The following is a 288,358-nucleotide window of genomic DNA, read 5'->3' as shown; positions in this document are numbered from 1 at the left end:
CCCAGCACCTGAGTGGGCGGGAAGCTTCAATCTGTTTCCCGCCTCCCAGCTGAGCAGAGCAGAGCAGAGCAGAGGAAGCTGCTCCAGCTGGTCCAGGGACTACAGCAGCAAGCAGGCTCCCAGAGAGCGAGCAACCAGAGCGAGCGGACAGGGGGAGCAAACAGAGGTTGGCCAGGGGAGTTGCAGTGGTAGAAGAGACAAAGGAGACATAGGCTAAGACGTACGCGGGCTGCAGGAAGCCCAGGGGGCTGCCCTTTATCCTTCTGAGTGGCTGTGAGCTCACCAGGTGCTTCTGAGAGCTCCAACTGAACTGGGTGTGTGTAGCCTGAGCACTCCCAGCAGCTGAGTGGGCGGGAAGCTTCAGTCTGTTTCCCGCCTCCCAGCTGAGCAGAGCAGAGCAAGCTGCTCCAGCTGGTCCAGGGACTACAGCAGCAAGCAGGCTCCCAGAGAGCGAGCGACCAGAGCGAGCGGACAGGGGGAGCAAGCAGGAGTTGGCCAGGGGAGTTGCACTGGTAGAAGAGACAAAGGAGACAAAGGAGACAGAGGCTAACAGGTACGCAGGCTGCAGGAAGCCCAGGAGGCTGCCCTTTAACCTTCTGAGTGGCTGTGAGCTCACCAGGTGCTTCTGAGAGCTCCAACTGAACTGGGTGTGTGTGGCCTGAACACTCCCAGCAGCTGAGTGGGCGGGAAGCTTCAGACTATTTCCCGTCTCACAGCTGAGGAGAGCAGAGCAGAGCAAGCTGCTCCAGCTGGTCCAGGGACTACAGCAGCAAGCAAGCTCCCAGAGAGCGAGCGGACAGGGGGAGCAAACAGAAGTTGGCCAGGGGAGTTGCAGTGGTAGAAGAGACAAAGGAGACAAAAGACACAGAGGCTAACAGGTACGCAGGCTGCAGGAAGCCCAGGGGGCTGCCCTTTAACCTTCTGAGTGGCTGTGAGCTCACCAGGTGCTTCTGAGAGCTCCAACTGAACTGGGTGTGTGTGGCCTGAACACTCCCAGCAGCTGAGTGGGCGGGAAGCTTCAGACTATTTCCCGTCTCCCAGCTGAGGAGAGCAGAGCAGAGCAAGCTGTTCCAGCTGGTTCAGGGACTACAGCAGCAAGCAAGTTCCAGAGAGCAAGCGACCAGAGCGAGCGGACAGGAGGAGAAAACAGGAGGTGGCCAGGGGAGTTGCAGAGCTAGCTGCTCCAGCTGGTCCAGGGACTACAGCAGCAAGCCAGCTCCCAGAGAGAGAGCGACAAGAGCGAGTGGAGAGGGGGAGCAAACAGGAGTTGGCCAGGGGCGTTGCAGTGGTAGAAGAGACAAAGGAGACAAAGGAGACAGAGGCTAAGAGGTACGCGGGCTGCAGGAAGCCCAGGGGGCTGCCCTTTATCCTTCTGAGTGGCTGTGAGCTCACCAGGTGCTTCTGAGAGGTACAACTGAACTGGGTGTGTGTGGCCTGAGCACTCCCAGCAGCTGAGTGGGCAGGAAGCTTCAGTCTGTTTCCCGCCTCCCAGCTGAGCAGAGCAGAGCTAGCTGCTCCAGCTGGTCCAGGGACTACAGCAGCAAGCAAGCTCCGAGAGAGCAAACGACCAGAGCAAGTGGACAGGGGGAGCAAACAGGAGTTGGCCAGGGGAGTTGCAGTGGTAGAAGAGACAAATGAGACAAGGGAGACAGAGGCTAAGAGTTACGCGGGCTGCAGGAAGGCCAGGGGGCTGCCCTGTACCCTTCTGAGTGGCTGTGAGCTCACCAGGTGCTTCTGAGAGCTCCAACTGAACTGGGTGTGTGTGGCCTGACCACTCCCAGCAGCTGAGTGGGCGGGAAGCTTCAGTCTGTTTCCCGCCTCCCAGCTGAGCAGAGCAGAGCAAGCTGCTCCAGCTGGTCCAGGGACTACAGCAGCAAGCAAGCTCCCAGAGAGCGAGCGACCAGAGCGAGCGGACAGGGGGAGCAAACAGGAGTTGGCCAGGGGAGTTGCAGTGGTAGAAGAGACAAAGGAGACAGAGGCTAAGAAGTATGCGGCCTGCAGGAAGCCCAGGGGGCTGCCCTTTATCCTTCTGAGTGGCTGTGAGCTCACCAGGTGCTTCTGAGAGCTCCAACTGAACTGGGTGTGTGTGGCCTGAGCACTCCCAGCAGCTGAGTGGGCGGGAAGCTTCAGTCTGTTTCCCGCCTCCCAGCTGAGCAGAGCAGAGCTAGCTGCTGCACCTGGTCCAGGGACTACAGCAGCAAGCAAGCTCTCAGAGAGCGAGCAACCAGAGCGAGTGGACAGGGGGAGCAAAGAGGAGTTGGTCAGGGGAGTTGCAGCGGTAGAAGAGACAAAGGAGACAAAGGAGACAGAGGCTATGATGTACGCGGGCTGCAGGATGCCCAGGCGGCTGCCCTTTATCTTTCTGAGTGGCTGTGAGCTCACCAGGTGCTTCTGAGAGCTCCAACTGAACTGGGTGTGTGTGGCCTGAGCACTCCCAGCAGCTGAGTAGGCGGGAAGCTTCAGTCTGTTTCTGCCTCTCAGCTGTGCAGAGCAGAGCAAGCTGCTCCAGCTGGTCCAGGGACTACAGCAGCAAGCAAGCTCCCAGAGAGCGAGCGACCAGAGCGAGCGGACAGGGGGAGCAAACAGGAGTTGGCCAGGGGAGTTGCAGTGGTAGAAGGACAAAGGAGACAGAGGCTAAGAAGTACGCGGGCTGCAGGAAGCCCAGGGGGCTGCCCTTTATCCTTCTGAGTGGCTGTGAGCTCACCAGGTGCTTCTGAGAGCTCCAACTGAACTGGGTGTGTGTGGCCTGAGCACTCCCAGCAGCTGAGTGGGCGGGAAGCTTCAGTCTGTTTCTCGCCTCCCAGCTGAGCAGAGCAGAGCAGAGGAGAGCAAGCTGCTCCAGCTGGTCCAGGGACTACAGCAGCAAGCAGGCTCCCAGAGAGCGAGCGACGAGAGCGAGCGGACAGGGGGAGCAAAAAGGATTTGGCCAGGGGAGTTGCAGTGGTAGAAGAGAGAAAGGAGACAAAGGAGACAAAGGAGACAGAGGCTAAGAGGTACGCGGGCTGCAGGAAGCCCAGGGGGCTGCCCTTCATCCTTCTGAGTGGCTGTGAGCTCACCAGGTGCTTCTGAGAGCTCCAACTGAACTGGGTGTGTGTGGCCTGAGCACTCCCAGCAGCTGAGTAGGCGGGAAGCTTCAGTCTGTTTCTGCCTCTCAGCTGTGCAGAGCAGAGCAAGCTGCTCCAGCTGGTCCAGGGACTACAGCAGCAAGCAAGCTCCCAGAGAGCGAGCGACCAGAGCGAGCGGACAGGGGGAGCAAACAGGAGTTGGCCAGGGGAGTTGCAGTAGTAGAAGAGACAAAGGAGACAGAGGCTAAGAAGTACGCGGGCTGCAGGAAGCCCAGGGGGCTGCCCTTTATCCTTCTGAGTGGCTGTGAGCTCACCAGGTGCTTCTGAGAGCTCCAACTGAACTGGGTGTGTGTAGCCTGAGCACTCCCAGCAGCTGAGTGGGCGGGAAGCTTCAGTCTGTTTCCCGCCTCCCAGCTGAGCAGAGCAGAGCTAGCTGCTGCAGCTGGTCCAGGGACTACAGCAGCAAGCAAGCTCCCAGAGAGCGAGGGACCAGAGCGAGCAGACAGGGGGAGCAAACAGGAGTTGGCCAGGGGAGTTGCAGTGGTAGAAGAGACAAAGGAGACAGAGGCTATGATGTACGCGGGCTGCAGGAAGCCCAGGCGGCTGCCCTTTATCCTTCTGAGTGGCTGTGAGCTCACCAGGTGCTTCTGAGAGCTCCAACTAAACTGGGTGTGTGTAGCCTGAGCACTCCCAGCAGCTGAGTGGGCGGGAAGCTTCAGTCTGTTTCCCTCCTCCCAGCTGAGCAGAGCAGAGCAGAGCAAGCTGCTCCAGCTGGTCCAGGGACTACAGCAGCAAGCAAGCTCCCAGAGAGCAAGTGACCAGAGCGAGCGGATATGGGGAGCAAACAGGAGTTGGCTAGGGGAGTTGGAGTGGTAGAAGAGACAAAAGAGACAAAGGAGACAGAGGTTAAGAGGTACACGGGCTGCACGAATCCCAGGGGGCTGCCCTTTATCCTTCTGAGTGGCTGTGAGCTCACCAGGTGCTTCTGAGAGCTCCAACTGAACTGGGTGTGTGTGGCCTGAGCACTCCCAGCAGCTGAGTGGGCGGGAAGCTTCAGTCTGTTTCCCGCCTCCCAGCTGAGCAGAGCAGAGCTAGCTGCTCCAGCTGGTCCAGGGACTACAGCAGCAAGCAAGCTCCCAGAGAGCGAACGACCAGAGCAAGTGGACAGGGGGAGCAAACAGGAGTTGGCCAGGGGAGTTGCAGTGGTAGAAGAGACAAAGGAGACAAGGGAGACAGAGGCTAAGAGTTACGCGGGCTGCAGGAAGGCCAGGGGGCTGCCCTGTACCCTTCTGAGTGGCTGTGAGCTCACCAGGTGCTTCTGAGAGCTCCAACTGAACTGGGTGTGTGTGGCCTGACCACTCCCAGCAGCTGAGTGGGCGGGAAGCTTCAGTCTGTTTCCCGCCTCCCAGCTGAGCAGAGGAGAGCAGAGCAAGCTGCTCCAGCTGGTCCAGGGACTACAGCAGCAAGCAAGCTCCCAGAGAGCGAGCGACCAGAGCGAGCGGACAGGGGGAGCAAACAGGAGTTGGCCAGGGGAGTTGCAGTGGTAGAAGAGACAAAGAAGACAGAGGCTAAGAAGTATGCGGCCTGCAGGAAGCCCAGGGGGCTGCCCTTTATCCTTCTGAGTGGCTGTGAGCTCACCAGGTGCTTCTGAGAGCTCCAACTGAACTGGGTGTGTGTGGCCTGAGCACTCCCAGCAGCTGAGTGGGCGGGAAGCTTCAGTCTGTTTCCCGCCTCCCAGCTGAGCAGAGCAGAGCTAGCTGCTGCACCTGGTCCAGGGACTACAGCAGCAAGCAAGCTCTCAGAGAGCGAGCGACCAGAGCGAGTGGACAGGGGGAGCAAAGAGCAGTTGGTCAGGGGAGTTGCAGCGGTAGAAGAGACAAAGGAGACAAAGGAGACAGAGGCTATGATGTACGCGGGCTGCAGGATGCCCAGGCGGCTGCCCTTTATCTTTCTGAGTGGCTGTGAGCTCACCAGGTGCTTCTGAGAGCTCCAACTGAACTGGGTGTGTGTGGCCTGACCACTCCCAGAAGCTGAGTGGGCGGAAAGCTTCAGTCTGTTTCCCGCCTCCCAGCTGAGCAGAGCAGAGCTAGCTGCTCCAGCTGGTCCAGGGACTACAGCAGCAAGCAAGCTCCCAGAGAGAGAGCGACAAGAGCGAGTGGAGAGTGGGAGCAAACAGGAGTTGGCCAGGGGAGTTGCAGTGGTAGAAGAGACAAAGGAGACAAAGGAGACAGAGGCTAAGAGGTACGCGGGCTGCAGGAAGCCCAGGGGGCTGCCCTGTACCCTTCTGAGTGGCTGTGAGCTCACCAGGTGCTTCTGAGAGCTCCAACTGAACTGGGTGTGTGTGGCCTGACCACTCCCAGCACCTGAGTGGGCGGGAAGCTTCAGTCTGTTTCCCGCCTCCCAGCTGAGCAGAGAAGAGCAGAGCAGATCAAGCTGCTCCAGCTGGTCCAGGGACTACAGCAGCAAGCAAGCTCCCAGAGAGCGAGCGACCAGAGCGCGCAGACAGGGGGAGCAAACAGGAGTTGGCCAGGGGAGTTGGAGTGGTAGAAGAGACAAAGGAGACAAAGGAGCCAGGGGCTAAGAGGTACGCAGGCTGCAGGAAGCCCAGGGGGCCGCCCTTTATCCTTCTGAGTCGCTGTGACCTCACCAGGTGCTTCCGAGAACTCCAACTGAACTGGGTGTGTGTGGCCTGAGCACTCCCAGCAGCTGAGTGAGCGGGAAGCTTCAGTCTGTTTCCCGCCTCCCAGCTGAGCAGAGCAGAGCAGAGCAAGCTGCTCCAGCTGGTCCAGGGACTACAGCAGCAAGCAAGCTCCAAGAGAGCGAGCGGAGAGGGGGAGCAAACAGGAGTTGGCCAGGGGAGCTGCAGTGGTAGAAGAGACAAAGGAGACAGAGGCTAAGAGGTACGCGGGCTGCAGGAAGCCCAGGGGGCTGCCCTTTATCCTTCTGAGTGGCTGTGAGCTCACCAGGTGCTTCTGAGAGCTCCAACTGAACTGGGTGTGTGTGGCCTGAGCACTCCCAGCAGCTGAGTGGGCGGGAAGCTTCAGTCTGTTTCCCGCCTCCCAGCTGAGCAGAGCAGAGCAGAGCAAGCTGCTCCAGCTGGTCCAGGGACTACAGCAGCAAGGAAGCTCCCAGAGAGCGAGCGACCAGAGCGAGCGGACAGGGGGAGCAAACAGGAGTTGGCCAGTGTCAGGGTGGACACTGAGCCCATAGAATCCCAGAGTAGTTCTGATTCTGAGGAAGAGCAGTCGCTCCTGGGAGAGGAGCGCGCTCCTCTTTCCCAGGGCCAACAGCTGACGGAGATTCCTCCCACCAGCATTCCTAACTTAGGTAGCAGTCCAGGGAGTGACAGAGCGCAGATAGCAGACTTGGTGGACTCCCGACGCAGAGAGCGGCGCCAAATGGAGGGCGCAGAAAGGAGGCGTAGTGCACAGTTGGCGCGCAAACAACGGCTTCGCCCAGATGATCCAAGGGAAAAGGGGAGGGACTCTCCCTAGTCCTTAAGTTCAAGGGTCTGCCAGTAATTCCCTTTCAAACGGGGACCAACTGTTCCAACTTAGGGCATAGGTACTGTGCTGCTCAGATCTAGTTGCAAACAGGAGAGTTGTTAAGTTGTAAAAGAAGAATAAAGCTTTGAAAGGAATCCTTTTGTCTGTGTCTGGACTTAGCTACTGGATTAGACTGAGAGAGGCCTCCAAGGAGCCCCTGACAGCCAGGGGAGTTCGGCAGGGGAGGTCAAGGGGGAGGCCCCTAACCTTCTTTTTATTTTTGTTTATTTTTTATTTTTTAACTAACTTTTTTCATTTATTTGTCTTGTAACACACACTTCCACACCAGTGGGACTCTGCTTTTAACCTCTGCTGAGTAGAGGAGCAGGCACAGGCTAGTCTAGAACAATCACAAAGCTAGACACAAAAAGGGAAAAGAGGCAATGGAAGGACAGGACTCTCCAGTGGTGGTGACCTGCAAGGTGTGTGCAATGTTTGTTTTCTTGCCTGAGAACAACACGGCCTACACCTGCAACAAGTGCAAGTTAATCACACTGCTGGAAGAAAAAGTAAGTGGACTGGAGCGGCAACTGTCGACCCTCTGGGGAATAAGAGAACACGAAGAGTTCTTGGACAGAATGGGGGAACTACAGCAGCAAAGAGAAGACCAGAAGCTTGAAGAGCAACAGCAAGATGAGGCAGTGGGAAATGCTGAGGTGAAGAAAAATGGAGTAGAGGATACTCCTTGGAAAAGGGTGACAGTTAGGAGAAGAAGAACTAGATGCCACTCTGCACCAGTGGAAGCAGTGGAGCTGTGGAACTGATTCCAGGTACTTGCGGATGAGACTGGAGGACAGCCTGCAGAGGAAGAATCACAAAGAAACCTACATGAGCGTGAGCAAGAGGCTGAAGGTCAGTCAAACAGAGGCGATGAAACCCAGGCCTACAACACGAAGAGAAGAGTGGTAGTAGTGGGAGACTCCTTGCTGCGTGGGATCGAGACCCAAGTATGTCGCGAAGACCCGTGGACTCGCCAGGTATGTTGTCTCCCGGGAGGACGGATTAGAGATGTGACTGAAAGGTTGCCTGCACTCATAAAGCCCACTGACAGGTATCCCTTTCTTCTCATCCATGTGAGAACAAATGATACTGCCAAGCGGAGCTACAAAGAAATCACGTCAGACTTTGAAGCTTTGGGAAGGAAACTCAAGAACTTTGGGGCCCAGATAGTTTTCCCATCCATCCTTCCAGTAGTTAGAAGAGGGAGAGAAAGGGAGCGAAAAATACTCCGGGTGAATGACTGGCTACGAAGGTGGTGCCGACGAGAGATATTTGGATTCTGGGACCACAGGCTATACTTCCTGGAAGATGGGCTGTTGGCAAGGGATGGGTTGCACCTCACAAAGGCTGGGAAGAATATGTTTGGCCACAGCATGAAGAACTTCATCAGGAGGGCTTTAAACTGAATCCTACGGGGAAGGGAGATGTAGTGTTGGGGGTAACAATGGACGTAGCGTATGCACTGCAACAGAGAGAACAGCTCTGATAGCGCCCAATAATAGTCTTCAGACACATGTAGGAAGAAAGCCAGACTATGAAGCACATGGTCTTCGATGTCTATATACTAATGCTCAGAGTATGGGAAACAAACGGAACGAACTTGAACTCTTAATACAGGAGGGAAATTATGACTTGATAGGTATAACTGAGACCTGGTGGGATGACTCTCATGACTGGAATACAGCAATTGAAGGATATAACTTGTTCAAAAAGAACAGGAGGAACAGAAAGGGAGGTGGGGTTGCAATGTATGTGAAAAATACATATCTCTGCACAGAAATACAGGAGGAGGAGCTTGGTAGCCCCATCAAGAGCATCTGGATCAAAATAAATGGAGCAAAGAATAAAAGGAACCTGGTGGTCGGAGTCTTCTACCGGCCACCCAATCAAGGAGAAGATGAGGATGAAACTTCTGAAAAGCAAATAGCCAATGCTTTAAGGAAGCATGATGTAGTAGTAATGAAGGACTTCAATTTCCCCGATATTTGTTGGGAGACAAATTCTGCAAAACATGGCCCCTCCAGGAAATTCCTGACTTGTGTGGTGGATAACTTCCTCCAACAGAAAGTAGAGGAGGGAACTAGAGGATTGGCTATCCTTGACTTGATCCTAACCAACAGAGATCACTTAGTGGATAAAGTAGCAGTTACAGAAACTCTGGGGGAAAGCGACCATGTTGTACTTGAATTCTTGGTTCTAAGGGAAGCAAAAGCCAAGTGTAGTCAAACGCATACCCTGGATTTTAGGAAAGCTGATTTTAAAAAACTTAGAACAATGAACAGTAAGGTCCCATGGCAAGCGACAAAAAAGGACACATATAGGAAGTGGAAAGAAGGCCAAGTAACAAAGGAAGAGTATAGGCACGTAGCACAGAATTGCAGGGATGGTGTCAGAATGGCTAAAGCTGAGAACGAGCTGAGGTTAGCGAGGGATACTAAAAACAACAAAAAGGCTTTCTTCAGCTACGTGCATAGTAAAAGGCAGAGGAAAGAAATGGTTGTTCAGCTATTACATAAGGATGGCAAAACGATAACAGATGACAAAGAAAAGGCAGAGGTGCTCAATTCCTACTTTGGCTCAGTCTTCTCCCAAAAGAGGGTCTATGACCCCCCTGGCAAAGGTGAAGTACAGGCTGAAGGGGCAAGATTGCAGCTTGAGATCGACAGACATATGGTCAAGGAACACCTAATTACTTTGAATGAGTTGAAATCTCCAGGGCCAGATGAACTGCACCCTAGAGTAAGAAAGGAACTGGCAGAAGAACTCTCAGAACTGCTGTCTATTCTCTCTGAGAAATCATGGAGGACAGGGGAAGTGCCAGATGACTGGAGGATGGCTAATGTTGTCCCTATCTTCAAAAAGGGTAAAAAGGAGGAACCTGGGAACTACAGACCAGTCAGTCTGACTTCAATCCCTGGGAAAATTCTAGAGCAGATTATAAAGCAATCCATCTGGAAGCACCTTGACAACAATGCCGTGATTACTCAAAGCCAACATGGATTTGTCAAAAACAAGTCCTGCCAGACGAATCTGATCTCATTTTTTGATCAAGTAACCTCCCTTGTGGACCGTGGGAATGCTGTAGACATCATATACCTCGACTTCAGCAAAGCTTTCGACAAAGTGCCCCATGATATCCTGAAGAACAAACTAGCTCAAAGTGGGCTAGATGAAACAACGATAGGGTGGATCCACAGTTGGCTAGAGAATTGGACTCAAAGAGTACTTATCAATGGGACCTTCTCAAACTGGGGAGAGGTAACGAGTGGGGTACTGCAGGGCTCAGTCCTGGGCCCAGTGCTCTTCAACATTTTTATTAATGACTTGGAGGAGGAGGTGCAGGGAATGCTGATAAAATTTGCAGATGACACAAAATTGGGCAAGATAGCTAATACTTTGGAAGACAGAAACAACATTCAAAGTGAACTTGATAGACTGGAGCGCTGGGCAGAAAACAACAGAATGATATTTCATAGGGATAAATGCCAAGTTCTGCACCTAGGAAAAAGAAACCAAATGCACAGTTACAAGATGGGGGATGCGTGGCTCAACAACACTATAAGCGAGAAGGATCTTGGAAATGTTGTCGATCACAAGCTGAATATGAGCCAACAATGTGATGTGGCTGCAAAAAAGGCTAATGCTATTTTGGGCTGCATTAATAGAAGCATAGCTTCCAAATCCCAGGAAGTACTAGTTCCCCTCTACTCAGCACTGGTTAGGCCTCATCTGGAGTACTGTGTCCAGTTCTGGGCACCACACTTTAAGAAGGATGCAAACAAACTGGAGAGGGTTCAGAGGAGGGCAACAAAGATGATCAGGGGACTGGAAACAAAGCCCTAGGAAGAGAGACTGAAAGAACTGGGCATGTTTAGCCTTGAGAAGAGAAGACTGAGGGGAGATATGATAGCGCTTTTCAAGTACTTGAAAGGTTGTCACAGAGAGGAAGGCCAGGATCTCTTGGTCATCCCAGAGTGCAGGACACGGAATAATGGGCTCAAGTTACAGGAAGCCAGATTCCGGCTGAACATCAGGAAAAACATCCTGACTGTTAGAGCAATGCGACAATGGAACCAATTACTTAGGGAGGTGGTGGGCTCTCCCACACTGGAGGCGCTCAAGACGAGGCTGGACAGCCATCTGTCAGGGATGCTCTGACTTGGATTCCTGCATTGAGCAGGGGGTTGGACTCGATAGCCTTGTAGGCCCCTTCCAACCCTACTATTCTATGATTCTATGATAAGCTCTTGGCACAATTTAGAACCTGATCAACAGAAGCCTACACATGTAGAGCAGGCTTTCTGCTTCAGCCCTCCCCACACACATACGAGGGAAGGGGGCATGGCTGGCACGGACACAGTGGTGGGGCCAGAGCCTGCTGTTCCCCTCACACTATGGCAGTAGTGTGAGGACAACACCTGAATAGGCTTCTGAACACTTTGCCAGCTGCACTGGTAACTGGTGTGTTTCTGAACCCAATTCAAAGTGCTGTTTTTGACCTTTAAAGCCTTAAATAGTTTGGGACCAAGGTACTTGAAGGATTGCTTTCACCCATATCACCCTGCCCACACTTTAAGATCAGAAAGAGAGGGCCTTCTCATTTGCCCACTTGTGAGAGTAGCTAGGTGAGTGACCACATGTGAGAGGGCCTTCTCTGCAGTGACCCCACACCTTTGGAACAAGTTGCCAAAGGAGGTCCTCCATGCTCTATCATTGCAGGCTTTTAAGAAGGCCTTGAAAACATATTATTTTACTGTGGCCTTCTCTTGATATGACTGCTGTTGTTGCTCGTTTTATTGTTGGCTTTTATTGCTGTTTTTATTGTTTTTATGGCTTTTAATACTTTAACTGTTTTTATGTATTTTATTGCTATAAGCTGCCTTGGGAGAGCTTCTGCCCTGAAAGGCGGCCAAGAAATGTTATAAATTAGTCAGTCAGTCAGTCAGTAAATGTGAACCTGGATGAATTCCCATGAACCTCTCACACTCAGAGGTTCATGAATTCTCACTCATGAATCACTCCACCGTGCCCACTTCCTCTTTCCTAACTTTAGTACTTCACTGTGGTATTCAGTAAAAGCATACGCAAATTCAACCATGAGGGATTTCAAAATGAACTTGGCGCTGGCCCAGGATTCCACTTATGTTCTCATTCTTTGTAATGGCTGGAGTGGACTGTTCTCATCTTCATTCCTCACCAAACCCTTATGCAGCTTAGAGGCCAATTTTTTCATCCACCCAATTCTGCTCAAAATTAAGAACATAAGCAGAGCCCTGCTGGATCAGACTAAAGGCCTATCAAATCCTGCATACTGTTTTCCAGTGGCCAACCAGATGCCTCTGGGTCTGGGGAGCCCACAAGTGGGACATGAGGGAAATAGCCCTCTCCCGCTGCTGTTTCCCAGCAGTGACTTCATCAGTTTTGAGTCATAGAAGCACAAGTGAGAGCTCAATCTAGCAGCTGGAAGATTTGTGTATTGACTTGTTAGCAAAAGACATAAGAAATATTTCATGGCTTATGAAAGGAGGTTTTCTGAAAGGAGGGAACTAAACTTTTATAACCCCTTGGAATATAATACGTCCTTAAATAGTTTGCATCATCCTGTCTCTTCCTTAAGCAATTATGGAAACCACTTCTTTAATCGCATGAAACCATCTCCACTCCAATTATTATCCCACCTTTCTCAAGATCTAAGGACAGCGTATGTGGCCCGCCCTTTTATCCTCACAAAAACACTGTGAGGTAGGTTAAGCTGAGAGATGGTGAGAGGCTCAAGGCCACTTTGTAAACTGTGTGGGATTTGAGCCCCAGTCCTAAATCCCACAGACAGATTTGCCCCAGTCTAATATTTGAGCCACTGCCTCTCCCCTTTCATCTCTGAAATACGTCTCCCATTTTCTTAGTTGTCCAGTCTGTTTCTTCCTTTAGATACCATGCTATCCCAGTGGAAGTTAGAGCCTCTGATGTCAGTGGGGCAGTAAATCCAGTCCAGGTTTCAGTCAGAACCCCAAAGGAGCACCTTGGATAGCTCTTAGAGTTCTGACTGGAACCTGTAGCTGATTCACCACCCCACTGACATTGGAGCCATCAGCCTTCACTGTGCTATCTTGAATTCTTGAATCTTTTCTCTTACATACAGTGGTCTTTTTACAAATGCTGAAGCAGGATAGTGGTTCAGGGAATGAGCAATGAGCTGGGAGTCCTCTGTTCATACCTCAGCTCAGCTAGATGTAGGGGCCTTAAGCAAGCTGTTATTTCTCAGACTCCATCTCTAGTGTGAGACTAGTAGTGCTGGCCTACCTTACAGGGTTGTTGTAAAAGTACTGAAGTGAAATAATTTGAGCACTTAGGGAGGAAGCCACATAAATACTATGAATTATCATTTTGCTTCCAGTATTTTGCATTTCATGCCAGCACTTCTCACCACCTACTCATCTTTTGGGTCCAATAAATGGTTCCATGATAAATCAGTATGTGGGAACAAAGATAGCATTCTGTGTCATTGTCATGGTCCAAATGAGCTTTGATTATTATGTGAATCATTCTTACATAATTTTTCTGATTCGTATTGTGTCTACAATATCCATGCTATTTATCTATAGAAGAGCAATTGTAATGTTTTTTCCCTAATTGCTGAGACTGAGTTCTGTGGTCCTCTGGTTTGATACCCTATATCAAAACCAGCTCTGGCAATGTGGGGAGTTCAGTGGGATTACAGCTGGCTGCAAGGCAAAGCGCAGTCATAAAACAGCTGCTTTCAGAATATTTTATTGAAAGGTGGAATCAAAAGATTTAAAATAACAGCAGGCAGATTGCTTCATCCCATCACTTGATTGATTTTCTTCCTGTGATGCACTGAGCAATTTCCCCCTACATACTGAATTGCATGCTGAGAATCAAACTTGTTGCATGACAGAGGAATCAGATGACTGCTTTCCCTGCGTCCAACTGTAACATTCACTGAACTAACCAAAAGGCTGAGCAAAATACTTGTTATGTAGATCAGGCCCAAGATAGTAACCCTCATACAATACCAGGTGGCCCAAAAGTGGGTATACAGTTGTTTAGAATGTTGATGGGCGGGGGAGAGAATGTGTAAGCAGAAGATGTGTGGGTGGAGTCAGTTAAATCAGTTAAGTGTAGAGAGTGAGGGGAGTGAGGCCCTTAAGTAGGTATACAGTTGTTTAATTGTTTAGTTGTTTTTTTTTACTGGTATTGTGAATGATGGCAGCGAACTTGAGTCAAGAACAAAGAAAGTGGATTCTAAAGCAGTACCGGAAGACTGAAAATGCCGAGCAGGTGCACACAGCATGGCAAGAAGCATCTGACACTCCTCCACCAACACGTCTGACAATTTATCGTCTTAGAGATAAATTTGAAGCAACAAGTGCAGTGGCTAATGCACCAAAATCTGGACGTCCTAGGGCGTTTATGACAGAGGAAAATGAGATGAGTCACTCTGATATTTGTGAACAGTCCGAAAAAGTCCACACGACATGCATCTAAGCAGTTATCCATACCTAGAACGTCCTTGCAACGCTTAATGCATAAATTGAAATTGAAGCTGTACCGTCCAAGACTGTTACACGGTCTTCTGGAGGACGACCCAGACCATCGGTTGCAATTCTGTGAGATGACGCGTAACCAAATCTCTAACGAACCAGACCTTCTTGATAAGATCATCTGGTCAGATGAGGCTTCTTTCAAGTTGCCAGGCCACGTGAACAGGCATAACTGTGTGTATTGGGCAGATGAAAATCCTCATTTGACTATCACATCTCAACTGAACCTGCCAGGTGTCACAGTGTGGGGTGCACTGTCCAGCGAAGGTGTTGTAGGACCGGTTTTCTTTGAGACAACTGTGGATAGTAACAATTACCTAAACATGTTAAGCAACGTAGTAGTGCCACAACTCAGAACCAGGGCTAACTCCGCCAAACTGCTCTTCCAACAAGATGGGGCACTTCCTCATTATGCTTTTGCAGTAAGGGACTATCTTGACAACACCTTCCCACAGCATTGGATCGGATGACATGGCAGCATTGAATGGCCGCCACATTCACCCAACTTAACACCAATGGACTTCTTTTGGGAGGGGGGCGTAGTAAAAAATAAGGTTTTTGAGAGGAAGCCCCGGACAGTGGGCGAATTAAAGGAGTTCATCTCGGAAGCATTAATGGACATTGATGCGGACCGGAATTTGTGTTGTACTGTGTGTCACAGTGTTCTGGACAGGTTCGAGGAATGTTGCAACGTTGATGGAATACATTTCGAGCACTTACGAGATTAAACAGTGTTAAACAAATGTAAATGTAATAAACAATGTAATAAAATGGAAATAAACTATACTGTATACCTACTTTTGGGCCACTCTGTATAAGAGGGCTGTCAAAACTCTTTGAGCTCAAGGGCTGAATTCCATTTCGGAGGAGCTTTCGGGGGCTGCATTCCAGTAGTGGGTGGGGCCAAAGGCAAAAGGGGCAGGGCCAAAAGACCAAAAATACTAGCCTATTGTAATTTAAAGCTCTTACTGCCAGTAAGTAAGCCTTAGGAGATTCAACTTTTTAGAATGGGAAATAACTGTGCAAAAGTCAGAAAACAACCAGAAGACTGGCAGTTGGGGGAAAGGGGGCAGGGCCAGCTAGACAACCATAGAGGGCCAGACTGGGACTGGGACCTGAGGTTCAACACCCTCCATGATTTATTTATTTATTTAATTTATAGCCCACCTTTCTTCCATCATGGAACTCAAGGTGGCTACATGTGGTTCCCAGGTAGTCTCCCTCAAGCAATGACCAGACCCAAACCTGCTTAGCTTCAGCTAGGTGGCTGCCGCATGTGCCTTCAGACTATGCCTGGGACTGATATAAGGAGAGCCACAGCTCTGCTTCATGAGCATGTATTTTGAACACTGGCCAGCAGTGCATACAACAGCGATGTGAACCATTCTCAATTGGATGCTTTTGTACTCCCACTTCTACCAATCCACATAATTTTTACCCCCAGTGCTGCAGTTCGAGTGACAAATGCCCATTTGGATTTAATAGATATTCCAAGCCTAGTTCTCACTGAAGTAGGAAACCTGCCCCAGCATCTGGATTATACCAGTTTGGACTGCAGGAGGGAGTTGACATGATTCAATGCTCCTGCCAATAACAAAATCTAGAGAGAGAGAGAGAACTTGTTAGACAGAGGAGCATGCAATCATATCAGCTCCCATTTGCAGTCCAAACTGGTATAATCTGGAGTCAGATAAGTTTCCAACCTCAATGAGAACTATTAAATCCAAACTGAGATTTGTCAGTTCTTCCAAACCTCCTCTGTTTTAATATGCAGGGACTGTTGTTGTTGTTGTTGTTGTTGTTCCAAGGCTTCTACTTCTGGATTCTTTGTGAGATTAAGGTCAGTTCCTTTACAACTTTTTTCTTCAGTTTTTTTCCCCCTCTATATGTTCCATTATACAAGCACTAGGTGGCACTGTGGAATAGTGGAATTCTGCAATTACATGAGATTTCTATGGTGTTATAGAGGCCGGTCAGAAAAAATACCACACTTTCCTCATTAGGAAAAAACCTGCGATAATGATTGCAAAGCATGGGAGACACCCTGGAGGAGGAGGATGTCATGTAAAGGACCCGCAAACTACTGTGAATGAGCAAGCACGAGCACACAATGAAAGCCTTGCGTAGAAAGGCTCCCTATCTCTAACCCTACTCTTCCCCTTCCTAAGTTATCTCAAAATGGTAACCAGCTTACATTTTAACTTATATTTTAATACATTTGAAGATTTTGCTGTTGCTTCTTCAGATAACACATTTCAGTCAGTGAGCTGCTATTTGGTGGTTCAGTTCCAGAAATGTAATGAATAATACAGCTTGGAGAAATTACTTTGGGATTCAGTCAAATCTCTAAAGTCACAACATCATCCCTCTACATCAAAGGAATCAAACAAGACTAAAATACACACTAAATAGCGCATAATCCTATTTTTAATTGTGCTTCTGAAGCAACTAGGGAGTAGTTGCCATCCTAAATCCAAACTTCACAAATTCATAGAATCATGGAAGGGGCCTACAAGACCATCAAGTCCAACCCCCTGCTCAATGCAGGAATCCAAGTCAAAGCACCCCTGACAGGTGGCTGTCCAGCTTCATCTTGAATGCCTCCAGTGTGGGAGAGCCCAGTACCTCCCTAGGTAATCGGCTCCATTGTCATATTGCTCTAACAGTCAGGAAGTTTTTCCTGATGTTCAGCCGGAATCTGGCTTCCTGTAACTTGAGCCCATTATTCCGTGTCCTGCACTCTGGGATGATCAAGAAGAGATCCTGGCTTTCCTCTCTGTGACAATCTTTCAAGTACTTGAACAGTGCTATCATACCTCAGTCTTCTCTTCTCAAGGCTAAACATGCCCAGTTCAATTCAAATACTTTTTTCAGTGTACTGGAACTGAACCTGAACTAAAAATCTCTGTTGCCTTGAACCTGGATTGGAACTGAACCTTAATTTCAAAAAGTAATAACTAGGGATGTTGGAGAAATCCGGTTTGGGGGTAGAGCTTGGCGAGTTTTCGCCAGCTCAGCCCCCTGGATGCCAGCTCACGGATCCCTGAGCTTGCGGACTCAGTGTACGCTGAGTCGGGTAAGCTCACAGTTTCCCGCTTTTTTGTGAGCTGCCATTTTGCGCAAAACGATGGGTAAGCTATTTACAGAAATCGCAATTTTGCGCAAAATGGAGGCCATAAATAGAGCAATTTGCACAACATTGCAGGCATAAATGGTCTAATTAGATGCGGCGGGAAAACATAGGAAGGTTGAGTTGAAGATGACAATGTCTGGACCTCCCTGTTACATTCTGTGAATGAGGCAGGGTGATGGCACCATAAAAGCTTCATCAGGAGGTACTCCAGGCATACAACTTGCTCCAACAAAGCCCAGAGCTCCAGTGAGGCCTTTTGCTTCTTGGGGCGAGACTACACGTGGACTAGGCCCCGTTTCAGAACAGTGGAGGGCCTTAAAGACTCATCCTCGGACCAGCAGCCTAGCAATCTGTCACTTCTCAGTCAGTTCCCGCTCCGAGTGTTGTCTGCACTGGCAAGCAGGCACTGAAAGAATGAGGCCCCACAGTGTAAAGGGGGCAGGTTGCTCATTGGAATCTGGCTCAGAATGTACTCGGGGGGGCAGTTTGGGGGTCACTGCCTCACAGGCTCAGGCTCGATATTGGGGCCTGGGTTCAACATCTCTGGGACTTGTACCACAGGTAGATTTGATCCAGCTGCCACCTTCCCTTTTGTGTCAGAGTTCTGGCGGCTGCTCAGGGTTGGGATCATGACACTTGAGGAAAGGTTCTAAATGCAAACAGCGTAGGGGCTATACTCATGAGTGGGAACCCAATTGTGCTTTATGTGTGTACAGTTCTGAGCTCACATAGCCCAGTAAAATCTTCTTTACCAATAGGCAGGACGTGTGCAACCTGCAACAAAATATTGCAGTGTTGAGTGCTCCTGTTCAGGATTCTGGCTGGCCAGCCATACTCTTTTCCAGGATATTCCATGCTGCACAACACATTTTGTGGCCACTGAGTATGCTCAGTCTTCATTAGGCTGGGGGTGGGGGAATTGCCCCCTTATGATTTTTTTCTAAAGATTTTTTGTACTGCTACAAATCTCAGGGTTTCTCAAGCATGCTGTTACCTCCAGCTTGTTTTTCAATTGCCCCGTTCTGGCTATGTTTTGGCCCCATCAGCATGAGTTCCCTAATCAGGGGACTGATAACAGGGATGACAAGCTAGTCTGCGTGATTAGTCTGTCTGCATGGATACTTGGTCAAAGTAAGGCCCACAAACATTTTTGTACCTTTCTGGATTTTTATTTAAGTTGTGAGCTGCCGCTTAATGAAAATATGAACATAGGAATTATCTTGTTAAAAAAAGACCAAGATCTACTAAGTCTTGCATTTGTTTCTACCAGCAGCTAGCCAGGTACCCCGGAAGCTCACAAGTCATTCCCTAATATTGATCCCCAGTATTTGGTGTTAAGAAATATACTGCTTCTGAACATGGAAGTTCCACTGAACCCCATTATCATGCTGAATACCTTTTGAAAGAACTATCCTCTATGAATTTGATCAACCTCCTTTTTAAAAAGCCATCTAAGAGCAGAATGACACATTATACCAATAAATATGTCTGCCAATTAACAGAAAGGGAGAGAAGTAGCGATTTGCAATTAGGAGAGGGGGTGCTTAATTCTTTCTGCACCCCTGATTCTCCCCTGTAAATTCCCCACCCCCACCCCACCCCTGCATTAACATTATGAGAGAAGCAGTTGTAATGTGAAGTCTTTTAGCTGTATATTTCTAGGAGACCCAAACCCATTCGCTTTTCCTCATGGAAAAGTGTTCCAAGTTCTTGGTTATTTTAGTTGTCTTTGTTTACTTTTTTTTTGCTGTATGAAAAAGGTACAGGCATAGCACCACAGAGTTGACTTTTCTTTGGAAAAGAGATCATTGGAAATATATGGTGTGTTGCATCTGTGATATTGGCTTTATTTACAAATGTACATGCAGAACAGGTAGCTTCTGTAGCTAGCACAGCTGCTGGCTACACATCGGATTCCCAGAGTGCAGTCTGCCAACCCACTGTGCCAGTCCCCATCACAATTTCAATTATTTCAGCTTGCTGTTGTTGTTCAGTCGTTAAGTTGTGTCCGACTCTTCGTGACCCTATGGACCATAGCACGCCAGGCCTTTGATTATACGAACCTTTGTAGGCAAGGTGATGTCTCTGCTCCTTACTACGTTGTCTAGGTTTGCCATAGCTTTCCTCCCAAGGAGCAAGCGTCTTTTAATTTCATGGCTACAGTCACCGTCTGCGATGATCTTGGAGCCCAAGAAAATGAAGTCTGTCACTGCTTCCATTTCTTCCCCTTCTATATGCCAGGAAGTGATGGGGCCGGATGCCTTGATCTTAGTTTTTTTAATGTTGAGTTTCAAACCAGCTTTTGCACTCTCCACTTTCACCCTCAACAAGAGGCTCTTTAGATCCTCTTCGCTTTCTGTCATTAGGGTGGTATCGTCTGCGTATCTGAGGTTGTTGATAATTCTCCCGGCAATCTTAATTCCGACCTGTGATTCATCCAACCCGGCGTTTCTCATGATGTACTCTGCATATAAGTTAAATAAGCAGGGCGACAATATACAGCCTTGTTGTACTCCTTTCCCAATTTTGAACCAATCGGTTGTTCCATGTCTGGTTCTTACTGTTACTTCTTGACCCTTGTACACGTTTCTCAGGAGACAGGTAAGATAGTCTGGTACTGCCATCTCTTTAAGAATTTGCCACAGTTTGTTGTGATCCACACAATCAATGGCTTTAGCGTAGTCAATGAAGCAGAAATAGACATTTTTCTGGAATTCTCTTGCTTTCTCCATGATCCAGCGAATGTTGGCGATTTGATCTCTAGCTCCTCTGCCTCTTCAAAACCCAGCTTGTACTTCCGGTAGTTCTCGGTTCACATGCTGCTCAAGCCTAGCTTGTAGGATTTTGAGCATAACCTTGCTGGCACGTGAAATGAGCACAGTTGTACGGTAGTTTGAACACTCTTTGGCATTGCCCTTCTTTGGAATTGGAATGTAAACTGACGTTTTAGAAACACACAATTCTCTCTTATTCAAATTACCTAACTGGCTTTAAATTATTTCTCTGCTCCGCCCTTTAGCTAGAGAGTGCCACTGTCCCTAAACTCTGGTGGAAACTGATGGGATTATTTAGCATTGCTACCTCCTGTGAAAAAGGCAGTTAGCAGAGAAACACAAAAGGCAGAATAGAATGAGCGCTTACCAGTCGCACATGTATACAAAAGACTAAAAAACGAGACCACACTCTTCTTGAGTGAAGAAAAGTAAAATGGTTTACTCACAGTTCCTTGCATATAAGAATGCAGGTACAGCGCACAGTTTCAAAGTTTTTTCAGTCCACTTTGTGGTCTATAACACTGGCAGGAAAGAGAGAAATCACCTGTCCTCCTAGCACGGGAGGAAGGGGAGGAGCAGTGTAGGCTATAGAGATCCTAAGGCTAGCTATGCCCAAATTCCCATGAACTAACTGCAACACTGCCCCCTTCCTGTAACTTGATGATGAGGTTGCAGTATTCCCAACAGGTACTATGTTTCAGACAGCAGAGAGAAATTCCCAGCGGCTATAAAGGAACATTAAATTATTTTCTTAACGTTTCCAGACCACTCACAGTGATCATGACAGTCACACGCATAAAAATACCCTTTTAGAGATGGGGTGACCAGAACTGTACACACAGTGGGCAGAATCCAACGGGGTGCTTACATTCCCTCCAGTTGTCCTACGCCCTGCTAACCCCGGCTCTCACCACTTGTGCAACAGTGATTTACTGCATCTGGGCCAAACTGAAACGAGCAGAAATGCTCATTTCTGGAAGGAGGCAGGTTAGCACAGCTCGCATAAAGGAGCTCCGCCAATCTGCCTCCTTCCAGAAACAAGCATTTCCACTCATTTTGGGGTTTCCCCAAAATGCTAAATCTCCCTTGCATAAGCGGTGGTCCCATTTGTGCAATGGAATTGGTGGGATCCACCAATTGCAGAAGGAAATCAGCAGGGCAGAAAGGAATCAGCAGAAGTGTACGCTCCCTGTTAGATTCTGCCCAGTATTCTAAATATGCTTCCACTGAAGATTTATGTAACATCATTATGTTCACAATTCTATGCTTCTGAGATAATATTGAATAGAAAGATACCTAAAATTAGACGAAATTGTGCTGTCTGTTTCTGCAATGCAAGTCAATGTAGAAAGAATATTTGGGGACTGAAATTCTAGAGGATGCAGTGTTAGTGCATGCAGTAGCACGATTTAAAAATACAATTTTTCTCAAACTGCATATATATAATTGCAGTTGGTTTACAAGAGTGACATTGCAATCCTCACAGTCTGACGTTAATCTGTATGAAATGTATCCAAAATGGCTCAGATGAATTTACTGGAACTGAACCAGAACGATAAATACTGATGAACCTGAACTGGAACAGGCAGGAACAAGTAATGTTAAATGCAGTTTGAAGGGAAATTCTTTACATGTCCTAGAATATACAAAGAAGACGACTTAGAAAACTTTATCATAAACAGAGGAGATAAAGCATTGTTATATTATTTCCAAAAAAGAAAAAGAAAAATGTTGAAAGGAGAAAGTACAGATTGTTGAGACATTTATGGGCAAATGTTTCTTCTATGAAAAATGTGGTTTTAGAACAGATTGAACTGACAGAAGCTACACCACCAACTACAGGGTGTTTTGCACACATCAACTACAAGAGTCCTGTATAAGTCAATTGATGGATTTACAGGTGTCATCTTATGCATGTTTTTTCAGCAGAAAGGCCCACCCGCTGTGTTCAATAAGGATTATCAAGCATCTTTTGTTCTGTTGTCTGCTCATTGATGGAATTGGATTTGGGGGTGGGGGTACGTACGACAATTTTGTTCCACTTGCACTAATGCGCATTAGCGCTAATTCGCACTTGCACTCATGTGCATCAGCAGAAGTGCACATGAGCACAAATGCGCATTCGCGCAAGTGTACGTTTGCGCAAATCGCCCCCCCCAAATAAAATCCACAAGTGGACTTGGTCCACAAGTTTGCAGAATCTGGGCAACTCAGAAAAAGTAATTCTGCTGTAAAATCTGCAGGTCAGATACATAGAAATCTGAACTCATTTGAATCCGTTGCAGATTTCTCCAACATCCCTATTTCCAGTTCCCAGTTCCTTATTCTTTTCACTAAAACACTTTTCCATGCATATTGTTTGGAAATTTAAAACAAGAAGGTCTCCTGCTTATATAAGAGAATAATCCTATGGCCACTAGATATTGTTTAGATGGCCAAGGATTTTTCAGTTTCTGGGAACTGAGGTTGTCCGACCTTGGTTTCCAGAAACCGTGGTCCCTGCACCTTCCCCTGCCCCTCATAGCCAGTGTGGTTGTTTCTGCACCGCTGCTATGTCTGCACTTGTAAACGGAGCACGGAGGGGACAAAAAGGGGGCAGACCAGGGGGTGGGGAGGGGAGGAAACCACGGAAGCCACTTGACCGCTTCCTATTGGGTCTCTTCCCTTCCCTTCCCCTCCCCAAAGCAGTGGCTAGACGCGTGTGCATCTAGCCACACGTGGAGAGTGACCGGAGCATGGAGGAGAGGAACCCCTCCGTGCTCCGTCTGGCCTGTATTGGTTAGGCATCAGCCTCCAAGTTCGGAGGCTGACGGCTATCTCAATAGGATTGCACCCTAAGTTGACTATACCTGCCTTCCCCCTTCCACATCCAACCATCTAGCATACACACCTTTATTTTTATTTAGGAGTTCAGCAACATTTTACATGGGGTTAAAGCCCTCTAGATAAATATCCCAGCACCACCAATTTACATAACACCTAAAGTAAACTGAAGTGACATATATCTTGCCAAAGAACCTACCGTTGATGTTTCTCTGCAGAGGAGTTAAATCAATAATTCCGCTTGTGGTAGCACTGTACAGGAGTGATTTAGGTCACATACTTTTCATTTCTGTGTTATTAAAGAAAAATTCAGCCAGGTTCTTTGTGGTACAATTGCTTCTTCTTCTGCCCTCCTCCTCCAGCCTCTTAGGGATCTGGCACCCTGTTTGGGTAGGCCCAATCTAATCTTTCTGCTTGAAAAAAACACATAAAATACATCTTGGTGAATTTTGTAAGTCCTGTAACACCTTACAAGATTGGTAAATATTCCAAAATAAACAATTTGTAATGTGACTCATGCTTCTACATAATGCTTTTCAAAATAAAAACTATAAATACTATTTAATTACTATCAATACATAAATTTAATCCTATACACCTAGTCTTTAAATCTCACCATTCCTTAATTAGTTTTATATTTACTAATATCTAGACTGTATTTTTGACTTATAAATGCTAAAAAAAGGTCTCCAGTTATTGGGGAAAATAACTTCCTTCTTCTTCCCATCTCTTATTTTTATATATTCTGTTACTTTTACCATTTTTGCTATTTCCCTTACATTTAATAACCACCCTTAACAGTGGATAGCTCATTATTTCTCCATTAATATTTTGGCTCCTGTAAATAAATTCTAAGCTAACTTCTTATCATGACCCAGTTTGCATGTCATGATAAGCCTTATCATGTACAAGCAGCATACTTGTACATGCTGCCCAGTTGCTTCCACTGCAAGCAGGACCTTCAGTCTGTGGTTTGTTTTGCATTATGCTTCAGCTATTGGGTGGTATAGAAATTAAATAAAGAAATAAAGAAATAAGTCCAGACTTCTGGCTTGTCTCTTCCCCAACAAGACAGATAATTGGGTTTAATAGTATCTCATAATCTAACATGGAACAAACATTTTTAGTAATTATGGGTAAGATCTGTGTTTGGGGAAATGAGTAGTTTTGGCAGCCTCCCCTCCCTAGATAAGGAAGATGTCTATACTGAACTGCTTTCTTGGTATCCAGGCCCCACACTTGGAAACCTGCCAATACCATCTTTCCCCTTTACACAGGGGTTGCCTGGTCATGGGGGCAGGAGGGGGGCTGAATCCTTTCAAACTTCTCCTAAGCAAATAGCACACTGGAGCCTTTCCCCTCTTTTCTATTTACCCACTTAAAGCTGTGATTTTAAAGAGGAAGACTTCATGAGCTCTGGCTTATTCAGTGATGGGATGGTAGGACAAAGCACAGCATGCAAGAGATTCCAGTGCTTTCCACAACTAAAGAAGGGGAAATTAAGACAGAGAGAGGACTGCTGGGAAAACCTATCCAGCTGTTCACTTGAGTCAAAAGGAATGGGGAAAGGAGGAGCCTTGACTAGAGAGCTGACACATAAGCTCCCACCTAACAGCTACATGGGCCAAAGCTCTGTGAAGTCCGTGCCTAAGTACAAAGGGTATTCAGTTGAATAAAACACTGCCAGTGCTATTTAAAATCCCACAGAACCTTATTCAGACAACCACTCTACACATCCCGCCCCCCCAGCTCTGGGCACAAACCAAGATTTTGCTGAAAGACCCTAAATGTGCACTGATGGTGATGGTACAATTGCATAGCGCAAAGTCAGCCCTGGCAAGTTGTGGAGCCCCAGGGTTGCCTGCTTGCTTCATTGTGATTTTCGGCTGGCCTGACAGTGAGATTAGTGGAAAGGGTTACTCAGTCACCTCATCATGCTCTGAAAAGCAATCTGACCACACAGTGGAGCAACCCAGGCCTTTCATAAGAACATAATAAGAGCCATGCTGGATCAGGCCAAGGGTCCATCTAGTCCAGCATTCTGTTCACACAGTGGCCAACTAGCTGCCCACAGGAAACCCACAAGCAGGACATGAGTGCAAAAGCATCCTCTTGCCCATGTTCCCCGGCAACTGGTGTATATAGGCTTACTGCCTCTGATACCGGAGGTAGCATATAGCCATCAGGCCTTCTCCTCCAGGAATTTGTCCTATCCCCCTTTAAAGCCATCCAAATTGGTGTCCATCACTACATCTTCTGGAAGTGAATTCTGTACTTTCCCTATGCACTGTGTGAGGAAGTCCTTCCTTTTATCTGTCCTGAGTCTCCCACAAATCAGCTCCATGGGATGACCCTGGTTCTAATACTATGAGAGAGGGAGAAAAATGTCTCCCTATTCACATTCTCCACACTGTGCATAATTTTGTATACCTTTATCATGTCTCTTCTCACTCGCCTTTTCTCTAAGCTAAACAGTCCCAGATGTTGTAACCTTTCCTCATGGGGAGTTGCTTCAGCCCCTTGATCATTTTAGTTGCTCTTTTTTGCACTCCCCCCCCCCACTCTGCAAAACCCTTCTTTAGGTGCAGTGACCAGAACTGTACACAGCATTCCAAGGGTGGTCACGCGATAGATCTGTATAAGACTAGTTTGGCAGTTTTATTTTGGATTCCTTTTCTAATTAAGCCTACCATGGAATTTGCCTTTTTCACAGCTGCCGCACACTGGGCTGACATTTTCACTGAGCTGTCCACCACAACCCCAAGATCTCTTTCTTGGTCAGTCACTGCTAGCTCAGATCCCATCAGCTTATAATTGAAGTTGATTTTTCAAGTTGATTTTCAAGCTTAAGAACTGGATCCCCCCCGCCCCCATATGACACTTACATTGCCCCCAGTCCAGCACTGGCAGCGTGATATCTCATACTTCATGGATTTGTGAGCATAGTCTTGCTGCACCATGGCTAGGCTTACTGGGGCACTTAAGTGTGCTGCACTTGGTACAGCTTTTCTTTAAAGTAAGAGAAATTGGTACTGCCAACTTGGATAGGGAAACCATTACATCCTTCAAAGAAATGTCCCACAACTTGGGACCAGGATACCGAGCCAACTGTCTTCCCCTATCCAATAACCAATCCATACCTGAGATCTTCCGATGAAGCCTTCTTGGTCATCCTATGACTAACAGCATGTTGTCAAGTAACAACACTTAGGGCTTTTCCACTTGAGCCTTTTAACCTGCCACTTTACCAAGGCTTCTGCTTCTGGATTCTTTGTGGGTTGAAGATCAGCTCCTTTACATGTGTTTTTCCCTGGGGGGTTTCTTTCTCTGCCTTTCTGTATGTTCCAGTACACAACCACTAGATGGTGCTGTTGTATAGTAGAATTGCACCAATACATCAGAGTTTCATGCCACCATTCAAGGAAATACCAGACTTTCCTCGTTAGAAAAAACACACGGGCTATCATGTTGCAATGAACAGGTGAGGCCCTGAGGGTGACGACAGCATGTAAAGCACTCCCAAAGTACCTTGAATGAGGAATCATGAACGTACAATAAATGCCTTGTGTAGAAAGGCTCATAAGCAGGCCTTTTCGGTAGTGGCATCCACCCTCTGAAATGCTCTCCCACATGTGGTCTGAGAGGTGGAAACTGTGGGGCGAACTTTAGATGCCTCTTGAAGATGCACCTGTTTACTCAGACTTTCCTTGATATATAATTGCACTGTTCTGTTTTACTGTTTCTGTAATGTATTTATTAATATGTATTTATTATTTTATATTGTTTTTAGATTGGCTTTTATATTGTATTTTATGTATTTCTTATGTAAACCATTTAGAGATCTTATGATATTAAGTGGTATATAAGTAGTTAAATATAAAAATAAATAAAATATCTCTGTGAGTAAGTCTGCCTGCCTGCTCTTCCTGAACAGTTTTACTAGGACCGGTAGGAGATATTCCATCTGAAAGTTAAGGGGGGGGGATGTCTCCCTGTGTTTGTGGGATGGGCAGCCTTCCAGCAGGGAGAGCCCCTTCTCCTTCTGGTTTGGGGAACAGAACTGATCTTCAGTACTTCTGGAAAACAGGAGCACCCTTTTTTATTTCAGCAGTCACTGTATTAGTCCCCGCCCTCAACTCAACCCAATTTGCATGCCTGGCAATCAGGCCACACACCTTTCACAGGAAGTTGCCTTATACCATTTCAGACCCTTGGCCCATTTGGCCTAATGTCTCCAAGACTGGCAGCGGATCTCCTGGGTTTCAGACAGGGGTCTTTGCTAGCACTCCTGGAGATGCTGCAGATTGAACCTGGGGCCTCCTACATACAAAGTATGTGCTCTACCACTGAGCCCTGGGCCTTTCCCCAAACAAAGGGGCAAGAACTGCGATCAAATCAAAGGGGCAAGAAGAAACACATGTACAAATAGCTGACCAGCAACCAGCAGAGCTATTTCTGGAATCACAACTGAGTGACAGTGCAGGACTTGGGGAAGATGGACACATGGTACAGAAAGTTGGAGAATTTGGTGGGCATTTTACGAGTGACAGAGAAGGAGGAAAGACGGCTTCAGGGGAAAGAAAAATGGGAAAGGATGTTGGGTCTGGTGCTCATGCCCAGCCACAGCCACAGCCCATCTTGTGGCCATATTCATTCATTTACTTAGGGCACAATCCTATGCATGTTTAGACAAAAAACAGGCCTACAACTCTCAGCATGCCCCAGCCAGCATGGCTGTTGGGAGTTGTAGGCCTTTCTTCTGCCTAAACATGCATACGATTGTGCCCTTAAACGATTATATCCTGCCTTTCTATCTTGCTTTGAAGATACCCAAGCCAGCTGATATCACTGGGAAAAAAATCACACAGTATTAAAATAGCAAAATGCAAGACAGTGTAGCAGATTTTTATTTTTTATTTTTTTAAGAGGAAAATCCAAGGGGATGAGAATTCACAGGCTAGCGAGATGTTGGAACAAATAAGCTTTCACTTTGCATCTAAGCACCATTACGGAAGGGATCAGATGGATCACGCATGGCGGCAGGCAGTTCCATAGCCTGGGGGCCACGATAGAAAAGGCCTTCTCCCATGTTTCCACCAACCATAGCTCTGATGATGGGGGACACAAAGCAGGGCCTCTCCCATCTGGGTAGACAAGCAGACATATAAAGACAATAAACCTGACCTGATAATAAGTTGACGTGTGGAGAAGATAGTCCCTTATATCCTGGTTCTAAGTTTAGTCGGTCAGTCAAATTTATATACTTCCAAGTTGTGTAGGGAATTAAAGACAAGAACCAACATTATGGGTCTGGAAATGAACAAAAAAACAGTGAAGGTGGTACAACAGCAGAGTTGCATGCTTCAAATAACCAGCTCCAGTTAAAGCTTTGCTAAAGGTTTGCTAGTCCACATCCAGTCAATTACTGATCTTCTAGAACAATTCAGAACACCCATGGACTCCTTGGAATTTCATTTATTCATTTGTAAGATGGATTCATCTTCCTACAACTAATGGCTCTCAGGATGATATACAATAAAAACACAAATTAAATCCATGTAAATCTGATCAACAGCAGAATAATAAAACAAATTAAAAGTGGCAATCAATTAAAAGCAGCACAGGTTAAAACAGACATCACAAGAAGATCTAAAAATATCATGGAGATAAAACTACTTAAAGGCACAGCATAGCAACAGAAGCATAAATAGAGGATTAAAAGCCTGAGGGAATAAAAAGGTCTTTGCCAAGCAGAGGGTATTCCCTAACTGGTGGTGGAGGGGGGCTACTACTGAAAACGCCTCCTCCCAAGTAGACACCTGCCATACCTCAGCATGCATTAGTCAACTCTATAGGTTATAGCTCTCAGGGTTCTATACAATAAAAACTCAAATAAGCAGGGCATTTGATGATGATCTCAGGTAGACAGACAGACAGATGAGAGATAGACAGATGATAGATAGATATGTCCATTCAGATACTGTGGCCCCCAAGCCATGAAGTGCTTTATACCAGCACTTTGAAATGGGCCCAGGAACAAACTAGGAGTCAGTGAAGGTGATACAGCACTAGCATAATATAATCATAACACTCGGTTCCAGTCAGTCTCCTAAACTGCATATTTTCTATTAACATAAATTTCTGGACTGTCTTCAAGGTCAGCCCCACATACAACACATTGCAGTAACCTAAACTGGAGGTTACCAGGGCATGGATCACTGAAGCCAAGCTGCCTCTAATCAAATTGGGTAGTATCTGGCTTACCAGCCTAAGCTGGTAAAAGCTGCTCTGTGCCAAAGAGGACACTTGTGCCTCTAGGGACAACGATGGATCTACAATCACCCACAAGCTACAAACTTGATACTTTAAGGGTAGCAACCCCTCCCAGTACAGGTTGAACACTGCTCACCCTGACAGGTGAACTACCCACTAACAGTATCTCCATCTTATCTGGATCGAGTTTCAGTTTATGAGCCCTCATCCAACCATTACTTCGGCCACACACTGAATAAGCAATTCCACTGTTTCACCTGGATCTGATGAAAAAGAGGGATATAGATGCATGTCATCAACATATTAATGGCAGCGTACTCTAAATCCCCAGATGACCTCACTCGGTGATTTCATGTAGATGTGAAATGGCATGGGAAATAAAAATGGAACTCTGTGAGACAGGGAAGAAATTCCCCAGCACCGTCTTCTGGAAACAGCCATCCAAGGATGAGCAGACCTGCTTGGAAACCCAAACCCAACTCAGACAACCTCTCCAGAAGGGTACCATCAAAAGCTCCTAAGAGGTCCAGAAGAATCAATAGGGTCACATTCCACCGCTCTCTCCTGGCAAAAGTCATCCCACAGAGCCATCAAGGCGGTTGCAGTGCCAAAACAGGCCTAAGTGCTGATTGATTGACATGGAGCTAGAAATAAACGTGAGATTTCTGATGGAAAGGAGAAATAGAGTCAGGACACCCAAACCCTAAACCTCTGGACAATCTCCCCAGCCGTTTCATAAAGCTGATAAATAGCACTGGAGGCAAGATAAAGCCCTGTGGAACACCATAAGCCTAAAGCCATGGTGTTGAACAGAAGTCCCCTAGCACCACCTTCTGGAACTGACCTTCAAGGAGGACCAGAATCACTGCCAAATGGAGCCCTCAAATTGTATTCCATTCAGGCAGCCCAGAAGGATGCCATGGCTAGATCTACACTAATACTTTCTATCGGTATTAAAGTGCACTGATAACTGTTGGGGCACATCATGCATTCTGTATTTTCTAGCGTTATTCCCTGCTTTTTATCCTGTATTTTTATTCCAAAATACCACAACCGATGTCACTGTGTGCACTACGAGGTATAAATGCGCAAGAGGGATATGGCCATGATAGGATCGTATCGACACGACGCGAAGTGTCGCTCTCGGCCCATGTTTGTTGGTACTGAAAATGGCTGAGAGGCCCGGCAGAACCGACAGGGATGCAGCCCTTCTGTCCAGCAGCTCCCAACGCAGATCTTCCACAGGGTGGCCAAGTCTGTCTCTATCCTAAAAAAACCCGGTCTGAAATGAGTTGGGTATGGACTTTGAAAATCTCTGTCATACTGTCTAGTGGTAGGCGGGGGAAAGGAGCAGCAGGAGAAGAGGCTGGCTGAGCTGTGAATGAAACACATGGGGAGGCTCAGGCAACACAACGGGGGGCGGGTCGTGGGGCCGCGCAGGTTAGCCCACTCATGCCCTCGGGCTACATCAGAAGGGGCTTTATGCGTGTGCCGAGCTATTGCTCCTCCACACGAGGGGTGGGGGGCGGATCCTACCCGGACTTGTGAATGCCATATGCATGCGGGCATGCCGGTGAGCTTGGAATCGTGTTTTGACTTTACGGAGATACAAAAAATACAAACGGTTCGAAGCCTTTATATGCAATTCAGCTCAGTTTACACAGTTTATCTAGAGTGCAGACAGCTGAATGACGGACGCACGCCTGCGTTGCTGGAAGTGGAGACAGCCGAGAAAACAAGTCGTCTTAGGACCGTGGAAGATCCTGCCCCGCTCCCCGGTTCGGGCCCGGCCGGGGCGGCTGATTCCCTTGAATCAATGCGAGAACTGGGCGGGGCACACTCGTCAGGCTGCCCATAAACCTGGCCGCTTAAGCCATATCCCGAGCAGATGTTTTACAACTTCTTGCATGCTTCGCGCATTTGCTCCGAAAGTGGCTTTTCTGCCTGGCTCCGCTTTCAACATCTCGTGTGCAGTATTCGAGAGAGAGGGAGAGAGAGAGAGAGAGAGAGAGAGAGAGACCGGGACGGGAAAGGGAAGTTGGAAAGATTTTGCAGGGATCATGTGAGGAAACTTCATTGGATAGGGCGCAACGAGAAAAAAACAAAAGCCACAAGCCAGGGGGACAAATAAGAATGAGATTCTGTCCTTGCCAAGAATTTCCATCGGGATCAAGCGGAAAGGAAGGGAAGCCCAGTTGTGCCGCCGTGGGCCGGGGGGGGGGGGGCGCCTCAGCGGTGGCGATGGGGCCGAACTTGAGCACTACTTTCGGCTGAAGTTCAGAGGAAAAGATCGTCCTACTCTGAGACGCTCAGCCCGCAAAGCAGGGGGGAAGGGCGGCAAAATCCCAGTTCGGGTGTGCGTCTGAAGCCCCGACAGCCCTACTTGCCTCAGCGGGAAGCCCTTCCTAGCGCCCGAGGGCTGGGATTAATACGATCGCGGAGGAAGGTTCCCTTGCTGTGGTTTGAATCAGATCGGCTGGAAGACAGTTTTCTTTCTTCCTCCCCACCGCTGCCAACGCGCCCTCCCCGCTTCTGCGCCTTTCCAGCCGCGCCGGGCCCTTGTGGATGCGGCCGCTCTCGTTCGCCGCGGGGCTGCTTCCCCAAGCAGAAGAGCTGGGGCAAGAAGGGCGCTCCTCCTGCGGACAGAAGATGCTGGCGGGGCAATAGAAGTCGTGGCCCTCCCATGCACGGCCGCGGGCTTGGTCCAGCATGGCTGTGTACGCCCTCACTGGCTTCTCCCTGGTCAGCCTGATCAGCTTTGGCTACTTGTCCTGGGACTGGATGAAGCCCGGCTTGGTGGCCGATGTTTCCCCCGTGGGGAAGCCTCTCCCGGCTGCTGCCCTCGCCAGACCGCCTCATGTCATCTTTATTCTAACGGACGACCAAGGTTACCATGACGTTGGCTACCACGGCTCAGATATCCAGACCCCGACGCTGGACAGGCTGGCGGCAGAAGGGGTGAAGCTGGAGAATTATTACATCCAGCCCATCTGCACCCCCTCCAGGAGCCAGCTAATCACAGGAAGGTAAGAGCTGCAGAGGCTCCTTTGGCCAGCAAAGAGAGCCTTGGCTGTTGGGCGGCATAGAAATGTCAGAAATGAAATGAAACGAAATGCCTGGCCCTGGGCCACCACCCACTTCTTATCAGTTTTACAACCATGTGGTTTTTCATGGGGAAAGGCCACTTATTAGACACCTGACAAAGAACCCAAAAGGGAAGGCGGGTATGTCTTGGTTGTCCTAAACAAAACAAATTGTAACAAAATGTAACATCGGTGTCCCGAAGCCAAGATATTGTGTGTGCGTGCGCGCACGCGCGTGTGTGATTGGTTGTTGGCAACTCTTAATAGTTGTATCAAATAAAGGAGGAGGAGACAGATCTTAAAAACTAGATGAAAAACTAGATGAAAAACAAACACTCCTTTATAAAAATAGATTTAAGACAACTAATGTTTTGGTTTTGTATCCTGGTTGCTAAAGATGGATGTTGGTACACTAAAATAGTTGGTGGATGTTGGTGCACTAAAATAGATGGATGTTGGTGCACTAAAAATCCACTAAAGATGGATGTTGGTGCACTAAAATAGTTCACTTTACCAAAGCAGCAAAATGAACTGTGAAGAGACTATCTGCGCTGGTACACAGACAGCGTGTGTCCTGATTCAGGGAGTATTGGGATTCAACTTTCAGTTCAGGCGTGAATTTTGTTGGATGGCCTAAACGTCACCATCTCTGCATGTGGTCTTTACTTGTAATATGGGAATAGTACTGATCAACATTGCAGGATTACCGTCAGGATAAACAATACATACATTTTAAAGCTTTTCTTCTATTAAGTGTACTGCAGAATGATATTGTTAATAATAATACACAGATCTGGGGGAATACACAGATTTCATCAGATAGCATGCACGTCCCCTCTCTTCCTTTAATTTTGCCCCAGATATTTTAAAATTTGTTTATTTTTCTTAGCAGGGAGAGTAATTTATGCCCACGTTTATGGAGTACTTTAGACAGGATCTTGCTACCATTATGATGAAAGATATCGGACTAGACAGATCACCAAAAGTATTGTATGTGTAAGGGAAAAGACCACTGACCTGCCAAAACATGAAAGGAGATGGCGGTACTATAAAGAAAAATTGTATAGAAGATAAAGCCACACTATAGCAGGAGTGTGGCTATGATGAGCATATAGATTTATGTGATATCTATGATGCTGTCATTGGGGCCTAAGACTGTGATCCTAAACTTTTTTGCTTGGATGTGTCTCCCTGAGGTGAGTGCTAAGCACAAGGGCTGCTGCAAATCATGATTCATGTATATGAGGCAAATATAGGCCCCTTTCTGTACTGTGTCTGCAACATGAGCAAAGCATTAGAGAGTGCTCAATTCGGGGCATATATTATGCTTAATTTATTGTCCAGTTAACTTCTGAGCCATTAGAATTACAGCCTCACAATCTGCGCTGTAGGTTAAAGCACGTGGGTGAGGTAGAAAGGGAGGGGCATGGACTGACCTCACAACTCCCCCAAATCTGTGTGTGAATAAGACTTAAGAATTTTCTTCCAATGGAGTTCCTAATTAGTGGTTTATATTTAGCAGTGGAATAACAGGGAACATAAGACTAGCATGACAAAGTGTATGGTATAAGTTGGGACAGGGCACTATATTCAGCAAACTAACCACCTTTTCTTCCACTAACTGGAAGAACGCAGCATCTGGGCAGAGAAAGCATCATGTGAGTGCCCTGCCAAGCTCACTGGTGCATTGATGCTGCACACAATCCAATCCTAAAACTTCCTAAACCGCCAAAACAAACATTCTGAATGGCAGCTCTGCACTGTCCCACTCATCCTGATATGCCAGATTTGCTGTGGCCTTATCTGCAGTCTAAGAGCCAGGAAGCAAAGAAACCTCCCTAAGTCCGTCGCCCAAGCCCTCTTTAGTCACAGCACAAAGAATGAAGTAACAAGCATAACCTTCCCAGGCTGTGCAGGCCAGGCTGAGAGAAGGGCCAAAAAAGGGAGGCCAAAACCAACTGTGGTTACTCCTTAAAAGGGAAAATCCTTTCAGGATTGGGGAACAGATTACCTCCCACCCCTTACTTCCCACAGGGGGAATGGACTGGACTTCCGCTGAGTCAGTTTAGGGAGTGGCTACCACACCTTTTACATACTCTGTTTCCAGGGGACTGGACAGACAGCAGTGCCAAGAAAGAAGCAGAGAATCCTTTTAGCACCTGGCTAGACTGTCTTGCATCCAACATATGCTCAATACAGAAATCAAATAACGCTTAAGAGCACTTGGGTGAATAATTAGCAAGTTGACTGCAACTTTGTCTGCAAATAGGTTTGGAGGGTGGCTGAGGTCTCTCTTTAGACAACTGCAGCTGCAGTCCTATACATGAGCCGTCCCCAACCTTTTGCCCTCCAAATCTTTTGGGCCTCAGCTGCCATCAGCCTCCACCAGCATAGCCAATGGTCAGCAATGCTGGGAGTTGTCATTCAAAACATCTGAGAGGCACCAGGTCTGGAATGTCTACGATACACAGTCACGCTTACCTGGGAATAAGTCCTGTTGAACTTAGTAGGGCCAGCTTCCGAGCAGCGATGTGTAGGGACTGTACTGCACAGTAGTTTTTCTCCCTTTGTTTGAGTTTGAGTGCACCACCCCTGGGAACTGGGGTGTGTGTGTGTGTGTGTGTGTGTGGTGGTGGTGGGATTGCTGGCAATACAAAAATAATATGGATTCTCCCCCCCACATTGTTGTATGGATATTCCATGGGCATAAATGCTTAGAGCTGGAGTAAAACAAAATGTAGTACCTGGTACTATGGTACCTTCAATTTTGAAAGATTTATAGCTGCACCAGTTTTTGTGGACTAGAGCCCATTTTCATGCACCTGATGACAGGGGCTCCCATCCATGAGAGTTTATGCCATAATAAATCTTTAATAAGTCTTTAAGCTGCCACAAGTCTCTATGCTCTCTTTTTTTGCTGTAATAGACTAACAGTTAGGACCCAATCCTCTGCATCTTTTGACAGAGAAAAGTCCTACAACTCCCAGCATGCCCTGGCCAGCCATGGGAATTGGGGGATTTTTTTCTGTCTAAACATGCATAGGATTGCGCCTTTAGCCCTCTAGAATGGATAACGTGGTGGATTTCAGTGGGATAACAGTATGATTAGGGCTGCAACCCAATTCCTATTTACCTGAGAGTAAGCCCCATTGAACCTACTTGTGAGAAGACATGTGTAGGAACAGGTAATGCCTAACTAGTTATTCTTATACTTGTGGCAGGTTTCTGGATTTTGTCCCAGGTCCCTTCATCTTACAGTTGCAAAAGGACCAGCCTGTCCTTGGAAAGATTATAAATAAAAGTAATAGTCATCAAAATTAAAAGTATTCCTATATAAAAAATAATAATTTTCCCTGGATTGATCCTTTGTGCAAAGTGATTCTTAACATCTGGGTTAAGAAAAGAATGACTGTGAATCTTTAAGAGTAATGCTGCTTAAATTCCACATTCTGACTCGCCAGAAAGATGTGTCCTGCTGATTGCAGCTCTGAGTATGTCTGGAAGCTTTCATGTAAAAAAAAACCCTGAAAAACCTTTTTGGCAGCTGCTATCCAATCAGCACTAACTGTCCAGAATCAGCATTATTCAATGTCTCAGGGTGTTAGGGGTGCAGGCAAAAGTCAGTGGGACTGTTAGCTTGCTAGTCTGTTTGGCCTGCTGCCTGCTTTATGCCTCTTGACAAGATGATATTTGACTTGTTCATTTGCCATCTTGAAAATATATCTGATTATTCCAATCAGAATCCATTACATTGTTGTTGTTCAGTCGTTCAGTCGGGTCCGACTCTTCGTGACCCCATGGGCCATAGCACGCCAGGCCTTCCTGTCCTGCGCTCTCTCCCGGAGTGTGCTCAAGTCCATATTCATTGCATCGGTGATGCTATCTAGCCATCTCATCCTCTGCCATCCCCTTCTCCTTTTGCCTTCAGTCTTTCCCAGCATCAGGGTCTTTTCCAGAGAGTTTTCTCTTCGCATCCATTACATAATGTAATAGTAATATCTGCAGGAGTAGATTATTGCATGACTTTTGAGGCTCATCTTGCACCCTTGTCCAGTTATGTTACTAAGGACAGGGACCTTCCTGGTTTAATTCTCTTATGCTAGGAATCACGCTTGCATCCTTTTGAAATATTACCATGAATTTCCAGAAATTATGTTAGGATTCCACTGAGGTTGGAGATGGGTGTTGTACAAAAAGAGGGCTTACAGCCTGTCCTTCCACCCTTCTGTGAATCTATCACAGGGGTGCACAAACTGTGGCCCTTAAGGCCTTAACTGCAGCCCCCACGTGCCATGATGCTGACTGCCACCAAATCCCTCCCCCGGCTCACCCCCTGCATTGCCACCAGTGATACAGATTTCTCTTTCCAGTGAGGAAACATGATGTATGAGGATCTCTGGGAGAGGAAGTGGAGAGCCTTCTGTATCAGGATCGCTGGCGAGGGAATGGAGAAAAGGCTCTCCACCCCCAGCAATTCTCATACAGTTTGCTCCTTCCCTGCTGCTGCTAACAGTGAGGAAAGAGCTATTTGAATCAGGATCACTAGGAGGTGTGTGTGTACATGTGTGCACCCCCAAGCCAGAATCACATGCAGCTTTCTGGGAAGAAAAGGTGGTGCACCCCGGTCTATCTTCGCAACAGAACCGTCCAGCAAGCATCACAGGCAGTTGAGCCTTGCCCCTTTCCTGCTTGCTGCATTATCTGCTCCTGTTGCTTCTGCCATCTCTGGCTCAGGGAAGGTAAAAAAGTGGCCTGCCTCTCGGGTTGCGGGCCACATGGTTAACTTTCCCCAGCTGGAACTGGAAGCAGAGGAGGAGGTGTTGACAGCACTGGTGGGCAGGATGAGAGAGCAAGTGGGAAGGCTTGGCAGGCTAGTATGCCCATCTTACAGTTCTGTTGTAAAAATGGACTTGCTGTGCAGCTGAAAAATGCACCATGACCTACACACACACACACACACACACACTGTCTGCCTCCAGTTTGAGTCTCCTGAATATGCAGCCGCATGATCTTTAAGGATGATTCCAAATGTTCTGCTGGGCAAACTTCTCCCCCAGAGACACAAATGCAGTTTTGGTGGGTGTTGCAATTTATGATGTTCTGTCTGCCTTCCTTCCTCTCTTCCTAGGTACCAAATCCACACAGGTCTTCAGCACTCCATCATCCGTCCCCGGCAACCCAACTGCTTGCCTTTGAACCAGGTCACCCTCCCCCAGAAGCTGCAGGAAGCGGGCTATTCCACGCACATGGTGGGCAAGTGGCACTTGGGGTTCTATCGGAAAGAGTGCCTGCCCACCCGCAGGGGCTTTGACACCTTCTTGGGCTCACTGACGGGAAATGTGGATTACTATACCTATGACAACTGTGACGGGCCTGGGGTCTGTGGCTACGACCTTCATGATGGGGAAAATGTGGCCTGGGAACAAAGTGGTAAATATTCCACCTTCCTCTATGCTCAGCGTGTCAGTAAAATCCTGGCTTCCCACAATCCTAAGGACCCCATCTTTATCTATGTGGCGTTCCAAGCTGTACACACCCCCTTGCAGTCCCCGAAGGAGTACATCTACCGCTACCGCTCCATGGGCAACGTTGCGCGCCGCAAATATGCTGCCATGGTCACGTGCATGGACGAAGCGGTGAAGAACATCAGCTGGGCGCTCAAGAAGCATGGCTACTATGACAACAGCGTGATCGTGTTCTCCACAGACAATGGTGGGCAGACTTTCTCTGGGGGAAGCAACTGGCCCCTGCGAGGCCGCAAGGGGACCTACTGGGAAGGAGGAGTCCGTGGCATTGGGTTTGTCCACAGCCCGTTGATTAAACGCAAGCGGAGGACCAGCAGGGCGCTCATTCACATAACAGACTGGTACCCGACTCTGGTGACCTTGGCTGGGGGCAACTTGACTGAAGCCAACGGTTTGGATGGGTACAACGTGTGGCCGGCCATCAGTGAGGGCAAAGAGTCTCCGCGTACGGAAATCCTGCATAACATTGACCCTCTTTATAACCACGCCAAATACGGCTCGCTAGAGAGTGGCTTTGGCATATGGAACACTGCAGTGCAGGCCTCGGTCCGGGTTGGGGACTGGAAGCTCCTCACTGGAGACCCTGGCTACAGTGACTGGATCCCACCACAGACTCTGACCAACTTCCCAGGGAGTTGGTGGAACCTCGAGCGCCTGACGGATGGGGTGCGCAAATCAGTCTGGCTCTTCAACATCACGGCTGACCCTTACGAGCGCTACGACCTGGCGGAGCAGCGGCCCGATATTGTCCGGGCTCTCCTTGTCAGACTTGTCCGCTACAACCAGACTGCCATTCCAGTCAGATATCCAGCAGAAAACCCTCGAGCTCACCCGGACTTCAACGGTGGTGCTTGGGGCCCCTGGGCAACCGATGAGGAAGAAGTGGGGGAGGGAGGACACGGGAAACTGAAAAATAAAAAGCGGAAGAAGAAATGCAAGATCTGCAAGCTGCGCTCCTTCTTCCGGAAGCTGAACACCAGGCTGATGTCAAACCGCATCTGAGGGGGGGGGGGGCTCATGTGAAGTGCAACCTTGAAGGGGTGCCATTCCAAATAGCAAGAAGCTGCGGGGGGAGTGAGGGAAATGCACATAGAATGAGCAGGGAAATGTCATTTTCCCCTATACGCAGTGCTCAAAGTGGAGTGGGATACCCTTCCACTTCTGTTCAGGTGGACATAATTGAGTTTAGCCAAACCATCCCACTTCCTTTTTCCCCCTCTCACTTTGAAACCATCCCATTTTCATTTTTCCTCCCACTTTGGGCATGAGACCAATGCTCATTTGTGCAGGGAAACCCTTCAGTGCCTGTTATTTCCAATCTCTGATAGCCAGCTTAGCAGGATATGGAGACAGTCCCTTCCTTAACACGTTATCAAGTAAGGTCATGATTAATGCATATTAAGATATAGAACCATGAATATGTCTTATGCAGGCCATCCAGGAACTAGGGGAAAAAGATGTCACCTGGGACAAGGTTTCATCTGCCTACCAAAGCTCAAACCAAATTGTACTTAAAACGTGAATGGTGTTTGCAAATGCCTGCTTAGGAAGAGGAGCTGCTCTGTGTTTGCTATTGCCTCATGAAATACTGACGATAAATAATCTTAAATGATGTAATGTTTTGGCTCTGGGAAAAAGTCTGTGGTTTCTCCCTTCCCTCGGGGCCGCAGTTTTCCACTCCTGATACACTTCAGTGCATGTAGGTGGCGATACGGAAGACCTGGGATTGTTATTTTTATTGGAGATAGAATCCAGAGCTGGAACAGTGTGAGCATTTTCTCCTAAATATACATAATGCCAAGCATCTTGTAAACATAGGCAGGGACCATCAGTAAAGAATGTGCAAGCATTGCATGGGTTACATGTGAAGACTAAAGTATGCAGACAAATGTTGATGATTGAGCAATGGTTACATACTGATCTCTGTATCTGTTCATATATGTAGAAGGAAATGCATATGCACCTATTTACTTGGGGCATTTCTACACGAGGCTTTTATCCCGTACCTTTACTGGAACTTCAGCTTCTGGATTCTTCACAGGATTAAGCTTGGCTCCCTTACATGGTATTTTTGCGGGGAGGGTTCTTTCTCTGCCTTTCTGTATGTTCAGTTACATGACCACTAGGTGGTGCTGTGGTATAGCAGAATTGCACAATTACATGGGGCTTTATAATGCCATTCAGAAAAAACGCCACACTTTCCTTGTTAGGAAAACCCCCACAATAATGGTTGCAAAGCACAGGAGAGGCCCTGGAGGATGATGTCATGTAAAGGAGCGGCAAACTACCATGAGTGAGCAATCAAACGCCTCATGTAGAAACACTTTTAGCCACCAATCCACACAATTACTCCCTCACAGTGGACATGAAAGGAAGCCACTGCTCTTATGGAGTTTATTCCGCCATTCTCTTTTCTTGCAGTCTCAGCCATGGTGCAGGTAAGGTGTCTCTTGTCTGCCCACATTTCAGTAGAAGGAGAATTATAACAAGTTGCTTCTATGCATCAGTCTGTGTTTAAAAACATAACATGGGAATAATGCATACACACTTTAGGTCAAAAAGAATTTAAACAAAGCCCTGCAGGTGCTACATGCTGGGAGCAGTTGCTTAAAGTATTTCTTCATGCAGTGCATCAATTAACTTGTGGCATTAATTGCTACAAACATGTTAATGACTACTAGCTTAGTTTGCTTTTTTGAAAAAAAGACTAAAGAAAAATTCAAGGTGGATTAAGCTATTAAAGGCTGTTAGTCATGGTAGCAAAATGAAACCTTCATATTCAAAAGCAGAGTACCAGGTGTTGGAGACAAACAGGGAATGGCCACGACTAACTGCAAATTTCCAGCAGCATCTGGATGGCCATTTTAGGAGATGGGCTGTACTAGATGGGCCACTGGTCTGGTCCAGGAAAACAGTTCTTACGATCCCACATTACAGAAGTATCAACATTTACCATTCAAGGACCCTGCAATCAGTCAGAAGGGATTCAAAAACCCTGGAGAAATGAGGAACTCTTGACTCCTCTCTTTCATCTAAGAACAAGTAAGCATGTAAACAGTAGCAGTGTTGTTACGACACAGAAAGGTGTTTTATTATACTAGGACTGTTCGACAGCCCACTGTGGGTTATTATTGGTCTATCTAATTTAGCAACAGTGACTCTCCAGAGTTTCAGACAGGAGTTTTTCCCAGTCCTACCTGGAGATGCTGGGGATTAAACCTGGGACCTTCTGCATGCAATTCATGTGCTCTGCTACTGAGCTACAACCCCTGGGCTATGGTGGATGAAAACACCCCGGTCTGTATTAAAACACAGTGACTGGGATTGCACAACATGCTAACTCACACTCAGTGGTTGAGTGTGGGTTGTGTTGTCTGAACCCAGGACATTTTCTGCGGGGTAGCTTGTTAACCATGCAATGTGGCTTATTTTTTCTTGAACAAGCCGCCTTGAGAACCCATGGTTTGTTGTTGGGTTGTTCAGGGGGGGTTAACAAGCCACGCTGCATGGATAACAAGCCACCCCGCAGAAAATGGCCTGGGTTCAGACAACATGCTAATCCCATGGTTCAACAACAACCCACACTCAGTGGTTGAGTCTGGGTTGACTAATGAGTGCAGCAAGAGAGGAAGAGGATGTGGTTGAAACAACCTGTAATTCTTTGTGTTAAAAGGGCTGTCATTTCAGGACTGTTATCCCAAGATAACCCCTTAATCCTCATTGGGTGAAGAAGCCCTCTTTCACCTGCATAGTCATGTGCATCCATCCTTCCTAGGCCACACTTTCAAACACAGGAGTGGCTTTTGAGAGAAGCCCCTGGTGTTCATTGACCGCAAGTAGTGAACACCAGCCTTTAGAAGCCTGGCACTGTATGTCTACTTCTCCTGTTTCTTCCTTTTTGAGGACTGATTTCTATTGCTGCACCTTGAGGTGGGAGCAGATGCAGTGTTGCTTGCCTGCAGCCTTCCAGGGCAGGGGTGGGTGGGAGGCAGACAATCCTTATGTCTGGGAGTCTCAGCGTAGACATCCCTTTGATTGTTGGACTGTGACATACAGGTGCTTTAACTCATTCTGAGGGCAGCTGCCTAGTCCTGGGCCTTTTTGGACCACCACAGAGCACTTTCTCATTGAACATCTCCCAACTTGACTAGCAAGAGGGTGGCATATGTTGTCTGAAGGAAGTCATTGGGATGTTCAGGCAAAGAGAGAATGGTTGGACCCTCCAGTCCGCTTCCTTTCACTTGTGCCTTTTTGTGTGGAGGCTGTGTCTGTATATGCACCACAGACAGGGGCAAGCCATGAAGAAAGAGGGTAAATTTCCAGTGTGAGTTGCATTTACATTTACACAATGCATTTTACATTTCCTCCCCACAGGTTTTACTTGGTGCAGTGTGTGTAGGCGAAAGCCCTGCTGTGAATTTTGAAAAATAGTTATTTTTGTCACTGGAAAATGAGCCCTGTTAGGACTTGTCAGCTCTTGGATGAGCTGTGTGAGGGTCTTTTTCTTTCCCTTTTCTTTAAAAAATAATAATGAAGTAACATTCATTTAAAATCTGTCATTGAAAGCTGTGACAGTTGGCAGTATTTATACAGTATACCTTTTGGTGGTGCTTTTGAGATCTACATGAGCATTTGAGCAAAGCGAGGATTTGCAGTGCTACTTTGGATTTTATCAGAATAATAATGCCCGACAATATCCTTGGGTTTGGGGGAAGACGCAGTCCAAAGAGAGGTGGGGGAAAAATATGTAATAGGTGGCTGTTCCCTTGAAATAGCTATCAAGGGAAGGGCCTCCTTTCATTCTTCTGAGGGGCTTCTAAATACATGTACTTGTTTGTCAATGATGTAGATTCAGAAAGGACAAAGAGCGAATACAGCCGACTGTTTGCTAAGTGGTGGTTTATCCCAGTGGGTAGTAGCCATGTGGTAAACTGGTTGTCTGAAAAGTCCTGGTAAATGATGAGATGTCTACCTGATCAGAAACCCAGGGAAGCAAGGAATGGTAGATGGTGAAACATGTTTGAATGAGCATATTGGTAAGTACCCACCTCGTAAATAGTCACCTGTGTTCACTGAAGGGCTGTGTACCTCAACAGCAGGGAACTGCCACAGAGCAAAACCCAGGCAACTTCAAGGGAGGGCCAGCTTTATATGTTTGGTATAGTGGGTGAAATAGTAACCCCCTTTCTTTTTGCTCAGAACCCAAGCCTGGTGCTCCTGGGTCTGGTAGCTTTTCCTTACCAACCCACCTTTTTCTGTTCTCCTTTACAACACCCCTCCTATTCCTATAATGAACAGCCAACTGCAGCTGCTAGACCTCTCCCCTTATTGCAATATATGCCCTCTGCAATATCATTTTGGTTTCCATCTGGGTCTTACGATCCGGTACTTTCCTCTCCCCTGCCACCCTGCAAGCCAAATTCAGGAGGACTGCAATCCTAAGCATACTTACTAAGCAGCAAACCCAGCTGAGCTTCATGGGTTTTACAACTAAGTAAACATGTTTAGGATTGCACTGAAGGACTTCAACGATGGGAAGAAAGATGTGAAGGCCAGTTAAGGGTTCAGCTCTTGGCTGCAGTGGCAGGATTCTTACATCTTTACTTGCAAGGCAAGTACAAAGTTTTGTTTGTAGCCAGAAAGTATTATTACTATAATAATTTGACCCACTTGCCATTTTAGGGGAGTTCACCCCGGCTGAAGAAGAACTAGTCACCATGAGCAACAGGAATCAGACCTGAAAGTGGGGCTGGAAATATGAACATAATGACCTTTGAGAAGCAGCAAGAATATATTCTCAGAAGATTAAAAAAAAATCATAGATGAGAAGTTTTAGCCATTGATCACTACATGAGACCTCCATGTATGGGGACAGTATACTCTGAATACCTGATGCTTGGAACAAACATCCGTAGAAGGTCGTGATGCTGAGTTTCCCAGAGGTGTCAGGCTGGCTATTGTTAGAAACAGGATGTTGGGCTAAATCAGGGTTGAGGATCCTGTGGTCCTCCAAATGTTGTTGGACTACAACATACATCATCATTTGCCAAGCTGGCTGGGATCAATAGGAGTTGAAATCCAACAGCAGTTTGGAGAGCTGCAGGTTTCCCACCTTTGAACAAGGAGGCACTTTGGTCTGATTGGCCAAGGCAATGTTCTCATCAAAGGGCTGTTTCCAATGTTAGTCCTACCTAGAGTAAACCCAGTGCTACGAATAGCATACAGGTTAGACTAACGTTGGATACAATTCCAAATTTTTATTTCTGGATTAAAAAAATCAACAGTGACTTTTTAAAAACTCTAACCTTCAAAGATGACACCCCAGGATGGCAGGAGAAAATAAGCTATCCCCTCCCATATTTCTAACCTTACTTTTAGCTGCTGCACCTGCAGATGTAGCCAGCTTCCATAAGGAAGTAAAACAGTACTGATATTTCCCTTAACTGAATTCTGTATAAATGAACTTCTGATTCACCAGAGCCTTTGCCATTCTTTGGCTTCTCAAAGTTAGTTTTCTTACTGTCACCATTAAGAGGAAAAACCCATTCATGGCAGTAATTATATTGAGAACCTTGTAAAGTCTTTGCGTGTTTTATTTCTGTTTCTTCTGCTACTCTTGCCAACGCAGTACAACAAAACTGGGTTGTTCCTAATTTTGTAGAATGACAGAATATTGTGTTTTGGGGTGGGGATGGGAATGAATATTAAAAATGTGAAGACAAAAATAATGAATTATGGGTATAGTTTGATGGCTGTATGCCAATTCTGTGCATTTTTTCATTCTGCTAGGCAACAGTTGCCCACTTGTTCCAAAAGTTGTACTATGATCCATTTTGTAGTTGTCCATGTGGAAGCCCTGGGAGATTGGAGGAAACAGCCTGACCTACAAAAACACAGTTGACAAATGTAGTGAGAGTTGGAGCCTTGGAAATACCCGCAGATTTAATTGGGTGGCATTAAAAATCAAACTCATTCATTCTGTACACATGTAGGAGGGCCCATCTCACATGGTTTCCTCCATAAGCAAGGCAGCAGGATGGCAGAGGTTGTCGAGTATTCCTCTGCTTCTACCTGACTATGCTTCAGCCGGCATCCCCATGCTGAGGAGGGGATGTTTGCCAAGACAGGACATAATGCTCCCTATTGCTAAATCTCCTGGAACTAAGGCACATTTCTGAAGAGCTCTTAAATGTGTCGGGAAGCCCAGCCATACAGAGAGTCCCATGGTGGGGTCTGGCCAATGAGTAGCAGCAGCAGCTGATCAGGCAACGTGATTTGGGGCATGGAAGCATGCAAGTAGGACGAGAGGTATTCATGCAGTTGTCTCTCCATTGTATCTGATCGTCCCATTAAGCCCCAGCTTGGACACACTGCTCTGGCTGTCACCACAGTGAGCTTGGAAGGCTGTGAATACTTGAGGAGAGTATGAAATTGCCAGAGGGAGCTGTCTGTGAATGCCACTGATTTCCCTCCTGCTTGGTGTCAAGCCATAAAGGGCACAGCAAGTGAGAAAAAGCAATTAAGTTCAAGAGAGCTTTGCGAAAATACAGTTTTTCAAAGTAAAATGGCCCTTTTTGACTCCGCAGAACAATCACCCAGGATGCACTGCAGCCACGTTCCTGTTTGTCTGTAGCAATTCTGCTCTGTTATTTTCAACTTCTGGAAATTTCAGTGCCAGCAGCGTCATGCTGACTTCCTACTGGGTACAACAACTCTCATCGTCTCTGTCCCACTGCATGTCGTGTGAGGAATTTGAAAAAAGAATGGCACTATGCAGTTCTTTCCATGTCTTAAGACAATGGCACTGTCTGGGTGGACTGACTTCTCTTTTCTACCAACATGTTCCTCCCTCTCCTCCGCTATTTTGTTTGACCATTTTCCATTTTTCTCCCGAATGTTTGGTTTCCAAGCATGCTCTTTTATTTCCGCTTCTGTGCATGGATGAAAGCTGCTAGAACAATGCTTTAAGTGAAAAATGGAAAGTCTCATTATACCAGAGGCTGCCTCTGTAGCTGAACAGGGAATCTTGCTCTCTTTCATACCAAATGGAGAACACTTCAGGCAGAATGATAAATGTCATTAGATGTACTGGAGCTGGCAACAGACAGGATGGATGGTGCCAACGCAGTTTCACCACAACAGAAGTTGAGCACTAGTTACTGCTGCTGAATGGCAATTCAGTTCCTCCAGTTTTAAGGTACAATCCCATGCGTGTTTACATGGGACAAAGTCCTACAACTCCTTAAACGTGCAGAGGGTCACTTTGAAGGGTCACTTCAGATGTGATCAATCCCTACATGGAAGAGACTTCCTTCCATGATAACAGGATTAGCATGACACCCAGCAGGAGCACGTTTGCGGGGGTGGCGAAGGGAGAGCATTGCTTCACCCCTGGAGCTTCAGACATGGGATTATATGCCTTTGGAGCCCTGTCTTTTCAGTTTTAGCCCTGAGTGGGTTTAACACAAAAGGGGCCTATGAATTGGGTGTGCGTGCCTTGGCAGGAAGCTACCTTACCCTGGGTCAGAAGACTGGTCCATCTCCTCCTAGAGTCCACTTGGGAGGTGAAGCGGCTTGCAGGGGAGTCGGAGGGCTCCTTCACATGGAGCTTTTATCCTGCGATTGAGACTGCTCCTTCATGGAAGTTTGCGGGCTCTTTACACGACGCTGTGAACTTCCAGGGCGTCTCCTGCATGAAATGCCCTTTGTCCTTTTTTAAAATAGATCACAGATAATGAACTATCAAATCACCCCGTTGTGTTCCGCTTCAGTTTCCTCCGTGAAAAGAGGAAAAGCGGCAAGAAGAGGAGTGAGATCAATGAAAAATAATGGAAGACTCAGATATGGGGAGGAGGAGGGGGAAGGGGAGGGGGAAAGGAAGCAGGTGAAAAAGGGAGTCGTCGTGATCCTGCATTTAAGACGGAAGCAGAAAGCCCCGTTTTAAACGCAGGATTTTAGGCTACTACAGAGATACCATGAGTATCTCATAACAGTGGGGACTCCTTCAGGGGGTGGGGCTTGGAGGCCAAGCTCTGCCCCATGCAGGAACCTAAGGAGGCTCCACGTCCCTGAACTAGACAGTATTGCCTGCTATACGGAGTGGCAGCAGCTCTCCAGGGTTTTGAGCAGGATCCTTTCCCAGCTGTACCTGGAGATGCCAGGGATTGACCCTGGGACCTTCTACATGGTCTATGGTCCTTCCCCAAAAGCTCAAACACCCTTTTGGTTCAAAGGAAAAAAAAAGGGGGGGGGTTGCCACAGGGTTCTCTAGTTATTATACGTATCTATTGTAAAAAGAAAAGATTCAGAACAAATGCTCTTAAATTATACTGTTTTTGAGCCATTTAATTCTAAATGTATCCAGGAGCTAGCTGGCCCTTTGGACTATAATGAAGCTCACCCCCTCCCCACTCAAAATATCTTGCTCCTGTGACTGGAATCTGAAATAGGACCCTTTGGACCGGCATCTAGAGTTTATATTCTAGATAATCACATCTAATTATTTACAAATGGGTTTCATGGTATTTATATGGAAACGCAGCTTCGCTACACCAGCCTTGCATTAGCCCCCCGCCTCCAGCCTGTGGTTGATTTTTTTACTCACCTGTGTTTGACTCATGAGAGAGGCTGGGGGAGGATGGACGTAGCACTCTGTCCTAGCTTTGTGCAGGCGAGTAAACATTTTGCAGACTAGAAATACGGCCGGCTGGCAGAGGAGGCATGGCGCAGAGGAGGCATGGAGTATTCCCTGCCCCCTCTACGAGTTCGTTTCATTTCTATGCTGGTTGAGCAGGAAAGGCCATTGCCTCCTACAGGTTCAGCACAGAAGGGCAGTGAGTTGGTGACAAACAACCCACTTGGTATCGATGCTGGGTTGGGAGGAGGCAAAGCCCCTTCCTCCATTTCCAGCATAGAAACACAGTGGGCTGCTGGAAGAAAGGCAGATCACTCTATCCCTTTTCTGGCAGCCTGCTCACTCACCTAGGTGAAAATTTTACTCATCTATGGTGACCAGATGAGTGGTTGAAAACAAGACTGATGTACACTGTGGAAACATGCATGTTTAAGGGTGTGACAATGTATACTTACTTATGTGACATGCAGATTTTAACACAGGAAAGTGACTTCTTTGTGGGATGTTTACATCATGTGGCACAAGCATGGGGATATATACAGGATAGATGTAGCTTGCTGTAGTAAAAAGGGAACAGATCAAATTCCATAGCAGAATAGAAGTGCAAAGAATATGGCCAGAAGTTGAATGGTAAGGTACATGCGGCCCCATCCCGCTACATGGTTTGTTATTCCCTGCTTGAGCATAACACCCGAAGAAGCCATATGATTTGACACAAACCAGGAAGGGAGGGAACCGCAGCATGGGAGGGGAACATGTAAACTCAAGGCTCATTCATGCAGTGCAGGGGTGACTTGTGGCCCTCCAGATATTTTGGCCTACAACTTCCATCTTCCCTCACCATTGGCTATGCTGGCTGGAGCTGATGGTGATTATAGGTCAAAACATCTGGAAGGCCATGAGTTGTCCACCCGTGATGGAGTATGAAGCCATAGCTTGGTGTGGCTAGTGCATAAAATGAATTAACACAAAATGAGAGTACGACCTTTTGCACTGGACAAATTAATACAGAATCGCTACCCTCTCTAGTCCCATACAAACGGTCACTCATCCAGATTATAACTGCTACTACAGTGCACTGAAAAGTATGCATTGGAGAGGGAGGAAATCCACCATTGTAACTAATCAGACTACGAGTACAAGGGCATGACTGAAGTGCGTGGTTGTCGGGCAACTAATAGATGTTAAATTGTACGTCCAGTAGATGTGCGTTCAGAGGCTGCTCCCAGTTTATGCCCTCATGTAGACACTGTTGTGCAGGGCTCAGCATACATCATCTGTTAACAACTCAGCTTTCCTTTCACTCTGCTACCATGACAAACTCCTCCATACTCCTCCTATATCTTGCCGGGAATGGGATGGGGGTGTATGCTAGCAGTGTATAAATAAAATGTGCATCAGGGTGACACAGTATTCTTTAGTGACACATTTATATATCCATATTAAACACACTGGGGGCTGACACATTTTGTCCTGCAATTTATAAACTCTTTTATACAGCTGAGGAATAGAAGGTGTAAACGTCAATCAAATCATTTCAAATTGGAAGAGCAGCCAGTTAAGGCCTGGGCACATATTAATTTGGGCCTTTCCTGGCTTTATCAGGCAGAGGCTGTTCCAAACATTCTTCACATTCAGTATTGCCGCATTATGTTTACTTGCCTTAACTGTCAGCTCATGCGGTACATCCATTAGAACTAAGTTTCTGTTTAGAAAGTCATATATTCCTTCCTGCCTCTTATAAATGAGGGCTGCAGTGCCCCCTAGTGACATCAGTTATACAAGATACCCCTTGTACACCTCTGCAATTGGCACAAGATCTGGGGGCATCCCTACACCACCCTAAAATCCTGCATTTAAAACAGGGCTTTCTGCTTCCGTTTTAAATGCAGGATCACGACAACTCCCTTTTTCACGTGCTTCCTTCCTTCTCCCCATATCTGAGTCTTCCTTATCTTTCATTGATCTTGCTCCTCTGCTTGCCGCTTTTCCTCTTTTCACAGAGGGATCTCAAGCAGAACACAACAGGGTAATTTGATAGCTCATTATCTGCGATCTATTTAAAAGCGGAACAAAGGGTATTTAGTGCAGGGGACACCTTGGATGATCATGGTGTCATGTAAAGAGCCCGCAAATTTCGTGAAGGAGCAATCTCAATTGCAGGATAAAAGCTCTGTGTGAAGAAAGCCCTGCAGTTGGCCTTCCAATGACAGGGTTATCGATAGGTCTAAACCCCAAGGCCTTTGAAACTCCTTCCCACATTGTACTGCTCACAAAAATGCTTTAAGGACTTTTGTACTCTTATACTTAGCAGCAACTTCCTAAATCCTACCACCACCACACGCATAGTCCCTCTTCCCATTTTAGCACTGGGTTTTCTTCTGTCCCTTTGGGAAATGGCTGCGGCTGTTCAGTGGCAGAATGCATGCTTGGCATGCAGACGGTGCCAGCTTCAATTTCTGGCAGTTCCAGGTAGGGCTGGGAAAGACGCCCAGTTGAAACCCTAGAAAGCCAGTCAGTGTAGACCCACTGGGAATGATGGGAGTTGTAGTATAACACAGCTGGAGGGCACCAAGTTGGGGAAGGCTGGTGTAATGATTTTAGGGGCTACTGTGCCCCTTGGGAGGAGATGGGCAACCAGCTGAGTCTTCCTCCCTCCTTATCTCCTTTGGTAGCCTGTAGGACAGATAAACTCAGCCACGTGGGGAGAGAAAGAGAACACCCTCGTGCCCTTGAGTTTGGCCTGAAATCTTTTCCCAAACTCTAGATTAAAGAACAAAAGCTTATTACAAACAAACAATGCAAGACAAGAAGGGAAACAAAGCAGGCACAAAAACAAAATACAACACTCACTAGCCTACGGTGACTGGAGTTCATTTGGAGGGAAGCATAAGCTCTTAACCTCCCCTTTACAAAAGCTGTACTTCCCCATTCATTTCCCCTGGCCAAAAGAGAGGCAGGGAGACAACCCAGTTAGCTCTTCCAGCTAGTGCAAAGCAGGAGAAGCCACTTGCCCCTGCTAGATAAGACTGGGAGGAGGATGCTTAAAGGAGAATGACCTTGACTAGCTCAGCCAGACAAAAGACCTCTAAGAGCTTGCACATCCTTCCAGACCCCTTGATGAAGCTATTGCCCCGGTCAAAGAATGCCCCCAGTTATGGGAAATAGATGCTGAGAGACAGCTGAGCATCACAGTTTCCTAAAAGCACAGGAACTCTGCCAAGAGAAAAAGTGACTGGTCATCCTTAGCCTCCCCACTCCTAACCTGGCCCACCCTGAAACAGACTGCCTTCTGCTTGTGCCAGTTGGGCTACCAATAGTTCAAATATTTCTGGAACTGGAACTGGAGAACGTAGCAATCTTCTCAAGGCAATGCAGACCAGCCATGTTCTATAGAAGCAGAGGGATTGCTAAAGGAGCCTAGTGAAAAGAACTGCTGGATGCTCTCTCTCTCTCCATTGGTAGACTTGAGAAAACGTTGCCACGGGACTGGCTGAGGTTCGGACTGGTTGAGGTCCTAGACTGAAGTTTGAGTCAAAATGCAAACCTATTTACTTTCAAACAGTCCTGTTTAATGGAACAGGATTAACCTGGGGTAAAAGGAATTGCATCTTGCAGCCTTCCTTAATTAGATTAATCAAACACTGCTAAGAGACAAAGTACTGGAAAAACAGGGATTGAATCCATCTATTTTGAACATTCTCACAATAATGGCTATAATACAACCTATTTTAAAACAAGCAGACATAAGCTTTTACAGGTACTAAAACACTTGAAGTGGTAGCACTTGCAGCCTAAATATAAGGCAAGCTTTAAAACAATCTGGGCACAAGCTGAACATTATACTACAAGTCCCATTGAATTCAATGGGGCTTACTCCCAGGTAAGTGGGCAAACAGTTTAAAGTCTCTTCAATTTCAGTGAGAGAGATTTAAGCACATACCTAATTCTCAATGGGGCACAAAAATGTTTAGCCTTGGCTGGATTGTGCTCTTAATATCTTTAAAATAATAACACAACAAACACCCAAACCAAAACAGATTTTAGTATAGTCTCAGAAGCCAATTTCTAGGACCCTTGATTTTCTAAACTGTTGTCCTTTAAATATATTCAGGGCAATATTTTGCAATGAAAGAGGCCAAATATGCATCTTGACTTTTCTCAACTGGCGCGTGCTTTTGGAAATAAAACCTGCAGAACTGATTTCACAGGTATAGCCTAACAGATAACATAGTTTGAAAAACTGAAATATGCACAAAATAACCTGAGGTTTAGTTATTTGGATTTTTGGAATAAACATGCTGGCCACAATCCAACAGAGAATTAATCATGCTTAAGCCCTTTGAAATCAATGGATTTCAGTGAAAACACTTCATATTCTCCATTGGATTGTGGCATATGTATAAACCTCTTTTCCACTGAAAATTCCCAAAGTGGTGAACACAATTTAAAATCAAGTAAATATAAAATGTTAACCATTTAAAGACACAGACACAGACACACAGACACACAGACACACACACACACACACACGGATTGGGCTACAGATTTATACCTGACAGTTTGTTCACTGGGAAGATGCAGAAGAACGGACAGCTGAATCCACTAGTTCAGTCTTCCCCAACTTGGTGCCTTCCAGATGTGTCAGACTACAATGCCCATGCTAGCTGGGGATGGTGGGAGTTGAGGCCCAACACATCTGGAAGGCACCAGTTTGGAGAAGACTGCATTAGTCCAAAGAGAGACTGGGATCATTTCACACTGTAGGAGTCAGAAACAAAGGACTACTGGAAAACAGTTTAAAGGGGGGGAAAGGCGGGGGAGAAAAGATGAATCATCTTTGACTAACATATCTCTTTAGATAAGCAATGATTTATGCAATGTTGATTGCAAGTCTGCATAAAGAAGTTCCTTGACAAACAAATGCATAATTCTGTCAGTCTAACTGTAATTTGACATTTTTGTAAAATAGCATAGGATTCAACTGCTTTTGAGTAATTATATATTTTCCATGAAAGGAAGTTGGACCTAAGAGACCAAAGAAAAACAGTAGTTTTACGGTATGCACATCTGCAAAATTTTGTTGAGACTATATGCAAACTAACAGCACAGCATTGCATAATGTGATAGAAGTGATAGTAGCTCTCCAATAAATATCATTATGCAATAGCTACAGCAGCCTTCCCCAACCTGATGCCCTCCAGATGCTTTGGACTATAGCTCCCAGCATTCCTGACCACTGGCCATGATGGCTAAGGTTGATGGGAGTTGAAGTCCAAAACAGCTGGAGGGCACCAAGTTGAGGAAGGCTGCCCTACAGTGATATCTAGAATGTGCACATTAGCAGATACATTGGTGTAGCGTGCCCTTCCTTGCTTTTGTGGCTTTCAGTTTTGAAAATGTTTTTAAGTAGCCACCTGAACTCCTAACAAAATGACAATATACTGGTGTGTGCCCCCCACTTCTTTGAGCAGCAGGAAGTTCTAAGGCCAATTTCCTTTTGAGGACAGAGCACTGGAGACTTATGGTGTATGTTGTGATATAAAGGGATGGTCCTCCCATGAGGTGGGGTGAGACCCTCGTCAGGCAGCATATTGGGAGGGGGCAGATCACACATACACACCTCTTCCACTAACAGGAGGCTGCCATGGAGTGTTACTGCTGTCCCCAGCCAGGCCCAGCGCCTTGCTCTGAGGAAGGACCTCTCAGAACGAGGCATGGGCAGGTGGATGGGCGGCAAATGTAGGAAAGTGGCTGGTGCAGCTCTGGAGTGTCCAGAGGGCCAAATGCCTCACCCTGAGGACTTCTTCAGAGTGAAGCACTGGGCAGACGCTCCAGAGCGTCCTCCGATTGCTTTCCTGCTGCAGCAAATGACACAGCCAGAAAGTGGCCAGTGTAGTTCTCTGGAGCATCCGCCAGAACCAAGCAATGTCTTGCTCTGAGGGGGTCATTCCTCAGAGTGAGGCACTGTGGGCAAAATGGCACAGGTGATCTCTCCAGTGTTCCTCAGAGCAAGGCGTTGATGTGCAAGATCACCTGTGCTTCCACTGCTGATACAGCAGCAAAAAACCCAGTGGGGAGCGGGACACATGTGGATTGGGGAGGCAGCAGTGGAACATCTTGCACAGGTAATATCTGTTATTTACAAATATACGAATGGAGGTGGGAGAGAAGGCAAGCACTCACACACAGACCCTGCTCGTTTGTAAAGCAGCATCAGTTCTCCAAAAGCAAACAACATGCCCTTCGGGTCTTCTCCCATGCTCCTTCTTGCCAGTCACTTGTAAGAATCAAAACTTATTTCAGTTTTGCTAGACACATTCCAAGCAGCTTCTCTTCAGCACCTCCGAACGAGGTGCAATTATTCCATTAGGCAGTAGCCACCACCACCAATCAAAAGCTATCAATGCTTCAGCAAGCATCTTCTAGCCCAGTGGTTCCCAACCTTGGCTCCCTATATGTTGTTGGACTACAACTCCCACCACGCATGACAATCAGCCTTGTTGTCTGGGGGTGATGGGGCTTGTAGCCCAACAATATCTGGGGACCCAAGGTTGGGAGCCACTGAAATTCTAGCCCTTCATGCCCATTAAAGACATATCTTAGCATCACCGATGCAATGAATATGAACTTGAGCACACTCCGGGTGAGAGCGGAGGACAGGAAGGCCTGGCGTGCTATGGTCCATGGGGTCGCGAAGAGTCGGTCATGACTGAACAACTGAACAACAACAACAAACAAAAGTTCTTGTTTGCAAAGCCATAACAATACATATCAATGCCCTCCATCAAGAAGTATCATAAAAATGCTGCTATTTAGCACTTTTCTTTCCTATACTTCAGCAGAGTCCTTCAGACCATCCTCAGCTCCTAAGCATATTATTCCATTTAATGCTACCTCCTCTTGTGCCCAGACGGTTAGCTGAAGCTTGCACTGACTGCTCAGATGGAGTGACAGATCGTTATGCTAATGGGAAGCCTGATCCTTCCTCCACAGCACAGCCTCACTGCTAATTCTTTTTGGAGCTCCCAGCTTTGTTCTCACTTATACCTTCTGTTCTCTTCTGTCTATCACTACAGAGCAGGTCTCTACCTACTGCTGAAAATGGCTCGCCCTCGATGGGCATTCCAGTGCTCATTGGCAGCATGCCGATGTTTAAAGAATGAACTTCCTTGCGTTTCCTAACAGCCAGGCCCTCCGAGGGTGGTTTTCATTACCTCAGACAGTGCTTTGCTGCTCTAACAGTTGTGCTCAGAGTTCATTGCCTTGTGTAGGGCTTGTACTCCTACCAAAGCTTCTGAAATAGCCCCGGTGGCATTATGGTTTATGCCCTGAAACCCCAGTCCTTGCTTTCTTCAGTCCACATGGCCACGAGTGGGGTTTTCTTCAGCCAGGCATCCTGCCTTGTGATTTACTGCATGTTAATTATATGTATATGTATTATATATATATATATATATATATATATATGTATGTATTATATATATAATTAATTATATTAATTATATCGGGGCCACGGTGGCTTAGTGGTTAAGATGCTGAACTGCAGACTGGAAGGTCGGCAGGTCAGCAGTTCGAGACCCGAGTGCTGCGTGACGGAGTGAGCTCCCGTCTTCAGTCCCAGCTCCTGCCAACCTAGCAGTTTGAAAGCAAGAAATTGCAAGTAGATAAATAGGTACCACCTCAGCGGGAAAGGTAACAGCGTTCCGTGCACCTCGGTGTTCAGTCATGCCGGCCACATGACCACGGAAGCGTCTTCGGACAGCGCTGGCTCTTCGGCTTAGAAACAGGGATGAGCACCGCACCCTAGAGTCGGACACGACTGGTTGGGGACACCTTTACCTTTTACCTTTTTTAATTATATGTCTATTTCAAAGAATGCACAGCGTATGACATAGCTTGTTGCTTTTCAAATACTTGCTACATAGATGAGAAACACAAAATGTCCATATCTATCTATCTATCTATCTATCTATCTATCTATCTATCTATCTATCTATCTATCATCTGTCTGTCTATCTGTCTTCTTTATTGAAGTCCCATTTCCATACAGGGCCATCTTGATCTATTTTGGCACCCTAGGCAAGATGGTAGTTTGGGAACCCTCTTCTGCTTCTCTTCTCTCTTGTCCAACCCAGTGGCAGGCAGCTGCCGCTATTGCCACCAGCACTACCCCCTTCTTCCTTGCCTTCTCTCCCCCAGCGGCCACTGTGGCCATCACCTCCTGGCAGCATTGCCTCCTCCTCCTCTTCTCTGTCCCTTCCCCATGCTCCCTGGCTGTTGCTGCCACCATCGCCTCCTCCTCGTGGCTTCCTCCTCGTGGCTTTCCCAACCCCATGTATCCCCCCCTCCGGGCAGCCTCCTCCTCCTCCTCTTTCCCTTCTCCTTATCCCCACTGGCCACCGCCATACTCCACTCTTCCTTCTTCCCCCTGGTGGCTGCCACCTGATTGCCTCACTCACAATGAAGGGTCCTTCCTCATAGCAAGGCATTCTGGGTGAGGCAGGGGCATCGTTATAAGAGGCTCACCTGGGCACGGGCCCCGGATCTTTTTGAGCTGTCCTAATTGCCATTTTTGTACATTTTCCCATTGACTTGCATTGGAAAACAGAAACAGCCACAACTTTTTTAGTTTGTGTGATAAGTGCATGAAATTTGGAGACCCAGTAGCCCCCATGCAGCAGATTGAACCTGCCCAATTTCAGGCAGTTACATCAAATGGCTTTTGTGCTAGTCACAGGTAAAATTTGCTATTTTCAAGAGAATCTGTCAAAGCAAAGAGCTATATTTTTTGTTTGCTTCCACATAAGTGCATAGAGTTTGCAGATCTGGCAGCCCCTATATAGATGACTGAATCTGCCTAATTTCAGACAGTTAGGCCTAGTGGCTTTTGTACTAGCCACAGGTAAAATTTGCTTTTTCAAGAAAATGTGTCGAAGCAAAGAGCTATATATTTTTTGTGCTTCCACATAAGTGTATGGAATTTGGGGACCTGGCAGCCCCTATGGAGCTAAATGAACCTGCCAAATTTCAGACAGTTAGGTCCAGTGGCTTTTGTACTAGCCATGCGTAAAGTTTCCTTTTCTCAAAGACTAAAACAAAAAGTACAAACTGTCAAGCCACACAGGGGACTAGAGATCCTAATCAGAAAGTATTTAAGGTAACCATTAGGAGGTCACTATCCCTAATCTCTGGTGTAGGTTTTTTTGAGGTGCAAAAAAACCTCTCTCTCCCTACTTTTCTGCTCATACATGCCCTGTTGGGAGCTTGCTTGCAATGAAATTTTGAAGAGGGAGAAGGAAGGGAAGAAAGAGCTCCATGTGAAATACTGGTAGTTCACACAGCACCTCATTTTACTGCCCCAAAGTGGAGCCTTTGGCTTCTGCAGAAGATTAGTAGCTTCAGTACAGCAAAGGATCCAATTAGCCTCCACAAACTTCTCCCCCCCACACTTTAATTTCTCCTAAATTGCTGTAGGACACACATTATTCCAAAAGGAGGGTTAGAACTATGTGGTGTCACGACCTATGTGGTGAGGAACTGCTAAGGCTTTTAAACAGGTTCTACAGTTTTTTTTAAAAGCTAGAAAAAGCCCTCTGCCACTTCACCTCATAAAGTTAATTTAAGTACGTGCAATCCTTACAAACCCTCTACATCCTCCTAAATTCCTCTGAAGTACTACCTCTCTGAAAGGAGCCACTTGGCTTATGGAATTCTCTCTATCCGCACGCTGCATTTCTGATCACCATTCTTCTTCCCTCCCCTATCCTGTTCATTCTTTCTCTTCTTTATTCCACCCAGAGCATATCTTGGGGAATTCTTAAAGAGAATTATTTTCGGTGGGCAAGAGAAGTTCTGAACTGTATTTGACTTTATACAAACAGACAAGAGGGTTGTTTTTTCTCCTTTTCACTTAAGTCTTTGAGAAAAGTGGGTTCACCTGGTTGCAGAGAAACACATCTGGGGCTGTTTTGTTTGTCAGTTGCCATTATCCAGCAATAGGAAGGGCTGTAGCTCAGTGGTAGAGCACATGCTTGGCATGCAGAAGGTCCCGGGTTCAATCCCCAGCATCTCCAGATAGGGCTAGGAAAGAATCCTGCCTGAAACCCTGGAGAGCTGCTGCTGCCAGTCAGTGTCAACAATAGTGGGCTAGATGGACCCAGGGTCTGACTCAGTATAAGGCAGCTTCCTATGTTCCTCTGAACAGAAAGCTTTAATAAAAATAGGAGTTTTTGGTTTGGTTTTTAAGCCGAGGGGAGATAAATACTGCTCATTTCTACAATCCTATGTATGCCTACTCAGAGGACCCATTATATTTAATGAGGCTTACCTTTGGGAAAGTGTGCATAGGATTCCAGTACGAGTTACTTTTGCAGGGAGGTTTGCATCTTGATGTTCTGTATGTTTATCCAGAAATAAGTCCTGGATTGTGAGCAATGTATTGCAGGCTTAATACAGTGCCTACCCAATACCATCTAATGAATTGACTATCCTTTCAGCTCAGTCCTATGCATGTTTTGTCATTTATGTTTTTTTTTCATTTTGTGTGAACTCTAGCTTCAGTGGTGAGGGAAAGGCACTTAGTACATGCTCAGAGTTTCTCCATAAATGAGCCCCAATTTTGAAAACTGACTTATTGGCTGAAACCTGGTGAAGTCTTGGCACAAATGAAGTTATGGGGAGGAAGATACAATGAGAGCTTGTGCATAACAAGGAGGAGGTAGACGAGAGTTGCACAAAACAAGACATCTGTTTTGTTGCTGGAGGATGGTAGGATGAGGGATGGTTGCATGGAGGGTAATAGAATTGGTAGGGGGAGAATACGTGCTCAGTGGTGAAAGAAAAACATTCTGCATATGCTCAGAGGCACTGTATATTTAAGAACATAAGAGCTGTGCTGCATTAGACCAAGGTCCATCTAGTTCAGCATTCTGTTCACACAGTGGACAACCAGATGCCCATGGGAAACCCACAAGTAGGACATGAGTGCAATAGTACCTGCCCACCCATATTCCCCTGCTGCTAATATTGGTGAAATGTAAATAAATTCTAGTCATTCTAAAATTGTATGCATGGATATCCTTCAGAAACGTTGCAGGTTTCTTGCCTGGGGGACACCTCTAATTACCTGTGCATTTTCATACAAATTTACCCAAAAAACTATTGGGGAAGGGGTGAAGGGAAAGCAAATCACTTCCTCCCCCAAATTAGAGAACTCCCCTTCCACATGAACTGCTGCACCTATCCTTCTGAAACTTTGCTGGTTTCTTACTTAGGGACAACTGTAGGCTGTCTGTAATTTTCAGAACAGTGGTCCACAGGGAAAATACGGAGAGAAGTATGTCCTTTTTTGGAGACCTCAAAATGTCAAGGCCATCCTTGACAGGGGTACACAAAACCCCCTGTGACTATCATTCTGAAACTTGGTAGACATTATCTCCTCTGATGGGGCAATGAATCCTGAAATATTTATCCAATTCTTCCAAGTAACAAAAATGTTATTAGCAGTTCCCTTTAAAAGAAAATCAAAATATAAACCCTGCACCTATTTTTCTGACATTGGACAGGTGTAATCTCCTTCTAGGGGGCTATGATGCCTGAAATTATCATCCAGTACTGACCAAGAGAAAAAAATGGTAGTCAACAGAAAGCATAAAAACTCATTGCTTGACTCAGGTTTGGAGCTGAGAAACAGTCCAACTACAAATTGCCCCGAGCAGAAGCGGGATGTTTTCCAAAATGCTGAGTCGGGGTCTGAGTTGAAATGGGGTGGGGGGGGTCAGTGCACGCTTCTTATGTATGTATGTAATCTATACACAATGCAAGCACACCACACACACACACACGCATATTAGAGATGCACTTAGACACACTCTCTCTCTCTCTCTCTCTGCAAATTTGTGTTATGGGCCTGTGCCCCGGATCTTTTAAGAACCTAGCAACGTCCCTGGGGTGAGGTGGCCCTGGAGATTGCCTGTGCTGCAGTGGTATAGGCAATCTCCAAGACCACCTCACCCAGAATGCCTCACTATGAGGAAGGACCCCTCACAGTGAGGCATTTGGGACCCTGCTGCTGGGTAGGCTCCCTGGAGAGCCTTGCGGGCCACTTTTCTGCTACGGAATTTGCCGCAGCAGGGAAGCAGCTAGTAGGGCTGCCCCATGCAGGATTCTCAGCGTTAGGAACGGGGCAGATGATCCTCTGGAGAGCAATGCCAGGCATTTTCTAGCAGGCTCTCCAGAGCACCAGGCAGGCAGGCCAGTGCCTCTCTCCAAGAACCCCTGAGCTAGGCATTGGCCTACTGCTCCTTCCAGCAGCAGAAGGGTGTGCGGCTGCAGCTCCCAGCACAGGCTAGGGGAACCCAGAGTGCTGCCACCATCACCACCACATGGCCACAGGCGATGCCACCACCTTCAGGGAATCATTTGCTACCCCAAGAATTTGGCACCCAAGATGATTGCCCTGATCACCCCCCACCCCAAAAGGAACAGCCCTGTCTCCATACAATCTGTGAAAGTCCCTTCCAGAGTCCCAAGGAATGCCTGTCTAAACTTGAAATTGTAGACATTCAGAAAGAGAGCAAAAGTGCTCTTGTTCCCCTGAGTGCTCGTGTGTGTGCTCGTGTGTGTGTGTGTGTGTGTGTGAGAGAGAGAGAGAGAGAGCACCTACACATTCACTGCCAAAATTTCATAAAGAGGTAGAGAGTTTGTTCCAACAGCTACAGCGCTACTACCAAAAAGTCTTTGCTCAATTTATATTCCAAACAGAAGGAACCCAGACAAGATCTTAATACTCTGAGTGGGAATGCATTCTCAGGGGGATCAGCATAGTCAAATGCCCATCTGGAAAACTGCCTTACTCACTCTTTGCCCCCCTTAGCAGAAGTCTCCGGCAGAATACAATTCCCAGCCACGCAGTCTAGGAATCAAGACTTGAACCAATGGAGGCTTTTTTCTTTTTTTAACCCCCAGGGGCAGGTGTGTGTGTAGAATTTCATGGGGGAAATGGGTGGGGCAAAGGTTTAAGTCCTCCCCCCAGATCACCGTAATCCTGATCCAAACTGGGGCCATGCTTGCTTGCACCAGCACAAGAAAGCCTATCACAGCTAAACTATGCGAGATTACCAGAAAGTTTAGTCTGGCCCTGGAGCAGAATGTCAGTGTTGCCACATGAGCACTTTGGAATCCTTGTGCCAAAGCCTCAAAATATGTTTTGCTCAACTCTCATATTGGCGAGGAGAGGGGGTGGGGAGAAACCAGCAGCCCTCTCCTGAACTCCTTCCACTTTCTCTCACAGCTTTTCATGCCAAAACTCAGCCTTTTCCACCTCATTTCGCCAGCGGGATTGCCAAAGGGAAGCAGTCTGGACATAGCCATGCTGCCTCTGATACTAGAGGTAGTAATTCATTTAGACAAACTGTGAGAGAAGGTGTATAACAGGGGTCCCCAACCTCCGGGCCGCGGACCAGTACCAGTCCGTGGCCTGTTAGGGACCGGGCCGCAGTAGGGATGTGGGAACCCCCCCTTACCTTGGGTCCGTGGGGGGGGGGAGGCAATCCGCCCCCCCCCCGGAATACTCACTGGCCCTGGCCAGCTCCGCTCCGCAGCGAGCCTGCAGAGCTGCCAGACACCTCCGGCCCTGTTCTTTGCAGTAATAGCCTATTACTGCAAAGAACAGGGACGTAAATGGCGTCCCAGTGGCCAGAAGTCCTCCCCCGGCTGGAGCTAGCTGGTAGCTCTGTGGACTCACCACAGAGCGGATCCGGCCAGGGCTGGCGAGGATTCCGGGGGGGGGGAGGGACAGATCACCCCCCCGTGGACCCAAGGTAAGGGGGGTTCCCACACCCCTACTGCGGCCCGGTCCCATCCCCCCTCGGTCCGTGGAAAAATGTCTTCCACGGACCGGTCCCTGGTCCCAAAAAGGTTGGGGACTGCTGGTGTATAAAATATGTTTATGTTGTTGCCACTTCCATACCTTGAGCAATTTCCAGAGCTTTCTTAAACTATATACTGGATTCTGCCAGTAACTGCCTCTGACTCCCTGTATCCTTGGTGCCACAGCCTATCCCTCCATGGGCATCTGCAGGAATTTTTTTGTGGGTGGGTAGAGTGCAAAGTATATACAAATGTAACTAGTGGCAGAGAACAGGTCTACTATTCCTGGTAGATCTGATGACTGAACACCAACGATGCCTGGGCACCAGGTTTTCCAAGCTGGGTAGACCTGGCCTCTGAGAAACCTGTGCACTACATTTCCTTCTGTTGTTTCTCAACAACTCCTGTCTCTCCCTTGTAAAATGGGTATAACAACACAGGGCCACTTTTCAAACCCACACTCTCTGAGTCGCAACCCTGCCTCTGGCAATGTGGGTATAATAATGATGGACTTTATCTGCATTGGCAGGTTAATTTTTTCATGTTTACACACTTGGAGTTTTTTTTTAAAAATCACATTTTTGAGTATGAAATAAGACTGGAGTTAGAAACATCACAAACTCCTTCCTTTGCTGCTGCCTTTTGTTTTTGGGTAGACAAAGGGCTTCTCCACATGGGGCTTTTATCCTGGATTGAGATTGCTTACTCACAGATTTTTGTGGGTCCTTTACATGATGCCGTCAACCTCCAGCACCTCACTAGTGTTTTCCGAGCATTTCCGCAGCTTAATTTGAAATGGAAATAATGAACTAACAAAAAGAACTGCTTTCAATCAGTCTGAATTTGCATGTGAAAAGAGGACGTGCTGCTATATAACAACAGATCACGCAGATAAATGGCGAGGGCGGGAAGAGAGAAGAGAGGGAAGCTCATGTAAAGAGTCTATCTTCCTGCAAAAATCTGGAAGCAGAAGCCCTGGTAAAATCACTGGACAAAAAACCCCAATGTGGAGAAGCTCATAGGACTGCCCAATAGCAGCGACACAAAATGTTGGGATTTCTGACTTGTTGTCTATGGGGCAGCAACCAGGCAGTTTTTCTTCGACAGAAACTGCTACAGACATTCCAGATGAACGTGAGAAATGGTTCAGTTTGCATCTGATGAAATGCTGTAGTCCACAAAAGCTTATGCCGTAACACACTTGTTTATCTTTAAGGTGCCACCAGACTCTTTGTTGTTAAACCCAAAGTGCAGCACAATCTCAGATATTCTGAGGTTGTGATTATTTGAGGCAATTCCAATTAGTTCCTCAAAACATGTGGCACTGGTGTTACCAAAAGGTCTCAGCAAGCCACATGTCTTTGCTCTGTGAACATTTGGCAAAATGGCATGCTTTTTGCTAATGATATTGAAACTATTCAAGACAAGGCTGGAAAGCTATCTGTCAGGGATGCTCTGACTTGGATACCTGCATTGAGCAGGGGGTTGGACTTGGTGGTCTTATATTTTATTTATTAAATTTTATTTATTAAATTTATTAATCGCCCATCTGACTGGTCACCCAGCCACTTATAGGCCCCTTCCAACCCTACTATTCTATGATTCTAATGATAACTGTGAGGTCCTGGGAGCATCTTGATGCTTATTGTACCCAGTTCTCTTTATCAGCATCGATCTCCTTCATAATTTCATAGGTGGCCATAATTTCCTACAGCCACACTCCTATTTACAGTGTGTGAAGAACAGGAGACACTTCAAAATCAAGTTTATCCTCATCACCAGCATAACATTTTGAGGTTACACCAGCAACATGAAGTAATAATCAGGATTTGTTTTGTTCTTTGTTCACGCAGGCCTCAGCTTGACATCCATCTTGGACAACAGCTTGAACTCTTGAGCATGCTCAATCTTAAATTTCCCAAACAAATGAATTTACATTTTGCCACTAGATGGCAGCAAAATTAACATACTTTATGGAAGGAAACTCTCTGACCTGCCCCATTGCTCGATGCAAACCACCCCTTACTGGGGCAACACTTAAAGAACAACCACTCACCCCTTCTGTAGCCAACTAGCTCACTCTCCCCCTGCTGGGTGAGACGCACTGGTAAAGCTTGGGAGTGCTACCATGCTTTTCAGGTTGGTGCTCCACTTTGCAATCCTGAATTCTTGTACATTTGCAAAAGGTCTCAAACGCATACAAAGGTCGACAGGGTCACGTACACATATGAAAATGCTCACACATTTGGAAGCACCACACAATGCAGTGGTCTATGAGCAAGTGGTTCATTTCTTTGTGATAAGCTACTTGGTACATTTTTGCCAATATAATTCTGGCCAGTCAAGGAATTTCCTCTCTGTCTCTCTTCCCTGTCATCTCAAAGTCACCCATGCGTCTTTCTCTCCTTCTCTCCTAGGGCAGAATGTGTCAAGGAATTTAGGAATATTTGGGGTACCTTGGTTGATAGTTCACATTCTGCCTGAGTCTTCAGTGGAGATGGTTCTGAATAACAGCTGGATTTTATATTTTGAAAAATGGGGGGATCACCCATTGTTTGTTCTTCCCAGAAGCTCTTGAGAGAGTCCTTGGTGCAAACCGAAATCATTTTAGCAACTGGTTCATTTTAGTCTAATCATTTTTGCCTAATTTGAATATCTGGAGCTCTCTCCCACATTCCATCTTAAGACTGTAGCTCAGTGCAGACACCGTGATGACTTGAACTCCTGCTACTTTTTTCTCCCCCCCCCCTTTTTTTTGCTTTGTGTGCCATCTTGCCTGATGAAGAATTCTGAAGAACTCCAAAGTTTATTTTGTGACCATGAATCTGCCTAATAAAAGTATTGCCCTAATAATATTACAGTATTATACCAGAGTGAGACTTTGCTCTGCTTAAAAGACACAATTTTTTAAAAAGACGTAGCTAGCAGCTACATCTCTTTTTTGTGTTCATTTTTACTCTAGAGTAGGTTCAGGGCTCCCGATCTGGATTGGGACCTTAGCTTGGGCTGCATGGGGGCTTTAACACTCCCACCCCCCACCCCTCTATGGGCCTGATCCAGATCAGGTGGACCGTTCTTGCAATTTCAATTGCAACACGGTGATCCATAAAGCAAATGGATTAAGGGACCAATTCTATGCATGTTTAGACAAAAGAAATGCTACAACTCCCAGCATTTCCCAGCCAGCATGTGGCTGGCTGGGGAATGCTGGGAGTTGTAGGACTTCTTTCTGCCTAACATGCACAGGATTGTGGCCTATAGTAATGTCTGCTCTGGCCTTAAGAGACTAGTTATATTATATGTTCCAAAGACAGACATTATTTTCACAGTCATCAACTGTACTTTCAATCTTTTGAAGGAGCTTGCTTTTCTATAGCTTCATTCCCATGATGTTTCTCACTTGAACACAGCAGTGAGTAAGACCCAGATGGTGTAGGGATCTTGTAGGCAAACACAAAAACTATTATGAATTCTTTTCAGCAACGATTCCATGAAACCTGTTTTATGAGAAGTTAGAGAAAGATCAGCCCTGTGAAGTCATCTTGTCTGTGTGTGATCAGTATCATGCCTGCTCTTCCCACTCCCAATCTCCCATGTATCAAGCCAAAAGTCAGAGAGGGACGACATGTATATAACTGTGCGCAGCCACAACAGTTTGTACATGTGGAAGGTCTCTGCAGAGGACCAGAGGACATGGAGGTCAGGGCCATGCCAGCAGGTGTCATTGCTCCAAGCATTGATGGTACACAAATACGTACTTTGAATGGGGCTAACAATGACCTATTTACAGTAGTCAGACAGCATATTCACAACATCATGTTAAACGGGATGGCCACTTCTGAATTGCCAAAAAAGAGGACAAAACAGGACAGCAATCTGAATAAAAATGGCACATGCTAATTTATATGTATAGATGCAAATTTAGAAATACTTTATAATTTAAATAGAAAAACAATACATCTAACTATAGTGGGGAAGCCTGTGACTAGGGATGGGTGGGCGCCCCCTGTCCAGTTTCTCCAGGCACCCACCCAGCCCCTGTCCCCACTCACGTGCGCCTGCGCCCAAGCTCCCTGTCACTCGCAGAGCCGCTCGCAGAGCTGCCCACACTCACCCGGGCAGTGGCGTCAAGCTCCACGATCGCCATTTTTCAGGGGGGAAATGGCAATCGTGAAAAAGTGCATATTTGCATATAGGCAAAATGGGGCCATGAATCACCTGTATGTATGCAAGAATATTGGTGTTTCTTTGCCTGTAATCTTGCGTATATGGGCTATTCATGGCCCTATTTTGCATATATGCAAATATGTGCTTTTTTGCGATCGCCTTTCCCCCCCAAAATGGCAATTGTGGAGCTCGATGCCACCGCCCAAGTGAATGTGGGGGGCTCAGCAAGCTTGGGCAGGGAGTGAGCAGGGGCAGGGGCTCAGTGAGCACAGCTCAGGGGATGCAGGGGGGGGGTGTCCGCGGGATTCCTGGATAGAATTGGGCACCTGCACCACCCCCACCTGTGACCAGGTAACCTGTGTGTCTACTCAGTCTGCTGCTATCTAGGGGCTAACTGTTGATGGGCTCCTTCAGGGCCCCTGCTGCTCTCCCTCCCTTCTGACAGTTGTTTTTCTTGAAGCCTGACTTGGACTGGACAGCCCTTCAGACACAGTGCACTTCAAAACAAAGGACTGTCCTCTGTAAAAGGGGATACATGGCCACCCTACAATCCTTATGAGAAAAAAGATGCTAGTGCAAAGCCAGGACAGAGGGACAAGGAAACATCCCTAACCTTATTTAATAACTTGTATTCAAAAATACAATAATGGTCCTGAAAATCAAGCATCCCTATCAAACCTGGAGAGCTTCTCTTGCACTGGTGATCTTACAGAAACAGGACCTTTCTTCTGGTCCTAGTTAGTGTGATGTGAAGTTCTACTGTGGAAACTCTCCTTCATGTCAGCTTAATCTGGGCCTATCTACGTGTATTCCAAAAATCATTTGGACAATTCCTCTGTCAGCACCTCCTCCAAGTAAAAGCAAAAGCAAAGATCCTTAATCTCCATTATTTAAAAACAATCTTCTTTATTGTAATCTCAGTCACATTTCACAATGTTGTGTGTGATTAATCAAATTATCCCCCTGCCCCACTGCTTATTTCTTCAGCCTCATTTTTCTCAATTAGCCTCATTTTTCTCAATGGCTGAAGCTCTCTCATTTTCAGTCCAGATTGCGTGAAATGCTTCTCACTTTCTTCCCTAAATTATGTCTTGAATCCTCATGACACATGTCATCACTCAGAGACAGGCATGCTGTCATTCTCTCCCCTTACAGATGCTATGTAAACAATTTTACAGGGAATGTGCAGAATTCCAAATCCCATCCGTATCGCATGCCAAGTGGCTACTTACATAACTTAGTTTTACTCCTTTACGATGAAACGCAACAGCAACAGCAGTTTCAGACAATCTGTCTGATTATGTGCCTGTTCATGTTTCAGGAAATCAGCCTAGGATGTAGTGTTGATACATCCTTTGCCAAAAGCAACAAATACAAAGGCAAGAGTGTAATCAAGTGATTGGTGGATAATCATAGTTACTCCTGATTTTCTAAAAGAAATATCACTCACTCAGTGCACTGTTGTAACTGGCGCAAAACATAGAAACTGTAACGAAAAAACTCCCATGTACGGTTGATTTTGTGGTAATATCCTAACCTCTGAAAGTATCCTACCACCACATTTGTGACTATGTGGGGGAACTACACACCACAGACTTGAAATGATTTAATAGCCATTTCCTCTCTCCAGGAAACAATGGGGATTGTAGTTGTGTCAGGCTAGGGATCTCTAGCAGAGGTCCTACGTTTATAGCCTAAGCACCCCACCCCCCAACTCTTAGTTGGCTCACAAAGTTACCATTCAGAATGGTGCGGAAATAATGCAGCAGCTCTGCTGTTGTCAGGAGCTACGCCTTTTCAGCATGAAACTCCTTTGCTGAGGGAACTGCACTGGCTGCCTATTCGCTATCAGGCCAGGTTTAAGGTATTAATACTAGTGTGCAAAGCCCTAAACAATTTGGGACCAGACTATCTGAGAGAGCGCCTTCTCCCTTACCAACCTGCTCAGTCACTGAGGTCATCAGAGGGCATGCTCCTGGTGGTTCCACATGGAGTCCACCAGGAGAAGAGCCTTCAGTGTGGTGGCCCCCTTCCTGTGGAACTCCCTGCCTTCAGAGGTCAGGCAGACGCCAACGTTGTGTTGTTTTCGGCGCCTCCTGGAGACATGGTTATTTCAAGAGGCCTTCCCTGAGTGAACAGCTGTGGTTTTTTACATTCAGAATTTGTTACTTTTAAAATGTTTTAATGGTTTTAACATGGTGTTTTATTCTTTTATCTTTGTTGATCACTGCTCCAAAATCTTTTGATGTGGAGCGGTACATAAATATTGTAAATAAATAAAATTCATAGTAGCTGTAAAACAGGTGTTCATAGTGTAGATATGCCTTTAGAGTAGAGTTACTAAAATTTGGGTATATTTCATATATTTAGTTAGCCACAAAAAGGCACGAGTATCAACGTACCTGTGTGTGCCACATTTGAATATCTGTGTCTGTGTAAATGTGTGTTTACCTAAGTCTATAATTTTATAAGGCACAATCTCCTGGATTCAATTAACTTTCCACTGTGCTACTGTAATAAGTACTCAGCCACCGGTCCCTTGCTGCTGGCAATGACATACTTCTTTAGTTCAGATTTAGCACTGATGGCATTAGACATAATGTGTCTCTGTGAGGGGTTGCAATTATCTGGCAAAGTATGAGCAGGAAAGTACATAGCAAGGCAAACTCTCTCTCAGGGTGATTAAAATCACTTCCCAAGTCTCCATGCATCAGCTCAGCTGGCTTTCCCTGACAAGTTCCACACTGCAGTTGGGTGGAAGGGGGTAGAGGAGAAGCCCGACCTAGTTCTGGCAAGTGTCTCTAGACTTGAATTGTAGTTGTTTGCTTTCATCTGCCAAGGTCTTTTTGGAGTGACAATATAGATTTTCTCTACTGAGAGAGACCAAGCTGAAAAAGAGATGGCAGAGAGCTTGTGGTAGCATTATCGCAGTGTTCTAGTAGAAACTTTCTGGAAGAATGTCTAAGTTAGGGGTAGGCAACCTTTGTGGGACCTTGGGGACATTTGAAGAAATGGCCTGGCTACCACCACAAAAGGGCTGCTATGGCATGTAGGGATGTATGAAAATTCCGCCACGGATCTCGGGGAGGCTGAATGCCAGCGCATTCGGCCCCCCGAAATCGGTGGCAGAACAGCCTGCCCCACTCCGCCGGGACGAGACTTACCTTGGGCGGATCTTCCTGGTAGCGGCGGCTCTGGCGGCGGCTCCAGTGGCAGTTTGGCAGCAGCGGAGGCAGCCGGTCTTCCGACCGGCTGCCGCCGCCACCATTTCCAGTTTAAAAAAACAACAACGTGATAGGCTACGTAAATGTTTACGTAGCCTATCACGGCTGACTTTAAAAACAAAAACAAAAAAATGGGTGTACGCAAATGGTGGCGGCCATGGCTGCCGCCATTTGCGTTCCTTATTTTGGCACGTCTTAGTCTACGTAAACATTTACGTAGAATAAGACGGCGAAAATAAGGGGAACGCAAATAGCGTAGCGTCGACACTATTTGAGTTCCCCTTATTTTCGCCGTCTTAGTCTTCATAAATGTTTACGTAGACTAAGACGTGCCAAAATAAGGAACGCAAATGGCGGCAGCTGTGGCTGCCGCCATTTGCGTACGCGCTTTTAAATTTTTTTTTAAGTCAGCCGTGATAGGCTACGTAAACATTTACGTAGCCTATCACGGCTGACTGCATTGACGCAAACAGCTGCAGGGACGCAAAATGGCTATGGCCGCCGCCATTTGCGTCCCTGCTAGCCAGCGGCCGGATGTCCGGCTGCTGGTGGAGCTGGCCGGCGGCTCCGCAGAATCCCTGCAGAGCACAGCCGGCTGGCCAGGATTCCAGGGGGGGGGGGAGGAACGGAGCGCCTCCCCCCCTGGCGAGGATTCCAGGGGGAGGGACGGAATGCCTCCCCCCCAACCATAAACATATTCCGCGAAAGGTAAGTACCTTTCGTACATCCCTAATGGCATGGCAAAGAAAAAGAGCTTTTCTACATGAGGCATTTATTGTGTGCTCATGATTCCTTACTCACGGTTGTTTATGGATTCCTTAGACAACATCGTGATCCTCCAGTTTCACGTCTGTTTTTTAAGAGCGCTTTCCCAGGTTTTTTTAAAGTGGGGAAAATGAAGTATTATTTCTGAAAGCAAAAGAACTAGTTATGTATTTGCACTATTCTGCTACAGTACAGCAGAAAAGCAGGGAAGGAGAAGCTCTTTCTGAGCTTGGATCTCAATTCTGCAACAAAACCGAAAGTAGATATAGTTATTAACACCCTCATGTAGAAAAGCTCAAAGTAACCTGCCCAAAAGACTGCATACAAAGCAGAGGTCTGAGCCGCAATACAACTCCTTTGAATCTACAGTTTTCAGCACCAACAGAAACCTATTTCACAGTGATCCCAGCTGCCAATATGAAAGTGTGTGTGTGTGTGTGTGTTTTAATGGGAAGGATAGGGTACCTTGGTGGGCACCAAGAAATATGTCCAGGGGCACATTTGTGCCTATAGGCACCACACTGCCTACCCTTGGCCTAAGCAACTTTGATAAGCTTTTTCTCCAGTGGGCACAGAACCAAGAACACAAGAACACAAGAAGAACCCTGCTTGATCAGCCCAAAGTCCTATCTAATCCAGCATCCTATATCCCACAGTGGCCAACCAGATACCTCTAAAAGAGATCATCAGCGTACCTACTTTGTGTCTTTTGTTTTCAAGAGTCTGAGGAATTAATGTAGATAGTGGTGACAAGAGATGAAGTTCTAAGCATGATGAATGGGCATTAAACAGCAAATGTGGTTCAGTGTAAGCAAGTGTAAAGCGATGCATACTGGGGCAAAATATCATAACTGCACATATGATCTGAGCCGGTGGTAACAGACCAGGAAAGGGATCTAGGGACTGTGGTGGATCGCTCAGTGAAAATGTCCACTCAGTGTGTGGCAGCTGTGAAAATGACAGATTTTCCATATTAGGGATCATTAGAAAAGGGAATTGAAGATAAAGCTACCAATATTGTAACACCCGTACACACATCTATGGTGCAACCTCACCTGAGGTGCTTCCAGACAAGGAAAGGTTATGTGTGGGGCTATTTAGTCTTGGTAAAAGGTGAGGTGGTGGGGGATAATAGAGGTGTTTAAAATTATGCATGGTGTGGAGGAGGTAGATAGGGAGAATTTTTCTTCCTCTCTCATATTCTATAACTCAGAGTTATCCACTGAAGCAGAGTGGTGGGAGATTCAGGACAGATAAATGGAAGTTGTTCTTTACACAGCACATAGTTAACTATGGAATTCCCTACCATAAGCTGTTTGAATGGCTTTAAACAGGGATTAGGCGAGGGGTTGGGGAGGGTTCTGTGCTTGTATGTCTAAATGGATGGGGGAATCTATATATGTAAGAAAGAGGGAGCGAGAGAGAAAGACGTTAGGTGATTTTGGAGGGATTCTGAAAAGTGAGTGTGGCTTTTTGTGTTCTTGCAGTAAGGAGGAGGAGGAGGGAGGGAGGGAGGATTATGTGTGTGTATGCATGTATATATGTATGCATGCATGACAGATACATGGGGTGTTTGTGTGTGCACATGAATGGATGGAGGATGGATAGGGGTGTAGTGTATGTATATGTGTGTGTAGGGGGGGTGAGGGGTGGGAGAGAGAGAGAATATGAGAGATGGGTAATGAGCCAGGGTGAGAGAGGGAGGGTGTATGGTGATCCAGAACAAGAGAGAACAAGAGTTAGAGGAAAATGAGCTGGCTAGCAGAGGGAGGGAGCAGGGGAGAGAGAAAAAGAAATGGCCTTCTGTGCAATAGGTTTCTGTTAGCGCTGAAAACTGTGGGTTCAAAGGAGTTGTTTAGTGTGTTTGGGGCTCATTCCCACTTCTGCTTTGTACTCAGTCTTTTGGGCAGGTTACTTGTCCTTTGTGATTAGCCACGCCTCCCATGGCAGCCATTTTGTGGTGGTGCCTAGGAACAGTTCTCAAATTGCCAGATGTGCCCATAGGCCCCAAAAGTTTGCTTACCCCATGGTGTACACCATATATGGTTGGATTTGCAACCATATATACTTTCAGTCTTCAGTGTGTGAGGCATGCAGGATGATATATGAGTCAATAGAGCAGCAATATGCTGAACAATTAACTTCTTAGAAAATTGACAGAACGTCAAGATTAATTCTTTCCCACATTGCTGGAAGCTGCACAAGTGTAATGAGTTCCTTTAGGCCAGACGTCATTAACAGTCTGATCACTTCATTCTGTTAAGGTTGCCATACTGCAGTTCCTCCAAACCAGGCAGCCTCCTTTGCATATTATGGATATTTGCCAATTATGCAAAATTTATTCTGATTTTTTGTGGGAAGTGTACTTCTCCCCCAGTTTTTAAACATTTAGAAATGCAGCGCGTTTGCACGCAAGTCATTGGAGGACCTGGCTTCTGCCTGCAATTGAATGCTGGATTTGGGTTGGGAGGGGCTTTGAGGTGACAATTCATCTAGGGGCATGGTTCCTCGCTATGGGCTTCACTTTGTTTGCAACTTTGTTGCGATGTTTCCCCAATTGCATCTTCTCCTTTCCTGTTTCCACAGCCCTTAAAGACCCGGCTTATCATTGCTGTCGCATGGGGCTCTGTGCTGTTTCCACTGAGCTGTAATCAAATTATTTTCTGGATGGCTGGGTGGAGTCTAAGTGGAGTCTGGGTTGGGTCTGATTACCTCATCCATGTTCCTGCCTCCTTGGCCATGTTTCCAGGACAATGGAAGGAGAAGCTAATGGAAGAGTACTGGATTTTTAAAAAGGAATCAGCTTTGTTGTGAAGAGAGGCTTTCCCCCTCTCCCTGCCTTTCCCCTTTCCCCTGAAAGTCCAGATGAACCTGCATTTCAGGAGCAAGCCTCATTGAGCACAATGGGAGTTACTTCCAAGTAGACACACATATGCTTGTGCTGGGAAAGGGGGAGGGAGAACACAAAGAGGGAAACCAGCCCCCATTTTAACTCAGAGGATCTCAATGACCACCATGGAGGTTACTTCTGATGAGACAGTAAGGAGTTTGTTGGGGGAAAGAGAGCAGTAAACACAAAGACAGAAGCCAGCCGCCATTGTAACCTGCAGGATATCTATAAGGAAGCTGTGAAGTACTTTCTTTCTAAGGCAATTCATTGGAGCCTTGTAATCCCGCTTGGTTGCTTAATCGCACTTAAGGAATTGGGCTTTAAAGTGTGCCATTTCAATTGAGGGGGAATCTCTGTAAGTCCTGATGTGGCCATTCAAAGGCAAGCCTCATTGACTGCAATGGGAGTTACTTCTGAGGAGAAACTAATGGGTTTCTTGTGGGAAAGAGATGGAAACCAGCCCCCATTTTAATGCACAGGATCTGTATATGGAAGCTGTGAAGGAGTTACGTCCTAAAGCAATGGACTGGAGCTTCAACATCACACTTAATTGCATTTAAGGAATTGAGGGCTTTGATATGTGCCGTGTCAATTGAGAGGCTTCTCTGTTATTTCTGTGGTCATTGAGAGGGCAAGCCTCATTCAGCACAATGGGAGAAAACACCCCTTGACTGGGGTCATGGGCTGTGTTCTGGTACTTATTTTCAATGATGTTTTAAAAGTCGGTCCCTCAGCATCCTGCTCCAAAATGGCGATGAAACTTCCGGAAAACAGGGAGGAAAAGGACTGGGTCACTGAGGTCAGAGTGACACCACCCACAAAGGCTGGGCTACATGCCCCAGGGGCAGGACTATGATACTGAACCCAGTGCAGTTATGGAAACAGCTCAGTAATGGAGCTGAAGTAAGCTGGAAAAGTCAGACTATAACCAGTCTCAGAAGAAGCGGATTTTCCGTGTTAAAATTTGGGGCTGGTGCTGAATGGACACGACGCCATGGAAACACAGAGACCTCACTGCGTAGCCAGGTTGGAGTAAATTGCTGGTGGAAACACAGCCTAGGTTGTTCTTTGCTGCAACCTGAGGTGTGTTTTGTGTGAAGTATTGCTGGCTGGAAATAAAAATAGCCTATCAAGAGAAAATGACCAGATGGAGTGTGGTTATGATGGTGGCAATAAGAATTTCTATGATACATGTTAAAGCATGGTTTAATAAACCAGTATCCAATAGCCAGCGCTTATCAGGTTATGCTAGCGGGAGCAGCCACTAGCACAACAGGAAGCTAGGGCATGTTTCTGCAACCCCGGAACTAGCTCAAGCTAGTGTTTCTGGAACAGGACAGGTCAGCAGAGCTGAGCTCCCTTCTGCAAGCTCCGTTGACGCGTTATGTTCTGGAAATCTAAGACTGGGCTAGTTTCTGGAGCTGCTGTAGCAAGTACTACCTTCCCATTGCACTAGCGGTCATTCCTGTTAGCATGATGATAGCATTGGATACTAACCTTGAAGTTCAAAGTACACATGCTTGTTGGGATCCACTCCCCTCTCTCTGGGAAATGCAGTGTGTGTGTGTGTGGCACTGTGAAGCTGATTGTAGCAGCAGCAGTGATTAACACTTTTCTTTCAGAGTGTTTTTGCAATCAATCAATGGTCAGAATTTGTCTGGCAGATGATCGAACAACCATGGTTTGTTTTCTCAGTCTCTGGGTTGTTTTCTCCTTCACCTGCTCCCTTCCTGTATCCCAACTGCCTTTGTGGCACTGCAATACTGGCATGTAAAAAGTTGTTGTTGTTGTTGTTTTACTACTTTTGCCCATTACCTCTGTAGCCTGGTGAAATAACCAATGAACAACCCACAATTTTGGGTTTGCATGTAACAACAACACATGGTTTAAATGACCCACAGTTTGCAACTCAACAAAAAACCATGGGTTCTCTTCATGGGTTGTTTGTGGCTAACGATCTATCATTAACCCATAGTTCTCAGTTTGCACATAATGAAAACCCATTATTTAACAAACCATGGTTAATTAAACCATAGTTTCTTGTTACATGTGAATGAAGTCTATGGTTCTATGATATTTGTATGGTTTTTTAGTCGCTGCTGGAAGATCACAGCATAGTGCTAATGGGAAAGTCATTGCAAAGAAGAAGAAGAAGAAGAAGAAGTCATCTGTATAAATGCTTACAATAGGGTTGAGATATCTTGTGAGTCTCCCAGAGGTATCTGTCTGATCACTGCTGGTACATACAGAATGCTGGGCTGAATGATCCATCGTTTTGACCCAGTAGAGTATGTGTGCATCAATTCCTAGAAATGTTAAGACTTGTTTTCCAAGCTGGGCCTCCTGCCATTTGCTGAAAAACTGTTCTCAACATTATTCAATGCCATTTAAACAAACATCATTTATTAGTCACTGCTGAGGTAACGATGTCAGGAATGCAGAGAAATGGATCTACTCTTGTCTTTAGGAATGCAGTTCAGATGCTGCCCGGCCCTGCTTGTGTCAAAAGGGCTGCTACCCTCTAGTTCTGTTTCCCCTTCTGCAAACAGACAGTTTCCCACTTCTGAGTCAAACGTCCTTCTCCTGTGCTTGAGGAAAGGAGCTTTCCTTTTCTTTCAGTTCTTTCAAGGAACTTATTAAGAATGCTGTAATTTTATGCTTCTCTCGTCCAGTCTGTAGTTGGTTGGAGCTGAAATGAATTTAGTGTTGAAGAATAAAAAGCCATTTTCATGAAGGTGGTAATAGCACAATTAAATAAAAAGCCATTAGAGTTTTGGCGGATGGTAACTAAAACCCTTCTCCTCCTCCATCCTACCCATGCTTTCTGACAGTCCTCCTAAATCCACCATAGTCCCCCACCCCCATGTTTGCTCTTCTTCCTTCACTCTTCCTCTTGGAGTGCTGGAAATGCAGCTCTAGTTTGGGACCTGGGGTGCTTCCAGACAAGGCTTTTCTCAAGCCATCCCCCTGCCACATTCGCAATGTTTTATGGGTGGTGGTGATGTCCAGATGTCGTCATCTTCCACTCGTAACCCTCCTGTGCTTTCTCACCACGTCTTCCTTCTTTTTTCTTACAGCAGAAAATCCACTAAGGAAGAAAAGATGGAATCGCTGCAGGGGCAGGCTGACTTAGTGGGTGAAAGCATTACAAGTCTTAGTGGGTGAAAGCATTACAAATGGGATGTCCAGTGCAGAGTTAAACTATGGAATTTGCTACCACAAGTCATAGTGATCACCACCCATTTGCATGGCTTTAAATGGGAGTTAGACAAATGCATGGAGGAGAAGCTTATCAATGGCTACTAGTCCTGATTGCTATGTGCTACCTCCAGTATCAGAGGCAGTGTGCTTCTGTGCACCAGTTGCTGTGGAACATGAGCAGGAGGGTGCTATTGAACTCATGTCCTACCTGTGGGCTTCCCATAGGTATCTGGATGGCTACTGTGCAAACAGAATCCTAGATGAGATGGACCTTTGGTTGGATCCAGTATGGCCCTTCTTATGTTCTTATGCCCTACTTGGGCAAGAGACTTCAGAGAATTGTCTATCATGTCAATGACAGGTCTCTGTGTCAAAAAACCCCCCCAAACAAATCAAAATTCTTCACTAAGGAAAGTTGAATTCTGTAACTTGTATGAATCAGGGCTATGAAACATATTTGCATATATTTCTTATTTTTCACAATTCATTCAAAATGCTCAGGGAGGTGGTGTACCTTCCATGTGAGGAAAGGCTAAAGTGATCTAAACTAAAGACTTTTAGTTTAGATCAAAGACAACTGGGCAGAATAGGGTAGGTAGTTTACAAAATGTTGCCAGCTGGGGAGAAAGTGCACAGAGATATGTTTTTCTCCCTCTCTTATAATACTGGAGGGAAGAACATCCAGTGAAACTGATTTGTAATAAATTTAGGACAGACAACAGGAAGTACTTTTTGTCACAGCATCTAGTCAAATGCTGGAATTTGCCACCACTAGATGTGGTAATGGCCACCAACTTATGGCTTTCAAAGGGGGTTGAGCAAATTCATGGAGGAAAAGGCTATCAATAGCTACTGGAGCTGATGGCTATATGCTACCTCCAGTATCATAGCCAGTAAGCCTATGTACACCAGTTGCTGGGAAACATGGGTGGGAGGGTGCTGTTGCACTCGTGTCCTGCTTGTGGGTTTCCTGTAGGCACCTATGTACTCCGGTTGCCAGTAGCGGCTGGTGACTACAGTTCCAGAGGGGCTGTGATTCAATTCAGGGTTTTAGATACAACCAGCCCAAAGTCTAAAGGTGCTATCCAAGGTGCTGAACCCATTTGGAGGATGGACCTTGGATAGAACCTTTAGAGTTTTGGCTGATGGTAACTAAAACCCAAAATGGAAGCACTGCCCCTCCAGAACTGGAGTCAACAGTTCTCCAGCAACACTGCCAGTTGCTGGGGAACATGAGCAAGAGGGTGCTGCTGCATTCATGGCCTGCTTTTGGGCTTCCTGGAAGCATCTAGCTGGCACTATTGGAAACAGGATGCTGGCTGGCTGGCACTTTGCTTGGTCCACGAGGGCTGTTGTTACAGTGGAGGCTGGCAGCTCCAGTGTCAGTGGGGCTGTGAATCCACTCTGGGTTTCAGTCAGAACCAGTCAGAACTCTAATGGATCTGCCCAAGGTGCTGAACCCAACCCCCAAATGAGTTCAGCACCTTGGATAGCTCCTTTTGTGTTCTGGCTGGTTCTGACTGAAACCCAGAGTGGATTCATGGCCGCACTGAGATCAGAGCCACCAGCCTCCACTGTCTTCTTATGCTGTTCTGTTTGTCATGGGACGGGGCCAGTGATGCTGTCAGATGGGACTTTGGGGCAGATGTCCAGGGCTCCACTCAGCAGAATGAACTGGAGGGCCCCCAAATGCAGCAAGGCTGGCTGACCACATTTTGAAGTCAGCAAAGTAACAGACATTACTATTTAAAGGGGGGAGACCTGGAAGACCATTAAGTCCAGAGTCTAAAATTACCTAACTGCACCACTGGAAGGGGCAAGATGTTATATGGGAAAAGCTCCATCTGTTAGTGGAAATCCCTTTTGTTTGGTATTAGAGATTTCATCAGACATTGCTCACACATTTTCAAGATTACTTGTATGACCATAAGGGCTAGAAACTTGTTTTAAAATGTTAAAGTTCAGGATATTGACTTCTGTCCCAGTACATTTTTTCCCCATTATTTCCCATACTAATGGAATACATCACATGGCCATGAATAAACTTCTCTAGATTTGTTGTCACAGTTTAGGAAGAAATCTTTGTTAATCTGCAGGCATCTGGGACATTAATACCCAGTGCCTTGTAGCCCTTGCTGGAGTGTGGGTGGCTGTCACTTAGCAGGGAAAATTCTTGATTGTTCTGAAACTTACCAGTAAGAGAGAGCTTGCTGGGAAATGGTGGTGCTTTGATTTCAATATGCAATGTAAATAGCTGATGGAAAATAAATAGCTCCACATTGGTTACTCTTTGATTATAGATCTGTATGGATATGTTGAAAGGCCTGCATTTCCCATGTGTGGAGGTGCTGAAAAATATGAGAAATAAAAATAAGTAAGCATTTGCCATCTAATGCAGAAGAGTCAATCTAATAGTTCTTACAAACCTTATAAAGATATGGAAAATCCTAAACCTGTTTAATATATTTGTTCCTGTGTGGGCGACCTTTAATCTGCAAGAAGGCTGTCTTACCCCTTTCCCAACTGTTTGGGAGGCAGGATTTCAGAAAATTTGACTTGATATGTTGTGTACTTTTCAGGATCCTTAACTCAGCCCACACTCCATAATCTCTCCCACACAGGGACTGATGTCTGCTAGGCAACATGTCCCTCCATCTGGATGCTTTGCCTCAACAGCAGCTGCATATAACTAACAACTGCATTATGCAGTCTCTCTCTCTCTCTCTCTCTCTCATGAAGTGATTTTTTTAAAAAGGAAAAATGAAGAAGATCCCATGGCAAAACCAGAAAGTGCATGAAATCTGGGCCAGACATCCCACTATGTGGAATAAAGCTCAGTTACTGCTTTCCAGAAGGGCTTTTTTTTCTTTTCTTTTTCAGATTCTTCATTTGTTTTACCTGCTCCCTCTACAGGATTTGAAGAAATTTTGACTGCTTTATATTTACTTTATTTATTCCAAAAGCATGATGTAGCCCTCTAAAAGTATCCAGTTCTAACGGTCCTAAGAAAGGCCCAGAAGAGCCAGCAAGAAGCAGCCCCCATCCCATCTCCCCCAAAAGTAGCTCTGGCTGAAGGAAGCATCATGTTTCTTCAAACCTTGAGACTCTTGCAGTTGCCCAGGCAACACAGCAATACCTGTCTTTCTGGAGAATAAGATGCAGTTACCAGGGCAACGACATCCTGTCTTTCCAGAGACCATCCTGTAATGTGGAAACTGCAGTTTCCATAGTAACCTTTTTGCCCCAGTTAATTCTCACTTACATTGCTTAATTTTCTTTAATATTTATATTTCGGATTTTTGAAAAGGACTTGTCCTTCAAGCAATCTTCTGTTTTCCGGCTCAGGATGCAGTTTCCACAGTCGCAGAGTCAGGGCGTTAGAGAGCTGCGGAAGTGGCAGGCAAAGCAGGTGTTTGGGAAGCAGTTACCCAGGCAACAGAACCAGGGCGTTCCAGAGGTGGTTGCTATGGAGAACTGGATGCTGACGAAGGCTTGTGAGGCTGAGAAGACAAATTGCCCTCATCGTTATCTCCAGGCTTGTCAATCATACATATTCGCTTATTTACCTCTGAGAGGCAGAGAGCACAAGGAGCGAAGAGAATAAACGAGGAAGTGTGTGCTCAAAAGAGGAGAGGTGTTCGTGTAAAACTTCACGCCCAGGGAGGCAGTCTCCATACAGGATGGCAACCATCACCTGCAACCGGTTCACAGAAGAATATCAGCTTTTTGAAGAGCTGGGGAAGTAAGTTTGAGATAGATCTGCGGGGTGGGATTGTGTTGGAACTGAACGGGAATTTGGGGCTGTAAATTCCAGTGGGGGGATGGAAACCAACCAGAATGGGAACAGCTGGCATCCCCAGGGAAAGAAAAGGCAATGGAGTGAACAATAAAACAAACTCATGGGAGAGCATGGAAATGCAGGCTCTAAAGAAAACAGAAGTGGGAGGCTAGGAAAGAAGAACCAGTCTGGGAGCTGGCAGCCTTTTTCAGCCTGCTGCTAAAATTAAGGTTTCATATCCCTCCACTTTTGAAAGGCAGGGAGATCAGCATGAGAAGGGTTAAAATCACTTGCTGACATTGTTCACTCTGTGTGTGCGTCTTGCTGCCTGTAGTTCTGACTCTGAGATGACCCAGCCGAAGAGACCAAGGGCACTGTGATCATGCTTCAAAATTGCACCATGTTCTGGGGAAGTTTATGCACTTGATTTGGCTAGAAAGAACAACTTCCCAGGGAAGTTGCTGCTGTCTTCCCAGGCAATGGATGATTGGCAATTTATAGAGGGGTCCTGCTGGATAGCAGCCACCCCATAACTTATATTCTCCAAACCCTGTTTGCTGTGAGATAGTTATTCATACAGACATCCCTAGAACCTGTGTGTAAAAGCACCCGCAGGGATCCAACGGAGACAGTGTGTGAGAGAATGTCAGTTGAGTTTCGTGAGATTCTAACAAACAGATGGGACTGTGTTTAGCTTATTGAACCACATCTTTGCATGCACAGCTAGGTTTGCTTCTCTTTTTTACTATCAGTTTGCAAATCTCTTTGTCCAAGTATGTGTTTGTGTGTGTGTATGTGAACATGTGTGAAATTCTATATGCGCTTTACTCTCATTGAAGCATGTGCAAATTCACTTTACTTGGTCAAATCCGGTGCATACCAAGATATGCGTATATCTTTAATGTGTTGGCTGTGTGTGTGTATGTGTATTCATCTGAAAATCTATTGTATTGTCATGATTGGCAGGGTATCTGCTGTAAATGATGCCTGAATATGTGCATGTACACATTCTGTCTATGTTTATGTACTTTCTGGAATCATGTATAAGTTCCCTGTATTTGCTGTCCTCACCAAGTGTCTGTATGTATATTCCTTCGTTTGAGTTCTCTGGTATGTATTTGCATTTTTCTGTGTTTGCAACATATTCTGGATATGTGCCTCTGATTTGAATATGTAGGTGTGTCTGTTTACTGACATTAGTGTTTCTCTAAGTGCACACATTGGTACTTTGCGTGAGTAGATGTGTTTGCATGCAAGTAGCTGGATTTTTGGATACATGTAGTTGTACAAGTATACAGAACTGGGGGGAAATGTTTAAGGCAAAGAGGAATCAAGAAGGGGGATCTGACTCCTTTATTTACAGTGGTTAGCACATGCAATTTAAAGCAAGAGACATGACCAAGTGGGTTAAATTCAGTAGGAGTCAACTCCACAGAAGTCAGTAGAGCCGAATTGGTTTATACTAGAGTGTACATGGATCTCTCTGTTATGTGTGCACATGTGAACTTATACAGAGAACATACTTTTGTGTGGTTCATCAGACCTCGTATTTATTCTCCAAACATTTGGGTGATTGAATCATGCATGGATGGCGGAGTGATGAGTCAGTGGACAGATCTCTGCATGAAGTGGAGGCAAAGCCTAATTTCAGTCCTGGAGATGAACATTCTTCTTCTTTGATAGATACCTGGGAAAGAGTTGAACCCATTTCTTCAGGAGTTTTCTAATATTGTTCCTCCTGCCCTGCCCACAGTCCTCATGCAGGCACTGTTTCGAGGGGTGATTAGGACCGTGATTCTGCAAAGTGTTCACAAGAGTTACTGGCTTGGATGGACAGATAAGGAGCTGTGCTTAAATGGTACATAGCTCAAAAAGAGATGATTATAAAGTGTTCCAATTATGGAAGTTATTCAAAAGTGGTTCAAAAAGCCAGTTTTCTGTGGTGGCCTCACAGTATGGCCATCAACATTTATTACTGGTTTTTTTTTCTTCACCCTGTTGGATCCTTGCTCACTCTGCACTTAAGAATTCATGTGGACAGAAGGGTGTGGTGGCCACCATTTTTCTCCTCCTCTGTTCAAGCTCAGGTGGTGACAGGGAGCAGAACCAGGGGATTGTTGCCATACATGATCCCATGGGTGGCTGCATGTTCCTATGTCTGTGAAACGTTATTGACTATGATGAAGAAAAGAAATGATAAATGTTGCATGGAATAGGGCTGTATCTTTGCAGATCTGTCCCTAAACACATTTCATGTAAAGACTGGACTTTGTCATAGTCCTTTGAGCACTGACGTACATTGTTATGATGTTGTCTGCTTCACATGTTACTCAGCACTGTTGCAAAATGGCCACTTCCTCTGAAAGAAGGACAAAACAAATGGAATTTACTGCAGGAGATGTTTTAGTTAACTTGTCCTGAAGCAAGCTTGTGCCAAGTGTCATGAGGTTATTTTAGGGAAGACTCCTATGTAGGTCACTGTCAGAGACTGTCCACCTCCTTCCAAATACAAACAAAAAAGAAAGCATGATGTATTTGCATTTTAAAAGCTTATCCTTACACCTATATTGGTAACTCATATCCTAGTAACTGAACTTATCTTCTGGCAGAGGATTCATTATAATGAAAATTATTTGTACCAAGAAATGTTTTGAGGATTGGGCTACTATCAGTATATTTTGGATAGGTCAACTTTAGTATTTTTTAACACATATTATTTTTTGTGGGGAAATGCCTAATCCAAGCCTTCCTCAAAGGGGTGCCCTCTAGATGTTTTGGACTACAACTCCTAGCATTCCTGACCATTGGCCATGCTGGCTGGGGTTGATGAGAGTTGAAGTCCAAAACATCAGGTAGGGTTCAAGTTGGGGAAGAAAGGCCTAATGTCATGGCCTCCTCCTATTGTGTAAATATGTAACAGATAGTCCATGCAGAAAAAAATGTTCTAATTTCAGACAATAAGATGATAATGGGCTCATATCTCACCAGGATGAAGGCGGGAATATATTTTCCCTGCTAAAGTGAACAGGTTGGTTTACGTCACTCTCTCCACAGCACTCTTATTTCATGGCTGTTTGAAAAACCCAACACACCGCCAGATATGGTGTGTGTGTTAGCTGGAAAATGTTGTGTGTGGAGGGTGGTGAATCAAGTTGGGAGCTCTGCTATTTGTGTTATATAAGACAAAGATGCTCTGGGTTGAAAAAAGCAAAACAATGTTCTAAGTATATTTTGGCAGGCTGGAAGGAATGAAAAGAAAGCACAGTGCCCCTAAAGGAGATAGGATGAAACATCTTGGAAATGTATCTTTCCAGGGTCCTGTGATGCATGCAGTGGTCTGAGAAATCAAATATATTTTTCATTTAATATTGATGTTTTCCTTAGATTTGACTGAAAATTGAATGTTTTTCACTGAAGGAAGTGTTTGGACTAATCCAAAACCCAAACAAAACAAAATGATTTTTTTTTTATTATTGACCAGCTCTGTTTGTCTGTCATCTATCTATCTATAATCTATCATCTATCTGTCTTTCTATCTATGGTTCACTTAGCTTGTTTATTAACTAGGAAATCTTTTAAATTGAATAGTTTCCCAATTGACCCTATTGTGTGGCCATGGAAAGAACAGCTTTCAGAACTTATCTCAAGAAAAAGGTAGCTAAAGCGAGTAAGGCTTTATTTAGTAAGAAACATTTATTAAGTTGCATTTCCTGAGCTGCAGCCTTAATACCTGGAGACGTTTCTAGAATGTTCACAGTACATACAGTGACTGTGCATCAAATTCCAATGCCAGTTTTCCCAGTGTCCTATATAATAGAGTGTGGATGGGGATATGTTAGAGATTATATAGCTGGTAATGTTTATATGGCTATGTTGAATGGTTTTAAAGCCATCTTAACTTAGCAATTAACAAAACTGTTCTAACACAGTCAGTTCAGCAATGCAATAAGCTGCCTAGGGTAACAAGAATCTGGATATTTAGATGTTTTCAGGTGATACTTAGAAAGACGGAAGGATACTTTAGTCTGAGTACAGGATGTCCTGTCTTATAAGCCAGAATGGCTCTGCAAGTGTAAGGCATGCTGAATCAGCACATCTGAATCCTTAGTTCTCAAAGGCACAGCTCAAGGTTCCCAGGGGAGCCAATTTGAGGCTGTTGCGCTTACAAGAAGCGGACCGTGGACACATCTAGAGCTCACACCAGATGTGCTTTTGTCTCAACAACTTGCAGAGGCATTCTGAAGCCTTCTGAAGGCTAGCAGGTCTGAGGAGCTGTCTACTTCTTAAATGGCCATTGTCCGAGTCTGCAGCTGCTGGCTTCCGCAGCACGGAGGACTGCGTTGGAGGGGCACCCTTTGAATCCAGAGAGTCTGGAAAAGCCATATCCTCCAGCTTGGAAGGTCCTGGATAGCAGAAGATGAGTTATTGGATGAAGCCTCCTGTCCCCTCTGAGTCCTTCTTTAGGCCATATGGAGGAATGAGGCCAGAGAACATGACAGGGACTATACTGTTCCCCCTGCAGATCACTACTAGTCCAAACAGACTGGCACTATCTGTACAGGTAGCACACCAGCTGTTGCACTAAACCACACCAGTAGCCACGAAGTCTCGTGCTAGAAATGATAGCCCTTCCTCAGTGATTCCTTCCCTTCTCACCCACTTCCTCTTTGGCAATGCCAGCAGTGAGGAAAGTGCCCCTAGGTTAGGGAGCTGGACTTCATGACTCGCTAGGTCCCTTCAAGCTCTATAGTTCCAGTTTATAATAAGAACGATATATAATTACGATCAACATCCTGTACTAGAGCAGTCCAGACTCATATAAGGACTAGCTCCCAAGGGTCCAGGTGCAGTGTGCAAAGGCACAGACTAATTAGAGAGCACTGAATTCCCAATCATTAACTCCAGCTGTTGCCACTGGAAGTGATGCACACCTTGCCAGGCCACCGTTCCTGGTAGCAGTTCTTTCATCTCGTAAATCAATAATGAATTTACCATAAGGAGATCAGGCCAAAGACCTACTTAGTCAAGCATCCTGTTTCCCTCAGTGGCCAACTAGGTGTTCATGGGAAGCCCAAAAGTAGGACAGGAGGGCAACAGCCCTCTCACACTGTTGTTCTTCAACAACTGGCATTCAGAGGCATGCTGCCTCCAATCCTAAAAATAGTATATCCTAACTCCATGAGCAGGACTAATCCCCATTAAAGCCCTCTAAGGGGTGGCATCACCACATGTGGTAGCAAATTCAAGTTTGTTTATACACAGAGAGTGGGTTTGCATGATTGTGCGGGTAAAAGAAGCCATGATGGCTTCTCCCCCCACCCCTGGCCCAGTTGTTTACATAATTACCCACACAGCAGGGTGGATTGGCATGTCATCTGAACCCAGTGTGTCATCCAAACCCACCCTACAACCTCTGTTGCACGTCATGGGTTGTAGGTGTCAGGAATGAATCTGAGCATGTAAAGATAGCTAGCAGCTCAGATTCATTCCTGACAGTAGGGTAGGTTTGAAGCCGCCACCCCCTCCCCATGCTGGGTCCGGACAACAGGCCAATCCGCACTGCAGCACGGGTAATTATGTAAACAACCGGCATGTGTGTGGAGGCATGGGGAGGAGCCCTGGTGGCGTCTTTCAGTCCTGCGATTGTGTGAATCCAGCCTGTGTGAAGAAGGACTTCCTGCTGTTTGTCTTGAATCTTCCACCATTCAGCTTCATTGGATGACCCTGGGTTCTAGTATTCGGAGAGGCTTTCTCCACATCATGCATAATTTTATACACTTCTATCATTTCCCCCCTTACTTGCTAAACTAGGAAGCTTGAAACATTGCAACCTTTCCCCCTGCTCCTTTTGGTTGCCCTTTTCTGCACCATTTCCAGCTCTGCAATATGTTTTTTGAGGTGCTCTAACCAGAACAGTACACACACAGTATTCCAAGTGCGGTTACACCAGAGATTAAGATAAAGGCATTCCCAATATTGGAAGTTTTATTTTTGATCCCTGTTCTAATTATCTCTAGTGTAAATTTTGTCTTTTTCATAATTGCCACTGAACTGATATTTTCATTGACCCCAACAAGATCCCTTTCCTAATCACTGCAAGCTCAGACCTGTCAGTGTGTAAATGAAATTAGGATATTTTCTCCCAATGTGCATCACTTTATACTTATCGTTTTGGAGATCTTCACTATCCCTGAATAATTTGGCATCATCGGCAAACTTGGCCACCTCACTGCTCACCCCTGTCTCTAGGTCATTTAAAAACAGCCTTAAAATCCCAATCGCAATACTGACCTGAGTGCAGACTAAAGAACCTCTCAGGAAAGGGAGTGACAAAGTTGAGGGGTAGCCGTGGGCAACATCTTTCCATGGGCCAATGATGCAATGCTAGAAGGTCCCAAAAGAGAGAAGAGAGAAAAGGACAATCTCAAATGAAGGCTCAAGCCATTTAAAGTTTTGTATGGAGTCATTTCTGGAAGACTGCAGCAGGCCATGAAAGCTGTTGCTACATTCTAGTGTATTGTACTTCCAGACCCCACTTGGAGGCATGTCTTGGCATCCTGCTCCAGCTGAAGCAGGCAGTGGGATTGTCTGAGCAGAACATCTTCTTAAAAAAATGGAGAGTGGGCCTGCCCCATGTGATGTGTGCATTTCCCACTTGGCTGTATTTTCCTTTTGATACAGCTGGCGATGGAAGAGCCCTTGGTGGGAGAAACAGGGTCTGGGCAAACTCCTGAGGTCTCCCTCTTCAGCTGGAAGGGGGTACCTGTAGATGACCATCTGAGCTGGAGTCCTCTGCTTATTATTTGCTTATACGCCACTTTTCTGGGAGCTGTTCAAAAGCAGCTTGCAAAATTTAAGCTTCACTAGCCTGCTGTCCCTCCTGTTGGCTGGCTGGTTGCAACCCTCTTGATGTTTCTAAGTGGTACAACATGAGACACACTGACACCCCTCACCCTGCTGCAATTGCTGAATGGAAGAGTCTGTCATTCTCAGCTCATAGGAAACTGCCTTATACTGAGTGAGGCCATTTGTTCATCTTGCCCAGTATTGCCGACTCTGAGTGGCAGCAACTCTCCAGGGTCTTAGCAGGGATATCACATCACCTGCTGCATTGGGAGGTAGTAGGCTCTCCTAAGCTAGAGAGATTTCAATAGAAGCTGGAACACCCCTATCCACATGCTTATTAATAGCGGAACAACCCTATCCATATGCTTATTAATGCTTTCAAAGACCTCCAGAAGATTAGTGAGACAGGACTTATCTTTGCACAGGTTTACCTTTATTCAGCTGAGACACAAATTAGAAAATATATGCATGATGATATGCACCTGGAGATGCTGCTTATAATTTGGTTTTATTCTTTGTCGCACCCCAAAAAGTAAAATACCCAGTTAGCTCTTGCATGTTTTTAATTGTCTGAAACATGATCACAGGGTGGAGGTCCCCTTTGCATTTGCAATTTCGAATTATGTTTTATTTCCTTGGATTTAACAACTGCTTGACAGAGTCTGAGTTTTTCATTTCACACACTACGTTATCTGTGCAATTGCTGAAGACATATATGATGGATTTCAGTAACATACAATTTCTGTTTTGAAAAAAATGGTTATAAGGCCTGACTTAAAATTCTTAGAAAATGTAATATAATGTATGACCTTTTTGCGTTCAGCATCTACTATTTTAAGGAATGACAGAAAAAAGACCATGGCTAGTGTTATTTAGCAAGGCAGTTTTTCATCGCGTAAAGTGTTATATACAACTACTTCGTGTTTTACAGCAGGATTTTTACATTCATCTGAATCGCTGGTGAGAAGGCCCCTTTGGAAAAATGATTCCTGCTGCAGTCATTCCATATACGTGTGTGGCTACATCCAACATGTGTTTTATTTTATTTTATTGATGACGAATACCTTTAGTTATGTATCTTGCCACCTGGCTGAGTCTTTGATTGTGCAAGGTCACCCTAGAACAAAACTAGAAGACTGTTTTTTGTTTCCCCAAGGAGTAGGGATGGTGAAAATTAAAAAGCAGAGGAGAAATGCTGAAACCACCACAAAGAGATATCCTTCTCAATGCAGCCTTTGCTGGCCTTGCTAAATGGGGTCTATCTAAATATGCCTATTTTTCTCCCAGTGCGGGGAGGCAACATTCCCAGAATTCAATATTCTTACAACCCTCAAATTTGGCAGTATGGCTGAATTCCCAGGAGCCTCTTTTCATTAGTGAAGAGGGAATGCTAGCTTCTCCTGGAGGAACTGCTGTTAAGGATATTGACTCAAAGAATGGAGAGGATCCAAAACTTTGAAGAAAGCCATGTTTTTCTCTTTAATGTCTGTCATAAAATACTAACATGCTCAGCCCCAAAGAGAGTAGAAGAGGGGCAACCAAGATTATTAAGGGGCAGAGAAAGGAATGAAGAGAGCAGCCTATTGTGAGAAGGGGTTGTTCCTCTGAGAAGCTGGAAGGAATCAGAGAAAGACAAAGAAAAGGAAAAGAATGGCGCTTTTTGAGTTCTTTGAATCCACCCCCATTGGCAGGTGAAAGAAGGAGCTGAGTGAAATTATCATGTGGCACTATATAATCAGGCACCTCATTCCCAGAGCTATAGAAAAAAGAGGGGTTTGCTTAAAAATACGAAGGGAGGGGGGAATGTCCAACCCACACTCTTCTTTCTGGAAAGGAGACACAGCCTCAAAATGGTTTGAAGGAGGCGGGGTGGGTAGGGGGCAGGCAACCGTGCAGGCTGGTGCCAGCAAGGAAAGTGTGAACAGGGGAAAAGCAGGCTGTCCTTGTGTCAGGAATGCTGCTCATGTGGCAGGAACTTCTTGCAAGCCCTCAGAGTTTAAAATGAAGCAGAAGCTGCTCTCCTCCCATTGTCCAAGTGGAATAAGAATAATACTGTAAAATATTTTGATAAAATGATAAGAAATAAGAAAAACCAGTTACAGATAAACAGTATCGAAATCAATATGATCCTAATACTCCATAGCTTAAACAATAGGCAATAAGTCTTGCTTCACATTTCAGTTCGGTTTCATTTTATTCTGGTAGAAATCAGCCTTCCCCAACCTGGTGCCCTCCAGATGTTTTGAACTACAACTCCTGTCACCCCCGAAGAGTGGTCATGCTGGCTGGGGCTGATGAGAGTTGTAGTCAAAGAGATGACAGGATCACCAGTTTGGGGAAGGCTGCAATAGATGATGAAAATGCAGTTATGTCCTCCCCCTGCATCTCCCCTGGTGAGGACAATTGGTTCATTTTCATACCTTCCCACATTCTCTTCTAATATGCAAGTTTATTCATTAACATGATGTGCCACAGTCTCCTTTGCCACTCTTCAAGTGAAGCGAGTTTTATTATATTGTTCTCAGTAGCCAAAATGGACTTCTTCTTCTTCTTCTTCTTCTTCTTCTTCTTCTTCTTCTTCTTCTGTATTCTGATTATTATTATTAATTTTCCTGCCTTTCTTCCAAGGAGCTGAATGTACTTGGTTCTCCCCCCTGCAACTTTATCTTCACAACAGCCCTGTGAGGTAGGCTAGGCTGAGAAACAGTGACTGGCCTAGGGTCATCTAGTGTGCTTCCTGGCTGAATGGGGATTGGAACCTGGGTCTCTGCAGTCCTAGTTCAACACTCAGTCTGACCACTACGCAATTATACCATATTGTCCGTATTGCTTTTGGAAGGGCTCTTCAATACTTTTGGAAGAGCTCATCCTTGAGGGAACCTCTTGGCTTGCCCAAGTGAAAGGGTGCAGTGAGAAGTGAGTCTGTGGAAGACAGTAGTGCAGCTAGGTAATTTTAGACCCTAGACGTAATGGTCCTATGCCCCTGGCCCCAAGATGGCCTTGTGTATTACTTCAGTTGAGAAGCACCAAACTAACATTTCTCTTCTCAACCACGGACCAGTGGTAGAGCACCTGCTTTGCATGCAGAAGGTCAGAGTTTCAATCCCAGGCATCTCCAGACTGGGTTGGAAAAATTCATGCCTGAAATTCTGGAGATCTGCTGCTGCCAGTCAGTGTTGACAATAGTGGGCTAGATAGACTAATGGACTGACTCAGTGTACGGCAACTCCGTATGTTGATATCCACCCACATGCTTCCATGCTTTATAACTGCCCCCCCCCCCCCGGCCAAAAGAATCAATTGAAAAAGAAATACCCCGAGCATGTGCGGTTTCATATTTTAAATTCACTTAAATACTGGCACCAATATGACTGCAGGGATAAAATGGAGTTTGCTTCTTCTGCCATGAGGCTAACTACATTTACTTGGGAATAAGCACTGTTTTGTTGTAGAAAAGGATAACACATTTTAAAAGATAAAATAACAAAATAAGTATCTAACTATGCATAGGCCTGGCTGGCCACCCCCTGACTATAACATGTTTTTAATAAGAAGGAATGCCCAGGTAGCGGCAGCCCAGGTAGGCCCTGGCATGCCCATGCTGGCCCTCATGCTGACACAGGGTCTGTTTGCTGCTGCCCTCATCATCTGCTGCCACTGGGCTGTCATCTGGGGGTGGGGTAGGGCAGGCGGGCTGTGGACTCCACCCCCAGGGCCCAGCCCTGGCTGCACCACCGGTGCTAGATTTACCACCTTCCGTTGCCCCATATAAACTTCTCTCTGCTTGACCCACGGGCCAGGATCTCCATTCCATGAGCTCTCCTCTGTCATGTACAAAGCATCACCCCAAAATAGGAAAGTATTGTGTGGCAGGAGGGAAGAGAGACATTCCCTTCCACGTAATGCCTTTAAATCCTATTCCCAGGGCTGAAATGTGTTAGCTGCTGATCACTGTGTGTGCTGTCTGTCAGATCTAGCCAAGCCAACAGGTTCAAACCTGATTGGTGGATTGCTCCCCTCCTGTCAATATTTTCCCATCCGATTCTGCAGCATAAAGGGCGGCATCCCCAGGTCTTTGTCTCTCCTCAAACCTCCAAAACAAGACCCATGCAGCTTTGCATGTAAATGGATGCTGCTCTGTATGTAAGTTACTGGATCTATTTTAAGAACTAGAACACTGTAAGGTTAGCTAGAAAATCCTTGTTTATTTTTCTTTGTGCTGTTTCCTATTTCTCCTCCTCTCTCACCTTGAATCCTCTAATAACCCTTATAATTCAGAATCTGGAGTTGACTGGATAATTTTGCTCAGCTCAAAGAATTGGTCCCACCTATATGCTTGTGTCCAGGTGTCTGGGCTGGGCCCTGGGCAGTAGTGTGGAACGAGCCAGAAGCCAACGATCAGGAGTCTGTACCAAAGAACAACCAGATGGCAAATCAGGAGGCAGGACTGGGGTGGCCACTTCTGAATTGCCAAAAGAGAGGAAATGCATCACCAAAATTTATTTATTTATTTATTTCATTTCTATACTGCCCAATAGCCGAAGCTCTCTGGGCAGTTCACAAAAATTAAACAGCACACAATAAAGCAATTTAAAATATATAGAACATTAAAACCACAATATAACAATACAAGCACAATAAAACCTAGTAGCAGTGCAGGAGTTTAAAATACAAATTTAAAACAGCAAAGCTAAAAGTTTAGAAAGCTAAAATGCTAAAATGCCTGGGAAAATAAAAAGGTCTTTACCTGGCGCCGAAAGGAATACAATGTAGGTGCCAGGCAAACCTCACTAGGGAGCTCATTCCAGAGCCGGGGTGCCACAGCAGAAAAAGCCCTCCTCCTAGTAGCCACCCGCCTCACTTCCTTTGGCAGGGGCTCACGGAGAAGGGCCGCTGACGATGATCTTAAGGTCCGGGCAGGCACATATGGGAGGAGGCAATCCTTCAGATAACCTGGCCCCTTAAAGTTAAGGGCTTTAAATGTTAATACCAGCACTTTGAATCGGGCCCGGAAATGGACTGGCAGCCAGTGCAGCTGGAAAAGTACTGGTGTTGTGTAATATGAGCTCACAGGCCAGTCCCTGTTAACAATCTTGCTGCCCTATTTTGGACCAGCTGAAGTTTCCAGACCGTTTTCAAAGGCAGTCCCACGTATAACGCATTGCATTAATCCAGACGAGAATTTATCAGAGCATGGATAACTGTAGCTAGGCTATCTCTGTCCAGATAAGGGCGTAGTTGGTATACCAGCTTAAGCTGATAAAAAGTGCTCCGTGCCACTGAGTTCACCTGTGCCTCAAGTGACAGCTCTGGATCCAAGAGCACCCCCAAACTATGAACATGATCCTTTAGGGGGAATGCAACCCCCTCCAGAACAGGTTGAATATCACCTAGCCGGGCAGACGAACCACCCACTAACCCTACCTCCGTCTTGTCTGGATTAAGTTTCAGTTCATTGGCCCTCATCCAGTCCATTACCATGCCCAGGCACTGATTCAGAACAGCCACTGCCTCACCTGGTTTTGATGAGAAAGAGAGGTAGAGCTGGGTGTCATCCGCATATTGATGGCACCTCAGCCCACACCTCCGGATAACCTCCCCCAGCGGTTTCATGTAGATGTTAAACAGCATAGGGGATAAAATAGAGCCCTGTGGAACCCCATGGCACAATTGCCATGGCACAGAGCAATAATTCCCCTGCACTACCTTCTGGAATCGGCCATCCAAGTAGGAGTGGAACCACTGCAGTGCGGTGCCTCCAACTCCCAACCCAGACAACCTAGCCAGTAGGATACCATGGTTGATGGTATTGAAAGCTGCTGAGAGGTCCAGAAGAATCAACAGGGTCGCACTCCCCCTGTCCCTCTCCCAGCAGAGGTCATCCCACAGGGCGACCAAGGCAGTTTCGTTCCAAAACCAGGCCTGAAGCCCGATTGAAATGGATCTAGATAATCCGTTTCATTCAACAGTGCCTGGAGCTGTCCTACAACCACCCGCTCATGCACCTTGCCCAGGATGGGGATGTTGGCCACTGGTCTATAATTATTAACATCCTCTGGGTCCAGTTTAGGCTTTTTCAGGAGTGGTCTAATTACCACCTCTTTTAAAGCGGCAGGCACCACTCCCTCTCTCAAGGAGGAATTTACAACCTCCTGGACCCAGCCAGACATCCCCTCCTTGTTTGATTTAATAAGCCATAAAGGGCAAGGGTCAAGCACACAAGTGGTCGATCGGACTTGGCCAAGCACCTTGTCCGCATCCTCAGGCCTCAGTAACTGAAACTCATCCAATAAAACTGGACCAGACGGTGCTCTGAACGCCTCTACCAATGGAACTGCATTAATGGTGGTGTCCAATTCATGACGAATCTGAGCGACTTTATCTTCAAAGTGCCGTGCAAACTCGTCACAGCGTGCCACCGAGGGTTCCACCATCTCTTGCCCTGGCCCAGAATGTAACAGGCCGCGAACCACTTGGAAAATCTCCGCTGGACGACACGGAGAAGATGCAATGCTGGTGGAAAAGAACTGTCTCTTTGCCACCCTCACCGCCACAGAGTAGGCTCGATAGTGGGCTCTTACCTGTGTTCGGTCAGACTCAGCACGAGTTTTCCTCCATCTGCGTTCTAGCCGTCTCCCCTCTTGCTTCATTGCCCTCAGCTCAGGTGTATACCAAGGAGCTGGCCGGGCTCTGCTCAGAGGAAGAGGGCGCTTGGGCACGATTATATCAACCGCCCAAGTCATCTCTGCATTCCACGGAGCGACCTGGGCTTTGACAGGAGCACCAGCCATACCAGCAGGAACATCCCCCAGAGCCCTCTGGAATCCATCAGAATCCATTAATCTCCAGGGGCGGACCATTTTAATAGGGCCCTCCCTTGCAGAGGGGGAAGGCTGCCAGGAGTCTAAACCTCAGCAGGAAGTGATCTAACCATGACAAAGGGACAGATGTTAATTCCTCCACAAAAAGAGGGAGAAAAAGTCAAAAGAGGCCACCAATTTGCATAAAATTTGCATATGCTGATTTATATGTGTAGATGCAAATTTAGAAATAACTGTTATAATTTTAATTAAAAAATACAGTACACCTCAACATAGTGCAGAAGACTCTGACCTGTGAGTCTGCCTAGTCTGCCGCTCAGATGGTAGCTGTTGAAGGCAACATTTTGTATGATTCTTTATCTTTAAACCAGAATGGAAAAGGACAGCCTTTCAAGTAGAAGATCACTTCAGATAGAGACCTGTCCTCTAGCAGCCCTTCAAGGAGAGGACTGTCCTCTCTCAAAGAGGATACCTGGTCACCCAGGAACAGAAAGGAATCAGGATCAGAGAGCAAGTCAAACAAACCACCAGAAACACAGATGCTTACATAGAGATTGCTGTTGAAGCAAAGTTCTATTGAAACAGGAAGCCCTATTATACTCCTTCCTGCCCAGGAGAAGCCAATGGCCACCCTGGGTGAAGACATTCTGGAAGATTCTTCACTGAGAAGCAGTGATGCAACTTGCTACATGGGGCAGTGGTCAGCAGTTCCTAACACCAGGCTACTTGTTTTGTTAAAGGGGAGGCAGAAAGGGGACACAGAATTTGGGCTATGCCAGAAGGGAGTTAGCTAAAAGGCACTTCCTTCCTCCCAAGTTCAGTAAACTGCAGATTTGAATTTGTCACAAGCCCAGGAGTAGGTTGACTAGTGTGGGTGGTGGCAACTACTGTTAATTTGAAAGGGCAGCACATCTTGACCTGGAGGAAAGGTGGGAGGCTTCTGTCCCAGTTCTGTTTTTTGTATTCACATTTTAATTGTTTATTCTTTATGCAAACTACCCTGGGAATATGTTATGATGTTTAATATGAATTAAATTATACTTAATTCAGAAGTGTAAGTAAATAACAATACTGTAGCAGAGGGAGAGGAATTGCACATCCTCACAGTGGCATTCTAGGTGATCAATTTAATGCTGTGGCACCGAACTGGAAGGATTTAATGCAGCTGGGTTCTCAGGCACCTTCCCTTAGCCACCCATCCCCACTACTTCATAAATGAGAAGCTGGTAGTGCAGGCTGTACGGCCAGTGCTGATCCTGACAGCCATGAACACATGATGAAGAACTAATGCAAGACCAGCACCTTCTGCCTGCCATAGAGAGCCCTTCCAAACTCTTTAGAAATCACCATGTAGACTTGTCTTTTGGAGATACAATCGTGAGCATCAAAAGCGCCCATAAACCAAAATAGGGATGCTCCTTCTTGTTTTCTCTTTGCCTCCCATATACTGCCTCTGTTACTGGATGTAGCACATAGCCATAAGGACTAGTAGCCGTTGATAGCCTTATCCTCCATGAATTTGTCCAAACCTCTTTAAAAGCCATCCAAACCGGTGGCCATCCCTACATCTTGTGGGAGTAAATTCCAAAGTTTAACTATGCACTGTGTGAAGAAGTACTTCCTTTTATCTGTTCTGAATTTCCCACCAGTCAGCTTCATGAGATGATCCCAGGTTCTAGCATTATGAGAGCAGGAGAAAAATGTCTCTCTCTCTACTTTCTCTACACTATGCACAATTCTGTACACCTCTGTCATGTCCCCCTTCACTCGCCTTTTTTCTTAGCTGAACAGTCCCAGATGTTGTAACCTTCTCTCACAGGGGAGCTGCTCCAGCCCCTTGGTTATTTTAATTGGCCTTTTCTGCACTTTTCCCAGCTCTACAATATCCTTTTTTAGGTGTGGCGGCGACCAGAACTGTACACGGTATTCCAAGTGTGGTCTGGAGCTCACCTATGTAGAGGGGTTTAGATAAGATGGAATTGGCATGCTAATTGCCATAAAGCCCCATTGAACACCTCCCTCCCTCGGCATGCATCACACCCCATTATTAGGATGCATGCCTACTCGGGGGGGGGGAGGGGATCCTCTTACATTCTCAAAGCCACTTCACTCCGAGCATGTGCAGGGAGGGTTACCCAGAATGCAGCACTGTAGCCACGGACCGGGCAGTGCATGGGCAATACTGCTTTGCTAGCAAAGCCTTTTCATGCCAGAAGGCCATTCTTTGCCTTTGCCCTTAGTGCCTGGGCATTATCTCAGAGGCAGTGCTGCCTAATCAATACATTACAGCATTTATTTGCTTGTGTGGAGGATGAGCGGGCAATGGGCAGTGGAGGCTGACAAAGTATGCGTGCTGAAGCGGAGGTCTATTCATATGGCGTTTGCACCACTCCTTGTTCTAATGGTGTTATGCAGGCATCTTTGACCTTATGCAGAATGACTATAATTTGTGCTTTGCAAGAAGCTGCAAAACTGCTTAAATGCTTGTGGAAGTTTTGCACAACATGGTCCTTTTGCATAACTGGTCATTTCCCCAAAGAACTTCTAAGCATTAAGAGCATATGAAAAGCCCTGCTGGAAATTAACCAAAGCTCCATGTAGTCTGGTATTCTGCTTCCAATAGTAGCAAAGCAGATGCTGCAGTGTGTGTGTATGTGTGTGAGAGAATAGAGGCTGAGTTGGATTGATTCTTCATACTGATGCAATTCTCATGCACCACACATACACACACACACACACACGCACTGCCCCAAAGGAAGTTAAGGCACTTGCAATGCTGAAGGACAAGAGTATGTTCCCTTTTTGAAAGATAATTGACTTTGGACATAGTCATCAACACAACTGTAATGATCTGGGCCATTGTGTGATGGCCCACTCTCATCACATCATGGGAATTGTTAATTTTCTAATATGTTCCCAGATCTGCTAAGCTGCGATCTGTTCACTGGATGGAGCATTCACACAAGCCCGCTTTACAACACCACTCTCATATAAGGAAAAGTCACTTCAAAGATGCTCACATAAATCAGCTCTGAAAGGATGCTTTCTGTCAGCAGAAAGGCAGAGGCACAGATTTTTTCATGTAGAGGGAGGGAAGCCTGCTGTGTGTAATTGGCATGAAGGAGATTTTATAACTACATTTAGGCTAAAGTAATTTGGCACCAGTGAAGATTTTCTCCCAGTGCAAATAGCAGCTTCAGAAGAAGGCTTTCCCTCAAGACTGCACCAGGGGAGGAAAGAGTTAAATCCCCCCTTCCCCATCTGATGCAATCCTGATGATTATCAGATTCCTCCAGTTTTGCATTTTAAAAACCATGTATGTTAAATACAAATATGCATTTAACATCACATCTAGTTTTGCCCTTTGTCTCAACACCCTTCTATGGACTGTCTTGTACTGATCATTAGAAGCTGGATGGAAAGAGATCTCTGAAAAGCACAAGCAAGTAAAGGATAACACTTGCTCTCAAGATGCATGCATGTCTGAATGCCAGCAGGGACACCTCACCCACTCAGCCACCCACATGCAAACTGAAATATGGACACAGTGAATACCAGTCACAGTACACATTCCTCCAGGCAATATGCTCTTGAGCACACATCCCTCTGTTTACTTCCTGAACGCACAACCTTAGAGAGAGAGAGAGAGAGAGAGAGAGAGAGAGAGACTATTCTGATATCTTTATCCTCAGGCTTTGCATGTCTTTGCAATACACAATCTCCAGAACATTGATTCCATCCACAAATTCATGCCATCTTTCCAACAGTTGGCACTGTTTGTGCAGGTGTGGGTGAGCTAAAGCTTTCAACTTAGCTGTCCAAATTCATTTGTTCAGAGGCTCTAAAGCTGTTCGCAGAAAAAAAAGCTCCAATGCCACTACAAGGAACATTTAAAAGGTCCCTTGTTGAGCATTTTCAGGGGCATCAGTTCCAGTTAAGGCACACCCTTTATCAGAGATGAGATATTTAGGTTGCAATCCTATGCAGGTTTAAACAGAAAAAAGTCCTAGAACTCCCAGCATCCCTCCAGCCAGCCATGCTGCCTTGGGCATGCTAGGAATTGCAGGACATTTTTTTCTGCCTAAACATGTATAGGATTGCACCCTTAGTGTTTTCTCGTGCCATGGAAAATACTGAGACCTTCTGCAGACTACAGTCTGCAATGGCCTTCCCCAACCTGGTGCTGTTCCATAATCTGCAGCCAGCATGAATAATGGCTGTATTGGCTGGGGATGGTAGGAACTGTAGCCCAACACATCTGAAGGGCACTAGGTTGGGGAAGGCTGCTCTATGATATAGGCAGATCCTTAAAAGAGTCTTGTTGCTACTGGAATGTGGACAAAACATTTGTGCATGCCACATGTAGATGTCCTGAATCTTCCTGGCATTGAAATCTGAAATATCCTCACAAACCCAGTGATGACATCAGGGCTGGCCCAAGGCATCCTGTTGTCCCAAACAGGCAAACCTTTGCAGTGCCGTGCAGGAGGCTAAGGTGCAACTCGTGGATCACATGCTACTCTGCTGGGGCCCCTGAAAACATCGCTGCCCCAAGTGATTGTTCTTGGGTAGCTTGTAGAGGTGGGATGGCCCCCTACATGTGTACAAATAAGGTAACCTGAATATTACTCACAATGAGCCCAGTTTATGTGCTATGTTGTAGCTTGTTAGTATGTCTGCAGCAATAACATGTTTTGTGGCTTTTTGCCCTGGAATATGCTGCATATGTGGCATGGATTGAATGGCTAGATATATGATGTGAGGAAGCCAGCAGTTAACCAGAGGGAAGGGGGAACATGAATTGTAAGCTACTGTTTTCTTGAAATTTACCTCTTTTCTTCATTTCATCTGATCTAGGTTGTGGTTGTTTGGGTAGTTATAATAGAACAGAGTTACACTCTCTGGTATTATGCATTTGTTTTGTCAAATGCCTGTAAGGCACTGGTTCTTCTGACACACACATATGTAATCTCAGACACACACAGACACACAGAGACACAGACACAGTCACTCACACACATGTACATTTTACTCAAAACAGACACCTGCAGTGCTCAGATTACCATGTTCATATTTCTTCCAAACGTCTATCACTTCACCTGCCACTTTGCTCCCAGGCTGGATTTCAGCGTGACTTCTTTTTTCCATTAAAGACAGCAATAACTAAATTGGAAAATGGCTAGGCATACGTGTACGGGGTTTCCCCCTCACCACTCTATAATAATTCTAAAATATAATAGCGTGCACGTGCACCCCCCCACACATAATACAGATTGTATTCTAATACAACATTTTCCCCTGTTTTGTGACTGAAGCCTGGAGAGGACCCATTTTCCTGAGAATCCAGATCCCCTATTTTATCCCCATGAAGCCTACTGCCTTCGTAACCCAAAGGCACTCTGGTTTCTTTAAACTGCTGAAACAAACAGATTTTCTCCCATAGCCCTTTCACATTGCATAGCAGAGGTGAAGCTCATCCTTTCTCACCGAGAGCCTCTTTTTATTATAATAATTTGCATTGCCATAGCAACTAGACTCCAGCCGTGAAGGGGAGGGGGCTGTTTGAGAAACCTGTAAGTTTGAGAAACCTTTGACAGGTGAGGGATTGGGTGCTCCCCCCCACCGCCCCAGTTCTGCAAGAGCGGTTTTATGTGCTTTTGTTTTGCTAAAAGTCTCTGTGTTGTTTTGCTGAGCAGCATTGCACTGAAAGTCTTCTTGATATCTAGGTCAAATACTCCCTGGGGGGTGGGGGAGTTCTAGTACCATGTGAAGCTTCCCCACTAAAGTGGGATGGGGAAACTCGAGACATGATGACATCACATCACACATTTTGCATTGCTTGACATTATGAGGGAGAAGACATGGAGCTGCTGTATTCAATGGGTAGCCATGTGTTAGCTGTAACATGTACTTCTGGCCTGATCACTGTGCACATAATACAGAGAAGGTGTGTTGATATACCCAACAATCAAGCTTGGTAGGATTTTTTTTAAAACATATCACACCCTTTCTGGGAGGAGCTCATAGCCTCACAGCAATCCTGCATGGAGATTAGTTTAAGAAAAAACAAACAAGAATTTTGTGGCACCGTATAGCCTAACAACTTTATTCTGGCATAAGCTTTCATGGACACAGTCTACTTCATCTGATGCATGAAGTGTTACCTTCAAATTGGCAGATCATACTTGCTGGTTGGGGAGAGGTAAACTGTGTTGTCAGATGGAATTGAAATGCAAAAAGTACAGACAGTGATGATTGCCAACAGCCATTCACAAAATGTTGTTGGGTGATAACTTGTGTATCATTGCAATAGTGAGCCGATTAACACATGTAGTGTGTTAGTTTAAGAAAGACTGTTATGTGACCTAGATAGAAGAGTGAGTGGAGATTTGAAACGGGATTTTCCATGACCAACCCTAGCACTGCACCACCCTGGATCAAAGCAGGCATGGTAGAAATATAGATACATGGTAGCAGTAAGCAAGGTTGAAACTTGCAGAGGCATTGGTGATCTCCATGGGAATTAAATTATTGTTATCTTTCCTTCCACCCACCTGCCCTCCTACCCTAACCAGGTACCGGAGCCCATTGTGGAGAAATTGTCATAGAATGATTCTCACATCCCCCTCTCCTGCTGCTGGGGAGGCAGATGCGATTAAGACAAAAAGCAAAAGAGGAGGAGGAAAAAAAGTATTTAAGATTTAAAGAAATGGATTGGTGGCCCCTCCACGGAGGAGAAATGAAAAATTTCTTTTTCCTCATCCAAATTAAGCCCTTGGCCCACTGGGTGCATGGGATATTAATAGTCCTCCTCATAACAGGCAAAGAATAATGCTTGGGTTCCCTAGGACAGCCAGCAAGTACCCAGCCTCAGTCCCTGCTCCATCGTTATTGTAGCTACCTTAATGCTTCCAGAAGGGTCTCCTTTTTTTCAAATCCTGCTCAATGCCAGGCCTGGCTGTCATGTGACCCAGAATGATGGTTTCCAGCAGGGGCCCTTTGTGTGTGGGTTTGCTTTGCTACATAGATTTCAAAGAACACTTTGCTTCTGTTCCTCACCCCCCCATTGCTTCCCTATTTGACTAAAGATTCATATTCAGACACAAATTGCCCTCGTCCTTCCACCCTATCAGGAAAATCAATTATTCACCATTCTCCACAGAGGCCCTGGAGCCCCGTTCCCGCTTATTCCTTTCCTGTGTATATATATTTGCTGGAAAAGAGATTGCTCTTGATAGTTGTTATTTCTTTTAATCTGGACTGAATAAATTTGGATGAAATATTATCAGATACAAAAGAGTATGACTATTAACTGACAAAGTGGAAGTTTTGTGCAGGGAAGCAGAGGAGGAGAGTGCCTCTGTTCCATCTCTAAAATATGGGCCTATAGAGGCACGGATGTGCAAACAGCACAGTGGAGGTATAATGCCTCTGGGTATTTCAAACATGAGACTAGGTATATATGGATTTTGTTAAATCCATTCCATCCACATTTTGCAGATTGTCAGGCATCTTTCATTCTCTCATCCACCCAGTGACGGAATCAGGGTTTTTTTTAACCAGAATTTTCTATTGCGCTAATTTGCATTAGCACTAATGCACACTCGTGCACTTGTCCTAATGCACACTTGTACAAAAACTCTAAGCCACATTAGTTAATGCAAATTAGTGCTAGTGGAAATTAGTGTTAATGCAAATTGGCACAAATCCCTCCCTCTGCCCCCCCCAAGTGAAAAACCAGTCCTCAAGTGTGTGGAATCCTCATGACCCGGGAAAAGCTGGTCCGCTGTGGAATCCACAGGTGGGATTCAAAGAAATCTGAACTCATTTGAATCTTCTGCAGATTTCTCTGACATCCCAATATGGGACAAATTCATACCTACTGCTATGGGGTCTGAGAATGTTTCCTTCCCTCTCATTCCTACCCATCAGTAGTGTGATCAGTTTTGAAGTACAGGAGCATGAACGTCCCCATAGCCCTGGGCCCAAAGAGAGCCCAAAAATTCAGGCAGTGGCGTTGGCTCCATATCAACAAACCAGTTTTTATCTTCTCCAGAAGCAGGTCTTTTGTAAAGCTTATGGGTCTTAATTCCCCATTCAAGACCAAGCCACCTGAAAATACTTTGCACTACAACAGGGAACAACATGTTGCGGCTGGGAAAGTTCATTTTCCTTAGCTACTGTGAGGATTGCAGCTAAGCCTAAGAGAAGTAAGTGTGTGTGTGTGTGTGTGTGTGCATGTGCGTGTGCGTGTAGATGGTCTCAGCATCCCTGCCGATCAGAAAGGCCCCGTGCTGCATCCCTGTGAGCCCTGCCTCCACTACACTACTGTTCTTACCTCTCCCTAGAATGCTAGGCAGCAGCATCTCTGATTACTAGAATAAGCACACATGAGCCCCTCTTCCACCTTTCCTGGGCAGCAGGATGTGGATCTCTAGACACTGTAAAGGAGAAGCAGACTTCTCTTGGGCTGCTCTCACAGTTTAATCTAAGCCATGCCAAGGTTTATCCTTTGAACCTGTTTTTAGTTTCTGGACCCATGAAATAATAAAGAGTACGTCTGACCATGCAGAGAATGCCTTTTCACAGTACTCACACCTATACATCTCAGATTAGGAGGAAGGGCTTGAAGGGCAGAGCTTGTAAACCCTAGGCAGGTCTGAGCCCCAGCACTTCTTATTTTAAGCACTGACTACTATCAGTCCTGCCTTAGTTTCCCTAGGTCAGGGGTGGTCAACTTGTGGCCCTCCAGATGTTTTGGCCTACAGCTCCTATCAGCCCTAGCCACTTTAGCCAATGGTAAGGGATCGTGGGAATTGTAGGCCAAAACATCTGGAAGGCCACAGGTTGACCACCCCTGACCTATGTGAAGCAGAAAGCATACTGGGAGCTCTGAACATCTTGAGATTCATCAGGAATCTTAAGAACTTGTTGGTTCTATGGAGTTAAAACATTCTGAGTTGACTAGCTTGTTGCAGTTCAACACCCTGTAAACCTAACCAGTAAGCTCGCTGAGTCCCAATTATGGTTGAATGAACAAGATATTTATTACAGGAGGTAAAAGGCATAATAAAAATGGGTTTGCAATTAGAGTGTGCAAGCAAGTTCCCCTGACACAAGAATCAAAGTAATCCTAAGTGCAGAGTTTTGCCAGACGGCAGATCTGCAGCAGTTTCTCCAGCAGAAAATCTACTGCCCCCAAAACCCCTCCGGCCCTGGAGGGGAGGGGAAGCCATCAGGAATAGGAAAACAATACTGGCAGGGGAGAAACAGCCACGCCTGTGGCTTCCATGGAAATTACACTGCCAGCAACCAATCAGAAAACCCACACATGCTACAACCCAGACCACCCACCAACACGATCAGACAACAAGGCTCCGCCATCAGCTGCGTTCACCACTCACACACATACATGATCCCTAATGAATAGGCAAAGGGGCAAAAGCACTGGTAGTAAGCTGGCTTTGCTGTGGCACACCTGGTAATACATCCCCATACATGTCTTGGATGTTGCTGAATCCTATGTGGAGCCTGTTTAAAAAATAAAATAAAAATTATATATCTCTATATCTATATCTATACCTATATATCTCCCACCTTAACCCATAGGAAAACAGAGGCCCTGGACACACAGGACCTCTACACTGCTACCCCCGCCCCCACAGCTGCATACATGCAAGTCATGCTACAAAGCCACAAAGAACAATTTCAGGCATTAAAAAAGGGCAGGTGTTTTTTGTAATGCCTTATGTTGTTGGGGTGGGCCATAAAAATTCAGGATGCACCACAGGAGAACTGGCTTACTGCTAATGCCTTTGCCCCTTTGGCTGTTTGTTAGGCAGTGTTTTGTGTGTGCGCGCACATCTGAGTGAGGGAGGGAGAGAGAGAGTGTGGTGACATTGCTGGGAGGGCCTGTATACAGTTTAATGGCGGTGTTTTTGTTGTCTGTTTGTATTGGTGGGCAGGCTGAGGGTGTAGAATGTGTGGGCGTCCTGATTGGTTGGGAGATGTGCAAAAGAAACCCCACCTACCTGCCCTGGTAACACACAAGCAGCCCAGAGCAGACAGCCAACCAGTTTCACAAACAAACACCCACCTCAGGAAACCCATCAGGCATGCTTCCCTAGCCAGCACTGGGATCAGCCAGCCAGGGCAGTAATCTCATGCACAGGGGATACTGTGGGTGCCCCCTGAGCAGGTGAAGCGGGTTTGCTGGGGTGAGAAGGGAGTAGAAGGCCCAGCAAAGCAAGCAAAGAGAAGGGCGGAAAGGGCGCTCAGCGCCAGTAAGGAGAGGGGCGCTTGTGTCAAGCCCACATGCACACCGGGGAGGGTGTCCAGGATTGTGCTGGGTGTGCCATGTTCCATAACTTGGCCCTGAGATGGAGGAACCCTCTTGAGGTGGGCAGCCCTGGCCAGGATGCTCTGGTGATCCCATTGGCTGGTGGGTAGGAAGGGCATGCTAACCAGGGCCAGGATCTCTGGCCCATGCTAGCACATGATGGTGTGGCTGAGGAATTATTATTTGGCCCATGAGGTGTGTCCATGAGGACAGGGTTTGGATTTGCTGATCCCCAACAGATCACTGAATCCCAACGCGGGGCTGATGGGGGGGGCAGGGAGATACGATTGCTGTGCTAAGCACTCACGCATGTAGGCCCACCACCATCTCTCCTTTTCCAGTGCACAGCCCTGTCCTCCGACCCCTTGGCTTGCCCTGGCTCTCACCAGAGGTGCATTTGGCCCCACTCACTGCTCCTCCCGTTTTGCTCGCTGACTCCCCCGCCCCCTGGCCTTGTCCGTGTCCTCCTCCCTCATGGGCCTTCCTCCTCCTCTTCATTATGGGATCCTCCTTCTCAGGAGACTTGGGAGTCCACCCCTGGGCTATGTCTTGCCCCATCCCAGCCCCTCCCCCACCCCAGTGGTAGCCACATCTCCCCTTACAAGGCCAGCCAGCCCCAGCCAGCCAGCATGGCTAATGATCAAGGATGTTGGGAGTTATAGTCCAAGCTATCTGGAAAGGGTGGAAATGTCTCTGGCTCTGACGGTGAAGAAAGGCAACATACACTTCAATGATACCAACTCAGACGTCAGGGGATATTACTGAGCAACACTAGGCCTCTGTAAGGAAAGTAAGAAGCATGTGGATGGTTGTCAAATCCCGCACTCCCCCTCCCGCCACCAGGAGGGCTCCTGTGCCTTGGGCAATGGCTAGATATACAGCCAGGTGTGAGGAGCAGAGTGCATTTTGAGAGCGAGGTATGAACTACTGCACCAGTGACATAGCTGTCTGTTATGGGGTTTGGAAAGGTACAGGCTCCTGGCTGAAGGGAGCTGTTTGCCACCACACCTGGAGTAGACGGGAGCCTCCTGGTCACTGTTGTCTGCAGACATATTGGCCAGCCTCTGCCTCCAGGGGCAACTTGATCGATACCTGTTGGGCAGCAGCCTGTGGAGAGAAGTTAGAGGTGTGTGTGGGGGGACAGATAGCAGCTAGCAGGAGGCAAGAGCTGCCGCACCTTGTATGAGCGCTGTCATGCCTCAGCAGTGTGTGGTTGAAGTGAAGGGAGTAGGAATGTTGCTACCCGAATGTGGAACCTGGCGCTCATGCATCAGCCTCCCCCTCTGCAATGCGGGGAGAGAGGGAGAAGGCAATGTGTTGCTCATCCTCCCGTCCTCTAGGGGGTTGTGGTGGGCCTCTGGGGGTGATGATAGCTTGCATGGCTTTGAGCATCCAGGCTCTGATTCTGCAGAACACAAATGGGGATGGATGGTTAGCCAGCAGCCTCAGTGGTTAGAGTGGAGTGCCTGGTCATGGGCCATGCAGGGCACGCCAGAAGATTTCTAACACACAGTGTTAGCAGACTGCACTTTGCCATGTCCACGCACTTGGCAAAGTGGGGGTGGCAATTTCAGAAGTTTGCCATAGTGGCATGTGCTCCCCCCTCTCCCCCCTTACCTGTGTGTGTGTGTGGGAACTCTGTAGGAAAGGGGTGTGGCTTACATGCATATATGTGTGGAACATGCCTAGGCTACTGGTGGGAGGGAAGTGTCTTATGGCAGTCACCTGGGGCAATACAGGTAATACACAGTGTGCTTTCTCCACAGTTTCCCATCACCAGAATTTCCCCTTGTCAGCTCTAAGTGTGCATGACATGAAGCCAGAGAGACAGATCCTCACACCACACAAGCAGTTATTTGAGTTAGGTTCTTGCTGTGTGGGGTTTCTATACTGGTGGTGGTGTGCTGTGACTGGGTGTCTGGATTTACACTGCATCCTGAGCTCAGTCATTCCAGTGTAGGGCTGGGGGCAGATTTTCTGAATTTCTGATTTCCCCCTCTCATTTAAGTAAATGGGAGGTAATTTTGTCACACCTTGACCTGGTGTAACTTTACATCATCAAATTGGATGGAAAAATGGAATGGGAATGGGGAGCGGTCGGATGCAACAACTCTCTACCCACCCACGCTCTGTCCCTTTTTCAGCCCTTCTCTGGCAAATCTTCCGCAGTGGAGCAGATCTGCTGGCTGAGTGTAGTGTTGGTGGGTGGGCAGAGATCTGCTGAGGAGACCCAGTTTCCACTAGTCGGAGGGGGGCTTCTGCCTCATCCTAACTCCCTCCAGCCACAGGATTGCACTGAAAATCAGTATCTAATCTGGCACTATCTGTCCTTTAACAGTATTTTCACACATGACTCTCAAAACAGCTCTGAGCCTCTCATGAACCATTTGAATCTTGTTAATGCAAAGTATAAAGAAGAGGAACAGAGCCAAGTTTCAACAGAATTTACATACTAGCCTGTGTAGTTTCCCCTTCATGGATGACTGCCTTGTTGTGGCGAAGGGCCTTGCATAACTCAGTGAAGCCATAAGCTATGCCGTGCAGGGCCACCCAAGATGGACAGGTCATGGTGGAGAGTTCTGACAAAATGTGGTCCACTGGAGAAGGAAATGGCAACCCACTCCAGTATTCCTGCCAAGAAAACCCCATGGAACATATCACAAGGCTAAAAGTTATGACGCCGGAAGATGAGCCCCTCAGGTCAGAAGGTGTCCAATATATTACTAGGGAAGCAGAGGGTATTTCCATGTAGCGCCAGAAAGAGTGAAGCGGCTGGGCCAAAGCTGAAAGGACACTCAGCTGTGGATGTGTCTGGTGGTGAAAAGCAAGTCTGATGCTGTAAAGAACAATATTATTTAGGAACCTGGAATGTAAGATCAATGAATCAAGCTAAGCTGGAGGTGGTCAAACATGAGATGGCAAGACTGAACATCGACATCTTGGGAATCAGCGAACTAAAATGGACAAGCATGGGCGAATTTAATTCAGGTGACCATTATATCTACTACTGTGGGCACGAATCCCTTAGAAGAAATGGAATAGCTCTCATAGCCAATAAAAGGGTGGGAAAAGCAGTACTGGGGTACAATCTCAAAAACGATAGAATGACCTCAGTACGAATCCAAGGCAAACCATTCAGCATCACAGTAATTCAAGTCTATGCCCCAACCACTGAGGCTGAAGAAGCCGAGGTCGATCGGTTCTATGAAGACCTACAACACCTTCTAGATCTAACACCAAAAAAAGATGTCCTCTTCATCATAGGGGATTGGAATGCTAAAGTAGGAAGTCAAGAAATCACCCGGATAATAGGCAAGCATGGCCTTGGTGTACAAAATGAAGCAGGACAAAGGCTAATAGAGTTTTGTCAAGAGAACACTCTGATCATAGCAAACACTCTTTTCCAACAGCACAAGAGGCGACTCTACACATGGACATCACCAGAGGGTCAGTATCGAAATCAGATTGATTATGTCCTTTGCAGCCAAAGATGGAGAAGCTCCATACAGTCAGTAAAAACAAGACCTGGAGCTGACTGTGGCTCAGATCATGAGCTGCTTCTTGCAAAATTTCAGCTTAAATTGAAGAACGTAGGGAAAACCACTAAACCATTCAGGTATGACCTCAATCATATCCCTGATGAATATACAGTGGAGGTGAGGAATAGATTTAAGGGATTAGACCTGATAGACAGAGTGCCTGAGGAACTATGGACAGAGGTCGGTAACATTGTTCAGGAGGCAGCAACTCAATCCATCCCAAAGAAAAAGAAATGCAAGAAAGCAAAGTGGCTGTCTGATGAGGCTTTACAAGTAGCTGAGGAAAGAAGGGAAGCGAAAAGCAAAGGAGAAAGGGGAAGATATATCCAACTGAATGCAGAGTTCCAGAGAATAGCAAGGAGAGACAAGTAGGCCTTCTTAAATGAACAATGCAAAGAAATTGAGGAAAACAACAGAATGGGAAGGACTAGAGATCTCTTCAAGAAAATCGGAGATCTCAAGGGAACGTTTTGTGCAAAGATGGGCATGATAAAGGACAAAGAAGGCAGGGACCTAACAGAAGCAGATGAGATTAAGAAGAGGTGGAAAGAATACACAGAAGAACTCTACAGGAAAGATCTGAATGTCCCTGATAGCCATGAGAGTGCGGTCACTGACCTTGAGCCGGACATCCTAGAGAGTGACGTCAAGTGGGCCTTAGGAAGCATTAGTAACAACAAAGCTAGTAGAGATGACAGTATTCCAGCTGAGCTATTTAAAATCCTAAAAGATGATGCTGTTAAAGTGCTGCACTCAATATGCCAACAAATTTGGAACACTCAACAGTGGCCACAAGACTGGAAAATGTCAGTTTACATTCCAATTCCAAAGAAGGGCAATGCCAAAGAGTGTTCAAACTACCGTACAGTTGCGCTCATTTCACATGCCAGCAAGGTGATGCTCAAAATCCTACAAGCTAGGCTTCAGCAGAATGTGAACTGAGAACTACCAGAAGTACAAGCTGAGTTCTGAAGAGGCAGAGGAACTAGAGATCAAATCGCCAACATTTGCTGAATCATGGAGAAAGCAAGAGAACTCCAGAAAAACGTCTATTTCTGCTTCATTGACTACGCTAAAGCCTTTGATTGTGTGGATCACAACAAACTGTGGCAAATTCTTAAAGAGATGGGAGTACCAGACCACCTTACCTGTCTCCTGAGAAACCTGTACGAGGGTCAAGAAGCAACAGTAAGAACCAGACATGGAACAATCAATTGGTTCCAAATTGGGAAAGGAGTACGACAAGGCTGCATATTGTCACCCTGCTTATTTAACTTATATGCAGAGTACATCATGAGAAACGACGGGTTGGATGAATCACAGGTCGGAATTAAGATTGCTGGGAGAATTATCAACAATCTCAGATACGCAGACGATACCACCCTAATGGCAGAAAGCGAAGAGAATCTCAAGAGCCTCTTGTTGAGGGTGAAGTGAAGAGTGCAAAAGCTGGTTTGAAACTCAACATTTAAAAAAACTAAGATCATGGCATCTGGCCCCATCACTTCCTGGCATATGGAAGGGGAAGAAATGGAAGCAGTGACAGATTTTATTTTCTTGGGCTCCAAGATCACCACAGACGGTGACTGTAGCCATGAAATTAAAAGATGCTTGCTCCTTGGGAGGAAAGCTATGGCAAACCTAGACAGCATAGTAAGAAGCAGAGACATCACCTTGCTGACAAAGGTCCGTCTAATCAAAGCTATGGTTTTCCCAGTAGTAATGTATGGCTGTGAGAGCTGGACTATAAGGAAGGCTGAGCGCCCAAGAATTGATGCCTTCGAACTGTGGTGCTGGAGAAGACTCTTACGAGTCCCCTGGACTGCAAGGAGGTCCAATCAGTCAATCCTAAAGGAAATCAACCCTGAGTGCTCATTGGAAGGACAGATAGTGAAGCTGAAGCTCAAATATTTTGCCCACCTAATGCAAAGAGAAAACTCTCTGGAAAAGACCCTGATGCTGGGAAAGACTGAAGGCAAAAGGAGAAGGGGATGGCAGAGGATGAGATGGCTAGATAGCATCACTTATGCAATGAATATGAACTTGAGCACACTCCGGGAGAGAGAGGAGGACAGGAAAGCCTGGCGTGCTATGGTCCATGGGGTCACGAAGAGTCGGACACGACTTAACGACTGAACAACAACAACAACAGTGTAGTTTTCCATTAGCATTATACGTGAAGGAAATGCAAACGCCAATTTAAGCCTCCCCTCTGAAAATACCGTAGCATTCCATTTTACCGTAATGAGAACTTGCCTTGGCGCTACAGCTAGCAATGGCAAGATTCCTGCTGCAAATCTTACTTTCCAGGCAATACATATAACCATACCTTCACAGCGTGTCCCATCTCTTCCTTTGCCTCTCCTAAGTGCCAGTGAGAGGTAGTTTCTACTTAGTAAGTTATCTGATACGTGCATCATTGATGACCTTTCTCAGCTTGGCCAGCATCAGTAAATCAGATGACCATTCTCAGTTTTGGCAGCGTGCATTCCAAACTCTAGTATAGCTGAGGAGGCTCAATTCAGCAAAAGCCAAGCTGTTTTAGGGACTAGCAGGGCACCTCTCTCCACAGGAAGAGGACTTTGCTCAGGTCAAGGTTGAAGATGCTGCTGCGTTGGCTATCTGATTGAAAAGTTGCTACCTATTGCTACCTATGGAGGGGAGAACATGACATGTGACTTCAGTTTTCACCTCAGCTTTAATGTTGCCATCAGAGGTCAGCGGAGTTGGGCCTGTGCGCATGTGGGACACATGGCTTGCACAACAGGGCTTTTGCAGTTTCAAAAATAATCCCAAATGAGCTAAAATGCTCATTTCTGGAATGGGGCAGCTCAGTGGAGCTCACAGAAAGGAGCTCTGCTGACCTGTCCTAATCCAGAAAAGAGTGTTTCTGCTGGTTTCCAGGGGTTACTTTTAGAAGCGCAAAAGCCCTGCTGTGCAAGTGGTGGGTGCCACAAGTGTAATGGAACCCACGCAGGCAGAGTGGCCCTGTTGGATATTCCCCTTAGCATCTACAAATCTACCAGGATTTGAATAGCATGCACCTATCTGTGGAAGCCTCCTGTAAGGGCTATGCTCCATAGTTTACCACTACTTGGATAGCATGGTGGCATCATGAATCAGCACCTTTTTGGCAAATGTTAAAGAGCTCTGCTTTTTAAAAATAAAGTAACCCTTGCTTCTTTGTAGTGTAGGAGTGCACAGCCCACAGTTCATGGGCCACATGTGGATTTGGAAGCATGTCATGGAGCCCCATGCACATAGCCCGACAGCGCATAGTTGTTGTTGTTCAGTCGTTCAGTCGTGTCCGACTCTTCGTGACCCCATGGACCATAGCACGCCAGGCCTTCCTGTCCTGCGCTCTCTCCCAGAGCGTGCTCAAGTTCATATTCATTGCATCGGTGATGCTATCTAGCCATCTCATCCTCTGCCGTCCCCTTCTCCTTTTGCCTTCAGTCTTTCCCAGCATCAGGGTCTTTTCCAGGGAGTTTTCTCTTCGCATTAGGTGGCCAAAATATTGGAGCTTCAGCTTCATTATCTGTCCTTCCAATGAGCATAGTTAAACTATGGCATTTACTACCACAAGATGTGGTGATGGCCACCAATTTGGGCGGCTTTAAAAGGGGGTTAGACAAATTCCTGGAGGAGAAGGCTATCAATGGCTACTAGGCTCGATGGCTCTATGCATTCTCCAGTATCAGAGGCAGTATGCCTGTGTACAGCCGTTATTGGGGAACAAGGGTGGGAAGGTGCTGTACTCATGCCCTGCTTGTGGTTCCTGGTCAACAGCTGGTTGGCCACTGTGTGAACAGAATGCTGGTTTAGATGGACCCTTGGTCTGATCCAGCAGGGCTCTGCTTATGTTCTCATTTTCTTATGCTTCTCCCGCATTCCTCCCCACATCCAATCAGCATCTCTGCTTCTGCACCACTAATGGTGATGCAGAAGCAGCAATGCCTGTTGGGGTGCCAGGTCTCCCCTTTCCAGTGACCCGGAAGCAGATGGAATCACTGCTTCTGCTCTACTGATGGCAACACAGGAAAAGTGCTGCTGGTCAAAGTCTCTGAGGAGGGGAGGAGGCAGGAACCCCAAAGTAACCTTACCCCCACCCACCCAGCAATTTTGCTGCAGGATCTCTGGGATGGGGGCAAGGTTAAAGCCTCTCCCCTCGCCAGTGTCTGTGTTTGTATGTGTGAATGGGTTCGCAGTCCCGATTGACATGGACTGACTGACCTTGAAGCCAAAACATTTGTGTACCCCTGTTGTAGAGCATTACTTCCCTAAGCTATCAGAATACTGTGGGTGCGCTAGCCTAATAAATGAACGACTTAGGTAGTGGCTTCTTTTCTTTTTTTTTAACATCCATTTCCAACAAAGAGAGAGGTGCTGTGAAGTGGTCACAGTGGTCAGGATCATAGTGTGATGCAAAATGTAAGGCAGGTGGCGGGTAGGGAGATATAGGGCTTCTTCACATGGAGCTTTTATCCTGCTATTGAGATTGGTTACTCATGGAAGTTTGCGGGTCCTTTAGAACAGTGGTCCCCAACCTTTTTGGCACCAGGGACTGGTCTCGTGGAAGACAATTTTTCCATGGACTGGGGGGGGGGGATGGTTTCACTGGCGGACTTCTGGCCGCTGGGACACAAATGGTGTCCGCATAATGGACACCATTTGTGTCCCTGTTCTTTGCAGTAATAGGCTAAAGATTTACGTAGCCTATTACTTGAAGAACGGGGATGCAAATGGCGTCCGCCATGCAGATGCCATTTGCGTCCCAGTGGCCGGAAGTCCGCCAGCGGCCAGAGCTGGCCAGCAGCTCTACGGACTTGCTGCGGAGCGGAACCAGCTAGGGCTGGCGAGGATTCCGGCGGGGAGAGGGACGGATCGCCTCCCCCCCCCACGGACCCAAGATAAGGGTTTCGCACACCCCTACTGTGACCAGGTTCCTAACAGGCCACGGACTGGTACTGGTCCGCGGCCCGGGAGTTGGGGACCCCTGCTTTAGAGGATGTCATCAGTCTCCAGGGCGTCTCCCACATTAAATGACCTTTATTCCATTTTTTAAAAGAACAGAGATAATGAGCTATCGAACTGTTCCACTTGAGTTCCGCTTGAGTTCCCTTGTGAAAAGGAGAAAAAGTTGCAATAAGAGGAACTAGACCACAGCGCCATCTAGTGGCTGTATAACAAAATGTATGGAAGACTCAGATAAGGGGGAAAAGGAGGGGGGAAAGCTGGGGCGGGGGAGGAAGCATGTGTAAAGGGGTCTGTCATGATTCTCCCTTTTAAATGTGGTATTTTAGGCTGGTGTAGAGATGCTCATAAGCTCATCACTGCAGGTAGGGGGATGGAGGAGATATAGGGCATTTCTACACCAGCCTAAAACCCTGCATTTCAAATGGGGATCACCACTGACTCCCTTTACATGAGCTTCCTTCCCCATGCCCTTCTCCCCGTATCAGAATCTTCCATTATCTTTCCTTGATCTCGCTCCTCTTCTTCCCACTTTAAGTCTTTTCATGGAGGCAACTGAAGCGGAACACAATGGGGCAATTTGATAGCTCATTATCTGCAATCTATTTAAAAATGGAACAAAGGGCATTTAGTACAGGAGACGCCCTGGAGGGTCATGGCAGGCTGACGGCATCATGTAAAGAGCCCACAAACTTCCATGAGTAACCAATCCCAATCACAAGATAAAAGCTCCATGTGATGAAGCCCATAAGCTCCTCCTCTGTCTCACCAAGCTCAAATTTGTGTGTGCTTTGATTAAGCCAGAAGGAAGCACCAACCTAAGTCTGAGAAGTACAAGAATATGGACAGACTTTAGTCATCCCTGCCCAAAGCAAGGCAACTTTGTTTTGATTTGAGTAATAGGCAGATAATAACCAATGCAAAATAAGCAAGCTTATACATCCCTTTAATTTGGCAGAGTTTATATAGGATACAGAATGCAAGTTTTTGTTTCAGAAGATGGGTTACACAGTGTTACCACGCTTATTTGGGACACACGTCTCTAAACATGCCTACAGACTACCTCTAAATGTTCAGGGAGCAGCACACCCTTCCAGAACATGAAGAAATGGGCAAATTTAGTTCAAATGTGGTGCTAGGGGAACTCTTTCCCATGCAAACTGGGCTTGATGCAGCCAGACTACAAGTCACTGTCTAGCTGAGCTTGCCAACTAGCATGTATTAACTGAAATATAAGGGACCCAAGTGTGGGTAAGGTTTTGACCATTTAGTCTGAGTAGTACCCATGTAAAATACCAAAAAGGGGGCACCATGGGGACAAGATCAGAACTTTTCCAAAGATGGGGTTTTATTGCAAAAATATAACAAAAAGCAACTAAAGGCTTCACAGGAAAGGCTTTGCAGAAAAAAAATGCAAGAGGAGTAGCGGTTGTGGGAAATTCATTCTATTTAATTTATTACATTTCTATATCCCAACAGCCAAAGCTCTCTGGTTTATAAAGACTAAAAACCTTTAAAAAATCAATACTGTGTGCATAATATAAAAAACAGTTTAGCTATAAACATATAAGCAGACAGCAGTCACACACACATATCCAAACAATGCCCCATGACCTGCTTAAAAACCCACCACATGCTGCCAAATGCCTGGGGGTACACGAAGGTCTTAACCTAGCGCTGAAAAGATAACAATGTTGGTGCAAGGTGGGCCTTGCTGGGGAGTTCATTCCATAATTGGGGGGCCACTACCGAGAAGGCCCTCTCCCTTGTTGCCACCCTCCAAGCCTCCCTTGGAGGAGGCACCCGGAGGAGGGCCTTGGATGATGAGCATAGTACTGTATGGGTAGGTTCATGCCAAGAGAGGAATTCCATCAGGTATGGTAGTCCCAAGCCATGTAAGGGATGCGGGGTGGGGGTTGGAGTTGCACAGTGTGGCTTTTGGCTTCAAAGGATGTGGTGGGAAGGGAGAATTGCAGCAGGACTTTGAGGAAGCAGAAGAAAGTAAAGGTGGTGGTGGGGGGGAGAATCCTGGTCCTTCTTTATCATTCTGTCTTGAAACTGGAAGGGGGACAATGATACAAGGGAGCCAGGCAGACCCCCAACTGGTAATTCACAAACATAAGGGAAGGGAATGCGGGAATGCTCAGGAGAGGGGAAGGAGAGACTACAAACCTGAACTCATGGGTTCCCAGACGAGTTGTAGGTTTGGGTGACAAAAGACTCACAAGGGAATGGAGCTGTTCTGGAAAGGTGATTCCCAAGACAGAAGAAAGACTATTGTCTTGTGCTTGTTTTTGAAAAAGAGGTAGTGGGCTTTTAATTGGATTTTAGAGTGTGATAGATAGTGCATCTTGGACAGCACCCTTTACTTCTCAGTGCTCTAAGCAGCCAGTCAATAGGTAGATCAGTGGAGCTTGATTAGATTAGAACCTGAGTGAGGTTGGGCTTTTTACAATCTCAGGAGGTTCCTCAATAGCAGGTGGGGGTCAGTCACTTGTTCCTTGTTCAATAGAGAATGTTAGTGGGAAACATACAGCTTGATTTTGCCCTGTGCGGCTTGATACATTTCTTGCTACATTCAGACAACGTTGGAAATAGTTTGAGCCAAGGTGCTCCATGGAGGGGACACACAAAATGGCGGCAGAACTTTGTTCTCTGGCAACAGTGGCGTGATTTTATTTTCATTTTAGCATGGGGAATCTAGAGTCGTGGTAGCTGCTGGTGCTATAACCTTTTCAGTCAGCGCAGATGTTAAGTTTCAGCAATATCAGGTTTAATTGCGGCTTTTGCACAAAAATTACATTGGTGACGTTCTTTTCCTTCATTAAAATACATTATTACTGGCACATGTTGCCATTTGTGCTGGGAGACATTTCATAAGACAGAAGGTGCTTAATGCTTTCCACCAATGGAAAAAGTTACCATTCAGGGTGAGGTGGGGGATGGGGAGACAATGTGAAAAACAGAAGGGGGAACATGCCAAATGTTTGACTGAAGGAAACAAATGGGCACATTCTGTAACAAGGAGGGTCCCCCCCTTCTTCTGCATTCATGTTGCTCTTTCTCCTTTAAATGCCATTTCAGTGAGAATGTTTCCCTTACTGGATCTAATATGGGTTAACCATCTGAGTTTGAAAAAGCACCCCCAGTGTTTCCGCTCAGGATACTTTTTTGAATGTTTTCCCAGGGGAGGCTGGTGGCTCGTATTTCAGCGAGGTGGTAATTCCACTCTGGTTTTCAGTCAGAACCAGTCAGAACTCTAAAGGAGCTATCCAAGGCATTGAACCCAGTTCAGAGATAGGGTTAAGCACTTTGGATAGCTCCTTTAGAGTTCTGACTGGTTCTGACTGAAATGCAAACTGCCCCACTGACATCAGACCCACCAGCCTCCACTGCATCTTCCTCACTCCTGCCTAAGGAGCTAGAATATGGGAAACCAAGGGCTGATCTACATTGCGCCTGCCATCGCAATGAATTTGGTGTCCCATCGGGTTAAACGCTCTCACATTAAAACGTGATTATTCATACTCCCCCATTTCCCCCATTGCAGTGCTTCATCGAATGCGCAAGCTCTGTTCACACTCGAGCACTGTACTGTTTTCCTGCTGTTTTCCTGCGCGCGCTTGTCTGATCTCAGATGCTAAGCGGGGTTGGCCCCGGTCAGTAGTTGGATGGGCGACCGCCTGGGAATCAGGCTTCCTGCATTGAGCAGGGGGTTGTATCCCTTCAAATGAGACTAAGTTTTTCCCCCTCCTATCCCCCACTCAGGATGTTTCTTTTTAAATTAAGGCGTTATATCCTCGCAGAATTGGGGCTTCTCTGCCATGTTTTTTTTTCTAATTGAGGCATGATCTTCGAATCTTCGAAGTTGTGAGGCTTCGAAGATCATGCCTCAATTAGAAAAAAAAACATCTTGGAGAAGCCCCGATTCTGCGAGGATAATGCCTTAATTAAAAAAAAACACATCCAGAGCGGGGGATAGGAAGGGATAAAACTTAATCTCATTTGGAGGGATAGAAATCCCCCTGCTCAGTGCAGGAAACCTGATTCCCAGGCAGTCTCCCATCCAAGCACTGACCAGGACCGACCCCGCTTAGCTTCCGAGATCAAACAAGCGCGCGCACATCCAGCCCTTTGCTTGTTGCTGAGGAAACAGGGGCTGCTGAGGAAGCTATGTGATCAGTAGCCGGAAGAAGACATGGGGCCGTCGAGAGCTGTGATTGGACAGGAGGGAAATACAAACACCGCCGCATATGGACAGGCGGGGGAGGGGACTACGACCGGATACGGTAGCGAAGGTGGAAAATCAGAGCACATTAAGGGGAAATACTGGGATATTAGGGTATTGAAAGCGGGAACACGGAAGTGGGAAATTCCGGTTCCAATTCGAGGCGGGTACTGTGTAGTGTGAAGGCGGGCAGTGAAACCTCATTGGTAACGGAAAAAGTCGGTAAGTGTAGATCCAGCCCAAGATTCAAATCCCCGTCAGCCATGAAGCACACTGGGTGGCCTTGGGCAAGTCATTCACACTCAGCCTAACTTACCTCACGGGGCTGTTGCATGAAGCCCCTTGCAGGAAGGGCAGGATACCAATGTAATGTGTATGTAAAACATCCAGTTTTTCTCAATGTCCTCCTCTCTCAGGCTTTCCCAGCATGGCACCCACGAACACCACAACACTCATGAAGCCCTGCTGAACAACCCGTGAAGCTCTCCTGCCCCTTCCCGTTGTCACCCATTTTTAAATACTTTTTTTTTCAGAGCAGCTAGGTGTGCTGCACAGCCAGCTGAGGCCCCACCCACCCATCACCTTCATTTCCTCAAAGTGCCTCTGGGCCTATGTGAGATCCCAAATGGGCCCAAAGGCACTCTGAGGAAATGAAGGTGGTGGGTGCTGGAGCCTTGGCCAGTGCTACATTGTGCAGCACATCTGCCAGCTACCCTGATTTTTATTTTTATTTTTTTTAGAAAAGAAAGAACTTGTTCATGCTACTGCCTGGTATGCTGTGGAGGAGCAACTGGGGAAGCTGGGGGCAGGGGCTGCAGAGTGACAGTCATGGGGCTGGAGAGGAAGATAAGGGAGCGATGTGCACACGACACATGTATGGTGGATGAATGGGGTGCATGCTTCTGTTTGTGTGTAAATGGATGGACAGATAGGAATGCATGGATATATATGTATGAGGGAAGGAGAGAGAGAGAGAGCTCGGGGTGATCCTGAGAGAGAGAAATGGGTTTGTTGTTGTGCTATGTGGGGTTAAATATGTGGTTTGGCATTTGGAGCTCAGACCCAACCTCTGCCTTGTATTCAGTACCTTGGGCAGGCCGTTCTGTCTTTTATGACGAGCTGAGCCCCAGTAGCAGCCATTTGGTAACAAGCCAGGCTCCCACAGCAGCCATTTTGGTGATGATTTCCATGGCACTTTCTCAAATGTCCAAATGCTCCCACAGGCCCAAAAGGCTGGGGACCCTGTCTCTTTCTCACACTCAGAGATAGGAAATGGCACTCCTTTGGGGTAGGCAATGTATTGAAGACACAGATGGAGCTACGATTTGTGATGGTAAAAGAAGTGAAAGGGCTTGGAGCAAAGGGAAGAGGTGTGGCAGCAAGAGAGATAGGACAGCACTGAAGTAGCTGTGACAGTAATGAGATGGGGATGAGCTGCAATCCTTTTTCTTAAATACTACCATCCTTCCTGAGACATTTCACAAGTAATCATAGAATCATAGAATAGTAGGGTTGGAAGGGGCCTACAAGGCCATCGAGTCCAACCCCCTGCTCAGTGCAGGAATCCAAGTCAAAGCATCCCTGACAGATGGCTGTCCAGCCTCGTCTTGAACGCCTCCAGTGTGGGAGAGCCCACTGCCTCCCTAGGTAATTGGTTCCATTGTCATATTGCTCTAACAGTCAGGAAGTTTTTCCTGATGTTCAGCCGGAATCTGGCTTCCTGTAACTTGAGCCCATTATTCCGTGTCCTGCACTCTGGATGATTGAGAAGAGATCCCGGCCTTCCTCTCTGTGACAACCTTTCAAGTACTTGAAGAGTGCTATCATATATCCCCTCAATCTTCTCTTCTCAAGGCTAAACATGCCCAGTTCTTTCAGTCTCTCTTCGTAGGGCTTTGTTTCCAGTCCCCTGATCATCTTTGTTGCCTTCCTCTGAACCCTCTCCAGTTTGTCTGCATCCTTCTTAAAGTGTGGTGCCCAGAACTGGACACAGTTCTTATTAATGCTATTATTAATATACTATTAATAAATACACCCAAAGGAGTATCAATGGCTACTAGTTGTGATATGATATCTCCAGAATCATAACATAAGAACATAAGAGCCATGCTGGATCAGACAAGGGTCCATCTAGTCCAGCATTCTGTTCACATAGTGGCCAACCATTTGCTCACGGGAAACCAGCAAGCAGGACATGAGTGCAACAGCACCCTCCCACCCATGTTCCCCAGCAACTGGTGTACTGCCTCTTACTGCCTCTAATACTGGAGGTAGCATATAGCCATCAGAACTAGTAGCCATTGGTAGCCTTCTTCTCTAGGAATTTGTCCAATCCCCTTTTAAAGCCATCCAAAGTGGTGGCCATCTTGTGGAAGTGAATTCCATAGTTTAACTATGCACTGCGTGAAGAAGTACTGCTTTAATTTGTTCTGAATCTCCCACCAATCAGCTTCATGGGATGACTCCAGGTTCTAGTATCTTGAGAGAGGGAGAAAGATGTCTCCCTATCCACTTTCTCCATACCGTGCACAATTTTGTACACCTTTATCATGTCTCCCCTTATTCCCTTTTTTTCTAAGTTAAACTATCCCAGATGATGTAACCTTTCCTCATAGGGGAGCTGTTCTCAATACCACTTGCTGGAGAACAATAGCCAGAGAGGGTTATTGCCCTCTTATTCATATCTTGCTTGGTTGGCCACTGTGGGAAACATAATGCTGGACTAGACAGACCATAATCAGACCCTGCAGGGCCCTTCTTATGTCCCATTGCCTTTAAACTTGCTTAGATTTAACCATTCTAGCATGTGGTACGTGACTTTTTTTCAGCCTAACTTCTCACATACATTTTGTTTTGTTTTTTTCTTCTTCTCTCCTACAGAGGTGCTTTCTCAATTGTTAGGAGGTGTGTGAAGGTGTTGTCAGGACAAGAGTATGCTGCCAAGATCATAAACACCAAGAAGCTCTCAGCTCGTGGTAGGTGTTGTCTGATCTTACTACATGTTAGAAAGAGATCTATCAGCCTAGACATCTTTGCTACTATGACCACCAGTTCTAGTAGCCTATATACAATGTTTCCTTTGGGTGCTGCTGTGCTTTGTTACAAGTATGTGTTTAAAAAGTCTAGATATGCTAGAATCATACATACATATATAAATGCGTGCACGTGCGTGTGTATGTATGCAGAACCACGGAGGAACAATCCCAGTTGTCTCAAGAGCTATAAACTTGATGCTGGTACCTAGGAACTTAAAATACATTGTTTCTTAGCTCTTGAACAGGGGTGGCCACATGTAAACATCTACACATGGATGAGAGCTATAGTTCCCACCAATATTGCTCTTTCATCTCCAGTTCATATTAACTGTGACCCATTTTCCAACCTCCTCACAACTAGGTGATTGCTATTTTCATTCTACAGATGGAAAACTGAGGCTCAGATAATGACTTATTCAACGCCAGCCACTGGGCCCATTGCTGAGCAAGATGTGAACTTGCGTCTTAGATCAAGGCACATAAACTAGTAATTCACACTGCCTATTTCAGTCTTTTGACCTCAAGATTTTGTGTGGTAAAGCAATTATGAAGCAGGATCCAGGCAGCGATCCTATTCCTCAGAGCGCCGTGATGGTTCTTTCTTCAGTTATGATCTAATTCAGGATGTAGTTTTCTGCATCATGGGAACTTTTCAAACCATTGATTCTAATGAAGTGGTGGAATAGCCCTTAAGATTTAAAGCACCAGCCCTTCTGATAGCTCAAAGCAAGCTTTTACTGGTTTCTCCAGGGCCTTTTAAAGGAAGTAAAATGAAGTGTTTTCTCACATAACCTTTGAGTCTTTGTCATGATACTGTTGCTAATAACGTGGCAAAGAAAGCAGAGGGGAACATTAGCAATGTAAATGAACGTTCTGGCCAACAGTAAGCTTTACATCCACAGAACTGCTTTAAGTCTCAGGCGTAAAAATGTGCATAAGAAGTGACTGATCTTTTCTCTGGGCATTATAGAAGAGTACACTGTCTTATAAATGTACACTTGTAAAGCATCAGCTATGGGCAGTATAGAAATGAAATGAAATAAATAAAATAAAACATACAAACAAACCCCAGCACAGTTAAATTTCACAGGTGAGTTCACTTGGATAGATGTCAACAAGGAGGTATTGGAGAATGTCAAGCTTATCAGCTATGGTTAATGACCATAACAGCTGGGGATGATGGCAGTTGTAGTCCAACACATCTAGAGGGCACCGGTTCAATAATCTCACTGGCTCTTCATATAGCTTCTCATTTTCCTTTCCATTTCTGCCCTGGAGAGGTGGGGGTGTCCATCTTGTCACTTAGAGAGATGGGATCTATTGGGACTTGTTTATTCTGTTAATTAATACATATGCAACATGAAATATGGCTGCTCTCAAGGTCATTCATAATACCTCCTACCATTTAAACCTATTAAAATGGTTTAGAATTGACTCTGGAAAAGATACAGTCAATCTGTATTAACGTCATCTTTTAAAAAGGTCATAACACAATTAATTAATGTGGTAGTTTTATAGACAAGTGTTCAGCCGCAAAAAAAACCCCAGATGTCTTTACCCTGTAGGAAAATAAGCAGGGAGATATATAACTAAATATCCTTCTATAAGATATTCCTCAGCCAAAGATGTAGCGCCTATGAGAGGGAGCCAGATTGCACACAATGAACCGCAAAAGGGGACTGAGGGAGTCAGAGGAGGCAAGGCGATAAACAGTCTGAGGCTGGGTCTCTGGGGTTTATGTGACAGAGATCACCAGAAAAAGTGGAGGGCAGGGAAGGCAGCTACATCTAAAAGAGCTGCATAAGCGTTGCTTCAGAGGAGGCAGAAACTGGGGATCTCTACCTGTGAGAGAAACATGATCAGCCTATGTGAGAACAACAGTTTTACATTTAAAAATGGCCAGAAAATGCTCTCCTGGAAACCACATAAGGAAATATCATTTGTGCCTAGCTGACAGGGCACGGGTGCAGAATCTCAGGCCCAGAGTCTCACTCCAGCCCTCTGGCGTTCTCCAGATGGACATGCCCCCTTCCCCAGGCCCCACCCCCTTTCAAACCCTAACCATCAATAGTTTGGTGGTATTCCGGCTTTTCTGCAGTCCCCCTCCCCCATTCTAAACGGTTGAAACATATCTCCTAAGGCTTAGTTACTGGCAGTAAAGGCTTTAAGCTACAATAGGCTGGTATTTTTGGTCTCGCCCCTTTTGTCTTTGGCCCTGCCCACCACTGCAATGCGGCTCCCAAAAGCTGCATTTCTCTGAAATGGAATTCAGCTGTTCTGCACCTCTGTGGACAGGGCCATAGATCAGTGGTTAGAGGATGTGCTCTGTGTGCTGAAAGGGGCAGGTTCTGTTTCCTGCATCTCCGGTGGAAAGAATTTCAGTGAGCAGGGCTGAGCAAGCCCTCTCTCTGAAGTCTTGGCTGCTACAAGTCAGTGTAGGCTGTACTGGGCTAGACAGACCAATGGACTGATTCAGTCTGTGGAAGTATAGTCCCAAATGTTAGTGTTGACACCCTGATTTTAAACTGAAGATCTTTTCAAATGTAAGATCAGTCCTTCAGCTAGACACGAAGGCTGGGGGTGGCGATGGCCGACAGGAAGCTCTGGCATGGGCTGGTCCATGAAGTCATGAAGAGTCGGAAGCGACTGAACAAATAAACAACAAATAGGCTTGCACCAGGCTTCACTGTGCATTCTTCAAGGTCTCCAGATCATTGGTGTACATTATATATAACTGGCACTTAAAATGCACTAAGAACCTTTGGTGTGTGCAGGAGGCCGAGAATGGCCAGGAATGTCCTTAGTCCAGCCTCATGCCCTCCAGATGTGTCTGACTGCAAATCCCATCAATCTAGCCACCATGAATGTGTTGGTTGTTGCTGTTTTTGCTGATGTCATTGGTTTTATTGTTGGCTTTTATTGCTGCTTTTATTGCTATTTTATTCTGATTATGTTTTTATCACTTTTAATATTTTAACTGTTTTTATGTATTTTATGGCTGTGAGCTGCCTTGGGAGGACTTCTGCCCTGAAAGGCAGCTGAGAAATTTTTTAAAGGTGCAATCCTGTGCATGTTTAGACAGAGGAAAGGCCTACAATTCCCAGCATTCCCCAGCGAGCCTTGCTGGCTAGGGAATGCTGGGAGTTGTAGGCCTTTTCTCTGTCTAAACATGCATAGGATTGTGCCCTAAATAAAGAAAATATATAAAACTAGTTGTAGAGGATGGGGACTGTAGTCTAACTCATCTGGAAGGCACCAAGTGTGGACAGCTGCCCTGTTCCATGTCAGTCCTCTTCAAACCAATATAGAAGCTGATCAAGGAACCCATTCCAGTTCCTCCAATCCAGACCGGAGTTCCAGCAAAACTGAAGTTGCTTTATTTTGAAACAGAACTGCTCATCCCTGCTGCTGCTGTGCTAGACTGCACCTGCCCTTTGTTGTTAAATAAGCTAGCAAGGACTTTAAGCTGGGGTATGGTCATTTTCACTTGATAACTGCAGTTATCCCTTTTTACTTATGAAAGGCCTTGGCCCATATGGATCCTTATTTTGTCTCCAGGCAATGACCTAATAATGGGAGGCAAGCTGGGAGGTAATGAGCTTTTCACTGGTGCTTGCTAGTGCTTTAAGTGATGGTGTGAAATCTTCCTTATAATAATTGTACTAGCCAGGACTAGAAAGCATGAACAACAGGAATATTAGTGCATTATAATGATAATTACTGGATCAGTGATAAACACCTTATTTATTTATTTTTTCTTCCATTGAAGGTTATTTTACATCAATAGAAAGAAAGAAAAATGGAAACCTTAATAAACTCTCCCTTTGTTCTGCCTCTCATTTTAATTTGCATTTACTACTCTTTCTAGCTCTCTAAGGTTGCGTCGGGGAATGAGTGGGTTTGACAAAGCGCTAATTACTGAAGGAACATGATCAGTCAGTGTTATGAAGTAAGGTTAGCAAGCTTGCAGTGGCCTTCTTTGAGCTTACAGTCTCATCACCCTATAATAACAAAGCCATGGCAGTCTGTTACATGGCTTCCTGTAATGCAGTTTTTGACATAAGTCTGTGTGCGTGTGTGTGTGTGTGTGTGTGTAGGGGGCTGTTCAACATCAAAATATGCCATCTTCAATCATGCCAATGTTCCTCTTCAGTGTGAGGACAGGTCCATGTGTTCAATGGAAATTCTCTGAGCATTTGGAACTTGCTGTGTTTGGTCCCAGCTGTTATTACTGTGCATTACTCTATGTATTACTTTCATCTACTGAAATCGTGGCTGTGCATACGTTCATGCAAGCTGCATCATTGATTTTCCTTGCAAATGGCTGCACTTGGGATTGGTAAAGAAACTCTGAGACCCTAAATTGTCAAGAAGGGTGCAGGATCCATTTTTCTTTCTAGTCATAACAGCCACTGACTTGCTAAGAAGCTCCTGCTGATGCCTTGATGGCTACACTCAGAATTTGTGCAGCCAAATTCAGTTCCAGCACATGCCTTGTGTCAGTGTGCTATAAACAATCAACCCCAGCCCTTGTTGTGATGTTTCATGCCGAAGAAAACAAGTAAGCTAATTTGCATTTACATGGGGCACCTAAACCTAGGGTTTCGGTGCCACCATCTATCACATACTTAAATCCACATAGAACTTGTCTTCATCAGTTCCTTCATCAGTGCTACTAGCTGCTAGGTCTTGGTTAGCTGCATGTTCCTTGTGCTGGTCCAGGACATCAAGCAGGTCTTTTGACATATCCAAAAAGATTTTAGACAACCTCTGCTTTTGCTTTCTGAAAATACAGGAGGTCCTATCTTTTGCACAAGGTTGTTACTTGCTCTTTAGGTAAGTTTCCCTGTTTCCTGACAGTTTTCCTCTTCTGTTAGCAGTAGGATTTCCACCAGTGGCTCTCAGTTTGAGGTAAGTAAGGGCCTCTTTCTTGCTGCATAAAATTTCTACTCGCTTTTTCATTAAATGTCACAATTCAGTGCCCTCTCTGCACTGATGCCCTCACTAATTCAAAGATATCAAAACAAAACTACTTTATTTGGCACAATGTGTCCCTTCTTTTAGAAAACCATTTTGTCCCCTCCAAAACTCTGCATGACCTGTTCTGCTTTTTCTTATCCTCATCACTATGCCATGAGCAGTGAATAATATATGCCTGTGCCTTTCCAAGGGCCAAACTAGATGTGATGCTAAACACATCACTTGCTACTGAGTATTTAAATTATTATTATTATTATTATTATTAATAATAATAATAAATAGGTACAAGGACCCCGATTTTCATTATGGACCATGGTGTGTGGTGAGTGAGATTTAACCCTTCCTCCTTGTATTAAGCCTTGTATTAGCCCTGGGAGGGAAGCTTCCATTGGCAGCATCATTACAAGCTTCCATCCCAGGACAAATATCAGCTGTGTGGGGAGGTCAGAAAATTTTCACCAGAACCACGGCGGGAGAGAAAAGGGATAAATTCCCCCAACCCATGCATCTCATTTTCAATGAAAATTGGGGCCTCTTATACCTATTCTAATTTTTAAAAGCAAAAAAGAAGCAGCAGCAAGTGATACATATAAATGTCAGATCTTGTTTGGCCCTCAACTGATGTGGCATCTATGTGTTTTCCAGTCACGTGTCTCTCAACCCAAACACAAATAGTTTCAGTAGATGCCCATTTTAAAGTAACCCCTCTCTCAGTTTGCCATTGATTGAATGGGTTATGAATGTTCCCCAAACCAGGAAACAATGTTTTTCTCCCAAGGGGTTGAACTCAGCTTTCTTCCAGCTTCAAACTATAGAATCATAGAATAGTAGGGTTGGAAGGGGCCTACAAGGCCATCGAGTCCAACCCCCTGCTCAATGCAGGAATCCAAGTCAGAGCATCCCTGACAAATGGCTGTCCAGTCTCGTCTTGAAGGCCTCCAGTGTGGGAGAGCCCACTGCCTCCCTAGGTAATTGGTTCCATGGTTGTATTGCTCTTACAGTCAGGAAGTTTTTCTTGATGTTCAGCTGGAATCTGGCTTCCTGTAACTTGAGCCCATTATTCCGTGTCCTGCACTCTGGGATGATCAAGAAGAGATCCTGGCCTTCTTCTCTGTGACAACCTTTCGAGTACTTGAAGAGTGCTATCATATCTCCCCTCAGTCTTCTCTTCTCAAGGCTAAACATGCCCAGTTCTTTCAGTCTCTCTTCATAGGGCTTTGTTTCCAGTCCCCTGATCATCTTTGTTGCCCTCCTCTGAACCCTCTCCAGTTTGTCTGCATCCTTCTTAAAGTGTGGTGCCCAGAACTGGAGACAGTACTCCAGATGAGGCCTAACCAGTGCTGAGTAGAAGGGAACTAGTACTTCCCGGGATTTGGAAGCTATACTTCTATTCATGCAGCCCCAAAGAGCATTAGCCTTTTTTGCAGCCACATCACATTGTTGGCTCATATTCAGCTTGTGATCGACAACAATTCCAAGATCCTTCTCACTTGTAGTGTTGTTGAGCCACGTATCCCCCATCTTGTAACTGTGCATTTGGTTTCTTTTTCCTAGGTGCAGAACTTGGCATTTATCCCTATGAAATGTCATTCTGTTGTTTTCTGCCCAGCGCTCCAGTCTATCCAGATCACTTTGAATTTTGTTTCTGTCTTCCAAAGTATTAGCTATCCCGCCCAATTTTGTGTCATCTACAAATTTGATCAGCATTCCCTGCACCTCCTCCTCCAAGTCATTAATACAAATGTTGAAGAGCACTGGGCCCAGGACTGAGCCCTGCGGTACCCCACTCGTTACCTCTCCCCAGTTTGAGAAGGTCCCACTGATAAGCACTCTTGAGTCCGATTCTGTAGCCAACTGTGGATCCACCCGATCGTTGTTTCATCTAGCCCACTTTGAGCTAGTTTGCTCATCAGGAGATCATGGGGCACTTTGTCAAAAGCTTTGCTGAAGTCGAGGTATATGATATCTACAGCATTCCCATGGTCTACAAGGGAGGTTACTTGATCAAAAAATGAGATCAGATTTGTCTGGCAGGACTTGTTTTTGACAAATCCATGTTGGCTTTGAGTAATCATGGCATTGTTGTCAAAGTGCTTCCAGATGGATTCCTTTATCATCTGCTCCAGAATTTCCCCAGGGATTGATGTCAGACTGGTCTGTAGTTCCCAGGTTCCTCCTTTTTACCCTTTTTGAAGATAGGGACAACGTTAGCCCTCCTCCAGTCATCTGGCACTTCCCCCGTCCTCCATGATTTCTCAAAGAGAATAGACAGCGGTACTGAGAGTTCTTCTGCCAGTTCCTTTATTACTCTAGGTTGCAGTTCATCTGGCCCTGGAGATTTGAACTCATTCAAAGTAATTAGGTGTTCCTTGACCATATGCCTATCCATCTCCAGCTGCAATCCTGCCCCTTCAGCCTGTCCTTCGCCTTTGCCAGGCGGGTCATAGACCCTCTTTTGGGAGAAGACTGAGCCAAAGTAGGAGTTGAGCACCTCTGCCTTTTCTTTGTCATCTGTTATCGTTTTGCCATCCTTATTTAATAACTGAACCACAATTTCTTTCCTCTGCCTTTTACTATGCACGTAAAATATACTTTTATAACATAAAATATTATATTATATAATAATATTTATATAATAATATTTATATTATAAAAATATAAAATATACAAATATACTATGAACAACAAGTATATTTGCCACTGACCCAAGTGCTGATTTAGTCTTCAGTTCTGCCTCGACCCCCCTGCCTCAGGTGGACAGTAACTTTTTATTGCTTAAAGTGCCACTTGTATGTTTATACAATTAAAAGTTTATTTGGTGCCTTACTTAAACACACACACATTTTAAAGCTAAAAACCTTCTTTGGGAGAGAGGGTGGAGGATTTGTGATGGCTCAGGCACCAGACAATCGGTGCTGTGCCTACTTAGTTTTTACAACAAACAAGAGAACTGGTTTTCCCTGAGTTATATGAAGTTATATTAAACTCCAAGGGAAAAATACCTGAAGACAATTTTAGAGTCGATAGACACTCATAGTGACATGGATAAAATCAAATAACTGCTGCCTAGCACAGTTAAGCCTATTGTGTGTTTAATACAGCCAAATTTCCCATGAAAGCTTCCCAACTTAGGCAGGCCTATGTGGTTTAAGGACTTTGCCTATTGTGTATGATCTATGTTGTGTAAGGTATGGTTTGTTTGGCTGTAAATTTCCTTTTGGGCTATAGCCTGTAATTGGCTGTGTAATAAACTTGATTTGAATTTGGTTTTCCCTGAACATCTGGACAAAAATGCAGTGAATACACTCCTATCATGTAAAATATGTACAATGTTATGGACTCTGGCTAACCACACTTTCCTTAATCCTCTAGGAAATATTCTCAGTGCAAAAAAAAAAAAAAAGCATCAATCCCAATCTTCAGTTCATGTCACTAGTTTTCCAGCAGTGCATTCTAGCCCCATTCATGATACCCTAAGTAAGTTTTTGGGACATTTGGTTTCAGTTTTACTGGGTTGGGCAGTTAAAAATTCTACACTGGTAAGTTGGACCAGGATCAATAGCAATGTTCTTCATAAGCTTTGTGAGCTCCTAGGAGATGTTACCAATTTAAAGAACCCTGTGCAGACTGCATAAATGCCACATTCCCAACTTGGGTGAGATGAGTGGTGGTGGTGCTAGCAAAATCTATGTTTGCAATGGAAAAATACTCAGCAGCCTCTTATAGTATGATGGTAGCAGTTTATGCCATTTCAATGTGAAAGGGAGTCTCACATATGGCAAGAGAGCATTCTCACAGCCATCTTCATCCATGTTATCCATGTTTTCCTGGGCTGATACTCAAGGCTCCTCTCTCCCACAGTCCCCTACTTGCAATGTAGTTTAAATTATATCCTGGGGCAGGCAGAGAATGACTCATTATAATATACCCTGATAGGGTTCCATGGATCCCTATAGAGGAGTGGAGACTGGTGGCTCTGAAGACAGTGGGGTGGTGAATCTGCTCTGGGTTTCAGTCAGAACCAGCCAGAGCTCTAAAGGAGCTATCCAAGGTGCTGAACCTATGGGGGTTTGGATACAGCACCTTGGATATCTCCTTTAGAGTTCTGGCTGGTTCTGACTGAAACCCAGAGCAGATTCACCACCCCACTGTCTTCAGAGCCACCAGCCTCCACTGCTATAGAGCTATATAGATATTACAGCATGGTAGTTAGTGAGTTGGCTTTTTCATTGCCATTCCCAGGAGGTTCGACTCATGGTTTCCACCTCTGCATACTTGAGAGCCGTAGGCTTAAGCTGCCAGTCAATTCTCTTGCGGGTTATCCCAGCAGCACTCCATCAATACCCATTTCTCGTGGCAGCTTAGTTTGATGTTTCCTGTCAGTACCAGGCAGGCTGCATGTCAGAAAGGAAATGTCTCTAAATGCAACTTTGTGGGAGTTTGGAAGCCAGAGGACAAAAAGCCTTCCAGCTATGGAAGATTTATTAGTTGGAGCTCTAAGCTGGGAACAACCACATTGTGTTTCATAACTGGATGGCATTCAATGTGGAGCATATGAAATTGAATTGAGCTTTATGTAATGCATTGCGTACCCAATGTGCTGAGACGCTTTATAAAGCAATGAGTAGGAGCAGTAAGTGTGTAAGCAAGCAGAGCAGCCTGTATGTGTGCAGCTGTCACTCAAATGCAGCTTTGTAACTTTCCTTATTGCAAAAGGAAGGATTGGCTCAAGGCACCTTCAATTATTTTCCCAGTAATTTCCACAAATTCCTCAACTCCCACCTGAACAATCAGATAAACTTACTGGGGTATTTTCTGACATTATATTTGCTTTTATAGGGTTGCCAATCAATCATGATCATTTATATAATGATACCATCTTTATGTTACAGCCTTATATGATGGGATTCATGCTTCAGAATATTTGTGTCAAGCACCACTGTGCAGATTTGTTGCCACATTTCTCACTTCCGCTTCCCTGAATTATCATGGAGAGGTGGATAATTTGCCAAAATGGCTACCCACATCTAATTATTGTAGTCCTGGTGGTACAACAGGACTCTCTGGTATGGCTTAGGGGTGATCTCCAGATATTTTGGACTTTAGCTCTCAGTGTTCCTGAACGTGCTGGCAGGGGCTTCTGGGAGTTGAAGACCAACATATTGGGTATCTACCTTCTGCCCATTCCTGCTTTAAAACATATTTTGAAGGGAGATAGGGGAGGAGTTTGGGAAAGATACACTGAAGAAGGAACCAGTGGTAGGTCCTCAAAGCTGTCTGGAGAACAAAAATGATTTCATGAAGGATGAGCAGGCGCTCTGCACTGGGAAGCCCACCTCTACCACAAAAGCCTGTCCTTTTGCTAAATACAGCATGATGGCAGGGGCCTCAAACTGGTGCTAGTGTCTGAACTTCCACTTGTGTCATCACCAGGCATTCCTTGGGCAGCTGCTTGGGCCCCAGTGATCTGGCGGGGCCCACTGCTGACACATTTCCCCTGCTCTCCCCTTTTTCCTGGCTTGGCATTTGGAGTAGCATCAGGTGAGTAGTCTAGCTGCCATTTTAATTTCCTATAATGCCCCTGATGTAGCAGTGCTGTGTAGAATTATGGGAAATTAAAATGGCAGCCTCAGCCACCTGATGCTGCTCAGAGCACTGCTGCTGGCCCCACCACTGCCAGTTAAGTGTGATAGGGCCCACCAACAGAGAAGGGGATCCATCAGAATGCACTTTGCCCAGGGCCTCCTCAAACCTGGAACCAGTCATAGAATACTGAGTCAGCCCCTTGGTCCATCTACCCCAATTGTTAACACTGACTGGCAGTAATAGCTCTCCAGGGGTTCAGGCAGGATTTTTCCCAGCCCTACCTGGAGATAACAGGGATTGAACCTTGGGCCTTATGCATGCAAAACACATGCTTTACCACTGAGCTATGGCCCTTGGTCTGAGCACAGATGAACACCCCAATAATCATTTTGGAAGGACTGCTACTTCGCTCCCCATTTTATGTAGGGATATTAGCTTGTTTGCCAGCTGTATTTTATATCACTTTACTAGATCATCTGAGGGCTCATTTACACCTTATGGCTACTCCATAGAAGCCATTTAAAATCTCTTCATGAGGTTGTCATTGTGTCCAGACCAAACTCTGCTCCGCCAAAATGTAGCCACTGCCACACTGCTGAGCTGTGGTTCAATCAGGTGGTAGAAGGATTAGCCGGCGCAATGCACCGTTACCAGGGTACACCCGATTGTAAACAATCGTCGAGGAGGCTCCTTCCATGTACCCCTCTTCATGAGGTGTATTCATTTATTTATTTTATTTGTACCCCACCTTTCTACCAAAAAATGGCACTCAAGGCAGCCTACAGAACCAATTAAAATGGATTAAACCAAGTCATTAAAATACAAGAAAACATAACAATTACAGAAAAAGAAATTATTGAAAACAGCACCCAACCCAGCAGACCCACTAACGGGTTAAATGCCTTCTTAAATAAAGCAGTTTTTGCCTGCTGGCGGAAGGATATCAAAGAGGGGGCAAACCTAGACTCCCTTGAGACGGAGTTCCATGGCCTGCGAGTGGCCACCGAAAACGCCCTCCCTTGGGTCACCGTCACCACCAAACGTGCCTCTGAAGGTGGTAGTCTCGAAAGAAGGGCCTCCCCCTCAGATCTTAAGAACTTGGCCGGCTCATATGGGAGAAGGAGGTCTTTCAGGTAGCCTGGTCCCAAGCTGTACAGGGGGACTTTATAAGTCATAACCAGCACTTTGAATCCTGCCCAGAAACAGACCGATAGCTAGTGAAGCTGTTGTAACAAAGGAGTCATGTGCTCCCTGTAACTGGCCCCAGTCACCCACAGCATTCTGAACTGGCTGAATTTTCTGAACACTGTTCAAAGGCAGCCCCATGTAGAGCATGTTACAGTAGTCCAAACAGGATGTGACAACAGGATAAGGATAATATGAATCACCAAAACAGAGGAAATTAATTACTTGGACAGAGATAAACAAGGACAGAGGAGGACACGTATTTGTATAACATTTGCATATGCTAATTTATATGTGTAGCTGCAAATTTAGGAATAACTATTATAAATTTAAATAGAAATACAGTACATCTCACCACAGTATGGAAGACTGTGACCAGGTGACCGGTGTGCCTTGCCTGCTCAGCCTGCCGTTCCAGGTGCTGTTGAGGAGCACCTTCACAGCCCCTGTTTTCCCTCCCTTCTCACGGCTATTTTTCTTCAAGAATTGGCCTGGACAGCCCTTCAAACAGAGGACACCTTCCAAATAGAGGACAGTCCTCTGGCAGCCCTTCAGATACAGGACTCCCCTGTCTAAAGTAGGACACGTGACCACTGTACCTCAGGATGAAACATCCACAGTCAGTGGCTCACAATGTGTGGTGGCTCAGATCCACTGAGGACAGGGAATTGTTTGTAGTGGCATGGAGAAAATGCCCTTGGCTGTGGGGTAAGTGAGGCAGGGTAAGGCTCATCATGTGGTAACTGCCACCTTGTGGAGCAACGCAAACAGGCCTCCTCCACGGGGCAGGCTGTACACATGCAACAGGCTAGTGTAGTCCAAAGGGTGATATTTAGTGACCAGCTGGCTCTCACTCTGGAATAAAGAAAGCATCTTGGGAGAGGCAGAGTAAATGGATGACTGGTGCCTGGGATACTGCTGCTTTGGGGATTCATTTTGACTTGTGTTTTCTGGGAATTCAGAGTGGGGGCGTTACCTTCGGCAAAGCTGCTACTGCTTAATTAGTGTGAATAAGAAGACTGGAAATGGGCAAAGCTTTCCCTTTGTTTCTTCATGACACCATTATTCATCTCTCCAAAAGGTAAAAAAGAGTAAAATAAAGGAGCTGCTTTCAAGGCCCCAAAATAGAACAGCGCTTCTCAAGCTTCCCACACATGGCTCTGCCGATGTAACGCAATCCCAAGAAACCACAGCATTGCAGATTTTCTGCTCTTGATCCACGACTAGGCTGTGCTCCAATCAGGTTGGGAGCTCTTCCTGGTACTCCCCAAAGACCTCTGCGTGGTAACTTAAAAGGCCAGTGTGATGTAGTAGACAAGGGCATTAGACTGATCCCTGCCCAGTCATGAAGCACACTGGGTGATCTTGGTCCTGGCCTGTGCAGGAGAAATGTCTCTTGCAGCGTACAGACTGCGAGGTAAATCGGATGCCCTGCTGTTCTGCGGCATTGTCCCCCACCCTCTGATAGCAGTGGTTACAGCACAGCAGTGGTTACAGCATTGCTAAACAGCGTGTCTAGACACTAGACCCCATGCCCCTCTGTCATCCTAGGTCATACACCTTCTAAATGACAGGTGTCTGCTGCACATTGTACCATATTCAGCCACAATATATGCTAGATTAATTCAGAAGAGCCAGTTGTCCAAAGTCTCCCAGTGACATTGAAGGCTGAGGAGCCATTGAATGTGGGTGTTGCCTGTCCCCCACTCTCTGCCCTGCAGCAGGCAACATTAGCTCACGGCACTGTTTGCAGCATTCTTGACAGGATTACTGGTAATGATGAAAGAAATATTGGCTGGGAAAATCTCATGTGTAGACGAAGGCCGCTCCACTGCACTCCCATGGTAGTCTCTTTTTCAACCAGCTCCTTGGAGTTATAAGGGGATAGTCATTAGTTACCATGAGTCCCTTTCTTCTTAAGCTTGACTTGGGTTTTTACATGTGATGGCAAAGAAATGAGACAACTTGCCATCCGCTGAGAGCAGATGGTGCGATTCTTTTGGAGGGTGCATGTGGCACACTCCTGGGCTGAGTGAATGCAGATTGGCAGCAGGCAAGGAGAAGTAACGCATGACAGTTTCAAGGGCTTTCGGAAAGACTGACTAGATGGAATTACACTATTTCTTTCCCTACCTTCCTAATCCTTCCACTCCTCTCTGTCATTTAAAAAAAAAAAACCTGTTCCCTCTTCTTCCTCTTCTCCAACTCACATGAGTATATCCTTATAGCTAATAGCTCATCCTAAAGAAACCTCTACAGGACAATACTATGCATGTTAAGTTAACTCAGAAGTAAATCCCACTGTGCTTAGTGGGGCTTATGCCATGTTTAGGATTGCAGCTTTAGGCCTGGTTCAGACATACAGGAAACCATGGTTTCTAGCTATGTAAACAAGCCACAGCAAGTCTTGGGCTCATGGCTTTCATCTCTTGTATCCGGGGGGTGGGGTGGGGCATCTTCACGACAACAGGAGGAGAAGCGAATGTAGGATTACCCAGATTTTTCATGGAATCGGCTTTGGTCCACAGAGGGCTCCACGAACGAGTGCACCGTACCATTCATTCTAAGTCACTTCACAGTAACATACTTCCAGGTGGGGTGGGGGGTTTGGAGTGAACGTCATCAAGACTGGCAGGGGCTGATCAACCAATGTGGGAGGCTTCCCTCACCCTCCAATGTGAAAGGCTCCCCCTCTCCCGGTCCTTCCTTACAGCTAAGCAAACATTAGAGAACACAGCTGCAGGCTCCTCCCTCCCCTGAAGCTCCTGATGCTGCAAAGGAGCGAAGTTGCAAATTAATTACTTCCAAAAACCAAGGAAGCAGACATCAGAGACACACAGCTTTGACATAGTTTTAAGGCTCCTAAATGCATTATTTTGATTCATGGGGGTCTCAGTAACTTCAGGAGTGTGCATTTCAGGAACAAGCCTCATTGACCACAATGGCAGTTACTTCTGAGTAGACACACATATGTTTGTGCTGGGAAAGACAGGGACAGGAAACATAAGGACAGGAAACACCCCTTGACCTGAATCTCGGTGAAAGGCACACCCCTGGGCAGGGCAAGCATACACGAGGTAAATGTGGGGGTTGGGGCACACAACAACTATACCGTAGAGAACCCAACTTAAGGAAAAGAATTGGACTTTAAATAGTTTTTTCCATTAAAAGCTCCAGGGTGCCTGTGGGATGACAGCCCACATGTGCTCCGAACGACCTCCAGATGCAGCCAGCTCACAGCAAATCGCCTGTGGAGACATCCCCCAGCTCTTTCATATGGTGGAGAAGGAGATTGGAAGCATTTGCATCTTGCTTTAAATTAACCACAGTTCTCTGTGATGTCATAACACAGAGAATGTGGTTTATTTAAACTGTAGTTAGTGGGGAAAATGCCAGGAGCCATGACCATATTTTGTTCATGGCTTGTTCTCACTAATTATAGTTTAAATCAGGGGTGCACAAGTGTTTTGGCCCTGAGGGCCACATCTGATGTTGGCTTGGAGATCAGGGGCTATGTTCTCCCCCTCTCCCTCTCTCACGTGCACGCGCACACAGATTAACCTGATTTCAATTTATTAAAGTTATTTCAACATTGTTTTGCCTCAATCACCATGCCCCCAATTTTCCAATTTATGTTAATATAATTTAACTTTATTTATTTTCATCTATTCCGAGTTTATTTAGTAAATGTACCTTAACACTGTTTTCCCTCAAACACCACCTCTCCACCTCCAACATTCCATTTCTTATACACTTACTTTTTTGAAGAGTGTCTGTCTTGTGAACAACAGCGCTGTAAGCAGCATTCAGAGGGTCATAGAGTCCTGTGACGGCTGCTACTAGAGCATCTCCTAGAAGACCTTCTGGCCTCCAGCACACCGAGGGCAAGCAGGCCTCTGAGACCAGCTTCTAGAATGTCCAGCTTGAAATAGAGGCAGCGATGCTCAGAACTGGTGCGGATTGGCAGATGGGGGTGGGGGAAGAAGTAGACAGGGGTGAGTGGCAATGAGAGTGAGTAATAGTTGGGGATTGGCAGTGGGAGACTAGGAACTGATCGGGGAACAGCAGTGCAGGACATTGGTGCCAGAATAGATGGTGATTGCAGTGGTGAAATCCATGGCAGACCAACAGTAAATTTGGCAGCAGTGGCCTGGGCAGGGGTCATGGGGCTGCACAACACCACTTGGAGGGATGTTTATGCACCCCTGGTTTAAATAAACCACAATTCCCTGAATTCAGATGTCATGGGGAATTGTGGATAGAATCCAATGTTAATCCCATGCAGAGTAGACCATTGAAATGAATGGGACTTAGGTTGGTCATGAGTTTAAAACCCAGCAGTGGATGCTTCCAATTTACTTCTCTGGTACAAGAAAGAGGAGAGAGGGGACCAAGCTGTGTCTCATTCACACAGCAGGAAAGCATCGTTTCCCTATATCCCTAAACTGGGCTGAAGTGTATTTTGCTAATGACCTTAAGAACAGTGTGACCACACTTAGGATACTGTGTACAGTTCTGGTCACCATAGCTAAAAGAAGATATTGTAGAGATGGAGAAAGTGCAGAAAAGGGCAACTAAAATGATCAAGGAGCTGGAGCATCTCCCCTATGAGAGAAGGTTACAACATCTGGAATTGCTTAGCTTGGAAAAAAGGAGGGTAAGGGGAGACATGATAGAGGTGTACAAAATGATGCATGGTGTGGAGAAAGTGGATAGGGAGACATTTGAATGCCTCTCTCATAATACTAGAACCTGGGGTCATCCTGTGAAGCTGACTGGTGGGAGATTCAGGACAGATAAAAGGAAGTACTTCTTCACACAGCACATAGTTAAACTATGGAATTTGCTACCTCAAGATGGCCACCAATTTGGATGGCTTTAAAAGGGGGTTGGACAAATTCATGGAGGAAAAGGCTATCAGTGCCTACTAGTCCTGATGGCTATGTGCTACCTCCAGTACCAGAGGGAGTATGCTTATGTACACCAGTTGCTGGGGAACATGAGTGGAAAGGTGCAATTGCACTCATGTCCTGCTTGTGGGCTTCCCATGGGCAGCTGGTTGGCCATGGTGAGAACAAAATGCTGGACAAAATGGAACCTTAGTCTGATCCAGCAGGGCTCTTCTTAAGAACATAAGAAGAGCCATGCTGGGTCAGAACAAGGGGAATATATGTACCCATTATGACTAGTAGCCACTGATAGCCTTATCTTCCATGAGTTTGTCTAATTCCCCCTAAAGCCATCCACACTGGTGGCCATCACAGTTGGTGTGGAAATCTAGGCAAGGGAGGAGCATCATTAAGGCACTCTGGTCTCTTACTTGGGGATGGAACTGGGGGAGAGGGTTAGCAGTCAGATCAGGTTTGGTTTGCAGGTAAGGGAGATCCTTGGTGGAAGAGTAGCAGTTGGTGGTTTGGTTGGAGTTGTCTTTGGCTTACCAGTTCCAGCTTCCCTCTCACTTTGGACCAGCAGTCAGCTGGTCCAAGTAGGTGACAAGCCTCAAGAGCAGCTGATCACAAGTCTTGCTTTTTAATTGTCCCATTCTATGTAACAGCAGAATTGGACTGCAAAAAATTGACTACTATGCTGCAGCCTGGCAAGCAGCAGAATGGACACTACAGCATAATATCATGGTCTCTGCCTAAGTATAGCCCTGATGCACCTCAGTCATTCACAGAACCCTGAAGATGGAAGAATGCAGTACTAAGAATGTGCTGCCCACTGAGTATGTTCAGTAAATTGCTGTTCTTCCCACACTCTTCTTGGGCGTGGAGGACATCAGAAGACTTCCGAGTATGGGCAGCAACATAGTCATTAAGGCTTGCACCAAACTCTTCGGGTTATACTTTGCTTATATGGCCATGATTCTGTGGGCCAGACACAAGTCTTAGAATCTGAGCTTCATGACATCTTGCAACCCTAGAGGTGCTTCATTCAGAAATGGGAACTGTCAGGCATTGATGGACTGATGAGTCCAAACCCTTAATATGTGCAGGCAGGCAGGCAGGCAGGCAGGCAGGCAGGCAGATAGATAGTTAGGGGTGTGTGTGTATGTTTGTTTGAGAGAGATGACAAGAGAAGGAGGGGAGAATTTGCCTTCCTTCCAGGTCAAAGGGGTGTCTTGAGAAAGGAACAAGACTTTTAAATTAGCTGACTAGTTTAAAAACTAAACTCTCCCCCATAGTTCCATTATTCATTTGCCACCACATGCTGAGGCCATTGTTTCAAACCACATGTGCAGTACGCAGAAATCTCTAGCTTTATGTATTCATAGGCAGAAGGTTCCCTGCTGCCCTGCCATGCTTCACAGTGACACCAACTTTTGTCTGGATAAAGAGGGATTCCCTCTCTGCCTCTTCCCGCCTCCCACCCCCAGCTAAGTGCAGATCCCACTAAAGGACATGGTGCCATGCTGTACTTAACGCCTTTAACTCCCTTTTCTATTTCTTTTCACATTTTCCATTTGGATTTTTTAAATGCAAGGATATTCTCCTGTTTTTTAAAGCCATAATGATTCCTTGGACTGGTAGTAAGTGAGGACTAGCATATCATCACAGCAAGAGAGAAAAACGCACTTTCTGTCCCCCCACCCCACCCCACCCACACACTCAAAAGGGTGGGAGGAAGGGCAAACCTTTCAGAACTCTAAGCTGTGTACTTGATCTTTCTGCTACATCAAGAGATTAGAGATTTGAGATCCAGTGTGGTGTAGTGGCAAGAGTGTTGGACTGGGAGCCGAGAGATCTGGGTTCTAGTCCCCACTCGGCCATAGAAGCTCACTGGGTGACTTTGGGCCAGTCATAGACTCTCAACCCAGCCTTTCTCCCAGGGTGTGAGGCTAAAATGGAGAGGAGGGGGATTATGTACGTCACCTTGGGTTCCTTAAAGAGGGAAGAAGGCAGGATATAAATGTAATGAATGGTCCCAGTAGCAGCTTCTAGGTATCAGGGTGAATCAGTCACGAATCTGTTTTGTGGCTGATCAAGACAATATCTTTTTGAAGATACACACATTGCTCCTGTAACAGTAAACATGGGGGATATGTGCTGTTAATGAACAGGTCTGACTAGGTGGCAATTTCATAAAATCCGGAATCCCCAATTTGGTTCTAAATTGCGCAAGGGTCTTGGAATCAAACTAGTATGTGAGCTGTTCACACACTATGTTCTCCTGTGCATGCAAACATGGAAATAATTATTGTGCCTACAAAAACGTAATGTCTGATTTTGCTTTCAGGCAAGATCAGCTCTCTGTGTAAACTGGTGGAAACAGTAAGAGCAATTTTTTTAAACTATTTAAAATGAACAAATTACCATTGCAGAAATGGAGGTGGGGAATGAGGGGGAAGCTCTCCACTCAGACATGGAAAGGATTTGCTTGGCTGTTCCACCAGAATCACTATGGGTCCTCTCTGGTACACTGCTTGACACACGATAGTCTTGCGGCACCTATATGTTGAAGGTTTTTGAGACTTTGCAGTGTCTGCACTTGTACTAGACACCAATATGTAAGTGTGTATGAGATGCTCCAATTTGGAAACTCTAATCTAAGGCATTATGAGGAAGTGGCAGACACCAAGACATTAGATAATGGACTAGGGTAGATTAGAAGATAAATTCTTCGTTTAGTTTTAGGATGGCTGTTCAAGCGGTTTTTAAATATATGAGCTCCACACTCTGTTTTTAAGTTTTTCTCCTACTCTTAATTCTGCTGTGTGTGATGTTTTAAAGTTTTTAAACTTTTTTTGAAGTTTTAACATTGGTTTTAAGTTTTAACTGTAAGTTGCCCTGGGGACCCTATTTGGGCCAAAATGCAACTCATAAATAAACAATCAGCATCCATCCACCTCCAAACCCATCCCAAATGAAAATGTCTTGCACTGATTCCAGAAGATATTTGTGCTGGGAATTGGTGGCAGGGGAAGGGAATTCCATTGTTGGTTTGTTTGTTTCCTGCCCTATCTCAAGGGCTTACAGTGAATGATATATCCTAGTTGTAGAATCCTTCTTAGTGACCTGTATAGTATGAACCTAGTACAAAGGTATTTAATTGAAGTGTATGATCTCAATTGCTGTTGAAGACTGATGTGGGGCATGGAAAAGAAGAAAGTAACATGCGTGTCTTAGGCCCAATTAATGTATTACCTTGGCAGCATGGTTGCGGCCACGAAGTCACATCCCCATGATCTGCTTCCATGCTGTACCTGTCAACATCATGTACTTACTTAGCTTCAGCTTGGATCACATGGGTACTTTCCACATTAGCATCCCTTTTCTCCGTCCCATGATGCTGGCATGGGGTATACTTATGTGATCCATGCTACCTATGTGATCAAAACATCCTACATTATGGATGCAATGTGTGAGCCAGGCATTGGAGAATACTTTTGTGGTAGCAATTATGCCGCAAATTCAACTATGAATTAGATCTTTTGCTCAATTTTTATTTCATACATATTTTTGAACACAACTGTGCAGGAGCATCTGATTGCAGAAATGCTGGGAAGAGTATTTAGACATGAGTGCAGGCATGTCTATTGCCTATACTGTGTTAGTCATTTATTTGAGCAGGTGGATGTGAGGAAGTTCCTGTAAGGCTGCTCAGTTTGCCACATCTTCATACTGACTTCGAAGCAAAATAAGCCATTTTATCTTTCGTAAGGTGTACAAAGGGCTGCAATTCAACTAGGGGATAAGAAAGCATTAAATACCTTAGTTCAAAGCCTCATTTAGAGTCTCATTTTAGTCTAAGTAGATAAACCCACACTGGAACAATTGCAGAGAAGAAAAATTGCATGATGGATGGGTTGGAGAGCCTTATATGTAGAATGTACAAAAAGCCATGTCTCTGCTGGGCTTTAAAAAATGCTCAGGGAAATGTGATTAGTACACTCTACAGCTTTGTCAGTGGAAGAGCTATTTACCTTAAAGTCATTGGTCTGCAAAGAAGTACTTCCCCTAAAAGGCATGAATAGTTGTCTAGGTTGGGGCTCTCATCCTCCCTCTCCTCTCATAAAGGTATGCCTCTGGTCTCCACACACCATGAAATTCCATAGGAACTCCCCCTACCCCACAACTCTTGGAGATGGAGAAGAAACAAAGAAAATCCCTACTGGAACAGACCAACGGCCTAAAGCCTATCTAGTCCAGCAGTCTTTATGGTGCCAACCAGACATCTATGGGAAGCCTACAAGCAGGCCATGAAGGCAATAATACCCTCCCACATGTTCCCCAGCAACTGATATACAGAGGCGTAATGCCTTTAATACTGGAGATAATGTATGGCCATAATGACTACTCATTGATAGCATTATCCTTCATGACTTTGACTAAACCCCTTTAAAAGCCATCCAAGTTGACGGCCACCATTACATCTTGTTGTAGACAATTCCACCATTTAACTATGCATTAAGTCCTTCTTTTTAGCTGTCCTGAATCTCCCACCATTTAGCTTAATTGGATTATCCTAGGTTCTAGTATTATGGGAGAGAAAGAAAAACCTCTCTCTGTCCACTTTCTCAACACCACACTATGCATACTTCTATACAACTCTATCATGCTCCCCCTTGTCTTTTTTTCAAATCTAAAAAGCCCCCAACATTGAAACCTGAGCAAAGGGTTGGATGTGCCTGATCTCATCTGATCTTGGAAGCTTAAGCAGGGTCAGCCCTGGTTAGTACTTGGATGGGAGACGGCCTGGGAATCAGGCTTCCTGCACTGAGCAGGGGGTTGGACTCGATAGTCTTGTAGGCCCCTTCCAACCCTATGATTCTGTGAAGGGAGTTTCTCCAGATCTTAGATTATTTAGGTTGCCCTTTTCTACACCTTTTTCATCTCTACAATATTCTTTTTTGATGTGCATTGACCAGAATTGTACACAGTATTCCAAGTGTGATCCTTCCATCCTACAGCCACTGACTGTCTGGGGCTTTAGGTTGGAGACTGTTACATATGGGAAGTTTCTAACACTTTCTTTTAAAAGTTGCCTCAGGAGGCACAATATGACAATTGTCTGAGAATGCCTGGGTTTTTTCCCCCTGTCTTTTTAATTGTAGGTACAACTACAAATGAATAAGAATAAATATAAATGAAGTTGTCTCATCCAAGGCCCTGGAACCCTTTTAATTGGGTCTGGGGAGGATGTCAGATGGTGTAGACTTGTGCTAAGAAAGGCTTCTCTGAGGACTTCTTTTCTTGTGACTTTTCTTAATAGAAGTTCTTAATACAGATGTGGGATAGTGGGGCGTGCGGTAAAATCTGATTCACTAAGTTGATGTATGCCTCACAAGACCTGGTCTTCAAATGGCTATGTGTATCATGCTGTGAGTTTACATGTGGCAACTATGTAGGAAATAGACTTTGGTATCTAGCCATCATTCTTTCCATATATCTTAGGGCTTTTTCACAACTATTACACAATGGTAAGCTCACTTTTGCTACAAAGTACACACTCAGCAATGGATTTTATTTAGGCAAGCCTTCTTATAATATGTATTTTACTGTAGGCTTTGAATCTTGCTGCTTAATGCTGCTGCATTAACTTGCCATTTTAGGATATATTCTAGAGCTGTGAGCAAATGGCCTCTTGAAATTCCCCATCTTACTTGTGAGCAGAGAAATTTGGGAGACAATTTCACTGAATTTCTCCAGGGGAAGAAGACATTCTCAACAGTTTCTCCCAGGTAGGGCTCCCCATTGGCAGGGCTTGTAGCACAGCGTCTTCCTTTTTTGATATGGTTGGGGGGTGGGGTGGGGTTGTGCTGAAACAGCATCAATTGTCTTGGCAGTCTGGCCCCCAGTTTGCATCCACTGCAATGCAGATGGGCTAGGGATGTACGAAACACCTACCTGGCTCCGCACCGGGCAATCCGCAGTGGGGGGGAGGCGCTCCGTCCCTCCCCCCGGAATCCTTGATGGGGGGAGGCTCTCTGCCCCTCCCCCTGGAATCCTGCCCGGCTGGCTCTGCTCTGTGGCCAAGCCGCAGAGCCGCTGGCCGGCTCCGGCTGCCCGCAGCTGGACATCCGGCTGCTGGGCAGCCCTGCAGGGACGCAAACGGTGGCTGTCGTAGCCGCCGCCATTTGTGTCCCTGTACTGAGTCTTGATAGGCTACGTAAATACTTATGTAGTCTATCATGGCGGGGGGGGGGGGAACCAGCATACGCAAATGGCGGTAGCTGCCGCCATTTGCAAATACTGGGTTTCCCCCCCCCCACCGTGATAGGCTACGTAAATACGTACGTAGCCTATCATGGCCTCAGCAGGGACACAAATGCAAAGTATTTACGTAGCCTATCACGGCTATGAAGAGGAGGAAGCGAATGGCGGCCGCAGGATGGCTGCAATTTGCAAAGCAGCGCAGACGGGAGCAGGTAAGTGCTCAGTTTCACGCGCCTTTTGTGGGGTGGGGGCGGCGGGGACTTCGTCCTGCATGCCTTTCATGGGGTGGGGGGCGGGGGCTTCGTTCCACAATGGATTTTGGGGGGCCAAATGCACGGGCATTCGGCCTCACCGAGATCCGTCGTGGAATTCTCTGACATCCCTAAGATGGGGGCAGTGTTGTGTCCAGCTCCAGGGATGAGGTGGAGCTAGTGCTCTGCCAAAATCTGTCTTCCAATTTCCTGAAAGTTTTCTCCCCCAGGAAAGAGACTTCCATTGTTCTGCTGCATTCAGGGTGTTTTATAACGTATCTTTATGGTGTTCTTGAGCTTACCTAATCACAGCTAGCCTCCCAGGCTGCCTGCACATCCTGATATGAAAAAGCCCTATGGGAGGAATTACATCATGGTGCCTTAAACTGGGTTTTAATTGAAGTATAGGAAGCTGAGGAAGCTACAGGCAGCCAGAGAGATGATTGTACAGTGAAAAACAGGACGCTTGTGCTCACTCCTCAGCCACCTCCTAAGTAAGGTAAGCCCAAGAAATCCAAACATAACCCATGAGAATTTCTCCGAAATGTCTTTATCATTGAATCTCTTCTTGAAAGCAATTTCTGTTCTAGCAAATTGAATGAGAATGGTTGAAAAAAATGTGGGAGAAACTTTTGGCACAGCGCTAATATACATTTCCTATATTGTTGTTTTAATGGTATTATAAGCTACTTGTGTTCCTCAGTAGAAAAGAAGGATAGAAATCATCATCAACAACAACAACAGGAGCTGCAGCCAAACACAGCTCACTAGTTAGTCTACCTGTATGATACACCACGTTTGCTGCACTTAAAATTTTCCATTTCCGGTGAATGCCTAAAATACCTAAAAACGTAATGTGTGAAAATGGCCATGAACAGTTAAGCAAATCAAGCCAAACCCACAACTTCACATGATTCCCACTAAATCTGGCATTTTTGTTCTCTGTTAGTTTAATGTGGGTGTGTGGCCCAGTGGGCATCACTGCTGTGTCTGTCATTAAGGAACACTAAGGCGGTAACCTATACACAGTTACCTGGGAGTAAGCCACATGTCTTACTCCTAAGTAAACATGCGTGGGATTGTACTGCATAGCATGTGTAGCATACTCAGAAGTAAGTCCCATTGAGTTCCATGAGACTTGCTCCTAGGCAGGCAGGCCTTCTCATAAGGCAGGGGGATCCCCTGTCTCAGGCAGTGGCATGGGGGTAGGGCCAAATTGTGTGCTCCCACCCACCAGGAGTGTCCCTGCACTGTGGGTGCTCCAGGGAGCTCTGCTGGCTGCTCTCTTGCTGTGGCATTTGTCATAGCAGCCATCCACCCTCTTTTTCGCTCTGAGAACCTCAGAACAAAGGGTAGGCGGGCGGGCTCTCTGTAGAACCATGTAGGCCTGCGAAAACAGGCAGTGCAGCTCTTCAGAGAGCCGACCGGATCCAAATGCCTGGCTCTGAGGGGGTCCTTCCACAGAGCCAGCTATGGTACAGGCAATCTCCTGGGGCAGCTGCCTCTCACGGTGCCGAGCTCTGAGGAAGGACCCCCTCAGAGCCTGGCATTTGCTGAAGAGCCGCACTGACTAGAGCGGCTGATGCAGCTCTTCAGAGAGTCCAGGTGATGGCAATGGGGTGAGTGGTAGAGATGGGGTATGTGTGTAAGCACAGTACACGTGACAGGGACTTGCAGAGATGGGGGTGGGGGGGATACAACAAGACGTTGCGGCATGCAGAGGTGGTGGGGTGGACGCGTGGCAGAGACAATGGGGGTGGGTGAGACGTGTTGCAGTGGGAGGTGGGAAAGCTTTGAAGAAATTGGCCCTCAAAAACTTCCAACAAATTTATTATTGACCCAAAATGTTATGTATAAACAGGCATTTTAAAAACGTGGGGCTTCCTCCCTTAGCTTACATTTATTTATTTATTTATTTATTTATTTATTTATTTATTGCATTTATATCCTGCCTTTTTTTCCTCTTGCAAGGAACCCAAGTTGGCTTACATTATCCTTCTCCTCTCCATTTTATCCTCACAACAACAACCCTGTGAGGTAGGTTGGGCTGAGAGTCTGTGACAGGCCCAAAATCACCCAGTGAGCTTCCATGGCCAAGTGGGGACTAGAACCCAGATCTCCCAGCTCCCAGTCCAACACTCTAGCCACTGCACCACACTGGGTTGGCATGTGTGGCGATGGGATGGGATGGGGCATGGTGTGTGGGGGGATGATGCGGGCAGCTGTGTGGGTGGCATTGGCATGTGTGCTCTCCTGCCTCTGGCGGTGAAAGAGGTTGTGCCGGCACTGTCCTAGGTAAGTGTGTACAGGATTGCAGCCTTAGTCTCCAGAGTTATTCCTTGTATATCCACCTCCTTTCTTAAATTCACCTTCTGTTTCAGTGTCTCTAATTTTTCTTTGTACCTTTTGTCTTTAAAGAAGAGCTGATTCTCTTTCAGCCTTCTCATCCACACTAACTGCTGCTACCACTTTGCTCTCATTTCACAGTGACAGATTGCAATGGCACAAACAGAAGGGAGGTGGCACAGGGGAAGAAGGAGACATTCATTTAGAATTTCAGCCTGTATGGAACAGCAAGGGGAAGTTTTATAACTGCATGGTTCTGATTTTTTCCCTTGTCATTTATGTGGGTCTAAGATCTCAAAGCATCCTACAGCCAGGCATCCATGATTTAAGGCACACACACAGACACACACACACTATGGGGAAATGTAGATTGTTGTTCAGTTGTTAAGTCGTGTCCGTCTCTTCGTGACCCCATGGACCATAGCACGCCAGGCCTTCCTGTCCTCCACTCTCTCCTGGAGTGTGCTTAGGGATGGACGAAAGTCCCTTACCTGATCCCGAAGCTTGCTTCGCGGTGGGGGGGAGGCACTCCATCCCTCCCCCCAAAATTCTGGCCGGGGGGGGAGGCACCCCATCCCTCTGGCCGCGAAACCTCGTCTCCTACTGGGACGCAAATGGCGGCGGCTGTAGCCGCCGCCGTTTGTGTCCCTGCAGTCAGCCGTGATAGAATACGTATATGTTAATGTAGCCTATCATGGCTGACTTAAAAAAAAAAAAAAGTGCATACGCAAATGGCGGCGCCCATGGGCGCCGCCATTTGAGTATGCGCTTTTTTTTAAAAAAAAGTCAGCCGTGATAGGCTACGTAAACATTTATGTAGCCTATCACGGTGTTTTTTAAAAATCTAACCGTGATAGGCTATGTAAATCTTTACGTAGCCTATCACTTTTTTTTGTTTTTTTGTTTTTTTTATTTGGAAATGGTGGCGGTGGCAGCCGGTCGGCACCCCGCCGCCGCCAGGGACATTCGAGCAAGGTAAGTCCCGTCCCGGGGGTGGCGGGGGGGTGGCAGACCGTTTCTCCACCAATTTCGGGGGGCCGAATGCGATGGCATTCGGCCTCCCCAAGATTCGTGGAGAAATTCTCTGACATCCCTAATGTGCTCAAGTTCATATTCATTGCATCGGTGATGCTATCTAGCCATCTCATCCTCTGTCCCCTTCTGCTTTTCTACTGTCCCCTTCTTCTTTTGCCTTCAATCTTTCCCAGCATCAGGGCCTTTCCAGTGAGTGTTCCGTGGGGTTTTCTTGGCAAGAATACTAGAGTGGGTTGCCATTCCCTTCTCCAGTGGACCACATTTTGTCAGAACTCTCTACCATGACCTGTCTGTCTTGGGTGGCCCTGCACAGCATAGCTTATGGCTTCACTGAGTTACACAAGCCCCTTCGCCACAACAAGGCAGTGATCTATGAAGGGGAAAATGTAGATGGGAAGATGTAAATTGGGTACATGAAAGATGGTTCATTAGGCCTTAGGCCTCTTTCTGTCTTTCCCATTTCCTCAGAAAGAAAAAGTGTAGTCCATGAGCAAGAAACCATGACTCCGGAAAGGATGCCATGTTCAAACACATTAACATGAATGTAAATATGTTTTCCTTTATTCTGCTCTCATTTCAGATTATTAAACGTGTCTTTCGTGTCTTACTGCAATTTTCAGCAGCAGTAGTACGTTATGGTAGAATGCTTCCTGCTGAGTTCAAGCAGTTTTACTGCAGTGTGGTGCTTCCAGGCGCACTACCAATCAAAAGACATTGACCCAGCTTGCACGTCACGGCGGCAATTCCTGGGTTATTTAACCCAGGAATTGCGGGGATGAACCATGCATTCATCATGGGTTAACTATGGGTTGTTTAACCCATAAACAACCCGGAGTTCCAGGTTCACATGTCACTTTTGTTAATTAAAAGTGGAAATGACAAGCGCCTGGGACATGGGAGGCAGCTAGGGGTGTACGAAACCCCGTTTACCTGGCTCTGCTGGGTTCCGCAGGTGGGGGGAGGTGATCAGTTCCTCCCCCCGGAATCCTCGACGGGCGGGTGGCGATCCGTTCTTCCCCCCCAGAATCCTGCCCAGCCGGCTCCGCTCTGCGGCCAGGCTGCGGAGCTGCCGGCCAGGCCAACCCACAGTGGGGCCTCCAGCCACTGCCGGGCTGGTGCGGATGCAAATGGCGTCCTGTGTAGGGGACACCATTTGCGTCCCTATGCAAGCCCGTGATAGGCTACATAAATATTTACATAGCCTATCACGGCTAAAGCGGAAACGCAAATGGCATAGGGGATGCCATTTGCGTCCCTGCTTTAGCCATGACAGGCTATGTAAATATTTACATAGCCTATCATGGCTAAAGCGGGAACGCAAATGGTGTAGGGGACTAGGGCCAGGTAGGCTCCGTTTCGCGGGGCTTTCACGAGGTGGAGGGGCGGGGGGCTCCTTTCCACCACGGATTCTGGGGGGGCCGAATTCACTGGAATTCGGCCCCCCTGGGATCCATGGCAGAATTCTCTAACATCCCTAGAGGCAGCATGCTTGTTGTTTCGCTCATCATCAACAATTTCTGAGTTAAACCCAGCTGTTCTTCCTTTTTCTCCTTAATGCATTTTCTGTGGAAAGAAAAAAGATGGAAGAAGTGGTGGGAAAACATGGGATGGTTACAAATAGAAGACAATGTTTTCTGGACCCCTCATAACATTTTGTGAATGAGACAGGGCAATTGCACAATAAAAGCCTTGTGTGGAAGGACCCTTTGACTCAGTAAATGCACATACTGCTTTCAGGCAGTAGTTAGTTGCTACCTCAACATCTCAAGGCCACAGGAGTAAGCTAGGTCCAGAAGACAAGCAGAGATAGATGTTTTGCACTGCATCAATCTAGGTTTTTGCCCTGGATTTTTCAGACAGTTTATAACTTTGGTGGATGCTGGGGTGGGGTGTTGCTTTACTGGCCGACCCCTTTCTTTGCAAGGATCCCCCCCCCCGAATTATAGATAGGCTACCACCACAAGCTGATCCTTGTCTGAATACTCTAGCCTGCTTGGGAAGTTTCTAGGCCCTATTGTCAAGGTCCCCTTGCTTCAGCGCACCGCTAGAAAAAAAAAATCAAATAAAAAGGAAGGTGCTTTTGGCTTTCTTTTCCCAAAGCCATTTATTATCCCACATCTTACAAAACTGGTGAATTATCCTGGGAGCACAAGATAGTAGATTAACAACCATGCAGTCTTTAACACATGGGAAAGATTTCAGTGAGAAATTCATTTTAAAACAATGCAACCAAATGTCAAAGTAGAAAAAAGAGTTCATTTGAGAAAGGGGGAGGGGAAGGAAGAAAAGGGGAAGGCAACCATCACATACACAGAACAACAGATAAAATCAAAAAGTTAATGTAACCTGGCTAGTATATTTTAGTTACCTGATTAAAACCTTGGGTTTTAGAGCATGTGCAGAGTTCAGTATAGAGTAGATAGTCTGAGAAATGGCATCCTGGACTCCTGATTGGATGGTTCCAAGAGACAAAATATGATATGAGGCTTCAGCTATTTATGGGAATTTGAAACAAGTAAAAGCCAGCCCCCTGACTGTGAGGGACTTTCATTTTGTCTGATGGTGAGAACAGATACATTTCTAACGTCAATAGTCTAGGTGACCAGTCAGTAATTTATATAGAGGTTGCTATCCACCTCTTTGACAGCTCTGATCTTACATTATAAGAGGACTGACCACTTTCAATTCACATAGGTAGTGTGAAAAAAGATATTTACTGCCTAATAAAAGACAGGATATCTGTTTGTTGCAGACTTCCAGAGGATTTATCTGACTGCAGAACTTTAAGGGGCGCTTTTGGTCTATTCGGAATAGAGCACCTCTCACAGTAATAAGTAAATTGTTCTTAGTTAAGCACTAGCATGTCACAAATTGTTTTTGCTGTTCCCATAATAAGATGATGTCTTCCTGGGACTGTGAGCTTTTCTAGATGAGGTTATTTAACCTGCTGCACCCGCTTCCAGTTTCTTTGCAGGATTAAGATCTGATCTTAATATACAAAGTATTTTTTTTCCCTTTCCTGCCTTTCCATACTTTCTGCTACAACCTCTGGTGTTGTGGTATAATGGTGCTGTGGCATAGTGGAACAAGCCTGAATAATGCAACTGGAGAGTTGCACTTTGTTTCATGATGCCAAAAAATACCGGATTCCCCCCACCCCACCCCAAAGTTTTGTTATTGGAGGATAACAAAACTGTCTAAAGCAGGGGTGGGCAGAAAGCATTCAACTCCCAGCATTACTAACCATTGGCCACTTTGGCAGAGGCTTCTGGGAGTTGAAGTCCCAAACATCTGGAGATCTATCTTCTGCCCACCCCTGGTCTAAAGCGCCCATAAACAACCATAAATGAGGAATGGTGAGTGCACAATAAAAGCCTTGTCTAGAAAAGCTCTGTGTGGATGTTGTGCTGGAGGTTAGGATTAGATTAGAAACAGAGAATATTGCATTCCACATGCTCCATTTCCCTGAGTGGTGAGAAGTTCCAGGGGCAGCAGGGCTACTCGGGTTTGGTTTTGTTTGGAGGAGAAAGCACTGGAGAAGACTTATGGTAGTATTTGGTAAATATTTCAAATATACAAGTTGAACATAAGAGGAGGCAAGTGGCATGCACCCTGTCACCAGGTAGCAGATTTCCACCTCTCTTCAGGAGGATGGGCGCTCGGACTTTCTCAACCAACAGCTTTCGATGTTGTTGACTTTGATGAATGCTGGCTCTGTCCCTCCTTCACTGCTTCTTGCCCTTCTTGTTAGACGCACAGAAAGAAAACCATTTCATTTTGCTTGAAGCTAGCTGCATCCTGCATCGTTCACCAATGTGTCCATTTTTTCTATCCTATTCATGATTGTATAAAACAGTCATATTGCTCACGTTGCTTTCAGTATTAAAAGAAAGCTTGGAAGGTCTGAATAAAAGGGCGGAATGGAAAGAGAAAATTCTCTGACTCTTTGCTCCCTTGCTGTGAGGGCAGAAGGCTCAGTCTTCGCAAAGCAGCCAGCTCCAAAGAGTGAGATCTCTGCTGTCAATCTCAGTTAAAGAACTGAGAACACACACCCACACACACCTCTTCCACACAGCAATCCACAATGGCAATCAAGCCCTGCCATTTGTAGCCTCAGCAGTGGGGGGGGGGGAGTTTACTGTGCTTTGTCTAGGAACAAATGGTATTGGCCTGGGATTGCTCCAAGCATGTTGTTGGGAGGATGGGTTTTTCCTGCTTTACAGCTAGGACAGAGAATGACCCTCAGGTAGTGTCTCACATACATTAAACTAAGCATCCTGTGAGGCAGGACTCAAGGCTTCTTTTGAGAAATGGTAAAATCTCAAAAATAAAAATAAAAATCCAAGAGGTATAAACTCCAAGAGCCCAGGCAAATGTGATTCTCCAGACCACTCCTATTCTCCAACCCTGGTTTTCCCCTCTGTAAACTATTTGCTCAGCATCAGTCCTTGAGGGATGGAGAGGAGGAGTGGTCTATAGCCAGGAGAATGACTCTTGCTTGCCTGGCTTCTTGGAGCTTATCACCTGTTGGATTTTATTTGATGTTGTACCGTTTTTTCAAATTAGAAAACTTTTCATTTTGTACAACTGAGAAAGAGAACAGAAAAAAGAATAGCAACATTTGTAGAATCATCAAATGTGTTTTGATTTCATTAAATTGTTCTTCAGAAGGCATAAGGCTGCACATTATCTTACAGTTGGTCATTGCACCTCAAAAAGGGTATTGTAGAGCTGGAAAAAGTTGCAGTGAAAGGGCAACCAGAATGATCAACGGGCTGTCCACAAAGAAAGGCTACAATGTTTGTGACTTTTTAGCTTAGAAAAAAGGTATGTAAGGTGTATAGAGGTGTATAAAATGGAGGTGTGTAAAATTATGCATGGTATGGAGAAAGTGGATAGGGAGACATTTTCTCCCTCTCTCCTAATACTGGAACCTGGGGTCATCCCCTGAAGCTGTTTTTTGGGAGAGTCAGGGCAGACAAAAAGAAGTACTTTTTCATGGAATGTGTAATTCTGTTTCCCACCTCCTAGCTGAGCAGAGCAAAGCAGAGCAGAGGAAGCTGCTCCAGCTGGTCTAGGGGCTATACAAGCAAGCAAGCCCCAAGAGAGCAGGTGATCAGAGCGAGTGAACAGGGAGAGCAAACAGGAGTTTGTCAGGGGAATTACAGTGGAAGAGGAGACAAAGGCAAAGTGGTGAGAGGGCTGGAGTAAGCCCAGGGGACTGTCCTTTCCATTCTGAGTTGCCATGTACTCACCATGTGCTCCTGAGAGCTCTAGTTGAATTAAAGGGGTATGGCCTGAGTACTCCCAGCAGCTGTGTGGGCAGGGAGTTTCAGTCTGTTTCCTGCCTCGTAGCTGAGCAGAGCAGAGCAGAGCAGAGCAGAGGAAACTGCTCCAGCTGGTCTAGGGTCTATACAAGCAAGCAAGGTCCCAGAGAGATTGCAATCAGGGAGAGCAAACAGGAGTTTGGCAGGGGAGGTCCCTAACAAATTTTTGTTTTCAGTTTCTTTTCTTGTAATGCACACTTCCATAATAGTGGGACTCTGTTGTTAACCTTCAGTGAACAGAAGACAAAGCACAGGCTATCACAGTACCATCAGAAAGCTAGAAACATAAAGGGAATAGAGAATATGAAAGGAAAAGACTCTCCAATGGTGGTAACCTGCAAGGTGTGTGCAATGTTTGTTTTCTTGCCTGAGATCAAGATGGCCTACACATGCAACAAGTGCAAGTTGATTACACTGTTGGAAGAAAAGGTAAGAGAACTGGAGCTGTGAGTGTCAACCCTCCAGGGAATAAGAAAAGATGAAGAGTTCTTAGACAGAACGATGGAACTACAGCAGCAAAGTGAAATGCAGAAGCCAGAAGAGCAACAGCAAGATGAGGCAGAAAAGGAAAATGCTGTGGCAAGGAAAAATGAAGTAGAGGATACTTCTTGGAATATGGTGACAGTTAGGAGCAGAAGAAGTAGAAGCCACTCTGCACCAGTGGAAGCAGTGGAACTATGGAACCATTTTCAGGTACTGGAGGATGAGACTGGAGGACAGCCTGCGGAGGAAGAATTACAGAGGACCCCACATGAGAGTGAGCAAGAGGCTGAAGGACAGTCAAGAAGAGGCAATGAAACCAAGGACTACAACAACAAGAAGAGTAGTAGTTGTGGGATACTCCTTGCTGCGTGGCATTGAAATCCAAGTATGTCGTGAAGACCCGTGGACTCGCCAGGTATGCTGTCTCATGGGAGGATGTATTAGAGACATGACTGAAGGGTTGTCTACACTCATAAAACCCACTGACAGGTATCCCTTTCTTTTCATCCGTGTGGGAACAACTGATACCACCAAGTGGAGCTACGAAGAAATCGTGTCAGACTTTGAAGCTTTGGGAAGGAAACTCAAGAACTTTGGGGCCCAGATAGTTTCCTCATCCATCCTTCCAGTAGTTAGAAGAGGGATAGAAAGGGAAAGAAAAATACTCCAGCTACGAAGGTGGTGCCGATGAGAGAGATTTGGATTCTGGGACCACGGGCTATACTTCTTGGAAGATGAACTGTTGGCAAAGGACAGGTTGCATCTCACAAAGGCTGAGAAGAATGTGTTTGGCCACAGCATGAAGAACTTCATCAGGAGGGCTTTAAACTGAATCCTACAGAGAAGGGAGATGTAAAGTTGGGGGTAACCATGGACGAAAGCTGATGCACCACAACGGACACAACAACAGCTCTAATAGCGCCCAATAATAGTCTTCAAAAACATGTAGGAAGAAAGTCAGAATATAAAGCACATGGTCTTTGATGTCTATATATACTAATGCCCAGAGTATGGGAAACAAACAGAACGAATCTGAATTTTTAATACAGGAGGGAAATTATGACTTGATAGGTGTAACTGAGACTTGGTGGGATGACTCTCATGACTGGAATACAGCAACGGAAGGATATAACTTGTTCAAAAAGAACAGGAGGAACAGAAAGGGAGGTGGAGTTGCACTATATGTTAAAAATACATATCTCTGCACAGAAATACAGGAGGATGAGCTTGGTAGCCCCTTCGAGAGCATCTGGGTTAAAATAAATGGAGCAAAGAATAAAAGGAACCTGGTGGTCAGAATCTGCTACTGGCCACTCAATCAAGGAGAAGACAAGGACGAAACTTTTTAAAAACAAATTGCCAATGTTTCAAGGAAGCAAGATGTAGTAGTAATGGGGGACTTCAATTTCCCCGATATTTGTTGGGAGACAAATTCTGCAAAACATGGCCCCTCCAGGAAATTCCTGACTTGTGTTGCTGATATAACTTCCTCCTACAGAAAGTGGAGGAAGGAACTAGAGGATCGGCTATCCTTGACTTGATCCTAACCAACAGAGATGACTTAGTGGATAAAGTAGCAGTCACGGGAACTCTGGGTGACCATGTTATACTTGAGTTCTTGGTTCTAAAAGAAGCAAAAGCCGAGTGTAGCCAAACGTGTACTCTGGATTTTAGGAAAGCTGCTTTTAATAAACTCAGAACAATGATAAGTATGGTCCTAAGCAAGCGACTGTAATGAGAAAAGGAGTCCAAGATCATTGGGAGTTTTTAAAAGAGGAAATTCTCAAGGCACAATTACAAACAATTCCAACAAGAAAAAAAGGCAGAAGACAACAGAAGAAGCCAATGTGGCTTCACAAAAAGCTTACAGATGACCTGAAAACAAAAAAGGACACATATAGGAAGTGGAAGGAAGGCCAAGCAACAAAGGAAGAGTACAGGTGGGTAGCAATTGCAGGGATGGCATCAGGAAGGCTAAAGCTGAGAACGAGCTGAGGTTAGCGAGGGATGTTAAAAGCAACAAAAAGGCTTTCTTCAGATACATGCAATGTAAAAGACAGAGGAAAGAAATGGTGGTTCAGCTATTAAATAAGGATGGCAAAATGATAACAGATGACAAAGAAAAGGCAGAAGTGCTCAATTCCTACTTTGGCTCAGTCTTCTCCCAAAGAGGGTCCATGACCCCCCTGGCAAAGGCGAAGTGCAGGCTGAAGGGGCAGGATTGCAGCTTGAGATCAATAGGCATATGGTCAAGGAACACCTAATTCCTTTGAATGAGTTCAAATCTCCAGGGCCAGATGAACTGCATCCTGGAGTAATAAAGGAACTGGCAGAAGAGCTCTCAGAACCACTGTCTATTATATTTGAGAAATCATGGAGGACAGGTGAGGTGCCAGATGACTGGAGGAGGGCTAATGTTGTCCCTATCTTAAAAAAGGGTAAAAAAGAGGAACCTGGGAACTAGAGACCAGTCAGTCTGACATCAATCCCTGGGAACAGATTCTGGAGCAGATTATAAAGCGATCAATATGTAAGCACCTTGAAAACAATGCAGTGATTACTTGAAACCAACATGGATTTGTCAAGAATAAATCCTGCCAGCCAGACAAATCTGATCTCATTTTTTGATCAGGGTCACCTCCCTTGTGGACTGTGGAAATGCTGTGGACATAATATACCTCGACTTCAGCAAAGCTTTCGACAAAGTGCCCCATGATCTCCTGATGAGCAAACTAGCTCAAAGTGGGCTAGATGAAGCAACTACCAGGTGGATCCACAGTTGGCTACAGAATCGGACTCAAAGAGTGCTTCTCAATGGGAACTTCTCAAACTGGGGAGAGGTAACAAGCGGGGTACTGCAGGGCTCAGTCCTGGGCCCAGTGCTCTTCCACATTTTTATTAATGACTTGGAGGAGGTGCAGGGAATGCTGATCAAATTTGCAGATGACACAAAATTGGGCAGGATACCTAATACCTTGGAAGACAGAAACAATATTCAAAGTAATCTTGATAGACTGGAGTGCTGGGCAGAAAACAACAGAATAAAATGTAATAGGGATAAATGCCAAGTTCTTCATCTAGGAAAAAGAAACCAAATGCACAGTTACAAGATGGGGGATACTTTTCCAAACAATACTACAAGCAAGAAGGATCTTGGAATTGTAGTAGATCACAAGCTGAATATCAGCCAACAATGTGATGTGGCTGCAAAAAAGGCAAAAAAGGCATGCTATGTTGGGCTGCATTAATAGAAGCATAGCTTCCAAATCCTTGGAAGTACTAGTTCCCCTCTACTCAGCACTGGTTAGGCCTCATCTGGAGTACTGTCTCCAGTTCTGGGCACCACACTTTAAGAAGAATGCAGACAAGCTGGAGAGGGTTCAGAGGAGGGCAACAAAGATGATTAGGGGACTGGGAACAAAGCCCTATGAGGAGAGACTGAAAGAACCGAGCATGTTTAGACTTGAGAAGAGAAGACTGAGGAGAGAAAGGATAGTGCTCTTCAAGTACTTGAAAGGTTGCCACAGAGAGGAAGGCCAGGATCTCTTCTTGATCGTCCCAGAATGCAGGACACAGAATAATGGGCTCAAGTTACAGGAAGCGAGATTCTGGCTGAACATCAGGAAAAACCTCCTGACTGTTAGAGCAATACAACAATGGAACCAATTACCTAGGGAGGTAGTGGGCTCTCCCACACTGGAGGCATTCAAGACGAGGCTGGAGAGCCATCTGTCAGGGATGCTTTGACTTAAATTCCTGCATTGAGCAGGGGGTTGGACTTGATGGTCTTATAGGCCCCTTCCAACCCTACTATTCTATGATTCTATGATAATTAAACTCTTGTTCTCTACCGCAAGATGTGATGATGGCCACCAACATAGGGCCAATGTAGAAATTCACTTGATACACAGAGCACACATGGAGCCAATGAACACTTTTTAGTAAGCTACAGAGTTTCTCTAATCATTCTGGGAGGGCGGTGGGAGGAAGATGAAGAAAAGATATGTAGCTGCATGCCACGTATCCAGTGAACATCTAGTTTGGCTCTTAGAGGACTTTAAAAGGGAATTAGGCTATCAATGGCTACTAGTCATGATGGCCGTATACCGCCTCCAGGATCAGAGGCACCATGCTTCTTAATAAGACAGTGCACCACTTTGGTCCAAAGCCTGAATAATGAGTCGAAGTGGGCTGATTCAGAGGTGCCTTGTCATGATCAGAGGCAGATCAGAATAGAAACAAGGCGCCCTGAAGTTTAGCAGCTCGTTGACGAGGTACCTTGTCTGCCTCAGAGATTCATAGCTCTTCTTATGCCTTCTTAGCAGCCCAGACAGGCTGACTCCAAAATGTATCAACTTGTCAAAGATCACGCAGATGGAAAATAGGAAGGGAAAAGGAGGCAGAGGTGCCAAATATATCAATTTGAGAGAGATCCGGCCACCGGGAGGGGCAGAAGATGAGGAGGGGGGGAACAGGAGAGGAGGAGGAAGAGGAGGAGGAAGTGAGCTTTGCTGTGAGTCAGCCTCCATTTGCTCATTGTGAGAGAGGTGGTGTTACTGGAGAGGAGAGGACTCTCTGAACGTTATTAGGCTAGAGCAGTGTTCTCCAAAGTGGGGTGCATGTACCACAGTGGGTGCACAAGATGATCAATTGGGGTGCACGAGCTGCCTGATAATTAAGCAGTCTCCCTCTGCCCTGATGAGCTGCCATTGTGTGCAATGATGGTGGTGGCAGTGGTGGCAGTAGGATGGGATGGGATCTGAAAGCGAAGCTCCATGGCATTTCTCTCTCGGCTCCAGTCCTATCCTGCCTCTGTTGTGGCCACTGAGAGCAACTGGGCCAGTCCCAGTCAGGCCCAGCAGAGGAAGGGACAGTTTCTTGCTTGGGCAGTGGCACCAGAACAGCTGCCTTCTTGCTGAAGGAGAGAGGGAAGGAGATTAACCCTTCCCACTCTTCTTTGGCAGAATGAAGCCGAGAAGAAAGTCCATGCTATGATAGCTATGTTAGTCTCTCCCCACCCCACCCTTCTGTAATAAGTTTACAGTTCATTAGTTCATTCTCTTGTTCGTTCATTTAAAAATCCAGAAAATTTCACTGTAGTTGCTTATCTCCCCCCCCATACCTTTCAATTCTCTGTCAAACATTAGTTTGTGCTTACTTTGATTTTGTCTAGATGATATAGGTATAGATTCCCTTTCCTTGTTCTTGGCTCCCCTCCACCTCCCCTTCTCAGTTCCTGAATTCCTTCCCTTCCCATTTTTGATCTCTTTCCCCTAAAAATAAAATAAATATTTTTTTAAAACCCTTCTCTTCTGTTAGGACTAAAGTTAGTGTGCCCCCCCCTTGCTTGTGGTTTAGTGTTTGCTTTTCTTTTGCTCTTGTGTGTGTGGGGGGGGGCAGGGTTGTGCTGTGTGGACAAGTAAGCAGTGTGTGTCAAAGGAGTACACACAGTCCACATTTCCAAAAACAGTGGGCAAAGCACTACACACATTAACAACTATTATTTCAATAATTAATACTACACTGTATGTTGCAAAGCAATCAAGTCCAATATGAGGCATTTTCGGAGTCTTGGCAGGGGCAGAGGTGGGCGAGGTGCTGCTGTGCCCTCCTAGCAGGGTTGCTGTGTTGCTTCCTGCCTCTGTCAGTCCAGCAGGCAACTGCCATTGCTCTTTGTTCAAGTCAACATGCCCACCTGGCAGGGTTGCTGTCTTTGTTTGTTTGCTTCCTGCCTACCAGTCTACCAGTGTTTTCCTGGGCAATTCAGCCAAAGAGAACCTGAGGTTATAGGAAAATAGTACTAGGGTAATTATTTGCACTTCAAAGAAACCTACAGCAGAGTTTAGGGATAGTGACCTCCTCACCGCTTCAACACCTAACTTGATTATCCCATTATGAACTTTGGTTTGAGTTTCTGAGAACAGCACATTTTACCTGTGCCTAGCACAAAAACCCCTGGGCCAAACTGTCTGAGATTTGGCAAGTAGGATGCCCTCCAGGGGGGGCTGTGCGTTCCCCAACTTTCATGCACTTCTGTGGAAGCAGTGAAAAGTTATAGCTCTTTGCTTTGAGAGATTTCCTTGAAAAAAGTCAAATTTCACCTGCACCTTGCACAAAAACTAGTATGCCAAACTGTCTGAGATTTTGCAGGTGAGATGCCCTCCAGGGGGGCTGAGAGTTCCCTAGGTTTCATGTATGTATCATGAAAATGAGAAAAAATATGGCCATTTGTGTTTGCCCATGCAAGTCAATGGGAAAATGCCAAAATCTAGTCGTTTGGATGTCTGACTCTTGCTTCGGATTCAGATCCTAGTCAAAGTGGATGGGGTCTGAATCAGTCCAAAGTGAAGTGGGGCTGCTTCGGAAGGTCCAAAGCGGCATCCAAAGCAAAGCAAGAAGTCTGTGCCCTACTTCTGAATACTAGTTGTTGTGGAACCACAGCAGAGAGGGCTACTGCCCTCTTGTCCTGCTTGTGGGCTTCCCACAGGCATGTGGTTGGCCACTGTGGAAAACAGAATGCTGGCCTAGATAGGCCTTTGTTGGTCTGATCCAGCAGGGCTCTTACGTTATGTTTTTACCTTAACATTCCAATACATAATGATCCTATTCCATTTCTGTAACAAACATATTATCTCCCTGTCCACCCTCCCAACTTTTATATATTCATTTCACCATATAGGCTACTTTCCAGATTCTCAATAGCCATTTTGATATAGCCATTTTTCCATCCCCCCTTCCTCAGAGATAACCACGCTACTGTTAATAAGTGGGTGATCATTTCCAAAACTTCCAATAGCACTATAGATTTCAAATAACAAAAAAAAGTACTGTTGCAGGATCCAGTGTGAATGCATGCCCTATCATATATTTAATATCATGTAATATCATCTCTGTGGGGGCTGTGGGGGCTTAGTGGTTAAGATGCTGAACTGCAGACTGGAAGGTCGGCAGGACAGCAGTTCAAGACCCAAGTGCTGCGTGATGGAGTGAGCTCCCGTCTTCAGTCCCAGCTCCTGCCAACCTAGCAGTTCAAAAGCAAGAAATTGCAAGTAGATAAATAGGTACCACTTCGGCGGGAAAGGTGACACCGTTCCGTGCACCTCGGTGTTCAGTCATGCTGGCCACATGACCATGGAAGCGCTGGCTCTTCGGCTTAGAAATGGAGATGAGCACCACACCCTAGAGTCGGACACGACTGGTTGGGGACACCTTTACCTTTTTAATATCATCTCTAGAATGTTTTAAAGAAGCAAAACAGAAGCAGTACTGCTGTGTACAGCCAAATGCAAGTTCTGTGAGGAATGTCTCATTTTATGTATTTATGTATTGTTTTGCACCAATTCTCACTTTATCTTAACAGCCACACCTGCAATTATTATTTTGTGTTGGCTTTTCGGGGCTTCTCCATGAAGTTTTTTTTTCTAATTGAGGCATGATCTTCGAATCTTCGAAGTTGTGAAGCTTCACAACTTCGAATTTTCGAAGATCATGCCTGAATTAGAAAAAAAAACATTGCAGAGAAGCCCCGATTCTGCAAGAATAACGCCTTAATTTAAAAAACAAACATCCAGAGCGGGGGATAGGAGAGGATAAAACATAATCTCATTTGAAGAGATACAACAACCCCCTGCTCAGTGCAGGAAGCCTGATTCCCAGGCGGTCTCCCATCCAAGCACTGACTGGGACTGACCCATTTAGCTTCCAAGATGAGACACGCATGCGCACATCCAGCCCTTTGCTTGTTGCTTAGGAAACGGGGGCTGCTGAGGAAGCTATGCGATCAGTAGCCGGAAGAAGACATGGGGCTGTCGAGAGCTGTGATTGGACAGGAGGGAAATACAAACACCGCCGCATATGGACAGGTGGGGGAGGGGACTACGACTTGATATGGTAGCGAAGGTGGAAAATCAGAGCACATTAAGGGGAAATACCGGGATATTCGGATATTGAAAGCAGGAGCACGGAAGTGGGAAATTCCGGTTCCAATTTGAGGCGGCTACTGCGTAGTGTGAAAGGCAGGCGGAGAAATCTCATTGGAAGCGAAAAAAGGCGGTAAGTGTAGATCCAGCCAGAGAAGCAGACTTTGCCATAAAACCACTGTTTTCCCCTCCTGGGTACACTATTCTCCCCACCTTCTTGGGGAATAAAATACAGCAAACACCTGTCTGATGTGTTGGAAATGACAGTGGGTACACCTGAGAAGAATACATTGTTCTGCTGCGCCACCAGACTTGGGGGCCTGAAGAAACACCCATCCATCCATATAAATAATACTTAGGATTTTAAAGTGTTCATAGAATCATAGGATTTGAAGGGATCTTGGAGACTGTCTAGCTGAAAGCATTTCACATACTTATTATGTGACCTGACCCTTACAACAGACATAGGAGTTTGGCGTTATTATTCCTATATTGCAGATGGGGAAACTTTGAGAGAGCGGCTTGCCCCCTAATAACATGTAAACCTGAGCCATGTCTTTGTCTACAGCATCAGGTTTACGCCAAGGCAGTTACAGCACGACAATAATTCTGACATAATTGCCAGCATTTTCTCAGCTGCTTCAAACGTCACAAGACAAAAGCTTTCTCCAGTGCTCCTCAGCCATTCTCCACAACATTTGTCAGATAGAAGAGGAACATTTGTTCCTCTACTAGGTGAGAGAATTGCTCCTTATGTTGGAGTACACAGTGAGCAGTATAAACAAGTTTCTTCCCTTAGTGGCAGCTGACACAACTCACTTGAGCATTTTAGAAACCTACACTTAACTTATATTACCCACCTAGGAATTTTTTTTTAAAAAAAATACTACAAATATTAATCTAATTGATGCTGCATGTTACATGCAGATTTCAAACAGAATACGTTAGATGTGGCAAAAATCCAAGGAAGACGTTATTTGACCAGCCAGATTGTACATTTGGAAGATGTGTTCAGAACTGGATAGACTTTCAGTACTGAATCATTACCATTAACTGATGCTGATTATGATCTAACAGATTCTGCATCTATTCAACAGGCTTATCTGGAGGGCAAGGTAAAACAGGTTTAAGTGTTTATTATCCTCCTGCAGATCAGCTGCAATCCTACACAGGATATGACACAGTAGTGTCATATGCATGCTTACTCAGTTTATGAGGTCTATGCCCAAGTAAATGTGAATATCATATATTTAGGCTGCTGTCTACACAGTTAGGCTGCTTAAATCCAATTTAAGCCGATAATATTTAAATTTGCAAAGAACAAGAGACTCCTGCAGGAAATAGCAGGCCTGTGTCAAGCCAGGCCCGCCCCCCATGCCCCCCTCATAATCTCTAGTTAAACTTGTCCTATCTCCCAACATCATTATGATGTATGTTTCCCCAACCTGCTCCATGTAATTGGCTGCGGCCATTGGGGCTGCCTGCAGCCAAAGTCATAGCAAGGGGAACACAAGACTCTCTTTCAACAGCTTAGACCGGGGACAGCACCCTGGCAGCCTCTGTGCCTTTCTTTGACAGCTATAGTGGCACAAATAATGCACACCTATTGAACTAAAGAGCCAATAAGGTTTTCTAGATGGTAGATTAGAGAAAGAGTAGGACACCTAAGTATGCCAATAGGGTCTCCACTTATGAATTACCAAAAAGTGAGGAAATGCATCACCCACAAAGAGCACAAAAGGGGACACTGATTTGCATAACATTTGCATATACTAATTTATAAGTATAGATGCAAATTTAGAAATAATTGCTGTCATTTGAATGGAAATACAGCACATCTTACTATAGTGAAGATGTCTGTGAACAGATGACTTGTGTGCCTTGCTCAGTCTGCTGTCTTCCCTCTCTCTCTTGAAGTTCCAGTTCACACATCACGCTAAGCCACCATGGGTTAATTAAACCACAGGGTGTAATGGAATATGTGGGTGGCCATTTTGATTATTCAAGCCATGTGAGCCCATTGAGGGTGGGTTGTTGGCGTGGCTAACAAACCACCCAGAACCCATGGGCTGTGTTAGGGTTGTGGGTTATTTGCTAACCATGGCAACAACCTACCCCCACTGGATTTGCACAACATGACAAGCCACGGTTGCGGCTTGAATATTCCAAAGCTGCCTGACATTAAATAAGCTATGGTGGGCTGCATGTGAACCGGGTGTCTCTCTGTTGCAAATAAACACACACATACAGACATAGACTGTCAACTGCAGAAATAAATCATTGACCAACTGGAGGGAAATTGTGAGGGGGGTGGGAAACAGTAAATAGAATGAGACAAATTAGATGGGGAAGATTAAGAGCTGTGTGTACATCTAGTTTAGCAAGAGAGTGCTGCAATGATGAGCCTCTAGAAGTCATGTAAATGCCAAGGATAGAAAGGGATTATTTAGGGCTTTACATGGCAGGTGCACGAGTAGAAACGCAGTAGAAAATGTTAGCTTTGTATTAGGAAGAGCTGCCTATCAAACTCAGTGACATTAGAGTGTGGAATAGTTCTTGCATTTAAAGTATTAGATGCTACATCAACCAGGAATCTTGCATGGTCAGGGAGGCCAGGGAAAAAGGCTGTGTTCATTCTCAGTCTATGTAAATGCAATGGTTGAGCCATGCATCGTTTGATAATAATGATGAAACACTTGCTTCAGTTGTAGTGCCCTGCCTGAGTAATAAAACACTTTCATAAATGCTTGCAGGGGGAGCATTTTGCTCCCAAGAAACTCATTTCATGTACCAAGAAGCCAATAAAATCACAAGAGAGACAAACACAAAGTACCACACTATAAAATGTAGAGAAACAAATGCAAGACTCTACAGTTGAAGTTCTAGAAAACAGCAGTTCAGCTAAGAAGAAGCTGTTTCTAAGCTCAAGATTCCCTTCTCTGACAGAAGGAGGAGATGCCTCAGCGCTAACGTCTCTTCTGTCTAGATTATAAATATTGCAGGGATTCAGTAGCGCTGGGCTCCTAAGGCTGTCATTCATTCTTAATCAAATCAGAAGCAGTGGTTATAGTCACTTGAGTATCTCTGTGAAGATCATCCACATGTTAAGTCCTGCTGGATTTTGTTTTCATAGCTGCTGCCTGCCTGCCCAGCTGCAGATGGTGAGCCTGATAGGCAAAGGCCATAGCTCTGTGGAAAAGCACATGATTTGCACGCATAAAGTCCAACATTTGAGCCTCGCCACCTTCAGTAAAAGGACGTCTGTCATCTGAAGTTTTCTAAAGTCTGCTCTGTTTTTTTTTATCAGGTCTGGGGTCGCACCTGGGCCAGCATGGGCATGGTGGTGTACACTGGGGCTGGCATGGGTCATCACAGCACCCTTTCTTTTAAATATATTTATATATAGTTACCGAAGCTCATTTTATTATTTTTACTTTTAAAATAGAATTTCTGCAATGAAATGGTGCTTATTCCCAAGTAAATATGTTTAGCAGCAGAAGCAAACTCCATTTTATTCCATGGTGCTATGATTTGTGAGTTTAAAATGTGAAACTGTGCATGCTCAGAGTATCTTCTTCAGGGTTGGCAAACAGTATTATTGCTGGTTTTTGCTTTAACGTATCGGGATTGTAGAAGCAGTTGTAAAACAGGAAATTGGGGTGCGGGGGGAGAAATGTCTGCTTCAGAACTGAAGTGATATACATGGCTGTCTAAGGGAGGCTCCCATAAGACCATTAAGTCCAAGGTATAAAATTACCTAGATGCACCACTGCATAAATGGAAAACTTGTACTTTGGGCTGAAGAAGATAGAGGCGCTGTGTTAGGCCACTCTCTTGTGCATAATAGGGAGAGCAGAGCCCCATGTGTGACAAATGCGGGAATGACATAAAGCTGAAGGAGCACTCACTGGAACATCAAGGACCAGCACAAAAAGCGATTGCTTACAACCTTTTCACTGATATGTTTTTGTCCCTGAAATATATGGTGAGCTTGGGCTAACCCCAAAAGATGTCTTGATGAATATTTTCTACTATTTCAAGTGTGTTTGTGCAAGTCCTGTGATTCCTATTCCTGAGGAGCGCAGCTGTTTTTCAGCACAAAAGAACTCCAAAGAAGAATGAAGCTTGTTTCTTTTTAAATTAAAAATCTATATACCAATCAGGATAGACAGATTAATAGAAAAGAGCAGAGCAACAAGGAAAGATCCGTGGTGTGCTCACACATACATAGCCATTAATGGTCTGCTGGAGCTTGTTGTGATGGCACCTCTGGAACAGTGTGAGACTGTTGTCCCCAGGCACCAAGGCACATTTACAACATGATGGGGAACAGGCAGAAGAAAATTCACACTGCTGGCTTCCAAATATCTTACTTCAACACAAACTTTAAAGTGTGTATATGTGTTTACCTCAAGGTAGATGCTGAAATAAATGGGATGAATGGTATTATGTAGGAAGGCAAACAAGGAATGAAGTGGGGAGATAAAGGGGCTTTCGGCTTCCATTTTAAATGCAGGATCACGACGACTCCCTTTTTCACCTGCTTCCTTTCCCCCCTCCCCTTCCCGCTCCTTCTCCCCATATCTGAGCCTTCCATTATCTTTCACTGATCTCGCTCCTGTTCTTGCCACTTTTTCTCTTTTCATGGAGGGAACTCAAGCGGAACACAAAGGGGTAACTTGATAGGTCATTATCTGCAATCTATTTAAAAACAGAACAAAGGGCATTTAGTGCAGGAGACGCCCTGGAGGGTCAGGACATCATGGAAGAAGCAATCTCAATCGCAGGATAAAAGCTCCTTGTGAAGAAAGCCAAAGGGCAGGTCTAATAGCCATGTAACTATATACTGTGCTACATGGATATAACTGAACTGGACTGACACTATTTGTAGGAGATGATTCTCTTCCAGCAGTTACAGTGAGTTCGCTAGGAAAGAAAAATTAGTCTTTGCCGAGAAGCATCCTTCTTTTGAAACATAAATGTCAAAAGAAAGGAGTTTGTCAACTTCCACTAGCTCTGCAAATTCATGTGCCTAACTGGAGGTTTTCACACAGCCAAACATCACTGTCAGAACTGTTGCTGCTATTGTTGTGAACCATGTCTGCTTAAATGCAAAGTATATCTAGGTTTTTGGTAGGGATGTGCAAATCAGCAAAATTCGAGTTTGCTGAAGTTCTCCAAATTCCATCTCGAAGCTCGTTCCAACTCGAACCCGTATCAGATTGCAAGTATGTTGCTATTTGAGGACTATTAATTCTTCTTGTACTGGCTGCTTGCTTGCATTTTTATTAATAAACCAACATCTCATTGAACTAAACACTCTAGCATTGCCCCTGGAACTTCTAATCTCTTGGGAAAATGGGACATAAACAAAACAATTATAAATGGATGGGGAAAGTTGCAGTGCTTAAGGCATTCTTGTTAACTTTAAACTTTGGAATATAATGCAGATTATTGCCAGAGTTAGCCTGGGTGCCTAGTATTTGTGGATACTAGAGTTCAAGGAAGTAATTTTATTTTCATATACAATAATCATTTCCAAATTGGTCACAGGAGCCTTGCGGGAGAACAGCAGAAGGTGGCTGGGGACCCTCAAGTTCTTAGGCTGCAATTGAGTCACATGGAATTCAGTGTGACTTACTTCTGAGTAGCCACATATAAGATTGCATTTTTAAGGGCACTGAAAGCTAGCAGTTCTGTCAGATGTTAGCATGAGTCAAGCATGTCCCAAATTTCCATTGGCACATGCTTCAAAATCAAAGATTTAGGCACCTTTAGCGCAATTTATCTTGAGGTCTCCCATACCGTTGGCATTGCATCCATTGCTGCTTGGATTTGCGTGTCATAAATCCCCAGGTTCACACGTAATGAGAAGCCACCACCATGGGTAAATTCCCCCCTGGGGTTTCTTGTTGCATCTTGAATATACAAGCTGCAGCGGGGAACACCGTAGCTTGTTGATACGTGCAAACCCAGTGAGGGTGGGTTGTTTGGGTGGTTGACAAGCCGCCCCACCCCTAAAACACCCCATGGGTGGCTTGTCAATCACCCCAGCAACCACTACAAGAAGCCCCGTGGCGAAATTCAGCCATGGTGGCTTCTCGTTACAGGTGAACCAGGCCTATGTATATCCATAGGCACATCTCTAACTAAGGAGAGTATGCCTGCTGGTCTCTCTTACACACACTGATTTGAGGATATCTTTCCCTACAGATCATCAAAAGCTGGAACGAGAGGCTCGGATCTGCCGTCTCCTGAAGCATCCTAATATAGGTAGGAAAAAGCCTTTCTTCTCTGTGTGATGGGTGTCTACATTTGGGGAGGCAATACGCTTCTAATCCTTCTTTCATCCACTCCTGTTAACTGCTAGGGTACCAGGTACATTTTGGAATGGAATGTCAGTATTGCCATACTGCACATTTCAAAAATAAACAGCACCAGGTAAAGCTGAGGTCTTCACCAAGCAGTTTTAATAGAAGTTCTGGAAAAAAAGATAAAATGTATGTTCTGTGGAGATGAATATTCTAGAATAATGGAAATCTGCCAATTTCAGTGTGTTCCATGAAAGTATTTCATGTGCTGCCTGGAATGCAACAGTCTCTCTCACACATCGAAAGAAACAGTCTTTCTCACACATCGAAACTCCACTGAAATGGTTAGGTGTTGAACAAACATTTCATAATGCACCTTATTCATGTGCATTATTTTTATTGTCCCATTCCTCCTCTATGTTTTGGGTCTGGGGGCTTTTTTCCTCTTTGTTTTAAAAATTGATCTGCTTGCTGATATATTCCCGTTTGTACTAATTCCCATTAGACACTCCATTTACCTGCCCTCCCTCCCCCACAAAACACAATATCTCTATTTCTAATATATATGTCTGATGTTATTTTTCTGTGTGGTGGGAATTTTTTGTATGGAGGGGGATTTCATTGTTTGCAGTCTGAAGTGGTACAAACCAGACACAGGTTTTCTATCTCAGTGTCTAGACACCCTTTTAATTTCCCATAATACCCCAGAGCAACACTAAGTCAGAAGCACTGTGGGAATTTAAAACAGTGCAGGGCAGGCACCAGCAGTAAGCCTTGCCAGGACTCTGGGGCCCTGCCAGCTGCTCAAGGATGCCAGGTGGTAAGGCCAGCCTTGCCTACGTGATCTCTTTTTCTGCTTGAGGGAAAACCAGAAAGCACCTCAGATTTTCCCTGCAATATTATGCTTGTTCTAGGCTCAGTCTGGTACCACTACCATGCTCTCTTATGCTTTGTGGAATGGACAGGCAGGGAGATAAGAAAAGCCTTTCTGCAGTGGAAATGCCAGGGTCCTGTTAATTAAAAATATATAGTTAGGCTGCATAAACTCTCCAGTACTGATTTTGCACAGTAATAGAGCTCAACAGGGAAAGGAAATTAACAACAAGTTCCAAAGCTGATTCTTGAAATGGCCAGGAGGCGTATAGTGAGAACACAGCTGGGCGGCTTTTAAACTTTTTATATAACTAGTGCTATAGGTAGGAGTGCTCTCATACTGCAGTAGCACACCAGGGAAATGCACAGGGGCAAGGAACATGGGGGGGGGGAATAATAATAATAATAATATTGAAAGTCAGAGAAAAATTTCAGCTGGTACAGGAATTGTGGGACTAATGCAGCCTCTTACTAATGATAGCAAAGATATTATCCAACGGCTACTCATGACATTTGTGCAACCACATTCTACACAACAGAGCCAATAGAAACGGAAGCACTGGCTGCAGGAGACGGGATTGTATGTCCCCATGACAACATATTGTGGTTTAAGCCCTGAATATTTCAGAAACAGAAGCTGCACCTTCAAAGAAACCTCTGGCTTCTTTGCCAGTACTGAATGAAACTGCCAGTGCCAGCTCCGGGTGTGTGAGGGCCCCAGGGCAAGGCCCCCTCAAAGGGCCCCCTCCCTTGGTGCGCCCGCCTTCTCACCACCATGGTCACCAGCTGCTCCTGCTCCTGCTTCTCTTCCTCATCATTGCTCCCACTTGCTTGTTTGACAGGCAGGGAGGCAGTAAGCAAATGGGCAACAGCATCTACTGCAGGGGACGGCAAACCTCAGTCCACACTGACGCCCAATCCGCCCTGGGCAGGATTGAGCACCCTTCGCAGGCCCCACCCTCTGCCCTTGCCAAGCCCCTCCTGTCCCTAAGCCCCCCCCCCCGAGATTGGAGATAAGGTGGGGACTCCCCTGCACCACTTCCCACACTGCAGGAAAGAGCAGGCTAAATCAGCCAGGGCTTGCAGGAGCCAGCCCCATCAAGCCTCAGCCAAATCCCTTTCTCCATGCAGAGACAGGGATGGAGATCCACGCCTCTCTCTGTATGGAGGGATTTTTTTTTCAAGTGGGTAGGTAGGCTGGGAACAGATGATGTCATGGAAGGGGGCAAGGCTGCAGAGGGTGAGACCCAGGAAGGCAAGGATCTAGAACACACGTGGTGGCCCTCACTTCTCCCAGGATCCTGTCCACATCCTCAGGCTGTACAAATAAAAAGTATCCAACAACACTGGACAAGCAGGGGCCAAAGTTATATCCACTGGGTCAGTATCAACTATAGCGTCTAAATCAGAGTGGATCTGAACGATTTTGTCTGCAAAGTGCTGAGCAAATTGTTCACAGCAGGCAGTCCAGAGCTTTAAATTATCCTCTTGTGGGCTAGTGTATAAAAGACCCCTGACCACTCAAAATAGCTCCGCTGGATGGCTCTTTCCAGACGCAATAGTTGCAGAATTTATTTTTAATTTTTGCTGCCCATATTGCCACACAGTAGGTACTCTGTCTTCTCACCACCATTTTCTGAGCCAGAGCAAGAGGCAGGTGAACAAGCAGGTTGCAGTGGGCAAGGGGAGGAGCAACTCCAGGGGCCTCTTGTCAGCGCGCCCCTGCTGGGGTTTGGGCCCTCCACAGGTGCCCTATCATGCCTACCCCCCTGAAAACTGCACATTTATTGTGCAACCCTCTACCCTCAGTGGCAGAAAAGGCCCTGAATGGCTTGCTTAAAATGTCTCTAAAAGCAAGAAAAGCCCATTGATTTTAATCAGCTTTGGAACTTACCTTTGCTGAAATAGTTGGTCACATGTTATGGCATATTTCAGGAGATGGGTTCAGCAGCAGTTCCCATCTCCCTCTGCTGACTGTTGTCTCAACACAAGATTTGATTCAGTGGTTCTTCTTTAGCAATGCCAATTGCAGGTGGGGGCCTCCTGCCTGGTCCAGATCAGGGTCACAGTGGGGGCAAAGGTTTAAAGCCCCATCAAGTCAACAGATCGCTGGTCCACTATCTGTCCTTTAGGGTAGCGATCTGGACCCATGCCTTCACCTCTCTTTCTCTCTTTTCTCTGCCGCCACCACCACTGCTCCTAGTTAACCCAAGCTGAGGCAAGCAGGCTTCCTCCAGCTCTCAGGGTGTTTACGTGGGAGTAAGAAGACAGCTGGCTACACTCCCATTGTCTGCTGGCCAAGCAATTACCCCATCTTCCTTCCCTCCATGACTTACACATTCGAGCGTAACCCAAGCAGACTAGGCAGCGTGGGTGGGACAAACCAACCTTTGAAAGTGTAGATAGGAATCCAATCCAGCCCAATAGTCTTATTAAGTAACTTAATTAAAGTAAATATAAAAACAGGATAGTGAAGGAAAGCAGTGAGTATGCACAATAAAAAACACACAACAGAAACAAAGCTGACATCCCAAAATGCTGATCTCCCTTCAATCTATGCTGAGTAATCTAGGAGAGCACTAGATTTACATCAGGGTCTCCATAGCAATCAACAAAGCATCTTGTGCTGGTCAAAGATGGAAAAAAAGGGACCACTCAAAATGGCATTATGTCATGTTTTATGTTGTTGGACAGGGGTGATCTTGACTGACACAGGGTCATGCACAGGGTCACAGCCATGCTGAGAGGGGTTGATGGGAGTTGTAGCCCTCCCCTTCTGGAGAGCACTAGATTAGAGAAGGCTGTTTCAGAGTACCAGGATGTCATCTGATGTATGTGGCATATGAAAGATATAAGGCAGAAGAAAGGAGAAGAAAACAAGCCCCCAAATGCTAATGCTGTGACGGTGATGCTGATTCACTCTGCCTTGCTCCCCATCTCCCAGAGCATGAGCTGCTCATGGCTTGACAGTAGCTAGCTACCTAAATGGAGCTTCACCTAGTGAAACAATGTGCCATCCCGGTCACTTTAAGGGACCGCTCCCCTTTCCGATGACTTTTAGTCTAAACAGCTGTACAGATGTGGAAAATCTGCTGGGCTTTAATATACTGGAAAAAAAACTAAACACAGCAGCAAGCACTGATGCTGTAGAATGGTAAACCTTACATGATTTACTTCCCAGGTGACTACTACACAACACGAGTTTGGGACAATGTCTGATTAAAGAATGAGAGCATTTCTACATGAGGCTTTTATTGCACACTCGTGATTGGTCACTCATGGAAGTCTGTGGGTCCTTTACACAACATCGTCAACCTCCAGGGTGTCTCCTGCACTTTCTGACCTTTATCCCACTTTTTAAAAGATCGGAGTTAACCCGATAAGGAAAGTTAATCGGATATATCAGTTGTGTGCAATTGTGCAGTTCTGCTATAACCACAGCACCATCTAGTGGCTGTAAAATGAAACATATAGAACTTGCTGGAAAAAGAATTCTCCGATTCAAAGCATGTATCTGACCATGTACACGTGCCAATCTTAATCCCTTAAAGAATCTGGAAGTAGAAGCCCCAGTAAGGATGCAGGATTTTAAGCTTGTGTGGTGAAGCTCTGAGACCCCCCTATTTTGTCATGTTGATTTATTTACCTTTGCCTGGATCCTTCATTGTAAGTAATGTTGGTCTATCCTTGGAGTTATGCTCAATCACAGATAATTAGGACCTAAAGCAAGTCAGGTACAGGCAGTAAGCCTCACCTTTAACATTTTGCTATTGCTGCTGAATTCGGAAGTAAGGTTACAACGATCCTACTTGCGGATACGTCTCGATGAGCCCAGTGAGACAACACATTCTGGATTGGTCTGCCTCACTCTTCAAACCTGCCCTGCAACCTGGCTTCCCAGGAGAACAAACTTTATCAAAGAGAACCAGGAGATTGCCATAATAGTGGTTGCTTATATCTTGCGGTGTGTGCATCTTAGCTGCCAGTGCCCGTGGCTGAAGTTATCAACTTTTTCAAAACTGCTTATTTTGCCTCCAGCAGCCGTCTGACGCAATAGGCCAAGCTTTTCCTGATGCTTAGTTGTTTCCATACCAGGATAAGCTTTGGCTGCTACATTTCTGTCTACTGGGCTGCTGCTCAAGGCACAGGGTCAGGCCCAGTTTTAAAAAAGGAAAAGGTGGTGACCTTAGTTGGCACCCTGCTCTGTCCACCTATACCTCAAAGCACAAGAGTGGGTGCCATGGTGAGAATCTCATGCTGAGCTCAGTTCAGCTGAGATGTATCTGTCATGCCTGGTCTCTGATCTGCTTCTTTGGCCTCTAGGATTCCTTCCTTCCCCCCCCCCCCATCCTGCCCAACAGTGGCTCATTGCCTTTAATAGCTGTGCAACTGGCAGAAATTCAACAGGCACAGTACTGATCAGCACAGTCCTTTTGTTCTGGGAAAATCTGTACCTGTGGAATTCTGTTCATTGTATACCTCTTAAAGGCACCAAGCCTGTGCCAGGAAAAAAGAAAAGAAAGAAGCTTCTACTTCATCACTCCACTGTACCATTGCCATTTTTCCTTCTTCTCCCGTGCCTTTAATAGTAGTCTAAAAAACAAATAATTAACAGGTGAGGCTTTCTAAAAGACTTATCTTCATGTATGGTGGCCAGTTAGAACAGGGATCCTGAACCTTTAATACTTGTGTATTATACAATAATAGTATAGTTGTGTGTATTACACACAACTACACCTGCTCAAATTCTCTGTTCTGTTAAAGTGTAGGAACCAGAGCTCTGGTTTCCTTTGCATGTGGGCCACCCTGCATTCATAGCAGGCTGCTGTGAAAGACACAGTATAAAAAAGCAACAACTCTCATCCTGGTTTCTCCTAAGTGCCAGAGAGCACGGAACCATTCTAGGTTTTCTGGGCATTATGGGAGAATTCATTGACTGGTGAAATAGATGTGGAGATGAGCCATGAACTGAAACATATTTTATTGCATCCTGTGCAGATAGAGTTGCTTAACGGGCCAGAAAAAGACCCGCCTGCCTGACCTGCTCTTGTGCCTTTAGCAGCAGCTTTATAAACAGGAATCAGTTTTCATGGCATGGAGAAAAGCTCAATCCACCTGGTAATGCCTACAGATCAACCACAGGAGCATGGTTGGTAAAAAAAGAAAGCTGGCAACCTTATGTACAGTGTGAGCATCCTTGCTCTCTAGACACTTCTAGTTATTTATAAACCATCTTAGTTTACAGGAGCCATCTGTATGTAGAAGTTTGAGTGTAGAAGAAGCTTTGGTGGAATGGAGGAATGAATGCAAGGAAGTTGCATTCATTCATGGATGATAAGGAGGATGAGACAAATTCTTGGAGAAGGCTACCAATGGCTACTAGTCCTGATGGCCATTTGCTACCTGCAGTATCAGGGGCAGTGTGTCTATGTACACCAGTTGCTGGGGAACATGGGCGGGAGGGTGCTGTTGACTCATGTCCTGCTTGTGGGTTTCCCATCGACAGCTGGTTGGCCACTGTGTGAACAGAAAGCTGGATAGGTGGACCCTTGATCTGATCCAGCAGGGCCCTTCTTACGTTCCAGCCTCTACTGGTCCTCTGTTCTTCACTCTGTCTATAACTGTATTCCACCACCATTGCCCTTATTTCCACCCCTCCTTCTGTTCACACACACTCACACGAATACATGCACACCCACATGGCCTCTGCTTTATAAATGTTTCAGACCATAAAGAACCTGTCAGCTTCAATCTGTCTTGGGCAAATGCCTGCACAGCAGCATCAGGTCTTCTTTACATCAGGCAGAAACACAGATTGTGCTGGACCAAGCTGTTGCTATGGAAACAGAGTCACTTCCTTTCTCCCCCTTTCTTTGAGTATAGGAATGCTTTTCTGGAGATAATATTTGTGTGTGTGTGTGTGTGTGTGTGTGTGTATGTATGTATGTATGTGTATGTGTATATATATATATAGGAAGCCAGATTCCAGCTGAACACCAGGAAAAACTTCCTGACTGTTAGAGCAATATGACAATGGAACCAATGACCTAGGGAAGTGGTGGGCTCTCCCACACTGGAGGCATTCAAGACGAGGCTGGACAGCCATCTGTTGGGGATGCTCTGACTTGGATTCCTGCATTGAGCAGGGATTGGACTCGATGGCCTTGTAGGCCCCTTCCAACCCTACTATTCTATGATTCTATATATTCTAATCAGCTACATATGAAGACAATAACATGTTTGAGATGCATAGGGTAAGAATCAGATGTTGAGAGAAGACAGCGAAGGAAACCATCCTTCTCTCTCTTTTAAAACTTTTTTTTATTTTGGTAGATTTAAAACATTTTTACGTTGAAGTTTTACAGAGACCAATATGACTTAAATTAAATATAGAGAACTGACATGGAAAAGCTAACTCTAATAGAAAGAAAGACAATGTGAATATTTATTCAATCTATATCCCACCACATGCTTTTAAAAAGCCTGAGGATAGCTAGGATTAATCAAAATCAGCCATAAAAAACCTTAGCAATACAATGAAATCAGTTTAAAAATAAACAGCATAAACAATAATACTGCCTTGGCTCCATCTGGCACTGAGTTCAGATCTCTGCCAGGCTATTCTGGTTTGTTGAATACATGTTGTACTTCCAGGTTGTTGTTTTTTAAGGTTGTCATTTATTTTTAACAGCTCTGCTCCTTTTCCCTCAACAACGGCTTGGTACACAGAAATTCAGCAGGTGACACATCCCAGTGTGCAAGGCTGCTGTTAAAACGCAAGAGCAGGGATAGTGAAAAAGGTGGCAACCACAATTATGAGATAGGAATACTATTTTATCCAAAAATTAAAATATACCAACTTCTAAAAGAATATTTCAATTTCCGAGCTTTGAGGATATAGTCAGGTTTTCAGTTTTTACTCTGAATGCTTTAGAACTAAAAGTATTATGTATGTAGCATTCCAACTTGTTTTTTCTCACAAAATGTATGCATTTAGAATGGGAGATCGCAGCAAAATTACATTTACAAGCAGCCCAAACTGTTCATGGAGCATGGGGTGGAATGGGTCACCCTAGCGCATTGGGGCCAGCGCATGGTGTTGTTTGGCTTTGATAACCTTGCCTCTGCCTCCCTCGCTACCCAGCCACTATCTTTGTGTGAGGTGTGCACGTGGGCGTCATGGGAGCAATGTACACAGAAGAAGCATAGCGATGTTTCCAAGATCTGATGTCAATTGCACTTTGGTGTGCAATGTTATTATCAGCTGCTATATGCCTGTGGTATAGCAACCTATGGTAGGAGATGAGTGGGCAAGAGAAAAGGTGGTGGCAATGCTCTTTTTTTAAATCTCCAAAATACATTCCATCTGTGTGACTCACCAGAATGAGATCCAGCTTGCAATATATTGTGGAGTGCTGCAGCCATAGCTTCCTTATCTTCCCTCAGGGATAAGATAGTTAACATGCTGACATCTGAATTCACATCACTATTAATTCCATGCTGAAGAGGAGTGGGCAGCTTGTACTTCTTCTGAAAACAATTGTGAGAGGCACTGGGCAGACACAGTCAGTTGCTTGCATTACATGGCTACAATTTTGTGCATTTTTCTCTGTGGCCATAAAAGCTTTCCCCCCTCTCCCCCAACACACTTTTTATAAATGAAAGCCAAGATTAATTGGATTAAGTGTGATGATTCATCAGGTACCAGATTGCCAAATGCAAAAGAGGAAAGGGCTCTCCTGCACTTTTATTGTCATCTAAGCTATACCATTTGAAATTCCTTCTTTATATAAAAGTGCACAGCCCCCTGTCTTCTTTACCATCTGGCCACACTTTTTGCGTGTCATTCTTTTTCATTTTTTAAACTGCTTCTCTTTCATTCATGAATCCCTTTTCTTTCAGTCACATGCAGCATTATCTCCACTTCCATCTCTTCCAGAGTGACCGGTTGATGTTGTAAAGGTGGAAAATAGGGCTCCCTTACATTTTAATAGTCCTGTAAGAAGAGGGGAATTTGGATGATGCAGCTTGTCCTGCAGTGTTGAAAAATTGCTTCACCTACAGTAATCCCCTATTTTACACAACTGTTAGAAGTACACAAACTCAATTCGCCTTTGCACTAGGTCACCATACCCCTTGCTAGGACTGCCAACTTTTCAACCAGTCACTGTAACTGTGGCTTATAACAGCAGCTTGATTTTTTCAGAAATCAGCAGATGAAGGTTTTTTGTGTATACCATGGAGATCTAAACATTCTCACCTGCATCTCCACATTAAAAAAGCATCAACTGCTGACTTTTGAAAATCAAGCTGCTGTTAAAAGCACAAGAACAGGATGTGCATTTCCCCTCCAGTCATTTGGCAATTCTGCACTAAGCATCCTCCTTCAGAGAGACACATTTGAGCTGTGTGGAATGGCGATGCTTCTCTATTAGGACAGACAGGATTGTGTTAACAGAACAAGATAACTGAGCAAGACCAATCTGGCTGCTATTTATACCCAGAAAGCCATTTTCTCCTCCCCTCACACCCCCACTGTTCACTGCTGCCTGGAAACTCAGAAGTACAGTTCCCTATGAAAGCAGCACAAACAGGGTAATTATCTACTGATGATCTGGAATGATCCAAAATGCTGCAGGCTGGAATTAGAGAAGGAAGGAAAGAATCAATGCTGTGAGGAATAAAATGATATCTAAGGTGTTACTGCACCAGGCGCAAAGGGCCAGAGCTCTGTCTTTGGGGCTGTGTTGTCTCTAGTCTGAAAGATCATTTACCATTATGCGGCAGTGCTGTCAGGGCAGAAGTGTGCGACAGACGTCCAGGGCCTTGCTAAGCAGAATAAGGAGGAGGCCCCCAAACACAGCAGGGTGGGCCTACCACATTTTGAGGTCAGTGAAGTAATACAAATGACCATTGAAGGGGTGGTTGGGTTGTCCTCTGTAAGAGCTTTTCTACACGAAGCATTTATTGTATGCTTGTGATTCCTTATTCATGTTTGTTTACGGGTTCATTAGATGACATCATGATCCTCCAGCTTCCCCTCTGTTTTTTCAGAGCACTTCCCCATTTTATTTGTATTTTTTAGAATGGGGAAAATGGGGTATTATTTCTGAACATGCTGTTTCTACTAGTGTATTTGCACTATTCTGCTATGGCACAGCTCCACCTAGAGGTTATGGAGTTGAAAAGCAGGAAAGGAAAAACTTTTGTGTAGAGCAATTCTGGAACAAAATGGAAATTTGATACAGTGATTAACAGCCTCATGTAGGAAAAGCTCTAAGATTATTATATCCACAGTTTAAAATTAGCTAACTACACCACTGACCACCATATAGAGGAAATAACATTTCTACTGAGTTTGATCCTTACCTCTTCCTTAGCATTCTGGGAAAGGTGATCACTTGATCCAGAGGGTGAAACTGCTTTGCTCTATTTATCATGTTTTAAAAACATAATAAGTAGGGGGGCTGTGCTGCTAACCCACCCTATAGCCACCACCACCAAAACATAATAAAGAACAACATTTTAAATGACAAAGTAAATGCATTTAATTTTATCCACCACTTTACTACTTTTATGCTGCTATAATATCAGCTACCAATATTGTTCATATTTCTAGTTCTAGTGTAGGACAGTGTATTGGCTTACAGAAAGTCAAATAGGAAGCTATCATATACTAATTTGATTATGGAAGGAGTAGGCCTCAACACCCCCAACATTCTGTAAGTTCTACTACTGCTGCAGCCACTTTATTCCCAGAATTCCCTGCAGGTGAGCTGGATTGCTTTCTTGACTGAGGCTCTTAAGTTGTGCCTGAGTGGCAGGGAGGACTAGATCCTGCTCATCTTCAACTACAGCCTGTAAGCTTTGCCACTGTGGCCTATTCCCTCCCTGCAAGTGAATTCCTTCAGAAAACACATAATTAACTAATCTAAAGAAGAATAAAGACTTGTGTGGCGGATAACTTCCTCCTACAGAAAGTAAAGGAAGGAACTAGAGGATGGGCTATCCTTGACTTGATCCTAACCAACAGAGATGACTTAGTGGATAAAGTAGCAGTCACGGGAACTCTGGGGGAAAGCGACCATGTTGTACTTGAGTTCTTGGTTCTAAAGGATGCAAAAGCAGAGTGCAGCCAAACGCATACCCTGGATTTTAGGAAAGCTGCTTTTAATAAACTCAGAACAATGATCAGTAAGGTCCCATGGCAAGCGACTCTAACGAGAAAAGGAGTCCAAGATGGGTGGGAGCTTTTTTTTTTAAAGGAAATTCTCAAGGCACAATTACAAACAATTCCAACAAGAAAGAAAGGTGGAAGACAACAGAAGAAGCCAATGTGGCTTCATAAAAACCTTACAGATGACCTGAAAACAAAAAAGGACACATATAGGAAGTGGAAGGAAGGCCAAGCAACAAAGGAAGGGTACAGGCAGGTAGCACAGAATTGCAGGGATGGCGTCAGGAAGGCTGAAGCTGAGAACGAGCTGAGGTTAGCGAGGGATGTTAAAAGCAACAAAAAGGCTTTCTTCAGATACATGCAATGTAAAAGACAGAGGAAAGAAATGGTGGTTCAACTATTAAATAAGGATGGCAAAATGATAACAGATGACAAAGAAAAGGCAGAGGTGCTCAATTACTACTTTGGCTCAGTCTTCTCCCAAAAGAGGGTCTATGACCCCCCTGGCAAAGGCGAAGGACAGGCTGAAGGGGCAGGGCTGCAGCTTGAGATTGATAGGCATATGGTCAAGGAACACCTAATTCCTTTGAATGAGTTCAAATCTCCAGGGCCAGATGAACTGCATCCTAGAGTAATAAAGGAACTGGCAGAAGAGCTCTCAGAACCACTGGCTATTATTGGGTGAAGTGCCAGATGACTGGAGGAGGGCTAATGTTTTCCCTATCTTCAAAAAGGAGGAACCTGGGAACTACAGTCTGACATCAATCCCTGGGAAAATTCTGGAGCAGATGATAAAGCAATCCTCTCTAAGCACCTTGAAAACAATGCAGTGATTACTCGAAGACATCATGGATTTGTCAAAAACAAGTCCTGCCAGACATATCTGATCTCATTTTTTTGGGTCACCTTCCTTGTGGACCGTGGGAATGCTGTGGACATCATATACCTCGACTTCAGCAAAGCTTTCGACAAAGTGCCCCATGATATCCTGATGAGCAAACTAGCTCAAAGTGGGCTAGATGAAACAACGATCCAGTGGATCCACAGTTGGCTACGGAATCAGACTCAAAGGGTGCTTATCAATGGGATCTTCTCAAACCGGGGAGAGGTAACGAGTGGGGTACTGCAGGGCTCAGTCCTGGGCCCAGTGCTCTTCAACATTTTTATTAATGACTTAGAGGAAGAGGTGCAGGGAATGCTGATAAAAATTGCAGATGACACAAAATTGGGTGGGATAGCTAATACTTTGGAAGACAGAAACAAAATTCAAAGTGATCTGGATAGACTGGAGCACTGGGCAGAAAACAACAGAATGACATTTCATAGGGATAAATGCCAAGTTCTGCACCTAGGAAAAAGAAACCAAATGCACAGTTACAAGATGGGGGATAGGTGGCTCAACAACACTACAAGTGAGAAGGATCTCGGAATTGTTGTAGATCATAAGCTGAATATGAGCCAACAATGTGATGAGGCTGCAAAAAAGTCTAATGCTCTTTTGGCCTGCATGAATAGAAGCATAGCTTCCAAATCCCGGGAAGTACTAGTTCCCCTCTACTCAGCACTGGTTAGGCCTCATCTGGAGTACTGTGTCCAGTTCTGGGCACCACACTTTAAGAAGGATGCAGACAAACTGGAGAGGGTTCAAAGGAGGGGAACAGAGATGATCAGGGGACCGGAAACAAGGCCCTATGAAGAGAGACTGAAAGAACTGGGCATGTTTAGCCTTGAGAAGAGAAGACTTAGGGGAGATATGAGAGTGCTCTTCAAGTACTCAAAAGGTTGTCACAGAGAGGAAGGCCAGGATCTCTTCTCGATCATCCCAGAATGCAGGACACAGAATAATGGGCTCAAGTTACAGGAAGCCAGACTCCAGCTGAACATCAGGAAAAACATCCTGACTGTTAGAGCAATATGACAATGGAACCAATTACCTGGGGAGGTGGTGGACTCTCCCACACTGGAGGCATTCAAGATGAGGCTGAACAGCCATCTGTAAAGGATGCTTTGGCTTAGATTCTTGCACTGGGCAGGACTTGGACCCGATGGTCATATAGGCCCCTTCCAACCTTACTATTCTATGATTCTATTCTATGATTGGGGGGACGGGACACAGACCAGTGGAGGCTGGCAGCCCACGATTTTGGTGGGGCCATGAATCTCGGTTTCAGTCAGAACCATCTAGAACTCTGAAGTTGCTGAACCCTATCCCCCAAATAGGATCAGCACCTTGGATAGCTCCTCTAGTGTTCTGGCTGGTTCTGACTGAAACCCAGAATGGATTGATAGCCCTGCTGAAATTGGAGCCATCAGCCTCCACTGGAACAGATCATACCCCCTGATGGACCTACCTTCTTCTGGCCACTTGTTGGAGGGATTCTGTGACAGGGAAGGCTACTGGGTTTGGATGCACAGCAGGCATCCCTGCTACAGACATACCCCTCAACACATGGACAGTGGCAGAGTGGGGATACGGCATGGGAGCAATGCCACTGGTACAACCTTGTTCTCTCCCATGCAATTTCAATTGTGTGGAGAATAATGACCAAAGAGGGCTTATATCTCTTTGCCTGTCTTCCCACAGGCCCCTTCTCCCTCCCTTCTTGGTAGGCAAGTGGTTGTGGTGGCTAAGAACACTTTCTGTCAGCTCTGTTTGTTGTGCAGTTGCTGTCCCTTCCTGGATAAAGGGGATCTTGCAGTGCTGATCTGTACTGTGGTATCCTCTGGAATGGAACACACTCTATGGGTCCCTCCGTTGAAATTACTAGCTTTCAGCTAGTGCACACAATGCAGCTGCACGTCTCAGGGATGTCAGAGAATTTCGCCACAAATCTCGGGGAGGCTGAATGCCAGCGCATTTGGCCCCCCAAAATCAGTGGCGAAACGGTCTGCCCCCCGCCCCCCCCGGACGGGACTTATCTTGGGCGAATCTTCCTGGCAGCGGCGGTTCAGCGGTGGTTCAGCGGCGGTTTGGCGGCGGCTGCAGTGGCCGGTCTTCTGACTGGCTGCCGCCACCGCCATTTCCAGTAAAAAAAAACAAAAACAAAAAAAGTGATTTTAAAAAAGTACTAGATTTTTAAAAAATACCGTGATAGGCTATGTAAGTGTTTACGTAGCCTATCACGGCTGATTTAAAAGAAAACACACACACACATGTATGCAAATGGTGGCGCCCATGGGCGCCGCCATTTGCGTTCCTTATTTTGACACGTCTTAGTCTACGTAAACATTTATGTAGACTAAGACGGCGAAAATAAGGGGAACGCAAATAGCGTAGATGCTACGCTATTTGCGTTCCCCTTATTTTCGCTGACTTAGTCTACGTAAATGTTTACATAGACTAAGACGTCAAAATAAGGAACACAAATGGCGGAGCCCATGGGCGCCGCCATTTGCGTACGCGCGTCTTTTTTCTTTTCTTTTAAATCAGCCGTGATAGGCTACGTAAACATTTACGTAGCCTGTCATGGATGACTGCAGGGACGCAAACGGCAGCGGCTATGGCCGCCGCCATTTGCGGACCCGGCCTGCGAGGATTCGGGGGGGGAGGGACGGAGCGCCTCCCCCCCACCGCGAATCAATTTCGTTAAAAGGTAAGTGACTTTCATACATCCCTACTCATTATTGATACTGGTGGAAATGAACATATAAAGCCAGTATTAGATCATCTGCTGCAGCTACCAGGATGCTTTGAGTCTGAATTGAAGGTACTGCTATCAATTTTTAAAGCCCTTCATGGCCTGGGCCCCACAGATCTTAGAGGCCACCTCTCTTTAACACCCAGAGCAATCCCAATCCGCTAACTTGTCCTTCCTTTATGTTCCAATTTTGCACAAGCTGGGTGAGAATGCTGAAGCTAGAAGCAAGGTCTTTGCAGCAGTCATTCCGAGGCTGTGGAATTACCTCTGCAATAGAAGTGTATGGTTCGTCGTCCACACTTGCCTTTAGTCAGCCATTTTGGACTATGGGAAAGCAGCTTAGAAATATTTTACTGTGCACTGCTTCTTTGTGTAGTGATTGAACCTTATAGGAAATGGGGAATAGCAAGACAATTCCACCCCATTGCATTGGCTATGCTGTCTTGTTAAAGCCCATGTTCTAATCTGTGTTGACCAGGGCTCATCTTTTGGTGGGAGTATATAGAGGAAGATTTTCCCTCAAGCTCTGACTGAGGGCCAAACTAGATGTGACATTATTCACGTTGCTTGCCCTTTTAAAAAAAACAAACAACAGGTGTGGAGGTTGCAACCTTATGTTTATATGGATATATTAAAAATACCCCCCCCCCAAAAGGAAGTCATGACTTGAACACAAAAGGGAAAAATAGGTCAAGCACATATTTGAGAGTGTTAGCAGCAAAATACAGAAGCCAGTGATGAAAAATAAAATAGTGAATAGATAGGAGACATGGCTTTTAGTCCTATCTTCAAATCCACAAAGGAGGGAAAGAAAAAAAAGATTCATTCAAGCATAGCAAAACTCATCATTCCCCGTAATAATTTTGAATGAAAATACCATAATAAATCCCACAGCAAACTCAGTACAGACCTGAACAAGTCGACAACAGCTTTAATAATGGTTGTGATGTTTTATGATCACTTTTAAAAAAGAAATTTCTTGGCAAATGTGCAGAGAAACGAAGCTGAGATGTTACAAGGGAAACCATAAAGTATTCTGGGGAAAACTCTTCACTAGAGCATCAAAAGGGTGGAATTTTTTTTCTTCTATTCTTCTTCTTCTTTACATTTCTGTACCGCCCAATAGTCAAAACTCTATTTGCGTTGCCCTTATTTTCGCCGTAGTCTACGTAAACATTTACGTAGACTACAGCAACTAAATAAGGAACGCGAATGGTGGCTCCCTATGGGGGCCGCCATTAGCGTACGCGCTTTTTTTTTTTAAGTCACCCGTGATAGGCTATGTGACGATTGACGTAGCCTATCACGGCTGACTTTGCAGATCTAGCTGTGATAGGCTACGTGAATCGTCACGTAGCCTATCAGGGGGCGTTAAAAAAAAAAAAAAAACCTTTCGCGTTCGCGGCCGGGCGAGGCGGGAAGCCTCCTCCCCGGCCTGAATTTCGGCCGGGGCGAGGCGGGAAGCCTCCCCCCCGGCCTGAATTTCGGCCGGGGCGAGGCGGGAAGCCTCCCCCCCCGGCCTGAACTTTGCGGGGGGACCAGCGAAGCGCCTCCCCCCACCGCGAATGTCCTTCGAGGACAGGTAAGGGACTTTCGTCCACCCCTACAATGTTGGCTCCAGGTGGATCTCAGTGGGGAGAGCGTTCCAGAACTGAGGGGCCACCACCAAGGAGGCCCACTCCCTTGTTGCTGCTGTCCAAACCTCCCTCAGAGGAGGCACCTGGAGGAGGGCCTCAGATGACAATTGTAGAGTATGGGTAGGTTCATACCAGGAGAGGTGCACCATCAGGTATTTTGGACCTGAGTCATGTAAGACCTTATAGCCCCCCACCCCCGTTCTCTGCCCTTCCTTTCTATCTTGCAGAAGCCTGTATTTTGCTTCCTATATATCCCCACATTCTGCTTATATGTCATTTTCCTCCATTATGTAATATAATAATTCAACATTTTTATATCAATTTAGATTGCTCAAAGCACTTCATATGTATTTTATCAGTGATCCTTAAAAAATCCTATAAGGTAGGTCAGTATTGTCATTCCTATATTGGCAATAGGGGCAGGGATTTGGGTAGTCCAGTTGTGTTTGATGTATGGAAAGACATCTGGAAGACTGGACATAATTTTTCATTAGGTACAAGCATAGGTGAAAGTTGTTGTAAGGTGATGACTAGATGTTATTTGACCCTGGAAGATCTTCATGAGATAAATGGGATAATAAGAGCCAGTGTGGCATAGTGGTTAGAGTGTTGGACTGGGCTCAGAAGACCCAGATTCAATCCCCACTCAGCCATGAAGCTCACTAGATCACTTTGAGCCAGTTACTGACTCTCAGCTTAACCCACTCTCAGCCAAACCTAGCGTTGCTGTGAGGATAAAATGGGGAGGAGGAGGAGGATGTAAACTGCCTTGGGTTCATTGAAGGAAAAAGGTGGGATATAAATAGAATAAATAAATAAATAAATAAATAAATAAATAAATTGTTGTAAATGTTGGCGGAGCAATCCTATGGTCCCTGGGAGAGTGTTCCAGGGATCATACGATATAGTGGATTCCATTCCCAAGGCAAGGCCAGAGACACTCCTGTGACCTCAGGCGGACGGGATCTGACATTAGGCCTTTCCCCCTCCCCTTTGCAGCAGCCATGGAAAGCACCTCAGGGAGAGGGAAAAGGGGATAGGACAGTTGGGGAGGGGACAGGAAGGGAGAGGTGTGGTGTGAATCCACAGGATCTTAAGCCTCTCCATCACTGTCCCTGCCCACCACTGGTAAATCCGCTAGACAGGCTCAGAGGCCCGTCTAGCTGAATTTTTCTTTTTAATTATGAATGGGAGGGACAATCGCCCCCCCTTCCGCTCCCCGGTCTTTCCTCTCACCCTGCCTGGCTTTTGCTGGCACTGGCAGGGCTTTGGCTAGGTGGAGGGCTCTAAGTGAGGGAGGAAGTTACTTTCATATGTGGTGGCTGCATGATAAAGCAAAGGAATGTGGGTCATCAATAAGGTATATAATAGAAAAATAACAAGGGTGAAATCAGATTTAGATCCTGTTATATTTTAACTAACGTATACAAATATGTCTGTGTATAACCAGGGGAATTAATTTCATTTATGACTGTGACTGCAAGATGGTGCTATTGGAATAAGTCTCAAATAGAAACCATGACAAAGCAGGAATTAAAAAAAAGAGAAGAAATAGGCATATCTTATGAGTTACATAAGGGTGAATGAAGGGGAGCAAAACATTTGACAGATTTGTGCAGAACTGAACTTCAGGAGATTAAAAGTTTTTATCTGACATACTATAACAAGAAACATATTTCTTATGAAGAAATATTTATTAAGTATGAATGTATTATCACACAAAAGTATTGAATAGTACTGTTGCATTTTATTAAAATGGAAGAAAATAGATGGGTGATATCCAGCAGAATTTTGCCTTCTCCTTCTGCCATCCAGTCCCCCACCCCATGCACTGCCTAAATCTGCTCTGGAGGGTCCCCCCAACCCTTCAAAGCTGATTTGGGGATGCAGTGGGAAAGAGGGGCATCCTTTGGCAGACGGGCACTACAACCCTATATTTTTATAAAAGTAAATGGGGACTGAGAGCAAGGGATGACAGCTTACCTAAGACCACATAATGAATTCATGGCTGAATCCAGATTTGAATAGGGAAATGTCTAGATCACTCACTGTCTTAGCTGCTGTGCTGTAACAGGAATTGCCCTCTAAAAAGAAACAGGCATTGGGTTCTTCTCAGTGAATTCCATTTTCACATAAACCCCTGTGAGCAGTAGTGAACAGAAAATCAGGAGGCCCATGCTCCATTATGCTTCTTTGCACTACTACGGCCCCTGGCGGCTTTAAAAAACAGTTGCATTTCCCCAGAATATGCCTTAGTCCTCCAAAAAGCATTTTTTCCTTAAGTTATCCATGGGCTTCCAAGCAATCTGTAAAGTTTGTGACCTCGGTTAAGTAACATGAGTCCCAGTAGTTTCCTTCTGTGGTGAGATGATGGAGGCCATACAAATGGTTATTTTGAGATTAAATGGAAAACAAATTGGTTTTAAGATAGCTAGTGAACTTCTTTGATTACACTCAGAAATTTGTAGATAAGGCACATTCAGGGCTCCATCACACAGGTGGAGAATTCCACATCAGTGCCTGTTCTTTCTCCATCTGGTATCATTGCAGGATTGGGTCATTCTCTTTAGATGGCTGTCCCCATCGTTATTTTTCGTTTCTTTCCTTCTCGCAGGGGTGGTGATGCTGCTCAGAGGCATCGCCACCTTTCTACAAAAAAGCATTACATGTGCTTGGGGTGTAGCGACAGCCCCTCCCTGGTTCCTCCCCTTTCCCTCCCCTTGCACATTACTGGTGGATGGGGACTGACACACAGACAGACCCCCCACTGATCTCCCCAGGGGCCCCGCCTCCCCGTTCAGGATTTTTGACAATCTCTGCTGTTTCCTCAGCCATTTACTCACTGGGAATGCAAAGCAGGGGGAAGGCCAGCACGCTGCTCTGCTGACCTGCCGCTGTGCTGACCTGCTGCTGTGCCGTTCTGCTGACCTGCTGCCTTGCTCAGAACACTGCAGGCTGAAAATAGCAAGGACCCAAAGTGGTGCAGGCACGGGAAGGTGACACTCCCTACAGCCCGTCGTCACCACCTTTGCCACCATGAGCGCACCCCCAACAACCCAAAACAACCACCCACTCCTCACAGCTGCCAACACACAGAGGTTCATTTGCGCTAGGGGAGAAATGCACGGGAAGATCATGGCACTCCACTTGCACATATTTGGGAAAATACCACATTTTTTCCATTTGAGGAAAACACAGGATGGGTGGGTAGAAATGGGATAATGACTGGATGATGACAACGTCATGTAACGGACCCACACAATTCAGTGAGTGGCTAATCATGAATGTGCAATAAACTGGAGGTGCAGAGACGCCCTCAGGTCTGGTTGGCTATCTAGAAAATGATTTCTTGAAAGAATCACCAAAGGTAACTGGTGTGTTTTGTTTAATCTGAAGATGGATCAATTTTCAGTGTGCAAGAATATTATGTAAATGTGACTTTTGATTTGGGAACATTTGCATTAATTAGACAATATTGGTATTTTCTTTATTCTGGGCTTTTTTTAAGGGGATGGAGTGATGGTCTAGTGAAATGTTAAAGACATTAATCAACATGGAAAATAAAGAGATTCTGTCCTTAAAATCAATAGTGACATGCATCTAAATTATGTGAATCCATTCCTCCCTGAATTTGGATTCTTCACAATAACCTTTTTGTTAGTATGTTCCCAGTGATCAGACAATAATATTTTCATTGTTCTGGATGCTTTCAGTGTCTTCCCAGCTTTCTTTGTCACAATTGTTAGATTCTGCTTACAATTGGAAATGTTTTATTAGCACAACTTATTTTTCTAGTGATAGCAGAGAGCAGATAAGAATTGGATATTTTCCAAAGGTTATGCAGAAGTTGTGATTAAAATTTCAATAGCTGCAACTGCAGCACTTAGGTTTCTCATAAATACATTTTTTTTTACTTCTTTTTTCATTCACAGAATGAGTACCACACACACACACACACACACTTCAAAATTATCAAGATTTTTAGAACATACTGAGATTAGATTAGATAGTAGTATTTAAATATACATGGGCTAAAGGATAATCAGATATTGTACATTTATATAAATGGTCTTGTGACATCCCAAACAATTGGATAATAAAATGTACAACAGTTAAATCAGTCTACACTAATGCAAACTGTGAATTGTAAATTGTTATAATCAATCCTGTCAATTTCATCTGTACAGAAAGGAAAGGTAATAATTCCTGTCAATTTCATCTCTTTGGGCTATTCCCCCCTCCCTCTTCATCACAGTGTTTCAGTGATGGGACAAGCCAAATCTGATGGAATTTTCCTTTCTATGCACTTTTTGCAAAGGTGCAGCATTACTTTCAATGCTTAGATAGAAAATCTTATTGTTTCAGCATTGCCCATATATTGTGGAAAATATGGAATAGATTCCTTGGAAAATGTCACACGTTAACCTCTGTCTTTTAATTCTCAAGAACAGAAGGTTGAGTCTATTATAGCATGCTTCCCATTCCACCCCAGCCTTTTCTCTTGAGTTGTGGCTGGTGAAAGGGGAGTGTTCCTTTAGATATGGAAGCCATGCTTGGAGGATGCCAGGACAATTTGATAGCTATCTGGCACCCACAGGAAAGAAGGTCGCAGGGGCTTGTTCAAACCAAGCAGATAAAGAAATCCTCCCTCCATGAATGCTATCTTGTCAGGACTGCCTTTGAAGCTGTATTACCCTGTGGAGCAAATGGGGTAAAAATTTGGGATACAGTGATATGGAATTAAACATTGGGATAAGGCAGAAAAAGCTATATAGAGGATGCTGTTGTTTTGGTTGAGGCATCTACTGGATGTTATGAGCTGGTGGGTTCTAAGCACAGAATTCTGAATGGTGGAAAGAACCTTCTTGATCATCTAGTCCAAATTTGGGTGTCAAGTATCTGAACAGCTCTGATAGGCACTTTTGTAGTTACTTGAGAAGTTTCTTGAGGAGTTTCTTGGGCAGGATATTACTTGGCCTTCTCCCTGATCTTAAATGTGTCTCAATCAAAATATGTCTGATGAACAACCATAGTTTTCAAGTAAGGTATAACATGCATGAGAAGTGAGGACTGGTGGATTCATGCTGCAACTGAGCACTTGGAGGAGCTGCCTGATATGCCCAGATCCCCAGCCACAGAGCAATGAGCCGGGGGGGGGGGGTGTACTTGTCTCATTTCTACTAGACTGACAAGTGATGTGGACACTTAAGGCACAATCCTAGGCATGTTTAGACAGAAAAAAGTCCTGCAGTTCCCAGCATCATTGGAGCTGTAGGCCTTTCTCTGTCTAAACATGCACAGGACTGTGCCCTTAGTGAAACAAACAAATGAGCACTTCACCACATTCCCAGCTGCAATGCAAATCCATTCAACTCATATCTGGGTACACACACAATGGTTCCTGTGAACTGGCTCTGAGTCCACCTTCCTTTCATTTAATTTCCACAGCTCTTCTTCTTTTCCCTCTTCTGTGTGTCATCCAAATTGTTGCTTCTGTTAACTTGACAGTGTGGCCATAAGTACTTTCTGTGGAAATACTGCAACTTTTGTTAAGGTCTATAAAGGCCTCTGTGTGGTCTCTACACTGTGTGGTCTTTGAAGTGCAAGTTTACATCCTTTTCAACAATTGGCTGCATTAGAGAGTTGGCATGAATGGGAAGGGGAAAATATAGATAAGTGTAGTTTCACTTCATGCTCCAGGACTTGGGCCCTATATTGCACAAATGAAGTATTTCAGCTCTAATGACTGAGGTGAAGGATCAGTAGATTAGTTTCTGAATGAGAGGTTTATTCTGGCTGGTAACCTTATCAATCTTCTTTCTGCAGTGAGGCTTCATGACAGCATATCAGAGGAGGCACACCACTATCTGATATTTGACCTGTAAGTAACGATGGAAAATCGAGAAATCCTCATATGCATGTCGAGCATTCTGCAGATCACCAGGAGGGGCATCCTCTTTCTGCTATTTCATTATACACATACACACACCATCACCTATTACTCCTTGACCAGAGTATTACTCAGATTGACCAGAGTTATACTATAGGTTGTTGTTTTTCTAGAAAGTTGGATGTGGTTTGGGGGAGCAATTGTTCCACATAGTGTGTACACACTTTTTTTTTTTGTCCCACTACCATCTTGAGGCAAACAGGTATTTTGTAGTGTTTCAAAAACCTGCAAAACCTATTTGACCAGAGACTGTAGTGGGATGTAAATCAGGATGCGCCCCAGAGGTGTAGAACCTCAGGCATGGGGTCCCAATCCAGCTCTCTTGAGGTCCCAATCCAGCCCTCTGGGGTTCATCCATGTGGCCATGCCTCTTTCCCCCAGCTCCACAGACGTTCCCCAACCACCAGGCATTTGTTGGTCTCCTGGCTTTTGTGCAGTCCCCCCTCCACATTCTAAAAGGTTGAAATGTCTCTCCTAAGGCTTAGTGACGGGCAGTAAGAGCTTTTAGCTAAAATAGGCTTGTATTTTTGGCCCTTCCCCTTTTACCCCCCCCCCCTTTTTACCACTGAAATGTGGCCCTCGAGACCTTCTCCAAAATGGAATTTGGCCCTTATGCTGAAAGAAGTTCAACACTCCTGGTGACGCCATGGGCAATGGTGGTTCTGCCAAACCACCTTCAGCTTCCTTAAAAACTATCATCTGTTTCCAGCTTGTGGCGGTGCACAACATTGCTAGGTATCAGTGTTGTGTAGCTTGTGTCCAACTATTGTGTCCACGGTAGCCGCTACGTGGCTTAGATTTTATGGGTGCTTCCAGGTGGAGGGCTTCTAGTGTTACAAGTCAAAAGGCATTGCATAACTATTCCGTCTTTCCTACTTTAACAGATTTTTTTTAGTGAGAAAAAAGATGGAAGAAGCAGTGGGAAAACATGGGAGGGCTACAAATGAAAGGCAATAATGTCTGCACCCTGGTAAAATTCTGTGAATGAAGCAGGGCGCTTGCACAATAAAAAAGTCATCTGGAAGCACCCTACATAGCATTGTGTAGCATCCAGCTTTAACAGAATTAGCATTGCTCTTTATGCAGATTAGTCCTTCAAGCTTCTTAGAGCAGCTATTAGCATATTTAATGTGGAGTCCCTGGAGGACCAGCTGCTCTTGCACTGTTCTCTAATTCCTTTAAGAAATCCTGTCTGGTGTTGCTCTTTGTCTTTTTTGCCAGTGAGCAAGAATGCAGTGGAAATGTGGTACTAAAATTCCAAGCAGGCATGTGATTAGACTGGCAAAGAAGTATTGAGGTTAGCAAGTTCACTTGAGAGGAGATGAATGCTTTGCATGCTTGGAATATGTCCCATAGAGTCCAAGATTTTAAGATGATAATGAAATATTTCCATTGCCTACTTTGTCACGTCTGCCAGACATCCAATCCTACTGTCTGTTGTGTGAGGCAAAAATCAGATAGAGTGGGGGGCCAATGGACCACTGCAGTCCTGTAAGTTGAGATGTCGCACTGTTGCAGCAACACGTGACCATGCAACTGAACCAGTACAGCATCATGAATCAGATTAAGGTAGAAAGGGGGCATAGTAAGCTGGTGACACTAAGTACAATTCAACTCATGTCAACCAGATCAAGGATTCCCTGCCCATAGTTGTATAATGTTGTACCACAAAGAATGAATATTGACCTTAAAATAAATGTCAAGGCCTCATGCCCCCTTACAGAGCAGAGCAGACTACTCAAGTGTCAATACTATGCCATTGCAGCAGGGGGATTTCCAGAGCTGGAGCTGATTCCTCTTTCATTTCTTTACAGGGTCACAGGTGGGGAGCTATTTGAGGACATTGTAGCCAGAGAATACTATAGCGAAGCAGATGCCAGGTAAATATGGGAAGCTAACAAAATGACCAGGAAAAAAAGTGCAATGCTTAGTCTCTGAGGCTGACAGACAACAGGGCTGAGAACCTGCTGGCTATATCCTTAATCAATTTTGCCTTCGAACCTTCTTGCTTTTGCTCCATTTCTTTGATGGATCCACCTGCTTCCTCTCTTAGAACTACGTTACGAGCTGTTACTGCCAGAAGGTTTTGTTTAATTTCTGTTTCTAGAGTATGCACAATGTCTGATATAGTGTACCTCTGATCCCCTTCAAGCAAGAGGAAGAAGATTATTTATTTATTTATTTATTTATGTATTTATTTATATCAGGGTCAGGAAGAAATTAGATTGGGTAGTAGATCTCTAGGTGATTTGCAGTAGATCAGCAAAGATTTCTAACTTCTGATGGTTTAACAATAGTGAAAATAAAAGGTCTTTTCCCCCTTAAATTAAAGCACTAAAATCAAGAAAACGTGGGGGGAAAGAGGAATAGATTTGTGTATGAGCTTCAGTACTGGTACCTAAACATTTTTATTTTATTTATTTATTATTAAATTTATTAATCGCCCATCTGGCTGGTCACCCAGCCACTCTGGGAGATGTACAACATACAATAAAACAGTTTAAAACAATAAAATTCTACAATAAAAACATTTTCTAAAATACCCTAACCCACCCCAAATGCCTGCCTGAACAACCACGTTTTTAATGCACGACAGAAGCTCATTAAAGAGGGGGCATGACAGAGTTCCCTAGGGAGGGAGTTCCACAGAGTGGGGGCCACCACAGAAAAGGCCCTCTCCCTTGTCCCCACCAGTCTAGCTGTCCTGGCTGATGGGACAGAGAGAAGGCCATCCGAGGCTGATCTTGTTAAGCGGCCTGTCTGGTGCTGCTGGAGGCGCTCCTTAAGATAGGCTGGGCTGGAACCATATAGGGTTTTAAAGGTCAAAACCAACACCTTGAATTTGGCCTGGAGAACAACTGGTAACCAGTGCAACTCCTTCAGCACTGGAGTGATGTGATCTCGCCGGCGGCTGCCTTTAATCAGGCGAGCCGCCGCGTTCTGTACCAGCTGCAGTTTCCGAACCGTCTTCAAGGGTAACCCCACGTAGAGCGCATTACAGTAGTCTAAACGAGAGGAGACCAGGGCATGTACTACCGATGGGAGCAGATGGTCGGGAAGGAAGGGGTGCAGCTGCTGTATCAGTTGGAGTTGATACAGCGCTGTCCGGCTCACAGCTGACACCTGAGCCTCCATGGACAGCTGAGAGTCCAAAATGACCCCCAGGCTGCGGACCTGGTCTTTCAAGGGTAGCCGTACCCCATTCAACACCAGGTCAACATCCCCCAGTCTCCTCTTGTCTCCCACCAAAAGTACCTCGGTCTTGTCAGGGTTCTGCTTCAGCTTATTCCTCCCCATCCAGCCACTCACCGTCTCCAGACATTTGGACAGGGATTCTACAGCCAACCTTGGTGAAGATTTGAATGAGAGGTAGAGCTGCGTGTCATCCGCATATTGATGACACTGCACCCCAAACCTCCTGATGATAGCCCCCAGCGGCTTCACATAGATGTTAAATAGCATCGGGGAGAGGATGGAACCCTGTGGCACCCCACAAGTGAGCGGCCACGGGTCCGAAACCTCCTCTCCCAGTGCTACCCTCTGGTACCTGCCGGAGAGGAAGGACCGGAACCACCGCAATATGATGTCTCCAATGCCCAACCCCTCCAAGCGGTCCAGGAGGATACCGTGGTCAACGATATCAAAAGCCGCTGAGAGGTCGAGGAGAACAAGGAAGTAGCATTCACCCCTATCCAGAGCCCTCCTCATATCATCTACCAAGGTGACCAAGGCCGTTTCTGTCCCATGCCCAGGCCTGAAGCCCGACTGAAATGGGTCTAGATAATCAGTTTCTTCCAAGTGTGCCTTCAACTGCACCGCCACCACCCGCTCAATCACTTTGCCCAAAAATGGCAGATTTGAGACTGGGCGAAAATTGTTCAGAACTTGAGGATCCAAGGAGGGCTTCTTTAAGAGCAGTCTTATCACTGCCTCCCTGAGGGCTGATGGCATCACTCCCTCCTCAAGGGAGGCGTTCACCACCACCCTGATCCCCTCAGCCACTCTCTCTCTGCAGCCCATAATGAGCCAAGATGGGCAAGGATCAAGTAAGCAGGTGGTCGGCCGTACAGATGAAAGCACCTTGTCCACTTCATCAGGAGGAAGAAGCTGAAACCGATCCCACAAAACCGGTTTGCCACAGGCCGCCTCTTGCTCACTAACTGTATCCACAGCGTGCAGAGTAACACACCTAATCTGATCAATTTTATCTGCAAAGTGCCTTGCCAAGGCCTCACAGGAGGCCTTAGAATGCTCCAGTGGTTCTGGAGCCACAGGACCGACCAGGCTCCGGACCACTTGTTCTATGTCCATCTTCCTGGGCCACTATTTTGCACCTGGCTCCAGTTAGTGGACCATGAAAAACAAAGTGGATCCAGCAAGCTTAAATTCTGCCTATCCCTGATTTATATAATAAAACTATCAACTATCACAAATGATGGCTTTGCTCTTATTTTGAGGCATTTTCATTTACACATCGATTTCATTTTTATGGTACCCAGTTTATATCTGAATTTTCAAAGCAAACTAAATTTGCCAGTTGTTAGTTTGGACTTTGATACTATGTTGGCTGTGGCTGTGGTGGAGGATAGTACTTTAGCTTTGTGGGACAAGTTGTTTCTCTAATTTGTAGAGCAGGGAAGATGAAGATTGCCATGCATCAGATTAAAGATGTGCAGCCCAATCCTCTGCATTTTTCCTTGAAAGTAAATCCAATTGAATTTACTTCTGAGTAAATGCACATAAAATGCTGCACCCTGGATTAAGAACATCTTGTGCTAGACAATCAGCTTAATTTGCTTCTTAGCAAACAGCCTTTATTAATTTTCCTGTAAGCCCAGAGCATTATAACCTATTGCTTTATTAGCATCATGTAAACAGAGTCATTTCATTTTGCAGACAGCTGTTCTGGCACCTGGGCCTTCATTTTCTGTTTTCCACATGCTTGCAGCATGATGTGTATGTCTCATCAAGCTGTCACAGTGAGACCTACGAACATGAGAAAAGTGGTTATGATTTTGCCATCCTATCTACTGTTATCGTTTCTGTGAGAAACTGATCAGGCTGTTCTTGCTCATTACCTTCAGCAACCATGCAAGCTCATAAAGGAGCCGGCTGTGTTCTTTTTTTGTTTCTCACAGGAGGGAGCCTGAATGACTCCAATAACTCCCCAGTGGAGTTTCAGTGGCAATCAGATTAGGATTGTTATTTCATTTTCCATCCTGTAAGTAAACCAGACTCACTGTGTGGAGAAAACCACTGAGCCATTCTGCGTAGGTGTTAGCAGCAAAGGGGAATGGGAAGATAGCAAGTTATGGAAGGATAGAAAAACAAAATGGGGACTGCTCAGAAACGTTACCTCAAGTGATCTCCCACAATGTGGGATAATGTGAGCCCATTTCTTCTCTCTAGTCACTGCATTCAACAGATCCTGGAAGCTGTCTTACATTGCCACCAGATGGGTGTGGTACACCGGGATTTGAAGGTAAAAGATATATAGACTTTAAGAATGAAAGGACCTAAGGGTGTCCTTCTGGTTAAATTTCCTGCAGCAAGACTGGAAGATCCACAATGAAGCTATAGTGTCTGGGTTGGAACATCATGTAGCAGCACGGGTTGAATATTCAGTATTCGAAAAGGTTGCAGACTGTGCCTGGTGAGCGCCGTGGCATTTCATGGATTAATTAACCCACAATTTGCCACTGTTATGTGCGAACAGTCCCTTTCACTTAGCAACCCCTGCTCCCAAGCAGCAGCCTCTAGTTGATTTACAGCATATGGCTGATGCACTGGACTATGAGCAGTATCCAATGCGATATGAGCACTAACAAATAAATTACAGTGCCCTAGTATAAGGGGCTTCTAGTGCAATGCCAGTAGCATTAGCTGGCATGACAGGATTTTCCAGGAAACCCATCACATCAGTAAACGCTATTGGTTCCCTTATGCCAGCGCAACGTAGTTCAGATGAGTGCTTGTGCCACATTGGATACTGCCCTTTATGTGTAATGTTTGTGGATGCATTGGTCACTTGGGCCTAGTTCTCACTCAGGTGGTAAGCCTATCTGAGCTCTACAAAATTCAGTCTGCATATGGGAGCTCACATTATGTTGTCTCCCATCTCTGGCTAGAGCCTGGGTTTTTTTTTTAAATAGAGAAATGGAGCATGGAGATCTGAGCTAATTAATGTGCCCAATAGGCACCATGTAGAATGGTCAGAATATGGGCAACACCTGGCTATATGCCCCCCCCATTACATCTCCCTCTCAAAGCATCCTTCTCATTTAGACACAAAGCAGGAGGAGACAGAGCAGTCACAGCCTGTTTTGTGCCTCACTGAGAAAACTGCAAGTACCTTGTTGTACCTGGGAATCAATATGGGCTGTCGCCAGTGGACCGTCTTGTAGTTTGTCTTGGGATTACCGAGCCAACCAGCTGTTCCCTTGCTGGTTACTGCACTTGAAACAATGTGACTCGGCTATAGCTCTCTCTAATAGATGCATTCATGATGTGGTTGCTAAATGGGATCTGCGCGTCAGGCAGCTCAGCATGGAAGAATATCTGGCCCGTGTTTCTTCAATCAGTGCTGGAGGCAATAATAGATCCTGAGGTGCAGCTGGCAGCCTGTTAGTACACTATTGGATGTCAAAATATCTGCCAGAACTAGCTACCTCTTCACTGAACACGGAGTTGCTCTACATCTATTCTGGGCTGATCTCCCAATAACTGAAAGCAGTTGTTCTTGATATACAAAGAGTTTCCATTCAATTGGCTAAGGGCCGTCCCTTTGCAGTTGGAGCAACTGCCATGGGTAAAATAGCTGCTCTTTGGCTCCAATCTGAAGCACACTGGGGCTCTCTTCACACCTGGCATTTTATTCCACTACAAACCGTTCATTTTGATTCCTGATCCTTTCCGGGATTTAGACTGGGCCTGCAAACAGGCATCTCTCATAGCATGTCCCTCCACATTATATTTTTTTCATGGCTGGGCCAAGCACGGAACAATCAGGATAGAAAGGAGCTGCTTGCTCCATACCCCCCCCCCCCGGTCATTGGTTCCTGTAACATGATTGATGGCTGTGCCCCATCCCTCCACAGCAGGAGGGAAGGTGGAAGTGATCTGGACAGCAGGCTATGAGAGCTGATCCCCTCCTTCCTCTGAGGGAATGAGAGTCTTCTCTGTGGCTTACCCAAGCTTGCAGGCGCTGCTAGTCCTTCTCTGCTGAATATGTCAGTGATGGAATTAAATGCAGTATATCGCTTGCACTACTGAGTTTGAAGGGTATACTGATTTCTGGGTTCCCAACTACAGAAGTAAGAAATCCACAAATGGAGTCATACAGTCAATGCACCAAGCCATCCCTAGCAGCCCTCCCCCAACCCCAGGTGACCGCTGCACAGGGGACACCTTCATTAGGCCCTGTTTGCTTCCCCCTCCCCCCATGCTGTTGTTGCTCTTTCCCCTTATTCTGGCTTCCCAATGACCCTGCAAGGTGGGCTAGGAGAAGAGATAGTGGCTGACGAGGTGGGAGGGAGTATGATGGAAAGCCACCTCAGCATTACTGCCTTATCTAAAACAACTCCATACCCCAAAAGGAAACTATTAAAAATGACCACTCCAAGCTCTGCATGATGAATTTATTTAGAGGAGGAGAAAAGACACTTTTAATTCCCATTGAAATCCTAACTGTCAAGCCTAACTGTCCTGCGTGGCTGAGAAGGGAGACTCCCCCATCCACCCTGGGGGGAAAAAGCCCATCAAACTGGTGAGCAAAAGTGAGAAGAAGGAGTCAGTGAAGTCAATGGGAGGGGGAAGTTTCAAGTAAATGCATTGAAGGGGATCCACTCCTATGCATGCCTATTCAGAAGCAAGCCACACAGATTTCAATGGCACTTACTCCCAGGAAAGGAAAGCCTTACAGCCAATGAATTTAGTCAGAAGTAAGCATTACTGTGTTCAAGGGATCTCGTAGCCTGGAGTGGAATGGCAGAAACGGTCATCGGAAGTGGTCAGTGACCTGCCCCCTCTTCCCGCCAATGTGTTTTCATCACAATGTTATTCAACACTGCCCAGCAACTAGGGATGTTAGAGAATTCTGCCACGGACCTCTGGAGTCTGTGGCAGAATGGAGCAATCCCCACCACCACCCTGCAAAATTGTCCCGGGATGGACCCTACCTGGTATCAGCTGTCTGGTCTGTCCGCTGCCCCTGGTCTGTGGCCGCAAATGGCTGCCCCAGTCTGTGGCTGCCATTTGCATCCCTGCATTAGCCCTGATAGGCTATGTAAGTATTTACGTAGCCTTTCATGGCAAAAAGCAGGCACACAAATGGTGGCCGCTATGCCATTTGCGTCCCTACCTTTTGCTGTGATAGGCTACGTAAATATATACATAGCCTATCACGGCTAATGCAGGGACAGAAATGGCGGCCGCTATGGCGGCCACCATTTGCAGCCGCAGCCCGGCAGCAGACAGAAGTCCGGGTGTGGGCGGGCCCAGCCGGCGGCTCCGCGGACTCACTGTGGAGCGGAGCCGGCTGGGGAGGATTCTGGGGGGAGGGAGGGATTGCCCCCCCCCCGCGGATGCCCTGGACCGGAACAGGGTAAGTAATTCGTACACCCCTACCAGCAACACCCCCTAGTACTTGCCCACACAAAGTGGGGCAAAGCGCTAAAGGGGAAATAAACAACAGGGAGGAAATGGCAATTTCAGTCACAAGCATAGAAAATGCTGGGTTTTCCGTGTTCTCAGATAACATGGAAAATGGTAGTGGAGGTTGTGAAATAGCAGCAGAAGAGCAGTGGTGTCATCTAAAGCTCCCAGAAAACCAGTGGTTAAAGAAGAACAATCCTGCTTAAAAACTCAGGTGTGAAGAGCGCCTTGCAGAGCAATCCTAACCATGTTTATTCAATGGGATTTACTCCCCATTAAGTACTGTGTCCTTAATGGAAAGTAAGTGCTATTGAACTCAATAGTAATTACTTCTGAATAGTAAACATGGTTAGGCCTACACTGCACATCTGTTATGGTGAAAGAGGTTTCCAGTATCACAGAATCAGTCTACAACACTTTTGTGTGTAGCAAGAGGTAGAGAAAACATTGTGCTTTTAGGAGACACATGTAGGGGGTCTTGAATTGTTCTCACAAGGCTTCACCTGTAGGGATGGGCAGATTCCCTGCTGCTGGTCTGGGTGGGAATCCGCCTGCAGGGGGAGGTGATCCCTCCCTCCCCCCGGAATCTGTCTGAGCAGGCTCTGTTCCATGGCGATCCCGCGGAGCTGGCGGCCAGCTCCGCGGGATCGCTGCATGGAGGAGCTGGCTCAGACCAGATTCTGGAGGGAGGCAGAGCAGAGGTAAGTGCTCCATTCCGCCACGGACTCCAGAGGCCGGATTCTTTGGAATCCAGTTTCATTGGGGTCTGTGGCGGAATTCTCCGCCATCCCTATCTGTGCTTCGAAACATGCGTTATGCAGTTGCTCTTTCTCTGAAATGTCCTACTTCTGGTTAAGCAGAGGAGAAATGCGGGGAGCTCTTCAGGCTTTTGTCACACAATATAAACAAGTGGTTGGGCAGGATGCAACCCTTCATGCGATTACCTTGTGATAAAAACAGGAAAAGCCCATTCAACAAAACTCACAACCTCCATGAAGTCTTCTGATCCTCCACACATACAAGCCACCCTACCCCCCCAACCAAGAAAATGAACAAACGATTTTTCTGCCTATTACTTTAAGAAACACAGACTACATTTCTCTCATTTTACTCCTTCTGCCTCCTCCAGAATACACATCACTGAATATTTCTCCCACATACTGAAGTACTGCTTAACTCACCACTCACATTTATTATCTAGAAATATGGCCCTCACATGGTCTTGAGAAATCCATGTAACTGGAGATGTATGAGAAATTTGTTTCAGTGAGTTTTTGATCAGCATTTACCCACTCTGCACCTTTTGGGCCAAACATGGACTTGGATGCAATCTGTGGCAAAAGTCTGTACATTTCCGAAATTGCAGTGTGATTCACAACCCCCCCCCCAAAGTTCAACTGCATCTGTACAATTGAAAAATGTACATGAAAAAATGTGTACATTTGAAAAATGTGCATAAAAATGCTTTTATCAATGGGAAAAGAACATGTACATTTCAAAGATGTGCACAATTGATTTGAAAAAATATGCACAGTTTTTCATGCGAAAAGAAAAACACAAAGCTCACAATCTGATATGGACTCAAGTCAGAACAAGCTTCGAGATGGAATCCAGAGAACTTCAGCAAACTTGAGTTCTGCTGATGCCCACATCCCTACATGTGAGTGACAGTGCTTTAGCTATGGGGCTGGAAGAGAACAGTATGATACATAAGAGCACTAAGAACTCAGCTGGATCAATTGACAGGCCTATCTAGTCCAACATTCTGTTTCCCACATTGGCCAGCCAGAGTCATCTTGGGAAGCCTACAAACATGGCATAAGGGCAAATGCCATTTTCTGCTGTTGCTCCCCAGCAACTGGTATTGAGAGGCATGCTGGCTCTGATATTGCAGGTAAAATATAGCCATCATGACTAGTAGCCATTGATAGCCCTAAGCTCCATGGATTTGTCAAATCCCCCTTCATATCTGTCCTGAACCTCCTGCCAGTCAGCTTTATTGGATGAGCTCAGGTTTTAATATCATGAGAAAGGAAGAAAAACTTCTCGCTATCGTTTTGAGTACCATGCATAATTTCATTCACCTCTATCATGACTTTTCATACAAACCTTTAAAACAAAATTTTCAATGTTCAGGACAAACCAAACTTAAGACTGGATAAATTCTTAAAGTTTGAGATGAACTGAACTGAACTGAAGTTTGGGAAGATGAGAAACCAAAATTGACAGATGAGTCCATCCCTCATAGGCAAAGCTGTAGACAGGAACTTGTAAGAACAAAACTGAAAACTTGTGAGGCCACCAATTGCTCTAAATTTAGAGCCGTTCCCCAGCCTCTTACATTTTAGGATTGTCAGGTTTCTGTAGATTCCCCAGCCCCAAGCCTAACAGTAATCTTTAGCTGGACAAGTAACCCAAAACCTGTCAAGAGCTGACATCTGACATTTCTATACACTTGAGCTGACTCCTACATGAATTAATGAGCTTGAGGAGAGTACTATGCCAAGGACATCTTGAGAAAGAGACGATGTATTTTTCTGGCTTCATGCATCAAGGGAATTAGACATAATATGTTTGGGAGACATTTGATTACTAAACAGATTTCTTGACTATTGACAGATTGTCTTTGCTTCTGTAAGGAAACAGCACCTGGACAACTGTAGCTTTGACAGAGACAAATAATGCTCTGGAGCAGGAAGACGGTCCTTGGAAAAGTATTTCACATTAATAAAAGCTGGTAGTAATAAAAGGCACCAAGTAAAAAGCTTCTGTTTACCACTCCATGCCTACAGAAGAGATTCTTTAGGACTCATTCACATCAGATCATCCATTTAGTGCTTTAGTGCACAAGTGAAAGTTCAGGAAGCAATCCCAGGGGAAAGGTATAATGTGGTACAGGATTTCTTCCTCCAAAATTTCATGTTCGTGTGTGTTGAAGGTACATGGGTATCCCATTTCTGCTGTGCAGAAGGGAGGTGGGATTGGGCAGGTTGTAAGCATACATCCTTTTGTACACGAGTCCTTTTGGTTCACTGCAGGAATGCACCAAAGACCCAACTCACACACACACACAGCCAAATCACCCCAAGAAATCACTACCAGCTGTTGATTCTGATCCATACTTGACCCAGAAGTGAAATATTATCCATTTATTGTGCTGTAAAGCATTGCACACGTCAGTAACTGGTAGCTCTGTGAACCATTGATAAGGCATCCATCCTATCTGCCATTTGAGAGTCACTGACATAGCATTACTTCTTCCTTTTTGTCAATAGACTTGTCTTGTCTTAAGTTAAATATACTGCTCTTCACACCCTTTGGCCGTTTGCAGGATCGCAGGGTGGTTCAAAAGCCACAGTGGCTTGTGAACCACCCTGCACATGTCAGTTGTATGCCGGGGGGATTTGCATGATTACCTTCAGCAACGCAGCTTGTCATGTTGTGTAAACCTGGCCAGGGTGGTGTGTTGCCATGGGTAACAAGCCACCCAGGACCCATGGGCTCTTGTAGGCTTCTGGGTCACTTGTTACCCACAACAACATGCCACCCTGACCAGGTTTGCACGACATGACAAGCTGTGTTGCCGAGGGTAATTATATTCATTACCCTGCTATGCAACTAGCATATGCAGCAGGGGAAATAAGCCACCGTGGCTTATTTCCCCCACCATGATCATGTGAACTGGGTCTTTGTGTCTCTCTGGGAAAAAAATGTTGTTAGACACCATCCCTGGCAATTTGTGTGATTCTTTGCAGATGTGCAGAGGGGTAGAGCTAGAAAGGTGTATGGCTGCAATGATGCTGTATAGTATGGATACTCCTTAGCGCTTAATTTTATTGACTATTTAGACTTGAAAATCTCAGCTTTTTTCATTTAGGAAAAAACCCTCACACAGCTTTCTAACTATTGTGGCTATAGGTTGAAAAAGTGCAGATAGTCTTTTTTAAAAGACCTAGAAATTATAAGAAGCAAGCATATTTCCAGTGGTCAGGACTAGTTCAGACTTATGGTGCCTTTACTTTTAATTTCCCCCAGTTCCTTCTTAGGAATGTCTGGCTTACTTTTACCTTGATGTCACAGTCAGAGCCTATCATGACTCCCTTGTTCTTCAAACACTCAGTTTTGCTGGAATTAATTTGGGGGTAAATGAAATAAACTTGCTTAATGTGCATTCCCCCCGCTCCCCATCCCCACGGATAATTGGTATTTGACTCTGTCATTGCAGCAATTGTATATTAATGGGACAAGTACATTATGAAACTCTTGTTGTGACAAACCTGGCACAAATGTCTGTGTAGGGATAGAAGGATGCAGATTTTCTGTGGCATAGCAGAAATTTGTATTCATATTCTCTTGGAGATGCAGAAGGTGTTCCCACCTCCCTTATTATATTGAGATTTTGTTTGTGTCTGGGTCACTCAAAAATGTTGACTTTTTTCTCCCCCTTCTTTTTGTTTGTTTGCTTGCTTGATTGTTTTGTTGTCTACTTTTTCCTCCTGTAGCCAGAGAACCTTCTTCTGGCATCCAAACTGAAGGGAGCTGCTGTTAAATTAGCTGACTTTGGCCTTGCCATTGAAGTGGAAGGGGAGCAGCAGGCTTGGTTTGGTGAGTGGTGGAAACCTGAGCTTTGGGGGTGCCTCCATTGCCATATTTTGCTCAAGGAACAGGGAATGTGATTGCTGTGAACTTCCCATGCACCTCTGCACTTCTATTTCATGAGCCAGCTTTCCGCAACCTGATGCCCTCCAGATGTGTGGGACTACAGTTCCCATCATAGCCTGAGACATCCAGAGGGCACCAGGTTGAGGAAGCTGTGGGAACTGTGAACCTACATGCATGATGATGGAGTGAGAACAAGATGATAGTACGTAGCTGCAAACCAACCCCCCCCCCCCCAACTTTGCTTGAAGCTTTTACAGCTGGCCAAAAAAAGAGGGTGGTGGCAGGGGAGGTTATAGTCTGGCCTTATTTGCTTTATGTTTCTTCTACGGGTCACTCTGATTTGAGCCACATCAAAGGTACATCTGATTTGCATCATTTGCTATTAAGGGTCTGGGAAGCCATATGGTAGTGCTACAATGCTGAAAGTTAATACTAATATTACCATTTGTCTAAAATGGTTGTGGGCTGCTGGATTGAGACTGTTTGTTGAAATTCTGCTTAGCTGTTTGAATTGTTTAAAATTTTGTTATGTTAAAAATTTTATACAATTTTTTATTATGATGTTGTATCTGTGGTTTGTAATTTTTGTGAATTGTTGTGAACCACTCAGAGAGCTTTGGCTATTGGATGGTATAGAAATGAAATAAATCATCATCTTCATTATCTGTGGGTGGAATCCCTTTAGACCTTGCTATTTTATTTTTACACATGTGCACAGATACCATCTGCTCCCTTGTGCTCTACATTGAACCCTGGTTCAGAATATGAGATTAGGTTTTTTTTGGTTTTTTAATCTTTCTTTTATTTAAGTTTTGCATAATTACATGATACTGCAGATCTCCTAGATGAGCCCTGATAATCTCTGTGGTGGGAAATAATTTAGAAAATGTAGAAGAGCCAGAGGTACAAACTAGAACAATTGCATGTTCAGACATGAGATTAAGGGTGACTAAACTATGCATATATATCCCAGATGCCTATAATAATATAACAATTGTGACACAGAGATGTTGCACTTCTAAATGGGATAAGGCACAATAATCAATGCAATGTAAGTACAGATTATATTTCATTTCATGAAACGAAGAAAGACAATGAAATACATATTAGATAGAAACAAGATAGCCTGCAGCAGAGTCTCTAGATATATAGACAAGGGTAAGAGAATATAATGAGTTAATCATATTTGAGTCAGAGATATACATGGAAAGGAGCAAATGACTGCAGGATGGGTGCAAAACTGGGAAATATGTTAATTATTCCCCAATTTGTACTCTTACAGTACAATCCTATACAAGTCTACTCAGAATTAAGCCCATTCAGTTCAATGGGACTTTTGTTGTTGTTTATTCGTTCAGTCACTTCCGACTCTTGTGACTTCATGGACAAGCCCATGCCAGAGCTTCCTGTTGGCGTCGCCACCCCCAGCTCCCCCAAGGTCGAGTCCGTCACCTCCAGAATATCATCCATCCATCTTGCCCTTGGTTGGCCCCTCTTCCTTTTGCCTTCCACTTTCCCTAGCATCAGCATCTTCTCCAGGGTATCCTGTCTTCTCATTATGTGGCCAGAGTACTTCAGTTTTGCCTTTAATACCCTTCCCTCAAGTGAGCAGTCTGGCTTTATTTCCTGGAGTATGGACTGGTTTGATCTTCTTGCAGTCCAAGGCACTCTCAGAATTTCCATCCAACACCACAGTTCAAAAGCATCTATCTTCCTTCACTCAGCCTTCCTTATGGTCCAGCTCTCGCAGCCATAGGTTACTGCGGGGAATACCATTGCTTTAACTATGCGGACCTTTGTTGTCAGTGTGATGTCTCTGCTCTTAACTATTTTATCAAGATTTGTCATTGCTCTCCTCCCAAGAAGTAAACGTCTTCTGATTTCCTGGCTGCAATCAGCGTCTGCAGTAATCTTTGCGCCTAGAAAGACAAAGTCTGTCACTGCCTCCACATTTTCTCCCTCTATTTGCCAGTTATCACTCAAGCTGGTTGCCATAATCTTGGTTTTTTTGAGGTTGAACTGCAACCCAGCTTTTGCACTTTCTTCTTTCACCTTCGTCAGAAGGTTCCTCAGCTCCTCCTCGCTTTCAGCCATCAAAGTGGTATCATCTGCATATCTGAGATTGTTAATGTTTCTTCCAGCAATTTTAACTCCAGCCTTGGATTCATCAAGCCCAGCATGTCGCATGATGTGTTCTGCGTACAGGTTGAATAGGTAGGGTGAGAGTATACAACCCTGCCGTACTCCTTTCCCAATCTTAAACCAGTCCGTTGTTCCATGGTCTGTTCTTACCATTGCTACTTCGTAGGAATGTTAGAGAATTCTGCCACGGATCCCAGGGGGGCCGAATTCCAGTGAATTCAGCCCCCCGGAATCCGTGGCGGAAAGGAGAAACCTGCCCCACCACCCTGAGAAAGCCCGCTGGAATGGAGCCTACCTGGCGGCGGCTCTGGCGGTGGCTCCAGTGGCGGCGGCGGCGGCTCCAGCCTCTGCCAGGCTGCTGCAGACGCAAATGGCGTCCTGAGTAGGGGATGCCATTTGTGTCCCCGCTTTAGCCGTGATAGGTTATGTAAATATTTACATAGCCTATCACAGGCTACCATAGGGATGCAAATGGCATCCCCTACTTAGGACGCCATTTGCATCTGCAGCAGCCCGGCAGCAGCTGGAGGCCCTGCTGTGGATTGGCCTGGCCGGCGGCTCCACGGCCTGGCCACAGAGTGGGGCTGGCCAGGCAGGATTCCGTGGGGGAGGAACGGATCGCCTCCTACCCCCGTTGAGGATTTCGGGGGGAGGGATGGAGCGCCTCCCCCCCACCGTGGATGTCCCTGGATGAAATCAGGTAAGTGTTTCGTACATCCCTACTACTTGGTCGTTGTACAGATTCCTCAGGAGGCAGACAAGATAACTTGGTATCCCCATACCACCAAGAACTTGCCACAATTTGTTATGATCCACACAGTCAAAGGCTTTAGAATAGTCAATAAAAAAGAAATAGATGTTTTTCTGAAACTCCCTGGCTTTCTCCATTATCCAGCGGATATTGGCAATTTGGTCTCTAGTTCCTCTGCCTTTTCGAAACCCAGCTTGTACATCTGGCAATTCTCGTTCTATGAATTGCTGGAGTGTACCTTGCAAGATCTTCTGCATTACCTTACTGGCATGTGAAATAAGTGCCACTGTTGGATAGTTTGAACATTCTTTAGTGTTTCCCTTTTTTGGTAGGGGGATATAAGTTGATTTTTTCCAATCTGATGGCCATTCTTGTGTTTTCCAAATTTGCTGGCATATGGCATGCATCACCTTGACAGCATCATCTTGCAAGATTTTAAACAGTTCAGCTGGGATACCATCATCTCCTGCTGCCTTATTATTAGCAATGCTTCCTAAGGCCCATTCAACCTCACTCTTCAGGATGTCTGGCTCTAGCTCACTGACCACACCATCAAATCTATCCCCGATATTATTATCCTTCCTATAGATCTTCCATGTATTCTTGCCACCTTTTCTTGATCTCTTCTGCTTCTGTTAGGTCCTTGCCATCTTTGTTTTTGATCATACCCATTTTTGCCTGGAATTTTTTCCGATGTTTCTAATTTTCTGGAAGAGGTCTCTTGTCCTTCCTATTCTATTATCTTCTTCCGCTTCCGTGCATTGCTTGTTTAAAAATAATTCCTTATCTCTTCTGGCTAACCTCTGGAATTTTTTCATTTAATTGGGCATATCTCCCCCTCCTTTTGCTTTCCTTCTTTCTTGGGCTGCTTCCAGTGTCTCAGCAGACAACCATCTTGTCTTCTTGGTTTCCTTTTTCTTTGGGATGTTGTTTGTTGCCGCCTCCTGAACAATGTTGCGAAACAATGTTTCTGTCCATAGTTCTTCCGGGACCCTATCTACTAAATCTAGTCCCTTAAATCTATTCTTCACCTCCACTGCATATTCATGAGGAATATTAGTGAGCTCATATCTAACTGATCTGTGGGTCTTCACTATTCTCTTTAGTCTGATTCTAAATTGTGCAATAAGAAGTTCGTGATCTGAACTACAGTCAGCTCCAGGCCTTGTTTTTACCGACTGTATAGATGTCTACCATCTACAAAGGATGGCTACAAAGGATGTAGTCAATCTGATTTTGGTGTCGACCATCTGGTGAAGTCCATGTATAAAGTCGTCTTCTAGGTTGTTGGAAGAGAGTGTTTGTTATGCACAGTGAGTTGTCTTGGCAAAATTCTATCAGCCTATGTCCCGCTTCATTTTGTTCTCCCAGACCATGCTTGCCTGTAATTCCAGGTGTTGTTTGACTACCCACCTTAGCATTCCAGTCTCCTGTAATGAAAATAACATCTCTTTTTGGCGTATTATCCTGTAGGTGCTGCAGATCCTCATAGAACTGATCTACTTCTGCCTCTTCAGCATCTGTGGTTGGGGCATATATTTGGATCACTGTGATGTTAAATGGCTTACCCTGAATTCGAATTGAAATCCTTCTGACATTTTTTGGATTGTATCCAAGCACTGCTTTAGCTACTTTATTATTAATTATGAAGGCTACTCCATTTCTTCTGTGGTCCTCTTGTCCACAGTAGTAGATCTGCTGGTCATTTGATGTGAAGCGGCCCATTCCAGTCCATTTCAGTTCACTGACACCCAAAATGTCTATATTTAATGTTGACATCTCCCCAATAACCATATCCAATTTGCCCTGGCTCATAGATCTTAGATTCCAGGGTCCTATGGTGTGTTGGTCTTTAGAACATCGGATTCGTCATTCACCACCAGCACCGTCGGCCACTAGCCGTCCTTTCGGCTTTGAGCTAGGTGCGTCATCACATCTGGGGCTAGTTGAACTTATCCTCTGTTCCTCCCCAGTAGCATTTTGACCATCTTCCGACCAGGGAGTCCCATCTTCGGATGGTATACCAACATATCTCTGGTTGTACTGATCCATTTAGTTTTCACGGCAAGAATACTGGGGTGGGTTGCCGTTACCTTCCCCAGGGATCATATTTAGTTTGACCTCTCTGCCATGACCTTCCCGTCTTGGGTGTTCCTTCACGGTTTAGCTCATGGCGTTATTGAGGTGCTCAAGCTCCAGCACCACGACAAGGTAACGATCTCCTTTGCTGGAGCAATGGGACTTACTCCCAGGTAAATATGGAATTGTGGTACCAATGCTTGGATTAAAAGTACCAATGCTTGGATAAAAAGTGGGTATTTCAGATTACATACATTTGGTCACTTTGGAACTCCTATATAGCTGATAAACTTGGTTAAAAAAAAAAAACCCAGTTACCCCACACAGAAAATTCCTTGCCACCTTAGATAATTCTTTTGGAAGCATACTGGCAGTAAGCACTAAAGGCTCAGAAAACATAGGATATATTAACATATAAGCTTGTCTCATGATTTTGAAGGGGCTGCGCAAATCTATTACTGAAAGTAATGCAACATGTCCACCATCTGTGGTTTATCGTCATTTATGTAAAAGATGCGAGGGTTGTGTGTAGATGAAATACATAAAGCATTCGCAGTCTAATTATTCCAATATAGCCTGTAGTTCTGAAAAGTCACCCATCCTGATTTAGACTAAGTAGAGCTCCTTGATTTAACTGGCTTTAGTTAAGCTGTCCCTGGTTACTTTCACCTAGTTAGTTAGGGACTGCAGTGGCTTAGTGGTTAAGATGCTGAACTGCGGACTGGAAGGTCGGCAGGACAGCAGTTCGAGACCTGAGTGCCACGTGACGGAGTGAGCTCCCGTCTTCAGTCCCAGCTCCTGCCAACCTAGCAGTTCGAAAGCAAGAAATTGCAAGTAGATAAATAGGTGCCGCTTCGGCGGGAAAGGCAACAGTGTTCCGTGCACCTCGGTGTTCAGTCATGCCGGCCACATGACCATGGAAGTGTCTTTGGACAGTGCTGGCTCTTTGGCTTAGAAATGGAGATGAGCATCACCCCCTAGGGTCGGACACGACTGGCTGGGGACACCTTTACCGTTTACCTTTTATACCTAGTTAGAGGCATTTGTTGAATTTAGCCATTTCATTAAGACCTTAATTTAAAAAAAACTAACTTGGGTACTAGATATAGTTTAATTAACTCATGATAATGTGCAGTTATAAAGGGAAGTTGATTAGGTCATCCTAACTTACATAGCTATTGTATCTTTCAGCTGTAGGCGCAGGCTGTTAAGGGAATCCATTTATAATTCTTCCAACCATAAATACATTTTGCAGATGCAGTTTGTCAGTGGAGGAAACATAACTCAGGAGTATAGCACGTGCCTTTGCATGCAGAAGGTCCCAAAAGGACTGTGGGTAACAAGGCTGGAAAAGAACTTTTCCAGAGACCAGAGAGAACTGCTGTCCCTCAGAACAGAGAGCACTGGCCTAGCTGGACCAGTGCCGTGGCTCAGTATAAGGCAACTTCCTATGCCCTGGATCAGCCAACCCCATCCCAGCGCCCTCCCAGTGTGTAGGGCTACAACTCTCATCAGCTGGAGATGATGGGAATTGCAACCCAATACATACTGGGTGCCAAGATTATTTTTCTAAGGACCAAACTAGAAGAGATGAGAGAAACTTGTCATTATGGTCTCCTGTGGTTTGAAGATTAGGGAAGTGACACTGGGGAGAGAGTGCTTAACACTTTCCTTCCTGCATTTTCTTCCATTTAAATTGGTCCCTCAACAGCTGCTATCAGCTAGGAATCTGTCTTTCCCCCTGGCCAAACTTTTCCACATGCCCTACTGATATAATTCCCTTCCAAGACCTGGCTGCCACCCCCACCCCCAATCAATGGGCTGTATGTAGTTTAACTTAAAAGAAAAAAAAATCATATGCCCAGGAATTCTAAAATCTGCACAAACAGAAGTCGAATCCTGGGATGAATTATTCTTCTTCTTCTTCTTCTTCTTCTTCTTCTTCTTCTTCTTCTTCTTCTTCTTCTTCTTCTTGCATAATTTACATTTTTGCTATTTTGCATGATTTACTGTGCTTTTCTTAGTCATGGAAAGGGCAAGGACTCGGAAGCACTGCCCTCAGTTTCTGAAAGCTTTATTCCACCACTTCTCTGGCTTCTGAGACAGTGACACACTTTCAATCATATCTTTACAGCCATAAAAGCTAGAAAGGTCTTGTGTTTTGTTTTTAAAAAGCTGAGAGTGACTTTTATATATTGCCTTAACTGCCAAAAAGCAATCAAGGTGTCATACAACAATTGTAAAAAAATAAAATAATAATTTAAATAAAATAATAAATAAATTCAGCTTCTTAGGAATCTGAATATAATCTGTACCCACTACCACATTCTCTGCTTTTTCCATGGAATTGTGGCATACACATGACCATGAATATATTCTCTTTTTTTCTGCACAGAGATGATCTTCATGTACAAGAATGTAATGTGCAAAGCAGCTCTTGGCCACCTTAAGTGGGTGTCAGATAACTGTTTGCTTTCCCTTCATATTATAGGAACTTAGTACACACAGTGGGATCCCAGAGAAAGAGGTTAGAAGGAGGCCCACACAATGAGGTTTTTGTTTGTATTTTACTTAGTTGTGCTGTGCCATGGAGCTTTGTAAACTGGAATAGTCTTCATGAAAAGGAAATAGCATAGAAAATGCAACATACACTTCCTTAAAAGCATATGGGATCATGACCTGCACAAGTGTACAATTCTTGCAACACATTTTTTTTAAAAGCAAGATGACTAGCCAGATAACAAAAAACAAACCATCTCCATGCATTCCTAGACAGCCTGGCTGTCCAAGAATAACCCAAATCATCATTTACTTCTAATATAGGAGCAGTGGAAGGAGCAGATGATCACATGCCATAGCAACACATACCAACACCATGGGAAATAGACCTGTAGGAGAGACATGGCTTCTGTGATTAATCCTTTGTTTTTGCTTTGCACTTTCATTATCTATTAGTAAGCTTGGATTTTCTAAAGGCAGGCCAAAATTGGGTGTGGGTAACATTAGCATACATATGGAATGATGCAAGTGGGGGTGCAAATGGAGTTAGGCTGGATTGCTCAACAAGAGCAGAATTTCTCCCAGATAGCATGCATCCCTGCAGAACAAACACTAGACTCAGTGGGAATATAAGATGACAAATCTCTTTGCTGTTACTATTCTCAGTATCTGAATTATGGAGTTAAATCCCAAGACTGATCATTGTCTTGAAGTTAGAGCTGCATATTCTGCTGGGAGCAATGGTGTAACTAGTTGCATATTTGACTGTCTGTCTTACTAGGTTTTGCGGGCACTCCAGGCTACCTTTCCCCCGAAGTGCTCCGGAAGGACCCCTATGGCAAAGCTGTGGACTTGTGGGCATGCGGTAAGTGAGGTTATGTTTCGAAAATAGCTACACAGGAGAGAGAAACCTTTGGGGAAAGCGGAAGAGGCCGTTGTGGTCCAATCACCATGCTTTGCACTATTTACAGTCCCTACCTTGTCCACAGGGCTTGGGTACTTCTGAGATGTGCTGAGCAGCGTGACATCCCATGTCAGTGTTGCTTCGTGAGTTGCATACTTAATGACAATGGGTTGGTAAACCATATGCATGATAGAATCCTATTAGTATAGCACAAAAGGGAAGTAAACACCCATCATTATCCCTGGTCATGACTCTCAAATGGAAAGCCATGTGTTTTCCACTTCCACCACTAGAAAAATTCCTTACATCCTATGAAGTTGTTTTGGAAAACTGGGACATGCTCAGTATTTTAATGTTGTCCTAAAGGCCTTGGGGAAGCTTCCCCCTCCCCACCCCCATACATGGTCCTACTAACCCCACAGGTTATAATAAAAGTAGCAAACTCATTCCAGTATGGCACATGATATGGAAAACCCATGTATCTGTTGTGGTTCCACAACCATTACCATAAACAAGCATATAATCAGGAAATGGAGGAAACCATATCAAAAATGTTTTGTAACAGATAGGCTGGAAATCATACAACAAAAATCCCACCCTTATGTCCAATGGGGGATACAACTAAGTATTAGGTGAATGAGCTTTTAGCTGCCAGGAAACTTGATGGATTTATTGACTTAGAAGACAATTAGTGTTCAACAGAACCTCCAGAGTTATTAAGAAGAGCATTTTGGAGATTAAAAATTATATTTCTGGGTGTTTGTTACTTGGAGAGTCTTTTATATCCCCCATTACCATAACATCAAAGAGCCTCTCATTCATTATCTATTTATCCACATCATTCCTTTGAGACTCAGGGAAGAGCTCTTATCTTTATTGTACAAATTAAGAAAAGGAAGCTTAGAAAAACTAAATCATTGGTGGAGCCCAAACAAGTAGCTGTGGCACAACAGAATGTGAATGCAGGTGTCTTGAATTAACATTTATGAATGAATGATGCTGTTATCAGAAGGGATGCTGTTCCTCTACAGCAACACACCTGGTTTCCTATGGCATGTTTTTTATTTCATATGAATACTGAACTGTGAAGATCTTCTGAATGGTAGGGACTGAAACAGCTCAGATCTGGCCCTGGGCAGGATGACTTGACGTGCTCATCTCCTGAGTAGGGCCACTTCTGAAAAATGAGTCTTCAGCAGTCTCTATGAGACAGTCTGTTTACCAACAGCAATAACTCGCTCATTCCATCCCTCAAAATCAATTATTAAAAAAAGCCGACAAATAAGCAGCTGTGTCTATAAGAAAGCCCTCTGCATGAGGCCAAATTGTGTGTATCCATCACTTATTTGGCACGTTGATGCGCCAGTGACTCATTTAAATATTTACCTTCAACCTGATTTTCACAGCACACATGTAGGGAGGGAAGGTTTTCCTGTGTTGGATTCCTGAACATTGCACTAAACAGATCTGGCGCGTTCACTTTAGTGTGTATTTTCATGCAGAGAAACTCTTCAAGCTCAGACCCAGCATATGTGTCTGCATTTGTACATTGCATTATTGCTGCTGGCATGCACAGCGGGCCAGTCCTTACCAATGTCTGCCAAGAATCTGCCAGACTTTCAAAGATCAGTTCCTGAATACAAGAGGCTATTAGGATGGATGAAGACTTCTTGAACAGCACACCAATCTGGACAGAAAGAGAGGGACATAATGAAGGGTAAAAGTACAAACAAAACAGTTAATTTTCCATTGAGATTATGTTGCTGATGAAGGTTTCCTAAATAATATACCTTTGATAGCTGATCTCCCAGATCAGGGATGAGGACTTGGAAGCGTGCAGGAGAACAAGCAGAGATGGGAAGTTGGATTCTCTCCCTGCCCCACTCAAGTTCAGCTCCATTAATTAATAACAGCATCCTTGATATGGAGGAAACAGTGGAAAGGTGGCGTCAAAAACCCATAGAACAGGCCACAGTATACTTTATTATTCCTGGATATTATTATATACCTAAGATGGGCTGTTCTGGACAATTGGCATGATAATTAATTCCTGCTCTCTCCAGTCTAGGGTGTCTGGCCATAAGTAGCAGGTGGTTCCTGGGTTTGACTAAAGTTAAAATGTCTGTCCCAGGATGAAATTATTATCATTTCAATTGCCACCCCCTTAGCTGTTCGCTTCTCCATAGCTACAGCAGGATGGCTCTAAACTGACACCCAGCCCCATTCAGGTAGGGTATGTAATGATCAACATCACAGTGTCGTTGCCCTCAAGAAGTGCCTGGCTCAGCTCAGCTTTGCCCCAGACAATACAGGGTTGTGCGCTGTCACTGGTTTTGTTCAGTGCACGGATGGGGCTAAGGTAGTCCTGAGAATTCCCCGTTGCATATGGATCCCAAGCACAGTATTGCAGAGAGAATGTGGTAGTTGTACTAGAGGATGTGTGGCTGGTTCTCTAAGCATTCTGCGCCAGTCATTTGGAGAAGCCCAGCCTCCTGAAGCCTGCAATATGCAATGCCTGGCAAACCCACTGCCTGCCAATGGCAATTTTCCTGTCCAGGTTTACCAGCACGTGCTTATTCAGCCAATGCCATTATATGTGCAATCCATGCTATATCTTTCCACATTCATAGATTAGTGTCGCTTTAGTGTCGCTTTCAGGCAAATCCTGATGTTAACTGACAATTCAGCTTGATCTATAAAGAGCTGATACTTAGCCTTTGATACTTTGGACAAGAAGGAGCCAGGTCACACCATGTTAGCGTGATACTTGGTGTGTGGTAAGGTATCTAGCTCTCCGCTAATTACCCCCAGTTTTTAGTCTCCCAGACAGAATTGGCCAGCTCCAGTCTTCCAAGTCAGTGAACTAACCCCTTCGCTACTTGTGCTTGGCTGGAGCTTATGTAACAAATTATGCTTGCCTCTCCCTTTCACATTCAGGAGTTATTCTCTATATTCTGCTGGTTGGCTATCCTCCTTTCTGGGATGAGGATCAACACCGACTATACCAGCAGATCAAAGCTGGAGCCTACGACGTAAGTGACTTTCCTCCCGCTCCCTTCCTTGTTGAAAAGATCTGAGAGAATAAAGAGGTATCTGTCTGCTGCTGAAAAGATAGCACAACAGGTGTCAGAACTCTCAGGAGGGAGTTCTATAAATGGTGCCACTACTGAAAAGCCCCTCTCTCTGGTTGCCACCTATCTCTCTTCAGAGCCTCATTTGCTGACCTCAACACATAGGCAGGTTGATGTGGCAACCGGCTTTCCTACCAGTACCCAGATCTCAAATCATTTAGGGCTTTTGATACAAATGGTTCATTTGCCTTCATCACAGTAAAACAGATCCTATCTTATTTCTTCCCAGCTGGTAGCAGAGCTGGGAGAATTAACTCTCTAACCTGGGATTGTGGTAGCTGCTGTGAGTCTCATTCCCAATCCTGATTGGGGCTCACAATTCCTTCAGCTCTCACACTTAGCTATTCCTCTATTACTAGCTCTAAGGCAGAAAGGCTGGTAATCTCTGGTCAAGACGTCAGGTAGTGGCTGGGGGCCAAAGAAAGATAGTAGGCACCAACATCCTAAAAACTGAGTCTGCACAAAAAGTCTCTATCCACCGGATCCTTCCCTTGTTTTGTTTCACACACTAAGCAGGCCCTCCCCTGGCTTTACCCACCAGGTGCTGACTCCTCCCTGTTCCTTGACGTTTATGGGCCTAAAAACTATTTAAAAAACTAAACTAAAATACTAAGGAACTTTAAAAAGCCAGCTGTGAGCAATTAGAAGTACCAAAAAGATACTGGGTCACAGGCTACCAGAAATATATAGCCATGGCCACCCTGCCCTGGCAGTCGTAGCACAAGGGCATATGCTTTCCCCTGTATTTACACATAGGCCGAATAGGCTTTGTAGCAGCTCTGCTCAAGGGATATTTTCTTTTGCTGTGTGTGTTCAGTAACAAGCTGGCAAGCTTGCAGCAGGATAGCAATTTCGTAGTGTACAGATTTTGGCAGAGTATTCACAGCACCTGCCTGCTACCCAGCAGTCATCTGTGCTACATTTTCTGCCTTGTACTGACTGTACTTAACAAGATACGCACCCAGGGTAGCCCCAGTCCTAATGTCAGCCATGTGGAACTACATTTTGTAACTAAGGTGCTAGGTGGGAAGTCAGCCATAAAAATACTCATTTGGGTTGTATGCCTATACACACTTACCTGGGAGTAAGCCCTATTGAACTCAGTGAGACTTACTTCTGATGTAAGAATTGAGCTGTATGTCCAACAGTATCCTGCATAAGCCAAAGAGCCCAGTTTTCCTACAATTTCCTGAAAAACAGATTTTTCACCCCTTCTCAATCTCAAAAGCACATCTTCACTGTATCCTGAAAAGGACTGTGTACAAAAAGAAAAACCCCATGGAGGATGCAAAAAGGTGCTTCTGGCTGTATTGTTATGCCAAGTTTTTCTCTCTCCTTTGCTCTGGCAGTTTCCTTCCCCTGAGTGGGATACTGTCACTCCTGAAGCAAAAGACCTCATCAATAAAATGTTGACAATCAACCCATCCAAACGTATTACAGCAGCAGAGGCTCTGAAACACCCATGGATATCAGTAAGTGCAACATACATTTCTTGGAAACTGCTCAGATTCTGAGGATTAGGGATGTACGAAAGTCACTTACCGTTTCGCAGATCTGCTTCACGGTGGGGGGGGAGGCGCTCTGTCCCTCCCCCCAGAATCCTCGACGGGGGGGGAGGTGCTCTGTCCCTCCCCCCAGAGTCCTGCCCATCCAGCTCCGCTCTGCGGGGATTCCGTGAAGCCACCAGCTGGCTCCGCCCGCAGCTGGACATCCGGCCCCTGGGCAGCAGGGACGCAAATGGCAGCAGCTGTAGCCGCCGCCGTTTGCGTCCCTGTATTTAACCGTGATAGGCTACGTAAATATTTATGTAGCCTATCATGGCAAAGTAAAAAAAAAAACGCATACGCAAATGGCAGTGGCTACGGTGGCCGCCATTTACATTCCTTATTTTTTGCCATTTTAGCCTACATAAATATTTACGTAGGCTAAAACGGTGACTTGAAAAGGAACGCAAATAGCGCCCACTACGCTATTTGCGTTCCCCTTTATTTTCGCTGTAATAGTCTACGTAAATATTTACGTAGACTAAAACGGCGAAAAATAAGGAACGCAAATGGCAGCCACTGTAGCCGCCGCCATTTGCGTATGCCTTTTTTTTTTTTTACCCAGACGTGATAGGCTATGCAAGTCTTTACATGGCCTATCACATCTGGGTAAAAAAAAAAAAACCAGACTGCAAATGGTCGCGGCGGCAGCCAGTCGGAAGACCAGCGACCGCCGCTGTCCGGAACATCCGCCCCAGGTAAGTCTCATCCTGAGGGGGATCCGTGGGTGGGCGGCAGGCCGTTCCGCCACGGATTTCGGGGGGCCGAATGCCAGTGCATTCAGCCTCACTGAAATCTGTGGCGGAATTCTCCGCCATCCCTGAGGATTGCCCCTGGATGATAAGCAATGCTCATACTTTTTAGAAGCCCTCAGTGGGGATAAAAGAACATCTCTGTAATGTTGCACATGCAGTTGTGCAAACTGCGTACTCTTTTCTTTCTATGTTGATTAATGTGCATTATATTATAAAAGGTGCATACTGTAAGTATATTTGTGGAGGGCAACTGATTATGCTGATCAGAAAGTAGTGATCCTTATTTAAATCTATTGTTTATGTTGTCCACTTTTTATCCCAGTCAAAATGGGCTCATAACGAGTTTAACAAAGATGCACAGTACATAATTGTTGCTTTTATATAAAACGTGCTTTTCACGTTTTCTCACCAACCTGACAGTTATCAGCCATTCTGATCTGATGAAGTTTGAGTTGTGCTTCTGTTACTTCCTTAGCTAGTATTGTAATTCAACTCTGCTCCCAGAATAAAAATGCTATAGAGGACTTTGACAGGTCTTTTTTAATAAACCTAGTCCACATCCATGCAGAATCAGGAAGTTTGAGAGTGGAAGGGGACTCTACAGGGATGCTTCCCAAGGCATGGTTATTATTAAAGAAAGACCTTCAGTTTATTTGCTGCGAACATTTCTTACTTGGGTTACTGGATTCTATTCCTCTTCTACGCTCAGGTGTGGTTGCCATGATTCCATAGATCGCCGAACTACACAACTTTATTTTGGGGTCCCTGAATAAGGTCTTCCTTAGGGGCACAGCATTTATATCCAGGCCCCTGCCATGAATGTCCCTTGCCCTAGAAAAGAACAGTAGCCTGAACCATCAGTGCATAAGAGAATCAGCTAAGGGAAGGTTAGCCAAGCCACTAACAACCTAATGAACCATCTCCAGCATCTCTGGTGTGGCAGAACAAGGAACAAATGAACAAGCAGGGAAACTAGTTTGCACAGCCCATTAAAGTTTTGTTTGCTTCTGCTTGCAAATAAAACTGCTGCTTTGCTTGGAGAATTCAAACACACGGTTGTGGGACTTCGCCTAATATATGAATGCACATTTAAGAGATGGAGAAATGGTGCAGAGTTCAGGTGTGTGTGTGTGTGTGTGTGTGTGTGTGTAGAAATTAAGTCACTATCCTCCACATGATGTACCTGGTTCATCATAGAATAATGAGGCTGTAAAAAGCTGCAAGTCATCTAGTGTGACCTACTGCATAAAGGCTGTAGTCTAAATATCCAGACTTCCCAACTGATTTTACTGATCTTATCCAGTTGCAGTGTGTGGACGGGTTGCAAAAACAAGGGAGAGCTCTCTATTTTCTGTTTCCTTACATTTCTGAGCAGACTTTCTTTCTGTCTTCCAGCACCGTTCCACTGTGGCTTCTTGCATGCACAGACAAGAGACTGTAGATTGCTTGAAGAAGTTCAATGCCAGAAGGAAGCTAAAGGTAATCCACACCCCATGTCTGACTGATACATGCTTCTCTAGGAAATGGTATACATCACTGGCTTGTTTTCACTTTCTTTTGTTTCCCCATGTTCACAAAGGCTTAGCTCTAAGTCTTCTAAGACTTTGACTTTCCGACTGGCCACCTTTATCCTAAGAAAGAAAATACCTTCCTAGATGTCTTTAAGTCTTTGGATCATAAACATCACATGCCAGATAAAGCAGTGCTGTGGCATCCCTCCCCAGGTTTTGTTTTGAATAACTAGATCAGTTGTTCATTCTTTGGAGGGAACAACCTGTTTCAGTTTCACTTTGGCAGTGCTACTGCTACAATGTCATCATTTCCTGTTCAATGTTTCATGGCAGATCAAGGGCTCTGCTCTTTGAAAAAGTCCACTCATTTACTCCCAGAACCGAGATCAAGAAGTTAATGCTGATTAGGCCAAGCCCCTTAATTAAAATCTTACGACAAAATAACACTGCCTCCTAAGACTCACAGAAGTTGCATTCCAAAGTGTCTTCCATTCATGTTTGTGGAACTTACTTCCAAGTAAATGAACTTGGGGTCAGTATCCAAATGCAATTTTCAAATCACAGCTCACCCAGTGCTGTGCTGGTAGTGGTGAGGAGTTCAGAGTTAAGAAGCTTACCAGCAGTGCTACAATCAGCTCCTTCCTTTACTTCTTTTTTGGATATTTCCCCATATTATTGGTCTACCTCTTTGGCTTGCAAATACTGTACAGATTTCCAGCCTTTGAGCTGGAGGCTAATAAGATTACTGAGTAAGGCAACAGATAGCAATCTGTGTTTACTTTTCATCTAGTAACCTGTTACTGCTTCAGTTATGTTCATGTAATCTTATTATATGGCCTCTAATGAGCTCATGGAGTTGATTGGAATATTGAGAAATGCTAAATAGAAAGGAGAAGACTGAGGAGGAGAGAGAGACTGAGAGTAGCAAAGAGGTATATCTAGTTGGCTTCCCTGCCCCCCCCTCCCCAAAGATAAATTTTGATGGAATTTTGAATCTATCCACAGCCAGTGCAACGAATAGATGCCAATCTGTGTTGTGCTAGTTCAGTGCCTTACTGCCTTTATCCAGTAGCAATGTGCGCAGGCACATCCTGCATTTCTTCTACAAGTAGTGAACCAGTTGCTGAGAAGTACTGTCTACACATCTGCGGAGTGCCTTCTTTTCCTGTAAAAAAAAAAAAGGCAGTCCTAATGGGGAGTTGGTTGATATTAAAATACAAGGCCAAGGAAAGCAGGGATCTATAACCCGTTCTTTTATTGACTTACAGAGAATGGCTCTGGAGATATTACCTTCAGTACTGTACCTTAGTTTTCCCATCTGTAAAATGGATGTGAGGAGACCGATCTGCTCTTTGACATCTATGGGACAGTATGCTATGTGAGAGATATGTGTAGTAATAGTAGTAGTAATAGTGGTAGTTGTGGTAGATTCTATCATCAGATGCTAAATTGAATTGCCACCAATGAGTCTGTCTCTGCATGTCCAATATTTTTTTACATGCCACAAGTCTAGCAAGGTTGGGGTACTGTGTTGCAATCTTGTGATTAGGCACAGAACTCAATACTAGGAAAACATACTGTGCTCTTGCTGGGGAACCCTTATATTGCTGCGGTGCCTGTAGAGTCTAGTTACTGCAAGTCTCAAGGGTAGATGATGTATGTGGGATTCCACTTGAGACACAGTAGGAAATCCTCTCTCTTTAATAACTCCTAGAAGTCTAGCTGTTGGCCTGGTCCCATCAGAGCACAAGTGTTGCTTCTTTGCTGGGAAACGAAATCCCATTAACACTGCAAGAAAAAATATAGGGTTTCCCTCATACATCAGTAAACCCTGCCACCACCATTCAGAAACTTGCAGAGTAGTTAAAAATCGCTGTGCCACTATCCAATGGCTTGTTTTCTGCAAACTGTTTGCTATATCTATTAATATCATCTCTGAATTATATTCATCATTCCCTGGAACAATGCCAAAGATACCTCCTGCTTGTAGCCCCAGCCAGCTCCATTTTCCACTCAGTGTCTTTAAGAGGAAGGAGATTTGGGTGGGGGAAGGGATAAGACTGATTCTGATGTGTCCTATGATGTGTCCTGTTTTCCCTCCTTTTCTTTTTATCTTCTGTATGTTCCAGGGTGCGATCCTCACTACGATGCTAGCAACCCGGAATTTTTCTGGTAGGTAACCCAACTCCATCCAGGTCAATATTTATTTGTTGCCACTTTATTTATTGGATGCTAGCCTTAGGTGGAAAATATGAGTGGCCAGTGTGATAGGCTCCCTGAAACATGGCTTTGAATAGAATACTGGTTGGAAAAGACTGGCCATAGGGAATTTCCATACATGACCCTAAAAGTGTTTCAGAGTTCCTTCTGGAGGACAAGGATGCAGGAAAAGCACACAGAAGAGATGTTTTCAATGTATATTCTAGCCCATGTAGGTTGGTTTTGCATTTGCATTTCAGATCCAGGAAATGCAGAAGATGAATTTAGTTATTATGTGTGGAAATGTGTTGAGATTGCCCACCAGACTCCTGCAACAAGCATCCCCGGTACATAAATACATTGGCTGATTTTTACTGGATTCTTAGTAGATAAGGGGCGTAGTTGGCACTCAGCTTGAAATTCTTCCATCAAGAGTTTCACAGCAAGTTATACCTACTGCACTGAACTAACAGATTTGGAATTTTTGGAATATAATTTGGAAAGCAAGAAGCTGGAACTGCAATGGAATTGGATGGGGATGATGTGAGTTATACTGAATAATCAGAGTTCTTGACTTACAATTTACTAATGAAGATCAACTATAGCCTGGCAAAAATTAGTAATAAGAGAGAGGTCCTTCCTAAAGAATTTAAACCCCTGCATTTTGCCATAGGCATATCTTGTATTTAATTTGGTGCTTTAATCTTCCTGGTGGTTGCAATGAAACCAGCAGGGAAGCCACTACCAAGGACTGGACTTGGTTAGACTGATCCCATGCTCTAGTTTTCAATCTAGCATAGCATTAATGCCCTGTGTAAACAATTGTGAAACAGCTAATATATTCTCAAAATGTAAGGGGTTTCCCTCATACATCAAACACTTTTAAATGTTTGGGGTGATTTATTTGCACAATGATTATATTTAATAAATAATAACTTTTCCGTATTTCACTAACCTAGTGAAACTGTGTACATTTTAGCATTCCAGGAACACCAACATGCTTACCAGTTACCAGCCTAACCAAGGCCAATCTTTGACAAATGCATCAAACCATTGAATGACCAACTGAATGCCTCCAAGCTGAGGCTGCCATCCTGCACTCAGCGATGCTTGCTAAAGTACCACAGATTTTAGTAGGACTTAAGAGTGCATACCTAACAGTGTAGTCCTATGCTGGTTTACTCTGAGTAAATTCCATTGTGTTTAATGGTACTTACTCCAGGTAAATGTGCATAAGATTGCAGCATAAATAATGTGTAAGATCAAAAACAAAACTAGTTCAGAAGGACAAAAAAGTATTAATATATTAACAAACATTTAAAAAGACATCCCCCAAGCATTTATGTGATATCTGTTGTAGCAGTTCACTGTGTTAGGAACGTCATCCTTATATTGTTTCTGCACAACCCCTTTCATTTCATTGGACATCTAGCTCAGTGAGGCTGTCCTTGATGATGGCTCCCATGTATTTATTTATTTATTTATTTATTTATTTATTTATTGCATTTATTACATTTATATCCCACCTTTTTTCCTCCTTAAGGAACCCAAGGTGGCATACATAATCCTCCCCCTCTCCATTTTATCCTCACAACAACAACCCTGTGAGGCGGGCTGGGCTGAGAGTCTGTGACCGGCCCAAAGCCACCCAGTGAGCTTCCATGGCCGAGTGGGGACTAGAACCCGGATCTTCCGGCTCCCAGTCCAACACTCTCGCCACTACACCACCCTGGCTCCCATAGACCCTATGTAACCCATCCCTGGAATATGGCTGATGTCTGGACATGGCTGATGTCTGGACATGGATCATATATTATTTCCAAAAGCTCCTAAACAAGCAAATTTGGACATGATGTAAGCCAGGAGGATAAACCGCATCTCACAGGCTGCATGTGGCTCTTGGAGACTGCCTGTGCCACAGGTGCCCTGTCTCTCCAGAAGTGCCAGTTCCCACAGCCACCTTGTTTCAGGGAATTCTGCTGGGAAGCAGAGCATGCAGGGATGAGTCTCCTGGCATGCCCTGTCTGGCAGGCTGGCAAGAGCCAGATTCTGCTGGGAAACAGGATGTGCTAGGAGAGTCATCTCCATGTGCCCTGTTTCCCAGTAGAATCAGGAGGGGAGAAGGTGTGATCTCAAGTGCCCAAGGAGGGGAGGTTTAAACCTCCACATCCCTGCATGCTGAGGTGGTGGGTGGGCGGGAGAGTGGGTGTGCATGTGAGTGTGTGCACACGTGGGGAAGACTGGGTGGGTATGCATGAACGTGGAGAGGTGGCTGCAGCCCCCAACCCACTACCCGCTGCACCATGTGGCCTCAGAGGCCAAAAGGCTGCTCACCCCTGATGTAAGGGACGGTATAGACTGGCATGCATTCACGGTGTGGTTTAATGTGATTCACGTGTTCTGCAGTTCTGAGGGGAGGGATTGAGGAATTCCTGCTTCTTCAAGTGAAGATGTTGTAATTATGAAAGCAAAAGAAAGAACTACTACTTCTCATGACATAAGACCTCCCTTTCTGCAGTTTGGCTTTTGTTCAATAATACCCAGTGAGCTTTCCCTCAATATCCTACTTTCATCCCCTCACCCAGCTCCTGCTAAAAGCAAAAAGGCCAGAGTTTGGAGGTAATTCATGATACACCAGGCCACAATTCATCACAGAGTGAGGTGCACTTAAGCTCATTGGTTCCAGGGGGCTTATGTGTTGGATTGTGGCTTAGCTGTGTGCAACAGAAAGGTGATACAAGTTCTTAACTCACTGACTTGTATCTTTTAGCATGCCATATTAATAAATAGATATTAATCATTTTTCCATGGATCAGAAAGACCTGACAAAGCACAATGAATCATTGCAAAAATACTTTGTCACACATTGGTGGAAGGGCTGCCATCTGTGGATCAGCGCAGCTGCCAGTTCTCTTCCCTTCACACAACAAAGCACTCCCATCACCTTTATTTGGTAGCATTTTACACTAGCTTTAAATGAGAAAAGATGAATTTTTAACTTATACTCTGGAGATGGAGCTATTGTGTGGATATGTAGCTTAGGGGCCTGTGCCCAAAAATTACAAATGGGGGAGAGGGGAATTTTTAGAGAAGAAGGATAGTGAAAAGACTCAAATTCTCCGAATCAGATGTAGGAACGGAACAGGTTGAAGGTACCTCCCTAGCACATAGGGAGTGACCAATGCTTAGAAGTGACCTTAAAAAGCCATTACCCCAGGAAAAACCTCTTCTAAGCAGATTGTCTTTTGTTTTGTTTCTTAAAGACAGGCAGTTTAAGGTTTTATGGGACTTTTCCAAGCAGGCTTTCATGGGGGCCTCCCAAGAATGGCTTCCATTTACTGAGATTTTTCTTGAAACTAGATCCATGAAAAATAAATGGAGATGTCTGATTGAAATTAAATTTGGTATGTGGTAAAATGACTGGAAGTAGCAGAGACATTATAGTAACAGTGTATGGGAGAAAAAAATGGAAATATGCATATGTTTTTGGAAGACTTAGATGGCTTTAAAAGGGGATTAGTAAAATTTATTGAGCACAGGTCTATTAATGGTTGCTAATCATGATGGCCTGTATGGAACCTCCATGTTCAGAGGCATAGAGCAGAAGGGGGGGGGTATTGTCTTAGGTAAGTGACTTTTGTACATCCCTACTTCAAACCCTGCTTTGTAGGCTTCCCAAAGTTATCAAGTGGGAAGCAGGATTCTGGATTAGATAGAGATTTATGAAATTCTCATACATTCTTACGACTTGATTGGCCTGTTGAAGCCTTTTTTGATGGGAACAATTGTTATGATGTGATATTATGAATCTTAAAATTATTTATTTTTTCTAAACAGAAAGGATTTCCATGTAGAGACTGATGTGAAATCTATGTATAGCATTACAGCTCACAATCACATCTATGTGTTTCATTATGGCAGCCTTCCCTAACCTGGTGCCCTCCAGATGTTTTGGAGTTGAACTCCCATCATCCCCAACCAATATGGCCAATGGTCAGGAATACTGGGGGTTGAAGTCCAAAACATCTGGAGGGCACTAGGGTTGGGGAAGGCCACACTACGGGGTCCATTTAATTTAAAATCATAATTGCATGTTATAAACGTGAGCACTTCAGGGAAGTAGGAAGTGCAGGGTAGAATTTTAAAAAATAAAAGAAATACCACAGTGTAGTAAAAGATAATGTAAAAAGTTTAGACAATGTAGACTGGTTGTTTATTGAATGGAATAAACAAAGCCAACTGGGTCGATGAGGAAATAATTGGGAAAGCTAGGAAACCATGGTGGATATGTCATAACGTTCTTAGAAAGTTAAAGTTTTTAAAGAACTGTGACTGTGGGAATGGAGGAGAATTAGTTAATCAGCTGAGAGTTCTAGGCTTAATGCCAAGACCAGAAAATTCATATGTTTATTCTTTATCAGTTGTCTGGCCTCCATGATCTGAGTAGTTCAGATGGTTTTGGGATTTTTTTGCAACCAGAGCAGTGATTGTTCCTCAAAATTGGGTTATCTGGGTCTTTTGCTCAGGAGCTGTACTTGGGCCAAGTGTGCATGCGTGCATGTGTGTGTGTGCACGTTTAGCATTCAGAGTCTATTTGAAGGCAACAGCAAGACGAGGGAGGGATTATGAGTGGGCTGGAGTCCCAGGAGTCGAGGCTAAGTCTGTGATAGCGATAGGGGGGGCACAGGGGAAGGTGTCTGCTTTTCATCATTGTCAAAATGTGGGCTGCAGCTGTCAGGATGTCATAATTGTAGCACATGACCCCCACCAGCATGGGGGGCTAAAATTAGCACGAGAGAGAGAGACCAAGAGAAAGGCCAAGACAGAGAGAGAGAGAGGCTGAGAGTGAGAAGGGCAGACTGGCAAGTGCACACTGCTCTTATCTACAGTCCAACCATTTAGTGTTCATATCCAAGACCGCAAAGCAAGGCAGGCAAGCCCAGTAAGGAGAGGGCTAGCAGGCAGCATAGGGCAGGATTGAATCCCTTTAGCCATGTAGCTGGAAGATCCTTCAGTCCTCTAGGGAAGACAGAACCGTCAGAGAATGCTCCTTCAGTTCCTGCCTCTTTCCATTGCTGGGCCTTGTTTTGGTTTCTTTAAAGACTTGGGAGTACAAGAATATAAGTGGCTGTGGCTCTTCTTACCCACGTGGAAGGATCCTAGTAATCCAGCTTGTGAGCTTCATGGATTTCTGAGAGAGACTTCGCCCAGAGCTCTGGATTATTGTGGAATTCGCTACCAACGGATGAGGCGGTGGCACTGAATTAGTGATCTTCAATTCCTGTGTTTCTCTGCTCACCCAACTTCCCTCATGTTGCTGGTTCTCACTGTGCTGATTCTGACACCATCCCTATTCTTCTTGACTTGGTACTTTTTCTCCACAGGAGGGAAAAGTGGTGGCAACAAGAAGAATGATGGTGTGAAGGTAAGTCCCTGCCCATTCCTGATTTATACAGGACTGCCTGTCCTCAGGATGGCAGAAATGGTTGGATTGGGTTTTGCAGTGCTGGGTCCCAGCGTGGCCCAGGGCCTTTGCATTAAAGTGTTGCATTAGAGGCTCTCCTGTTTCATCCTCCTCTCATAATAAGAAACATTTTCCTATTCTCTGCATTTCCTACAAGAAGGCAAAAGCGAAGAAGAAGAAATTACTTTTTTTCTAATTTGCAGCTTGCAATGCTTAGATGATGTAATGGATGCCTCAGCTCATGCTCAATTTGCTTGGTTAATTCATATCCCAAAATGAAAGACAAAAAGAGGGCAGTGAGGAGGACTGTGAGAAGACAATTGTGGACAATTCAGCAAGGTGTTGAACCTGACCTTAGAATGAGGTCTAAATATCCTAAGAATTCTCCTCCCACTCCTCTAACTTTTTATATATCTGAGAAAAACTTATGCCTTTCTCCTACTGTCTAAATAAATATTACTACACCATGACGTCACTTCAGAGCTCAGAGCCCATTCAGATATTTGGAGGCCATGTTGATACAGTCCTCTTGTAGGACTGTAATTCAAAAGTCCCACAAACGGCAGAATATAAATAAATATAATAAATAAATACTTGCGTGGAAGTGTATTATCTCAGAATTCACCTTAGAATGCGTTCCTGATGCATTCTTCTTTGAATGCATCTTCCTGATAAATTATCTTTCTCTGTGAAGGAAGATTGTTATGAGGGAACACCTTCAAATGAATAATCCTGCCCTCCTTCCCTGTGAATGCTGAGGTGCTACAGATCTGTGAGAGAGCTGTACCACATGCCCCCTTGATTGTTTGAATTGGCTCTATGGTATTTCTAATCCTGTGGAAGGGGCTGTGACAGGTAAGACAACCTGAAAGACACTTCATCCGGAAGAGAGGGAAATGGGATGGGAAGTGAGAGCGAGGATGGCTCTTGGTTTGTTGGCTAATGAGGACATTGGCTTAGAGTCTCTGAGCAGTGGTGAGGAACCCAGCGGTCACTTTTTCTTGCTAATGGTTCATTGTGGTTTTATTTGGCAAATCTGCCATGTTGGCATCATAATTTTCCGAACCATTAAAAACTTGGGTTGGATGAGAAAATGCAGAGGGTTTTTTTATCAACAACCAAAAAAAGAGGGGAGAAGGGGGTAAGCCCGAACAAAACTGAGAGCACAAGACCCACCCCCCATGGATGAACAAGTTTTCCAGTTCTCTGCTCTGAAATCTTTGTGAAGTTTGAACATGGTGTTGAATGACTTTGCACTGACATTATAACAATTTTCTTTTCTGGAAGCTGTTCTAGAGAGGTCTCGGGCAACCCTTTCACAGTCTTAAGCTGTGTTTTGGTGGCTGTCTGAGTGTGTGGTAAAGGAGTGCTGCTTCAAAGAATGACCTTGCACCTTGAAGAAGATCCTGACAACAGGGTTGCCTGGCCAAGATATACTTATACTTGCCTGCCTAGCTATACCCTGTGCTAACAGCCTCTCCTGGCATTGTCATCTCAATCCCATTTCCTTTCGGAGACACCCCAGGAGAACCAACTTCCATTCCAGCAATCTCAAGGATGGAGTTTGCCACTTGGCTTTATTGTAAAACTGGCTTGCCTGTTAATAGATTTTCATTTTCTTTTTTTTTTTTTTTGGTTTTGCTACTCCTTTCAGTGGGACAGATGGCTGCTATTCTGAGCATGTGGCATAATAGTTTTTGAGGCCTAGTTCTTAACCACATGGTTAATGTGTTTTTCTGATGGAATTGACTGGTTTAACCATCTCGTCGGAACAGACCGGTCCAAAAGAAACAACCAAATGTTCTTGAATTATTGTCCCATTCACAAGCAATGGTAACAGTCTGATCGTGGAAGGGGGTTATTCCCACTTGTGGTACCCTTTTTTTATGATGGAGTAGATACTAAAATACCACTTCTCTAGAGTTGAAAACTTGCCATCCAAGGAAAATAGAAGGAAAGGGGGTCCTTTTCACTAATATGCCCCCATATTTTACTGACAGAAGAGGTTTTTCCCCTCTTTTAACCAGTGGGTATACAATAACCGTCACTGCCCTGTTTGATGTCACATCCTGTTACATTGTAAATTAATGCAATCACTGCCCCATGTCACATCCTGTCATGTCTTAAATTAATAAATTCACTTCCCTGTGTTGCATCCTTTTTTTGTATGTTTGTCTTACTTTAATGAGGTCACTGCTTTTGTGTGGCATCGTGTTGCGTCCAATTGCTTCTACAACTGCTGTCCAGCATGGTTTCATGGATAGTTCATTCTCACATCTTGCTAGGAGACACCATGCCTCTGAACCTAGTTGGCACTATCATACATAGCTTAAGAGTTACAGTAGGGTCTTTTCCTCTCTCTTTTTGTTGGCTTTGGAGAAGAAGCTGTAGAAGGCTAGTTGAGAATATCGTATGATGTAACAAGCAGGGTGAAATAAGGCAGTGAGGATTACCAAGTGCCAATGGGCATTAATTGCTTTTGATACCACAGTTCCTGGAAAACTGCCTTTAATCTCATCAGAGATACGCATATGTTTGATACCTGGTTGTGATTAGTAAGCAGGGAGGTTAGGACAGAGGCCTAGCGTGCCTCCTCATTTACTGTGCCTTTGGTAAGCCTGTTTAGATGCTGCATTTTCCAGATTTCATGTACTGTTCTGTTTCCCATTGTATAGATAACTGCTGCTTCAGTTGCACAAATCTGGAAAAAGAAACAAGTCACTTGGCAATTTACATCTAATTCTTTTGTATTTTTAAAATTTTCTGATGAAACCCTAGCAAATCTCTCCTTTTCAGCAAGAAAGCAAGGGTAATAACTCTGACATCAGATTTCAATTTCCCCCTAAACAAGCAGATCAAATGTGCAGACATGACCTTTGAAGAGTAAATCCATTGAAGATAGGATGAGAAGCAATGGATTTCAGCTGTAGCAAGGATGCAGATTTAGGGTGCTTCTAGATGATGCTTTTATGATGCCATCGCCATGCCTCATCATGGAATTTTACAGGGGTGGGGATGGAGGTCTGGATATCACCGTAACCCTCCTGTGTTTTCAATTCGTAAATCTCATGTCTTTTCCCACCACTTCTGTCTTTTTTCTCTTACCGGAGATCATCCATTAAGAAAGAAAAGATGAAATAGCTGCACAATGCCTTCCAGACAGAGGGTGCTAGAAACCCTCTGCCTGGAAGCACCCTCACATTAGTAAATGGTAAGAGCTGTTCAACACTTAGTATAGTTGTCTGTGGAGGTTTTGATGTCTCATCCCTTAGAAGTTTTCAAAAATGCTTTAGGTGTGAAATGTCCTTCCTCACTGAGTCAAGTTAGAGGAACTCTGATGCTAAGTAAACAATTCCAGTCTATTCCACTAGCAGAATGATGAAAAGTTACATTGGCAAGGAGAGTTTGAAAAGTTAGCATTTAACTTAAGAAAGACTATATTCAGGTATTGTTGTGCCTACAAGTGAAATTAGTATGCTGGTTTTAGCTTGATATGTAGTGAATATTTATTCAGATCTCAAACCCCAATTGATCCGCTTGGAAATAATTGCTTGGCTTGGATCAGAAAACTGCAGGGTTAAGGATGAGATGCCAAGGCTGAGCTTTGCTCTCTATCAGGATATCAAAGTTTATAGGATACAAAAATGAGTTTGTCCAAACTTAGAAGATTGGAAACTGGACAAGACTGGTTGAATTGTTAATTGTGTAGGAAAGTTAGATTAGAGTGGTTTGCATTGTGGTTGTTTTTCCTTTGCCCAAGGCATGGAAATCTTGGTGTTAAGCATCAGGTTTATTCACAAAATCTTCAGCTTTCTAGAAGGATCAAAAAAAGTATCCCAGGGCCCACTGCATCCCATGTTCTACTCTCTTCCTTCTTTCTCACTCTGTGTCTCTTCTTGTCCCATCTCTTCTCCTTGTTTTTCCAGAAAAGAAAGTCCAGTTCCAGCGTTCAGTTAATGGTGAGTGTCCTTTGTCTTCCTCAATGCTGATAATGTTGGGCCTCTCAACATGTTCCAGCCCTTCCTGTTCTTGGGAATCACTTTGAGGTGTGGAAAGTGGGGTTATAGGTAACCCCATTGGAACAGCATCTCCCCTACAGATCCTGTTAATAGGAATGGCTGGCACAGAAGGATAGTTGAAGCCCAAAAGCACTGAGAGCCTAATTCAAATTTCTAGTGAAAGGTTCTCAGTGGAACTTCTCCTTTAGCAGGTCTGCAGCTGCATCAATCCAAGGAGCCATGAAGGAAAAGGACGTCTTCTGTGGCTCTGCTGGAACTGTAGTCACATGGGACCAGACAGCTGGAGTGGTCTTGGTCAATCTGCCGTTTCAGATTACATGTAACATGTAAATAAGCCTCTGGTGGGATGAACTAGTGGCTCTAGTCCAGCTACCAGAGTTGTCTTGATGAGAAACTTGGAGAGTAAATGGCTCCCTTTCTCCATGTTAATTTGTGTACCTGTTGGCTGTTTATGGAAGGAGTTGTGTGTCAGCCTTTGATGGTCCATGTGGGTCTTGGAAGCCCTCTCTGTTTTACTGTACATTTCTTTCTTTACTATGCGGTCACTGTGGTCTCTTTCACTCCTGCACAATCTCCCTCACTCTCTCATCCTAGCTCCCTCTCTTTGTTAATTTGTACATTCCTCTCCTGATTGTACAGTCAACATGGTGTCTTTCACCCCTACACAGCCCCTCTTGGCCTTCCTAGTTGTAGGAGACTTTAAGATCCACATTCCTGCTAGATCTATCTTTGTATATCAGTGTAGCAGACTATTGTAAGAAAGGTGAACCCAATTCTACAAGATTTTTCACAGTGAAACCTCCTGCTCGATCGTGGTTGTAAGATTTAAGACAGGGCAAGTGTTACAGCTGCAAAACAAGAGCCATGGTTATTGACTAGTGGTTTTATCCAATACTTATCTGGTTTTTATCCCTTTGCAGATTGGTGTTGTTGGGGTAGAACCTGGGTGATAGGTTACCAAAAGGTCAGGAACTTTCTGAAAAAAACCACACATACACATTTGGGGTGGGTCTTATTTTGCTTCTGTCCTCTCCATTCTTTGTCCAGGAATCTTCAGAGAGTACAAACACCACCATTGAAGATGAGGACACCAAAGGTACAGTATAAGGTTTTGGCGGAAGAGGTACAAAACTGCATCTGAGGCATAACCTTTTTTTGGCCAATGACTTCTAATAAACATGCACTGTGCATTCATATTTCACAAACAGGTTATCAAGAATGAGACCCTATGCAATTCTCAGTGTCAGTCTCTATAAACAGAGCTGTTCAAATACAAAAATGTTTCCAAAATTTGAAGTTTAATATTTTGGCCATTTTTAAGTGAAACAGAACATTCCCCATTATACTAATCACAGTAAGATTAAATTGACTATCCAAATCTTAAAACTGAATATTCAGTTGTGAAGTTGGAATATGAATCTATTCTGCTGAGTGAAAGAAAATGGCTGTGATGAGTTGATCCCCAGATTCAAAGACTACAATCTCATGACAAGTGGTCCCATATAAATTGGTCTGGAATGCACATAATTTTCCTGCAGAATAATACTACTATCATGATTACCATTTGTGAATTATCAAGGCAATTAGAATTCATTCATACTGTTGCACATTTGCTAATCTGTGAGGTCAGATTCCTGTGGTAATATCTGCAACTAGGAAACATGTGAAATGGATGAACCACATGTTGACTTCATCCTCCATTGCATTGCTGCGGTGGATGGCTGTACTAGTCTGGGTACTCCACCTGCTCTGCCTACCACATGTGGTTCCCAGTTTACATGTCACCACTGTGGCATGGATATCAAACTACATGAAGGTGGTAGCCATGCCATAGCTGTTAAGTATGAATCAGATGCTTTACCTGGATCAGACTGAAATACCACAGAGGTTAAATGGCTGATGTGCTTTAGAAAGGGTATATGGGCTCCTCTGTGCATCTTTATTTACATTTTTCCAACCATCATTCATAATTGTCTTCTGAACATGAGCAGTAGGACCTCTTGCCTTCTTCTGAAGCAAACATGAAAGTTCTGTGGTGAAGAGGAGCTGAAGAAGTGGAATTTTGGCTGAGGAGACTTGATGGCAGGCGGGCAAGACAACAAGTCTGGGAAACTGAAGCTGGCCTCATTCTAGGAGAGGGCTGGTTGAGAGATTATTTTGGGAAGAGACTCCCAGTCCCAGGCCCAGATTCAGTGTGGTGGGGAAAAGGACTGCACAACACTAGCATCAACCTGAAGGAGTGAACGCAGTTACTGGAGGAAAATGACCTAGATTCTAGTCACTCATTTCTCTCCCATATATGTATTCACCTCTTATCTTGAAGTAAGTCCCTTGACCTCTCCCTCCTTCCTTCTCCCACTTCTATGTGCCCTCCTGAGCCCCTATTACAGCTTGCTCAGGATTTTCTAAATATTAATATCGTATCATATATCATAAATAACCCACTCAAATGTTCTGTTGATACCTTTTTTGCAGTGTTTGAAGATGCTGATTCTTTTACCCACTCGGCAAACATTGACCATTTTGTTCCTCTTTTCCTTCTTCACCATGTCTCTGGAAATAGTTTCTCGATCACCATGTTAAATCACCCTTTGGGAAAGCCTGCCTGCTTGATAGGAGCATATAATAGCATATAATAATAGCTTGGGAAATCATTTCTCAGTGTTACTTAGTAAAGTATCCCCAGATGAAAAGAACTCATGTGCTATGGAGGCCTGACATTAAAGTTAATTGAAAATACGCCTCTCTGGGAATAACTCATGGGGGGAAATGTGGGGTGTCCGTCTGTGTGTGTGTGGTGAAAATTAATACTTAAATGACTAAAATACTGCAGATGAAGAAAAGGCTTTCCAGCTGCACACATTTTATTATTAACTCTTTGTTTTGTAATGGTCTGACAACTATATGCAAATGAACAACTCTGATCTTATTATTAATTACTTCAGGTGCTTCCAGATGAGGCCTTTATTGTGCAATCACCCTGCCTCAAACATGGACTTTTACAGGGGGATGGGGTGGTTTCCAGATGCTATCATCTTTCATTTGTAATCAGCCCATGTTTTCTCACTGCTTCTTCTGACTTTTTCTTACCACCACCCACCAAAAAAAAAAAGTTAGGGAGGAAAAGCCAGAATGGGGCTGTACACACAGCATGCTAACCCACACTCAGTGGTTGAGTGTGGGCTGTTTTGAACCGTGGGTTGTTTGTTGAACTGTGGGTTATTGTGTCATCTGGACGCAGCCAGGGTGGGTTGTTAACCATGCAGTGTGGCTTTTTTTTTCTTGAACAAGCCACCTTGAGAATCCAACCCACCCTAAATCCCACTGAAATCAATGGAATAACTTACTGGCAACTAATTCAAGTCCCATTGCTCTCATTGAGCCTTAGTTAAGACTACCTTTAGCTGGATTAAGGCCTAAGCATTATCCTCCTTCACTGGTCTCAGGCTGCCACACAGATCTGACTCACGTGTTATTTACTGTGAATACTAGGGGCTTGCTGTGACAGAGACCTGAACCCAGAAGGCTTGCTTTCCTTGGCTGGAATAACTAGACACGATTTCATAAATCCTTCCATGTCACATCATGACAGGCCTCTTTTAAATCCAAACTTTTTTCTGACAGGAAAGGATTGACCACAGCTTTGCTAGTTCTTACCTTCCCTGTGGTGCCTTTTTCCTCAGACATTACTTGCCTATGCATGGCTCACACCTCACCCCTTCAGCCCACCTCATTGGTGGATATCCCTTAAGAACCCTTATGAATAGATAGCATAAAACTGGAATATTTTTTCCTGTGCTTTGTCACTTCCCAACCATTTTAAGAGGTTTCATGGAACACTGAAGTGACCCTTAGTGTCTATGTAAGTGCACTTGCCATATAAGACTGCTCAGTATAAATTTAAGTAGACCAGTAAGCTGTTTTATTTGATTTTATCATACTTATTCACTGCCTTTCTCCTATTTTTCCTTTATATTCTTCTTTAATCTGTGGCAGAACCTACGGTGGTTTGTGAGCTGTGGTTGAACTGAACACACAAAAGCTGGGAAATCATTTTTCCAACTGTAACACCAGCCCCCTTTCAAACCATAACGTGCCTTAGGCAAAGGGACCCGCCACCCCCGGCTGCATGCCACAGCTTGAACATTCCGAAAATTCCAACTAACTTCCCTCAATACAAACAAATGGGATTTGGCGGGGGGGGGGATGCTCATATCTCCTCCAATCCTCGACCAATCTTGCTGGATTTCAACCTCACTGCTAGTTGACCCATTCTCTCCCAGCCTGGCAAATTTGGCAGCTTTCCATCCATATTTCACGAGACAGGCAGTTGGTCATGCCTTTCACTCTTTTTTTTTTTTGAATTTTCACACTCATTTTTTTTTCCTACTATAGCCTATGCGCTAGAAGAATTCCCACGGACCTATATCTCAAAGGGCAATGCTAACTTTCATCCACGAGGCCCTACATAAGGGATGAATCCTTTATCCTGCTAACATCCCATAATAAGTTCTGTTAGGCACCAAACCTAGCTAATCCTCTGGAAAATTACATAGCAAAATTTTGGGCAGATTGGACAAGGGGGAGCTTAGCTATGCCCCCCAAACTGACTTTTTACCCCTATGGAAAAATGCGCAAAATAGCGTTTCCAACCATAACTATGTGTGGCCAAACTGGGCCACCCACAGTAAAGCTGAATTAACTTGGAACCTTGGGGCTCGCCTGTATTCTTGTATCTTGGAATAAAGTTCCCTCCGTGCTGCCTAGACTGCTGAGTTGCGCTATGGGCTTTAAGTTAATGGGAGATAAGAGGGGTTGATGCTCTACAGGCACAGACTGGGAGCTTTGCTGGTGGTCCCCCTGTTCCCAGGTAAATAAACTGTAGGTCGTGGGAACCTTACTCACCCCAGACTTAGGTTGATCAGAGTGAGTGGTGGCAGTAGCAACAAGGCAGAGGGTGCATTGCCAGTGGTTTGCCCTACAGGGGTGGGGATGTGATGGCGATACCCCACCTTCAGTCTCATTTTGCACTGAGCATAAAAAGCCTTGTTCATGTATATCCTCTGTTTGTATGGCCAGAACTACCCCTCTGGTGAGGATGCTGTTGCTGGCTGCAAAGCACCCACTCAAACTGGCAGCAGTGTTTGTATCTGTGACCACAGCAACATTGGCTCTGACTGTGAGGGAGTGGCGTTTCAACTGTACCTATGCCACCCTGGGCAACGTAGGTGATGCTTCCCACCATGCAAAGAGTCACACATACATAGGGGGGATACCACCATATCTATCTTAATAATACTCCTAACAGTGTCATTAAAGGGCTGTAGCTCAGTGGCACAGCACACACTTTAGTTGCATGCAGAAGGTCCCAGGTTCAGTCCCTGGAAGAACCCCTACCTGAAACCCCAGAGAGCCACCGCCAGTCAGTGTGGACAATACTGGGCTAGATGGACCAACCCAGCATAAGGCAGCTCCCTATGTTCCTATGCCTTGTTAGTAATAAAAGTGGCATTCACTCATGCATGGCAGGAAATGCCATCAAAAGAGACAGCAACGGTGCATGTGTGAAGCACCACCTGCCAAGCACCACCACAGCTGAGTGTGGTGTGGTCAGCTACTTTATATGCACCTTCTTGTAAGGCTTTTCCTAAGTCTCACTAGGCAGTCCCTACAAACTAAGAACAGCGCAGTGAACTGGCCTTTATCCTCACCCTTTCCATTAAAAGCTGAAAACCAAATAATTCCTTTCAAGGTCTCCCTCATTCTGGGGGAGTATCCTTTTCCAGCTGTTTTCATAACAGTCCCATCTCTTAAGCTCTTCCTTTTATCAAGTCAGAATGTCCAGGGCTGAATGTCCTCGGAACTAAAATAAACCAATAAATAAAACGTCTGAACACAGAGAATCCAAATCCAGTGCCAAGAAAACTGGATTCTGGATACATTATATAATGTATACATTATATAAATGTAACACATTTGCATAATTTCTCTTACTTTGCATTATTTATATTGAAGTTTTTGTTACTTTGCATAGTTTATTGTAGTTTTGGTAGTTATGAGAGGGAGAGAAACACTAAGGGCGCAATCCTATCCAGATAGGGCGGAGCAGGGGAGGAGGCTCCTGTATGACACATTGGATGTGTCATACAGGCATTTCCACCCTGCCTGCCCTGGAACGCCCCCAGCCATGCCCTTTCCGGCCGCTCTGCTCTCCTCTTGCAAGCGCGGAGGACGGGGCTGTTCCGCACTGCCTTTGAGGCACTGCGGAAGTGGAGGGAGGTCGGTTCTCTGGGAACCAACCTCAGACCATAGGCTCCGAGATCACTTCCCGGGTAACACGATATCCTATGGCTGTCTAGCGGCCATAGGATTCCCTCCAGGCCTGACCCAGACTACTGAAAATCTTATTCAGCTACTTCTCTGGCTGCTGAAATATCAAAAGGCATTGTCCCTAAGACTTTCAAACATATCTTCACAGCAATAAGGACTAGAAACTTGCTTTTAAAAAGAAAAGAAAACTGCCATTTTTTAGAAGATGAATTGTATGTCCACTACCACATTATGTGCTCCACAGAATTGTGACATACATACAGCCCTGAGAATGTCTTTTCTCACTTCCTATTTGCATTCACTATTTTCACTCTCTCTCTCTCTTCTGTTTTTTTAAACCTGACAGTACGGAAACAGGAAATCATTAAGGTGACGGAGCAGCTGATTGAAGCAATAAGCAATGGGGACTTTGAGTCCTACACGTGAGTGTGCCCAGTGGGTGTTTTGCCTTCAAAGGAGAAAAGAAACCTACTACTGAACTGTGGTGGCCCAGTCTGTAAGAGGGTGGCAGTAAAACCTCCAAATGGCCTTAGCTGTGAAAAACAGCATTGTGCTGCTGTCCAGTTTTGAAATGTCAGGTTACTGTGTCTGAAGACAAGCAAGCTAATGGCTTTCTTTCATGGATAAACATAACCCACTGGTATATTTTAGTATTACATATACAAAGCACAGCTAGGAATGAATTTCAGGAACTTCTGTTTTTCATTTCTCTGTTCATCTTAAACCGCTATGTCATTATTATCTCCCATTATAATGAAAATTGGTGGATTTCTCTTACAGTTTGGCCAAGGGTAAATCACAGCTATTAATGCTGAGCAACCAAGCATAGGCCTGGATTCCTGGCTTTAAGGACAAACAGTATGGATTTACTGATGAAGAATAGAAGCTATAGAGATGGTTTTTCTTCTGTCCACCAGAAGGGTCTTTTAAAAAACACATGTACAAACAAAACCCAGTTCTAGCTGTATAAGTAACCCAGTAGCGTGGTAAACTCATTGAATTTTGTTTTACACATATCTTTGAAATGGTTAGCACTAACCTACTAAAGCTTAACAAGATAAAGGGTGCTTCCAGACATGGTTTTTATTGTGCAATTGCCCTCATTCACATAATTTTATGGGGTGTTCAGACAATGATTTCATCTTTCATTTGTAACCCTCCTGTGTTTTCCATTCCCACCACAAAAAAATCTGATAAGGAGGGAAAGATGGGATAGATGCACAATACCTTTAAATTAATAGTGCTAGGAGCCCTCCATCTGGAAGAGAGCTGGACCAGAAGGAAGGCTGCGAGAGCTGGACCAGAAGGAAGGCTGAGCGAAGGAAGATAGATGCTTTTGAACTGTGGTTCTGGAGGAAAATTCTGAGAGTGCCTTGGACTGCAAGAAGATCAAACCAGTCCATACTCCAGGAAATAAAGCCAGACTGTTCACTTGAGGGAATGATATGAAAGGCAAAACTGAAGTACTTTGGCCACATCATGAGAAGACAGGATACCCTGGAGAAGATGCTGATGCTAGGGAAAGTGGAAGGCAAAAGGAAGAGGGGCCAACCAAGGGCAAGATGGATGGATGATATTCTGGAGGTGACGGACTCGACCTTGGGGGAGCTGGGGGTGGCGACGGCTGATAGGAAGCTCTGGCGTGGGCTGGTCCATGAAGTCACGAAGAGTCGGAAGTGACTTACCGAATAAACAACAACAACAACAATCTCCACTGTGAATAATTGAGTTAAATGAGTTGATCACACAGTTTTTACTAAGGTACTTCACCAACAGAATGTTATTATTTGGAACCTAAAGTTAAGCTCATCTATTTACTAGTGCTGTCCTATTCCCACCAGAGATGGCTGGCATACCACAGCCCACCTAATTGTCTTCCAACTCAACACACTGTAATAGAGAAAATATATATGAATTTATTTTTCTTTTAAAATTTGTATCCTCTCAAACATGGGTCCATGAAGTTGTCCAGGCAGTCAACAACATTGTATCAAACAAGAATTAACACAATGCAAACGGTATAATACAATATCAGATAAAACTACACATATAAACTTTCAACAAAGAAGCAGCAGCAAAGAGTAGACAGAAAAACCTGTCAGGTAGATTTATAAAACAAAAATACCAATGCCAGCTCATGCAGTCAACAAGAGCTTTGTCTCTCAGGGGAAAGTCCATGAGGGACAAGAAGGAACCTTACAGCAGTCCATCAGCACCATCATCTGAGACACTGCGATTCTTCCAGTTCTCAACCTCACCAGGCAACCATGGTTGATGATGTTGAAAATAGCTGAAAGGTCCAGGAGAAATTGGCAGGGTTACATTCTCCTGTCTATCTCCTGGCTAGGTGATCTATCTGGGTGACCAAGATGGTTTCAGCACCCAAACTGGGCCCCAAAGCAGATGGATATAGATCAAGATAATCAGTATCATCAATAAGTCACCAGGACTATGTCACTACCACCAGGCTGCTCAATCACCTTGACTAAGAATGGTATGTTAGAGGCTAGATGGCAATTTTTAAAGTCCTGGTGTTCTAGAGATCTTTTTAAAAAACAAACAAACCATGGTTTTACAATTGCAGGAGGGAACAGGAATTGTTGTTGTTGTTCAGTCGTTAAGTCATGTCCGACTCTTCGTGACCCCATGGACCATAGCACGCCAGGCCTTCCTGTCCTCCGCTCTCTCCCGAGTGTGCTCAAGTTCATATTCATTGCATCGGTGATGCTATCTAGCCAGCATTTATCAGCCAGGACCCTCCTGGCCAGCCTCTCCCAGCTGGTATGAAGCAGGCCAAGCAGCCAGTATGGGCAAGGGTTAAGTGCACATATAGTTGGGCAGTTTTCCAAAAACTCCATCCACATCTGTAGTCAGCCAAGCAAAAATCAAAAAACAGAGGCCATGGACACCTCCTGCATGGGGTTAACCTCAACAAGCTGCCTGAGTCAGAATACATGTGAAAGATTTTATCCATGAAATGCCTCACGGACATTTTATATTTACAGTGGGCCATGAAGGGTTGGATATGATTAGAGCTGAGGCCCATACAGTGATAACCTTCACCAGTTAAAACACTATGTGTAAAAGCCTTCACTACTCTTTCCATGTAGGACTACAGCTTGTATTAGCTTCCCCAAGCTACAGCATGACTCTATTCTCTTCTAATTTTTGTTGTCTTTTCATTTTTATGCTAACTGGGGAAAAGTTACTACAACCATACCATTATGTTCATTGCAGTTTATTTGTTTTAGTCATAAGCCATAACAAAATAGAAAAAGAGAAACAAAATCATCACGATAACCCTAATATCGAGCAAGGATGATAAGAATGCAGAACCATCACCACCTGTTGAATTTGCATTAAAGATATGCCACTATGTGATTTTCCTGTGCCATGCCTTTAAGTATTTTGGAGCTACTGGTGGGGGGGAAAGAAAGAGCACCAAGCAATGTGAGAGGGTGATAGCAATGAATGCAGCACAAGTCAATACTTACTGGAAAATCTCATGAGATTTTCCAATAAATATTGACTTACACCATTTTGGGTTTTCTTCTATTTTGTTGTGTGAACCAGTGTTCCTTAATTGTCTTCCTAACCAGTTGACTTTCTGAAGGTCATGCCATTGTGGCCACTGTCCCTAGGGAAAATCTGATGGTATGACAAAGCATTGGACTATTTTTGTTCTCAGAAGGATGAGATGTTTCTTGGAAACAAAGCAATACATAGGTCAAGTGTAGTTATGCCAAAAGGATACAGAACAGAGAAGATCAATGACAGTGGTGGACTATGGGTGCAATCCTAAACATATTTGTTATGGAATAAGCTCTCAGTAGTAAACATGCATAGGATTGGATTGTTTGTTTTTGCTGGAACACAGAAGATTCCATAAGAAGCTAGTCCATCACCAGGAGGCTCTTAAGATGCTTTTCTTAACGTGCCAAAATCAAATGATACCTTCTGAAATGTACTGGAAATGCTTGCAGTCTCTCACTCTCCAAAACCCAGAAGCTATAGAAATAAATGTGGCTTTTACAGTCACAGGCCAAGAAGTGGAGAAGATAGTTAAGCATGCCACTGAGTGCAGTAAGGGCTAGGAGGAATGAAACCGCCTTTTAAAAAATTAAAATAAAGAAATCTCAGCTTTTCAGTTTCTTAGACAGGTTAACTTTATTCATTGTACATTCGTAGGAAAGAAGCGATGTTACAAAATAAAGAGAATGAGGTAATTTTACTTCTCTTTCTCTCATCCCCCACCTGTCTCTCTCTTTTAATGGGCTTCTCCAGAAAAATGTGTGATCCTGGGATGACTGCTTTCGAACCAGAGGCTCTAGGAAACCTGGTGGAAGGGCTGGATTTCCACCGATTCTACTTTGAAAACTGTAAGCACCCTATGGCTTTCCAAAAGATCATCTGACTCTATCAGAGCATGAATATTTGCACACTAGGTCACCTCATCAGCCCATCTAGTTCAGTGCCTAATCTCTACCTACTACAGCCAGTATAAATCCAGCATAACAAAGTATGAAAGAGGCCTGGAGGTACAGTATATATGGAATTTTCTTCCCTGTCATTTACCAAGATTCTGGCTGTTAGAAATTGAAAGGCTTCCTAACCAAGATATCTCATTGATAACTCTTTTGGTTGAAAGAAATTGATGGGCCAACCTCCACTAAATTTGTCTTATCTCTTTTTGAGCTTTCTGAAAAGAGAAGGGTAACTTGCCTGAGCTGGCATTTATATTTAGGGCTCAGAGGTACAGCGTATACTTGAGCATACTGCTCAAATGTTAAGTGCTGGGGGATTGCCTGTTAGAAAAGATCTCAGGTATCTGTCTGGTAAACACCTCTGCCTGAGGCACTGGAAAGTGGAAAGCCACCGCCCGCCAGTCAGAATAAATCACGCCGACCGAGCTGGATAGGTTGAATTCAGTATAAGTTGGCATAAACATTGATTGCTTTACCTCTTAATCATTCTCAAAGTTTCAAACAAAATCATACATGATTGAAAGTGAGCTGGATGGTTTACACAATTTCTGAAAGTTAAAAGAGGGATCTCATTCCCTATTAAACTCGGTGGGAGCATAAATTGAAACAAGCCTAGATAAATGTGTTACATATGTCTGTTTTCTGGTTACACCAATTATTTTCTGAAGATTAGAGGAGATCTCCCAGTTACGCAGTGGGGGCTGGGGTTAAATTTCCGTGGAGCTGTGAATCCATTCTGGGCTTCAGTCAGAACTAACGGGAGCCCTAAGAGAACTATCCAAGGTGCTGAACCTATTTTGGAGATATGGTTCAGCACCTTGGATAGTTCCTTTAGAGTTCTGGCTAGTTCTGACTGAAACCCAGACTAGATTTACAGTGCCATCAAAATTGGAGCCACCAGCCTCCACTGCAGTTAAGTTGAAGAAGCAAGGAGCAGACTGCATTGACTTCACTGGCTTTTCTTTCCACACCCAGTATGGTCCAGAAACAGCAAGCCGGTGCACACAACCATTCTGAACCCACACATCCACTTAATGGGAGATGAGTCTGCCTGTATTGCTTACATCCGCATCACACAGTATGTTGACACAAGTGGGATCCCTCGCACTGCACAATCTGAGGAGACCCGAATCTGGCACCGCCGGGATGGCAAATGGCAAATTGTTCACTTTCACAGATCTGGAGCACCTTCTGTTTTACCACAGTAAGTCAGTCCCAGACTACAGTGAAGATCCTCTCAGATCCTCATTTGGCATACCAATAGAAATGGAATAGGGAGAGGGTTCTACCCATAAAGGTGGCCTAACATTTTTTTTAAACAAACAAATACATAAATAAAATTCCACAGTGTAAATAGGGGTGTAAGTGTAAAATTAAGGTTAGAAGTTTTACACTACAAACAAGACAGTGGAAGAAAAGGGCAGCAGTTAAAGGTGAATTTAATGCACCTACCTACATCTGGTGGTTTTAGAATATTTGAATTTAATATATTGTAACCAAGTCAAAATTTTCTTGAAAGGGCTTTTACATAAGACTACAAAAATGGATTATTCACCTGAGCTTTAGGACATCTCTGCACGGGGCTTTTATCATGCACTCGCGATTGGTCACTCATGGAGGTTTACAGGTCCTTTACGTAACCTCCAGGGTCTCTCCCGTGCTTTCTAACCTTTATCCTACTTTTTTCAAGATTGAGGAAAGTCCAGCATTTTTTTAGTGTGACAATGACTGCGTGTAATTGCGCAATTCCACTATACCACAGTGCCATCTAGTGGTTGTATAATGAAACATATAGAACTTGCAGAGAAAGGAAATCCCTGGGGAAAAAAGCATGTGTAAGCACGTGTAAAGGAGCTGTTCTTAATCCTGCAAAGAATCCGGAAGCAGAAAGTGCGGGATAAAACTGTGGTGTAGAGAAGCCCTTAGACAACAGTGCGACAACAATGCACTCATAACTTAAAGGATTCGATTACAAGAAGAGAGTTTGAGGCAATTCATGCGCATGTAATTTCATGACCCACCAATTACAAATCCACATTGTTGTTTCATCATCTGCTAAAATTCATGTGCAACCTGCCAGAATGGCAAAAACCTCTGCTATGTGATAGGCTCAGAAAGGTATTTTAAGGGTGTGGATAGCATTCATGGAATAGTAGTGACTAATTCCTGGAGTTAGAGCAAATTTGACTTTCTCCCTCACCCAACTGATAAGTCACTTTTTCTTGTGGTAATAAGACCATGAGGTAATTCGAGTATATCAAATATGTGGTGAACAAGATGTCTGAATCAGCTCACAGGATGAGAACTGATATTATGCCAGAGCAAGTCAAATGTATTGAAAAATATAAAGCCAACCTGGAATCCCTAGATGCAGCTCAATGTTTGATTTCCATCTAACTTTTAGCGATGCCATTCCGAATTGGGGTTGTCACAATCCTTTTTCCAACCCCATTTTTTATTTTACTGTGATCTTATGACTGCCTTGCTTGCTTGCTGGAAGGATGTACCATTATATTCCATGTTAATTAATCCACAACCATTTTGTTCCATAGTAAATAGATTTAACTAATTAAAATGGATTAGAACCCCCTTATCATCTATAAGCTTGGGCTGAAAGGAAACAAGGGGAAAACTTCTTTCTTTTATCACTCTTTAAACTTCTTGATTCCAAGAAAGTGCTTCAATGAAGTTAAGGGTATGCACTGCTGTTGTTGTTCAATATGAAGGAGCATTCGACCATGCAGACCCCCACCTGCAGTCTGGAATGTTATAGGCCAAGAACAACATGTATGTCTGAGCACAGCCCTACTTAGGCATTCCACTAACTGTGGGTACCAACGTGTGGGCTGGGGGCAGGGCTGAACCATCTGCAGAGAGAAGGCTTGCATGTGCACTGGTGTACATGCAGAGGCATCCTTTCTCTGTAGGCGCTTGCGCTCTAGTTGTGAATGCCGGGGGCGGGGCTACGTAGTGCGCATGACGTTGGAGGAGGGGCTGTGCAGTGTGGCTACACAGTGCAGCACCGTTCTCAACTCATGTGTTGGTGTACACAGTATGTGGAACCCCTGAATAAGGCTCATCTGTTTCCCCTGTAAGTTTAAGAATATTCCATATGAGCATCCCTGAGAGCGGAGAAGGGTATAGTTGTATCACTTGCCCAGGTCTGATGTGACTTCAGGGCTAGTCCTTAGCAGTCAACCTAACAGTGGTTAGTACCCACTCTGCTATTGAACTGAGACATGATTCAGTTCATGTTATGAATTATCTGTCCATTAAAAAAGTGTCCAAGGCAATATATAAGAAGAATGCTAGAAGTGCAGTCATATACATGCCTACTCAGAAGTTCAGTGGGACTTATTCCCAGGCAAGTGTGTATTGAATTTCAGCCTAAGAATACATATATCACTGGGATTCAAAAATGATGTTTGCATTTGCTGCCTTTTATGGTTGCTTCCTGTTTCTTTCCAATTGCCACCCTTCATTCACTTAGGTATTATAGAAAGTCCAAATGACCTTGTGATCAAGTTATGGTTTTCCAGTGTTTTTTGTGTCATCCTCCCATATTTCTTCAGACCTGATTTGTGGCACTTTTTGTGACTTTGAATGGAAAAATGCACTAGCCTATTTAATGTGGACTGGCAAAGTCCTATTAATTCACCTGGCCTGTGCTGCTGTGCATTTGCACTCAGTGTTAGACTTCCAGGAAAATTATTTTTGGCACTTCCTTGTTGCACTGAAGCATGTACAGTAAGACTTAAAGAATTTTGTTGTTACACTCCTCAGAATTCCAGGCCAAAGGGGGGCAGTAAGATGTGTCACTGTTCTACAAGCTTCTCTGGGGCTCAGTAAAAACAAGGGGGATTTCCTCCTCCATTCTCTGACTTGCTCAGAGCTGTGGAGTCTGGAACTCTTAAGGACTGGAGTAATGAAAATAAATACAAATTAATGCATTCTTGTACTTGCACTTCAGCTCAACAAGAAAGAACCACTTTTAATGCATCTAAAATGGGCTGTAAAGTAGTACAGGATTAACCCCTCTGTTGACTCCATCCTTCTCAAATGTCCCCTCCGTGGGGTCTGGGCAATTAAAAAAAATGGTGTGCTAAGGTAAAACTGCATTCATTAAAAAGTGAGCTGGCAAGTAGTCCGTTCCCCCAATATTTTTCAATATTTGGTGTATGTTCCCCCCCCCTTAACATGGCATTGGGCATGAGCATGGGATGCTAATGGGGATATAGTACTATATTGTGAAACTACTGTTTTAATTCCCTTTGCAGCTCATGGCAGAAGAGTGATGCCCCAGCAGCACTATAGACTTGTAGTGCAACCCATGCCTGTCACGGGGATAATGACAGCTTAAGTATATCCTCATGCCTGTTCTTTCCATGTTTAAATTAGGTTCTCTCTTCAAATTAAGAGAAGATGGTTCTTCAGTAGTCTTTGGGGTATGAGGGGCCACTTTGGTCGGAACTACTGGGCGCGGGACGATGGGCAGCTCTCACAAGAAAGGCTTTTCTTTCCCCCCTCTGTTCTCAGGGTAGTAAGCCCCCCCCCTCAACATGGTTCCCACCCTCCTGGACACCTGGTGAACAGCACACCTGGGAGTGCTGTTCAATCCCTTCCCCCACCCCCCGCCCTCAAATCTTGAGAGGTGGATGCTAGTAGGGGAGGGGAGCCTCTGAATTTGTCTATGAAGAACAGTGACAGGCCTTTATGCAAATGGCAAGGATAGTTCTATGGGGTGGGAATGGCTGGAAAGAACCAAATCCAGAGAGCATAATTTTGGTGCAGTAAAAGGCCATTTCCTTTTATGTTTTTCAGCTGAAGCACCAGCCACTCAGGCCAGGTTTCTCACTGCCTCACTACAAAGGGAAGATCCCTGCTATACTTTATCTAGGGAACTTGGCTGCTGACTCTACTACTTGGTTCTTGCTGGAATTCCTTTCACACACAGAGCTCCTCATCAAAATAAGCCGATAATTTAATAGACTTTTCTCCTTCTGTTTCACACGCTCCATGTTTGCCACTTTGTGCCATTCTAGTAGAATAGGGCATGTGCCAGGGCCCTATTGCATGAAGCAGCTTTCTATGTAAAAGGAGAAACAAATGAGGAATAGACTGAGATATAGCCTGCAACTAGTACTGGCCATTGAGCTCACGGATCTGTCCTCGTTAAATATTTTTCACAATTAACCATGTTTGTCACAGGGACAAGAACTGTTTCAGTCTCTATTTCCACTAAGTCTTAAGGGGACTGAGAGAAAAGAGAACATGCAGAGAAAATGTAGACTATCATGCACAATTTAAACTACGAGTTGGAGGCTTGGTGGCCATCTCCTCTCACTAGTGGATTGAGACCCACACATATAATACAATGTTCTTACTCTATTAATCTCTATCAATTTATTTATTTAAAATATTTCTATACTACCCTTCTTTATCTAAATTCCTGGGCAGTTCACAGTGCTCTGTCACTCCTGAATACTTGCATCTTCTATTCAGCATTAAGCTAAAATCTGACAAGTATCAGCTTAATTTAAACTCTCGCAAACTTTTGCTGAGGTGAATATAGTTTTATTCAGGTTGGTGAGTAAAATACACCATTAATTTATCTCCCCAGAGAAGTACATTTTTGTTACTGGCCCAATAGAGGTTCACAGTACTTTTAATGATATATACATTTATTCTCTTCTCCATTTAGAGCTTGAGGGAAAGGAAACGACTAATGTTTTATTGGCATTATAATATGTCTAAGAGCAAATAGAGATACCTTAACAAATCTGGCATGGTAGTGGGTTATTTTTTCACATTATTTTTAATGCAGTGACAGTGGTCTCATAGCCTGAGGCAGTCTTTGCCACAATCCAATCCAATATAGGAACTTCCTTTTATCCATGGTCAGCTTGGCAATAACCTCTTAAATGTCAGCTGATTTCACCTTCTGTTGAATTCAGCTTTCTTTTAACTGGCCTTTTGCTCCCTTACCTACAGCATGCTTTTCCCTCTGCCCCTTCAAGACTTAATTCCATCATTAAGCCAAAAAATAGATAAAACCCTGTATCTTTCCCCCAGCCCCCACAATTTCCTACATATACAGTTCATGAAATGTGACAGCACTGAAGATGCTGACCGTATGGAAACAGAACTGCCCCTTCAATTTGAAATAAAAATAGAGGGCAAGACTTTCCAGCAAAGACAAAGAATGCAAGCTTTACTAATGACACTTCGAGGCATTTTGATTATGCTTTTAACAAACAAAGTGAAACCTTTCGCTATCTCTTGTACTTTGAGTGCATGCCTTTTTATAGGAAAAACAAAACCCTTCTGTGTTATTTCGTAAATGGATTTTGAGTATTTGCTGAAATTGATCTTTATGTAATACCTAGAAATATCAACTGTTTGGGTTTGTGGCTGATTTTTAATGAAGTTGGGGTGGGTGGGTGGGGGCTTAATATTTTATTGTTTACATTTGGAGTTGACTTTGTGACAAATTGTTATTGAAAGTGCAAGAGGGTACAGGAAGCTAGAAATGGGGCGAGGGGAGGGAGGATTTCTGATGTGGGTTTCTTGCAAATCTCATCAAGAGCTTTACACCATACTGGGACTCCTTGTGGTGCACTTTCTAATGCCATGGAAAGCTTCGAAAAATCAGAATTGCGCATTCTAATGGAACCCAGTGGAGACCGAGGAAACTTCTGAACTTGGGGACAAGGGACAGCTTCCGCTTTTAAAGAGCATCAGAGTCAGCTTGAAGGAATGGATCCTTCTCAAGCTGGTGTATTTTTTTTATGATAAACCGATAGTCAGTGTGTCTCTGACACCACTGTTGTATCATTTTGATGAGATATGGAGGGCTGAAAGACTTCTATTTTTGGCATCACCTTCTTGCCTTCCAGTACAGGTACGGGAAGTGTGATGGTTGTTATTTTTTTGGCAGTCTTTCTGTTTCTTGTTCCCTTTTATTTTTTACAACTTTAAAAGTCTTTACTCTTTGATGTGAGATTAACTACCGTGCACTTCTACTACCTGGGGAACTTATAAATGGCACTTTCTTCATTTGCATGACATATAACTTTATAAACAGCTATGTGTACTTCAAAGCAAACAAAAATGCTTGTTGGGGGACAGTAACAACAAAAAAATGGGGTAGACTCTCTGTATCAATTTTGAATGGTGTAGTTTTGCCTTTTCCGTGGTTTGAAATGCTTAGCTTTCCATCTTGTAAGGCAGGGTGGTCATCTGCCAGTATAAAACCATGTTTGCAAAGTGCAAGGATAATTTCCCATTGGAGCTGAGGGGAAGAAGTGATTAAGGATACAGGAGGCCCATTTGGCAGGATTTTGGTCAACAGGAGTTGACTTTTTGCTTGGGATGAGGGGTAAATGTTACCATTCACCAATCTCTAACACAAAAAGTGTAACACAGCTGGATCATTCAAGTCATGTTGATGCTGGATGGAATTACAAAGAAATATGCTGAGGTAATAATTACACTGAGGTAAGAAGGGCTTTCATACCAGGGGACTCTTATCATATGAACATGGACCTGTGGATTTCTTTAACATCATTGGGTTTATTTTCATATTACTTGGGTTTCAGTAAAGATTTTGGCTTCCTTATCCTCTCCTACCACCAGCATTTAAAATGAACAGGACAGTACATCTCACCATCTGCTATCATGGTTTCTATATCTGAAGGGCCATTTTTTGAGTAACTAGTGTTCACAGGTCCTAATCTTATGTTGAACATCACCAAGTCTCCTAGGTAAGTCAAAGTCTTCTGGACTCCAAGGGGGACATGAATCGCCATATGTTGAGCAAACATAAAAACTACTGGGCACTGAACTATTTATGTGCCCTTTCCCATGAAAACCTCAGTTTAGCTGATGAATCTGGACTATGTGTCACTGCTGCTAAAACTCGATAGTCTAGCCTGTGTGGGCTGTACCCATCACATTGAGCTTTTGCTTCCAGAAAGTTATGACAAGTCCTTCAGAAATGAGGGGCCTCTTCCCTACCCATGCATTCTATCAATCATTATCCTTGACTGTGTTTCTTTGGGCAACATTATTACATCCTGTAATGAGTCAATATTTTGTAACTTCCAAAATAATTTCTGAACACAAGATACCTTGACATTTCTAAGTCGAGAGAAGCAAGGTCCTAGCAGAGCCTGTGGTTCAGTTCTTCTATGTCTTCCAGTAAAGAAGGAAAACTGAGAGGTGAAAAGGTATTCCAGCCCATTCAAGCTTTGCGCACTACATCTGACTTAAGCACCTGCACTTTAAGGTGGGCCCTCTGAGCATGGATTGCATTTCAAAAACCCCTCACTCATTCTTCACCTTGATTTCTAGTGGCATTTCTAAAACCATTTTAACTGTGAAAGGATTTTAGATTTTCTTTCATAGGGCTAGTTTGCATGATTGCCGCAGCCCACCATGGCTTATTTAAGTGTGTTGTGGTACATGCTGGCAGCCATTTTGAATATTCACACCATGACAGGTGTTCACCCTGGCTTATTCTGTCATGCAAACCCAGCGAGGGTGGCTTATGCATACTCCACGGGCTGTTTTAGAAGTTGTTTAACCCTTGCATAAGCCACCCTTGCCAGCTTCGTGCAACACGATAAACCACGGTGTCCAATCACCATGACTTGAATATTCAAAAGGGCGTCTGGCACACACCACAGTCCACTGTGGCTTAAATAAGCTACAGTGGGCTGTGGTGATCATGTGAACCCAGTCATTGTCTGTAGTACATGCTTCTCTTCTGAAATTTCCTGGCCTCTCTTTACCCTTTCAGATCACTATTAAGTGGCATAATATCTAGACACATCAGGCCTAGCTTCCTGGCTTCCAAACTGAATGATACCTGCAAATTGACCACCAGGCATGCCAACTGGCCTATGAAACACTGACCTGGATTGCACAATCACTTTCAGCCATGGTGGCTTAAATAAGCCACTGTGGTTTGCAGCATGTGCCAGGTGCCTATCGGCACCCATTCTGTAACCCAGCCCCTGCTTGTAGGTTGTTGTGTTGTGTGAACCCATTGAGGGTGGGTTGTTGGCATGGTTAACAAACCACCCACAACCCTAAAACAGCCCATGGGTTCTGAGTGGTTTGTTAACCATGCCAACAACCCACCCTCAATGGGTTCACACAACACGACAACCTATGAGCGGTGGTTGGGCTATGGAATGGGCACCTGGCATGTGCCACAAACCACACTGGCTTATTTAAGCCACCATTGCTGAAAATGATTGTGCAAGCCCGCACTCAGTCTTATTATTTACCTAGTGCGGTAGCTGGAGCCCATAAGCATAGTTAATATACCCTTTGACATGTGATTCTGGTTCCATAGGATAGATTCTAGCCACTAGAGGAACCAGTAATGTGATATGTTTTTCAAAATTTTCAGAGGTATGCTACATGTTACACAAAAATGAATGTAGGAAATCCACAAAGAAGTGTTGTCTTCCCCCCCCCCATTGTTTTTAATGAAAAGCAGTCTCAGGGGACTACAATTCTGAGCGGAGGGCTGACAGCAGTAATGGGGTGCTCAACCCTTTCCCTCAACCCTTTCCCTGCCAGATGTTCTTTCTGCTCAAAATCCCCTTCCCACTCTTTCCTCCACCACAGGGTGTAAGATGCATGCTTACAAGGGTTAATACTCCTGGGAACCGCACAGAGGAAAAATGATTGTGGGAGGATTTTGAGCAGAAAGAACAGCTGGCAAAGAGAGGGTTTAGTATCTCATTCATCCTATCAGTCCTCCACTCAGCACTGCAGGCTCCTGTGGCAGCTTTTCATTAAAACCATGAAATGGGATTTGTGTGTAACATGTTGTTTGCCCCTCAGTTTTAGGAAGGAAGCAGATTTCAGGGTGTGAGATGTCCTTGGAACTTCATCTGTATGATGCAGCAGGCAGTGCTGCTACTAGAAACAGGGGCATGAGCAGAAGAGAATAAGCTGGACTGCTAGTGCTCTGCCTGACTCAGGGTCATGGCTCTGTATTTGCTTGATGGAGTCCAATTGCTGAGTTAAGCAAGGAGGGACACTGCTAGAAAATGTGCTTTAGCCACTAATCGCCAAGACTGTCGCATCCGACAAGTCAAACATACAATGATAACTTTGCCTTTCAAAACAAACTGATATGACCCAAGGTGATATTCCATTTAAAAATTCAGTAGCTAAAGGCGTGCCCAGCCTAGCCAATTTCATCGTGATCTGAACCTACCATGCAAATGGCTTGCACACTTTATCACGCAACTTGTCCCAATAATACAGCACATCTGTTTTGTTTGGGTTGTGTTTTTTTTCTTGATGTGTACACCGGTGCTAATCTTTCCCACCAAAATGCCCCTTGTTAATGTTTGTTCAAACATCTCTCAGTGGATAAGGGCATTGTTCTCCCCCTTCTCATACATAATCATAGCTTTTTCCCGTTCAACAACATTTGCAGTTTTTAACCTCACTAATTTCTTTTGGTACCCTTCTTTGAAGTGGAGGAAGGGCTTTCGCTGACTCAGCAGAGCCTCAACTTCTTCATTATCCCACAAAATGTCTCAAGCCCACCCACCCCTTTTTGCACATTGTATCAAAGTTATTGGAATAAGAAGGGCTGCACATCTGTATTTGTGCATATTTAACTTTTTTTGAAAGAAAAATAATCTGAGTCTATGATCTTGAACAGAAAGAAATTATGTATGCATAGCAAAGCAGTGATGAGCAATAAAGGTACGATGATAGATGAGAGGGATAAGGAGGGATAAACCAATCCAATCTAATAAATTGCAACAGAGATCTGGTCTGGACGTTACTCTTCATAGGAATCTAGAACCAGGGTTAATGTATACTACATCCATTTGTCTTTTCTCTATAGCTGCATAAAGTAATCTCGATCTCTGGAGATTTTCAGAATGAATCTGGGATAGTTTATGTCTAGTGAATTGGACAGTATGGAAAGAGACTAAAGCTATCTCATGTAACCTTATGATTCTCCAACTGATTTGAAAACATTTGCAAAGGAAGATTGCTCTATGCTGGAGCCTGGAATTCACTAAGTTACTTTGCAATTAAATCCCAGAAATCTATTTCCAGCTATAGATAAAGTCAGGAGGTTAGACTTCAAACCAGAATGTTCCCTAGCAAATTTTCATTATTACACACTAGGATTCCCATGTCTCAGGAACCTTGGCATATTGCTTACAAGCAGCATGCTTATAAACACTTCCCGACCCTGCTGTGAGCGGGAGCAGGTAAACATTACAGACTGTTGGTCCATGGTTTGTTTTGTTTAGCATGATGTGCAAACCTGGACCTTTGATTTATCTCTCCCCAGGAAGCCAGAGAAATAACTCATGGTTTGTTACTGGATTATTTGTCTGGCTTACTGGAGGAAAGGAAAGCCAGAGGTCCAGGTTCATATGGTAGGGATGTCAAAGAATTTGTCCACGAATCTCGGGGAGGCCGAATGCCAGCGCATTCGGCCCCCTGAAATTGGTGGAGAAACAGTCTGCCCCCCTGCCCCCCCCCCCGGGATGGGACTTAACTTGTTCGAATGTCCCTGGCAGTGGCAGCTCCGGCAGTGGTTCGGCGGCGGCGGCTGCGGCCAGTCTTCCGACCGGCTGCCACCGCCACCATTTCTAAGTAAACAAAAAACAAACGTGATAGGCTACGTAAAGATTTACGTAGCCTATCACGGCTAGATTTTTAAAAAACACCGTGATAGGCTACGTAAATGTTTACGTAGCCTATCATGGCTGACTTTGAAAAAAAAAAGAAAAGCGCATACGCAAATGGCGGCGCCCAGCGTTCCCCTTATTTTCGCCGTAGTCTACGTAAATGTTTACGTAGACTACATGTGCCAAAATAAGGAACGCAAATGGCGGCGCCCATGGGCGCCGCCATTTGCGTATGCGCTTTTTTTTTTCAAAGTCAGCCATGATAGGCTACGTAAACATTTACGTAGCCTATCACGGCTGACTGCAGGGACGCAAACGGTGGAGGCTACGGCCGCCGCCATTTGCGTCCCAGCAGGAGAGGAGGTTTCGCGGCCGGAGGGACGGGGCGCCTCCCTCCCAGCCAGAATTTCGGGGGGGGAGGGACGGGGCACCTCCCCCCCGGCCAGAATTTCGGGGGGAGGGACGGAGCGCCTCCCCCCCACCGCGAAGCAAGCTTCGGGATCAGGTAAGGGACTTTCGTCCATCCCTATCATCTGGCCAAAGGTCTGTGGTTTGTTTAGCTGCTCCTGCTTTCGGTGGGAGTGATTGGGCAGTGTGCACCAGTGTGCTTTCATACATGATAAGCCAGAGTTCAAGAGTAACCCTGGCTTATCATGACATGTAAACTGGGACTATAGTTGCAACTCTGCTGGTGGAATGGAAAGTATATTCAAACGCATTCCCAGATAGATGAGCCTGAAGAGCCTCATCTACTCTTCCTGGTTTCCCACCTTGCTGGGGATACAGGTTGTCTTTTCTCCTCCAGTTATCCCACATGTTCTCGTCTTTCTTGGAACGGGTTTACTTCCTTCTCCTCAGTTCTTGCATGGCTGCAAACTAGCCACCTTTTGTCCATTTTTTTTGGTAAGGTAAAATCTGCGAGAAGGCAGAGTTTAGGAATATGTTTTTTCTAACTGTTGCACAATTTTATGGCTTTTGTAACATTTTGGGGGGACAAGCAGGAAAATATGTTGTGTTAAAAATGAAACTATAAATGTATATATATATACATGCATACATATATATATATATATATATATGAAATCTCTATGGAAATATTTATTTCACATGAATGCAAAAAAATAAAAACAGAAAAAAACAGAAAAAGCAGCTTTGTAATGTAAACAAATAAAAAATTCAGAGAGTGTCCCTCTCATGTTCGTTAACTTGATGTGATTGGAATATTCAAAAATCCTTCAGTATCTTTTGTAAGTGAATCAGAACTGTAAAGCAGTGTGACTGTGTTGGATTCTTTGTTCCAGTTTTTTGAGGCTGTGGCTGTGAACAAAATGATCACTGCTAAAATTTTATGCTATATTTTGGGGGAGGGGACAGGGGGGAGGAAATGGGAATTGTCAGTTTTATTCTTGGTGTTTCAAGTGCAATAAAATAGCTACAAACTCTTGAGTATGGAAAACACTGATTCTCACTAAATGACTTCCACAGTCTGTCTTACTCTCATTTCTTTTGGATGCTTCTTTCTTTGCAAATATCATATCGCAAGCAGCTACTTGGCAAGAAGGCAACTGAAAGTCGTCTTCCCCTTGCGTGATTCTGTGGCCTGTCAACAACTTTCTTTTTCACTGACTAAAAGACTGATTTCTGACAAGTTCAACAACCTTTCATACTCAGGATCAGTTGACATGTGTGTGTACTTTGCTCCTTCTGTTTATATATGGAATCTTCTTAGAGCAGGTTCTACTGACATAAGGAAGGCTGTATACCCACACCCACTTTCCCACAAAGTCTAGGTGTTGCTCTTGATGGTGTCTAGTTGCAAGGTTGCTATGTGATCAAAGTGCTTTCCATCCATGTCTGACTGTATTGCCCAACAGGGGAAGGGAGTCTATCGTCCTCTTCCAGAAGACAAAATAAGTGGAGCAGATTTTAAATACATAATGTATACATTCTCTCAATAAAAGGGGGACATGTAAGCTGTCATTCAGATAACATAATTCAAGTTCAACTTCATGCCAGTCTACACATATGGGACAATCATGTGATGCAGCTTTACCTGGATTATACATCAGGTGGCGGCTGTGGGATTACGTGTTTGAAAGATTCCCACCCCCCACCCCCCCAGGAGTGGGGCACAACTACTGCATATAGAAAACCAGCAATATCGGGAAGGCTAGCCTAGTACCCTCCTGACATGCCCATTTTCAATAGGAAAAATGCAACCTATGTCCTACTTAGAATAGACCTATTGAAACAAACGGGACTTCAGTTAGTCATGCCTGAAGTCTCATTCATTTCAATGGGTCTACCCTATGTAGGACTTATGTTGGATTTTACCCCATATATAGGGAATGTTTTCAAGGGTGAGCATTCAAATTTGTGATACTCCCATCAGCAATCTGAGTGGTCCAGTCCAGGAAAATTGGCACCACGTGATTCTTCTTCAAATGTAAATTGGTTGCAAGAAAATATCCTCTAAAACAATGCAATCATGAAAGAAATATTGATGAATCACTCAATCACTCTCCATTCTTCAACCAATTATATGTATTATTTGTTGTGGTTGTTATTTAATGTATTTCTTAGCCACCTTTCAAGACTGTAGATCTTTCTAAGGCCACTTACTTTATAAAAGAGTAAAATTCAGTATCAGCAAATTATAAATCTTAAATTTAAACCATTTTAAAACAAGTCAGTTAAAATATGATACAATAAAATTCAGTTCAAATATGTAGCAGCAGCAAATACAACCTTTTCAATTAAAAGCCACAGAAAGCAGGTTTGTTCTAAAGCCCTCCTAAATGCAGTCACAGAGGGCAGCAACCATCTAACTCTTGAGAGGAAATTCCATAGAATACGGGCTACCACAGAGAAGTCCCAACCGTACTGTGCTTAGTTGCAGGCCAGTGAGTAGAGCGTCCAAAGATTACCTTAACCACTACCTCAGAATACCATTGCTTCCATGTTAAACCAGGATTACAAAATATTGACAGCAGTAGTGATGAGAATGCTAGATAAATGTCTCAATATATCAATATCTTTGGGGGTTTCGTATGGGCGTAGATCAGAAAAGAAAAATCAGAGTGATAAATATGACAGAAAAACATCCAATACAGTAAGGCGAATGTGTACATGGAATCACCCCATGATGATTCAGGAACTACACATGCAAATGGATGCTGTCCATGCAGTCCACAGAACAGGACAACAGTGTCTAACACTGTGACCGGAGAATGTGGGCACAGATTCCATTGCTGGACTAGGAACCATACATGCACCCTGATGTTCAGTACAGTCAACCTTAATAATAAGGATGGGAGGACAGAATCTCACTGATGGTCACTAATTACTTTAAAAGTAATTTTAACTGATGGACACTAATTGCTTTAAAATTAATTACAATTTTACGTGTGCTAAGTAAAACATAGTTTTAGCTACTAGATAACTACATTTTACTAGAAGTAATTGGAACTACTCTTTAAAAATAACTACTCCCCTGCCAGTTGAAATTTTAATTTTGTTTTGTTGCTGCTTTTGTAGTTAACTAGGTCAAACAAACCCATTTACTGGAGCTTGCTTAGGGGATTTAGGCAGCTTAAACAGTCTGTGCAAATTGTTCTGTACAAGTTGAACCATTCCTTAAAAAACAACAATATGTTCTCTACTTTCCTTTTGGGAGGATCTATAATTAACAGCGTGATCCAAAGCATGTTTTCTCAGAAGCACTGAGCTCGAGGGGTCTTACTTTCTTGTGTCTATGGCACAATTAGAGTAGTTCCAGACAAGACTCTGATTGTGCAGTCGAACTGCCTCATTTAAAAAATGTTACAGGAGGGTCAAGATGACGCCTTCTGCTCATACCCCCCCACCCCCGTTTTCCCACAGCTGTTTCTGCCTTCTCTTTGTGGAAAATCCATTATGGAAGAAAAGGAAGAACAGTTACGCAATGCCTTCTGATTCTCAGTGCTAGAACCTCTCTGTCTGAAAGCAGAGGATTGGGTCTATTGAAGGATTTTACTGTAAGGCTGCAATCCTATACCATTTGCATGTGAGTAAGCCCCACTGAACTCAATGGGGCTTAGTTCTGAGTAGACATGTATAGGATTGCACTGTAAGACTCTCATTCTAGTACATACCTGTAGGTAGTCAAAGCAGGCCTGTAAACAGGAAGCTCCACACAGGTCTTCCCAGCCCTCTGGTGCAACTGCTGTCTTCCTGGGCCAGGCTGAACTGCCAGAATAATCTGAGTGCAACCAGTCCCCTTAGAAATGCTGCGCACTGAGCACACCCCTAGCAACTAGCTGTAGAACATGAAATGGGGTTGCCACGCTGCCAGTGACTGCAGGCCGGCCCATACTCTTCTTAGTGGCTAATTTAGTATTTCTGGTATTTATACACATGTTTTCAGCATAATAATAAATAATGAATTGTTCACATTTTAGGTTTTTCCCCTAATAGAGGAGCGTAATTATTATTGTTAATAACTGTATTACAAACAAAAAAAGTTTAACTATGTAGTTTGAACTACTTTTCATAAAGTTGTTGTAATTACCATTCATAGAATCATAGAATAGTAGGGTTGGGAGGGGCCTACAAGACCATCGAGTCCAACGCCCTGCTCAATGCAGGAATCCAAGTCAGAGCATCCCTGACAGGTGGATGTCCAGCCTCATCCTGAATGCCTCCAGTGTGGGAGAGCCCACCACCTCCCTAGGTAATTCAGCTACATGATAAGTAGTTTAACTACTGACCATCACTACTGAAACTATTATCTGCATCCCACTCACCTACTGAACAGAGATGACCTCATTAACCAGCTAACTGGTGGGTAGTTGCCTGCAGGTAGGCCTTTTTTCTGTCTAAACATGCATAGGAGTGCGCCTTAAATAAAGGATCTCTGGGTCATACAGTCTTGTGGCAGAGCAGCCCCATTACATATCTAGGAATATATGTGACCAGGTGTTTTTTTTTTTTAGAATTACTTATTTCAGTTTTCAAATGTTAACTATTCATGTTTTATATGGCATGTGTTCAGTGGTAAAGATAAATTTAAATGGGAAGGGAAAAGGCCTAGATATACAGGTTTCGAGAAAATTGGAGATCTCAAGGGAACGTTTTTGTGCAAAGACGGGCATGATAAAGGACAAAGAAGGCAGGGACCTAACAGAAGCAGATGAGATTAAGAAGAGGTGGCAAGAATACACAGAAGAACTATATAGGAAAGATCTGAATGTCCCTGATAGCCATGATAGTGCGGTCACTGAACTTGAGCCGGACATCCTCGAGAGTGAAGTCAAGTGGGCCTTAGGAAGCATTAGTAACAACAAAGCTAGCGGAGATGACAGTATTCCAGCCGAGCTATTTAAAATCCTAAAAGATGATGCTGTTCAGTGCTGCATTCAATATGCCAACAAATCTGGAACACTCAACAGTGGCCACAAGACTGGAAAAGGTCAGTTTACATTCCAATTCCAAAGAAGGGCAACGCCAAAGAGTGTTCAAACTACCACACAATTGCGCTCATTTCACATGCCAGCAAGGTGATGCTCAAAATCCTACAAGCTAGGCTTCAGCAGTATGCGAACCGAGAACTACCGGAAGTACAAGCTGGGTTTAGAAGAGGCAGAGGAACTAGACATCAAATCGCCAACATTCGCTGCATCATGGAGAAAGCAAGAGAATTCCAGAAAAATGTCTATTTCTGCTTCATTGACTACGCTAAAGCCTTTGATTGTGTGGATCACAACAAACTGTGGCAAATTCTTAAAGAGATGGGAGTACCAGACCACCTTACCTGTCTCCTGAGAAACCTGTACAAGGGTCAAGAAGCAACAGTAAGAACCAGACATGGAACAACCGATTGGTTCAAAATTGGGAAAGGAGTACGACAAGGCTGCATATTGTCACCCTGCTTATTTAACTTATATGCAGAGTACATCATGAGAAATGCCGGGTTGGATGAATCAGAGGTCGGAATTAAGATTGCCGGGAGAATTATCAACAACCTCCGATATGCAGACGATACCACCCTAATGGCAGAAAGCGAAGAGGATCTCAAGAGCCTCTTGTTGAGGGTGAAAGAGGAGAGTGCAAAAGCTGGTTTGAAACTCAACATTAAAAAAACGAAGATCATGGCATCTGGCCCCATCACTTCCTGGCATATAGAAGGGGAAGAAATGGAAGCAGTGACAGATTTTACTTTCTTGGGCTCCAAGATCACCGCAGACGGTGACTGTAGCCATGAAATTAAAAGACGCTTGCTACTTGGGAGGAAAGCTATGGCAAACCTAGACAGCATAGTAAGAAGCAGAGACATCACCTTGCCGACAAAGGTCCGTCTAATCAAAGCTATGGTTTTCCCAGTAGTAATGTATGGCTGTGAGAGCTGGACTATAAGGAAGGCTGAGCGCCGAAGAATTGATGCTTTCGAACTGTGGTGCTGGAGAAGACTCTTACGAGTCCCCTGGACTGCAAGGAGGTCAAATCAGTCCATCCTAAAGGAAATCAACCCTGAGTGCTCATTGGAAGGACAGATACTGAAGCTGAAGCTCAAATATTTTGGCCACCTAATGCGAAGAGAAAACTCTCTGGAAAAGACCCTGATGCTGGGAAAGACTGAAGGCAAAAGGAGAAGGGGACGGCAGAGGATGAGATGGCTAGATAGCATCACGGATGCAATGAATATGAACTTGAGCACGCTCCGGGAGAGAGCACAGGACAGGAAGGCCTGGCGTGCTATGGTCCATGGGGTCACGAAGAGTCGGACACGACTGAACGACTGAACAACAACAACAACAACAAATCCTGTGGAATCTGAAAGGAAATAAGATATGGCAACTACTAGTATAGTGAAATGTTGGCAGCCAACTAAGAAAGAAAGGTAAATTTGATGGAGAAAATGATATCTTTGCTTCTTTAGTAATAATTTGGTACAAGGAAAACAAATAGGGAAAGGAGTAGGGAAATTTCAAATGTGATCTGACAGAGCATTTGGAGTACAGATCAACATTTTCATCTTTTCTCAATCAGAATTCAGTGTTGCCATTTAGGTGGTACTAAATACTAAGGAAAATTCATGAAATATATATTCTTAATATGGACTGTTGTCAACAATTTAGGGCGCAATCCTATGCAGGTTTAGACAGGTTTCTGTCTAAACCTGGATAGGATTGCGCCCTTAAGGAGCAAGGGGACTTGTTAAAAAATGTTTCGTGATCCAGCTTCCTTCCATGTAAGACATGGTTCAGTGGCCTTTGTACGCAAATAGGACCTGGGGGCCTGATGAATATGCTGGCTGCACTGACATCCAGCCTGCCAGGGCTGTATTCATGCACAAGCTGGTCATGTCATGGCCACACCAGCGAGCCTTCTGAATCGTGTCCCAGCAAAACATCCAGACTGAAGAACTGTGGCTGGCAGGCACATGGGGAGCTACTGGAACACGGCTGTAGCGGAGTGGGTGGTCCAGCTGTAGGGGAACATTCTTGAGGGACGTCCATTCCAACTACTGTATTTTATTTATCAGGCCAGGATAAATGCAAGGGAGGAGGAAAAACTGACCTAGAATAGCATGCTCAGGTCTTCTTGGTTCGTGCAATTACTGGATCCCATTGGTCCTTTCTCCTCCATCTACCTGAATGATAACACAACACACATTCCTTCAGTGCTTTGTTGGGATGCTCTTTTCCTCAGGTACTAGCCTAGTACAGGGGCCAGTGCATGAGTGTATCCACTTAGTTTTCATGTTAAGCGCTGGATTATCTACAGCTGCCTTCCCCGGCCTGGTGCCTTCTGGAATTTTTGGAGTACAGCTTCAAGCATTCTTGACTATTGGCCATGCTGGCTGGAGCTGATGGGACTTGAAGTCCAAAACATCTGGAGGGCACCAGGTTGGGGAAGGCTGATCTACAAGGAGGGCTGGCTCTTCTGTTTAAAAATAAAATCAGGCCATTTTTCTGGACATGAGTTACTAATTACCAGATAAATAAAAACACCTCGGAATTCTATATAATCCCCTGGCTGTTCTATTGAATTACTATAATATCTCTGTTCCAAAAAATGTAATTAATTAGTTAATAGCAGCCAGAATGTTGAATCCTAGACAGTGGAGAATAACCAAAAATATCCTATCCATTGAAAAATTATTGTTTAAAATGTGGGACACTACCATATCATTAAACAAATCACCCTTATTCTAAAGGAAAGCAAAAGCTGGATATTTCTCACATGATTTGGAATCCAGTTTTTAAATATTTTGGAATCTAATAATGGCAGCATTCAGATGTCACACTCTCTAGTCAGAAACAATCTACGTGTCTATGCAATCAGAACCCTGATGTGGTCTGCTTAATAGAACACTTCCTGTTTTGTGGAGCCACAGTATAGCCTGACATCTGAACCAGCAAATTGTGGTTTGATCAATCCCTCCAAATCAGAATAGCAAACCAGAATCAAACTATAGTGCAATCATTGTTTGTAGGGATCACTGAGGTGAGTGTATACACAGCCCAGCCCCAATCATTTTTCAAACCAAGACTGGAGAAGTAACATCTGAAGGCAGTCATCACGTGGAGGTTATCTTGACCGTTTATTTATTTAGTGTTCTCTTCCTTTTGAATTTTTCTGTGTTATGTTTTTGAAAAGTAGAATAGTTTTATAAAACACCAAAATATGTCAACCTATTTCTTACTTTATTAAGGTGACAGCCCTTCTTTTGTAAGAATGCTTTCGCAAGTGCTGCTATAATCACTTATTAATCATTTATGTGCCATGTCTGTTTGTAATTTTAAACAAAGTGGCTCTTGCATTTGATTTGTAGTCATAAGACATCTAAAAACAAATTTTTGAAGCACTTGTAAAAAGCTTCTTAAGGGCACAATCCTATGGATGCTTAGACAGAAAAAAGTCTGACAACTCCCAGCATTCCCCAGCCAGCCGGACTTTTTCTGTCTAAACATGCATAGGATTATGCCCTAAATCTTCCATTCGCTTTGCTTCAGAGGACTGGAGCTTCACTTAAAAAGGAATGTGGCGAGACTTTGAAAACTATTAGAAAGTAAGGAGAACCTTGACGAGTGCCCAGTGTTTGGTCAGTATTGATTTTTAAAGAAATAAACTAACCCAGGGCATTAAATGTACTTGTGGCACTTTGCTTTTTTCAAAATATTGCTGACATATCTGGTAAAAATATCAAAGTGTTTGTACCATCTTGAAGACTGATGTACATGAAGTTGACCAATAAGATCATGGAGAGATCTATCTATCTATCATCTATCCACCCATGCACACAATGCGATGTGAAAAAACAATGTGTGTATACCCTGATAAGTGGGTACTTGACATATATACAATTCATAATCAATAGTTAGGTGAGAGCCAGTGCAGTGTACAGGCATAGAGATTAAACTACAAAGCATGATGTCTCTGGTTTGAATGAGCCTCATCTCTTCCATGAACTCATTAGTTGGACTTAGGCTAGAGACTTTCTCTTATGGGTGTTTGGATTTTGTTAAGTCCATTCCGTATGCATTTCGTGGATTGTCAGGTCCTTTTCATTCATTGTCTGCTCATTGATGGAATCAGATTTTTTCCAATTTGCGCAAATGTGCATTTGCAAAAATGCACAAATCCCCCCCAAATGTGCAAATTTCTCCAAGATCTGCATTTTCATGCTTTAGCCCATGGGGGAGGGAAACATGCATTTTTGGGTGGTGCTTTTTTATTTCATGTGTTTTTCTACAACTAAATTTGTTTACAATTCCAGTAAGTAAAATAACCGTTCCATAAGTCCACAGAATCCATGCAACTTGGGAAAAACTGGCCTGCTGTGGAATCTGTGGGTTGGATTCATAGAAATCCGAACTCATTTGACTCCACTGCGGATTTCTCCAACACCCTTGCTCTCTCTCACCTATCCATCTGGGGGATAATTATCTGAGTTACCTTACAGAGTTGTTGTAAGGATTACAAATACATAAGGGAGGCTTCCCCATGCTGGTGCCCTCCAGATGTTTGGGGCTATAACTCCCAGCATTCCTGACCATTGGCCATGCTGGCTGGGGCTGATGGAATTAAATGAATGAATGAATGATAGGAGTTGAAGTCCAAAACATCTGGAGGGCACCAGGTTAGGGAAAGCTGATAACATATCTGAAGTGCTTTGAACAGCTCAAAGTACTATACAAAGTATTGTTATTGTAATGTCAATTCTATTCTGCCTTGAAATCCCTCCTCAAAACCCACCTTTCCTGTGATGCACACTCTCTTAATCCTTCTGCCCTATGGAGGGTCCTGCCCCAACTCCCCCCGACCCTATCATCTCCTCTTATGTCAAATCTTAGATTGTAAAGCCCTCAGAGCTGGGACTTGACCTCCTGCACTTCATAAACTACAATTGTAATTAACAGCACTATATAAATAATAATAATAATTATTATTATTATTAATAATAATAATAATAATATAAACATTTGCTTGATAAATAACAATGCACCTGAATTATACAGAATTGATTGCTGGAATTCAGTTCCTCTTTCAATGAACATTGAGCTATTATATCCAATGTGACGATGCCCAAAGGGTGGATCAGAATTCACCCGTGGATTTGTGGGGAGCCTTGCAGACCCACAGAGTAGGTGGCCCTGTATGCATCACCAAAAAAGAGGCCAGCAATTTGCATAACATTTGCTTAAGCAAATTTATATGCACAGGTGCAGATTTAGAAATAATAACTATATTTTTAAATAGAAATATCATACATCTCACCATAGCGGAGAAGACTGACCAGGTGGCCTGTGTGCCTGTTCAGTCTGCTGCCCAGGTGCTCACTGTGGATGGGTCCTTGCTCCCCCTCCTTTGACTTTAAACCACACTTGGACTGGACAGCCCTTCAAATACTGGACACCTCCAAATAGAGGATGGTCCTCTGGCAGCTCTCCAAAATAGAGACACTCTGTAAAGTAGGACACCTGACCGTCCTACTACTATGCTGCATGTTGGGAGACAACACAACACAGGGGCTAATGGGTGTCTAACTTCTTGATCATAAAAGCGGAACTGACAAGCAGCTACTGAAGAAATACAACATTCTCTTTATTTCTTTGTAAGATATTTGGACCTAGGAAATGTTGGAAGCATCTAGGAGGACATGTTTAGAATTTAGAAATATTTCAAATTATGCCAGGAAAAAAGAACAATAGTAGATACAGGAATAGTAGAAACAAGAAAATTGCTGAGTGCCTCTCCCTCCCTTGCCTCTGAGCAACTACAACCAGCCCACACACACCTGGATTAGCAAGGCATTCCAGGCCCACAGATGCCTCTCCATGGAAAAATTAAGACCCGGTGACTTCCAGCTCATAGGATGGAGTTCTATATTACCTCAGAAAATGTGTGTTCCGAGAATCTGTAGCATGAATTCATGAGGTAACATGAATGTGAGAAAGGCATGGCGGCATTTGTAGGGAAAATAAGTGGGTGAAGGGGTACTTAATCATTTCCATGGCCACTGGTTCTTTCCTGCAAATTAGGGATGTACAAAAGTCCTACCTGACTCCACGCCTGGCAGTCCGTGGGGGGGGGGGAGTCGCTCCATCCCTCCCCCCGGAATCCTCTCGGGCCGGTGCTGTGGCGCCACTGGCCGGTGCCGGCCACAGCCAGAGTTCCGGCCGCGGCTGGGCTGCTGCGGCTGCAAATGGCTGCGGGGTGGCGGGGGGGGGGGGAGCTGTTCTGCCACGGATTCCGGGGGGGGCGGATTCTAAAGAATCTGGCCTCACTGGAGTCCGTGGCAGAATTCTCTGACATCCCTACTGCAAATGTCCCGTGATGAAGGATGTACAGCAAAATGAGCCCCCTTGAAAGAAAGGCTGGCTTTATTTGGTTTTTCATTAGTGCTTGAGTGGAAGTAGATGTTACAATGGAAATATTTCCAACCACTCATTCCCCTCATAATGTTAATGCAGTGGCAGTGTTGGGGGAACCACTGGCAGAATTGGTGGATGGGAAGGAGGTGCTTAAGCCTTCCCCCGCCCACCAATACTTCCCTGCAACTTCCCTCTGCAGTTTTATTTTTTTTCCTCAGCTCGATTTCCAAACTCAAGTGAGCCCACTGCCCAGTTGGAGGGACTAATAGCCTCAGGGGTGGAATTTTCATGCAGGAATCAGGAGCCACAGGAGCAATTATATTACCATTTTGCTATGTGGCTGGGAACACACATTTGCTGAGATAATAACATCTAGGAGAAGCATGCTGGAGTATTATCCAGATTTTCATGGAATCGGCTTTGGTCCATCAGGGATGCACAAAGCAAGAAAAGCTGAGTGTACTGTACCTTTAAAATCTGGTTTTCACTGGTCACACAGTACTTCAAAGGACCATACTTCTGGGTTTGGTAGGGGGAGGAGAATGGGACATCATCAACCTGGCAGGAGCCGCTCAACTAATGAGGCTTGTTTCTCACCCCTGTCTAGGCTCCCCCCACCTTTTGCATGAAGAAGCCAAAATCCACTATTCTTTAGTAGAGCATTTGAAGGCTCCCTATGAGAGCATCCCCATCCCCAGTTTTGCCCCATTCCAGCAAACTGTTGCAGAGTTATTGCTCCTCCCCTTTCCCCAATGTGTGCACTTTTCATTGAAGAAGCCCAAATCTCCGATTCTCCAGTGCAGCATTTGAAGGATCCCCTGAGAGCATCCCCCCCCCCCCGCAAATTTCACTCCATTCCAGCAAACTGTCATGGATTTATTGCTTCCACCACCATGCCCTTTCTCCTTCTCTGAGCACTTTTCCCCTGCTTGCAATGACAGGCTGCCAAGACCTCACCATATCAGAGAAGTGACTTTACACATCATCAAAGAAACAACTTCACACAATATAGGAGACACGATTTAACACAATACAGAAGTGAAGTAATGCAAACATCAGAGAAGTGCTTCATCACAGAGGCTAATTACTGGCAAAATGGGAGTGCAGGGCGATTCTGAAGGCTGGAAAGGCTCAGTGAGGTCACGGCGAGGTGAAAGAACACCCCTGGACAGGGCTATCATGCCAAAGTTAATGCAGTGGATAGGGCCACACAGGCCAGAAGCAGAAAACCTGAATTAAATAAATAAAAAGGAGTAAAAGTAGTCTCAGAAAATCCAGCTTTTCCACCGGAAATCTCCAGGGTGGCTGCAGATGCCCCATGAAGACAGACAGCCCCCTGGAGAAAAATTGCTGGGGAGAAGCAGTTTTGGTTGGGAAAGTGTGGTGAGGTTTCTGCACCCTCCACCCATTCCTACTGTGATTTAAACTGCTCCAGGTCCTGGGCTGGATCCAGGATCTGCCTTCTGTGGATGGAAGGGCTCTGCTCACAGAAGGTTCCTCTGCCCTATTTCTGGGGATCCCCTGCTCCCCAGCTCACCCCATTCGGCAGGGTCCCCCAGCCCACCGTGTGGCATTTCCAGGGTCCGCTTCCGCCAACCCAGTTGCATGTGACTAAATGTGGATCAATCCCCAGCACATCCCACTTTAGAGGGCTCGTGTATGACTTGTATCAGGGCGCGCGTGCAGCTACTATGTCTAGTGCGTCCCTAGAACTAGAATAAGTGAGAAAGCTAAGCAACAAGGGCTTCACACACAATACCACCTCTGCCCACAAGATGTCAGGAACAGGCCACAAAAGCAGCTCGCTGTGACTGTGACGAGGCCTGTGCATTTGTATTCATGGCAACTCTAAGGGCAGGACAAGGCAAGCTGCTCAATTCTCCTGGGACTAGTCCACTTTGCATGATGGAATGCTGCTCCCCCCTGGCAAAGTCTCCTGTCCATGGAAAGCTAGCATGGAGGGAGACAAGTTCTGGAGGACATGCCGGGGACGGGGACGGGGTGTTGTTTGGGGTTTTTTTTACACCCCAGAGCATTCGAAGATGCAATTCCCCAGCGGTTAGTACCATACCATACAGTATCTGTCTCTCTCTCTCTCTGTCTCTCTCTTGTCTTTCTTTAAACTGTGCAGATTGGTGCTAATATTGCCTGGTGGGGAGGCTAATTTGCCTGACCTTAAAGAGTCCCTCCTTTATCGTAGAAGAACGTAACAGTCCTATTAAATATAAAAGAAGAACGTAACAGTCCTATTGAATATAAAAGACTCATGCCTTAGACACATGAATATAAAAGACACCATGGCCCCCAAATTACTCTGCAATCTTAAGTGTGCCGAAATACTGCAACAAAACATGTTTGGGACTGGGCTGTTAGCTATTAATTAATAGGATCACTGATCTACCATCTCCCTTTTTCTGAGGAGAATTCTTTATGAGGAAAATAGCTAGTGCCATTGGGCATGGAAATACAGTTTCATTTCCAAAGCCCTCATTCCAGAAACAAAAGTAGAGTTAAGGGCTTGGTCAGCACCGAAGAAGAAGAAGAAGAAGAAGAAGAAGAAGAAGAAGAAGAAGAAGAAGAAGAAGAAGAAGAAGGAGGAGGACGAGGAGGACGAGGAGGACGAGTCTGATAGTCTCACAACATGAGGCTGTTTCCTCAGGGAGATGGTGCCTGTATTTCTTCAGTGCTATTCCAATCCTGGCCTTGGGTGGAGAGGAAAGAAAAAGCCCACTTGCTATTCAGACCTCATCAGCTAAGCTTGCAATGTGTTTAACCTGGTCTGAATTGTTCTGGCCAGTGTGATGTGGTGGTTCCAGTGCTGGACTAGACTGGGAAGACCTGGGTTCAAATCCCAACTCAGCTGTGAAGCTCAGTGGGTAACCTTGGGTCTGTTTCTGTCTCTCTCTCTCTCTCTGTATGCCTGACCTACCTCACAGGCTTGTTGTGAGGATAAAATGGAGCGGGGGGAGAAAAACCACGTATGCCTCTTTGAGTTCCTTGGGGGAAAGGTGGGATATAAATAGCATTTCAAATAAGTATTTCAGTTTTCTTCCCATTCTCCCATCTTCCCACACAGCCACTCCTCTGTCACATTGGCACAGTGACAATATACAACCAGAGTACATCAATATACAACTCTTTTCCACGTGGCATTCTCATTGTTATCGAAGCATGCCATGGCCCTTAATACTGCCTTCATTCCAGTTCTCTGTAGTAAGGGACAAAGTCTGCATTAATTGCAGTTGCTGGAGACAAACCTGCAGGTGCCACAAAATGCTGGAACCTGCTCATCATCTGCAGTGGCAAATCAATGACTTTATGAACGGCAGTACATTTGTGAAGGATACTGCATAATCTCTTTTATGTATGATGCCACTGTAACTCTTTAATGCTGCAGTCCTATGCATGCTTATCTGAAAGTAAGACCTATTGGCTTGGATCCAGACCTAGTCATACTTTAAGTAGCTCCATTGAAATCCATGGGACTTAAGGCAGGGTGCTTCCAGACATGGTTGTGATGGCATAATTGTTCTATCTCATTCATGGATGATTTCAGGGGGGCCAGATGACTGTGGCTTCTACTCATGATGATCCTCTTTCTTAAAGCTTCTTCTGTCTTCTCCCTTAATGCAGAAAATTCGTTAGGGAGAAAAAGACAGAACAGCTGCCCAAGGCCTTCTGACTGATACTGCTAGGAGCTCACTATCCAGAAGCACCCTTAGTTATGACTAAGTGAAGTCCCACTGATTTCAGTGGGTCTACTTTAAGTATGACTACGTCAGGATCCAATTCACTGAATATTTCATAGGTATTTACATATTACTTAATGAGCATAATATTTGTATATGCCTGTCATCTTATGGTACCACAGTGGTGTACAAAATTTAAACATTAAAACATCCTAATAAACAAACTACAAGAAAAAAGACAGAGGATACATAAAATAGGTGGCTATACCACCCGACTTCATAAATCAATTTAAAAATCCTGGGCAAACAAATAAGTTTGGACTTGGTGTCAAAAACATTATTATGCTGGCACAACCAGTCGCACCTCTATGAAGAAGGTGTTCCATAATTGGCGTGCCATAACAGAGAAGGCTTTTTCCCTTGTCACACAATGTAGACCAAATAATTGCTTTACTTCAACAAAATGAACAGGGTTTTAAACACCCCAAGAAACATGGGTCATTACCTCCTGGCAGGGCCAGTTCTACTAGAGTGAGTCAGTCACCTCAGGTAGCTGATTTTGGGTGTCATGAACAGGAGGCAAACAATTGGTTATTTTATTTTTTTATTATTATTGTATTTTTACAGCTGGGCAGGGGGACAGGTGCATGTGGGATTTTCTGCCTTATTTTTCTGCTAAAATAAGTTGGCTACTGTGCTCCTTAGGCAGCAAAATGTCTTGGGCCAGCCCTGCCTCCCTCCAAGCGACAGTCATCTCCTCAGAACCTACACAGTAGCTATTTCTCATAAATTATATACTACAAATGAACATAGTCATCATCACCTTCTAGCAAAATGGTATAATTCAAGAAAGATGTATACCACTCTTTTGTTATCAGCACCATAAAGCCCATCCTGATTGGAAGCATGCTGAGGTCCATGGTGACAGAAATAATAACTCACTTCTATTTAAATGACAATAATAGTTCCTAGCAAGGCTTGCTTAGTTCAGAATTAATGCCAGAACATACTTGCAAGGGCAGGCTTTTAAACACCAGCACAGGCCTTCACCTCCCTCCAAATAGCAGCATTTCCTCAGAACCCAGTGAACTGTGATCTAAAATGTTTCATGGAGCCTGCTCCAAAGCCTGGTCTCAGATTCGAGTTAAGGTCAAAGCAGACATTACTTTAAACTTGTGTCTAGTATCTATGTCTTCTTTTCATTTTTACTCTAGATTAGGTGCAGAGGCCCCAGTCCAGATCTTTAAAGCCCCACCCCTCATGCTAGGGGCCTGATCCGGATAATGCATTTTTATTATTTTAATCTAGTTTTAGTTATGATTGTAAGCTGCCTTTGAGTGTATCCTTCTTGGTAGAAAGGTGGGGTACAAATCAAATCAGATCAATCAACCAATCAATAAGGGCTCCTGCACATACGCTAGAGTATTTTGTTTACAGAGGCAAGACTATGGGTGATGCTTTCGGCATTGTGCTCTACTGGGTAAAATATGAAGCTCACTGGGTTGCTCACATTAAGCCTAAGCTTACCTCACAGTGTCGTGGTGAAGAAAAACTAGGAGAGCCCCATGTGCGTTCCCTTGAGCTCCATGAAGGAAGGACAGCACACACATTTATTAGATAAATAATAATTTAATAATAATAATAATATGAAATAATAATGATGAGAATGATATTTTCCCCTCTGCCTTTTTGATGGAGCATCTGGGAGTGTTGTAACTATAGAATGTATATTGTGTGCCATGGCATAGAATTATGCCCAGTATAATTTACTGTTGTGAAGACTCAGGGCTCCTTCACATGGGGCTTTTATCCTGCTATGGAGATTGCCTACTCAGTGGTTTGTGGGTCCTGTACATGACACGGTCCTCCTCCAGGGCACCTCCTGCTCTTTGTGAGCTCTATTGTGTTGTTTTCCATGATGATGGAAGTGTGGCATTTTCCCTCCTCCCACCATGGAGTAGATGTAAATGAGAGGGTCTAACGAATGCACTGGCATTTGGCCTCACCGAGATTCGTGGTGGAATTCTCTGCCATCCCTACATTTTCTATCACACATTTCCTGTCCCTGATCTAGAATCATTTACTCTGCAGTTATCTTTATGCTGCTGTTTTCTACTTGTGGCACATTGCGGGGTGGGTTGAATAAGAATCTTTGGAGAAAGTGGCCATGCAGCTGGAAAGACCTGGTACTAGGCTGGACTCCTAGATGTCATTTCTAGACTACTAGATATCATTTCATCACCCACATAGCAAGTGTGCACAGACAACTGTGGCCAAGGAAACATACTTGCAACAGGCTGCCTTTCTTTCTTTCTTTCTTTCTTTCTTTCTTTCTTTCTTTCTTTCTTTAGTGCTGCACAAAGAAGGAGAGTTTTTACATTCGGGTAAAGCCTCTCCTGGATTGTACCTGCAGTTGCGGATGGGAAAGGGGTTGCATGTTTCAGTTCTCCCCCATGAAAAATATTCTTGCACATAGAAAAATAGCATGTCACGGAGAAATACAGGCACGTCTTTCCCTTATCTGCTATTTGTGTATGTGCGTGAAGGTTTAAAACCCCGCAAAACAGATGGGAATGCATTCAGACAAGAATTCCTCAAATGAAATGGTACAATCAAAGCAAAGATCAACAACTTGATTCTGCTGAATGGATAAACTGGCTGTTGGGGTCTAATTACGTGTAACATGCAAACAGAACTGAGCCCAACAATATTTTTAAAAAGGAAAAGACACTTTAGGGGAAAAGCGGGTGCTTAACCCTTTTCCCACTCAGTGGCTCCCTCCTGCCATGGGTTTTCAAAAGCATGTTTGCCCTCTGCATCATTTACACTGCATCTTTCATTTCCCGTGTTAATACATGCCCAGAAAACAAGCACAAATTGGGAAAGAACTGAATTTCTAGTCTCCCAAGAAGACTCAATTGACATGTCCAGAATGGGGGAGAGACTGCTTTACTTAGAATAAATGACAGATATCCGTAAAAAAAAAAAAATCAGCCTCTTCCTCCTCTAGATCACTTTGGAGTGGATGGATTTTTTTCCATTTCGGGCTTATGGCTCTGATCCAGCTGTTGGCGCACACAGGCCTGGCAGCTGGGGAAGAACTGCCAGGCAAGGCCCTGTTTGCGTGCAAAGGGCAGTCGATGTGACTTCTTTTATCTATTATCACTGAATGAGGCTCAGTTCGGGGTGTGGGTTCAACTTCGCAATCTGTACAGTGCCTCTCAGCAGAGTGGAGTATGAAGAAAGGCATATTACATTGCATATCTACATTGGAGGTGAATAATGCTCTGTTTTCCTCTTGCTTATCGCTGGTGCCAGAGGACTTTCCCCACGTAAATGATGGCTTTATGTGTTTATACCAGAACCCTGTGTGTAGCCCCCACTGAAGAGTGTCTCTTTAACATTGATACATCTGTCTGTGAATGACGTGTTTTTTCTTCTTCAAAAGTTCTCACTGAAGGATATCAAAGTCACTGCCAGGAGCCTTGCTAGACACTTAAAGGATTTGGGGCCCAGGCCCATAGGATGCAAATCAATCTGCATAGAATTTGCATGTGCTAATTTATTTCTATAAATATAAATTTAGAAAGAATTACTGGGATTTATTTAAATTTCACAGAAGGCTAAGCCAGGCTTAATTGCCATGCAAGGGGGAGTTTTATGGAGTACGTTGCAGCATATGGGGAAGGAGGGGGCGTTAACCTTTCCCTCCTCAGCTGGATTCCCCCTTGAAAATGGTGTCCTGCATGTCAATTAAGCTGAGGTGGGGGGAAAAACTCCATTGTCACTAATTGACACTTAGGACTCTGGGCAGTAGACCCAGGGCCCTTGGAAATACACCCGGGGCTGCTACCCCTGAGCCCAGGCCTAGCAACATCCCCCGTCACTGGTAACAGCAGCCATAAACATAGCACAAGAGTGTGTGTAATGCAAGAACAGGCATTTATCTGCTGGATGCTTCTCTGCCTTCCCTCCGTAGCTGCATAACAGTGACATAACAATGTTGGAGATGTATTTACTTGACACAGGCTCCTGGCTCTGTAAATGGTTTATAGACTTCTCTTCTATGAACCAGGAGGAAGTGTTAGTTCAAGTCACAGCAGCTCACTTTTATTCCCATGGGCCATGAGAATCCAACTTCAGTGGAGCTTCATAGAGGAAACATTCCTTTATCGCTGACTTCTCACCTCAGTCTCAACTCACCTTCTCGTGTCCTCCCCACCCTTGTACAGCCATGTGGTGAGGAACCATCACCACCACCCCACACAGTGATTTTCACACGAAGTGTAAGGGCTTGCCCATAAGGCTGCTTCTCACACTTCATTATTTAGCTCAGTAGGGGAACTGGAGGAAGCAGTGCCTGGAACACACTGATCCTGAAGGTGGTTCACACATGTGACTGAGCCACGTGTCATACTGGAGCTCAGCGGAACCAGGAGGAAAAACATTTTGGTGAGGGGGGGTCAAGAAGGGGCAAAATGCATTTCAGGTTGGGGGTTTGCCCTGCTTGTTAGATTTCTGAAAAAGCAATAACAGTGTATTTCACATTCACGCCCTCATCCTAAATACATTTTCCTCTGAAATACCATTGATTTTGAGTTCACTTTCAAATAAGTATGCATACTTGAATAAGCATACTTATTTAAATTCCCCATTTATGATGCAGTTTATGTGAAAAGTGCCTTTGCTTTAAGTAACAACCGGGATTCTGCAATAGAGGATGGGTGAGATGGACTATTAATTTGGCCCTGTTTAGCTTCTGAACCTATGCCAATTGGGTTCAAGATGGATAACTAAGGCAAGTCCAACTAGACAAACTTCACCACAGACTCAGAATTTAATTGGAATGTATTAAATGCTTTATTTAAGGAGATTACAAAACCAAATAGTTAGAATTATCTTTTAACAGGACTGAGGTATTTACCAGGGAGACACTGCATCCTTTGCCTCCCCCCTCTAGCACTGCCTGTACATGAGAACACCTTCAGGCTTGAACTTGCCTGTGCTTGTGTGATGGAAGTAGCATATCAGCCTTTCCCGAAAGCGAGTGACATGCAATGGTTAAGAATAGACTGAACTGTGAACCAGGATATCCTCACATTTTACATCAGTCTTAGACTCACTAAGTGACCTCTGGCAAAGCACTACTTCCCTGCCTTGGCCTCCCCATCTACAAAGTAGTAGTAGTAGTAGTAGTATTTATTAGATTTATTAGCCACCCAGCTGGCCGGCTACCCAGTCACTCTAAGGATAATGTAGGGATAATGATACTGCTCCCCTTCATGGATCACTGCCTTGTTGTGGTGAAGGGGCTTGTGTAACTCAGTGAAGCCATAAGCTGTGCCATGCAGGGCCACCCAAGATGAACAAGTCATGGCAGAGACAAAATGTGGTCCACTGGAGAAGGAAATGGCAACCCGCTCCAGTATTCTTGCCAAGAAAACCCCATGGAACGTATCACAAGGCGAAAAGATATGACATCAGAAGATGAGCCCCTCAGGTCAGAAGGTGTCCAATATACTACTGGGGAAGAGCAGAGGGAATTTCCAAGTAGCACCAGCAAGAGTGAAGCGGCTGGGCCAAAGCTGAAAGGACACTCAGCTGTGGATGTGTCTGGTGGTGAAAAGAAAATCCGATGCTGTAAAGAACAATATTGTTTAGGAACCTGGAATGTAAGGTCAATGAATCAAGGCAAGCTGGAGGTGGTCAAACATGAGATGGCAAGACTGAACATCGACATCTTGGGAATCAGCGAACTACAATGGACAAGCATGGGCGGATTTAATTCAGGTGACCATTATATCTACTACTGTGGGCAAGAATCCCTTAGATGAAATGGAGTAGCACTCATAGTCAATAAAAGGGTGGGAAAAGCAGTACTGGGGTACAACCTCAAAAACGATAGAATGATCTCAGTACGAATCCAAGGCAAACCATTCAACATCACAGTAATTCAAGTCTATGCCCCAACCACTGAGGCTGAAGAAGCTGAAGTTGATCAGTTCTATGAAGACCTACAATACCTTCTAGAACTAACACCAATGAAAGATGTCCTTTTCATCATAGGGGATTGGAAAGCTAAAGTAGGAAGTCAAGAAATCACCGGGATAACAGGCAAGCATGGCCTTGGTGTACAAAATGAAGCGGGGCAAAGGCTAATAGAGTTTTGCCAAAAGAACACGCTGATCATAGCAAACACTCTTTTCCAACAGCACAAGAGGCGATTCTACACATCATGGACATCACCAGATGGTCAATATCGAAATCAGATTGATTATGTCCTTTGCAGCCAAAGATGGAGAAGCTCTATACAGTCAGTAAAAACAAGACCTGGAGCTGACTGTGGCTCAGATCATGAGCTTCTTATCACAAAATTTTGGCTTAAATTGAAGAACGTAGGGAAAACCAATAAACCATTCAGGTATGACCTAAATCATATCCCTTATCATTATACATTGGAGGTGAGGAATAGATTTAAGAGATTAGATCTGATAGACAGAGTGCCTGAGGAACTATGGACGGAGGTCCGTAACATTGTTCAGGAGGCAGCAACTCAATCCATCCCAAAGAAAAAGGAATGCAAGAAAGCAAAGTGGCTGTCTGATGAGGCTTTACAAGTAGCTGAGGAAAGAAGGGAAGCGAAAAGCAAGGGAGAAAGGGGAAGATATATCCAATTGAATGCAGAGTTCCAGAGAATAGCAAGGAGAGACAAGAAGGCCTTCTTAAATGAACAATGCAAAGAAATCAAGGAAAACAATAGAATGGGAAAGACTAGAGATCTCTTCAAGAAAATCGGAGATCTCAAGGGAACGTTTTGTGCAAAGACGAGCATGATAAAGGACAAAGAAGGCAGGGACCTAAGAGAAGCAGATGAGATTAAGAAGAGCTGGAAAGAATACACAGAAGAACTCTACAGGAAAGATCTGAATGTCCCTGATAGCCATGACAGTGCGGTCACTGAACTTGAGCTGGACATCCTAGAGAGTGAAGTCAAGTGGGCCTTTGAAGCATTAGTAACAACAAAGCTATGACAGTATTCCAGCTGAGATGACAGTATTCCAGCTGAGCTATTTAAAATCCTAAAAGATGATGCTGTTAAAGTGCTGCACTCAATATGCCAACAAATTTGGAATATTCAACAGTGGCCACAAGACTGGAAAAGGTCAGTTTACATTCCAATTCCAAAGAAGAGCAATGCCAAAGAGTGTTCAAACTACCGCACAATTGCGCTCATTTCACATGCCAGCAAGGTGATGCTCAAAATCCTACAAGCTAGGCTTCAGCAGTATGTGAATCAAGAACTACCAGAAGTACAAGCTGGGTTTCGAAGAGGCAGAGGAACTAGAGATCAAATCGCCAACATTCGCTGGATCATGGAGAAAGCAAGAGAATTCCAGAAAAACGTCTATTTCTGCTTCATTGACTACGCTAAAGCCTTTGATTGTGTGGATCACAACAAACTGTGGCAAATTCTGAAAGAGATGGGAGTACCAGACCACCTTATCTGTCTCCTGAGAAACCTGTACGAGGGTCAAGAAGCAACAGTAAGAACCAGACATGGAACAATCAATTGGTTCAAAATTGGGAAAGGAGTATGACAAGGCTGCATATTGTCACCCTGCTTATTTAACTTATATGCAGAGTATATCATGAGAAACGCTGGGTTGGATGAATCACAGGTCGGAATTAAGATTGCCAGGAGAATTATCAACAACCTCAGATATGCAGACGATACCACCCTAATGGCAGAAAGCGAAGAGGATCTCAAGAGCCTCTTGTTGAGGGTGAAAGAGGAGAGTGCAAAAGCTGGTTTGAAACTCAACATTAAAAAAACTAAGATCATGTCATCTGGCCCTATCACTTCCTGGCATATAGAAGGGGAAGAAATGGAAGCAGTGACAGATTTTACTTTCTTGGGCTCCAAGATCACTGCAGACGGTGACTGTAGCCATGAAATTAAAAGATGTTTGCTCCTTGGGAGGAAAGCTATGGCAAACCTAGACAGCATAGTAAGAAGCAGAGACATCACCTTGCCGACAAAGGTCTGTCTAATCAAAGCTATGGTTTTCCCAGTAGTAATGTATGGCTGTGAGAGCTGGACTATAAGGAAGGCTGAGTGCCCAAGAATTGGTGCTTTCGAACTGTGGTGCTGGAGAAGAATCTTACGAGTCCCCTGGACTGCAAGGAGGTCAGATCAGTCAATCCTAAAGGAAATCAACCTTGACTGCTCATTGGAAGGACAGATACTGAGGCTGAAGCTCCAATATTTTGGCCACCTAATGCGAAGAGAAAACTCCCTGGAAAAGACCCTGATGCTGGGAAAGACTGAAGGCAAAAGGAGAAGGGGACGGCAGAGGATGAGATGGCTAGATAGCATCACGGATGCAATGAATATGGGCTTGAGCATGCTCCGGGAGAGAGCGCAGGACAGGAAGGCCTGGCGTGCTATGGTCCATGGGGTCACGAAGAGTCGGACACGACTGAACGACTGAACAACAACAGCAATGATACTGCTGTATTTCAGTGGGTTGTGTTAGATTTACAGATATAATGGAGGTGGAGGTGTCTAGTTCCAAGGTCCTAGAATGTTCCATTGTGTGGGTTAGGGAGGACTGCAACATTCTCATGTGGCTAAGGGGTGTCAGGCTCTTTGAATCAACATGCATGACACTCAAACAATTCTCACCCTGAAAGCAGTCTGCACACGTGTTTTTCAGTCCTTATATACACCTGGTGTCGTTCACCCGAGGACTGAAGGCAATGCGAACTAACAGTGTCTGATTCAGTCTGCAGCTCATCCTTAAGGGCCATCAGTTTCCTTCCCTGTCACCCTAGCATTGATGCAATGTTGTGGAGCCAAAATACTATAAGGGGAGGGAGATTTTTTTAAAGGGCAAACTGGAGAGAGAGAAGTGACTCTGCTTAAGGAAATACCCATTGCCCACGTTGGCTATTGCTTTATTAGTCAGCGTTGCAGCAAATAATACAAGGAATGAGGCCTGGATATCATAAGATAAGAAACTTACAGGCTAAAATACTAGTAAGTGCTTTCTGTGGATGGTCCTGTAGAGACTCCAGAAGGGCTACCCACCCACCATTGCACAAACTGGTCAATGTTGCCTCAGCAAGTGCTCCTATTATGCACAGGAATTGCTGTTTTGTAGCACTCTGATCACCAAGTTCAGTTGCTAGGAACCTGAGATTTTTGTCCCAACAAGTGGAATTCTCACATTTGGTTTGCTGCGGGGACAGAAGTTGTGCTAGAGTAACAGGCAGTGATTACAGTACCCGCGATATCACGGCAAGGCATGTCACAAGCCCGACATCTGCTTGTACTATTTTTAATACTCCACCATTATAAATCATCATTTCCCTCATTTGTTTCTTCCCCCGCCCTCCTTTTAGAGGTTGTGAACTCTCTCTCACCAGAGCTCACATCTCCTACAATATGGGTGAGGGGACAGCTGTCCATTCCTGAAGAAAGGCTATCCTTATCCACTTTCCTTGCATGGTGAGAGGGGTAGTGCTTGGCTAGCATGAGTAAAATGCCTGGCAATAAAGATGTTTATTTGTGTGTGTGTGTGTGTGTGTGTGCATGTGCACGCGTGTGTTATATATACGTATACACACACACACCAGTCCAAAAAAAGCATCAGAGCCAGTTATTAAAAGAAACCATGGGAGGGATTAGTGCAGTGTAGCTGTCATAAGAACAATTTATTGGTTGGATCCAGATCCTTTTTACCTCCAGTGGAAGGATACCATTTGCAGAATGGGACTTCTGTGTCATCTCCCCTCCCCTGCAGTCTCCCGACCCTCCAGAGAAGAATTGGAGGGTGCAGGGGGGGGTGTGTGGGGGGGGGAGATGTGTTTCACAAGTGGTGTCCTTCCACTGACAGAACAAGGGATTTGTATCCAACACATCCAGTGTTAACAAATGTGGGGCTACCTTACCTTTTCTAACACTGAGGTTGAAGAAGTTAAAGAAAAGAAAGCCTTGGTATGATGGCATGGTATAGCATTCTCTATGAGACGTTTATGAACCTTACTGCTCTACCATATTATATGACTGATGCACACGAACTGGAGCGTTCTTGGAGCTCGTTCACATATTGCTGATATGCAGCAAGGGTGAGCTGTACACCTGGGGACTGCCAGCCATTTCCATGATTGTGGCTCCATTTTTCTTGTATCTGCAAACATCGGAAAGACAGCTGGCTCCTTGCATGTACAGTCTGGTTCACTCTAATATTTCTCCATGCTATCACATATCTCATACACAAAACAATGTTGAGGAATACAACAGTGCAGACAGATCCTTAGATTTCTACTGCATTATGTGCTCATGGCACCAAAGTGCAGGATTCAGAACAGTGTGTCTGCATTCAGATGCTCAGCATTGCCACACTCTTCTCTTATAACAAGGCACAGTGATGTCCAGGCATACAGGAATGCAATAAAGACTGGAGGTTCCATCTGGTTCCTAATCTGTTTGCACACTCTAGCAACTAGGTACAGGCACTAGCAAGGATCAGAGGCTGTCTCCCAAATAAGGAAGCAAGCATGTGATAGAAGCACAGATAATTCAAAGATACTTAAGTTCCAGGCACTGTTCAAAGACTATGAGCTTTTCTACATGAGGCATTTATTGTGTGCTCATCATTCCTTACTCACAGGTTGTTTAGAGGTTCCTTAGATGATGTTGTGACCCTCCAGTTTAGCTTCTGTTTTTAAGAGCACTTTCCAGGGTGTGTGTGTGTTTGAACAGGGGAAATGGAGTATTATTTCTGAAAGTGAAAGAAAATGTATTTTCCTACTTGTGTAATTGTACTATTCCACTATAGTACAGTGCCACCTAGAGGTTATATAGTGGAAAAGCAGGAAAGGAAATGCTCTTTGTAGACCTCGGATCTCAATTTTGCCACAAAATCCAAAGTAGATACAGCGGATTAACAGCCTCAAGTTTTGCGACACACATGCACAAAAGTGAAACTTGTTTCACTTTTACCTGGTGAAACAAGTTACTCGCATTATCCATACCTGTATGTCTCATAGAGTAGCAAGTTGACCAGATGCTTCATGTCATGCTGCAGAAAGAAGATTGGTGGAAGAGGAAGGCTGAGCACTTACTAGGATATGTGTTATGTTAGGTGACAGCATCTGATAAGTGCGGGCTAGTTCAAATTTCCTTAATGACAAGACCCATTTAAGCCAGCTGGGAATGATGGGAGGTAGTCCAATCCATCTGGATGGATGGCACCAGGTTGGGGAAGACTGCTTCAGCTTCTCTGTTAGCCGGAAAAGATCAACCACTGAATCGACACATTTGTTCCATACTGCCCAACCATTCACTTTCAGAACCGATCAGTAACCTCGCAGCTAATTAGTTATCTTTGCATGAACCAATCATTTTCCTGTTTGCCATTTCTCCTGAATTCATTGCACTCTTGGCTTCCTCAGCTTTCACCCAATCAAAGGCAATTTGGGCAATAAACTAACCTCTCCTTGAGTAAACAGTGTCAAGGTTAGAGCAAGTCATTCATTGTAGTAATAAATCTTTATTGCAAACCCCTCTTCCCATCCCCCACCATAAACTAAACTTTCCATAAACTCTACATTTATGGTAGGTTTTCTAATGATTAACTGGATGCTCAGTAGCATGCAAAGCCTTTCAAAAGCCTTGCTCTGCTGGAGGCATGGGTGAAGGAAATGGGGGAGGAGCTTCCATTTTTCAGCATGAGTAGAGGCCTAGCCACTCGTTTCATGTGTAGAACTAACCACCTGCTGACTAGCCATATTCCACCATTAAGAGTGTAATGGCAAAGCAAAGAACCCTCCTAGACCCCTTCCTCTGGTTAAATAATGTTATGACAACTCCTTTTTCTAAGATCTATAATAGAATAGAAAATGCAGTTTATGTGATCTGATTTTCAAGAAAGTCCAAAAAGCAGGCTTCTGATTGGACTGAGTACTTTTTGCTAAAAGGAATGCCCACTGATAGGAAACTCAAAAATGACCGTCCTAGATTGCAAGCCAATAGTACAAATCTGTGTCTCCAATGGCCAAGAAATTGCCCTAACAAAAAGTGACACTTGATGCAAGGCTATTTTATTTTAAAAATAAAGAAATCACACCAAGTGTGGAGCCCGCTAATCCAGATGTGGGCCACAGCACTCAGGAGAGGTTTACCCCTTTCCTTCCCTACTGCAGTCCTAGGAAAAAGATGTATGCCACCTGTGTGGCAAATAGTGATAGTAAAAACCAACAAACCACTGCCTCCCATTGACACCAAGCTGGAAAGAAGTACATAGTGTACTAATGTTATGGTGTGCAGTGTGTGTGTGTGTGTGTGTGTGTGTGTGTATTATGTGGCTGTTTCAGACATATACATGCACATATGTGTGTATGTGTGTGTGTGTGTGTGTGTGCACATGTATGTGTGTATATGCATGCATATGCATGGGCATGTGGCCCCTGTCCCGAGCCAGCCAGCCAAAAGGTTGTGCACCCCTGATGTCCATGGCCACCTGACTGCAGGAAGAAAGGTTAGTGCATAGAAGGGGCTGTGCATACGAATGTGGTAAGCTGGACGCCATGATCAGCGTTCTTTTGCTTGCTTAACTTACTCCATAAAGCACCATGTACACTGATGGTGCTTACTTGAGAGATACAGATATTCCTGATCTCTATCTGACGAGACAAGAGCCAGTGTGGTGTCATGGTTAGAGCATTGGTCTGGGACTCGGTAGATCCAGGTTCCAGTCCCCACGTGGCCGTGAAGCCCACTGGGTGACTTTGGGTCAGTCACTGACACTCAGCCTAACCTACCTCACAGGGTTGTTGTGAGGGTAAAATGGAGAGGAAGAGGATTTATACAACGCCTTGGTCTCCTTGGAGGAAAGGCGGGATATAAATGTAACAAATAAACAAACAAATATAAATAAAAGCAGAGCAATTCTGTGGGGTGGTATTCTGTGGGAGAGCAACCATCCTGCCAGTTTGCTCCCTCCCCCCCGCCATCGCCTTTTTAAATTTCACCCCTTCTGCTTCTTCCTTGCCCTTTCTCCGGTTGACCACAATGGGAGTGAATTAACAACACCAGCTGGCATATGTTCATGGCCTACTGCAGGGAGGGTGTTGCGGGGACAAGGAGGCTTCGCATCCTACAGATCCATGCCCCTCCTCCCGACACCCCTCCAGAGTGCCCTGTTTTGCCCACCACCACCAAGGCGCAGACGGCAATGGGAGCTTTCCACAGCTGCACTGGGGTGCCCCTGGGGCGGATGTGCAGTCCCACTGTCAGCCAGCCCCCCTCTCGCTCCTGGAGCAGCACTTCCGCCATACGCCCACACCCAGCGGAGGGCTCCCTAAAGGGCACTACAAGTAATAGGAGGGAGGATATCGCCAAGCCTAGTCTGCTTTACACTATTACTTAAGGTGTGGGATTCGTTCAGGCTTTAGTTGAAATTATGTAAGGCAGCATCAGGGACCGTGTAAACGTGGCCGTGTGATTTCTAAAGGATTGTTTGTTTGTTTGTTTATATATAGCACCCTCAATATCTATTGTGCTTTACAGAGTAAGGACAGGAGGACAGAGGACAAAGGAAACAGAGGAAGGGGAGGGAAATGGAAGCAGGAGGTAAACAGGAGAAGAATTTGTGACTTTAGGCTTAGTTACAGTAGGGGACTGGGGGGTTGTGCCAACAGTTTCACAGAAAAGCTGGGTTTTGAGGTCGGACTTGAGGGAAATAGGATTATTCAGGCATTCAGGGAAGCAGTTCCTGGTAAAAGCGGCAACAAGGGAGATAGGGGTGGGAGACTGTGGTGGAACTGGAGGGGCGAAGGTTATGCACTGAAATGTATTCCTGGAAGAACAGGGAAGAGAGTGGCATGAAGGGACTTAAGGTGTAACCCTATGCATATTTGGACAGAAAAAAGTCAGTATGGTTTGCTGGGAAATCTAGGGTTTGTTTTCTGCCTAAACATGCATAGCATTGCAGCCTTAGACAAAAAACCTGCCAGAGCAGGAGTCTTGTCTTTCTGGTTTATATTACTCTGTAAAGCACTACATACAGTAAACAACAGCAACACTCCTGAAGGCAAATAGAGATACACATAGGTTAGGACGATTTCTTCTGACATGCTTGTGCTGTATTGGGATTTCAGAGTTTAGTTCCCTGTGCCAAAATGCACTAGGCTAGAGCAAGAACTATTCTGCAAACCCAATTTCATCAATAATGGAAATTCTTACATGGAACTCTCCCCATTCCCATCTCTGTTTTCTCTATTGTTATCCAGCCATAGCTTGATAAACCAAAACCAAATGACTGATCAGTTTGTTTGTTTGTTTTTTTAAATTGATGGCTATCCCCCATCAGGAACAATATTGACTGACTGATCATATTTCTATCCTACATTCCTTCCTAGGCACTCAAAGCAGCATATGTAGTTCTCTCTCCCACCTCTCCTCTATTTTATCCTCACAACAAGCCTGTGAAGTAGGCTACGTTGAGAAAGTATGACTGGTCCAAGATCCTCCTGTGAGGCAGTCCTAGTCCAATATTCTAGCCACTATACCATGCTGGGTATGGGGTGTGGTTGGCTTTCAAGGCTGCAGTCTGATGAAGAATGAAGCGCGCTTAAGCCTATCCTAAGCTTAGGTATGCCTAATTCTGCATAGATTTGGTCTTGGTGCATTGTTAACAAAGGAGGAAGAAAGGCCCCATCTGTGCCCAGAGGAGGAAGTCATGTCCAAGTGCAGTTTTCTATTTGGCACCATAAATTCTTGCTGCGTGTCAGTCACTGTAGTCTCTTCCTTATCTGTCTGATACTGAGAAACACTGCAGATCAGCCATTTCCTGCATATTGAACGAAGAGAAGCCACGTAACAGGGGGAACCATAAGACCATAAGGAGCAAATTAAATCTTAGTGAGTCTAAAATAGTTGTATATTTCACTACCACCCACAGATACTGCATCCCAGTTACAGTGGGAGGACGAATAGCTACATAGCTTTCTTTCATTTGCAGCCATTGATAATAGCTCCACACGGGACCACACCGCATGTGCTCGGATAGCAGAGACTCCAAAGGAACTAACACCACAATCCTATCTATACCTTCTCAGAAGTAAGCATCTGAGTTCAATGGGACTTATTCACTGGTAAGTGGGTTTAGGTTGTAACCAAAGAGACTTTATTTGGCTTTAATGGTAGTTATATCCAACATGGATATAAACTATCTAATGGTAGTTTAGATCCTCTAAAGCTTAGTATGGTATTTAAGGTTTTTTTAGTCCGGAAGCAAGGAAAGCAACGGGGTGTGGGAATCTGCCGACATTATGAACTTCCAGCTGGAGTCAATTATACACTGCCAATGCTGCTGTCCTATAGAGCTGTTTGACAAATGGAATTTCTGCCCCACGGGAAACCTTGACATTTTGAAAAAACATTTCTGCTGTGGAACTGGAAAGTCAGTATACACACACACATAGCTTGAATTTGGCAGAAACAATGAAATGCCAAGGTGACAATATTGAACATTTTCAGCCATATGTACTGTGTGTGTATGTGTGTGTATATGTATGTATGTATGTATGTATGTATATAGAAAAAAACCCTTTGTCAGTTGCATCTTAGCATTAAAAACTTGAACCACCAGTCTGAAATGCAACTTTGATTCTCCAGGTATATTTATTATTTATTTGAAATATTTTTACACAGCCTTTCTGCCAAAGCCTCCAAGGTGCTGCACAACAACAACAATAATAATACAATAAAAACATTGAAACAGTAAGCCACCTTTAAAAAGAAAAACATTACTAGAAACAAAACAATATAGCATTTTTTGCTTTTGTGGACCTTGTCATCATGTTTATAAATGATGGTGCAAAATAGATGGATATGGGTGGCTTTCTGAAAATACCTTCCTCTAACCTGGAAGTCTGTCTACCACATACCTGAGCTACATCCTCTCAAACTCAGGAAATTAAATCCAGGCCCTCCATTTTTACATGTACTCCCATTTTATTTTATGACACCATACTTTAGATCGTGCATCATCCCTTCTACTAAGCAGGTATGTAAACAGGATGTTGCTCTTCTGAACTGCCTGTTCATTTTCTATTTCCAGTCCTAAAGTGCATTTAAATCATCCACATGGCAGGCTGACTCTCTCAGATATCTCTGTGTGGCCTATCTGTATTTTCAGCTTCCTGAGGCAGAGTGGGAATCGAGGGATGTGCATATAACATCCCTGGGAACAGGGGTGGTGGTGAAGCCATCTGAATACATTTGAGCTGTGAATCTGCATCCTTGGAGGATTAACACATAAATCTCTGGTTTCCCCCTCAAGAGCACCTGCCTCAAGGTGGGAGGAGAAAGAATCAGGGAAGGAATATTCTCAGCGTATGTACGAGCCTGGGACCATCAACATTCAAATCGCCATGCACCTCACAACTAGCATTTCAAAGCTTCCCAGGCTCTGATGCCTCCCTTTCAGAAATAGGGGAGGAGAGAAACTGGCTACAATTCAATGACCTGATGAGAAATTTTGTGTCCTTTCTCCTTCCCTCTGCCCCCTCCTATTTCTACCTTCTTACTCATTTTTGAAGGCATCTTCAACATCACTCTGCTGATTTAAAAGTTCGGAGACCCTGTTTTAAATGCTGCATCTTTTATTCAACATTGACTGAATCTAATAATAGAAACTACCTTCCTTATAAAGGTCTCAGCAGTAAATTCTTGAATGTGTAACTGATTAGCCCAAGCTTCGGCGAGAGGAAAGCAGCAGCCGTGATTTCCACTTCAGCCATTACTGCTTGCTGCCAGCATTCTTGGGATAATTGGAAATAAGTTGTTTGCAAGCATTCTACCTCTGTTTAGATATCTCTGAGGACTGGGTCACATACGCATGTTGAACTGGAGTTGAATCCAGATCAATTGGGCTGGTGAAAGTGGACTTCCTTACCCCTTCTTTCCCAGGGGTGCCCATCCACCCCCCTGAAAATGCTATGCAGAGAGTTAGGAGACCCAGCCAAATGGGGTGAGGTCTGTGGTGTGAGGGGGACAGAGGTTCCCCCAAAATCAGTTGGAGGGTTCTTCAGAAAAAGAACCATTCTTCTCGCAGAAGGTCCCTTCCTCTTGTGGAAGGCAGATCCTGGATCCAGCTCAATATGAGTGTAATATTCAGTGACGATGATCACATGTCACAGATAAAACACGAATTTCACCTCCTGTCACCTCAGACACAATGCTTTCTAATAGCATCAGTTCACACATTCAACTTCCAGTTATAAAGTGTACAGTACAGAAGGGAAGAGCAACCAAATGGTTATGTGCATGAGTGCAGTAGGCCTAAGAACTGGGTGCACTGTACTATGACCATGCTTGGACCCTGGGCCCACAAGGCAAGCCGTAACAATTCAGCCCATGCTGTCTTCTTAAAGGGTGTGCCTAAAACTGTGCCCAAGGGGTTCAACAGTAACAGGGCTGTGTCACTGTTTTTAATTCAGGCCTATTTAACCTAGGATAAGTACGACTGTCATCCGCTTCTCTCCTTCTACTCAGAGTCACCATTCTGCACTTTATGATATGTTAATCCTTAATACGGTTTAAACACCCATTTGTTTGTACGATCTGTGAAATCAGTTTCTTCAACATACGTTTAATGGGTTGTTACCCTATGCTGATTTTATATTTTAAGAACGTAAGAAGAGCCATGCTGGATCAAGGCCTATCTAGTACAGCATTCTGTTTCCACAGTGGCCAGCCAAATGCCCTAATGGGAAGCCTATCAGCAGAACATGAACACAATATTGTATTTTAAATGTGATTCTAATATTTATATGTGAACCACTTAGGGATTTTATTATATTAAGTGGCATAGAAGTATAATAAATAGAAAGATAGATAGCCAGCCCGCCCGCCCGCCTGCCCCGCCCGCCCCGCCCGCCCCTCTGGCTCATGTTCTCAAGCAACTGGTATTGAGAGGTGTACTGCCTCTTATACTGGAGTGGAGGTAGTGTATAGCCATCATGACTAGTAGCCATTGATAACTTTAGCCTCTGTGAATGTGTCTAATCCCCTTTTAAGTCCATCCAAGTTGGTGGCCATTGTGGCCAGAAATTCAATAGTTTAACTGTAGCTCTATTTAGGCACTTACCTGAAATAGGACCAGCACAAAGATCTGAATAGGGCTCTGTGATAAGGTAACACCTTATCACAGTTTTGATCTTGGGAGCTCTGTGAGCACATTCAGCTGAACATGGTTAGAAGAGCCCTATGCAAATCTTTGTGTTAAATGTGTGAAGATCTATGACATAGCCAGAGCCATGGGGATGTTTGGGGCCAGCTGTGATTCCTTGCCCATGTCTCCTACACAGTGTTTCAGGAGAACACCTGCATAGGGCTTGTGTGCTGTGTGAAGTACTTATTTATTCCAGAATTGCCATGTTCTAAAATAAACAGACCCACCTGTAGAATTATCATCCCATACCTATTATTCAGACATTACTGGGATGGTGTGCAAGCCAGCTGTGGAAAACATGTAGCCATGCTTCACTGGTGGAATATTCAAATCAGGCCTGTGTTGCTGGTGAAAAACAGCAACACATTGTTTCGCAACACTGCCGAGACACTTGTATGTTTCATGTTACATGTGTTATGGATTGTTTGACAGTAAGGCATATCTGAGAACTGCTTTTCTTGAGCACATCAATATGTGTTGACAACTTGACATATCCAAATGTGCAGGCTTAAAAGTGTTGCTGAGGGCATATCATGTCTAAGGGCCAAAGCACATGTTACTAACAGTTACATCTTTAAAACAAACCCACACCTAGAGTAAACACAGGGCCCAGATCTAGATTAGGGCCCTAACCTGGGGTTAGAGGGCTTTTAAACCTTCCTCCCACTGTGGTCCCAATCCAGATTATATTCTGGATATAATATATTATATTAAAGGGGGCTATTATATTGCTGGATAGTGAACCATTAAAGCAAATGGATCACTATTCAGCAGAATATATATCCCCCTTTAGATTGTCCTTCATGGACAGACTGCATCACATCTTTCCTGCTGATAACACTTCCTAATATGAATAGTAAACGAATGCCCTCTTTTTTTGTTTTCAGATTGATTCAAAACACAATTTATCTCATTACTTACATTTGAGAATAAAAATCAGATGCACATATTCAAGGGCTTTAAGGATCACATGGGAATCTTCCCCCACTTCAGCTCATATGCATTATCACTATTCACAAGTTATGGTTCTTCTCCTTTAAATGTGACCACATCCTCTCTAGCTAGTGTGGGAGAAAATACTCCTTCACTTGCATACCATAGATGCTGAACGATCCTGTGACTAGATGCAAAGTCATCATTACATGGTTGGTGTCAGTCTAGCTATGCACAATCCTTTATGCATCACATGCCCACCTCCCTCACCAACATTTTCTTCCCTGTCCCCCTCTCTAGTCTCAGGTGAAACTACCAGAGTCAGGGAAAAGCCATATTGACTTTACCAATGCCCATCGCTCAGGTCAATGGTGAAACTGACAAGACTAGGAAAAGTCTTATCAATTTTACTTCAAACACACCTCCAGGGAAGCTTTCAAGGTTGTGGGAAAGCCATGTCAATCTTCCTATTTTCTGTTACTATTGTACCCTGTGCAAGCACCGAGTCATTGCTGACTCCTAGAGGGATGCCGCTTTCGCTGGCGTTTTCATGGCAGACTGTAGCGGGGTGGTTTGTCATTGCCTTCCCCTGTCATGACTACCTTTCCCCCAGCAAGCTGGGTACTCATTTTACCGACCTCGGAAGGATGGAAGGCTGAGTTGACCTGAGCCGGCTACCTGGGACCCGGCTTCCGCTGGGATCGAACTCAGGTCGTGGGGAGAGTTTCGGTTGCAATACTGCCGCCTACCACTCTGCGCCACACAAGGCTCTCATTGTACCCTACTGTACAATAAAACAGTGGCAGTTTGAAGAACGAGGAAGAAACCTCTCACACAGAGCCCAGGAGTGGAGAACCCCTTTCCTGCTGAGGGCTGCATTCCCTCCGGGGTCATCTCTCAGGGGCTGCATTTAGCGGCCGGTGGGGCAGAAGCCAGCAGTGGGCAGAGCAAGAGTAGGACTGTGCTCTGCTTCAGCTCTGAATTCTGAGCTGAAGCGGGCTGCTTTGGCTGCTTTAGTACAGATCCAGAGCAAGTCGGGATCGGCCCAAAGTGGTCCGAAGCGGGCTGGATCAATCCAAGGCAATTCTGAACATTTTGGGCTGATCTGGACAGCCGCCCATCCAGCCTGTGAGCCCCCTGCTCCTTACCCGTGGGGAGCACCCGCAACCATCGCCTTCTTCAAGGGAGTCACCATTTTCTTTTAAAATGGTGTCTCATCTTTTCTGGAAATAAAATTTTATGTAAATGACGGCCGTGAGGCTGTCATGTACGCAACATTGCAGGCATAAATGGGCCATGAATACCTGTAATGTTGCATATGTGATGGCCTTAGGGCTGCCATTTGCATAAGATTTGATTTCCGGAAAAGACAAGTCGCCATTTTAAAAGAAAATGGTGACAAAGAGGGAGATGGTTGTGGGCACTCCCCACGGGTCCTTGTAAGGAGCAGGGGGCTTACGCAGCTGGGCGGTGGGAGGGGCACAAGGCTCACACAGCTGAGCAGGAGGGGGCGCAGGGCTTGCTGGTGGGGGCATCTAGGATGTCCGAACCTCGCTTTGGATCAGGAGTCTGAAGTGGTTGGACCAGGTATGAATTGGGCCGAGGCAGGTTGGGGCCAATTCGGAAGCTCCGAGTCAACCTCCAGAGCGGGTTGGGGGGTCCCTGGATAGCCCTAGGCAAGAGGTTTGAACTGCCCACAACCTTAGGGCCATAGGTTGCCCACCACTGTATTAGTCTCTCAATTTCACCAGAGACTGTGGAGCCTGGAGGGCAGGAAAGGAAAGGGACACGCCACAGATGCTCATAGGCATGGAAATGGTGGAGGAAATAGATAAAGAAGCCTTGCCTGTTAACAGTAATCAAAAAGCCACTTCCCATACAGGTAAGAGAGGTTAAAATGTGACCCCCACCCCACCCCACACACAATTCCCAAATGTGTACAACTCATAGAATCATAGAATAGTAGGGTTGGAAGGGGCCTACAAGGCCATCGAGTCCAACCCCCTGCTCAATGCAGGAATCCAAGTCAGAGCATCCCTGACAAATGGCTGTCCAGCCTCGTCTTGAAGGCCTCCAGTGTGGGAGAGCCCACCACCTCCCTAGGCAGTTGGTTCCATTGTCGTATTGCTCTTACAGTCAGGAAGTTTTTCCTGATGTTCAGCCGGAATCTGGCTTCCTGTAACTTGAGCCCATTATTCCGTGTCCTGCAGTAGAAGAATGTTGGGTAGAGGACTAAAAATTTGGTAGAAGAATGTTGGGTAGAGGACTAAAAATTCAGTTCAGATAGAATGCAGCTTTCCCCGGTGACACACAGAACACCGCAGGCAGGTGGAAATGTGATTGTAAGTCTACCTTCCTGTATTGCCAATATCAAACAGCTAAAAAGCCTGATACACACACATTTAAAACTGACTTTATGTCTTTCGCACATGCACATCAGCAGTGGGAAAGAGGTTTGAAACTCTTTTCAGTGGTGTGCATAAAATCTGTAAGAGTCAAAATGGCACAGACTTTAAAAGATAGAGAGAGCTTGGGTTGGGTCCAGATTTAGTTGCGTGCAACTGGGCTAGCGGAAGTGGACTCCCCATGGCAGCTGCTCCAGCCCCCTGAAAATGCCACATGGATGGTTGAGGGGCCATGATTAATGGGGTTAGCTGTGATGTGTGTCGGGGAAGGGGGTATCCCTCCAAATTGGGTGGAGCCACCTTTTGTGAGCAGAGCCCCCAGAAGGCAGATCCTGGATCCAACCCATGTATTGTAAGCATGTTGCTTTCAAGTTTAAAGATCTGTGTTCTGTACAAACATGCCACTTAAGAGGACTAGTTCTTCCTTATTTTAATATCAAACAGTACAGACACACACACACTCAAGAA

The 288,358-nt window shown here is 44.9% G+C and overlaps 2 protein-coding genes across 2 annotated transcripts; both read left to right on the top strand.

The window, feature by feature from the left end:
* Positions 1 to 31,046: 31,046 nt before the first annotated feature.
* Positions 31,047 to 39,751, top strand: ARSI (arylsulfatase family member I). The gene is made up of 2 exons (XM_084832428.1): positions 31,047 to 32,201; positions 37,387 to 39,751. Exons 1-2 carry the CDS (start codon positions 31,885 to 31,887, stop codon positions 38,783 to 38,785), a joined length of 1,716 nt encoding a protein of 571 aa, XP_084688554.1. The 5' UTR covers positions 31,047 to 31,884; the 3' UTR covers positions 38,786 to 39,751.
* Positions 39,752 to 78,882: 39,131 nt separating this feature from the next.
* CAMK2A (calcium/calmodulin dependent protein kinase II alpha) lies at positions 78,883 to 240,284 on the top strand. Its single transcript, XM_084829810.1, has 18 exons — positions 78,883 to 79,030; positions 79,197 to 79,278; positions 118,942 to 119,036; positions 165,578 to 165,637; positions 187,827 to 187,881; positions 189,765 to 189,830; positions 193,360 to 193,432; positions 201,105 to 201,207; positions 209,517 to 209,600; positions 212,577 to 212,671; positions 214,120 to 214,242; positions 216,465 to 216,548; positions 218,710 to 218,752; positions 224,164 to 224,204; positions 229,310 to 229,358; positions 234,939 to 235,014; positions 238,877 to 238,971; positions 240,052 to 240,284. Exons 1-18 carry the CDS (start codon positions 78,883 to 78,885, stop codon positions 240,282 to 240,284), a joined length of 1,605 nt encoding a protein of 534 aa, XP_084685936.1.
* The last annotated feature ends 48,074 nt before the right edge of the window (positions 240,285 to 288,358 follow it).

Source organism: Heloderma suspectum, chromosome 2, assembly GCF_057233095.1.
Source record: "Heloderma suspectum isolate Gila_16-S chromosome 2, 16-S_ref, whole genome shotgun sequence".
Lineage (NCBI taxonomy): Eukaryota > Metazoa > Chordata > Lepidosauria > Squamata > Helodermatidae > Heloderma > Heloderma suspectum.
Note: the sequence above shows the minus strand (reverse complement) of the source record. Positions and strands in the feature narration are given on the sequence as shown.

What these genes read in the sequence shown, in the direction of transcription:
- ARSI (XM_084832428.1), top strand. Translation starts at nt 31,885, where the DNA reads ATGGCTGTGTACGCCCTCACTGGCTTCTCCCTGGTCAGCCTGATCAGC. An exon ending in AGCCAGCTAATCACAGGAAG is followed by an intron (nt 32,202 to 37,386) that starts GTAAGAGCTGCA and finishes CTCTCTTCCTAG; the next exon opens with GTACCAAATCCACACAGGTC.
- CAMK2A (XM_084829810.1), top strand. Translation starts at nt 78,883, where the DNA reads ATGCAGTTTCCACAGTCGCAGAGTCAGGGCGTTAGAGAGCTGCGGAAG. An exon ending in TGGTACACCGGGATTTGAAG is followed by an intron (nt 193,433 to 201,104) that starts GTAAAAGATATA and finishes TTCCTCCTGTAG; the next exon opens with CCAGAGAACCTTCTTCTGGC. An exon ending in AGCAACCCGGAATTTTTCTG is followed by an intron (nt 218,753 to 224,163) that starts GTAGGTAACCCA and finishes TTTTCTCCACAG; the next exon opens with GAGGGAAAAGTGGTGGCAAC.